Source organism: Rhinatrema bivittatum, chromosome 2 (assembly GCF_901001135.1).
Source record: "Rhinatrema bivittatum chromosome 2, aRhiBiv1.1, whole genome shotgun sequence".
Lineage (NCBI taxonomy): Eukaryota > Metazoa > Chordata > Amphibia > Gymnophiona > Rhinatrematidae > Rhinatrema > Rhinatrema bivittatum.
In genome coordinates this window covers 436,887,416-437,175,773 of record NC_042616.1, presented here as the reverse complement: position 1 = coordinate 437,175,773, position 288,358 = coordinate 436,887,416, and positions in this window count along the sequence as shown.

Here is a 288,358-nt window from a genome sequence, read left to right as displayed (position 1 = left end):
ATCATTGACGTAGTCAGGCAAAGCAGAAGTTGGGTCCAGATGAGAAGATCAATAGTGTAGTCAGGCAAAGCAGAGGTCGGGTCCAGGAGAAGATCAATGGCATAGTCAGGCAAAGCAGAGGTCGTGTCCAAGAAGTCAATCTGAGGAAGGACAAGGAATCAGGAATGCAGGAATGAAGGAGAACAGGAACAGGAACTCACAGGGATCAGGAACCAGGAACACAGCAGAATCACCAGGAGGCAACGAAGTACACGACCAGCGAGGAGACCTGTTGCAAAGGTGTCTACCAGGAGCCGAGCCCGGCCTTAAGTACCGGAGCTTCAGCGACATCATCATCCGGGGCCGTGGCCAAGTTCCAGCCGCGGGACCTTCAAAAGACACAGAGGTGCGTGCGTGCCTAGGAAGAGGCGCGGCGCTGGATGGCAGTGACTCTCCACGGGCCACATGGAGAGGCTCACCGCGGAGCACAGGGGTCCGTCACAGTACTAGGGGCGCCAGGGACAGCCCGAGGGCAGAGCCAGCGGCCTACCACCATGAGGGATGTGGAACCAGGCCCTGTATTAGGCAGCTGAGGGTAAGAGGGCCAAGCCGCAGGTCTGCTGCGGCCGGCACATGCAACAGTAACCCCCTTTTGCCCCCCACTTGGAGGTCTGAGTTTGCCCAGATGGGCACAATAAAACTGGAGGAGGAGGTTTTTATCCAGGATATTACGGGCATGTTCCCACGAATTGTCTTCGGGGCCATACCCCTCCTAGGAAAGGAGGTATTCCTACCAACAGGGTAACCAGGGTATCAGGGTAACCAGCTGGGATGGTTCAGGAACCTTAAGTGAAGGCCAGGAGAGGATTACTGGCTTCAGGAGTGACAAGTGAAACATGTTGTGGATTCCCAAAGTTGGTGGCAGCCAAAGCTGGTATGTGACCGGTCCAACACGACAAGTAACTGGGAAAGGTCCAATATATCTTGGAGCAAACCTTTGGGAAGGCATCTTAAGATGAATATATCGTGTACTAAACCAGACTTTCTGGCCAGGGAAAAATTTAGGAGCCGGGCGTCGATAAGTGTCCGCAGAGTTCTTGGTCTGAGTTGCGGCTTTGCAGAGGTGAAGATTCACCTGATTCCAGAGAGTCTTGAGGGCATCAGCAGTGGCTTGCGCCGCAGGAGAAGGGACTGATAATGTTATAGGTAGAGGTGGTCGAGGTTGCTTACCATATACAAAGGAGAAAGGCGACGTGCCTGTAGCAGCGGCTATGTGGGAGTCGTGGGAGAACTCCGTCCAAGGAAGGAATTCAGACCAATTATCTTGCAGTCATTTATGTAGGCATGAAGAGAGGCTTTTAAGGAGCGGTTCATGCGTTCAGCTTGTCTGTTGGCCTGTGGATGTAAGCTGTGGTAAGGCTGATGTTGATGCCAAACTTGCTACAGAGAGCACACCAGTAATGTGCGAAAAACTGTGGATTCTATCCGATGTGATATCCTTGGGTAAGCCGTGGAGTCGGAATATGTGAAGGAAGAACAGGCATGCCAATTCGGGAACCAAAGGTAAGCCTGGTAATGGAACAAAATGGGCTATTTTAGGGAACCTATCGATTGTAACCCATATGACCATGTGACATTTGGATGGTGGTAAGTCCACAATGAAATCCATGGAGAGATGCATCCATGGTTCTTCGGGAGCTGGCATTTGTTGTAGCAAACCCCAGGGTCGACCGATCGGGGGTTTCTGTTGAGTGCAGGTATTGCAGAAATCGATGTACACTCTGGCATCAGAGACCATAGTGGGCCACCAAAAGAAGCATTGAAGCAAAGCTAGAGTTCCTGCTCGCCCTGGATGGCCAGCAATCTTAGAATCATGTGCCCATTGGAGTACTCTTTCATGAAGGTGATGGGGCAGAACAGTTTTACCAGCTGGATCTGGGTGAGTAGCAGACAAACAGATACGGGCTGGGTCAATAATGTGACTAGGTTATTCGGGAATATCATCGGGTTGAAAGGAGTGAGATAAGGCTTCCGCCAGAGATTCTTGTCAGCGGAGCGATACCGGAGTTCAAAATTCAACCTGGAAAAGAACAGAGCCCATTGGGCTTGACGGGCATGGAGACCCTGGGCATGACTCAAGTGTTCAAGTTTCTTGTGATCAGTAAATATCATCAATTTGTGCTCAGCGTCCTTTAACCAAGGGTGCCATTCCTCTAAGGCTAATTTGATAGTGATTAGCTCTCAGTCTCTTATACTATAGTTTTATTCTACAGGGGAGAACTTGTGAGAGTAGAAGGAGCAAGGAACTAAAGATATGGACGAAGAACATTGGCTCAGGACTGCCCAAGCCCCAATATAGGAGGCATCCACTTCAAACTGAAAGGGCGGTTCGGGTCAGGATGATGAAGGCATGGTCCAACAAGGAAGGCCTCTTTGAGGCACTGAAAAGCTGTAATGGCTTCTGGAATCCAGTTACAAGTATCATGGCCCTTACAGGTCATCACAGTGAGAGGAGCCGCCAAGATTGAGTAATGGAAGATGAAATGGTGGTAATAGTTTGTAAATCCAAGGAATCGTTGCAACGCTCTGAGACCTACAGACTGGGGCCAATTTCAGATTCCTTTAAGCTTTTCATGATCCATGAAGAATCCCTGCTGCAAGATTATATACCCTAGGAAGGCAGACTTGACTGTTCAAAAAGACACTTTTCCAACTTTGCAAACAGATGGTTCTCACGCAGGCGTTGAAGAACTGTGTGCACATCCGCATGGTGCATAGTGAGATCTTTGGAAAAGATGAGGATGTTGTCGAGGTAAGACACGACTTTGGTGTACAGGAGGTCTCTGAAGATCTCATTAATCTTCTGTTGAAATACTGCTGGAGCATTACAAAGGCTGAAGGGCATCACCAAATATTCATAATGCCTGTCCCTGGTATTAAAGGCGGTTTTCCAGATAACCTCAGGATGCATACCAAATTGCAGGCTCCACATAGATCTAATTTGTTAAAGATGGAGGTTCCTTGTAAGTGATCAAATAGTTCTGAGATCAAGGCAACAGATATTTATCCTTATGAGTGATAGCATTCAAGCAGCGGTAATCGATACACAGCCTCAGGGATCCATCTTCATAAAGAAGAAAAATCCCACTCTGGTGGGAGAGGTGGAAGGCCGAATGAACCCTTTAGCTAGGTTCTCTCAGATATATTCTGACATGGCTTTAGTCTCTGGTAGTGACAGAGGGTAAGTCAACCCTTGGGGAGACATAGTTCCAGGCAACAGCTCAATGGGGCAGTCAAACCTTCGTAGAGGTGGAAGAATATCTGCCTTCTGCTTACAGAAGACATCTTTGAAGTCCGAGTAAGGAGCTGGGATGCCAGAAGAGGTGGTAGCCAAAGAACCCGTGGGAGGCAGTACCACCTTTTTCAAACAGGACTGGTGGCAAGTTGGACTCCATTCAACTAGCTGCAGTCAAACTGGGGGGAATGATGTTGGAGTCAGGGTAGTCCCAGAACTACCGGGTGGATCAATTTCTCCAGAACTAAGAGTTCAATTTCTTCAAAGTGGAGGGAGCCAGTGAGCAAATAAGCTGGCTTTGTAGTCAAGGAGATCCAGCCAGGTAATGGCTCTCCATAGATCGAGGCAATACACAAGGAAGTTTCCAAGGGACGGGTATTTATACCCAATAGCTGAACTAGGTCCTTGAGAATAAAATTTCCTCCTGCTCCGGAATCAACCAAAGCAAGGACTGGTAAGGACCGAAAGTCCCAGGTCAAGGTAACAGGCAAGGACAACTGAGGGGCCGGTGAGGTCGCTCCCAAGTTCAGGACCCCTACTGAAATTAGGCCAAGTAGTTTCCTGGACAGACTGGGCAGGTTTGAAGATGGTGGCCGGGTGCTCCACAATACAAGCACAGGTCAGATTGTCTCCGCCAGTGGCGCTCTTCTGGGGTCAGCCACCCATGGCCCAACTGCATGGGTTCTTCCATTTTAGCCACCACAGGAACCCTACCGCTGGCAGGACTAGTGGTTGGTGGAGAGCGGGAGTGCACCCGAGTGGGTCTTCTGGGCATCCGATTCTCCCAATGGTGCTCTTGGAGACGATGGTCAATTTGGCCTGTCAGATCGATAAGATCCTCAAACGAGGGGGGGAGCTCCTGAGCTGCCAATTTGTCTTTCAGCTGAGAGGAAAGTCCATCCAAGTAAATAGCTCACAGGCAATCTTCCTGCCAAGAGAGCTCGGTAGCTAAGGTCTGAAATTCAATGGTGTAATCAAACAAACTTCTTTGGCCTTGTCGTAGGTGAAGCAAATTGGTACTTGCCACAGCATGCTGCCCGGGGTCATCAAAGGTTCGACGAAATATGGCCACAAAGCGAGATAGTTCTTGTAGGAGCGAATCCAAGCGCTGCCATAAGGGCGAGGCCCAGGCCAACGCTTTCATCTCCAAACAAGACAAGATAAAGGTGACCTTCATGAGTTCATCTTGGAAGATGGAGGGCTGCAGAGAAAACTGCATGTAGCATTGGTTAATAAACCCTCTGCAGAGCTTGGAGTCACCATTGAAATGAAGTGGAGCTGGTAGGGCCAGCAAGGCTCTGGAAGAAGAGGGAGACGGTTGTTGGTGGGAGGATCCCGGAGCTGAAGCTGGAGTACTGGATTGGGCATCAAGCCAGGTGTGCAGATGCTCAATGGAAGAGGCCAGTGCCTCGAGAAATCATTGCTGTTCTTGTATCTTTGAAGCCAGGCCAGGGATAGCCTGGAGGCACATGGCTCCGTCGAGTCCATGGCCTTTGCAATCTGTTGCATGGGAGGTGGACCCTTGGGCCGAGTTGGAGTTGGTGATACCCAGGTCCCCACTGATGGCAGGCGGAGTGACCTGATGGAAGGAGGCCGGCTGGAGCTTTGCCCATACCAGCCCTTATTCCCAGTGGGTTGAGCCTTTGGGTACCGGGGCCAGGTGGAGTTAGGTGGGCCTCCATATGCAGTCATGAAGGAATGAATGATGTGGTCAGCCCAGAGGCAGTAACTGTAGAACTGAGGAGTCTGTGCTGGACGTGGCGGAATCCCAGAGACATGGGAGCCAAAGGAAATCAAAGCCTGAAAGGGGGCACCTGAGCAAGAACATGCTGAAGCCTGAGAGGCCACGTCCAGGACCAAGACTAGTGAAGCATCGTGAGACAGGCTGAAGTCAGGCAGGAGCAGTGGCAAGGCAAGACAGTGGTTGGGACCAGGAGAAGATAAATGACGTAGTCAGGCAAAGCAGAAGTTGGGTCCAGGAGAAGATCAATAGCGTGGTCAGGCAAAGCAGAGGTCAGGTCCAGGAGAAGATCAATACCATGGTCAGGCAAAGCAGAGGTTGGGTCCAGGAGAAGATCAATAGCGTGGTCAGCAAAGCAGAGGTCAGGTCCAGGAGAAGATCAATAGCGTGGACAAGCAAAGCAGAGTTCGGGTCCGAGAAGTCAATCTGAGGAAGGACATGGAATCAGGAATGCAGGAATGAAGGAGAACAGGAACATGAATTCGCAGAGATCAGGAACCAGGAACACAGGAGAATCAGCAGGAGGCAAGAAGTACATGACCAGCGTGGAGACCTGTTGCAAAAGCGACTACCAGGAGCCGAGCCCGGTCTTAAGTACTGGAGCTTCAGTGACGTCATCATCCAAGGCTGCGGCCAAGTTCTTGCTGCGGGCCCTTCAAAAGACACAGAGGTTTGCAAGCACGTGCCTAGGGAGGGGCATAGCGCTGGATGGCAGCTTCTCTCCTCAGGCCATGCAGAGAGGCTCGCAGTGGAGCACAGGATTCCATCGTAGTACTATGGGTGCCAGGGACAGCACAAGGACGGAGCTGGCAACCTACAGCCGCGAGGGACGTGGAACCAGGTCTTGGATTAGGCGGCTGAGGGTAAGAGGGCTGAGCCATGGGTCTGCCTCGGCCAGCACATGCAACACTAGCAAGTTACTTAGGCTAGTAACTGCTGCTCCATGCAGGCTACCCCCATGAAGAAATGTTATACCTAAAGTTAACATAAGTATTTCTTAATTTCCATCCCCTAGCCCAAGTCCTCAGGATCCACAAACTGGTCAGGTTTTCAGGATATCCACAATGACTATGCAAGAGATAGATTTGCATGCTCTGGCTCCATTGTATGCAAATTTATTTCATGCATATTCATTGTGGTTATCCTGAATACTTGGCCTGTTTGGGGCTTCGACGGCTGGAGTTGATCATTCTTGCTCTATCTTCTAGGGAACCACAGTGTTTATCCCATGCTCTTTTGAATTCCAATATGATTCTTGTCTTCACCACCACTTTCAGGAGAGCATTCCATGCCTCCACCACCTTTTCTGTGAAGCAATATTTCTTGATGGTGTTGAGGTAATGACCCTTGGTATTTTCAGGTACTTTAAAATCTGTATCATATTAGTCATCACTATAATTGGCATTAAGTGTAGAGGAGTAGAATTGCATTCTTAGGCCACAGAGTGTTCCTCTCCCCCTTTCCCCCAGCAGTTCTTGTAACTCTCCTGGTGGTTATCATCCTTAGGTCAAGAAAATAAGGCCTAGATTAGAGGTAGGCAACTCTGGTCCTCGAGTGTTACAAGTCTGTTGGATTATCAGGATATCCCTAATGAATATGCATGAGATACATTTACATGCTATGGAGATGGTGCTTGCAAATGCATCTCATGAATATTTAGTGTGGATATCTTGACAACTGATTTGTGACTTTTGAGGTCCCAAGATGCCTATTCCTGACCTAGATATTTTTTTTTATGACAATACTATTCACAGTATATGTTAGTATGAATACTAATATTGAAATAAATGCTACATTTTTAGTAAAATAAGGTACAGCTGGTCTATGCTTTATATTTAAAAGAAAATTATTCCTTACCTGCTAATTTTCATTCCTGTAGTACCATGGATCAGTCCAAAGGGTGGGTTATGTCCCCCGTCCAGCAGATGGAGTCAGAACAGACTTTGAGGGGCGTTACCATATAAACCAGTACACCCTCTGCTGGAGCTCAGTATAACGTATAGCAAAGCCCGATTAGAGCAAGAGTCTGGATCAAGTGTACTTAACCATAAATTAAAATATGAGGTAACAAGAAACAGCCAACCATAGGCAAACAGCCAACGTGTAGGGAGCTGTGAACATGCATAAGAAAAAATTGAAAGGTACAGTAGACGGCTACAGTAAAGAACCCGAGTAGGAGCCAGAATCCCAGAGTGGTGGGCATCTGGACTGATCCATGGTACTACAGGAACGAAAATTAGCAGGTAAGGAATAATTTTCTTTTCCCTGTACGTACCAGGATCAGTCCAGACAGTGGGATGTACCCAAGCTTCCCTAAATCAGGTGGGTCCCTGAGAGACCTGCTCGGAGAACCTGGTCGCCAAAGTGCCCAGAGGCTGACGACGCCAGGTGTAGTCGATAATGTCTCGAGAAAGTGTGCAGCGATTTCCATGTTGTCGCACAGCAAATTTCCTGAGAGGAAACGGAACGAGCTTCCGCCCAGGACGCTGCCTGGGAGAGGGTGGAGTGAGCTATGGCGCCGCGAGGCGGAACCCGTCCCGCTCCAATGTAAAATGCTGAAATGGAGTCTTTTAGCCAGCGCACAATCGTCGTCTTCGATGCCTGTGACCCTTTCTTCGGCCCCGACCAGAGCACGAACAAGTGATCGGAGACCCGGAAGTCATTGGTAGTCTCCAAGTAGTGGAGCAAGGCGCGCTTGACGTCCAAATGACGAAGAGACCTTGGTTCGTCGGAAGCGAAGGCAGGAAGTTCCACCGTCTGATTCAAGTGGAAAGACGAGACCACCTTCGGGAGGAATGAAGGAACAGTGCGAAGAGAGACTCCTGAGTCCGTGAATCGAAGATAAGGCTCCCTGCAGGACAATGCTTGAAGCTCCGAGATGCGTCGTGCGGAACAGATGGCTACGAGGAACACCGTCTTGAGGGTGAGATCCTTAAGGGTCGCTCCGTGGAGTGGGTCAAAAGGCGAGCCTGACAAGGCATGAAGAACAAGGTTGAGGCTCCAGGAGGGACAGGGATCAGTGACCGGCGGTCGTAGGTGCTTGACACCCTTGAGAAAACATGCGATGTCCGGCTGCAGAGGGAGAGAGATGTCCTTCTGTACCAGGGAGTTCAGGCCGCCACCTGAACCCAAGTGAGTTATAGGCGAGCCCCTTATCCAGGCCATCCTGAAGGAACTGTAGAATCAGTGGTACCATCGCCTTCGTGGGCCGGGTCCCTTGATTGGAACACCATATCTCGAAGACCCTCCAGACTCGGACATAAGCAACGTCCGAGTCTGGAGGGTAGAAGGTTTGCGAGCCCACAGCATAGTCGAGATTACCGCCTCCGGGTAGCCTCGGCGGCGGAGGCAGCGCCGTTCAAAAGCCATGCCGCAAGACAGAAGAGTTCTGCCTGCTTGAAAAATACCGGGCCCTGGTGCAGTAGACGAGGGAGATGTCCCAGTCGAAGCGGACCGTCTACCGCCAGTTGCAGGAGGTCTGCAAACCAGGGACGACGGGGCCACTCCGGGGCGACGAGAATCACGGCTCCTTGATGGTTTTCTATTCTGCAAAGAATCTTGCCCACCATGGGCCAGGGCGAGAAGGCGTAGAGCAGCTGGTCTGTCGGCCACAGAAGGACTAGGGCATCTACCCCTTCCGCGCCATGCTCTCTCCTGCGACTGAAGAAGCGGGGGGCCTTGGCATTGAGGGAAGTCGCCATCAAATCCAAGTGCGGAGCACCCCATCGGTGGACCAGAAGGTGCACCTCCTCGTCGGAGAGAGACCATTCTCCGGGGTCCAGCTGTTGACGACTCAGGTAGTCCGCCTGAATGTTGTCCACCCCAGCGATGTGTGAGGCCGCGATCCGGACGAGATGTATCTCCGCCCATTCCATCAGGAGCGTTGACTCGAGGGAGACATGCTTGCTCCTCGTCCCTCCTTGCCGAATGATGTAGGCCACAGTGGTGGCGTTGTCTGAGAGAATCCTTACCTCTCTGTTCCGCATCATCGGAAGGAAACGATGGAGCGCCAGACGTACTGCCCTGGTTTCCAGGCGATTGATCTGCCATGTCGCCTCCACTGGTGACCACGTCCCTTGCTTGGCGCTTCGATCGCAGACGGCGCCCCATCCCAAGAGGCTGGCATCAGTGGTGACCACCACCAAATTGGGCACCTCGAGAGAGACGCCACGAGCCAGGTGCGACAGGACCAAACACCAACTCAGACTGTCCCTGGCGGTCTGTGGAAGGGGTAGGATCACTTGATAATCCTGAGAGACTGGTTTCCATCGGGAAAGGAGAGCCGCCTGCAGGGATCACATATGCGCAAATGCCCAGGGTACCATATCGATAGTGGAAGCCATCACGCCCAGCAGCTGAAGATAATTCCAGGTGGTGGGTTCTGGCAATGCAGAAAACCGACGTACGTGATCCCGCAAGGATTGAGCCTTGTCCGGACGTAAGAACACCTTGCCCTGACGCGTATCGAAGCTCGCCCCAAGAAGTCCAAGCGTTGCGAGGGCATGAGGGAGCTCTTGGAGAAGTTCACCACCCAGCCCAGGGAGCGGAGGACCTGGATGACCCTGGCTACCGAGGACTGTCCGTGGGTGAAGGACTTCGCGTGAATCAGCCAGTCGTCCAGATAGGGATGTACAAGGATGCCCTCCTTCCTCAGGGCCGCCGTCACCACAACCATGATCTTGGTGAAGGTACGAGGGGCAGTCGCCAAGCCGAAGGGAAGTGCCTTGAATTGGAAGTGCTGACCGAGGATCTTGAAGCGGAGATAGCGATGGTGAGCAGAAGGATGGGGATGTGTAGGTAGGCTTCTGTCAAATCTAGGGAGCCAAGAAACTCTCCTTGGTGTACTGCCGCAATCACCAAGCGTAACGTCTCCATGCGAAACCGGCTGACTCGCAGTGATTTGTTGACCTCCTTCAGATCTAGGATGGGCCGGAAGGACCCGTCCTTTTTGGGCACGACGAAGTAGACAGAATAATGGCCCAAGCCACCTCGCCGAAGGGGACGGGCGAAATGGCCCCTATGTCCCGCAACCGGTCCAGTGTTTGCTGCACTGCTGTCCTTTTGAGGTCGGAGCCACAAGGGGAGAAGAGAAACCTGTCCCTCGGAGGGCAGACAAACTCCAAGGCGTAGCCGTACTTTACAGTGTCCAAAACCCACTGATCCGCGGAGATAAGCACCCACTCCTCAAAGAAGTCCGCAAGCCGACCCCCGATCCTGGGAGTGGGGAAGTGGGTGACTCTGGCATCATTGGGTGGACTTAGGGGGAGGGTTTCCCTGCCCTGTCTGAGAGAATCCTTACCTCTCTGTTCCGCACCATCAGAAGGAAACGATGGAGCGCCAGATGTACTGCCCTGGTTTCCAAGCGATTGATCGGCCACGTCGCCTCCACTGGTGACCACGTCCCTTGCGTCCCTTACGCCCACGAAAGGACTGCGGCCAGGACTGGGATCTGGAAGAGGTTGTCCGTGGTCCAGACTGCCTGTAGGACCGGAAGCGCCGCTGCGCCCTGGCCCTGGTTCTGGAGGAGGCAAAGGACCATGAAGAACGTTGTCTATCCTCGGGCAGCCGGTGGACTGCATTCTCCCCCAGAGACTTGATGATTTGATCCAAATCCTCTCCAAAAAGAAACTTGCCCCGGAAAGGCAGGGAGCCCAGGCTCGATTTGGAGGAGGCATCCACCACCCAATTCCGAAGCTACAGCAGCCTCCGAGCCATGACTACTGACACCATGGACCTCGCCACCACTCGAAAGAGGTCGTACAGTGCATCAGCCCCATAGGCTATGGCAGACTCCAGGCGGTCCGCCTGAGCAGCCTCCTCGGGCGACAGATCCTGGGATGTGAGGAGTTGCTGCACCCAGCGAAGACTGGTCCTCTGAGCCAGCGAGCTACACATGACAGCTCGCATCCCCAAGGCGGAGACTTCGAAAACCCTTTTGAGGAAGATTTCCAGCTTACGGTCCTGTGTATCCCGCAGGGCCGCTCCGCCCGTGACCGGAATCGTCGTCCTCTTGGTGACCGCTGACACCGCTGAGTCCACCTTGGGGACCTTAATGAGCTCCAGGAAATCCTCAGGCAAGGGATACAATTTTTCCATGGCACGAGTGACCTTTAGAGATGCTTCCGGAGTATCCCACTCACTGGTGAGGAGCTGAAGGAATGAATCATGGATGGGAAAAGCCCGAGCTCTAGGCCGGAGGGCGGCGAGAACTGGATCCCCCTTTTTGGAAGAAGTGGGGATGGCGGGAGCAACTGGAGCTGGCGGATCCGGCGGTGGGTCAAGATCCAGCTCCAAGAGGATCTGAGGAATGAGATCATCTAGCTCCTCCCTTTGGAAAATCCTGAGCGCGCGTGGGTCGTCTCCCTCAGCGTGCGAGTCCGGCTGCGCAGGATCCAGCGGGTCTGGGAGATCACCCCCCAAGGACGCAGTCGCCCCCGCCCCACCCAGTGTAGTCCTGAGGGTAGTACGCACCTGAGGGGGCAACCCAGGGGCCCCCAACCCAGATCCCACCGGGTCAGGGGAAGAACCATGTGGAGCCGTAGGAACCTTAGGCGTCTTGGACGGAGGGGGGCCCGAGGGCGGACCCCCGGGGCCCTCCAGGCCCTGTAGATATGCACTGTGCATCAAAAGAATAAACTCCGGCGAAAACCTCGGCATGCTGGGAGGGGGCCCTGGGAAGGGAAGCTAAGCGGGCCCCTGATCGGGCAATCCCCCCTCTGGGGATAAATTCGGGGGAGAACCCCCCCCCCTGAAGATCCCTCTGCTCCTGCGCTGAGATCGGGGAAGCATCATGCTGCAAATTCAAGATGGCCGCCGTTCCCGCCATTGGCGGCGAAGTGGCCGGCCCGCGCCACCAGGGCCGCGGGGAGGGGAGGAAGGAGAAAGTGCCGAAAGGCTGGGAGGTGCCTTCCCCACTGGGGAGGCACCGGGCACAAATCCCCTCCCGCGAAATTCTCGACCCCGGCTTGCCGCAGGCCGCACACCGGGATGACTGCGGCATGAAGATCGCTGGGGGAGAATAAAGAAAGCCGCGGGGGGGGGGGGGCTAGAGCGCGAGAAAGTGCCACGGGGGGGGGCCCGAACGGCCTGTACTACCCACCGAGGATGTCCCGGGCTGAAGGGGAAGACCCTCCTTGCAGCAGCGACCCTAGCGAAAAATCACCTCGGGGCTGCGGAACGGAGCCGGGAGTGCGGAGAGGCCGGCACCACTGGCTTCCATGAGGCACCTGCGCTTAAAAACCTGAGAGGAAAAATTGCAAAAATTGCAAAATCCTGCAAAGAGAAGAAAGCCTGCACTTACCCCGGCCAGGGAAGGAGGAGAGAAGAACAGAGAAGGAGGCAGAACAGACTTGATCCACGCCTCCCCAAAAATTGAACACTTTTTTTTTTTTTTTTTAAACTTTAAACAACTTGATCCAAAATGTAAGAGAGTGACAGGAAGAAGAAGAAAGCGAAAAATCTAAGGCCCTGCCACCCTGGGGAAGCCGCTGGTTCCCCAACTCTCATCTGCTGGAGTCAGAAAGATACTGAGCTCCAGCAGAGGGTGTACTGGTTTATATGGTAACGCCCCTCAAAGTCTTTTCTGACTCCATCTGCTGGACGGGGGACATAACCCACCGTCTGGACTGATCCTGGTATGTACAGGGAACTAATATTAGAAACCTTCTTGAATGATTTAAACATTTGTTTGAAAATCCTGCTTTTGAAAATTTATGCAGGCATACAAACAAGGTACAATAGCATAGAATATGAATTAAAGGATTATAAAATATTTTTATTTAATTACCATGTAATGCAATGAAAGTAGACTTTCATGGGTATAATTTCCATTTAATTCTGTATATATATTCTATTTTATATTTTGCAATATATCCCTCCTCCACCTGCTGGGAAGCAGACGGGCAACCTCCTGCACCAGCCAGGCAGCAGAACAGCGGCAGTGCAGAGGACGCGGCAGGTGAGCTCCACCTAGCCCTAGCAGGGAGATGCCGGCACCACAATAACTGTCCCCACCTACCACCCACCAATGGCTACAGGGCCTGCTTTAGAGCCGTGGAGATGCTAAAGACCTCCTTCACTGGCTGAGAAGCAGACGGGCGACCTCCTCCACCAGCTAGGAGCAGGAGAATGGCAGTGGTGCAGAGGACACGGCAGATAAGCCCTCCTAGCCCTAGCGGGGAGACGTGGTGCTGCAAGGACTTTCCTGCCAACTGACTGCCTCCACCCATCCACCAATGAATATAGGGCCTGCTTTAGAGCTACAGCAATGTCGAAAGCCTCCTCCGCTGGCTGGGAAGCATACAGGCGAACTCCTCCACCGGCTGGGCAGTAGGAGCATGGAGGCGGTGCAGAAGACACGGCAGGTAAGCCCCCTAGCCTTAGCAGGAAGACGCCGGCACCATGAGGGCTGCCCCCACCCACCACCCACTTACCATGCACCCACTGATGACTACAGGGCCTGCTTTAGAGCTGTGGCAATGCCGAATGCTCTTGCTTCATGAGGCATGCACTCTTGGTGCCGCATAATGGAGCACAACAAAGGAGCTTGCCCCTTTGTGTGCTCCTTCGTGCAGCCCTGAATTGTAGACCTTAAGTGCTTACTTGGTAGTACCCTGGGCTTTACAACACCCATAAATCAGAAGTATTTCACTGAGCCTATAATAGGATGGGGGTTATATGGAGATTTAAGAAGAATCTCCAGAAAGAAGCTAAGAAGGAACACACATTTGATCAGTTCAGTGATAAGTAATAACTCTACTGTGATCTCTTCTTGTTTAATGCTGACTCTGCTCCTGTTAATTGCTCAGTCTCTGACAAAAATATTCCCTCTGATCAATGACCTGTTAAATCCAACTATTTTTACTCACAAAAAATCCACCACTTCATTTTTGACCCCAAGGCGCTTTTTTCCTTGGTTTCGTCCCTCACCAAACCCCCCTCGACGTCTATACCAGATGATAAAGCTGCAAGCAAAGCAGAGGAACTTGCTACCTACTTCAAAAACAAGATCCCGAACCTATTAACTCAGGCCAAGAAAAACAAAGATACTATGCCTTCAACACCTCTAGCTGCCATTCCACTACAATAGGCAAGCCTTGGGGAATTTGAGCCGACCTCATCCTTAGAGATCGAAAACATCCTAAAAAAAACTTAAGCCTTCTTCCCATCCTCAGGACACCTTCCCAACTAACCTCCTCATCACTTGCTCTAAAACCATCTCTAAATCTATCGCCCAAATCATCAACTGCTCCTTATCTCAAGGGCTAGTTCCTGACCCTCTCAAAATGGCAATCATAAAACCACTCCTAAAAAAACCAAATCTCTCTCCAGATAACCCGGCCAATTTTCGCCCAATAGCAAATCTGCCCCTCATCGCAAAAATCATGGAACGAATTGCAAATAAACAACTAACAGAATACTTGAACAACAACAACATTCTTTCCCCTTCGCAATTCGGCTTCCACCGATCTCGAAGCACAGAAACTCTTCTAATCTCATTAACGGACTCTATCCTACTGAACCTTGAAAAAAGACAACCTTGTCTACTCATCCTCCTTGACCTAACAGCAGCAATTGACACGGTCAATCATAATACACTGGTAGATCGCCTGTCAGATATTGGCATCAGAGACGTCGCCCTCGCCTGGTTCAAATCTTTCCTTCAGAACAGACATTACAAGGTTAAGATCAACAGGGAGGAATCTCAACCAGTCAACTGCAACCTGGGAGTCCCACAAGGCTCTTCACTTTCTCCAACCTTATTCAACATATACCTGCTCCCACTCTGCCAGCTCCTCCTCAAGCTAAATCTTATCCACTACTTATAAGCTGACGATGTTCAGATTCTGATTCCAATTACAGATTCACTTCATAAAACTCTGGACTTCTGGAACTCATGCCAACAAGCCATCAACAACCTGCTGACAAGTCTCAATCTGATTCTTAATCAAAACAAGACAGAGTACCTTCTCATTTCCCAAGATGGGAACTACCCACAACCTATCACCAACCTGGCCTCCCAATTAATCCTGTCCCCACAAGTCAGAAACCTGGGAGTTATACTAGATAACCAAATGAATTACAGATCTTTCATCAACAACATCGTAAAGGATGGATTTTTCAAACTACAAGTCTTAAAAAGATTGAGACCCCTCCTCCATTTTCAAGATTTCCGATCAGTTTTACAAGCTATCATTCTCACTAAAATCGACTACTGCAATTCACTACTTCTTGGCCTCCCTGCTAACTCCACAAAACCTCTACAGATGCTGCAAAATGCTACAGCAAGGATTCTAACCAAGACAAACAAGAGACCACATATCACCCATCTTGAAAAACCTACACTGGCTTCCTATCAAATTCAGAATACTTTTCAAAGCACTCTCATCAATCCACAAGGCAATACATAACATCGCACGACTCGAGCTCAAGATCCCTCTTCAACCCCACACCTCCGCCAGACCAGTGAGACAAGCATACAGAAACAACCTACAGGTCCCACCGATGAAGACAGCATTAAGTAAAAGAGCTTTCTCCACTGCCGGTCCCAAACTTTGGAACTCTCTCCCATCAGACCTCAGACTAGTACAATGCCCTATTGTATTTAAAAAAAGACTCAAGACCTGGTTATTCAACCAAGCATTCTCCTAACTTCAGTTTTTATATGAATTCCAACCTATGATCCCTTTCATTGGTAACCCCCAGAGAACGCTCTTGTCATTTATCTCTATGCAGTCTAATATTAAAAACCTAGCCTTATGCCTAACTTCTGTTCTTAACTCCAGCCTACATTAGGCTCCATAACTTTTACTTTATGTTGTTAACCCCATTTATTTGTATCCAAGTTCAAGCTACCTGTTTATTGTAAGACATCATCTTGTCATGGTTACTGTTTAGAATGTAAACTGACTTGATTAGTAATTCTGTTACTGGAAAATTGGTATATAAAAGTGCTAAATAAATAAATAAATAAATACATTGTTTGCATTGCTGAAACCTGGCTTAATGACAAAGATAATGTTCTCTTAAACCAAATTTTTCATTCTAATTATTAGGGGTGAGCATTCATTTGCAATGTATGGGCAATCTGCAACGTATAGTGCCATATTCGGTGTATTCGTGGGGAAGCGAAACATATCGTGATTCCCATGAATACAGCAAATATTCACCGAATTATTCGGCCGTCTAAAGGAGCAAATTTAAACAAAACCCCCACCATCCTGACCTCCCCAAGACTTGCCAAAACTCCCTAGTGGTCCAGCGGGGGTCAGGGAGGGATCTCCTGCACTTGGGCCGTCGGCTACCGGTATTCAAAATGACACCAATAGCCTTTGCCCTTACTATGACACAGGGGCTGACCAAAGTCTCTGGTGGTCCAGTGGGGATCCTGGAGCCATCTCTTGCACTCGGGCCATCGGCTGCCAGTATTGAAAATGGCACTGATAGCCTTTTACCTTACTATGTCACAGGGGCCACTGGTGTCATTGGTCGGCCCCTGTCACATGGTAGGAGCACAAGATGCACCGGCCATCCATTGCTCCTACCATGTGACAGGGGCCGACCAATGGCACCGGTAGCCCCTGTGACATAGTAAGGTCAAAGGCTGTCGGCACCATTTTGAATACCAGCAGCCGACGGCATGAGTGCAGTAGATGGCTCCTGGACCCCTGCTGGACCACCAGGGAGTTTTGGTAAGTCTTGGGGGGGGGGGAGGTTTCAGGAGGGTGGGGGGTTGTAGTTAATAAAATTTTAGCCAGGAAACGAATAAGAATGGAACGCATGAACGGATCGTGCCCTCCCCTTGCCGAATGCAACATATCTGCCCCCCCCCCCCACAAATACCGAATTTAACGTATGCGGTCCCTCTGCACATCCCTACTAATTATGATGTATTTCATTTCCCTAGGCCTAAATGAAAAGGTGGGGATTTACTACTAATTAGTAAAATGAACTTAAGCTATTAACCTGCAAAACAGAAATTCACCCTTCCTATAAATTGACAATTCTAAAATCTCCTCAATTAAAAATTGGACTGGTCTACTGTCCTCCAGATATTCTTCAAAAAAATTGCTCGGCACTGATTGAATTATTAACTAAGATGTTTCCATCACTAGACTTTACCTTAATTGTAGGCAACTTTAACCTTCATGTAGATAAAATACCTAGAACCATAGCCTTAGATATGTTCTTAGAGACAATGAATGTTTTGGGGTGGTCCCAATTTGTTTCAAAAGCTACCCACAAAGCAGGACGTATTTGAGTTCCAATATTTGCTAATACAAATAACTGTCTAATCAATACTTCTCACACTATATTGCCCTGATCTGACCATGAATTAATAAAGGCAGAAATAAACTTCCTCAACCCCTCTCATAAAAGTATAGATAAAAATCATACTTTTTCCTTCAGGAAAAAGACTGATATAGAGGTTTTTTCAGAATCAATAGGAAATAAGTTCCCTGAATTAAATCAAGATTTTGTCACTTTGGCATTTAATTCCTGGGATCATATTGTTAATGACATAGCTGAAAACCTAAGTCCAGTCCCGATGAAAACTATTAATAAATAAAATAATACTTCCAAACACAAGAAGGCATGGTACAATGATAATTTAAGAGACAGCAAACAGTAGGGATGTGAATCGTATTTCTGACGATTGAAAATATCGTACGATATTTTCAAAACCGTCAGAAATCGGGGGCTCCCCGAAACAGATAGGAAAACCCCACAAAATTGTTCATGGGGGGTTCTCTTATTGTTTTGGGGGAGGGCGGGAAAAACAGCACACAAAAATAACCCCTGAACCCACCCCGACCCATTAAAACTAATCCCTTAGCTTCATCCACCCCCCAAAACCTTTTACAGGTACCTGGTGGTCCAGTGGGGGTCCCGGGAGCGATCTCCCGCTCCCGGGCCGTCGGCTGCCACTAATCAAAATGGCACTGATGGCCCTTTGCCCTTACCATGTGACAGAGTATCTGTGCCATTGGCCGGCCCCTGTCACATGGAGGGAGCACTGGATGGCGGGCGCCATCTTTAAAAATGGCACGGAGGGGTTAAAGGGGCACTTAGAGAAGATAAGGCCATCGCGGAAAGATTAAATGATTTCTTTGCTTCGGTGTTTACTGAAGAGGATTTTGGGGAGGTACCCGTAATGGAGAAGGTTTTCATGGGTAATGATTCAGATGGACTGAATCAAATCACGGTGAACCTAAAAGATGTGGTAGGCCTGATTGACATACTGAAGAGTAGTAAATCACCTGGACAGGATGGTATATACCCCAGAGTTCTGAAGGAACTAAAAAATGAAATTTCAGACCTATTAGTAAAAATTTGTAACCTATCATTAAAATCATCCATTGTACCTGAAGACTGGAGGATAGCAAATGTAACCCCAATATTTAAAAAGGGCTCCAGGGGCAATCCGGGAAACTACAGACCGGTTAGCCTGACTTCAGTGCCAGGAAAAATAGTGGAAAGTGTTCTAAACATCAAAATCACAGAACATATAAAAAGACATGGTTTAATGGAACAAAGTCAGCATGGCTTTACCCAGGGCAAGTCTTGCCTCACATATCTGCTTCACTTTTTTGAAGGAGTTAATAAACACGTGGATAAAGGTGAACCGGTAGATGTAGTATACTTGGATTTTCAGAAGGCGTTTGACAAAGTTCCTCAAGAGAGGCTTCTAGAAAAAGTAAAAAGTCATTGGATAGGTGGCGATGTCCTTTCAGGGATTGCAAACTGCTAAAAGACAGGAAACAGAGAGTAGGTTTAAATGGACAATTTTCTCAGTGGAAGAGAGTGGACAGTGGAGTGCCTCAGGGATCTGTATTGGGACCCTTACTTTTCAATATATTTATAAATGATCTGGAAAGAAATACGACGAGTGAGATAATCAAATTTGCAGTGACACAAAATTGCTCAGAGTAGTTAAATCACAAGCAGATTGTGATAAATTGCAGGAAGACCTTGTGAGACTGGAAAACTGGGCATCTAAATGGCAGATGAAATTTAATGTGGATAAGTGCAAGGTGATGCATCTAGGGAAAAATAACCCATGCTATAATTACACAAAGTTGGGTTCCGTATTAGGTGCTACAACCCAAGAAAGAGATCTAGGCGTCATAGTGGATAACACATTGAAATTGTCGTTTCAGTGTGCTGTGGCAGTCAAAAAAGCAAACAGAATGTTGGGAATTATTAGAAAGGGAATGGTGAATAAAACGGAAAATGTCATAATGCCTCTGTATCGCTCCATGGTGAGACCGAGCCTTGAATACTTTAACAATTCTGGTTGCCGCATCTCAAAAAAGATATAATTGCGATGGAGAAGGTACAGAGAAGGGCTACCAAAATGTTAAGGGGAATGGAACAGCTCCCCTATGAGGAAAGACTAAAGAGGTTAGGACTTTTCAGCTTGGAGAAGAGATGGCTGAGGGGGGATATGATAGAGATGTTTAAATTTATGAGAGGTCTAGAATGGGTAGATGTGAATTGGTTATTTACTCTTTCAGATAGTAGTAGAAAGACTAGAGGGCACACCATGAAGTTAGCATGTGGCACATTTAAAACTAATTGGAGAAAGTTCTTTTTTACTCAACGCACAATTAAACTCTGGAATTTGTTGCCAGAAGATGTGGTTAGTGCAGTTAGTATAGCGGTGTTTAAAAAAGGATTGGATAAGTTCTTGGAGGAGAAGTACATTACCTGCTATTAAGTTCACTTAGGGGGTAATTTTCAAAAAGAGTTACACATGTAAATGTAACTACTATTGTAGCAATTTTCAAAAGCCATTTACTGGAGTAAAGTGCACTTACACAAGTAAATCCTATGGACAATTCAATGGCATATATTATAGCAATTTTCAAAAGCCCACTTACTCAAGTAAAGTGCATTTACTCGAGTAAAACCCTGTTTTACTCGAGTAAATCCCTGTTTTACTCGAGTAAATGCTTTTTAAAATCAGTTCCACAGAGAATAGCCACTGCCATTAGCAATGGTAACATGGAATAGACATAGTTTTTGGGTACTTGCCACATTCTTATGGCCTGGATTGGCCACTGTTGGAAACAGGATGCTGGGCTTGATGGACCCTTGGTCTGACCCAGTATGGCATTTTCTTATGTTCTTATGTTCTTATGCTGCTTGCAACGAATATGCTACATCTATTTTACATAAAATTAATAGGTTGAATACTCACCTCCCAGTCTGTTCTCACACAGGAGCCCCTGAAGATTCACATGCCCTGGTTAAATGGACTATGTTTGACAGAGTAACTAATCTTGAAATCAGCCAAATTATTGCCAAAATTAACCCTGCTATTCACATGATCCAATTCCAGCCAGTTCCTTGAAAAAAGTACAAAACTATAATCACTCCAACAATCACAATATTAATTAATCTTTCTCTCTCAGAAGGAATTGTACCATCTGGGTTAAAGCAAGCTGTGATAAAAGTGATTCTGAAAAATCAAACCAGTAGAATCGATGACTGGGACAACTATAGGCCCATATCCAATTTATCTATTCTCTCAAAAGTACTGGAAAAAGCTGTGTTATCTAAACTTGTGAATCATTTGGAAGACCAAGATATTCTTTTCCCTAATCAATTTTGATTTGGGAAACATTGTTCACCTGAGACTTTACCAGACTCCTTAATGGACTCTGTTTTACGAGGGATTAATTCTGATGAATTTTATTTTCTTGTCCTAATCGATTTAACAGCTGCAGTTGACACTGTGGACCATACCCTGTTATGCCATGAGCTGAGCAACATTGGGACTGAAGGAAATGTTCTCAGATGGTTCTCTTCCTTCCTATATTATAAGACATTCCAAGACAAATTGGGCAATCACATATCTGATACTTTCCAAATTGATACAGGTGCCCCTCAAGGTTCAGCCCTCTTGGCTACACTTTAATATTTATATGCTCCCACTGTGCAAATTACTGGCAGAATTGTATGTATGCTGACTTACAATTTTACATATCATTCACTAAATCATTTGAAAATATAGCATCAACACTATTAACCTATATGAAAGCAATACAGTAAGAACTAAGTCATCTTAAACTAAGATGAAACCCTAGAAAGACTGAAGCCATTTGGTTAAGTAGAAATCCTTCTAATGTTAAACCTCCAGTTCTCGACTTGGGAATTTTTCAAATTACTGCCTCAGACCAAGTACGGAATTTAGGCATCCAGCTGGATGAAATCCTTACTATGAACAAGCACATCAACATATATTACATCGGTTGAAACCTTTACTAACTTTAGAAGACTTCTGTACTATATTGCAAACTCTTATTTTGTCAAATATAGACTTCTGTAATTCTCTATTACTTGGTCTTCCCATATGTCTCTTGAAAACATTATAACTATTACAAACTTCCTCAGCTACACGTTTATTAGGAACTAGGAAATTTGATCACATTACGCCATCACTGATCTCACTGCACTGGCTGCCTGTACAATCCCAAATCTATTGCAAAGTATTAACATTAATATTCAAAATCATTCATTCTAGTAACACTGTTATGATTTGTATGACATTACAACCATACACATCTCAGCGAACACTAAGATCTCAAAATAAAGGACTACTGACTGTTCTAACTATACAGAGTACACATCTGACACAAGTAAGAGATCGTGCATTTTCCATAGCAAGTCCATAGCTTTGGAAATACCTACCTGAGATGTTTCGTATGATACCAGATAGAAAGATTAAAATGTGAGCTCAAACAATGGCTATTCAAAATTGCATATTGTTGTGCCGGAGGTAGACCCTTGGCCTGGTACAGGATTTGGCCTGGTGCAGGATTTGTTTCTAAAGCTACCCACAAAGCAGGACATATTTTAGTTCTAATATTTGCTAATACAAATAACTGTCTAATCAATACTTGTCACACTATATTGCCCTGATCTGACCATGAATTAATAAAGGCAGAAATAACCTTCCTCAACCTCTCTCATAAAAGTCGGACCCAGAGAACGCCTGCCACCAGGAGGTGGAGCACACAAGGAGACGGAGGCTAGCTGGAGCTTCACCAATAACAGTCCGGGGTTTCCACAGGTTGATCCCTTGGGTACCTGGACCGCCTGGATTTAAGTGGACCTCCAGTGGTCTCCCGGAGAGGTAGCAGAAAGGTGTGCCCACCACGAGCAAGGGTGTGAGGCTAATGCAGAGTGGATGAGCTAGACTTGAACCGGAAGCTCCGGAGACCTCAGGGAGGTGACAGTTCAGGGAGGTCCTCTGGGTGAGACAGGCAGCACCTGTAGGTCTAGCCAAGTAGAAGCCACGGTTGGTTTCCAAGCAGGTTGGCCCAATGGTAAATGGAGGCCAGAAGAGAGTGTCCGAGTGAAGCGCAAGGGTCAGAGCCAGAGTATCAGTCCAGGAGAGGTCAGCCAAAGCAGGGGTCAAAACCAGAATCAGTCCGGGTGTAGTCAAGGCGAGTGTCAGTTCTAGGCGGCAGACAGTAAAATGGTCAGGCAGGCAGTGGTCAGTTCCAGGTGGCAGGCAAGAGAATGCTCAGGCAGGTAGTGGTCAGATCCAGGCAGCAGGCAAGAGAATAGTCAGGCAGGCAGAGGTCAGTACCAAAGGTCAGTCCGGAGAGGTACTACCTGGGAAGGATACAGGAATACATGGAGCCACTGGGAATGGGGGACACAGGAACACGGAGATGCTGGAACAGGAGAAACTGCAACAGGAGACACTGGAATATGAAGGCAAACTCACTACACCAACGGTGTCGATCCAATTGCCAAGGCGAGGTCCTGGGGAGAGGGCCTCGCCTTAAATAGTGCATCTAAGTGACATCATCGGAAGGCACCCCCATGGGTTTTCCCACCCTAGACCCTTTAAAAGGCTGCACGTCGGCCACGTGGATGCCTAAGTTCATGGCCGAGGACGCCGATGCCGTGGAGCCCTGACGGGAGCTCCGTTGTGAGGCCTGTAAGAACTGGGAGCACGAGGATGCCGTGAACTGGCTGCGATCGCAAGGGAGGGGTGCCCAGAGCTGGCTGACAGAAGCTCAAGGTGAGCAGGGCCGGCCGCGGTGCCAACAGGGACGGAACGCGCAACACATATGACCTAACTTAATAACATCAGAATGTAAAGAAATACAATAACAAGATAGATGAGAAATATTAACTGAAGCAAAAGGAATAAAAAATTATCAGAGAACCTAAGAATCGTAAAACAATGTATAGTCGATTATGTGAGATTTGTTATATTATTTTCCTGTATTACTTGCCTTAAGTCTTACTTCTTTAGTAACCTATATAATATGTATTGGAACTATCATTTTATTTTAGATATGTTAATTACTGCTAATGAATATTACCTATGATAACTATCAAGATTTGTTGATTAATAGTTATGAATGGTACCTCTGTAACTTTTTCCAGCTAGGGTTTAATAAACATGGTCCTTTCATATATTCTATTTTTTTCTTTCTGTCAGAAACTTCAGAGTTCTTTCCAATGATGATTATTTTTCAATCTTTTCCCTCTCTGACCTACCTCATCTCCCATTATTCATCCAGAGTAGGGGTGTGCATTTGTTTCTAACGTATTGGTAATCCGCAACGTATAGGGCCATATTCGTTGTATTCATGGGGAAGCGAAACGTATCGCGATTCCCCACGAATACAATGAATCTTCGCCAAATTATTTGGCCGTCTAAAGGAGCAAATTTAAACAAACACCCCACCCTCCTGACCCCCCCAAGACTTGCCAAAACTCCCTGGTAGTCCGTCGGGGGTCCGGGAACGATCTCTTGCACTCGGACCGTCGGCTGCCGGTAATCAAAATGGCGCCGATAGCCTTTGCCCTTACTATGTCACAGGGGCTACCGGTGCCATTGGTCAGCCCCTGTCACATGGTAGGAGCACAAGATGGTGCCTTTATACCTAGCTGAGTGTCAGTATCCTGCTTCCTTAATTATCACTTTAGGACGGGCCTTAAGTGGATACCTAACTTCTATGGGCTATTGACAATGTAGGAAATACCTTTCTTAAGTATGGCCAGAAGCTTGAACCTTGTGAGTAGGCTTCTATCACTATGTATGAGTAAGTAAAGCAAGCAAAAAAGGTTTGAAAAATTAGCCACTGGAAAGATTAACAAATATGAGACATGGATAATGCACCTATCTCTACTTCCTTTACTTTCTTGTTCTGTCTTGGTTCGGTGTATCCACAGTTTGAGCATCCTATTGAACACATGAATGTCTCCCCACAGAAGGCTTATGTTTTATTATTGTATCCCTCCTGACTACCTTCCTTCCTGATTTGTTTTCAATTTATCATCACCTGTCCCGATATAGCCTAATCAACTGCCCTAATTTTTTGATTAACCTGAAAGTTCATTGAGTTGTAATTTCTGTTCTTATGCCAGTTATATGTATCAAGTTTCACTCATGTTTCAATGTAAACCGATGTGATGTGCAAATGAACGTCGGTATAGATAAGCTATAAATAAATAAATAAATTATTGTATTGAGGCATGTTTTGCTGGAGCCACTACTTGCTCACCTTGAAGGCTGCAAAAAATGCAAACATAGATGCTGCCTTCAAACAGGAGATTTCTCCCAAACCATGACGATGCAATACACATGCTCGCGAGGCTAAATTAAAGCATAACCGAAGATATCCCGGTATATACACGGTCAGAGGAGTTCCTGAAGCAGCATTGGATGCAAAACGTGCACGTCGAACTGCACTCTGAATTTCCTGGAAGGGTTGCACCCTCCATGGACTGTGATCCCCAAAAGGGAAGTAATTTCGACTTAAATATTTTATCTAAAAGAAAAGAAAAATCTAACAAAAAAAAGCACATAAGTGAATTTGTGACCAATGATTAAAGATGATCCCAAATGCGGCTTGATAAAGAGCAGAGATGGCAAACGAGTCCGCGGGATGTTATGAGAGTCACTAAATCACTCATATGAAGTTCAAATTATCCATATGAAATTCAAATTCGGTACTGACTATCATTTTCAGAAGTAATTTTCAGACAAGCTAATGTACTATACAGTATATTACATAATATGAAATGCTGCCATCATTTCTCCCTATGCTTACCACATGTTTACAACAAGACCATTCTTCAACAGTTCCTAAATTCCGTTTGGAAGGTGTCCCAAAAGTCCTGCAGCATACTTGCTGGGTATTGATCTCTCTCAAGAGCAAGCAACCTGAAATGAGACCACTGAAATTGAGACAAAGAAACATTTTGTTAGCTACTCCTTGGACATGTTAAGCTCAGATTGTTAGGTTTATCTGAAAGCATATTAGTACCAGTGCATGATGTAGCTCTACTATTCATATATACTTTGCTGTCTTCCTGTTAATGGTTTCAATGACACCACCAGTGTTGTTGGAATGCTGGCTGGACAGCTAGGCCAATACCTTAATCTTTCAGCACAATTACTAAGAGCTAATCTCGATGTGAGCTAATCTAAGAGCTAATCTAGATGTGCCGGGATCACTGAAGACTGTGATCCTAGATAAATCATGGGCATATTTTAAAGTACAGGGTGCATAGGAAGCCTAGGAAGGGGAATGGTGGCATAGAGGGCTGAAGGTATTAGGATGTTGAGGGAGGATACCTACTATGATTTTGGTATAGAAGAGGTTGCGGGGGGGGGGGGAGGGGAATTGTAGCCAACAAGGTGTTTGTTACATTTGATATGGGTGTGGGTGGGAATTGGGATGGGGGCACGTGTAGAAGTGTTTTGTTATTGCTACAGGACTGCCACTAAACCAGATATCTTTTTAAGAAACCCGGTTAAGAAGCTGGTTATTAGGGATGTATAGGGGGGAAAAATTCATTTTTGTTTTCGGGAGGATTTTTCCTCATGTATGTTGGTTTGTGGATTGTTTGATTTGTGTGAATAAATCGAATCAAACAATGGATGGTAGGGAAAGATAATTTTCCCAAGATTTCTGGGGAAACCTATCGATGACTGGATCTCTTCCCAAAGTACCTGAATACCAAGCTTCGGCTGGTAGTTTTTTGTGTCCCAGGGTGAAACTGTGGTTGAGGATCTCCTGATGTTTCTCTTCAAAAGACAAAAGTTGGCTTCCCAGGAGGAAAGGCCTATAATGGAAACAATTACTGAAGTTTCCAGCTCAGGAGGATAGGAAGGGGGTAGAAAAAATGTCCCATTCCCCTAGATGAACAAATACAAACTTGCAAAACTTGAATCAGGGTCTCTTCTCACACTGGGTGCTACTATCTCCTCTTATGCTGTTTGAAAAGGTATTCGGTCCTTTCTGACCACCCTGAGCAGGGGATACTGCCTGCTTGCAATGGAACAGGTAAAAAATACAAAAACTCTCTTAGTGTCCTTCTTCCTTCCAGTCCTATTACAGTAACTGGCAAGGCATGTACCTTTCTTCTCCTTTGTCAGACTTAGGGCCTAACTCAGAGATCACACAAGAAACACAACCTATCCTTTCAAAAGCAAACTACAACTGTGCTACTCTCTCCTAAATTACCCCCTACCCCCCATGCCTAGAGATATCCAATTCCAGACAAACCCTGGGAGAGATGTTGTAATGAATGTGTTGACCCTCAGCAGCTTATTACTCAAGGGCTGGGACTAGAAACATCTAGTGGAGACCCCAAGGGGTCTCTACACTGAAAATAATGTATATATAGTCAGTAATCTTTTGTCTCTTATCCTTTGTGTATATCACTTAGTATACATAAACAAGCACATCAAGGTCACAACTCAAGAGCATATGCTTTGTTTCATAAGAAAAAGTGACTTTCTACTCTGTGTGTATGTGTGTGTGTGTGTGTGTGTGTGTGTGTGTGTGTGTGTGCGTGTGCGTGTGTGTATGTGTGTGATCCACAATATTGGGTGTATTGTAACACTAAAAAATCATTTGTCAGATCAGCAGTGTATGTTTTCTTTCATAACAAAAGTAAGTGGCTTGTATGGGACCACACTATTAGGTATATTTTAACACTAAAAACACTAGTTTGTGCCATTAGTGATCTCTTTGAAAATATATCATGCCATGGGCGGTGGCATCAAAATACAAATGTGGTAAGAATAAGAACATAAGGATATAATAAATTGCCATACTGGATCAGACCAAGGGTCCATCAAGCCCAGCATCCTGTTTCCAAGAGTGGCCAATCCAAGCTACAAGTACCTGGCAAGTACTCAAAAGCTAAGTATATCCCTCGCTACTGATGATAGTAATAGCAATTAGGGGTGTGCATTCGGATTGACCGCATTAGTAAAACGCAACTCATATTTTTTTTTTACTTAAAAAATTGATTCGACATAAACGATCGGATTTCCCACATATCGAACATAGATATGTTCGATATGTGGGAAATCGCGATTGTTGAGCCAAAATAAAAATATAAACCCCCTCACCCTCCTTAATCCCCCCCCCCCCCCCCGACTTACCACAACTCCCTGGTGATGGAGCGAGGAGTGAGGACGCCATTTCTGCAATCCTTGGCGAGAAGCATGTGACGTCGGCAGCACGTCGAGTGACGCCGGCGTCACGTGATTCCCGGCTCGTTCACGCCGGACGGCTCGTTCGGCCCAAAAAGAACTTTTGGCCAGCTTGGGGGGGCCTCCTGACCCCCCCAAGCTGGCCAAAAGTTCTTTTTGGGCCGGACGAGCCGTCCGGCGCGAACGAGCCGGGAATCACGTGGCGCCGCGTCACTCAGACGCGACGTCACGTGATTCCCGGCAAGTTCGCGCCGGACGGCTCGTTCGGCGCGAACAAGCCGGGAATCACGTGACGCCGACGTCACGTGATTCCCGGCAAGTTCACGCCGGACGGCTCGTTCGGCCCAAAAAGAACTTTTGGCCAGCTTGAGGGGGTCAGGAGGCCCCCCCAAGCTGGCCAAAAGTTCTTTTTGGGCCGAACGAGCCGTCCGGCGCGAACTTGCCGGGAATCACGTGACGTCGCGTCTGAGTGACGCGGCGCCACGTGATTCCCGGCTCGTTCGCGCCGGACGGCTCGTTCGGCCCAAAAAGAACTTTTGGCCAGCTTGGGGGGGTCAGGAGGCCCCCCCCAAGCTGGCCAAAAGTTCTTTTTGGGCCGAACGAGCCGTCCGGCACGAACGAGCCGGGAATCACGTGACGCCGCGTCACTCGACGTGCCACCGACGTCACATGCTTCTCGCCAAGGATTGCAGAAATGACGTCCTCACTCCTCGCTCGATCATCAGGGAGTTGTGGTAAGTCTGGGGGGGGGATTAAGGAGGGTGAGGGGGTTTAATTTTTTTTTTTGCACATATGTACATATACCCAACTCATTGGATTTTTTTTATGTCCATATTGGCCGCAAGTGGGACCCCCTTTCGGACATAAAAAATATGAACATAAAATTTTGCTCTGCACATCCCTAATAGCAATGGATATTTCTAAGTCAGCTTGATTAATAGCAGGTAATAGACTTCTCCTCCAAGAACTTATCCAAACCTTTTTTAAACCCAGCTACACTAACTGCACTAACCACATCCTCTTGCAACAAATTCCAGAGTTTAATTGTGAGTTGAGTGAAAAATAATTTTCTCCAATTAGTTTTAAACGTGGCACATGCTAACTTCACGGAGTGTCCCCTAGTCCTTCTATTATCCGAAAGAGTAAATAACCGATTCACATTTACCCATTCAAGACTTCTCATGTTCTTAAAGACCTCTATCATATCCCCCCTCAGCCGTCTCTTCTCCAAGCTGAACAGCCCTAACCTCTTCAGCCTTTCCTCATAGGGGAGCTGTTCCATTCCCCTTATCAGTTTGTTGTCCTTCTCTGTACCTCCTTCATCACAATTATATCTTTCTTGAGATGCGGCAGAGGGAGAGGAGGTAAGTCTGCTCCTCTACAGGGAACTAGGAGTGATAAAACCATGAATTTGCTGCCCAAGATAAAGAAAAAATAAATAGAAGGTGGAAGCAGCTAAAGATAGAGAGGCAGGGTCAGGTAAGAAGCTGGAAGAGCAGCTGCCTTCTCCTAACTTTATTATTTTTACTCTGGAGGGACAGAAAAAGACAAGATAAATGGAAAGAGGCCTCAGCAATGTGGGTTCAGGAGAAGTAGAGAAACTAAAACCAGTACAACACTCACCCCTGATTCCTGCTCTGTATTGTCTGAAGCTGATCTGAAGAGAAAGTACTGAATTTGATGAATCATGTCCAGGATTTTTAAGAGTCAGAGGAAACTGGTGAACAAGTAGTTGAGGAAAATTTAGCAAGTTTAGTTTCTAGTGTGAAATCCAGTAAGCAGCCACATGAGGCAGCAGCTAATATTGATGAGGCCAAGAGAACCGCCCGGGAAGAGCAATGAGTGAAGATGGTGAGCGATGCCACAGCTCCAGCCCCGGCAGTAGCAGCAACAGCACCTAAAGATGTAGAGAGGGAGTGGGGATTCCGCAAGACATCAGAGATGTGGAGGCAATTTAGAGTTTTGGAGGACCAGCATTTTATTGTCAGAAGTCCATCAGTAAAAGAAGGGTACTGGGCCATCTTACAGTGTTATGCTGAATCATCTGCAAAAAAAAAAAAAAAAAAAACCAACAAATTCTGTTATTGTTGATTTTAGTGGAGGCTGCTACCTCTGAAGCTGATTCCCCAGCCCTTTCCCCCAGTAAGGTGGCAGGCAAACAGCCCCCGTGCCCACACAGGTGGAAAAGCCATCAAGGAATAGGGTAAGAGATAAGCAGCATTAAAGGTGGTGATGGTGCCTCATGGAAATGATTGTCCTGGATGACCAGCCAATGTAGATGTTAGATTTAAGAGGCTCATGCACCTCTTAGCCCTCAAATACAAATTACCATCCAGGACATCATTCACTAGGCATATGATCTCCGCTCTGTATATTATTTAATGCCATACTCAGATGCAGGTGCAGCTGGCCACAGTGGAGAGGAGCAGCATCCATTTCACCAGTGACATCTGGACCATCTAAAATACTCTGTATGCCCTATCTGCCTCTGGTGACAGCTTGCTGAGGCAAGTGCAGGCAACAGTTCTAGTGGAGGAAGATCAGGTGTTACAGGTTCACACCCAGGTGATAGACCATCGGTTATTTATTTATTTATAAAATGTATAGCCCACTGATCCACAGTCCTCAGTGGGTTACAGTAAACATACATAATAAACATGTATAACACAGCAATTACAGTTAAAACAAAATCAAAATAAAAGCAACATAAAAAAGCAAAAAATAAAACATAAAAGCCTTTTCATTTAACCTGAAATGTCACATCCTCACTTTTTGCAGGAGTTAGGGAGAAAAAGCTAGTTGAAACAAATGAGTTTTCAAAAGTTTCTTGAAATATAATAGATCCTTCTTGGCCTTAAGAAAGGCATGGAGCACATTCCACAACTGAAAGCCAGCAATGGTCAACATTTGCTCATGAAAATGAGCCAGGTGTATAAATTTGACAGTAGGAATGACAAGCAAGTCCTTTGATGGAGAGCATAAAGGTTGCATTCATTTGCAACGAAATAGGAAATGAAGACTTTAATTCCTATTTTGTTGCATTTAGGGGGGCTGACAAAACGAAAGGAAACCCCACAAAATGTTGTATGGTTTTCTTATTGTTTTTTGGGGGGGAGAAAGGGCACATTAAAAAAAAAAACCCAAACCCACACCAACCCTTCAAATGTAATTAATTACAAACCCCCACCATCCCAACCACCCCCCCCCAAGACTTGCAGAAAGTCCCTGGTGGTCCAGTGGGGGTCCCGGGAACAATCTCCCCCTTTCAGGCCATTGGCTGCCAGTAATCAAAATGGCGCCAGTGGCCCGTTGCCCTTACCATGTGACAGGGGCTACTGGTGCCATTGGTCAGCCCCTGTCACATGGTAGGAGCAATGTATGACCCGTGTTATCTTGCGGGGGTTCGAGAGGGTGGGGGGATTATAGTTAAATAATTTGAAGGGTTGTGGTGGAGTTTTTTGGTTTTTTCATGTTTTTCCCGAAATAGAAAAGGAAAATGTTTTCGGATTGGGGGAGTGGACCGAAATGGCCCACCCCAGACCTGAAAACGAAATACCAACAAAAAAAAATATGTACACATCCCTAATAACTGACAGGCCTGGATAAACTATTGGGAGCAAGATCATTCACTGCTTTGAAAACAAGTGTAAGAACCTTAAAACAGTTACGGCACTGTATGGGGAACCAGTGAAGACGAGCTAAGATTGGAGGTATATGGGAATGAAGAGGCATTCCCACAATCAGATGAGCAGTTGAATTTTGAATAGCTTGTAAAGCTGTTAGAGTGGACTGAGGGAGACCCAAATAGAGAGAATTACAGTGATCAAATGAATCAAGGATTAATGACTGTGTAACAAGACGGAAGTCAGATGAAGATAACATAGGCTTGATAACATACGGAGTTTGAAAAAACAGTTATGAAGAAGAAGGTTAGATTGTGAACATAGAGAAAGAGCTGAATCTAACTGAATTCCTAAGTCACCAGCTTCAAGATGAATTGCGATATTAACATCTTTAAAGGCCCAACTAGAAGGGGCACCCTGAATTTCAGAGTGCAAGAGAAACACAATCTCAGTTTTTTAAGGTTCAAAGCAAGGCTGTTGCAAGATAGCAATTCATTGATTTTTGAGAAACAACATTCCAGTTTAACAAATGCTGCAGTCATAATGGACTTGATAGGAAAGAAAAATAGCAGATCATCAGCTTAGTGTTTGAAAGAGATATCTGTGAGAGAATATTACATAGTGGAAGAAGGTAGATGATAAACAAAGTAGGATAAAGTGAAGAGCCATGGGGAACATATCTTAACAGTAATAAGGAGGATGATTAAAAGCTGGTGATTAGGCTGGAGACACAGAATTGTTGTTTCTGATTTTCTTGTTACAGATAGTGACTCTAACTTGAAAAAGGCCATGTAAGATGGAGGCTCTCAGGGAATCTGATGCTTTGCTCCCTTGCTGCACCTGTAGTAAGGGATGGCCTTGGGCTTTGGGAAAAAACATGGTAGTTCAGTCCTGAAGGAGAGAAGTGTATGCAAATGATGGGGCATTTTCCCCTGGAGCATAAAGAACTAGCAGAAGCTCCATGAGAAGCAGTGGGTGTCATGGGGGTCTGGGCCTGGCAATCAGGGACACCCCAGAGGAAAGGTGTGTACCTGAGACATACAATGGTAGAGATCAAGAGCTGGATAAGAGCAGGAAAGAGATAAGGAACAGGAATACTGGAATTGGTCACAAGTGGGACACTGGAGGATAAACTGTGAAACAGGAAGATTTATATGCAGGAAATACTGGAACACAAGTAAAAATGCAGAAATCTTGGAACAGGATACTTTAGAGCAGAACAAGGTTTGGAATCACAGGGGCGGATTTTAAAACCCCTGTGCGCGCCGGTGCGCCTATTTTGCATAGGCCGCCGGCGCACGTAAAGCCCCGGGACACGTGTAGGTCCCGGGGCTTTCGAAACGGGGAGGGAGGGGCGTGTCCGGGGCGTTCCCCAAACAACACGGTGTTTCGGGGGCGTGCCGCGGCATTTTGGGGGCGGGCCCGGGGGCATGGCACCGGCCCGGGGTTGTGGTCGAGGCTTCCGGACCACGCCCCCGGGACCGGAGGACGGAGTGGGGCTGCCGGCGATGCGCGCAAAGGTAAGGGGGGGTTTAGATAGGGCCGGGGGGGCGGGTTAGGTAGGGGAAGGGAGGGGAAGGTGGGGGGAGGGCGAAGAAAAGTCCCTCTGAGGCCGCTCCGAAATCGGAGCGGCCTCGGAGGGAACAGGCAGGCCGCGCTGGGCTCGGGGCGCGCAGGTTGCACAAATGTGCACCCCCTTGCGCGCGCCAACCCCAGATTTTATAAGATACGCGTGGCTATGCGCGCGTATCTTATAAAATCTGGTGTACTTTTGTTCGCGCCACTGGCGCGAACAAAAGTACCGGCGCGCGTATTGTTTTAAAATCCGCCCCACAGTATATTTTAAATGAGAACAAGGCTTGGCAACTGGAAAGCAAACGGCTAGTACTGCCATAGGGTGGTTGCCAAGAGGACCTGGTGAACAAGCACTGTGTGACTTCAGAGCATGCATTATATACTGCTGGGAACATGGGGCCCATTTATTTATGTATTTATGTATTTATTTATTTAATTCTTTTTATATACCGACCTTCATGACAGGTGTCATATCAAATCGGTTTACATGGAACAAGGGGTAAACATTCTTATCAACCATTTAACAGTAAAATAATTAGAGGAGGTAAAAAAGTTACATATAACAAGGAGATCAAACTTGGGAATAGAAGAAAGAGAAGGACAGAGGGATAACCAATGTTGATCCATTTGGGAGACTGGGGTGGAGCAAGGGGAGGGGACAAGACACTCCCAGGAAGCAGGCCAAACATACCAAACCTTTCAGGAAAACCAGCAGCTTTACAGCAGGTTCATACCCTGGAAGTTCCAGGATCACAGGTTCAAACCTTATTGACTCTGACTGTGCAGAATTTCTTTAAAGGTCTATTCAGAATATAGGTAAAAATACGCTGCAATTTCAAATTATGCCCACACTTGCGCAGGTATATTTTAAAATACACCTTACACATGTAAGTATGCACCTAATCTTAAGAAATTGCTCGAGAAAACATACTTTACATGTCTTTGCTAGTACTTTGCCGGCTTTTACACATGTATGTTGGCAGATTTTGAATCCAGCTCGAGTGAGGGACAACCCATTTTTTCCAATGCATCCACTAGTTTGCTCAGTTAATATTGAGGTCTTCAAGACCCTCTAGTTCTTCATGCTATGTAGGTGGTATCAGCATGAGTAGCCCCTTATTAGCTACCTGCCTTCCCCCAACATTATTTGCTTTCCACCTGTTCCCATCATAGAACAAGCTCTCTGGACAGAGACTATAACTATAGTAGAAAGCCAGCAAAGGAGACCTCTGCAGACATTTCAGTAATGAGCTATCTCAGAAAACTGGTAGCATACTGACGCATACTGTATGGCAATGGCATATCCAGAGATAGCCCCAGTAAACCAGCATTTCTATTTCTACCTACCAACCAATGTGCCTAATCAACAGCTAATCTCAATAGTAAGGGACATTGTGAGTCCACACCATTCATCGCTGGCACTATAGCTGGTGGAAAAGTTGGTCTTACTTAAAATGAACCTCTCTCACCTGTATTTCCATTTGAATAGCAGGAGAACTGAATGACCAGTTGCAATGAATCTGTGCTAACAGTTTTGCTCTCAGTGCCTTGCTTGTTGTCACTCTTGCCACTGCTAACCAGGCCTCTCCTCATGCTCTGCCTTCCTCTTGGTTCAGCATCTCCATATGTTGTTCTGCTACTGTCACTACCCAGTCTTCTACTGTTGACTCTCCTGCTTCTCCTGCTCTGCCTCTCTCCTAATTTAGAGCTAATACCACCCAGGATTCTTATGCACCTCTCATACTGCTTTGGGGTGTGGATACCACAGCTTCTACACCATTGACGACATAGGCAAACTACATTGGGACCAGTACAGACCTTTTCCAGTGATGCTCTCTGGCTTCACCATGCCCAGGGACAATAAGTTCACTATCTTAAGGCATCTACATGGTCTTTTCCCTATATCCGGATCTGAGAATCAATTTTACAGCAGGACTGCTATATTATATTATTTATTTGTTTGTTTGTTTTATAATTCTATTTATTCTGCATCCTCCTGATTGTTACCTCCTCTAGAGATTTCCTATGACTTCACCCTGCTTAAGGATGTAAGTTTGCAATCTTCTATCTCCTAGGTAGCCTGAATTGTCTTTTGCTCTATATCCAGATCTGGAAACTGATTTGTACATAAGGACCACTACAGACTTAACATAGTAACATAATATTGTCGGCAGAAAAAGACCAAATGGTCCATCCAGTCTGTCCAGCAAATTTGTTATGGTGGTAACTGCCGCTCTGTGCAGGTTACTTCCAAGCCTTCTGTTAAGGGTAGCAATATTAGCTTTCAAAACCAAGCAACTGTGAAACCCATAAAAAAGGTACTGCCAGCAACATTTTTACAAGGTGAGCAGCCTTTCTGGTAATTCAGACAATGCTGCTTGAACGTGATTTGCTTTTGGACTTGGCTGTAGAAGCAGTCCTGTGCTTTTTCCTTAATGTCTGTATATCAGTCCACCTGACTGTAAAAGTTGGGGCCCAGCATTGTCTGTCTTTGGAATCCATTACTCCTTCCCTCCTCCAGAGTTTTCTGTGTTTGCAGGCCAGTGTTTGATATTCTTCCCAATCTTGCAGAACTTGATGTCTTCATGCCACTATTATTGATGCCATATGCCCCTCTTTTGGTGCTTTGAGCTCTTAAAGGGTACCAACAAAAGTGACAATATTTTTTTGGGTGCCTTGGACTGCATATGCCAGTGTTAATGGCCTTTGCCCATTAACAGTGGCATATTGCCTTGAGATGTTCATATCACTGTCTTTCCTGTCAAGTTTGGATGTCCAGCTGAGAGTAGAAATCCAGCAGATATCGAATGAAACAAGCATTTTTTTAGGTATCCTCTTCTTTTTCATTCATCATACAAATAGAGCAGCATTATCCCTAAATAGGGTTATTCTTATGACCAGGCAGGATGGGAATTTTGCATTTGTTCCAGGTCAGCAACAAGTAATGATCACACCTGAGCCAGTGCCATCTACAAACAAGTCTGTGACTAAAGTCGTCCAGTGGTATCCTCCACGTTTGTCTATTACCATTCACCCATCACTACATAACATTTCCAAGAATCCAACACTGGAAACATGCATGGATTTAAGTGAGAGGCACATTTATCTCCCATTGATATTTCTCACACAGTGTAATAACCTCAGGCATTGAAAAACAAGGTATAAGAACTAATAAGTGTAAGCACAGTAGGGATGTGCAGAGCAAAATTTTATGTTCATATTTTTTATGTCCGAAAGGGGGTCCCACTTGCGGCCAATATGGACATAAAAAAAATCCAATGAGTTGGGTATATGTACATATGTGCAAAAAAAAAATTTAAACCCCCTCACCCTCCTTAATCCCCCCCCCAGACTTACCACAACTCCCTGGTGATCGAGCGAGGAGTGAGGACGTCATTTCTGCAATCCTTGGCGAGAAGCATGTGACGTCGGTGGCACGTCGAGTGACGCGGCGTCACGTGATTCCCGGCTCGTTCGCGCCGGACGGCTCGTTCGGCCCAAAAAGAACTTTTGGCCAGCTTGGGGGGGCCTCCTGACCCCCCCAAGCTGGCCAAAAGTTCTTTTTGGGCCGAACGAGCCGTCCGGCGCGAACGAGCCGGGAATCACGTGACGCCGACGTCACGTGATTCCCGGCAAGTTCGCGCCGGACGGCTCGTTCGGCCCAAAAAGAACTTTTGGCCAGCTTGGGGGGGCCTCCTGACCCCCTCAAGCTGGCCAAAAGTTCTTTTTGGGCCGAACGAGCCGTCCGGCGCGAACTTGCCGGGAATCACGTGACGTCGCGTCTGAGTGACGCGGCGCCACGTGATTCCCGGCGAGTTTGCGCCGGATGGCTCGTTCGGCCCAAAAAGAACTTTTGGCCAGCTTGGGGGGGTCAGGAGGCCCCCCAAGCTGGCCAAAAGTTCTTTTTGGGCCGAACGAGCCGTCCGGCGCGAACGAGCCGGGAATCACGTGACGCCGGCGTCACTCGACGTGCCGCCGATGTCACATGCTTCTCGCCAAGGATTGCAGAAATGGCGTCCTCACTCCTCGCTCCATCACCAGGGAGTTGTGGTAAGTCGGGGGGGGGATTAAGGAGGGTGAGGGGGTTTATATTTTTATTTTGGCTCAACAGTCGCGATTTCCAACATATCGAACATATCTATGTTCGATATGTGGGAAATCCGATCGTTTATGTCGAATCAATTTTTTAAGTAAAAAAAAAATATGAGTTGCGTTTTACTAATGCGGTCAATCCGAATGCACACCCCTAAAGCACAGCAAGCTGGCCGCTTGTCATAATGATATTATTAGAACCACCCTTTTTCCATAGGAATCATAGCTGCTGGTAGATACTCTTGACAATTAGCCATTTCAGAGGAAAACTCGTACTTCACCTAAAATGAAATGACATGCCTATGTTTACCAGCATTTTTAGGGTTCTCTCTGGACCTGTCTATCTCACTGTCACCACTGATGCCATAACTCCAAAATGTAGTCCCAAGGCTCTGATGTTAATGCCCTCATCAGCAATGGGGTACAGGTTAGACTTTGAAAGGTCTTGGCAGTGTAGTTTTTGGGTCAAAGTGAATAAATTAATGCTAAGGATGTCAATACAATTAATTGGGAAAGGGTCTATAGTTTGTGAGAGAAGACATAAAGAAAGGATTCATGTACTAACTTGTGTTAAAATTACTTGTGTATTTCTACTGGTAATCTGCAATTTTTTATTATGTGCCTGAAACTATGTTTTAATGTGGTATGTTTAATTCAATTTTTTAAAGGGTTTAGGAGTCCTCATTTGGGAGTTAGGCTCCTAAATTGCTCCTTTTGAATATTTACTAGGGCTAAGTCCCTACATTTAGGATCCTAGTTTCACCATGTCATAAGTTTAGGAACCAAAATAGCAGGTGGCAGAGTTAGAGCTATAGAGGCAGGTTTAGAGCGGGGAAAAAGTTAAGCGCTTATCTCTAATTTTCTGCACTAGGTATCTAATTCAGACCCTACATACAGGCAATGAATAGCAGGCCTAAATTTAGGATACAAGGTTTTAGATACCTACATTTATATATATTTCAAGCTGAAAACTTCAGGCCAATTTTAAAATGAGCGTGTGCACCCATACACACATATATTGGCATGAGAGTGACGATACGCTGGAATTTTAAATGATGCATGCACTTGAGTGTATATTATTTAAAATAATCCTATTGCATTTAAATATGCCCCAAATTTTAAGAGGTTACTTGAGCAAACCTACTTCACATATCTTCCATTGGACTTTCCTGGCTTTAATACACGTATATAAATGGATTATAAAAAATGCTTGCACAAGGGACATTCCCAGTTTTTCCAACTAGTCCCCAGTTTGCCCAGTCAATATCAAGGTCTTCTAGACCCCTCTGTTTCTTCATCCTTCATGCCCCCCAACTGACCCAGACTCCTCAACTTGTCCTTTTTGCCCCAAAATGCATGATCTACAGACTCCCTTCTCATCAGGAGCAGCAGTAAAGGTACACAACAAACAAGTCAATGTGCGCTGCGGTCTCCAGTCTTAAAATAAAGAGTTATGCGCATAAGAGTTGGCCCTGCCCCAGAACACCCATTCCACAACCATGCCCCACCCGTTCTATGCCCCCTTATTTTTGGCATGTGCAAGGTTACATACTAGGGATGTGAATCGTTTTTCAACGATTAAAATTATCGTCCGATAATGTTTATATTGTCTTAAATCGTTATAGAACATGATACAATAGAAATTCTAACGATTTATCGTTAAAAATCGTTAAATTGTGTTAGTGCGCACTAACTCGAGTTAGTGCGCACTAACTCCCCGTTAGTGCGCACTAACTCGATTTAGTGCGCACTAACTGAAAATGATACAAATAAACACTTTCCAGGTCACTGAAGGTCAGTTAGGAATGAATATGTGTTCCTATTGGCTGGCTGCCCTCTTATCTATTGATGTTACCAAGGTTACCACTGAGGTGATGGTTGGGGGGATGGGAAATGGAACTGGAAACTAACGAACACCAACAGAAAATGAAACAAAGTGTTCACACTTCCCAGGTCAGTAAAGGTCACTTAGGAATGAATATGTATGTATGTATTCCTATTGGCTGGCTGTGCTCTTATCTATTGATGTTACCAATATGGTTGGGGGGATGTGAAATGGAAACAGTTGGAAGCTTGACAAAAAAAGTAATGTAATGATCAGCACTCACGTGACTAGAACTTGTTTGTTTATTATTTTTGTTAGCAGGCACCTGAAATGCTAGTGCATGTTGAATTTGCCAATCACTGTGCATTTTAGAAAGGTGGTCCTGGCTGGAACTGTACACAGTTCAAATATATGTAATTGATTGTTGGTAAGTGTATTTTTTAAGTAGCCACACTGGCACCAGTATGTTTACTTTTCCTCCTACTTAACTCACTAGCTCAGCTTTGTAAGAAGGGCTTCTCTGCTTGTGTGTTGTTTTTGTTTGGTGTGAGGAGAGCAGAAACATCAGATCTTTATTCAATCTACTACAGTCATCTCTTACAGTGCCCTATCCCTATTAATACCAGGAGTGTTGTGATCTTCCTGCACACAGTGCCCTAACCCTGATACCAGTCTGAGACAGCTACCTCCCTGCATTACTAGTGAGAGGCTGGCTTCACAGACAGGGGGGAGCTGCCTGACCCTCACTCCTGAATTCCCCCATGTCCCAGCTAGTGAATGGTGTGTGGGTGAGGGGGGGGGGAGGATGGTGAAGTCTGAGACAGCTCCCTCCCTGCATTACTAGTGAGAGGCTGGCTTCACAGACAGGGGGGAGCTGCCTGACCCTCACTCCTGACTTCCCCCATGTCCCAGCTAGTGAATGGTGTGTGGGTGAGGGGGGGGGGGGAGGATGGTAAAGTCTGAGACAGCTCCCTCCCTGCATTACTAGTGAGAGGCTGGCTTCACAGACAGGGGGGAGCTGCCTGACCCTCACTCCTGACTTCCCCCATGTCCCAGCTAGTGAATGGTGTGTGGGGAAGGGGGGGGGGGGGAGGATGGTGAAGTCTGAGACAGCTCCCTCCCTGCATTACTAGTGAGAGGCTGGCTTCACAGACAGGGGGGAGCTGCCTGACCCTCACTCCTGACTTCCCCCATGTCCCAGCTAGTGAATGGTGTGTGGGTGAGGGGGGGGGGTGGATGGTGAAGTCTGAGACAGCTCCCTCCCTGCATTACTAGTGAGAGGCTGGCTTCACAGACAGGGGGGAGCTGCCTGACCCTCACTCCTGACTTCCCCCATGTCCCAGCTAGTGAATGGTGTGTGGGTGAGGGGGGGGGGGGAGGATGGTGAAGTCTGAGACAGCTCCCTCCCTGCATTACTAGTGAGAGGCTGGCTTCACAGACAGGGGGAAGCTGCCTGACCCTCACTCCTGACTTCCCCCATGTCCCAGCTAGTGAATGGTGTGTGGGTGAGGGGGGGGGGAGGATGGTGAAGTCTGAGACAGCTCCCTCCCTGCATTACTAGTGAGAGGCTGGCTTCGCAGACAGGGGGGAGCTGCCTGACCCTCACTCCTGACTTCCCCCATGTCCCAGCTAGTGAATGGTGTGTGGGTGAGGGGGGGGGGGGGGGATGGTGAAGTCTGAGACAGCTCCCTCCCTGCATTACTAGTGAGAGGCTGGCTTCACAGACAGGGGGGAGCTGCCTGACCCTCACTCCTGACTTCCCCCATGTCCCAGCTAGTGAATGGTGTGTGGGTGAGGGGGGGGGGAGGATGGTGAAGTCTGAGACAGCTCCCTCCCTGCATTACTAGTGAGAGGCTGGCTTCACAGACAGGGGGGAGCTGCCTGTCCCTCACTCCTGACTTCCCATATGTCCCAGCTAGTGAATGGTGTGTGGGTGAGGGGGGGGGGGGTGGATGGTGAAGTCTGAGACAGCTCCCTCCCTGCATTACTAGTGAGAGGCTGGCTTCACAGACAGGGGGGAGCTGCCTGACCCTCACTCCTGACTTCCCCCATGTCCCAGCTAGTGAATGGTGTGTGGGTGAGGGGGGGGGGGAGGATGGTGAAGTCTGACACAGCTCCCTCCCTGCATTACTAGTGAGAGGCTGGCTTCACAGACAGGGGGGAGCTGCCTGACCCTCACTCCTGACTTCCCCCATGTCCCAGCTAGTGAATGGTGTGTGGGTGAGGGGGGGGGGAGGATGGTGAAGTCTGAGACAGCTCCCTCCCTGCATTACTAGTGAGAGGCTGGCTTCACAAACAGGGGGGAGCTGCCTGACCCTCACTCCTGACTTCCCCCATGTCCCAGCTAGTGAATGGTGTGTGGGTGAGGGGGGGGGGGAGGATGGTGAAGTCTGAGACAGCTCCCTCCCTGCATTACTAGTGAGAGGCTGGCTTCACAGACAGGGGGGAGCTGCCTGACCCTCACTCCTGACTTCTCCCATGTCCCAGCTAGTGAATGGTGTGTGGGTGAGGGGGGGGGGAGGATGGTGAAGTCTGAGACAGCTCCCTCCCTGCATTACTAGTGAGAGGCTGGCTTCATAGACAGGGGGGAGCTGCCTGACCCTCACTCCTGACTTCCCCCATGTCCCAGCTAGTGAATGGTGTGTGGGTGAGGGGGGGGGGGGGTGGTGGATGGTGAAGTCTGAGACAGCTCCCTCCCTGCATTACTAGTGAGAGGCTGGCTTCACAGACAGGGGGGAGCTGCCTGACCCTCACTCCTGACTTCCCCCATGTCCCAGCTAGTGAATGGTGTGTGGGTAAGGGGGGGGGGGAGGATGGTGAAGTCTGAGACAGCTCCCTCCCTGCATTACTAGTGAGAGGCTGGCTTCACAGACAGGGGGGAGCTGCCTGACCCTCACTCCTCCGGGGTATTGTGATCTTCCTGCACACAGTGCCCTATCCCTGATACCAGGGGTGTTGTGATCTTCCTGCATGCAGTGCCCTATCCCTATTAATACCAGGAGTGTTGTGATCTTCCTGCATGCAGTGCCCTATCCCTATTTATACCAGGAGTGTTGTGATCTTCCTGCATGCAGTGCCCTATCCCTGATATCGGGATGTGTGCAAGAAGATCACAACACCCCCGGTATCAGGAATAGGGCACTGTGTGCAGGAAGATCACAACACCCCCAGTATCAGGAATAGGGCACTGTGTGCAGGAAGATCACAACACCCCTGGTATTAGGGATAGGGCACTGTGTGCAGGAAGATCACAACACTCCTGGTATTAATAGGGATAGGGCACTGTGTGCAGGAAGATCACAATACCCCTGGTATCAGGGTTAGGGCACAAGTTCTAGTCACATTGACTGATCACATTACTTGTTTTGTCAAGCTACCAACTGTTTCCATTTCCCATCCCCCATATACTGTCAGTAGGAAACTTGGTAACATGAATAAATAAGAGGGCAGCCAATAGGAATACATATTCATTCCTAAACTGACCTTAACTGACCTGAAAAGTGTCAAATTGTATCATTTTCAGTTAGTGCGCACTAACTCCCGGTTAGTGCGCACTAACTCCCGTTAGTGCGCACTAACTCGAGTTAGTGCGCACTAATCGGAAAAAAACGATTTTTAACGATTTTTTAACTAAAAAATCATGCCTAAGACGATTTTCTTGCCCTGCCACACGATTTCTATCGTTAAGACGATATGGAAAATGATTCAAATCCCTATTACATACATGTGTAAATCACAGTTTTTAAAATTTGTATTGCTCACTCATGGCCCACATACATGTGTATGTGGGCATTTTTGCGCAAGCAACGCTTTTAAAATTAATCTCATAAGGCCCTAAATTCAGCTGAAATTAAGCACATAACTTAAGCTCCAAACTTAGGGGCAGATTTTAAAAAGTTGCGTGAGGGCGTACTTTTGTTCGCGCAGCAGGCGCGAACAAAAGTACGCCTGATTTTATAAGATACGTGCGTAGCCGCGCGTATCTTATAAAATCTGGGGTCGGCGCGCGCAAGGCTGCGCAAAATCGGCAGCCTGTGCGCACCGAGCCGCGCAGCCTGCCTCCATTCCCTCCAAGGCCGCTCCGATTTTGGAGCGGCCTCGGAGGGAACTTTCCTTCGTCCTCCCCGCACCTTCCCCTCCCTTCCCCTACCTACCCCCCCCCCCCCCCCCCCCCGGCCCTATCTAACCCATCCCCTTACCTTTGTCGGCCGGCAGCCCCGCTCCGTCCTCCGGTCCCGGGGGCTGGTCCGGAGGCCTCGACCACGCCCCGGCCCGCCCCCGAAACACCACAGCCCGCCCCCGAAACGCCGCATCAATAGGCCCCGCCCCAACACACCCCCGACACGCCCCAGACACGCCCCCTTACAAAAGTCCCGGGACTTACGCGCGTCCCGGGGCTTTACGCGTGCCGGCGGTCTATGCAAAATAGGCGCACCGGCGCGCGGGCCTTTGAAAATCCGCCCCTTAGGATCCTAAATTTGGCCATGTAGTTTTCCTTTTTTTTATATTGTATTTTAATGATATACATATTGCATCTGAACTCTGCATACCATCACTTAACTTTGTCATTCCATACTAAAACTCAAAGTTAAAGAGCTGGTTACAGCTTGAAAAAGCAAAGTCCTACACATAGAAGGCTACACTAACTGGGCCACTCTGACCAAACCCCCACCCCCACTCCCACCCCCACACACACCACAGGAATCTCTCCCAATCAACCCACCTAATCAGCAAGATCCAACCATCAAGCAATCATCTTTCCTCCTTAGCAGAACCCCTTCCTTACACCAGCTCATCATACCATCCTTGAGTGATGTCACAACAAATGATCACAATCTTGTAACCCACTCAGAGGATCCTCGTCAAGCTTCTCCATCTCAAAGCATCCACCCCCAACCCCTACCTGAATCCCACAGTCTGATGAGATTACAGGGGGAAGAGAGTGGAAATCTGCCTACCTGTCTCCAGCTAGCTTATCATCCGGATCAAAATGGCACCTTCAGCTTTTCACACTGTAACAGCAACTTTGCACATGTGGGTCAGAATGCAAAGGGTTAGGCCCACAATATTAGAATGATGATCCAGTAGGAACCAAGTAGAAGTTCTTCTGCAATTATCCTCCCGCTGGCCTGCCAGCTAGAGGCATGAAGGTCAGATGGATATCTTGGGATGAGGATGGGGACTGTCAGAGGTATTTGGGGAGGAGTTATGAAAAATGATCATCTGAGGTATCCTACCAGGGAAATATCTAATAATCCTGCTGCGGAAGATAGGATGATTACAGAGGTGAGGGGCCAGAACGAAAGTATTTTCCCCGGTTAACTGATAGCTTACTGATTTTGACATGCTATCAGTTAATATACTGATGGAAGCAATGACAATTTTACCAAATAACATGCCCTAGTAAATTTAATGGGTCTTGATATTATTGAAATAATGGCTGTGGAGATCATTACCATAAATATTTTGCATATGGAGCCATGCTCATTTTAACACAGTCACTTTATTATTTTCACAGCTTAGCAGATAGAACCCACAATAAAGAAAGTTGATGAGATCAGTTATGTTTATCCTCAGTTGAAGTTTATGATCAAACAGCTATGAGAAAGAAAAGCAAATTATTCTGGTCAGAAAGGAAGAAAGAAGTAAAAGAATGATCAAAGTGTCATTGGTATAAAGGTATGTAATGTATGAAAAATCAAATGATTTGATCTAGAGACTCAAAGAAATGTTATACAAAACAGAGAGATGTATATAAAGAATACAACCTTGCAGGTCAATGAGCAGAGGATAAGAAAGGAATGGGATATCAAACACCAAGGTTCGAAATGAAAGTCCAGACAAATAGAACTAGAATCAAGCCAAAGATGGTCTTAAACATGAAAGGGGCAATTTTCCAAGGGATTTCTGTGAGTTATTGGTTTTAAACCTGCAGACAAAAGTCCCTTTGAAAATTGTCTCCCTATTTCTGCATGTCAAGTATGAATGTTTCAAGCACTGTGGGAAATATGAAAATGTATCTATTTATATATTAGCTCAGAGGATTAGAATAAAAACATGTGAAGACTGTCTTGTGCAGAGAATATTATGAATGTCAGCTGGTATATGTTTATGTGATATGCTGAAGGCAAAATATATTGAATCAAAAAAAAAAGATAGATACATACATACATACATTGGGGTAGATTTTCAAAAAGCGCGCCTTCGCGTACTTTTGTTGGCGCATCAGGCGCCAACAAAAGTACGCTGGATTTTAGTAGATACGCGCGTAGCCGCGCGTATCCGCTAAAATCCTGGATCGGCGCGCGCAAGGCTGCTGATTTCGTGTAGCCAGCGCGCGCCGAGCTGCGCAGCCTGCCGCCATTTCCTCCAAGGCCGCTCCGAAATCGGAGCGGCCTCGGAGGGAACTCGCTTTCGCCCTCCCCTCACCTTCCCCTCCCTTCCTCTATCTAACCCACCCCCCCGGCCCTATTTAGACCCCCCCCCTACCTTTGTCAGGGGATTTACGCCTCCCGGAGGGAGAAGTAAATCCCTGCGCGCCAGCGGGCCGCTATTGCGCCGAGACGTGACCTGGGGGCGGTTCCGGAGGGCGCGGCCATGCCCCCGGACCGTCCCGGGCAGAAACCACGCCCCCGGGCCCGCCCCCGAAACGCCGCGCTGATCCGACACGCCCCCCGACATGCCCCCGACACGCCCCCCTCAAAAAACCCCAGGACTTACGCGAGTCCCGGGGCTCTGCACGCCGGTAGGCCTATGGAACATAGGCGCACCGGCGCGCAAGGCCCTGCTCGCGTAAATCCGGGCGGATTTACGCGAGCAGGGCTTTTAAAATCCGCCCCATTGATAGCAAAGCAACCATTTCAAGAGCTTAAAATAAGGGACCAGAGCTATGATGTAATACTGTAGATGGAGACAAATGTTAGATTTCTATTTTACTTTATATTTATTGAATTTAATACAAATATCTAAAGGAAAACTTTGAACAGGTAAGCCCAGAGCAACAAAAAGAAAATACAGTCTACAAAAGAAAATAAAAAAATAAGCATTTCTTGTAGTATTTAGATTGCAGAACTCAATTCTTATGAAAACTGTCCTTTAATTTTTCTGTCAGAACAAGTCATTTAAACTCTATTTTCAGAAGTTACACTGTCTTCATCAGGTCAAAACAATGACTTTTTCCTTATATTCAATCTTCCAGATGTCTAATTTATTTTGCATGAATTAATCCCAAGAAGAAATAAAAAATATATAGTGTTTTATGTATCCATTTTTAATGTATACAACAATGTATTAGCTTATTCCCAAGGTTGCATATTACCTACACCAAATACTGGCAGCAGATCGCCTTTGCCCTCACTATGTCACAGAGGCCGACCGTCGATACCTGTGACATAGTGAAGGCAAAGGCGATCGGCGCCATTTTGAGTACTGGCATCGGACCGGACCCCCGCTGGACTTTTGGCAAGTCTTGTGGGGGTCAGGAGGCCCAACCATGCTGGCCAAAAGTCCCTGGGGGTCCAACGGGGGTCCCGGAGCAACCTCCTGCACTCTGGCCGTCCGATGCCAGTACTCAAAATGGCGCTGATAGCCTTTGCCCATACTATGTCACAGGGGCTACCGGTGCCATTGGTCAACCCCTGTCACATGGTAGGAGCACAAGATGGCGCCGATGGCCATGTGACAATGGCTGACCAATGGCACCGGTAGCCCCTGTGACAAAGGCTATCGGCGCCATGATGAAACTGGCACCGAGGGTGTGAGTGCAGGGAATGGCTCCCGGACCCCCCGCTGGACCACCAGGGAGTTTTGGTAAGTCTTGGGGGGGTCAGGAGGGTGGGGGTTGTAGTTAATTTGAATTTTAGCTGGGACACAAATAGAAATCGCCGTATTAACGCATAGTGGCGCCATACGGCCGAATGCAACGTATCTGCTCCCCGACGAATCCAAATCACGAATGCAACCTATGGCATCCCTCTGCACATCCCTATGGCATTCCTTCACACTTCTGATGATGTATACCCACCATTTTCATTATAAATGATTATAAAACCCCAATACAGGAACCAAATAGGCTGAATTTATTTTACCCATTGACTATAATAGGAAACAAATTAATCAATAAAATGAATAAACACTTTTTTTTTTCATTTGAAATGAACCCAACAAATGATTGTGACCTATGAAACAAATAAACAACCCAAAATAAAATGTTTTCCTCTGTACGTGCCTACAGATTTCTACTAAATTGCGCATTTCCCCCTGGCATGGGAGGATATCAATTGCTGACATATTTCTATAAGGCCACCTGCAGGGAATGAAGCCACATAAGAACATAAGAACATAAGAAAATGCCATACTGGGTCAGACCAAGGGTCCATCAAGCCCAGCATCCTGTTTCCAACAGTGGCCAATCCAGGCCATAAGAACCTGGCAAGTACCCAAAAACTAAGTCTATTCCATGTAACCATTGCTAATGGCAGTGGCTATTCTCTAAGTGAACTTAATAGCAGGTAATGGACTTCTCCTCCAAGAACTTATCCAATCCTTTTTTAAACACAGCTATACTAACTGCACGAACCACATTCTCTGGCAACAAATTCCAGAGTTTAATTGTGCGTTGAGTAAAAAAGAACTTTCTCCGATTAGTTTTAAATGTGCCCCATGCTAACTTCATGGAGTGTCCCCTAGTCCTTCTACTATCCGAAAGAGTAAATAACCGATTCACATCTACCCGTTCTAGACCTCTCATGATTTTAAACACCTCTATCATATCCCCCCTTAGTCGTCTCTTCTCCAAGCTGAAAAGTCCTAACCTCTTTAGTCTTTCCTCATAGGGGAGTTGTTCCATTCCCCTTATCATTTTGGTAGCCCTTCTCTGTACCTTCTCCATCGCAATTATATCTTTTTTGAGATGCGGCAACCAGAATTGTACACAGTATTCAAGGTGCGGTCTCACCATGGAGTGATACAGAGGCATTATGACATTTTCCGTTTTATTCATCATTCCTTTTCTAATAATTCCCAACATTCTGTTTGCTTTTTTGACTGCCGCAGCACACTGAACCGACGATTTCAATGTGTTATCCACTATGACACCTAGATCTCTTTCTTGGGTTGTAGCACCTAACTGCAAGGTGTTCTACTCCCTCGGCATGCACATGGTTTGAACTGCATAGGGGATCATCATGGATGTAATGCCCAGTTTTCAATAATTCCATCACAATGCCATACCCTTTCACAGACAGGAATTTTTGGCCACTTCTGGGCTGGCCACATCATTGGGGTTTGGCTTCGAGGTATGTATGCTGCTCTCACAACAATGACACAGCAAGTAACCTCTGCCCTTTCCTCTCCCTATGTGTCTTAGGTGGTCTTACTGTTGTGCCCTCTCCAGCCTCTGTCATAGGCTTGCCACACAGCAAACCAGATCATTCTCCTCTACCTCTACTTCCACAGGTGAGATAGGATATCCACTCAAAACCTGGCTTGTGATCCCCCTTGCACAACCAGGTTCTATAGATGATGAATGCTGTAACTGGGCCCACAATCCCAAACACATTTCCTTTGACTAGTCAGATCAGAGGAAAGTCTTCCCTACAACCCTATAAAGGTCTGTAACATCTTTTTTGCCTGAAGCTTGCTCCTTAATCTAGCGAAAACCCGAGGCCTATCTCCTCTGGGGGGGATTTATGGTCATCTTACAGAGCCCAATGATGAAGAGGCTGAGGTAAATGAAATGGAAGAAGAAGAATGGGAGGAGAGAGTTTGCCAGACTCACCATCAGGCTGTGATTGAAAGGAATACTCTAATATAAGAAAATTGTAATGGTGAATGTGCATTTATAACAAGTGAAGGGAGATATAGGTGCACTGGACATTTATTTTTTTTCTGGGATATCCTCTCTTTTCTCACTGTTTTTTGGCAGGGGCTCTATTACCATCAATTGACCTAGTCTTGTGCTTCTGTGAAAGGTTGTATGATCACTGATGAATGTGCACTCAGAAGGCTATGGGAAAGTGAAAGAGCTGTAGGAGGGCACCAATGATAAGTGAGACTGGAAGGCAAAAAGGAGGTCCATAAGACAACTGCTTTGTACAAACATGTGGCTGTCTGCATGAATGAACAGCAATTGATCATCTGAACTTAGCAAATAATTTAGCTCTTCCTCTCCTGTGTGTCTTTCCTCTTCACCTTCATCATGTGCAAAAAGATCTGGAGAATGTGGTTCACCATATATGAGGTAGGTCTCAACCTACAACTGTGCTTTGTTCTGCTCCTCATATCCTTTGTAGTCCATCTCCTCATTCTGTCTGGCATTTGTGGACTCATGATATTCATCCTTTTCTTAATTCCCACCTTTTGAACTTTCAGCCAGCACTGTAGGTGACCAGGCATTGCTAATCAATGGGGTAAGACCAACTGAGTCATAGAGCCTCATTTTCTAAAGTATCGCAGGCCTGCAATACTTTAGAAGATGAGGGGCAGGGGCCAAAATGGGGGGGCTGGCCTGCGCTAGCCGGCAGTGATCGCACCGTCGCGGTGCGATCGCTGCCGGTTTCGCACCCAATAGCGCCACCATAGGAGGTGTAGTTATTGGGAGCGAAATTATCAGCGACAAGGCACTTACCTTTTCACTGTGCACGCCGTTGTCGTGTAGTCGGCCCCAGTGATGCTCTGACTCCTTCTCTTCTGGGGCCGACTCCGCCCCCATGTTGGTATCGCACGCGAAAAGGGACATTTCGCGTGCGAAACGTTCCTTATCGCGTGTGATACGTTTGGAAAATAAGGCCCTATGACATCTGACTCTTTCAAATAGGCTTTCTCTCTGGTCTCATTCTGGACGCCACTATAGGTGTGGAGAACTGCAAAAGGGATCCACTGAATGGCATCCTGTTACAAATCTTACTTCAAGTTCACTATGCTATGGGTGTCTATGCTACCATTATTCAGTTCCCAGATAAGACAAACTGTTATAACAAAAAAAGAGATGTGTTGCAAGGTATTCACCATGACAACAGGCCTGACCAGCTTTTTAAACTACAGACAATCAATCAATCTATCTATCTATAATATATACAGTATATATAAAGTTTGATCCTTTATATTACTACTTATATTCAAATACCTTAAAAGGCTTTGCACAGGTTTTATAATACTTAGCCAAATCTCTACAGACCCCCCCCCCCCATACATGCATATCTGGGACTGCACAGACAGGTTTGAAAGTCAGGCTCCACATTCGTACTTTTAACATCCATACTTTACACACATTTTAAAAGATAAACTCATAAAAAAAATAAGTGCAAGCACACATGCTGAAAAGGTGGTGTTACCTCGATCGGGGCTCGCGGCGGCAAGACGCGCGAGAGAGGCCGTTCAGGATCCAGGGAGTAATGGCGCGCCTCAGCGGTACGACTGCGCGGGTCTGCAGGGCTCAGGGTGTTTTTCTCCTCGTGAGAAACGCCGGCTTCTGCGCGCGAAGGAGAGGGAAGTCCCGTGCGATCAGGCCCAAGCCACGCCCCCTGACGTCAGACGCCGATGAGGCCACTTTTGCGCGGGAAAAAGGGCTATTTAAAGAGGAGCAGTTCTCCTGCACATTGCTTTGGCCACGATTGTTCTTGGGAGCTATCGCTGTGTGTTTGCTTGCTGTCTGGCTGCCTCTGACCCGGTCTGGATTGATTCCTCTGCCTGCCGCCTGCCTATTCGGATTACTTGCTGTTGGTTCCTGATTGATTCTGCCTGCCCTGACCTTGGACCGTCTCCTGGATTACTCTGCCTGCTGCCTGCCTATTCAGATTACTTGCTGTTGGTTCCTGATTGATTCTGCCTGCCCTGACCTTGGACCGTCTCCTGGATTACGCGGTCTGCAGCCTGTCCCGACTCGGACTATCTACCAGTGCACACGTCTTCTTCAGAGTCCAGCCCTCCACTCCTCAAGGTAAGCGGTCTGAACTGTGGTTCCACTATTTTCTGACTGGTAGGCGTAACAGTTGGCCGAAGCCATGGAACCAGTGGATCTGACCGCTTTACAAGCCATTCCTGGAATGGCTAATAAAATCCAACAACAGCAGGGGGTTTTGGATCAAGTTACAGGGGTCCTAGATCGATTGGTCGCACGAATGGATGCTTTAGCCCACCTGCCTACTGGACCCGTACCCAGTGCGGCGATTCCCACAGCCCCTGTCAGGGTACCACCCCCGCCTCGCTTCAATGGAACTGCAGCCCTATGTCGCGGGTTTATCAATCAGTGCAGAATGCATTTCTCGTTACAACCAGCATCGTTCCCCAACGATAAGACGAAGACTACTTTTCTCCTGTCTTTGTTAGAAGGTCCGGCATTAGCTTGGGCTTCTCCCTTATGGGAACGAGATGATCCTATCCTCAACTCTCTGGATCGATTTCTTAAAGAATTTCGTCTGATCTTTGATGAGCCCGGACGTTCATCTTCCGCGGCGAATGAGCTACTTCAAATAAGGCAGGGCTCACGAACCGTTGGGGAATACGCCATTCAATTTCGCACCTTGGCAGCTGAACTTGCTTGGGGCGAGGAGAGTCTTACGGCCATCTTCCGTCTGGGTCTTGCGGAGAATATCAAAGATCAATTGGCTGGTAGAGATCCTCCAGAGACTCTGGAGGGTTTAATTCGACTAGCCATCCGATTGGACCTACGCTGTCAGGAGAGGACACGAGAGCGAGCTGCCACCCGGAGAAATTTTCGTTTGGCTCCTACTTTTCAGCAGCCGATGGTCGTCCCACAATCTGGCCAGGCATCGGGAGATTCAGAAGAACCGATGCAGATTGATAGATTTCGTCTGACTCCTGAGGAACGAAATAGGAGAAGAGTAAGGAACCTCTGTCTATATTGTGCAGGAGCTGGGCACTTCCTCAACCAATGCCCTAACAAACCGGGAAACTCCCGGACCTAGGTCGGGTAGGAGAGGCCTCCCTGGGTTCCACCATTCCCTCTCCACAACTGCTATTACCCACAACCATTTGCTTGAACCGCGAGGTAGTGCACCTTCAGGCTTTCATAGACTCAGGGGCGGCGGGTAACTTCATTCAGGAACTTCTGGTGCAGAAATATCAGATTCCGGTGGAACCATTAACTACTCCCCTGTCGGTAACTTCAGTCTCAGGGCAAGCGGTGGGTATGCATATCACCCATATTACCAAACCCTTGTTGCTCCACACCGGTCTACTTCACCAAGAAAGCATCCAACTATTTGTACTTCCTTCCTCTGTGAATCAGATAATACTGGGATTACCATGGTTACGTATTCATCAGCCTCACATAAATTGGGCTTCGCTACAGCTTGCAAAATGGAGCCCATTCTGTTTTCAACACTGTCTTAAGACTTTTCCTAGGATTTCCCTGCAATCCACGCAACTTGTTACTGGAATTCCACTTCCTTATAAGGATTTTCAGGACGTCTTCAACAAACAATACGCTGAATCCTTACCGCCTCACCGCCAGTATGATTGCGCCATTGAACTTCTACCCGGACAGACCCCACCTAAGGGACGCATTTATTCCCTATCGGAACCTGAATCATTGGCTTTACGTCAGTATATTGCTGAGAATTTGAAGAACGGGTTTATCAGACCTTCCACCTCCCCGGCTGGAGCCGGGTTTTTTTTTGTTAAGAAAAAAGATGGGTCTTTAAGACCTTGTATTGACTACCGTGGCCTTAATACTATCACCAGGAAAAACAAATATCCTATTCCCCTCATTTCGGAGTTATTCGACCGGATTAAAGGGGCACAAATCTTTACCAAGTTGGACTTACGGGGGGCCTATAATTTGATAAGAATTCGGGAGGGGGATGAATGGAAGACCGCATTCAATACCCATGATGGTCATTATGAGTATCGCGTAATGCCCTTCGGTCTTTGCAATGCCCCCGCGGTATTTCAAGACATGATCAATGACATCTTTCGTGACATTCTTTATTCGCATGTAATTGTATATCTGGATGATATTTTGATCTTCTCTCAATCACTACCTCAACATGTGCTTCATGTCCGACAAGTCCTGCAACGTCTTCGGGATCATAAATTGTTCGCCAAATTAGAGAAGTGTGTCTTCCATCAGCAACAGTTGCCCTTCCTCGGTTACATTGTCTCCAACCGGGGATTGTCTATGGACCCTGACAAACTTAAGGCTATTCTCAGCTGGCCTCAACCGGTGGGGTTGAAGGCCTTACAAAGGTTTTTGGGCTTTTCCAACTACTACCGGCAATTTATTCCCCATTTCTCCTCTTTAGTGGCACCTCTCACAGCGCTCACTAAGAAGGGAGCTTCTACGCTCTCTTGGCCTGAAGAAGCGGTGTTGGCCTTTCATCGTTTGAAGAAAGAATTCACCACCAATTTATGTCTCCGACGACCGGACCCGGCACGACCTTTTACCCTAGAGGTAGACGCCTCGGCAGTTGGAGTTGGGGCAGTTCTTCTCCAAAGATCCGCGGAGGAGCAGTGGGTGACATGTGCCTTCTTTTCAAAAAAATTTACGCCTGCAGAACGAAATTATACCATTGGTGACCGAGAACTATTGGCCATAAAACTGGCCTTTGAAGAGTGGCGACACCTTTTAGAAGGGGCTCGTCATGTGGTTACGGTCTATACGGACCACAAAAATCTTGAATATTTGGCTACTGCCCAGCGTTTAAACCCACGACAAGCCCGGTGGGCACTTTTTTTTTAGCAGGTTTCATTTTTTTGTCCGTTTCCGTCCTGCACAGAAGAATGTTCGTGCGGACGCCCTTTCCCGGAGCTTTGACTCTCTGGATACTCCGGATCCTCCTCGCTACCTTATCGACCCAGCTCAAATCCAGTTGGCTGCCACATTCACGGTACCCATAGGGAAAACCGTGGTTCCCCAGCGGTTGCGCTTAAAGGTTCTTCGGTGGTCCCACTCTGCACACCTGGCGGGCCATCCTGGGGTTGCTCGTACCAAGGAACTCCTCTCTAGACATTATTGGTGGCCCAACTGGGGGAAGGACGTTAAAAATTTTGTGGACTCCTGTCCGGTATGTGCGGCGCAGAAGACTCCCCGCCGGAGACCTCTCGGCTTATTGCATCCACTCCCTCCTCCTCGGACTCCTTGGACCCATATTGCCACTGACTTTATCACTGATCTCCCGTCCTCAGCTGGTAATACGGTCATCTGGGTGGTGGTGGACCGTTTTTCCCGGATGGCGCACTTCATTCCTCTTCCTGGGTTGCCCTCCACTCCTGAACTGGCTCGCCTCTTTTTACTCCATGTTTTTCGCCTTCATGGCCTTCCTCTGAGTATTGTTTCCGACAGAGGTGTCCAGTTCACGGCACAGTTTTGGACTAATCTCTGTAAACTTCTACGGGTGAAACTTGCATTTTCCTCGGCCTATCATCCGCAGTCCAACGGCCTTACGGAGAGGACTAATCAAGCTGTAAAGACGTTTCTTCGTGCCTACGTAAATCAACGTCAGGATGATTGGGCTTCCCTGTTAGTCTGGGCCGAGATCTCTCATAACAACCTTGTCCATCAGGCCACAGGCAGTTCTCCGTTCTTTTTGGTGTATGGTAGGCATCCGAACTTTCCCTTGCCTGTTAGCACCTCCTCCAATTGTCCGGCGGTCAATGCCGCCGTTGCCTCCATGTCCCGTTTGTGGGCTGAGACTCATGCCCTATTGACCAAGAACGCCGCGGCGATGAAGCGTCAAGCTGATAAGCAGCGGACTCCGGCTCCTGATCTTCGTTGCGGGGATCTCGTATGGTTGAGTACTCGTCACCTTCGCTTACGCTTACCCTCTGCTAAGTTTGCTCCTCGTTTCATTGGACCCTTCGCCATCCGACGACAACTCACCCCGGTCACCTATAGCCTATGTTTGCCCCCTCCTTGCGAATTCATAACGCCTTCCATATCTCTCTTTTGAAACCTGCCATTCTGACCTGGCCCCACCGCCCGCGGCGGGCCGCTGTTCCCGTTCTACCAGAGGACGATCAGTACGAAGTCCAAGCCATACTGGATTCCAGACGTGTCAGGGGGCGGCTCCAATATCTCATTTCCTGGAAACATTGTGGTCCTGAGGAGAATACGTGGGAGCCCTCCGGTAATCTCCGGGCGCCTCGGTTACTTCGTGCCTTTCATCGTCGCTTTCCCTCTAAACCTGGTCCCCAGGGGCGGAGGAGGGGGTCTTGCGGAGGGGGTACTGTTACCTCGATCAGGGCTCGCGGCGGCAAGACGCGCGAGAGAGGCCGTTCAGGATCCGGGGAGTAATGGCGCGCCTCAGCGGTACGACTGCGCGGGTCTGCAGGGCTCAGGGTGTTTTTCTCCTCGTGAGAAACGCCGGCTTCTGCGCATGAAGGAGAGGGAAGTCCCGCGCGATCAGGCCCAAGCCACGCCCCCTGACGTCAGACGCCGATGAGGCCACTTTTGCGTGGGAAAAAGGGCTATTTAAAGAGGAGCAGTTCTCCTGCACATTGCTTCGGCCACGATTGTTCTTGGGAGCTATCGCTGTGTGTTTGCTTGCTGTCTGGCTGCCTCTGACCCGGTCTGGATTGATTCCTCTGCCTGCCGCCTGCCTATTCGGATTACTTGCTGTTGGTTCCTGATTGATTCTGCCTGCCCTGACCTTGGACCGTCTCCTGGATTACTCTGCCTGCTGCCTGCCTATTCAGATTACTTGCTGTTGGTTCCTGATTGATTCTGCCTGCCCTGACCTTGGACCGTCTCCTGGATTACGCGGTCTGCAGCCTGTCCCGACTCGGACTATCTACCAGTGCACACGTCTTCTTCAGAGTCCAGCCCTCCACTCCTCAAGGTAAGCGGTCTGAACTGTGGTTCCACTATTTTCTGACTGGTAGGCGTAACAGGTGGACATTAAATCTTCATTTATATTTATTTTATTTTTTAATTCACCCATATATTAAGGACTTCAGGGTAAGGAACAACAGAATAATGCTATAGATATGCAGGCAGTGGAGCGGGAGAGGTCAAAATAGCACATGTATATTTGAAAATCAATTGTATATGTGTTATTTTCCCCTACAGCCTACACATAGATGCACAAGATGGCTTTTTCTCCATGGCTAAGTTCACTTGTTATGGAAGTCCACCTTTACTTTTAGCTACTCTCAGATGGGCAATTTGCAGCCAAGCCATTTTGCTATTTACCCACATAAATGACTTTGAAAATTGCACTTTAAGAAAATGAAACAAAAGCTGTTCTTCACTATATGCAAGTTGACCAATGTTAATCTACATCTAGAATTGTATATATGCTTTTTTTTGGATTTTTTTTGGGGGGGAGGCAGGGAATGGAAGGACTATGAATAAACATTGGTGTTAGATGCCAAGCTCTAACTCTACCTGTGAATACCATTGTTGATTCAGTTGTAATTTAGAACAGATTCAGTTGTAATTTAGAACAGAAATCAGATCTTTTCTTTGTCTATCTTCGATATCTAAATGGTTTAGTTTCGGTTTTATTTTGACATTTGCTAAAATAAAACCTTTCTTAAGAAATGTTAAAAATTGTTGCTGTCAGGGAAAGATTTGCTTCAAGCAACACTGTTAAGAATATATCTTTTTTTTTCTTCCCCACAGGAGGCTTTTTGTCTCTGTAAATCAAAGCTCAGTTTCTATCTGAGGTGCCTGGATATTGTCTTGGTTTGTTGTCATTCCTCACACTTGACTTTGTAAATTCTTAAGCGGGCGTGTTAAACACTTCAGTGCATTTATATTATCACTACTGCAAAAGACGTGAAAGGTATGGCAATCTTTCTTCTGGGAAGTTAGCTGTTGTCTTGAATTCCAGGCAACATAAAGCTCCCTAAGTGTATTTCCTGGTTATGTACATAACATATTAGTACAAAGTCAATAAAGAATAACATGCAGCCAAGTATATTTAGTATCTATAGAATTATTGTGCAGTTGTGGTAACATAATCAAGCAGAAAAGTGGGTGGTTTATGAAGATGAAAATTTAAATAAAATATTATGGGTTGTATGCATATTGCTCGCTTCAATAAGATAATAAAATCAATATTGTATACTTTTTATTTATGAAAGTACTGTGAGCTGCAAAGGTACAAAGGTTAAAAGTGTTCAACAGGCACGGACATTGTTTAAAAATACAATCCTATAGGCGCAGTCCAAATGTATTCCGCACATTAAGAAAGGTGGAAGGAAGGCAAAACGATTACAGTCATGGTTAAAAGGTGAGGTGAAAGAGGCTATTTTAGCCAAAAAAAATCCTTCAAAAATTGGAAGAAGGATCCATCTGAAGAAAATAGGATAAAACATAAGCATTGTCAAGCTAAGTGTAAAACATTGATAATACAGGCGAAGACAGAATTTGAAATGAAATTGGCCATAGAGGCAAAAACTCATAATAAAAACTTTTTAAAATATATCCAAAGCAAGAAACCTGTGAGGGAGTCGGTTGGACCATTAGATGACAGAGGGGTTAAAGGGGCTCTTAGGGAAGATAAGGCCATTGCAGAAAGTCTAAATGAATTCTCTGCCTCCGTGTTTACTAATGAGGATGTTGGGGAGATACCAGTTCCGGAGATGGTTTTCAGGGGTGATGAGTCAGACAAACTGAACGAAATCACTGTGAACCAGGAAGATGTAGTAGGCCAGCTTGACAAACTAAAGAGTAGCAAATCACCTGGACCGGATGGTATGCATCCTAGGGTTCTGAAGGAATTCAAAAATGAAATTTCTGATCTATTAGTTAAAATTTGTAACCTATCATTAAAATCATCCATTGTACCTTAAGACTGGAGGGTGGCCAATGTAACCACAATATTTAAAAAAGGCTCCAGGGGCGATCCGGATAACTATAGACCAGTGAGCCTGACTTCAGTGCCGGTAAAAATAGTGGAAACTATTCTCAAGATCAAAATCATAGAGCATATAGAAAGACATGATTTAATGGAACATAGTCAACATGGATTTACCCAAGGGAAGTCTTGCCTAACAAATCTGCTTCATTTTTCTGAAGGGGTTAATAAACATGTGGATAAAGGTGAACTGGTAAATGTTGTGTATTTGGATTTTCAGAAAGCGTTTGACAAAGTCCCTCATGAGAGGCTTCTACGAAAACTAAAAAGTCATGGGATTGGAGGAAATGTCCTTTCGTGGATTACAAGCTGGTTAAAAGACAGGAAACAGAGAGTAGGATCAAATGGTCAATTTTCTCAGTGGAAAAGGGTAAACAGTGGAGTGCCTCAGGGATCTGTACTTGGACCGGTGCTTTTCAATATATATATAAATGATCTGGAAAGGAATACGACGAGTGAGGTTATCAAATTTTCGATGATACAAAATTATTCAGAGTAGTTAAATTACAAGCAGACTGTGATACATTACAGGAGGACCTTGCAAGACTTGAAGATTGGGCATCGAAATGGCAGATGAAATTTAATGTGGGCAAGTGCAAGGTGTTGCATATAGGGAAAAATAACCATTGCTGTAGTTACACGATGTTAGGTTCCATATTAGGAGCACCCACCCAGGAAAAAGATCTAGGCATCATAGTGGATAATACTTTAAAATTGTCAGCTCAGTGTGCTGCAGCAGTCAAAAAAGCAAATAGAATGTTAGGAATTATTAAGAAGGGAATAGTTAATAGAACGGAAAATGTCATAATGCCTCTATATCCCTCCATGATGAGACCACACCTTGAATACTGTGTACAATTCTGGTCGCCACATCTCAAAAAAGATATAGTTGCGATGGAGAAGGTACAAAGAAGGGCAACCAAAATGATAAAGGGGATGGAACAGCTTCCCTATGAGGAAAGGCTGAAGAGGTTAGGGCTGTTCAGCTTGGAGAAGAGACGGCTGAGGGGGGATATGATAGATAGAGATGTGAATCGTGTGATCGATCGTCTTAACGATCGATTTTGGCTGGGGGGGAGGGAATCGAATCGACGCGGTTTTGTTTTTTTAAATATCGTGTACATTGTAAATCGGGGGAGGGCAGGAAAACCGGCACACTAAAACAACCCTAAAACCCACCCCGACCCTTTAAAATAAATCCCCCACCCTCCCGAACCCCCCCAAAATGTCTTAAATTACCTAGGGACCAGTGGAGGGTCCCGGTGTGATCTTCCACTCTCGGTTCACGGGTGCGTTGATAGAAATGGCGCCGGCGCTACCTTTGCCCTGTCATATGACAGGGCAAAGGTAGTGCCGGCGCCATTTTGGTTCCTGTCCCCCGAATTCACGAGCGTAGGAGATCGCTCCCGGACCCCCGCTGGACCATATGGCCGGCAACACGATTCGAGTGCAGGAGGTCGTTCCAGGACCCCCGCTGGACTTTTGGCAAGTCTTGTGGGGGTCAGGAGGCCCCCCCAAGCTGGCCAAAAGTCCCTGGGGGTCCAGCGGGGGTCCGGGAATGACCTCCTGCACTCAAATCGTGTTGCCGTATGGCCGGCGCCATTTTGCAAAATGGCGCCGGCCATATGGCCATTTTGCTATACGGCAACACGATTCGAGTGCAGGAGGTCATTCCCGGACCCCCGCTGGACTTTTGGCAAGTCTTGTGGGGGTCAGGAGGCCCCCCCAAGCTGGCCAAAAGTCCCTGGGGGTCCAGGAGCTATCTCCTATGCTCGTGAATTCGGGGGACAGGAACCAAAATGGCGCCGGCGCCATTTCTATCAACGCACCCGTGGACCGAGAGTGGAAGATCACACCGGGACCCTCCACTGGACCCCAGGTAATTTAAGACATTTTGGGGGGGGGGGTTCGGGAGGGTGGGAGATTTATTTTAAAGGGTCGGGGTGGGTTTTAGGGTTGTTTTAGTGTGCCGGTTTTCCCGCCCTCCCCCTTCCCCTCCCCCTTCCCCCGATTTACGATTTTTGACGATAAATCGGGGGAATTCCTATTATATATCGCCTCTAACGATTTTTGACGATTTAAAATATATCGGAAGATATTTTAAATCATCAAAAAACGATTCACATCCCTAATGATAGAGGTCTTTAAGATCATGAGAGGTCTTGAATGAGTAGATGTGACTCGGTTATTTTCACTTTTGAATAATAGAAGGAGTAGGGGGCATTCCATGAAGTTATCAATTAGCACATTTAAGACTAATCAGAGAAAATTCTTTTTCACTCAACGCACAATAAAGCTCTGGAATTTGTTGCCAGAAGATGTGGTTAGTGCAGTTAGTGTAGCTGGGTTCAAAAAAGGTTTGGATAAGTTCTTGGAGGAGAAGTCTATTAATGGCTATTAATCAATTTTACTTAGGGAATAGCCACTGCTATTAATTGCATCAGTAGCATGGGATCTTCTTAGTGTTTGGGTAATTGCCAGGTTCTTGTGGCCTGGTTTTGGCCTCTGTTGGAAACAGGATGCTGGGCTTGATGGACCCTTTGTCTGACCCAGCATGGCAATTTCTTATGTTCTTAGGTTCTTATGAGCTGGTTCTTGCACAAAAAGAGTTTGTATGGCATAGTGCTTTGCAACTAGGGTTGCCAACTGACTCCAGATTTTCAGGACAGGTTGATCCAAGTTTATGTTTACCCCCATTGCATGCTGGGACTTGTAGCTCTGATTTTTCCAATTGTAGGCCTAAGTAAAGCAACTCCAGCCATGTTCACTAACAGCTTGAAATAGGTCTAAGAAAAACAAGACTACAAGTCCTTGCATGCAGTGGGATAAAACCAGGACTGAATTAGTGTGTTCTGAAAATCTGGAGTGTAACAGAGAACTTCGCAGATAACCTGTTCTTGTTTATTCCACATCACATTTTTCAGTCTGCAGAGTGCTCAGGGTTTCAGTTTAAACGTCTTTTCCCTTGTTGTTTAGAGAATACAGTTGTAGAGGTTTTCCCTTGATTGCTGAGCCTTTTAAACTTTATGGAAACTGTACATAGGGATAGGTCTAGAGAGAGGGAAAGAAAACAGAATGCTGGAGAGAAAGAGCACTGGAAAGCTGACAAAAGAAAGGAAAGGGATTTCAGATTTATCTATTGAATTGGAGATTATTTCGGAACACCACACAGAATTGCACTGGTGAGTTGCTACTCTCTCTAAGTAAGACTCCATTACATCAAACTGTGAAAATCAATTATTTTCTTGCTAAGGGGAAAGCTTTCAAATTGCTGGTAAGCTGCCAAATATAGAGGATTTTCCAAGAACTATTTTTTGCTGAAGTCTGAAAAGCATTCAAGATTTGATTTGGACTATTTCCTTGCAGGGGAGGAATCTGTCCATAATAATTTTATGTTGTTTATTTACTCTGATGTTGAATTGTTTGTTTGTTGTAAATCAGAAGGTAAAAACTTGCCTTGAAACCAGTTGGGCTTCATGTTTGCTTTTAGATTTTATTTTTGTTTTTTATTCTGGAAGAAAAGGAAGCTTTTACTTTGAGAAGCATTAATAGAATAAAATATTGATGTTTTGAACTTGCATTCTTTTTCAAACATTTATTATCATCCCATCTGGTAGACATATCAACTAGTGTCATAGGCCTGGATTTTCTAAGGTCTGCGAACTTAGAAAATCCGGCGGTAACGGGAGGCGAGAGGGGTGAAGCGGGGGGCGGGCCTGTGAAGGCCGGCAGCCATCGCACCACTGCGGTGCGCTGGCTGCTAGTTTTCTCACCTAATAACTACACCATAAAAGGTAAAGTTATTCAGCACGAAACTGGTGGCGATAAGGGTCTTTACCTTTTGCTGCCAGCGATGTCTCCGCAGAGTCGGCCCTGGTGCCCAGTGCCACCCCAACTTCTCCTCATCCAGGGCTGTCTCCACCCTGTCTCCGCCCCATTTAGTGATCACATGCGAAAAGGCATTTTTCGCATGCGAAAAGTCCCTTTTTCGTGTGCGATCACTTTTGAAAATGACCCCCATAGGGCCTCATTTTCTAAAGTATCGCAGGCCTGTGATACTTTAAGTATTGAGGGGCTGGGGCCAACACGGGGGGTGGTCCTGCACTAGCCGGCAGCGATCGCACCGCCACGGTGCGATCGCTGCCGGTTTTGCACCCAATAGCGCCACCATAGAAGGTGTAGCTATTGGGCGTGAAATAGGACGCGAAAAGGCCCTTACCTTTTCGTCGTCCACGGCGTCTTCGTGGAGTCAGCCCCAGTGATGCCCCGACTCCTCCTCTTCCGGGGCCGATTCCGCCCCATCTTGGTATCGCACGCGATAAGGGACTTTTCACATACAAAACGTCCCTTATTGCATGCGATCTGTCTGGTAAATGACCCCCATAGTCTCTTATTCAGGTTTGTGTCTTATAAAACCATGTTTTTCTAAGGTCTAAATTGTGCTGCACAAGGGAACTAAAGTGAGACACAATTTAGACCTTCTTTTGAACATGATCTCTTTCTTTGCTAGGATTTCTTTGATACAGTTAATCCAAACTTTTCTTACATCTATAGAAGAAAATGCAGGAGCTTTGCAATTAGCTATCTACATTTACTGTACTATATTGTTAAAGATTTATTCCAATCTATATCAGCTTTAGAATGCTCATAATAATGGTATTAGTATAATAAAACATTTGTACTGTCATTATGATGAGTTACATTTAGTATTTGTCATGTCTCTCACAAAAGGCATTAAGTGAAATAATTTTATTTCATTCACAAATTCTGTGTAAGTAGCTGGGTAAGTAGAATTTTTTTCAACAGCAATTGCTTAGTATTCAGCAACTCAGTTAAGACCATTTTGTATTGTAGAATTTTAGTTTTTGAAATCTATATTAAATTTACAGAATTGAGACTTGCTATAACATAATTTTGTTAGAAGAAAAAATGAACAAAGAACATGAAATGTAACAAAAAATTCTAAAGTAACTGCTAAAATAAATGAAAATAGTATTCTACATTAATTTATATCTTGTGGGCGGTACTTTTTATTGTACAGGAGCATTATAGAGGTGCATTCCTGGATGTGCATAGGAACACATTCTCTGGTTTATATTGGAAGTCAATAGGAAAGAGGGTGTGGGGTTTTTTTTTATTTATATAAATAATGCTAGAGAAACATAACTTTTTCTTATAAGGCATTGATGTATAACAGAATAAAGTCACATAAGTGACTGTCAGTATGGGAACTAGACAGATTTTTTTAAATTACCTAAAAGATGAATTTTAGAAGCCAGTGCATACTTCTAAAGGGGTATGTATGAATAAGTCAGGCTTAAGCACCTCAACCCTATTTTAAAAAGCACTCAGATATGTGCCTGAAACCTGCTGCATATACATCTGAAAAATGTCCATAAAGATGTGGAGCCTGGATATGATCTGGGCAGGGCATGGGGATTTTGGGGTCTGGCCAAGGGATGTGCACTTAAATATTTATGGGCCTCGGCTCATGCTGAAGTCCCCTGCCACATAATTGTACTTATATATTTATTTTCTTGAATGTATTTATTTATAAATATTTGTATACTACCTATACAATAAATATTAGGTTTAAGCAGCTCACACAATAAAAATCATAATTAATTATAAAATAAAAAAGAGGAAAAAAAGACATATTTAGAAATAAAATATAAACAGTTAAAAAGTAAAAGAATAAAAACAAATTTAAGAGACATGACAAAGTTAAATTGATAAAAAAAATCAGAGATTTATCTTTCTAAATGCTAAAGTACATACAGTAAGTGGGTTTTGAGCACTTTTTATAATTATTTTTAATTACATTTTTAAATGTATAAACATTACAAAAAATAAAGAAAGCAAATATTGCAGTTTAAGGAAAACAAATAGACAATATTCAAGGAAAATAGATACTCTGCATACTTAACCCAATAATCATTTGGGGAAAATGAAAGATACATGCATAATTACACATAGAACAATTCTATTGACATATGCATATTATCCAGATAACATTAACAGTGGAGGAATGGAGTTTATATACCAACATTTGATCTCAATTGAGATATCACACTGGTTTACATTCAGGTACTGTAGGTATTTCTCTATCCCCAAAGGGCTTACAATCTAAGGGCCTCATTTTCCAAGGAGTTACTGAATGCACATTTTGAATTTTGAATTTAGGGTGGGGAGAGAGTGAGAGAGAGAGAGAGCACCTTGCCATAGTGCCTCCTCCCTAGACAGGTATTTGTATCCTTATGGGAGGCCCACCTAATAACTCCAGGTGAGGTTTAAGTATTAGTGTAGGGGATTAGGGGCCACTTTCACATTCAACGTGAGACGTACGAACAGAACAGTGGTCTCTTGTGAAGATTTGATGACCTATGGAGTGAGGAAACTCACTCCAAGATGAGATTTGTGCAATGTTCTCTCAACCTAGCTTGAACAACAAGCTAGGTTGAGAGAACATTGCACAAATCTCATCTTGGAGTGAGTTTCCTCACTCTGAAGGTCATCAAATCTTCACAAGAGACCACTGTTCTGTTCGTACGTCTCACGTTGAATGTGAAAGTGGCCCCTAACCCCCTACACTAATACTTAAACCTCACTTCGAGTTACTAGGTGGGCCTCCCATAGGGATACAAATACCTGTCTAGGGAGGAGACACTATGGCAAGCCTCACTCTCTCCAAGCCTGCATCATGCTGAAACAGGCCTGTCAGGAGACATCGTGAACTGCGATATACAGGCAATATAGCCCAAATTGGGCTAATAGTGCAACTTGCGATAACAGCCTTTCACATAGGTGATATTACAACTCACAATACACATGCTTATTAGCATAAGGTACACCCCTTTTTTGGTATCACATGCAATATTGGAAAATGAGACCGTAAGTTTTTATACCAGAGGCAATGGAGGGTAAAGTGACTTGCCCACTGTCACAAGGAATGACAGCAGGACTTGAACCCTTGTCTTTGCATTCATAGTCCACTGCTCTAACCACTAAGCCATTCCTCCACCCCAAAATTTCATCAAAATTTACTGGTCTTTATTCTGAATTATCTGAACTGGCTTCTCATTTATATTGATCTTATCTAGTAAATATGTCTCCAAATGTAGTGGGTCAGAAAATATACATATTTTTCTCCTGAAAAGTAATTCAACAAGAACAAGGAAATTTCAGGAAAAAAGTGGCACCAATAGCCAAGATTTTACTCTTCAGGAACAAGAAATGCCTCCGACGAGCCTGGCCACAAAATAAAGCATCTTTATTCCTAAAAAAGGCCTGGATTTATCAAAATGCACTAAATATCACATGTGATAGGAAAAGGTGTTGCGGTTCTAGCTGTGAGCACTGCGGCCAGGCCCTTACCTCCGGACTCCCGGACCTGCTCCCGTTTCCTGAGGCCAAGTCTGCGGCCTGGATGGCGGCGTCCCTGCTGGGGCTGCGCTGCTGCGAGCTCTCCTGTGGACGTCCTGCTCTTAGGCGCGCGTGTGCGCCACTTAGGCCCTTTTCTAGGCCGTTTCCCGCCAGTGGTGACCCCGCCCAAATCCTGACATCAGACGCCACGGCCTTGATAAGCCGGCCGCGGCCAGCCAGTCTTTGCCTTGCAACGGGTTAGCCTCCCGGTTTCCTGTTGCGCTGTGCCCCGGAGTGACTCGCTTGGCTTCCTTGCTCTGTTCCTGCTACAGTAGCTGCCTGGTTCCTGCCTGTTTGCTACAGTACCTGCCTGGTTCCTGCCTGTTTGCTACAGTACCTGCCTGGTTCCTGCCTGCCCACTTGCTACAGAACCTGCCTGGTTCCTGCCTGTTTGCTACAGTACCTGCCTGGTTCCTGCCTGCTTGCTACAGTACCTGCTTGGTTCCTGCCCGCTTGCTACAGTACCTGTCTGGTTCCTGCCTGCTTGCTACAGTACCTGCCTGGTTCCAGTACCCGAGTCCTGCTACAGTTCTTGCCTGGTTCCAGTACCTGAATCCTGCTACTGTTCCTGCCTGGTTCCAGTACCCGAATCCTGCTACAGTTCCTGCCTGGTTCCAGTACCCGAATCCTGCTACAGTTCTTGCCTGGTTCCAGTACCTGAATCCTGCTACAGTTCCTGCCTGGTTCCAGTACCCGAATCCTGCTACAGTTCTTGCCTGGTTCCAGTACCTGAATCCTGCTACTGTTCCTGCCTGGTTCCAGTCCCCGAATCCTGCTACAGTTCCTGCCTGGTTCCAGTACCCGAATCCTGCTACAGTTCTTGCCTGGTTCCAGTACCCGAATCCTGCTACAGTTCTTGCCTGGTTCCAGAACCCGAGCCCAGTTACAGTATCACTACTGTCCTAGTCTGGTTCCAGTTACCTGTCCTGATCCACAACTCGCCTAAGTCCCAGCGGCCAGGCCCCTACGGGCTCCTCCCGGGGGGGGGGGGGGGGGGGGCTTTGGCTTCCAAGTGTTGAATCCACCTAAGTCCCAGTGGTTGGGCTCCTATGGGCTCCTCCTGGGGGAGCACCAGCTTCCAGGGTGAAGAGCATCTACGTCCTGCCTGAACATCTGCCTCCTGGCCTGCTTTTCATTAGAGACATTGACCATCTATTCCCAGTCTCCAGCAGGTCGGCCCAAGGGTCCACTAAACAGAGACTCCCATAACAAAAGAGGTGTGTTTTATGGTAATAAACAGTGTGTTGCAATTTGTGCTAATATCTATGTGAAGTGCAAATTGTGATAACTTTTTGCACTTGGTGATAAATGCCAAGAGGGAGAAAGAGAGCCATAATGCCCTCACTCTAGATTGGTATTTATATCTCTATGGGAGGCCTACCTTGTCACTCAAGGTGAGGTTTAGATATTAGTTTAGGGATTAGGGGCCACTTAGACATTCAAATGGAGACGTACGAACAAAACAGTGCTCTCTTGTGAAGATTTGATGACCTTCGGGGTGAGAAAACTCACCCAAAGATGAGATTTGTGCAATGTTCTCTCAACCTAGCTTGATGTCAAATCTCATCTTTGGGTGAGTTTCCTCACTCCAAGGGTCATCAAATCTTCACAAGAGAGCATTATTCTGTTCGTACGTCTCACTTTGAATGTCAAAGTGGCCCCTAACCCCAACACTAATACCTAAACCTCACCTCGAGTTACTAGGTGGGCCTCCCAGAGAGATATAAATACCTACCTAGTGTGAGAACATCATGGCTAGGCTCTCCTTCTCTCTCACTCTCTCTCATTGCATACCTTTATACAAATGAAAAAGGTGTAGTTAAAATTCACATTAAAGCCACACAATTCAGCTCCACAAAACTGTGAGCCCAGCCCACTTGGCCAAAATTCCCACCCCAATATCTTCCCCTTTTTCTCATTTGCATCGCACCAAACGTTATGGTGCTTTCACATACATTGTTGGCATTTTCACATGCGTTAAAGGCATTTTTTGCATGTGAAAATGCCTTAATGCATGCAAAAACGCCATATAGCACTTTGATAAATGACCCCCAAAGTTTTTAAACACCTGATCTTTAACTTGTTCTAATAAAAAAGAAACAAAAAGTATCATTCTATTATTAATAATATAAATTGATTCCTCTAGGAAAGTAGAAACTCCTAAACTAGAGGAATCTTCTGTATTACCACGCAGATTCGTATCTTTTCTGACCACTCATTTAGGAAAATAAACAAATTTAGAAATCTTAGGAATATTTTCATTTTCATATGACAATATTTCTTTCAAAAATTTCTTAAACATTTCATAATATCATAACAAACAAGAATGAGGGAAATTAACCAAGCGTAGGTTTTTTAAGTGCATCATATTTTTCAATATACTATGTAGAACTAAATTATCCTTAATGTGCATATGTTCAGAATTCTGTAATAATTGAACCTTAGAGGATAATGACCCAATAGCAGTTTCTAATCCAGAAATTTTCCTAATCTGCTGATCAATTAGCGATGTATTGGCATTAATTGTTGAAGCCCATCTGTTTCCACAGGTGGATTACTATTATTAATAAATAGACTGGTGTAATGATACATTTTCAGTCTAAAAATGTCTAGTGGATGACTCAGATTCATCACCACCAACAGTCATTGAGTCATTTATCTTAGTGACGTCAATTGATGGAGTAATTGGTGGTTGTGGAGGAGAAGAAGGACCTTTGCCTGGACTCAAAGAAGCTGAAAAAATAGCTCCCTTACTGTCCTCAATAGGCATCTCATTCAATCTTGTCACGTGAATTTCCATAGGGCCTCGAGGAGTTTGCATAGTGGGAGAGGAAGTTATAATTTTGGTTTTTCTTTTCGTCCCCATTTAGGAAAAATCAATACGTCTGACAAAAAATTGACCAGACGATCCAAACCAGCCAGGCTCAGCCAGACGAAGCTGAACAAAGCCGCATTCTCCTTTGGAGCATGTCTTAGGCAGCGCACTGGCAGCAGTGGTGCGCTGGCGGCACTGCTGAGAGATTTATGGACAGGTAGTTGCTTCCTGCTGACATCACCCGCCGTGCCTCCATATGGTGCCAATTAATTAACCAGACTCAGCCGCCCTGTCAATCACTGCTAGTATGAGGCTATCAGAACAGCAGGGAAACAGGGAGACAGGCCGGCACCATCTTGTGCTCCTGCCATGTGACAGGGGCCGACCAATGGCACTGGTGGCCCCTGTGGCATAGTAAGGGCAAAGGCTATCGGCACCATTTTGAATACTGGCAGCCGACGGCCTGAGTGCAGGAGATCACTCCAGGACCCCTGCTGGACCACCAGGGTCTTTTGGCAAGTCTTGGAGGGGGACTCCTGACCTCCCAAGACACAGGGGCTACCGGTGCCATTGGTCGGCCCCTGTCACATGGTAAGAGCACAAGATGGCGCTGGCCATCCATTTCTCCTACCATATGGCAGGGGCCGACCAATGGCTCCAGTAGCCCCTGTGAAATAGTGAGGGCAAAGGCTATTGGCACCATTTTGAATACCGACAGCTCAAGTGCCGGAGATCACTCCAGGACCCCCGCTGGACCACCAGGGACTTTTGCTAAGTCTTGGGGGGGTCAGGAGAGTAGGGGATTTATTCGTTTTATATGTTGTATTCATGGGGGTTCGCCATACATTTCGTGACCTCACGAATACAACAAATAGGGACATATATGTTGTGGATTGCCAATTCGTCGAAAACGAATGCACACCCCTATTAGATTGTAAGCCCTCTGGGGATAGGGAAATACCTACAGTACCTGCATGTAATCCACATTGAAGTGCTGAAAAAAGTGTGAAAAGTAGAATATAAAAATCTAAATAAATAAAAGCAAGGAGTTTTACTGTTCAAAATATCTGTATTCTAAAATATTAGTATGGCTTAGCCCCCTCACATGGAAATCCCAAGTAAATGAGGGCATTAAGCAGTACTCTCCAATACAGAAATGTGGGCTGGCCTATCCTGGATTTTTTTAGTACTGGAAACATTAATGCCTGGGTCAGAAATGGCATTAAGTTTCCAGCGCAATTGTGCTAGCAAAGATAATCCTTAAAAAAACAATTTAAAAAGACAAAAAAAAATATCAGGATTTATCAGGATAACTGCCACCACATATTAGGATTAATACTCACTTATCCAGCTATCTGGCCACAGTTTTGCCACTGCCACTTAGCCAGATAAGTCAGTACTCATCTGGCTAAGTGGTGGTGGTTGCCCTTTAGCTGGATAAGCATGCTGTCTTATCGACTTCGAATGCACATTTTACAGTTAACTCACTTTTTTAAAAATTTCTGATGCATTTTCATAGCATTAGCTGATTTCATCAGGAGTTGAAGATAAAATAAATCTGGGCATTAAAAAATATGCACTGAAGCCCAGCGCATAATTTCTTAATGCCCATATTACTCCATTGGCTTGAATATGTGTTCAGAAGTATTTTCCCATTGCTACAAAATGGGGTATAAACCCTTTTAGTATATATGGCCCAGTAGAAGATTAGAAAATATTCTTATTGCTCCCCAGTGAGAAAAGTACAATGGTTAATTGCACACTGGATCTAAAACTGCAACTGTGGTTGACTTCTTGACTTGTAAATAGGCTAACATGAAGGATTTTACTCTCTTTATTTGAAGTTTATGTCTTTGTAAAAAAAAAAAAAAAAAAGGCCCTCATGAAAGCTTTTATTTTTCCTTCATATCTGACAGAAACATCCCCTAGGATTTTTTTTTCCTATTTTAACACATCAGATGTTCTAAACAGATGCTCAAAACAGTTTATTTATTGAAGAACATCATGTTCATTCCCAAATACTTGAAGGCTGTTTGTTTTACTTCACAACAGTTAACAGAAGACATACTGTATGTGATTTACTGGGCCTGTGATTGGATTATCATAGAAACACAGAAAGATAGACCCTGAAGTAAATTCAGGACTGTAGGACCTACCTAGTTTGTTATAATTACTTCCACATTACTAACCTCTTCAAATCTATTTGCTTGTTGATTTTTCTAACTTTAAAATCATTTATTTGCACAATCTGCATCATCCTATGTGCTTTGACTAGATCAGATTTTATCCCTAATATAAAAGTTATTAGCACATGAGTTTGAAACTACACATAGAGATGTGCAAAAATCTCTTTCAGCAAAAATGAACATGTAAAAAAAAACCCTATACTTTTTCTCTATATTGAAAAATGTATCTGCATCTCTGAACTTTGATTCACTATAGGCATAGCAGTGACCTTTCAAAACTTTCTACATGTAAAATTAGCATATACACAACTGACACTTCACTTTCACTGCATATCTTGCATAGAACTCTGCTTCAACGGCAAGGGAGAATGTAGAAAGGTGGATCTACATACAGGCAACAACCAACAAGGACTGAATTACATAGTCTGGGTAAACAGGTAAGCATGGGTGTAGCTTGCTTATTGTGGTGGTTAATACCCCTAACTAAGACCTAGATTTATCAAAATGCGGTAACTATTGCATGCGATAGCAAGAGGGGTGTGGTTTATGCAAATATTCATTTTATTGCACTAAGTACCTATGCGAAGAGCTAAGTTAGTGCAAATTGTGATAACATTATCAGACTTTGTGATAGGAGCCAGACCTGTTGTATTTCCCACATATAACCATTGAGAGAGAGAGAGTGAGTGAGAGAGAGAGAGAGAGAGAGAGAGAGACTAGCCATAATGCCCTCATACTAGGTAGGTATTTATATCTCTATAGGAGGCCCACCTAGTAACTTGAGGTGAGGTTTAGGTATTAGTGTAGGGAGTTAGGGGCCCCTTTGACATTCAATGTTAGATGTAAGAACAGAACAGTGGTCTCTACCTGGGTAACATCAAGCTAGGTGGAGAGAACATTGCCCAAATCTCATCTTGGAGTGAGTTTCCTCACTCCGAGGGTCATCAAATGATCAGTGTGGAGACCTGTTGCAAAAGCAATCCTGCCTCATGACGCTCCTTTTGTCTATGTCCTGGACTTGGCCTATTCAGGTTTCAGCCTATTCTTGCTCAGGCACCCCCTGTCTGACTTTGGTTCTATTGGCGCCCGGGTCTCTGGGACTCCACCTTGTCCAGTACAGACTTCTCCATCCTACTGTTGCTGCCTCTGGGCTGACCTCTCAATCCTTCCATTGTCGACGATATACGGAGGACCTCCTCCAGTCAGCCCCAGTACTCAAAGGCTAAATCAAAAACATCAATAATAATAGTAAAACCATACTAATAAAACAAATAAATAGACACACAGAATAAAATTCTATAATTATACTGATATACATTTTTTAAAGAGTTCCAAAAAAATCAATAAAATATTTCAAAATACCCAATAATAATTAAAACTAAGAATGATAAAATAATTCCCTGCTTTCATGTCATGATGGTGCAGGCTGGGGTCAGGGGTCACCCCCCTCAAATGTGGTAAAGGACCACAAGGCAAGGCTTGGGTTTATCTTCTGCCTAGCCAACCCCCTCTCTCGCTGGTTGAGCCCTTGGGCTCTGAGAGCCACTGGGGCTTGGCTTCAATGACTGAACATCATGGCTGGACATGTCTGGAAGCTGGGCTAGAACTGGGGCTTAGCAGGAGCTGGATAAGCTAGACAAGGCTGGACAGGCTGGATGAAACTGGACCTGAAGATTGGATACTGGAGCAGGAGGGTATTGAGATATTGAACAAGGATTAGGGCAGTAACAAGGACTAGGACAGGAAACTGAGTAGGTACTGGAACTAGATACAGACACAGGCTGGGCTGGACACTGTGCAGGGACTGGGACTGGATATGGACTGGGGCAAGAAAAGGCAATAACAAGGCAAGGAATAGATACTAGGAACTGGACTAGGCAAGGATAGACAAGGCAGACAATGGCAGAAGCAGACAAGGACAACAGAAAGGGCAGGGCTGGACAAGGCAGCCAAGGACAGAAGCAGCAAGGACAACACAGAGATCACTGAGGCCAAAAGACAGCAATACAGAAGGCCCGTAGGCTGCTAAGCATAAGGCCTAGAGGCTAATAAGCAAGGAGAGGCTACAGGGCATAAGGTAAGAGCAGGTCCAGAGGCTACAAGGTAAGGAAAGGCCTAGATAGGCCACAAGACAGGATAACAGAAGGCCTGGAGGCCACAAGGCATTGAGCAAGTGTAACCTCTGGGTGGGATGGATCTTTATTTGGTACCCAGGGCACATAGAAAAAAAAGTAGAGATGGACCCTCTCTGCACCACTGCTCCAAGTCTCTATACAACTCCTTCTCCCTATCAGATAGCTTTAATCTGAGTCCAAGAGTTCTAATATGTGGGGACGAAAAATATCTCTTACACCCTGCTTATTTACAATCAAGCCCTGTTTCCATCCTTAGTTCACATCATCAATAATTATACAGTCTTGGCATGCAATAAACATATAGCAGAGAAATTGTGGTTTCAAGCTTCTTTACTGATAGTTTGGTTAGATGATTGAATATTATTTACAGCTTAGAGATGATTTCCTTATCAAAGTCAATTAATGATAAACAACAGATGGATAGAATAAACTTGTGACTCCACTTCTTGGCAAAGTCTGTGGAAGCTCTGTATTTACATAGAATTACTCCCTGTATCCCATTCAATAATTCCTCAGCATATGCTGATTTAAGGTAGTTAAATCTTCCTTTACCTCCCAATTTATTTTCCTTGCCTCTTCCAACTGAAGGTGGTTAGAACACACATTCAGTCCCAATAGTTAATCAGAACTCAGTCCCAGATTTAATATTCCTCCAGAAATCATCTTTGAATATTTTTAACTCCTTAAGCAGCATCTCAAGGGTTCTTTATTCTCCCTTGCATTTTCCTGAATTCTTCCCACGTCTTAGGTAGGGCCTGGTGGGCACTTTTCACCCCTTATGTAAAACGTCCCTTAATAGCTACAAAGTTCTTGTTACCTTTGTGTTGTATCTTCTTTGTTTCTCCTGGTAGTGGATTTTATTGGGATCCCTTGCTTTAGATGGAATTTGTAACAACTCTGTATCTTTCTGGATGAAAGACTTCCCTCTTCCTCTGACTTCCCAGCTACCATGGATTATCACTTATCAGCTCTAAATGGAAAACATATTAGTAGAAGCCAAAAGGGAAACTTAAGAAAGAAGCAGAAAGGGTGGGAAAAAAAACGTCCATGCCTCCAACAGAAAAGAGAGTTGAAAACAGTTAATGGAAAAATATGCTTTTTCTGCAGCAAGTTACTGCCACTGTTTATGCTCGTTAGGAGACATGTCAGAAGCAGGCCTTCCTTACCTCACATGCATCCTCAAATACATGCAGGGACACCACAATCCACTGCAACAAGGGGGATGGGCTCTCATTGGGACATCTCAAAAACTGGGTTAAGAGAGTTCATAGCAATCTTCAAAGGCAGTGAGTCAACAGGAGGGCAACTCCTAAATGGGAACTTCTTTATTCCTTTCCCATAAATTAGAAGACAAGAGACAGAGAGCTCTTACTCCAATACAATCCATGAGGACTGCAGGTGCTGTGGGATGATATGCAACTAGCATACATAATTTGCATGTTCTCACATGTGGGAGCAATACCCAAATGTCTCTCAATTATTGCTACACAGAACCCCCTCAGCTTAAGGGTTTACTCCTTTAATAAGGAAAAACCAAAGGTCCCTTTACACAAAGTAAGAGCGGCAAGGTCAGAGAGCCAAGGGTGACTCTATGAAGAGGCATCTAGATACTGGGATGGCTGGGTTAAATAATGCAAGGATTGCTGAGTCAGATGGTCAGTGAAGAGGTAGCTAAGATGGCTAGGAGCAGAGCTCGCTGGAAGCCTCTACTGGTGAGGAGGTGTCATTGCAGGCAGAAGCAGGGCCCAGTGAGGCTGCATGGCAAGTGGAACAGTGAAAACCATACCTAGGAACTTTTGATTTTCAGTTACTCTGAGATTGTTCTGGATTAGTGAATGGAGGAGTCTGCACACATTCTCTGGCCACTCTCTCTCATATACACATGCACACATCCATTCTCACTGGCAGACACACTAAAACTTCTTCGCTTCTGGAGCACACAAGTGGCAGCAGTCTCCACCTTCAAGCCACAGATCTGACTGAACTCCTCCTCATTCTTCCTGGAATATGGGCCAATGCTGTTTCTTCTCCTTTGGGCCATGGTGATTGTTCCTCCATCTTAGAACCCATGCAGGCCCATGTGACACAACTTCTTCTGGACCAATATGGAAGGTTTGCCACTGCTTTGTCACTCCCAAAACTGTGATGCTTTAGGTGAATGCCTAGTGCTTCCACTGGCCCTGCACTCTCTCCCACTCATCCCCACCTATGCAAACAATGTTACTGTTTCTCTACTTCCCATCCTTTCCCTGTTACTCCCCTCTCCCACCTAATTTACATCCCCTCCCTCTTACTCACATCTCCCCTTCCTTCTCAGTCCTTGCTTTCCCTCCCCTCATTCACATCCCTCTTCCCACCCTTCTCATTCAACCCCTTCCCTTATTCACTCACCTCTTCCTTCCCTATTCTCTCCTCTCTCTTAATCACTGAACCCCTGAAATCCCATCCTCTCTCCACACACACACACACACACACACACACACCATTCTCATTCTCTCTCTTTTTCTCACTCTCACTCATACTCCTTTCCTTCCCATCCCTCATACCCTACTCAGTAGGTCTTCTTCAGAGCTTCAGTGTCCTCTTCCTGCCCATAGGGGATGGGATCCTTGTGAGTGCATCATCATCCTGTGCAACTGTGGAGGTTGAGAACACCTACAGCGCATTACCATTCTGCACCACTGCAGAATCCTCTTCTTGCCTGTGGGGGATGGGAATACCATGGTCATGTCACTGTCCCAACCCACTTTTGTTTTTCTTGTCCTCAGAGGTGGGGTGGAAAAAACAAAAGCACATTACTATCCCGTGCTAATGCAGGTCCTCTTCCTGTCTGCTGCAAGCATGTCATTACTGCAAGCAGCATAACTTTTGTGGGATCAAGGCCCTCTTTCTTCCACTCATACCAACGCCTACAATTCAAACATATATTTTTTTAAAGACAGGATAAAGTACAGGTGTTCAATGAATTGATATACATGGTTAAATAACTTTGCCCTTGACAAAAAGTTTGAGAACCCATATTAATCATAATATGCTATTTGATTTACAGCTAAATATTAATATATTGTTTGTTCATCGATTACCTTCAGAATTGTTGCTAACTATTTTTGAACTTTGGAACCGATCTCCATGATTATGCATTGATATAAAAACATAGAATATTAATCCAGAACAGGGGCTTGTAGCAAAATAAGTCAGAGAAATAGGTGTGCTTAGTATATTGTATAATTTAGTACATGTTTAGACTGTGAAGTATTTTTGTATATTAAAAAAAAAAAACAAGAAGAGTCATTGGGACATGTAGGGATATCGTTTTTTGGATGGTAAAAGTGTGTGAGTGGGTATTGGGTGAGGTATTAATATAAAACACTAATAAACTTAGAGTATTGAGTATTTTCTACATAGAAGAGAGGGCAACAGACAGGTTTTATGAAATTTAATGTAATCAATAAAATTTGTTTTATAATCATTGCAACAATATTTCAATGCTAAATGTATATTTATTTATTTATTTATTTTTATATTCCGACATTTGATCTGAGATATCACATCGGTTTACATTCAGGTACTGTAGGTATTCCCCTATACCACTGAGGGAGGCATTATTTTGTATTTTTTCTGGGTGTATATATATTAGATACCTCCAAGTTAAACTGTTTTTGTGACAGTTTTTCTATTGTGTATATATCTATTTATGTATATATATACCTATATAAAGAATCAAAATAAATCTACTGTCCCTTTTAGACAATAGAGTAAGCATGAATAGGGAATAAAAGAAAAACAAAACTAAGCTAATTTTTATACGAAATATATACAATGTAAAAACATAAGGGAAAAAGCACCAGATCACAACTTATTGCCACAGGATAGCAAGCAAACTTGCAGGGCTATCACATCCAGGACCATTAGGCCTCAAGTGATTATAATCAATTCTGGATACAAAAAATCCTTAACCAATTTTAAAAAGTCTCATATTTTCTAATAAACGTATATGAACAAAATATGTGACAAAAATTAAAGTGTACAAATGTGTTGATACTAAATCACATTCAATGTTAAATGAAGTATTTAAAAAATATATTTTTTTCAGCTCAGCATTAAAAGGGCATGAATAAACCCAGTAATGAAAGTGTGCTCAAATGTGCCTTGTTTGCAGCTCAGCATTCTGTAAACAAATGAATATACCCAACATGAAGATCTTTGTTTCACCATTAAAAAAATGGCTTCATGAGGGGAATTAAAAAATAACCACTGGCCATCTGCAATGAGAAATTATAGAACCTTTTCCAAAGAATTTTTGAATTTGAAAAAGATTAAATTAATTACTAAGAATCAAAATGCACATTGAAATGATACCTTCCTATGAAATGTAAATATTTAAAAAAATAGTGAAACAAACAAACCCCCCCCCCAAAAGCTTCAAACATGACTTTAAATTTTTCTAAAAATGCACTTATTTGAATTGTAGATTAAATACAGGTTACAATATTCAATAAGGGGCAGATTTTAAAAGCCCTGCCCCCGTAAATCCAGCTGCGTAAGTCCTGGGGCTTTGCTTGTGGGGCTTGTCAGGGGGCGTGTCGGGGTGGTGCAGTATTCGGGGGCATTCCCGGGGCAGGGCCGTGGGTGTGGTGCCAGCCTGGGGGCATTTCGGGGGCATGGCTGAGGCCTTGGGCAGGCGTAACTTTATCAACAAAGGTAGGGGGGGATTTAGTTAGGGCTGGGGGGTGGGTTAGGTAGGGGAAGGGAGGGGAAGGTGGGGGAAGGTGGGGGCCGGAAAAAACATTCCCTCCGAGGCCGCTTCGAATTTGGAGCGGCCTCGGAGGGAACGGAGGCAGGCTGCTCAGCTCGGCGCATGCAGGTTGCACAACTGTGCACCCCCCTGCGCGCGCCGACCCTTGATTTTATAACATGCGTGTGGCAGAACGCGCATGTTATAAAATCGGGCGTAGATTTGTTTGTGCCGGGTTGCATGAACAAATCTACGCCTGCGCATAACTTAAAAAATCTACCCCAATATGAAGCCACAAGTGAAAGTCCAATTTATATTCTCTCCCATGTTATATAAGATATCATTAAGGGTGTCCTTTATGTAGTTTTGTGTATGTGCTAAATATAGCCTAAGACATTTGCAAGGCAGCTACATGGTCAACGCTTCATACCTTCACATCTTACTACTGCCTTGACCAACAAGCAGCCACTGATGTGAAGATAGGGCAAGCAATACTGCAATCTCTACCCTCCTGTCCATGGTGACTGCCACACTGTCAAAGATCACGTACAAACATATATATTATAAAGTTCTTGATCGGGTACTTGGGACTCCCATGACAGCATGGCTAATTCAGCCTTGCTATCAACAGGAAAAAGCAAGTTTGCTTACCGTAAACGATGTTTCCGTAGATAGCAGGATGAATTAGCCATGCTGACCCACCCTCCTCCCTGGCAGTCACCAAGTCTTCAACTACAATAATGCTTAATCACAGACTGAGGAGATTCCGTTACTTTCCTGCGCGGGAACACACGTGCAGCAGCAGAGAGCAAAGCTCTGTTCTCTGCTTTGACAATCTCTGCCTCCCGGGCCTGATTGACAGATCCCATGACAGCATGGCTAATTCTGCCCTGCTATCGATGGGAAATGACCTTATCTTGAATACCTCGATACTAAAATAAGTGAATGATCTTTTGATGATCAACTCTAGGGTCAAATTGTAATGGTTCATAAAAGTTGATGTCTGACAATTGTTTAAATGCTTTAACGTCATAGCACATGGCACTTCTGCGTGTATCGGGAGATATGTGCGTGGCTGGGCCCTTTCCAAAATGCGCTTGGAGCATGCAGGGTCCAGCCACGCGCATATCCCCCAGTATTTGCATATACAAGGCTTCAAAAATGCAGGCGATTCTCTGTAAAATAGATTCAAGTTTTAATCTAAACTCAATGTTCTGAAGGATAGATATAAGTACTTCAAATTTCATCAATACAAGCTTGCCACCAAGGAGGTCATAGTGGCACCCATGGCTGTGCCTTTTACTTGCTGGTAAACTTGTCCATTAAATATGAAAAAAAAAAATTAGTAAGAACAATTCTGGACAAATCAATAATGAATTGCTGATGTAGAGATGAAATTCCACAATCCTTCAATGTATCACCAATGATATCTATGGCTGTTGACAGAGGTATATGTGTATAAAGTATTTTAATGTCTGCTGTAACCAGGAACCACTGGGATTGGATGCATCCTATAGCTTGTAATATTTGTACAAAACATGCTGAATCATGGATATAAGAAGGAATTTTGGGTAAACTAGGTTGTAGGAAATGGTCCACATATATTGATAGTGGTTCAAGTAAGGACTTGTTTCATGACACAATAGGATGGCCAGGTGGCGATTGAAGATCTTTATGTATTTTTGGTATCAAATAAAAAACAGGAATCTGTGGGAAAGTTCCCATAAAAGGTTCCCATAAAAAGTGGTATTCCTTGGGGGTAATGACCTTATCTTGAATACCTCGATACTAAAATAAGTGCATGATCTTTTGAAGATCAACTCTAGGGTCAAATTGTAATGGTTCATAAAAGTTGATGTCTGACAATTGTTTAAGTGCTTTAACGTCATAGTCTGCAAAATTCCCTACAACTATTCCCCCTCCCTTATTTGCAGGATGTATCACTATGGATGTATCCTGGGTGAAGTCATTACAGGCTAGATATTCATCCTTAGACAAAGAATCTTGCAGGCTTTCCAAAATCTCTAAATCATGGAAAACCAATTTTTCAAAGGCTACAATGGCTAGGTCTGGTGGTTCAGGTGGGACCCAAGATGTTTTCATTATAAGAGACATTTTAGAATGTTGGAATTTGCTTGATTAAAAAAGATGGCTATCTTAAAGTGATGAATGAATTTATGAATAGCAGCCCTCATACGAAAATGATTATATCTTGTATTAAGAACAAAGGGTAACCCTTTTTGCAGTAGAGATTGTTCCACTGGAGTCAAACAATGTTAAGACAAATAGAATGCAGTAGGTGCTGTCAGTTTCAATAATGTGGGTGGTATCATTAGGTGTCATGTCGTGACTGTGCTGATGGTTGGCTTAATTGTTGATTTTGCACTATTTTGCAACATTTTGGTTGTGACTCTGAGAGAATATTGGAATTATTTTGACTATAATCTGCTTCAAAAGTAACCTTTTGCCAAAATGTGTCTTAGCCATATGAAGATTCCTCTTCTCCTGAGAGTCACTTGATCAAGAGTCAAATGATTTGGTTTTCTGAAGATATATATTACGTTTCATACAAGGGTAATATAGCCAGTTCTATAATCTTGTTGTCTCATCTAAATATGGTAAACTTCATAGTCTTCATTTCTTGTTTGAATTTATCCATTGAGTCATTAAATTTGGCTAGTTGCTGCATGGTATATTCATCAGCTGGAAAGGAAGATTGCACAACTGATAAATGTTCCAGTACCTCAGTACTCATAGACTCAACTAATTGATTTGTAGTTCCACCAACAGCAAAATTAAATTGTATGTGCACTTAAGGCAAAATTTTAAAAGACCTATACGCAGCCAATCCAGGAGATATGCACGTGACTGGGATGCACACGGGCTGCACAGATTTTCAGTGGCCCAGAGCCATATGTGTATCTCCCGGTATGTGAATAAAGAAAGTGTGGGGAAAAAGGGGCAGGCCAGGGGCAAAGTCTGGATGGGGCACGGGTGGACTGGGACAGCACCAGCAAGTCAGTTTCGCAAAGAAGCACACACCGGGATTGGTTGACCACATAACCTGCTGCTACTACTGACTGCGTGTAAGTATTAAAGCAAAACGTCTTGGGTAGTCAGCGAGGTTTTAGGGGTCGGAGCTGGTAGGGTAAAAGGGCGGCTAGTTAGGTCGAGGGTTTAGGAAATTTGACCTTTACAGGGGAAAACTGGGAGGGAACAGGGAAAGTGACCTATTGTGTCATTGAGAGAACCTACTAAAATACCCCCCATACATGATCATGACGGGATTCACGTGCACATGCACACATCGATGTAAAATCATGCATGTATGTGCATGTGGAGAGCTGAGCTATTTAGCCTGGTAAATGTTAAAAAGAACTCTTGTGTGCCCATAAAGGCGCATATTGCAGCATGAGCAAAAGTATGCCTTATTTTATAAAGTACTCACATAGCATTTAAAATACTCTTGCCGCAATTACTTCTGTACAGCCTTGAGAGAGAAAGAGAGAGAGAGAGGGAGAGAGAGCACTTCTGTTTAGCGACAGTCTGATATTCTATATACAGGTACCACTGCAGAGGAGCACTTTGAATCGGAGTTGGTTTTAGGAAGGTGGATTGGGGGGAAGTTGTTACAGACACATTTAGAGGTATTCATAATTAGGGATGTGTATTTATTGTGGACGAATTAGACAATTTCAATGAAATGATTATAATAGCTGCATGGGTCCTCCGATCTATATGGCTCAGAAGAGAAAGAGAGATGAGAAGAAGAATGGAGAGAAAGAGGAGATAACCCTTTACATAGAGTTTACAGGACTCGCATACATTTTCAGAATCTGTCTGAGGAGGTTCAGATTTAATAAGGAAACCATACTGTACCTCTGCCAAATGTTAGAGCCTGAACTGCAACCTAACACCCAAAGGGGCCATGCCTTGCAAGTACACATCAAGGGGACCAGTGCCCTGGCCTTTTTTGCTACTGGCACCTTCCAAACACTTCTAGGAATTACATCTGGAATCACTCAGTCTGCCACCTCAAGCGGTCTAGAGCAGGTCCTGGCTGCCTTGCTCTGGAAAACACAACACTTTATCTCCTTCCCCTTCGAAAGTCAGGAACATCAAGAAATAATGACAGAGTTCTATCAAATTGCATGTTTCCCCTCAGTCTTGGGAGCTATTGATTGCACTCACGTGCCACTAAGGGCACCAGGAGATGAGGCCACGTACCTCAACCACAAGGGTTTCCACTCCCTAAACATGCAAGTGGTCTGCAACACCAAGGGCTTCATCAAGAATGAGATGCCCCACTTCCCAGGATCCACTCAGGATGCCAATATTCTATCACAATCCAGAATTTATGATCACTTCCAGCAAGGACACATCACAAGGGGTTGGCTTCTAGGTTGTAAGCTAACCACCACTTCTAACATTCATAAGAACATAAGAACATAAGCAAATGCCATACTGGGTCAACCAAGGGTCCATCAAGCCCAGCATTAGAGATGTGAATTGGAACCGTTCGGATTCCGGTTCTGATTCACATGTGGGTTTTTTTTCATCGGGCCCAATCGCAGTTTTGTTTATTGGCTGCGCCCGAGCCGAAGGAGGGAGCACTGGATGGCCGGCGCCATCTTTAAAAATGGAGTGGGCCATCCAGTGCTCCTACCATGTGACAGGGGCTGGCCAATGGCATGGATACCCTGTCACATGGAAAGGGCAAAGGGCCAACGGCGCCATTTTGATTAGTGGCAGCCGACAGCCCGGGAGCGGGAGATCCACTGGACCACCAGGTACCTGTAAAATGTTTTTTGGGGGGACGGGAGGGTGGAGGAAGCAAAGGGATTAGTTTTAAAGGGTCGGGGTGGGTTTAGGGGTTATTTTTGTGTGCCGTTTTTCCCACCCTCCCCAAAATGATAAGAGAACCCCCACGATCAATATCATGGGGTTTTCTATCGTTTCAGGGGAGCCCCCAATTTCTGATGATTTTGAAAATATCGATGACATTTTCAATCGTCCGAAGCCTGATTCACATCCCTACCCAGCTTCCTGTTTCCAACAGTGGCCAATCCAGGCCATAAGAACCTGGCAAGTACCCAAAAACTAAGTCTATTCCATGTTACCATTGCTAATGGCAGTGGCTATTCTCTAAGTGAACTTAATAGCAGGTAATGGACTTCTCCTCCAAGAACTTGGAGGAGAAGTCCATTACCTGCTATCCAAGTCCATTACCTGCTATCCAATCCTGCTATCCAATCCTTTTTTAAACATAGCTATACTAACTGCACTAACCAGATCCTCTGGCAAGAAATTCAAGAGTTTAATTGTACATTGAGTAAAAAAGAACTTTCTCCGATTAGTTTTAAATGTGCCCCATGCTAACTTCTTGGAGTGACCCCTAGTCTTTCTACTATCTGAAAGAGTAAATAATTGATTCATATCTACCCGTTCTAGACTTCTCATGATTTTAAACATCTCTATCATATCCCCCCTCAGCCGTCTCTTCTCCAAGCTGAAAAGTCCTAACCACTTTAGTCTTTCCTCATAGGGGAGCTGTTCCATTCCCCTTATCATTTTGGTAGCCCTTCTCTGTACCTTCTCCATCGCAATTATATCTTTTTTGAGATGCAGCGACCAGAATTGTACCCAGTATTCAAGGTGCGGTCCCACCATGGAGCGATAGAGAGGCATTATGACATTTTCCGTTTTATTCACCATTCCCTTTCTAATAATTCCCAACATTCTGTTTGCTTTTTTGACTGCCGCAGCACATTGAACTGACAATTTCAATGTGTTATCCACTATGACACCTAGATCTCTTTCTTAGGTTGTAGCACCTAGTATGGAACCCAACATTGTGTAATTATAGCTTGGGTTATTTTCCCCTATATCCATCACCTTGCACTTATCCACATTAAATTTCATCTGCCATTTGGATGCCCAATTTTCCAGTCTCACAAGGTCTTCCTGCAATTTATCACAATCTGCTTCTGATTTAACTACTCTGAACAATTTTGTGTCATCTGCAAATTTGATTATCTCACTCGTCGTATTTCTTTCCAGATCATTTATAAATATATTGAAAAGTAAGGGTCCCAATACCGGTTCCGTGAGGCACTCCACTGTCCACACCCTTCCACTGAGAAAATTGTCTATTTAATCCTACTTTCTGCTTCCTGTCTTTTAGCCAGTTTGCAATCCATGAAAGGACATCACCACCTATCCCATTACTTTTTACTTTTCCTAGAAGCCTCTCATGAGGAACTTTGTCAAACGCCTTCTGAAAATCCAAGTATACTACATCTACCGGTTCACCATTATCCACATGTTTATTAATGCCTTCAAACAAATGAAGCAGATTTGTGAGGCAAGACTTGCCCTGGCTAAAGCCATGCTGACTTTGTTCCACTAAACCATGTCTTTCTATATGTTCTGTGATTTTGATGTTTAGAACACTTTCCACTATTTTTCCTGGCATTGAAGTCAGGCTAACCGGTCTGTAGTTTCCCGGATCGCCCCTAGTGGTAGTGGTCCAAGGTGTTGGGGGCAGTTTAACATGCACAGTGAGACGTACAAACAACACAGTACACATCAGTTAAGATTTAATGTGATTTTTAGTGAGGAAAGTCACACAAAGAGGAGATTCGAACAATGTTCTCTTGCCCTAGCTTGATGCTAACCCTAACCCTAAAAAATGAATATCTATATCGGGCAGAGATCACACGATCACAGATCTCTCTCTCTCTGACCTAAAACAAGAAAATGGCTGCTTGCTGGCAAAGTGCAGTAACTCTGAAATTGCCATGCCCTTTTTATTTATCACAAGCATTATTCATGAAAATGTATCATAGTTTGATGAATCTAAGTATCAATGAGCTAGAAGGGTTGCAAATAACTTGCTTTGTGAAATCTTTATCTTCCTGTAAATCTAAGATACTATGCCTTTCATTTCTTTAAAATAATTACACTTGCAGTTTAATAGATTATACTTAAAGGTCACATGCATTAAATATTTTCTTAAATGCAAGTTTGTGTCTAGCTAACCACATTTCTTTTTTACTGCACTTACGGGTTATTTGATGGGTTTACTTGATCATATATGTGTGTGTGCAATCACCAGAAATATAGTGCATTTATTCAAATAGGGCTTAATTCACTCAATTTATTTTAGGCCTCTGGAGTGAATAGTAGGAAAAACTGTAAAGCTACTTTTGTTAAAGCATATATTCAGAAGATATAGTTGAAAACCCTGAACTACAATCCTCTTGCATTAAGGGAAGTAAAAGGGGATATCAAAAGCTGCATATTTGTTTTTATTAAGGTTAGATTTAACTTGCCTGGGAGAGTTTGCAGGCAGCTTAGGAGGCCGATGTACATTCAAGAAAGTCACTTTATGTTCATACTCCTTTCAGCTAATTGAGCACACATTCTTGGGAGTATGGAACCATAGGAATGCATGGGAAAATAGGCCTCCAATATTGATATACTCTGGTGCTACCTTATGTGATGATGTAGCAGTATTAGTCACAGTCTCTGTGCAAAGGACAGTGTTAGAAGTGGTGCATAGAACTATAAGACTGTGTATGGGAGAAAAAAAAGCATGCTACTAAAATGGATGTCAGGAAGAACTATAAAACCCAGATGTCTTGGGAGTAGGTTGCTAGGATGATTTGAGTAGGCAGGCATGGCTGATAGGGAGAGGTCACCCACTCCTGCAGTAGTAGGCTAGAACCTGTGTAATGACAGTTCTGCCAGGAATTGGAAGAGAGACATATGGGAGCACAGGAGAGCAGGCAAATCACCTAATCCTAACACGGAGGAGGCTTTGGACGAAGGGGATGAAGAGAGTGAGTGGGCACTTCAACATTAAAGCTAAGACCTAGATTTATGATTTTGCTATAAATTTTGCACGAATATGGCCCCTCGGTAGTGAAAGGGGTGTGGTTAGGAAAAATGTTGAGATACCGTAACATGCGCTATTTTAGCGCTTCGCATAGGTATTTTACTGCAACGTGCGTTAAATTTATTACACCTGTGATATTTTCAGAGAGAGAGAAAGAAAAAAAAATTGGTGATTGCGGAATCTTTACAGAAGCAGTGCAACAGCCAAGATCTGCTTTAAAGTGAAGAGTAATTGAATAAAAGGACATTATAGAGATCCCTAGCAGTGTTCTAAAGATTAGCTCACAGTGGGATAATTAAGCACAGGTACACAGAAGGTATAATTACTGACATTTCGGCAGAGTTGTGAGTGATAGTAAGACAGTTTGTTTGATGCAAGTAATACAGCTTAGCAATGCTGCTTGGAGAAATGGGCTAGTGGCAGACAAAACTGCACTAAAATTGAATTTAAGTAATTAGCACTGTGAGGTTTCCCACTTGTTCTAGTCAGTGTCTAAATGAAAAGCCAAAAAGTTTGGGTTGAGCAATCATTGAAGCTCAACAATGTTGCTGTGGTAACAGTCAGAGCTAGTTAAACTTAAATGAAGTTTGGGGCTTGACTTATTAACTCTGTCAGGCTTTCTTAGTGCCCTAGCGAGTGTGTTTGAATGAAAAGGTTTGAAATTTCAACTAAACTGAAAGTGGTCCTGTGAAAGGGAGTGTATGAACCCTCAGATTGCTTACACTGCTTTTCTTTACCTTAACTGTTAAGGAAGCAAGGCTGATATGCAGCCAGTAAATTCCTATAACTATGAAGCGAGGTTTACTATCTGTAAGGAGTTAGTTTTGGTACAAGAGAAAACCTGATACCCCTACATGAAGAAACTTAGAGGTAGATCTTTAAAAAGTACGCGCGCACGTACTTTTGTTCGCGCAACCGGCGGGAACAAAAGTACGCCGGATTTTATAAGATACGCGCATAGCCACGCATATCTTATAAAATCCTGGATTGGCACGCGCAAGGCTGCGCAAAATCGGCAGCCTGCGCGCGCCGAGCCGCGCAGCCTGCCTCTGTTCCCTCCAAGGCCGCCACCTTCCCCCTCCCTTCCCCTCCCTTCCCCTACCTAACCCGCCCCTGGCCCTACCTAAATCCCCCGGCCCTACCTAAATTCCCCCCCCCCCTACTTTTGTTGGGCAAGTTACGCCTGCTTGAAGCAGGCGTAACCTGCGCGCGCCGCCTTGCATCCCCCGGCACAGGCCGCAGTGCCGGGGGACTAAGGACCGCCCTCCCGTCCCACCACCGTACCGTCGCCATGCCCCTGGACCCACCCCGGACACGCCCCCCGCCCCTTTTACGAAGCCCCGGGACTTACGCGCGTCCCGGGGCTTTGCGCGCGCCGGCAGCCTATGCAAAATAGGCGCGCAGGGCTTTTAAAATCTAGCCCTTATTCTGATAGAAACTAAAGAGCAGCTCTCTTTTCCTTGAGAAAACAGAAATCTGTATCTAAATCTAAATAATTAGATGAAGTGTGTTTACATCAGTATTCCTATTGCTACTAGTATAATTAAGGTAAGAGAATCAGACTCAGAGAGTCTTAAATGTTTATATTTGTTCTTGCTGATGCATAAATTTTAATAAGAGGGGGTAAATAATTGATCTGCATCTGTGGCTCAGTGAAAGGGAGTCACTGGGGAGATCTGCTGAGAAAGAGAGTGGTCATGGCCCAGATATCTGGTTGCGGCAAATGCTGGCTGACCAAAGCTGAAAATCAGAGAGGCTGTCATAACCCATGTCTTTTTATTCTGGTCCCTAGCTGTTTATAGGCCTGTTTTAGCTCAGGTTATAACGGAGCAGCCTATTTTTCCTCGGGAACATTAGCCAGCAGCAGGGATGCTGCAGAAAAGAAGAGGAGGCAGGAATTAACTGTCTTCAAGGATTTCACGGCTCACGGCTGTAAAAAGAAAGCAGCTATCACCTCTAGGGATGTGCATTCCTTTTAAATGAAATAGACAATGGCTACGAAACTATCTATTTCGGCTTCTTTTTGGGAGCACCCTGAAATGAAAAAAATGAAAACATGTTTATAAAATTTGTATTTTGAGTTAGTGTGCACTGATGAGACTCGGGGGTAGGTTTTATAATGTGCGCACACGCGTCCATGTACAAGCGCTTCCCGGCACGCACACATGGATGTGCCGATTTAATAACATGCACGTGGCCAGCATGCATGTTATAAAATCCGTGGGTGGCGCACACATGCATGCCGGATTTTATAATCCACACGCGTATGTGCGGGTGGCGCGCGCAGGGAGGGGGACTTTCGCAATTTCCGCACAGCGACGCATTCGGGCCTTCCCCAGTTCCCTCCCAGACTGCTCCAATTAAGGAATGGACTGGGAGGGAACTTTCCTAACCCCCTACCTAATCTTCCTCTCTGTTCCCCACCCTCTAAACCCTACCTATCTTTTTTTTTGTTTTGTTTCATCACTTACTTCAGCTCCCAAGCTGAAGTAAGTTGTGCGTGCCGGCTGGCTGCTAGCACGTGAGTCTTCAGGACAGCGATCAATGTTGTTGTCCTGGCATGCCCCTCCCCATCCAGACCCTGCCCCCGGCCCACCCCTATGAAGAGGCCCGGCAGTTGTGCGCGTAACGTGCCTCTTTGAAAATTTGCCCGGCGCATGCAAGGCCCGGATTTATGCTCATGGACTTTTAAGAACTAACTTTAAGTAGTGCACGCTACCATCCATTTAGTGCTCACTGAGGGGTGGATTTCAAAACATGTGCGCCTGGGGTTCCCGGTGCATGCACATGGACACGACGATTGTAAAACATGCACATGTCACCACGCGCATGTTATAAAATACAATACCTGCACGTAGATGCGCGCCCGATTTTAATATTGGCGCGTGCATGTGCGGGCAAGGTTGCGACTTGCACGAGCAGAGTGGGGAATTTCTTAAAGTACATGCGGTGACACTATTGGGCCTTTGCACATTCTCTCCTAGTGTGCTCCAATTAAGGAGCAGACTAGAAGGGAACTTTCCTATATCCCTTCCTACCCTTTCTCCCTTTTCCCCTCTCCTCCTAAACCCCTAAAGGAATCCTAACTATCCTCATTTTTCTTGTTGATGAACTTACCCGCTCCTCTGAGCATGAGTAAGTTCCACATGCTGGCTGGCTCCTGCCCTGCCCCCGGCCTGCCCCAGGATATATGCACGTGACCGGGCCATTTTGAAAATGTGCTCAGCCCAGACACGAGTGTATCCCCCCCCCCCCCCCATTTCAGCGTGCACAGGGTTTTGAAAATGTGGGCTTTAATAAGAATTTAGGGAAATACAAAATAAACATCCTCAAACCATTTTAAAAATGAAATTAAACAGATAACAACCCAAAATGAAAATGACACAAAAAAAGTTCAGTGCACATCCCTAATCATCTCTGTAGGACTTCCAGAGCTAACCACCACCTGTTCACGGCATCAGAGAGAGAGATAAACCAGCCCTAAGGGTTTCCTGCCTGCAGCTGCATCTTGAGGAAGAGAGCAGACAGAATGCTTGCTGGGGATGAGTGGCAGGAGGTTGGGACTAAGAGCCATGGTGATATCAGCAGAGAAGGAAAATGCCCCAAATCAACTGATCATTGCAGCAACCATCTGGGAGCTACCACTGCCTAAAACAGAAATTTGGAGAATTGGGGAATCTGAAGAAAGTCCCTGGCACTGGTAACAAGCGGGACATTAATCCAGAAGTAGCCTGGAGGGGCACTTCTGGTTTCAGAAGCAATGAAACAACTTTTAAAGTTAATTTAAAACAAAAGGAAGCAGCAAAAAATTGTAAAAAGTGCGGATTCTGGGTGGTTGGACCCTTCCTGGGCCCCCACTTGACATATAACGCTCTAACTGAACCTTTCCCAGCCTTACTCAAATGTGCCCCAATTGCCTTTAAAACATAAAAAGGAAGCAAAACAACTACTGGGGACATGTCATGTGGTCCCTTGAGGTAGCCACATGTGGTGGGGAACACCAAAATGAATTCAAATTACTCCATTGAAAATGGGTGTCAATTCAGCATAATAAAGCTGAATTTTCCTCAAATGCTGACAGTGATCATAAGAGGAAAAGTCCTCTATACCCCCACTCTGCCTGCTAAAATTAGTTTAAAGGCTATTGAAAGGCAGGAATGACAGAGATTAGATATGCTGATTAAAGAGCCCTAAAACAGCCATCAAAATGGGAATTTCAGTAAGAAAGAATGAGTTCTCCAGGGAAAAATTGGGAGACTTCTTAAATAATCTTTCATGTGGGAAAATTCACTGAAAAAGGGAGACATTTAAGTGTGATCTATTTTAAGGGTCAGATTTTCAAAGGGTTATGGGGGCGGGGGTGGGGTGGGGGCGGGGCAGGAACAACGCCTCCTGCACAGCGGTTGTGCCGGGGGATCGTGCGCCGGCCAAGTGCCGGCGCACGCAACCTACGCCTGCCCAGAAGCAGGTGTAGGTTGCGTGGTTCCACCCACGTTGCATAGGTTCCACCCCCCCTCCCACCTTCCCTTCCCTTCCCCTAGCTGACCCGCCCCCCAGCCCCAGGGCTGGGGGGCGGGTCAGCTAGGGGAAGGGAAGGGAAGGTGGGGGGGGGGGGGGTGGAAGGAAAGTTCCCTCCGAGGGAACTTTCCCCCCACCTTCCTTCCGAACAGGGGAACGGGGAAAGCCATTGCTGACCCCGGATTTTATAACATGGACTGTCTACCTGGGTAACATCAAGCTAGGTTGAGAGAACATTGCACATGTGAAGGCATGTCAGCACATTTCGCATGCAAAAATGTCTTATAGCATTTTGATAAGTAAACCCCTTAGATTGTAAGCCCTCTGGGGATTGGGAAATACCTACAGTACCTGAATGCAATCCACTTTGAAGCGCTGAAAAATAAAGTGCAAAAAGCAGAATATAAATAAATAGAAATAAAAAAATAAAATGCTGTCTCACATACACACACACACACACACACAAAGGATCTCAAACACATATGCTTGCTCACTCACTTTTTCTCTCTCTCTCTCTCTCCCCCCACCACACAGAACAGCAGCAGCCTTCTCCACTTCCAGCATTAGCGGCAGCAGCAGCCTCCTGCACTTCCAGCCCTTGCGGCCTAGAGAACAAAGTCCCATCAGCCACAGGGGCTGACATTGCTCCCCTTTTGCTCCATGCTGTGCTGCTCTTCTTCTTCAGGCTACGCCTCTCTTGTTCAGGCTGATGCATCATACAATAGCATGGTCTCTTCTTCCTGTACGCATGGCCGCTGCATAACACTTTTTCTTCCAAGCTGGGGGGGGGGGGGGGCAGGAAGAAGAGACCATGCTGGAGCCGCTAACACCAGCTCGCCTGCCATGATCTGCCTGGGCTTTCAGCATTTTAAGACCGGGCAGGGGGAGCAGCTGGCTCGGCGAGGAACTGGGAAGTGTGGTGACACACCTGCGTGTGCTTGGCGACACACTGGTGAGTCGTGACATATTGATTGAGAACCGCTGGTCTAAAACACATAGTTATATGAGTGTGAATAGAATAAGTGTGTGAGAGTGGGATATAAGGAACTTGGGTTTCTAAATGTTTACTAGGCTACTCCAGCTCTTTTGAGTTATCAAGTAGTAATCTTGGAGGCATGTGCAGCATCAAAAAATTCATTTTAGGGGGCCTGACCTGAGAGGAGGAGGGAGCCGACCCAGCCTGTCCGGTACAGAGGAGCGGTGAGGGATTACGATCACCTGCACCTGCGGGACTCCTGCCCCCTGACGTCATCGACCGGAGCCGCGAGCTGAAAAGCCCGCGGGACAGAGAGGAGTTCGGGGCCTGACCTGAGAGGAGGAGGGAGCCGACCCAGCCTGTCCGGTACAGAGGAGCGGTGAGGGATTACGATCACCTGCACCTGCGGGACTCCTGCCCCCTGATGTCATCGACCGGAGCCGCGAGCTGAAAAGCACGCGGGACAGCGGCGCATCGTAGCCGCCGGCGCATCGTCAAAGCCGCGCACGTCTAAGGGGCGTGCACGACTTAGATCGACTTTGATCGGCTTGGAGTGGCTGGATTAACCCTAGATTATTAAGTGTTTATGGGGCGTAAGAGGAAGGCAAAATTCGCCACGTCGTCTCCGGCCTTACAAGGACAAGGACCAATGGACTCCCATGTAGTGAGGATTTCGCCACAAAGGGACTGCATTAGAGACTCTTATGAGGTCTCGTTGAGTCCCGACATAGGCCCAACACCTCTTCAGCCCCCACCCGGAACATCGGTTGGAGAAACCAACATACAAGAACAAGCAAGAGTAAGTGATTTGGAAAATTTTTCTCAATCGCCGAATGCTATAGGTACTCCCCAGTCTGATTTAGACAGACAGGGTATGAGTGAGGATTCTCCAATCTTTAACATTGAAAGTGCAAGGTTAGATACCGTTGACACAAACAATGTGACTCTGGGGGACATTTGGAGGATGATGATTAAACTGGACTCTAACATGCAAAAAATGAATGTATCTTTAGGAGCAATAGTAAATCGTAACAAGATCTCAATACAAGAACAGGAGAAGAAGTTAAATGGAATTGAAAAAACAATGTCTAATTTATCATTGGAAGTAGAGACTGTAAAAAAAATGGAAGATTTACATACAGCAGATAATGTTAGTTTACATGCAAATATGGAAACTTTGGAAAATTTTATGAGGATAAAAATCTACGTATTGTGAACTTCCCTATTACCAGATTATTGTCACCTATAGAAATGTTTTCAAAATATGTAAAAGAAATTTTATTACGTGACGAGATCCCAGCTATTTCCAAAATCTATTATTTTCCACGCCAATTAGATGTGGCACCTGGGAGGGAGGTGGAGGATTCCCCAGGTGTATCCACCTTCTTGGAGGAATCAATGGATTTAATAACAAAGAGAACAACCTTGTTCATTTCCTTTGCCTTAGAGAGAGACAAGGAGATAATTATGGAAAAATTCTTTAAAAATAAAGATTTATTGTTTTGTGGACAAAAAGTTTTTATTTTCCCTGACGTCTCCAAACCAACACAGGTTAGGAGAAGGAAGTTTTTGGCCCTAAAGAATGCAGCATTAGAACTCGGGGCTACTTTTTATTTAAAGTACCCCAGTAAATGCTACATTAACTATCAGCTAATATATATATTGTGATATCAATCCAATTTTATCAAACTTTATTGGTGAAAATTTTATAAAAGACAATCACAAATTATCCCAAAAAATCCCACATAATAGATATAACAATAGAATATGATCATACCCAATCATCCATCACATATCATCCACACTCATTTATTCAACCGCACATAAGATCTCATTTTCAAACTCCTAAACGTTCAAAAATTTCAACATATAAATACAAATCATCTTATAGCACATTGTAAAATGTAGATACAATAAATTTTGTAAGCAGAAAGAGTCTAATTGCATATGGATTTGTGCGGTACACAAACACCAATCTTCTTAATCTCCTTGTATTCTCTCTACATGTTTCGCCTTGTCTCAGGCTTCTTCAGGAGAGCTTTTCCAAACAATCTCCCACTGCTCATGTATCCGACCACAGGGCTTTCTAAAAACATTTTAACACAATTTACAATATTTGAAATATTTAAATTAACATATTTCACAAATAAATACTTTGTAAAATTGTTCAAATATTAGCATACCTGTACGTCCCAAAGAACTTGCCCAGACGCACAGTTTGACACTTCCCCGACTCCAAATTCACATCATCTCAACCATTCAAAACGTGGAACACTTATCTCAGATTTACTTAAATCAAAAAGTAAAACCAATTAGAAACAGTGAAAGTAAATGAACTTTTCTCAAGAGATCACCAGCATGACAATACTCCTTACCTTTCTTATCTTAGGCGAACAAACGCCATTACCGCATCTTAAGCAAACGCTTCCATCGAGTGGATCAACGGAAGTAAACCTATCCCCTCCTACTTCCTTTTAAACCAAGCTCTACCAATCAGATAACCTTAACAACCCACTATCTCCACCCTTAAAGAACATTACCTCCAAACTAATCAAAGGTGCTGCCATTCCAAACAGTTTCAAACCCGCCAAATTCAAACCTATCAGCAGAAGGCATTCAATTAGACTCTACGGTTCTAATCGAGAAAGCTTTAAAAACATGTTGCCCAATCAATTTTATCATTCAACCCTTTTGGCCATAAAGTCTGTAAATTGAAAATCCATCGCTGTTCCTTTTGCAGTAGTATTTTATTTATATTGCCACCCCCCGTCTAGCAGAAACCTTTTGTATCAGGGCAAAAAATTTATTTTTTCACAACCGTTACATTTAGAGAATTTTTTGGCAGATAAAAATCAAGCAAAGCTAGAGAACAATTTAACACCAATGTTGAGCCAACAACAAATAATTAGTGTTCCTGCTCCTTAGATAATTGTTATTTGAATTATGTATTTGAATTTTTAACAGGCCTCCAAGTTATAAGGCTTGAATAAAGCAAAAATTTTTATGTTTGAAGTATATGATTTTGTGTTTTTGCTGTAATATTCAATTTACCTGATTTATGTAAGTATAATGTAAGAATTGCTGTAAAGCTTTTTCTTGAAAATCCAATAAAGAAAGAATTATAAAAAAAAAAAAAAAAAAAATTCATTTTAGTTTCTTCATTCATTTTGTAAGTCACAGTCAGTCATTCATTGGGTTCATTACAAATTTAAAAAATAAATTTTTGTTCATTTGATTTTTTCATTTGTATAGCCCTGTCTACACCCCCCCCTTACCTTGCTCCGGGGATTTACGCCTCCCGGAGGGAGAAGTAAATCCCCGCGCGCGAGCGGGCCTCCTGCGCGCCGGGCCGCGACCTGGGGGCGGGTACGGAGGGCGTGGCCACGCCCCGGGCCATAGCCATGCCCCCGTACCCGCCCCTAAACGCTGCCGACACGCCCCCGAAACGCCGCGACGACCGGGCCCGCCCCTGACACGCCCCCCTCGGAGAACCCCGGGACTTACGCGAGTCCCGGGGCTCTGCGCGCGCTGGGAGGCCTATGTAAAATAGGCTTCCCGGCGCGCAGGGCCCTGCTCGCGTAAATCCACCCGGTTTTGGGTGGATTTACGCGAGCAGGGCTCTGAAAATCCGCCCCTTAATGAATAAAGTTGACTACATTAATGAAATTAATCGTCAAATTGAAGGCAAAACTGTTTACTGTAAATTATCAAAAAATCCAACAGACGAATTACAGAAGATTATAAAACATCATACCAAACAAGCCCAAGATTGTGGTTTTGTAACTCAGAAGGAATATGAATTTTTAAATCCTAAATATCCTAAGGTGCCAACTATATATATTTTTCCTAAGGTACATAAAACGCTTGTGAACCCTCCTGGAAGACCTATAATTTCTTCCAATGAGTCCTTATTAGAACCATTGTCTAAATTTGTGGACTGTTTTTTAAAAGAATTTGTACCATTGATTCCATCGTATATTAAGGATACTGGTCAGTTTTTAAAAATTGTTGAACACATAAGAAATGGCATTGGAGATAAATGGCTTGTAACACTTGACATTAAATCTTTGTACACCTCAATCCCTCAAGATGAAGCACTGAGGGTGATTAAGATCTATTTGGATAAAAGAATAAGACCGCAGAGAATACCAAGTGAATTCTAGTGGACACTTGCCACTATCACATTAACAAAACATTTCTTTGTTTTTCAACAGAAATATTATCAACAAATTTCAGGAACAGCAATGGGGGCCACTATGGCCCCCTCATTAGCCAATTTATTCATGGCGGAATTTGAAAAGGAATGGATATATAATTCTCCATTTTTTTCAAGGATTTCTTTATACAAAAGATACATTGATGATATTTTTATTTTGTGGAGTGGCAATGAAGCTGAATTGCTGTCTTTCGACAAATGGATTAATTCTTGTGATGACAAAATTCAATTCACTCTAACATACAATTTTTCTAAGATCTCATTCCTGGATGTACTCTTAGAGAAATCAAAAGAAGGGGTTTTAGTTACAAGTGTATATAAGAAAAACACAGATAGAAACACCATGTTGCATTACTCCAGTGCACATCCGGTACCCTTGAAAACTAACCTCCCATTTTCTCAGTTTCTAAGGTATAAAAGAAATTGTTCAGAGGTTGCACTTTTTAGACATCAGTTGACACAATTGATGCATGATTTGAAAAGGAGAGGTTATCCCAAAAAAAGTATTAGTAGCGGTTTTAAGAGAGCTCTCTATTATGATAGGGGTGCTCTATTATCACCACAGTGTAAAAAAGAAGATGAGAATATGATAACCTGCGTTATTAAATATTCACCCTTGTCAAAAGAAATTATACATAACATGAGAAAACACTGGCATCTGATTCAGATGATTCCAGGGTTAGAAGATCTGGAATTTAGTGCAGCATTCTCAAGGGGCAAGAATTTAAAAGAGATCTTATTTCCATCTACATTGAGAGATAAAGTGGCTAACTTTAAGACTCTTGACAGTCAGATTTTGCAAGGCCACTTTAAGTGCGGCCATTGCAAAATCTGTGATCAGACTTTAGAAACAAAGGAATTTGTCTGTTCACAAACGAAGATCACATATAAACTTCAACATTTCACTACATGCCAAACAGATCATGTTGTTTATGTTATAATTTGCCCTTGTCAAAAAATCTACATAGGGCAAACTACAAGAAATTTACAATTTCGTATTAGTGAACATAAAAGCTGTTTGAGGCAGAAAAGAATAATAGCTCCCATTGTTGAACACTGTCTTTATAACAATCACGCTATACATGAATTGCGATGGCTGGCAATTGATCATATCCTGTCAGATTCCAGAGGGGGTAATCGTGAAAAAATATTGTACCAGAGAGAACAGGAATGGATTTATAAATTAACTTCAGAGGAGCCAAATGGTCTCAACAACAAGATAGAATGGGCAAGGTTGATCCATTGATTTCAGATGTCAATATAATATATGAACAGCAATTTTTCATTTTCATAAGTTTTGAATATAGAGTATAGCAACCAGTGTTACTAATCACATGAAGAACGAAAATTTTCAGGCGAGTGAATTTTTTGATGCAGTCACCTATATTAGTTTAAATTCAAGTCAATCACAGACAAATTATCACGCCAAAATAAACCTTTAATTAAAGGTCCATGGTAGCACGTCATCACGTTGAGACTTGATTGATGATTGGTTCACGTTGAAGTGAGAGAGTGTTTTAAAAGCTGTAGCCATCTTTGTTGGCACTGCTGAGCCCGGCCATTAAAAGCTGAGAGAAAATGAGCATGAACTGATTTCAAACTGCATATTTTTCAGGCGAGTGCAGTAAATGCAAGTTGTCTTAAACAAGTGCCGATTACCTTTTTTTAGAATCCGCCCTGATGAAGCGTTAGGTGAAACGTTAACGTTGGTGGTGTTGTCATTGCACTGACTTGTTTAAAAAGAAGGAACTACTACAAGTTGCAAGATAAGTGCTTTTTCTATGAAGTTGGGCAAATGTTTTATAAAGGTTGAACTTCTACATGCCTTTATCTCGAAGCACATAAATATTTATGGGCTCACATTGTCTTCAAGTTACCGCAATATTTCAGTAATGGAAATTAAGATACTAAGTCTGCTGTAGCAAAAGGACAATTACATTTTCAAGGTTAAGACATCACGTCTGTTGCAGTAAAAATTAATTGGAGAGTGATACTCAATCCGCGACAGTGGTTGAATTACCCTGTTGAAGTTGGAACTTTTGGCATATATATTGCTTTATAAATGAATATGGGAAAACAATAAGTTTTTAAATAATACATCTAGCTGAGAAAGTAAGAAACCTGGGAGTGATAATTGACCCAGAACTAAGTATGAAACAACATATATCTCAAAAAGTAAAAGAAGGATACGCCAAACTTATGACTCTCAGAAGATTAAAACCACTACTAACGCCCACCAACTTCCGATCAGTCTTACAAGCCCTAATCTTTTCCAGTACCGACTATTGCAATGCCCTCCTACTGGGACTACCATATACCACAATAAGACCATTACAAATTTTACAAAACTCAGCGGCTAGAATTCTAACTGGGAAAAGTAAAAGAGAACATATCACTGAAACCTTAATAGAATTACACTGGTTACCCATTGAACAAAGAATACAATACAAAACTTTATGCACCATTCATAAACTGATACACGACGAAAAAGCAGAGTGGCTGAACACAGCCCTCCGCTTACATACCCCACACAGAAACCTAAGGTCAGCAAAGAAAGCACTGCTAACTATACCGTCAGTCAAAACAGACAGATTAACACAAGTAAGGGACAGGGCCCTATCACTAGCAGGACCGATAATATGGAATACCATGCCGGTAGAAATCAGATTGGAAAGAGACATCAAAACATTCAGAAAAAATGTAAAAACATGGCTATTTAAGCAAGCATACCACAAAGAGAATCAAGAGTAGAACCCAGGGAACTGTTAGTTGCGGTCAAACAAACACCCACACAAACACACTCCTTCCTTCTTAAAGTGTGTCTCCTCTCCTATATTCTAATCTCCACCTCTATCTTAAACTTCAAAGAACTAAAGTTAAGTAACACCAAACTTTTAGCAGATTTAGAAAATCTAGACATAACTTATAACACTCACCAAATAGTAATTATTATGATATATTGTTACATAGGGGTGTGCATTCGGATTGACCGCATTAGTAAAACGCAACTCATATTTTTTTTTTACTTAAAAAATTGATTCGACATAAACGATCGGATTTCCCACATATCGAACATAGATATGTTCGATATGTGGGAAATCGCGATTGTTGAGCCAAAATAAAAATATAAACCCCCTCACCCTCCTTAATCCCCCCCCCGACTTACCACAACACCCTGGTGATGGAGCGAGGAGTGAGGACGCCATTTCTGCAATCCTTGGCGAGAAGCATGTGACGTCGGCGGCACGTCGAGTGACGCCGGCGTCACGTGATTCCCGGCTCGTTCGCCCCAAAAAGAACTTTTGGCCAGCTTGGGGGGGCCTCCTGACCCCCCCAAGCTGGCCAAAAGTTCTTTTTGGGCCGAACGAGCCGTCCGGCGCGAACGAGCCGGGAATCACGTGACGCCGCGTCACTCGACGTGCCACCGACGTCACATGCTTCTCGCCAAGGATTGCAGAAATGACGTCCTCACTCCTCGCTCGATCACCAGGGAGTTGTGGTAAGTCTGGGGGGGGGGATTAAGGAGGGTGAGGGGGTTTAAATTTTTTTTTTGCACATATGTACATATACCCAACTCATTGGATTTTTTTTATGTCCATATTGGCCGCAAGTGGGACCCCCTTTCGGACATAAAAAATATGAACATAAAATTTTGCTCTGCACATCCCTATTGTTACAGTATTTTTGATGGCACCTGTATAAGAGTTAGAATTCCAGACACTTTATGCAACACAGTTTTTGTGCCTTATTGTGAACCATTGTGATGGCACCCGCTTAACGACGGTATAGAAAAGATTTTAAATAAATAAATAAATAAATAAATAAATAAATAAAAGAAAAAGAGATATTATAGACCAGTGATTGAATCTACTGGCTAAGAAATTAGAGGTCAATCAAGCCTCTTTTTGCCAGTTCTGAGGTCTTTATCTCTTATCTAAAAAAAAGTTTAAAAAATTCATTAAAAAATTAAAAAATTTGGAAATTTATATTTTCATAAAAATAAAGGTTTATTTTTTAATAGAGATTTCATATAATTGAAGACAGTTTTCACAGTTAGTTTTTGTATAGAATCTATCTTAGGAATTACCACCCAAGAAATAGATCTAGGCATCATATTGGATAATACATCAAAATCATTAGCTCTGTGAGCTGTGGCAATCAAAAAAGCAAACAGAATGTTAGGAATTATTAAGAAGGGAATGGCAAATAAAATATTAGATGTCATAATGCCTCTCTATCTCTCCATGGTGACAAAGCATCTTCTTGAAAACTGTGTACAATTCTGGTCGACCCATCTAATAAAAAGATATAGATGCACTGGAGAAAGTGAAGAGAAGGGAGATCAAAATGATAAGGGGCATGAGAAAAAGTTAGAGAATTTAGGTCTATTCAGTTTGGAGAAGAGACGACTGAGGGGGGATATGATAGAGCTGTACAAAACCATGAAAGGCCTTGAAAAGAAAAGGTAAATCAGTTATTTACTCTCTCAGATAATAGAAGGACTAGGAGGCACTCCATGAACTAAGGGGTAGATTTTATAAATCTGAGCCCGCATGTACTTTTGTTCACGCACCAGGCGCAAACAAGAGAACGTGGGATTTTAATAGATACGTGTGTAGCCGCGCATATCCATTAAAATCCAGGGTCGGCACGTGCAAGGCTGCCCAAAATCGGCAGCCTGCACTCGCCGAGCCACGCAGCCTGCCTCCGTTCCCTCCGAGGCCGCTCCAAAATTGGAGCGGCCTCAGAGGGAACTTTCCTTCCGCCTCCCCCCACCTTCCCCTCCCTTTCCCTCCCTAACCCACCCCCCCAGCCCTATCTAAACCCACCCACCTCTTGTTGTACAAGTTATGCCTGCCCGAAATAGGCGTAACTTGCGCGCACCGGGCCAGCCACCAGCATGATTCCCAGGCCCGGGAGCCATTTTGGAGTCCTCGGCCATGCCCCCAAAACGCCCCCAGGCCAGAACCATGCCCATGACCCCGCCCCCAAATGACGCACCGCCGCAACATGCCCCCCCCCCCAACACGCTCCTCCCCCAGGAAAGCCCCGAGACTTATGCACGTCCCGGGGCTTGCACGTGCCGCCGAGCCTACTCAACATAGGCTCGGCATGCACAGGGGGTACATCGGCCAGGTTTTCGGGGGGTACGCGCGTATCTTACATGCATACCCCTTTGAAAATCTGGCCCTAAGCAAATAACTAATTTAAAACAAATTGAAGATTTTTTTTTTCACTCAGCACATAGTTAAACTCTGGAATTCATTACCAGAGGATGTGGTTACAACAGTTAGTGTAACTGGGTTTAAAAAAAGTGTTGGATAAGTTCCTAAAGAATAAATCCATAAATTGCTATTAATTAATAAGCAATAGTAGCTTGAGGTTTATTTAATGTTTAGGTACTTGCCAGGTACTTGTGTCTTGGATTGGCCACTGTTGGAAACAGGATACTGGGCTTGATGGGCCTTTTGTCTGACCCAGTATGACATATCTTATGTTCTTATCTTCTTATGTTCATATTCTATATAATTTTATTTATTTTTAAATGTTATAGTCCATTAATCCATGCATCTTAGTGGATAATGATAGACATGCATAATAAAATCATCACAATATATATAATCAGCATAATTTAAGGGAGTACATCACACACCAAGTAACAATTAAAATCTTACAAAGACTAATACCAATATACTGTTTTATTGCTTAACTCTATAACAAATATTGAAAAAAAATAAGGTGAGATAAAGACCAACACATTGGGCCAGATTTTCAAAGGGGTACGCGCGTAAGATACGCATAAGTTCCGGGGCTTCCCTGGGGGGGAGGCATGTTGGGGGGCGGGTCACGGCTGCGCACCATTTGAGGGAGGGGCCACGGGTGTGGTTCCGGCCCAGGGGCGTTTCAGGGGCGTGGCCGAGGCCTCCGCAATGGCTCCCGGGCCTGGGAATCACGCGCCGGCAGCCAGCCTGGCACGCGCAAGTTATGCCAGCTTTCAGCAGGCGTAACTTGTACAACAAGAGGTAGGGGGGTTGGATAGGGCTGGTGGGTGGGTTAGGTAGAGGAAGGGAGGGGAAGGTGGGGGAAGGTGGGGGAAGGTGGGGGGAGGCGGAAGGAAAGTTCCCTCTGAGGCCGCTCTGATTTCAGAGGGACCTCGGAGGGAACAGAGGCTGGCTGCACGGCTCGACGTGCACAGGCTGCCGATTTTGGGCAGCCTTGCAGGCGCCGACCCCGGATTTTAGCGGCTACGCGCGTATCTATTAAAATCCTACATACTCTTGTTTGCGCCTTGTGCGCGAACAAAAGTACATGCGGGCTCAGATTTATAAAATCTACCCCATTATGAACATGTGCACACAAGTTCACACTCACAAGAAAAAATTCTCAGATTGGATCATGAGACATTTGTTTTCAATAAATGTGACAAAATGACCATCACCAGTGGAAAAATAACCAAGCACCAAAACATTTGCTGAAGGATCAAGTATGAAAAAATCTTCATCTAATAACCAGGTAAAGAAAGTGCAATTCAGCATAGAACACAGAGAAAAAAAGATCAGCAAAGATTAATACAAATGACAGGAATAAGCTCTTAAAAAGCGTTTCAACAGTACAGAATATAATATAAGCTATTAATCAACTTGCCCTCCCTCTACTGTGATACAGTTTTCAAATTATAGAATGGCCTCAGAATGATCTGAAACAGATGCAAGAAAATAAGAACTCCTCCATGTCCACCAGCTAATCTATATGAACCAATTTATGCCAAGACTGTATATCCCAAGAACTGGAGGAGGTAAGGGTCTTCTAGAAACAGATAAAAAATATAGAACTACTATAGAAGTCCTCCACGTTTAGTTACTGGCATAAATAGATTCAAATTTGTAAAAGGTTCTACAGGATAAGAGTAAATGGATATAATTTGCTTCATCCAATTTAGAAATACTTTCAAATAATAGAAGGCATGATTGAGAACCCACCAACAAATGTGGAGAAATAAGCAAATAAGACCCAATTTACTGTGTCTATGGGAAAAATGCTTAGTAAATGAGGCCATAAATTTGCAAATTAAAAGAAAAATGTTGGGGTTTTTTTTGTTTTTTTTTTTAAAGAGCTGGATCAGCAAACAAGGAAAAGTAAGTGGCAAATGCAAAACTGTAGGGACAAATGCAAAGAATGACTTCACTTACCACATGCAGATTCAAACTTGACCCATGAATGGCTAAAGAGATGTACTCTTAAACCTAAAGATGAAAAATTGATAACTGTAGCAAAGGACAGTGGACCATGCACAAGATGGATCACAGCAAGCTTAGAAAAAAAGGGAAAAACAGGAAAATGCAAATTCTATAGTACATCATCTCAAGTAGAGGAGAAGTCTAGTAGTTAGAACAGCAGGCTGTGAATCAGAGAAGCCAGAATTCAAATCCTGCCAATGTTCCTTATGACCTTGGGCAAGTTGCCTCAGGCACAGGTTGTGAGCTCTCTGGAGACACAGAAATAAATACCTATACTACCTGAACGTAACTTGTCTTGCATTACCAATGATAAGGCATGAGCTAAATAATAAAAAAAAAAAAATCAGCTGGAGACTGTCTCCCATCTCATAGCTGACAGATACTTTCTGATGTCAGGGATCCTGTGTACAGAAAAGCACAATAAGAGGACACTATTTCAACTGATTTACCAGAATTTAAATGGGGGGCTGAATTTGTCCTCCTCCTTTGCAGGTAAAAGTACCCATTTTGTTTCCGAATGTACCAACAGCAGAAAGGGGCAAGGGTGGGGGCAGGGGAGGGTGGAGTCCATCAACAGCAAGTGGGGATTTTATTTTGAAATGCTCAAAAATGGTTTCAACAGTAGACTAACCACAGTGGTCAGACCCTGCGTATTCAAAGGGGAAATCTGTGGGAAGTTTTCATTTGAAAATGTGCTTTCAGGTCCCATGACAGGTTTCAGAATTGTCCTCTAATGTAGCATGTCTCATCCGATGGAAGGTTTGCAAATATTATAACATCACGGTACCAGGGACACACAGATCGTGACCTTGACAAAAAGAAAATATTGTGGGTCATTCCCATACTGACCTATAAAAAGCTGAATGAATGATCGATAAACAGAGGTGTAGGAGAAAAACAGTAGACTGGGATTGTTAATATAAATATCAGTATCAAGTTAAGAACCAATATATTCCATCACAGAGCAGGATAGCATCGAAGACAGATCCAGAAATAGTCCAAATTACCTTGAGTTCATGTGGCTTAATTAAAATTAACTTTAAAGCTCACCTCAAATGTTGCCTGTACATATTATACTGTATAGGGCTCCAGAAAGATGCGTCCTTCCCCGTATAGTGAGGGGAAGGACGCAACTGGATGAGTTATCTGCCTCGGGATCCCAGGGCACAGCTTGGGGAGAGGGTGGTGGAGGCTGGTGGGTAGGTGACTACAAATGGAATTGCTGACCAACCTGCTCACCAGTATTTTCTTTTGGCTGTTTTTGTAAGAGCCTACCTCCCAATGCAGTCAGCACTTCTTCTGCTCTGGGCCCTGTTTGTATATAAGCCTTAGACGAGCAGGAAGAGTGTCTGAGTGAGGCAGATCAGATGGGCTCAGCTTCACAGCTGCAATTTTCTGGTTCTTGCCTTATACCCTCAAAGAGTTCCCCACCTTTGAGTTTGTGCTCCTGTTTGGTATAGAGGAAAATGGGGCGAGCAAAGAGTTTTCACACTGACGGGGATGAGATTGCCAGCATCCGAGCCAGAGCCAGTGCCAGTGCCAGGCAGGAGATGGGTCTCCCATGGGAGTTGCCTGCAGTGGGAGGCAAGGGAGCATTTGTATCTGGCTGCCAGGTCAGCAAGCTTTGCAGTCATGGTAGCTTTTTGACCCAGGATACCCAGAGGGGTACAGAGTATGAGACTGTCAGTTGCTGAATGGGGGCCTTTTGGTTTTCAGGCTGCCACATTGGTGCCTGACCAGTAATTTCATAGTAAATAATTTGGTGGGGGGGGGGGGGGTGTTTTTGTAAGCTCCTCAGCTTTTTGCTCAGGATGTGTGCTGTATGCCATAGATTGTGGGGGCAGTCGATGAAGCTGCTGGCGATGAGCATCCAGTTTCCTTCTGCATGGGATCCCCTACCCCACCCCTGGATCGCTCCTGATGCTTAGTTATTCTTCAGCTGTAATTAGGACTATGTGGGCCTGTCTGCAGCCAGCCATTCCAACACCTCTTCACTGGGGAGTTCTGATGAGAGCAGCTGTATCCTTCATCACTTTGGGTGGCTCTTTTAGTGGTTGGCTAGAGAAGCGGTCACTTCAGCATCCAGGGGGCCTGGGAGCAGGCAACTACTCTAGCACTGGAATGCATATTGGTGCAGTGTGGTGTGGCTGGGCAGTATTGGTGGGGAGTGGCTGCTGGGTTTTCCATGCCATTAGACTTGGAGTTTATAGGATACTGTAGGAAATTGATACTCTGTCCTCTGAGCCAATATGGCTATGAAATTTGGGCTATCTTACAATTGGTCTGGAATTCAGCCATTTTGATTCTACCTCTAGTTGCCATCTCGTGCATCACTTTTTTCCAGAGCCAGTATAGTTAATCACTTAGTGGGTTATTTTCTAAGCACTTATCGCATGCATTAGGGCCTAACGCATGTGATAAGGCCCTATTGCATGCCTTTTTTGGTGGTAACATTAAAATTAGGGGGAGAGGAGGAGTCGGAGGCAGCATCACCAGGAAATTTAAGAAGAAAAAACACACCAAGTTCTAAAACCTGGGGCTTCACTAACAAAAATTGTCCCCTCTTCTGTGTTTGTCTCGCGAGATCTGGGAAAATTTGAACTTTTAAGTTTAGGAAAGATATACGATGACAGAAATACATTTTAAGAATCCTGTCCCTATCAGACTCTAGTGGAAAAGATAAAATAAGAGTAGCTAGAGTGACTACATTTTCCTCAGATATTTCCAAAATTGTAGTAAGGTCCAGTTTACCTGGATCTATAGGCGAAAAAACCTTATTTTGATCAGGGAAACATTTCTTAAAAAAAGGTATATAATACACCATTGAAGTTAATGGAAGAGCTTGCTCAGGAATTTTAAGAATGTCCATTAAATATCTTTTCCACTTGTCCTTAGGTGAAATAAATGGATCCTTTGGGAAATTAATGCAATGGAGTTTCCTCCTCTGAATTTGATTTTCCACATGCTCAAATTTATTTAGTAGCAACTGATTTTCTTACTCAAAGCCTGTTGTAAAGAGAGTTTTACAACATTTTTTAGACTCCCTGGTTTCATTTTCCTAATATTTCAAACAGGAATCCAGATCATATATACAAGCCACCAGCAGTTTTACCTGAGCAGAAATTTTGTTATTCAGAGTTTGTATTGCTTCCCAAATAGCTTCAAGGGTAAATAATGTAGACCATACCATCTCAGAAATGTGGGTGTGAGGAACTCAATAAGGACTTCTCCAAACTGCTGTGGAGCAATGCTTCCACCAACCTCCTCTGAAATGCCAAGATTCTCCAATGCCTATGGGGCGCATCCAACAAGCCCCACAGGCTCAGAGTGAGGCTCAATGCTGGCAGTTTCCTCTATCGGCTTCGTACCTCATCACAGTTCCTGTAGTTTACCCTCAGCAGGATTAGCATGGGCTGGCCGCTCTTCCAGGGGCAAAGATGTTGTCAGCTCAGGGAGAGGACAGAGTCCAGCATCTTCCAGATCCACCTCCAGTGACTTTCTCCTGGAGCACCAACTTCTTGACACACATGAGCATCCATAGGTCTCAACAGAGGGCTTGAAGAGAGATCCGCAAGACCTCACACTCTCTAGCCCTCCATTTGTAGGCTGAATGAGGCATTTTCCACAAAAGTTAAACAAAGTAGGAACAAGCTCACGCGTGGCAAGCTAGTTCTGTCATCTTGGATCCCACTGGTCCTGGTTTTTCTGCATTGCTTTTATTTGTGCTTTTGAACTGTAACCTATTACTACAAATTTAAGAAGCCATTTTTCTGATGGAATTATCTGTTTTCATTAGGATTTACAAAATAAAATCTTCTTTTTTGGAACCAACTAGAAGTGTGGACCTTGAACTTTGTGTTTTGGTAAGCCTTTTCTTAGGCTTCCAGAAATAGTCTGGTCTCCAATTGGAGATCCCTGGTAAACTTTACTTTTTCCCAGGGTTGCAGCAGTGGCACTCTAAAGGAAAAAGGGATTACAATACTAACATAGGCCTGGATTTATCAAAATGAACTAAATATTGCCTGCGATAGGAAAAGAGGTGTGTTTTATAGTTATAGCAGTTTATTGTAAAGTGTGATTTAAATAGGTGTTACTGTGATAACCTTTTGGGGGGAGAGAGAGAGAAAGAGCAAGAGAGGGCACCTACCCATAAATCCCTCATACTAGATAGGTATTATTTATATCTCTATGGGAGGCCCACCTAGTAACTCGAGGTGAGGTTTAGGTATTAGTGTAGGGGTTAGGGGCCACTTTGACATTCAAAGTGAGATGTACAAACAGAACAGTGCTCTCTTGTGAAAATATGATGCCCTCCGGAGTGAGGAAACTCATCCAAAGATGAGATTTTTGCAATGTTCTCTCAACCTAGCTTGACGGATGCTCTACCTTGGTAACATTGGTCGGCCCCTGTCACATGGTAGGAGCACAAGATGGCCCCGGCCATCCATTGCTCCTATCATGTGACAGGGGCTCACCAATGGCACTGGTAGCCCCGGTGACATAGTAAGAGCAAAGGCTATCGGCGCCATTTTGATTACTGGCAGCCGACTGCCCAAGTGCAGGAGGTCACTCCCGGACCCCCGCTGGACCACCAGGGGCTTTTGGCAAATCTTGTGAGGCTCAGGAGGATCCCCCAAGACTTGCCAAAAGTCCCTGGTGGTACAGCGGAGGGTCCGGGAGTGATCTCCTGCTCTTGGGCCGTCGGCTGCCAGTATTCAAAATGGCGCCGATAGCCTTTGCCCTTACTATGTCACAGGGGCTATCCCTACAAGACTTGCCAAAAGTCCCTGGTGGTCCAGCGGGGGTCCGAGAGCGACCTCCTGCACTCGGGCCGTCGGCTGCCAGTATTCAAAATTGCACCAGTAGCCTTTGCCCTCACTATGTCACAGGGGCTACTGGTGCCATTGGTCAGTTCCTGTGACATGGTAGGAGCACAAGATGGTGCCGGCCATCCATTGCTCCTACCATGTTATAGGAGCCGGCCAATGGCACCGGTAGCCCCTGTGACATAGTAAGGTCAAAGGCTATCGGCGCCATTTTGAATACTGGCAGCCGAGGGCGTGAGTGCAGGAGATGGCTCTCGGACCCCCCCCCCCCCCCCCCCGCTGGACCACCAGGGAGTTTTGGTAAGTCTTGGGAGGGTCAGAAGGGTGGGGGGTTTGTTTAAATTCGCTCCTTTACACGGACGAATAATTCAGCGAAGATTTGTTGTATTCGTGGGGAATCGCGATACGTTTCGCTTCCCCATGAATACAACAAATATGGCCCTATATGTTGTGGATTACCAATACTTTAGAAACGAATACACACCCCTAGTGACTGGTCTTTTTCTTTGCTTTTGCTGACCCTTGAAATCTTTTAAGATATTTTATGACAGAAAACAGGCACACTCCCACTTTCACAAAAGAGACTCTCAAAGATGGCATGTTGTATTACTGAATTCCAATTTCAGAGCAGAATCTGAGTTAATGAATAAAGAAATGAATGCATGCTTCTCAGAGGTTTTTGTAAAAGTAAAATAAAGCTTTAATGACATTATTATATTACTATATTTATAGTAGAGCATTTATAGTAGAACATCTAATATTTTAAGAGTTGGAACCATGATTGTTTCAGATAATAGATCTTTATAGATATCAGAAGTTTCCCCGCATATTAAAAATTAACCAGCGAAGCAATGTATGTATAAGAAGGAAATGTTTATTGAGTACTATATAATAAAAAATATGGAACGGTGTGCACATAATGCATTATGCAATGGTAACAGTCTGTTCTGCATTCGGGTGCTATCCATCTAGCTTAGACATCACCTAAGATAGGAGAAGTCATTGCAGCAGGGAATGTGAAGGATAGATCTTAAAAAGTGGTAACCAGAGTGTCAGACTATTTACTGATTGATAGGGTGGGAGTTAGGGTAGACTGCTGTGTTATATTTACTTGAAGCTTTCCTGAATAACTCCATCTGTGTCATCTGCTTTATACAATTAGTCATCTCCTTTATAAGCTTGTCCTTATATTTTCATTGCATCTTTTCATGCTTTTCTTCTGGTAACAATTTCTTCTTCAGGGAGTTGGCTCATAGGGACATAGGTACAGCTGAAAAATTTCTCTAAATCAAATCAGCTAAATCTTAGGAATAGGCACACAATTTAAGCAGGTAGCACTGCAAATTAGCACTAGCTGGCTAAGTTAATTCCTTAACCTAACCATGCCCCAGGACCGCCAAGAATTTGATAGCAGTGCTAGTGCATTTCAAAGGTGCCAATCTAGCCAACTAACAGGGTCATTCATCAAAATGCATTATGGCATTAATCACTGTGATAATTATCGCAATGTGCAGCACAAATGCAAATTTGTGAAATTTATTCAAAGGGGTGGGATTGGGAAGGTGTTTGAGTGAGATTAATGAAAATGAATGGTGCTATCACTCAATGCAATAGCATAATGCATGCTTTTAATGCTGGAAATATAAACACCTTTTTTCCTAGTCTTAAACTGTGCAATATTCCTAAAATGAAAACTTTGTTTTGGGGAGAGAATGAGTGTAAGAGAGAGAGAGATTTTAAAATGCTTGCCTATCAATGCCTATTAGTCAATGCCTTATACTACTATAGGAGAGCCAGCTAATAACTCGAGGTGAGGTTTTGGTGGTGGTCTAGTGTTTGGGGGCAGTTTTCATGCAGAGTGAGAAGAAGTACGAATAGCACAGTAGACCTCAGTGATGATTTGACATGATTTGGAGTGAGGAAAGTCACACAAAGATGAGATTACTTCAATTTTCTCTCCCCCTAGCTTGAAGATACCATCTCTCTCTGGCACTTTACAAGTATCACAAGGTATGAAAACTTTAATGCACATTGTGATAAGCTACTTGTGCTAAGATAGCATATAGGGTGGTAATTCTAAAATTGGCATGCCCCTTTTTCTTATCGCAGGTGTTATCCAAGCAATACTTATCGAATTTTGATGAATCTAGGAGTAACTTTGTAGTTAGGTGGCTAGATCATGTTGAAAATCTACCTCCTAGTGGATGCAGCCTTATCCATTATCATTGTATCTTCCAGATCTGGTCTAAAAGTTTCTTCTCACTGTTGTTGTTCTTTGTTGTTTTGGAGTTAAAAACAGTGGGGTGGATTTTAAAAGCCCTGCTCGCGTAAATCCGCCCGGATTTACGCGAGCAGGGCCTTGCGCGCCGGCGCGCCTATTTTCCATAGGCCTGCCGGCGTGCGCAGAGCCCCGGGACTCGCGTAAGTCCCGGGGTTTTTTGTCGGGGGCGTGTCGGGGGGGCAGGGCCGATCGATGCGGCGTTTTGGGGGCGGGATGCAGCGTTTCGGGGGCGGGCCCATGGGCATGGTTTCGGCCCGGGGTGGTCCGGGGGCATGGCCGCGCCCTCCGGAACCGCCCCCGGGTTGCGTCTCGGTGCGCCAGCGGCCCGCTGGCGCGCGTGGATTTACGTCTCCCTCCGGGAGGCGTAAATCCCTGGACAAAGGTAGGGGGTGTTTAGATAGGGCTGGGGGGGTGGGTTAGGTAGAGGAAGGGAGGGGAAGGTGAGGGGAGGGCGAAAGAGAGTTCCCTCCGAGGTCGCTCCAATTTCGGAGCGGCCTCGGAGGGAACGGAGGCAGGCTGCGTGGCTCGGCGCGCGCCGGCTGCCCAAAATCGGCAGCCTTGTGTGCGCCGATCCTGGATGTTAGCAGATACGCACGGCTACGCGCGTATCTACTAAAATCCAGCGTACTTTTGTTTGCGACTGGTGCGCCAACAAAAGTACGCGAACGCGCATTTTTTAAAAATCTACCCCAGTCTTAATAATTTAAGAATCTGTGAAAATTTGATATACAGAAACATTAACATTGCAATCAATCCAGTTCTCAAGATCATTCTCACTGAGGCCTGGAATAATGTCATTTAATATTTGATATATGTCCTTCATTCACCAATATCTGCATACCCCTCTGTTGACTTAGTCTTCAAAATCTCCTCCTCTTTCCTCTAAAATCATAGTAGAAGAAAGATTGCACCATGTACTTTTCAGAGTTTGAGATATGACAGTGTAGCAGGCGTAAGTAAGGCATCAAATTGCATCCTTGATGGTGAAGGGCTTTTTTTTTTTTTTATTAAATCTTTTGTAACATTGGGAACTTCAAAGTTTACAATCTTTTTCATGAATTCTCTACAATATTGGCACATCATATTCCAGATGACTCCTTTGATACATAGATTGAATCAGTTGGTGGCAAGAAAGAGGCAAAAATAGTGCATGCAGCCAACAATTTTGGCCATAAGGGTCTCCGGCAGCAACAAAATGTTGACATTTTCTGGGATCCTTACTTTTCTGTAATGCTGCCTGACCTCAGGAACATTACAGTTATTAAACCTATCACTGGTAGTTTCTTGTGTGCTCCATACCCACTTGTTGGACCGGTAAATAATCAGGAATGCTTGTAAAACTCTCTTGAATGCTCATAAATGGGCACTTTTACCAAAGAGAAGCAGTTTGCATTTGTGCATCCCCGCTTCATTGTAATATGTCAAAAGAGTTAGTCTTTCTATACTTTCCTTCTGTTTTGTCTTTGCTATGATCAAGAGTGTTGTGTGGCAAATATCTCCAGAAAAATCCAGCTTTTTCTGCATTTCTCTGGTAGGCTATTTTACAAAACTCAAACAACAAGAAAGCTTCACGCCAAAAATTCTCAGAATAATGCTATAATAACTGAAATTAAAAAGACCTCAGTAATGATGTAAGCAATTTGGTCACTAAGATCTTACAATCTTAGGTCAGAAAAACCTTCTGAACATATCTTAAATTATCCTTTATTATATTTGGTTTTACAATTTTGTTAATGTAATTATAATCCCAAAACTATGTTGAAATAGAACTTCTTTTTTTAGGAAATACATTGAACATAAACCTATGGAAGCTGCAGAATATAAGTTTGTGATAATAAATAAATAAATAAACATTGGCCAGTGTTTCACAAACTTGCTGCATCCGGACATATTCCTACTAAATTATTTTGCATATTTACTGCAATTGATCATTTCCTACAAAAAACATATTAAAAAATATTAACCATTCAGACCACTGTTAACTTTTAGAAATCAAACATACATCATTCTAGATTTAATAACAATAATAACAATCTTACTCATGGAATTATACAGCTCTCTCTGAAACTTCAATACAGAAAAATGCTCAAGCATGCACAGTCTACATGAATGGCTATATAGAGCCTTAATCATGAGTTCAGTGGAGAATAAATGAAATGCATATCAAAAATTTATTATCTCAAACCCAAGTGTAACATAATGTTGGTACTTATTCTAAGACAATTGAAGCAAAAATACAAAAACTTAAGAAATCTTGATAAATGATCCAAAAATGATAAAGCAAAACATTCAAATGTACAGGACCATGATATAAGAATATTCATGGACCAGCCCAAGACTATTATAACATATTCATAGGTTCAAAAGTAATGTACAAAAACGTATTGTATGCAAGTGAAGAAGTCTATAGATAACTCCCTCAGCCCACCTAAAGGGACAAACCACAGCTATCTGGCCTGGTCATCATTAAGTATTATCTCAGCAAGGGATTCTGGGCCCAGGGAGCATCTCTTCAGCCTTGCATAAGAAGGAAGGGCCCAGAAGGGTTAGACAGGCCCCGGGAGCAGGCAAACACTCAGCTTATGCAAAGGCCTGTTTGTTTGAAGATTTGAGTTACTTGAAGTTCAGGTGGGCTACATTATTTGTTTGATTTTGGCTTTCTCACCTTAAATAAACTGCACCTAAGTAAACAGCCATAATCTGCTGCCTTATTTCTCTTGGCTGTTTCCTAAGCCTTTAGTAGCCATGTTACCACATATGGTGGGAGCAGTGGGTTATCTTACCTAAGTGGGAAGCACAGGCAGGAGCCCACAGCAGCAGTAGCAGAAAAAACAGAGTGTGTTTTCTCTTTTCTTAGGGCTTCCAAGTTTCACTCACCCAGATGAAGCTACAACAGGCCAAACAGAAGTTAGGACTTATTAGAAAGGGAATGCAAATAAAATGGAGGATGAATCGTTCAATGGTTAGGCCACAACTTGAATACTATGTGCAATTCTGGTCATTGCATCTCAAAAAAGATATAGTTGCACTGAAGAATATACAGGGAAGGTGGCCAAAATAATAAAGGGGATGGAATGACACCCCTATGAGGAAAGGCTAAAGAGGTTAGGGCTGTTCAGCTTGGAGAAGATACAGCTGAGGAGGGATATGATAGAGATCTACAAAATCATGAAAGGACTTGAACTGGTAATTCATACTTTTGGATAATACAAGGACTAGGGGGGCACTCCATAAAGTTAACAAGTAGCACATTTAAAACAAATCAGAGACAATTATTTTTCGTTCAATGCGTAAACTCTGGAATTTGTTGCCAGAGGATGTGGTTAGGGCATTTAGTGTAGCTGGGTTTAAAAATGGTTTGGATAAGTTCTCAGAGGAGAAGTCCATTAAATGTTAATCAAGTTGACTTAGGGAATAGCCACTTCTATTACTGCCATTAGAAGCATGGGATCTACTTAATGTTTTGGATACTTGCCAGGTACTTGTAATCTGGATTGGCCACTGTTGGAAACAGGATGCTGGACTTGATGGACCCTTGGTCTGACCCAGTGTGACAACTTCTTATGTTCTTATGACCACTAGATTGGCAGACTGGCCAGAAGATAGGTGAACGACCTAACTGGGGAATCTACTCACCGGGATTAGTCAAAAGGCCTTCCAGACTTCCAATCTGGAAAGAAAGTCCACATATCAGGAAGTCAAAGCAGCCATTTAAAGAGAAGTGGATTCAACCCAGAAGTTTACTGACAGCAATTTCAATAAGGAATCCTTCAAACAGAGGAAAACCCATGCAACATTTTCCACTGACTTAAGGATGAGGCTTGGAAGTGGCTGTGCCCAGAAGGGAAGACCAAGATGGAAGTAGCCAATGTGGTTTTGTTGAAACAATTGCTGGATGGCCTAGAATGCCCTCTGCAGCACTGGGTGTACAAACTCCAGAATCTTATGCAAGAGATAGCATTGGAAATGGAAGAGGTTTAATACCAAGCACAGTCCATCCCTAAATCATCACGGGCTCACAGAAGATCATCAGATCCAGGTAGAAAACAACAGGGTCCTAAGAGCCAGAGGCCTGGCTGGACTTTTCATCACATACCTCAGCTGGACAGCCATTTTTCAGTGGTGAAGAAAGGGGCCATTTTGACAGACACTATCCCTGCAGGGAAAATGAACCAATGGATATTAATGCTGTAGCCCTTCAGTTTTTTTGTGATTGTGGTTCAGCTAGATGGCATTCCAAGCCACACTTTAGTGGAATCTGGGAGTATGAAAACACTCTTTCAAAGAAGGTTAATAAAGTGAGTCCAGATTGACTATGACAGAGTAGTGATCCTGGCAGGCATCCAAGGAGACTAACAGCAGAATCCAACAAGCTGGGTACAACTGAAGAACCAAGTCAGACAAGACAAATTTGAGGTGGGAATTCTTCCTTTGTGACTCAACCCCATGGTGATAGGATGGGACTATCCAAACTTTAAGAGCCTCTGAAACCAGCTCACAATGGGTGTGTCCAGCCACAACAATGAAGAATTGGAGTTTCAGAACTTTTTTCCTTGGATGATCCAGATCTGTATGGTTAAAAGGGGAGGTGAAAGAAGCTATTTTAGCCAAAAGATCTTCATTCAAAAATTGGAAGAAAGATCCAATAGAAGAAAATAGGATAAAGCATAAATATTGGCAAGTTAAATGTAAGACATTGATAAGACAGGCTAAGAGAGAATTTGAAAAGAAGTTGGCTGTAGAGGCAAAAACTCACAGTAAAATGTTTTTTAAATATATCCGAAGCAGAAAGCCTGTGAGGGAGTCAGCTGGACCGTTAGATGATCGAGGGGTTAAAGGGGCACTTAGAGAAGATAAGGCCATCGGGGAAAGATTAAATGATTTCTTTGCTTCGGTGTTTACTGAAGAGAATGTTGGGGAGGTACCCGTAATGGAGAAGGTTTTCATGGGTAATGATTCAGATGGACTGAATCAAATCACGGTGAACCTAGAAGATGTGGTAGGCCTGATTGACAAACTGAAGAGTAGTAAATCCCAGAGTTTTGAATGAACTAAAAAATGAAATTTCAGACCTATTAGTAAAAATTTGTAACTTATCATTAAAATCATCCATTGTACCTGAAGACTGGAGGATAGCAAATGTAACCCCAATATTTAAAAAGGGCTCCGGGGCGATCCGGGAAACTACAGACCGGTTAGCCTGACTTCAGTGCCAGGAAAAATAGTGGAAATTGTTCTAAACATCAAAATCACAGAACATATAGAAAGACATGGTTTAATGGAACAAAGTCAGCATGGCTTTACCCAGGGCAAGTCATGCCTCACAAATCTGCTTCACTTTTTTGAAGGAGTTAATAAACATGTGGATAAAGGTGAAGTGGTAGATATAGTATACTTGGATTTTCAGAAGGTGTTTGACAAAGTTCCTCATGAGAGGCTTCTAGGAAAAGTAAAAAGTAATGGGATAGGTGGTGATGTCCTTTCGTGGATTGCAAACTGGCTAAAAGACAGGAAAAAGAGAGTAGGATTAAATGGGCAATTTTCTCAGTGGAAGGGAGTGGACAGTGGAGTGCCTCAGGGATCTGTATTGGGACCTTTACTTTTCAATATATTTATAAATGATCTGGAAAGAAATACGACGAGTGAGATAATCAAATTTGCAGATGACACAAAATTGTTCAGAGTAGTTAAATCACAAGCAGGTTGTAATAAATTGCAGGAAGACCTTGTGAGAATGGAAAATTGGGCATCCAAATGGCAGATGAAATTTAATGTGGTTAAGTGCAAGGTGATGCATATAGGGAAAAATAACCCATGCTATAATTACACAATGTTGGGTTCCATATTAGGTGCTACAACCCAAGAAAGAGATCTAGGTGTCATAGTGGATAACACATTGAAATCGTCAGCACAGAGTGCTGCGGCAGTCAAAAAAGCAAACAGAATGTTGGGAATTAATAGAAAGGGAATGGTGAATAAAACAGAAAATGTCATAATGCCTCTGTATCGCTCCATGGTGAGACCGCACCTTGAATACTGTGTACAATTCTGGTCGCCGCATCTCAAAAAAGATATAATTGCGATGGAGAAGGTACAGAGAAGGGCTACCAAAATGATAAGGGGAATGGAACAACTCCCCTATGAGGAAAGACTAAAGAGGTTAGGACTTTTCAGCTTGGAGTAGAGACAACTGAGGGGGGATATGATAGAGGTGTTTAAAATCATGAGAGGTCTAGAACGGGTAGATGTGAATCAGTTGTTTACTCTTTCAGATAATAGAAAGACTAGGGGGCACTCCATGAAGTTGGCATGGGGCACATTTAAAACTAATCGGAGAAAGTTCTTTTTTACTCAACGCACAATTAAACTCTGGAATTTGTTGCCAGAGGATGTGGTTAGTTCAGTTAGTATAGCGGTGTTTAAAAAAGGATTGGATAAGTTCTTGGAGGAGAAGTCCATTACCTGCTATTAAGTTCACTTAAGACTTTAAGAATTATAAGTCGTAGAGGCAATGCCTACAGGACAAATAGTTATGCTGATTATTTAGAGACAGCCAGGGAGGAATTTGTCAGGGGAAGAACAGTGTTGTATGTGCCAGCGCAGCAGACCCGTGGCTCAACTCTCTTACCTGAGCTGCCTAATCCAGTTCCTGGTTCCATATCCCTCACGGCTGTAGGCTGTTGTCTCCATCCTTGGGCTGTCCTGGTGCTCCCAGAATTACGACGGACTCCTGTGCTCTGCGGCGGGCCTCTCCGCATGGCCCGCAGAGAGGCGCCGCCATCCAGTTCCGTGCCCCTCCCTAGGTGCACGCACCTCTGTATCTTTTGAAGAGCCCGCAGCGGGAACTTGCCTGCGGCCTTGGATGATGATATTGCTGAAGTTCCGGTTCTTAAGGCCGGGCTAAGCTCCTGATAGTCGCCTTTGCAACAGGTCTTCACGCTGGTCGTGTATTTCATTTCCTCCTGGTGATTCTCCTGTGGTCCTGATTCCTGATCCCTGCAAATTCCTTTTCCTGTTCTTCTTCGTTCCTGCGTTCCTGATTCCTTCACCTTCCTCAGATTGTCTTCTCGGACCTGACCTCTGCTTTGCCCGACCACGCCGTTGAAATTCTCCTGGACCTGAACTTTGCTTTGCCTGACCACGCCATTGATCTTCTCCTGGATCCGACCTCTGCTTTGCCCAACCACGACATTGATCTTCTCCTGGACCCAACCTCTGCTTTGCCCGACCACGCCATTGATCTTCTCCTGGACCCGACTTCTGCTTTGCCTGAACACGCCATTGATCTTTTCCTGGACCCGACCTCCTCTTTGCCTGACTATGCCATTGATCTTCTCCTGAATCTGACCTCTGCCTTGCCTGAGTACACCATTGATCTGCTCTTGGTCCCAACCACTATCTTGCCTTGCTAATGCTCCTGGATTTCCACCTGCCCTGACATCAGCCTGTTCTATGATGCTCCTCTAGTCTTGGTCCTGGATGTGGCCTCTCAGGCTTCGGCGTGTTCTTGCTCAGGTGCCCCCTGTCAGACTTTGGTTTCCTTTGGCACCCAGGTCTCCGGGACTCCACCTCATCCAGCACAGACTCCTTAGTTCCACACTTGCTGCCTCTTGGCTGGCCACATCACTCTTTCTCCATGGCAGGTGGCAGAATTTTGAAAGTGCATAAAGTGCCCTTTCAAAATACTGCCCCTGGAACAATCTGCCACTCCCAGGGCCTCGGCTGCCACTAAGCAAAATGGCGCCTGTGACCTTTAGCCCCTAACATGTGACAGGGGCTATTGGTGCCATTGGTTGGCCCCTGTCACATGGTAGGGGCTAAAGGCCAATGACACCATTTTGGTTAGTGGCAGCCGAGGCCCCGGGAGTGGCAGATCGCTCCCGGGCCCCCACCTGTACCACCAGGTATTTTGTAAGTTTTCTTTTGGGGGGGAAGGAGTCAGGGATGTGACCGAGGCAGGGCTGGGGGTGGCACAATGCTGAAGGTGCCTAGGGTGCCCAATCCCCTTGCACCAGCCCTGCTCTGCTGTACACTGAGGAAAGCAGAGAAAAGCTTGATTATCACAGCAATGAGAAACATTTACCACTATTGGCACGTGTTCTGCCACTGGCCTAATAGAGAGAGATAATAGGAGAGCTGCACCAGAAAAGTTATTAGAATGGCTCAATGAAAGAAAGAAGGAAATGTGTCTGGAGTAGACAGATAGCAGAAGGAAAGAGGCAGGATTGAAGGAAGAAAAGGAGGACACAGAGGGAGACAGGAATCCATGATTGACATGGGAGTGAGAATGTATGGCAATCTTTCAAGTGATAGAAGGAAGAATCCCCAGGAATCATGTTGTATAGAGGTAGAAAGAGAGATGGTTAGAGGTTCACCATGGTCCAGAAGGAAAGAAGGAAAAGATGACCACCAAGGATCGAGGATGAGACAGACAGGTTTGGATGTGACACTAAACATGAAAGTTATTTAAGGAGACACATAGATATGGATATCTTATTCATTTTCTTCCCATTGAAAAGTACGTTATTATTTTGTTTTAAATAAAATATAAATTATTTTGTGTCTATCATTTTATTTATGTGTTTGTAAGAATTATAAAAGAAAAAGTATTTAAAAAGCAGGCTAAAAGTGGTCAATTTTCATGGAGGGGTATGTTTCAAAAACCTTTTATGTGGATTAATACCTGCTTACTCATGTAAAAAGGCCCTTTTCAAAACTGATACTCCTGCCATTGATGGTAAAAGTACCAGCTGGGTAAGGGGAAGGAGAGGAGCAGGGCTAGGCTGAGGGAGGGAAAGTGCAAACAGGGATTTAATTTTTGAAATCCTCATGCATACTTTCACGAATGTACTTTGCACTTGCTTCAAAGCAGATGTAAAGTACACAGGAACAATAGTATGGCTTTTACCCACCGGCCCAAGTTTTCAAAAGGAAACTCCTCGGGCACTTTCCCTTTTTGAAAATTGCAGGTCTGCAGGTAACTTTGCTGGTTCTCTGCCAGGTCACACCAAGTTTACAACCTGGAACTTCTTTGAACTTGCTTCCTTTTCCTCATTGCAGCTAGAGTGGGAGGAGAAATGGTCTCAACCTTCAATTATGAGGGCAATTTTTAAAAAGCTTTAGAACATTCCTCCCTATGTACTCAGTTTAGATCAAAGTTTTATGCATTACAAATGTTTCCGGAGCGCATATCATCATTTATTTTGTTATGGCCTGAAAAAATTAAAGATATGTGTGTGTGTGTTGGGGGTGGGGGGTCCAAGAAACCTTTTGAAGCTAAAAAGGGGTCTGAATTCCTTATCAGGTTTTGGAACCTCTGAGCAAGATTACCATGCACTGCCCAGTCTATCTCATATATATTCACTGTGAATATCCTGAAAACCTGAATGCCTTGGTGTATCCCGAAAACTGGATTGAGAGTCCCTGATCTTTACTAGCGATAACAGCAGGATCCTTCTGTTCTGAGACTGTGAGATCCAGGCCATGCTTTATCCTGAATGATAACAATGTGGGAAAGACCTGGACTGGACCTGTCACCATTACTTGATGCCATGGATGAAACTGCTATTCTACCATTACAAGGTATATATTGGAATTTAGGATCGCATGGAATGTGTGGATGAATATATAAACATCAGAGGTTTGGATGAATATTATCTTAGTCTTGGTTTTATTCCCTGTGAACCAGTATTTCTCTCCATCTACAAATGGACCTTATATTTGGCAGTATGTATCGCCTAATCATTTATATGTGCCCTCTATCCCACAATATATCTGGCCTGAATTTTCTGTTCAGAATCTGTCTTTTCTACTACTCTCCCAACTGTTTTATCTAAAATGAATCTGAATGGGAAAAAATAGCTCACAATTACACTTCAGATGAACCTCTAGGTACCAGACAAGCTCTGATGATGCCCATAAATCAGGTCAGTGTTCTCGTCCATTCCATTTTCCGTTGATGAAAGTGGGTGAGAGGCAAGCTAATGCGATCACCAAAGAGTGAATGATGGCTCCCAGCTGAGAGCTTTGGTCTAAGAGTTCTAAAGAAGCACATGATTCTGGATGTGCTGCAGAGCAAAAACCTAATCTTTCAGAAGGCCCTTTGAAAGATAAGTTTTTAAGAGCTGTATGTTTGGTTTAGGTTTTGAAAATATTTGGAAATGGGAGCTTGGAGCCTTCAGCCAAAAAAAAGAGCCTTACCTGTAAGGGCAGGCAGTGTGATCATGGTGAGGTATTGGTTGGGTTCTGATCAATAATCTGACACCTATCTTAAGGCTGGTAGACATTCCATCTTTGTTGTAGTCAAAAAATGTCAAATCTTTTCTGAAACATTGAAAGTCTTTGGGACCCTGAGGTAAAGACACCTTTAAGCAGCATCTAACTTTAGGGGAATGAAGCACTTACCAGACCTCTATATCATACCTCTTATCTGTTATGAAGTGTAGTAATTGTGGAAGGACTACCTCTTATGTGATCCTTATCTCCCTATGCTGTGATTTAATTTTAGGGGATATCTAACACACTAGAAACTTGATCTACTAAACCTCTGTTTGTGATTTTGCTGTGCTCATAGTAGTGCCCTTTGTAGAGGAAAGTGGTAGCTGTGAATATAAACCTTTGATTTGTAGTCTTCCATACTGGTAGTTGTTTTAAAAGTACATGCTAAACACAAATAAACCAATTACATTTTCTGATGTAAGGGTGGCTAAAAGAATTTAAAAAGTTATTGGAAAAGCCAGCATGGCAAGCAGCATGCAAGGCTATGTGCAGTTTAAAGAGTCATGGCTAAAGGATATATTTAAAGGGTATTTAGTGTAGAAAAAATAAAGCATAGAAGATAGTAAATATTGGAGATATACAACTAAAGTTTAGACAAATTTATAAAACTTGTGTAGAACATATAAAAAAATATAAAACTTTTCAAAACTATTTACAATATATAAAAATAAAATGGGACAAGAATGGGACAATGTTGGATGCAAACTATTTAAAGAAACAGAAATGGCCCAGGTAACTAGGAAAACCAGGTTCTGCAGACATAGAAATCTAGTTAGTGTATGTGTGTGTGTGGGGGGGGGGGGGGGGGAAGGGATAATTCCTTTGATTTTCGGTGTCCCCAAACCAGAATGAATTAGGCAATTTCATTGAAATTGCCTAATTTGTCCAAAATGATTGCACATCCCTACTTTTTAAATTTTTCATTTAGTTTGCATTATTTTCAATAAGTATGCGCTATGTTAGATTTAGTGCACACTATATGGTTTAGTGCATGCACTAACTCAAATACTATATGGTTTAGTATATGGTTCACTATATGGTTTAGTGCATGCACTAACTCAAATAGTTCACACCAACTTAAAAAGAGCACACACTAAATCAAAATGAAAATGAAAAATTTAAAAAATGAAAAAGGGAGAAAAACAAAATGAAATGAAATGAACCAAACGTTTTATTGATACACACCCACTAATAAGAAGTGTTCATCTGTGAAGACAACAACAAATATGTGCCATTTGATGTATTATGTTCCAGGGTGAGATGTGCACAATCATTTAGGCAGTTAGAGGCCATTCCTTTTCCAGGAGAGGTGTAAGGAAAGGAAAATGTTTCTAACTATGGTACATCCATGTCATATAGGTTGTGGCAAGACCAAAGAACGATTCATTGACATACAGAAGTTTGATTTCAATGGTATTTTGCTAGATGGTACTTTGCTTATGATATAGGCTCAGGGTTAGACTAAATATCAGGGTTTAAAGCTTTGGGTTGTGGTCATGAGGCAGTACACAGTTGCTAAGGCCATGAGGCAATACACAGTTGTATAGCAAGTCCTGGCACAGGTTGAGAAACAGAAACAAACCAGGAATCTAGGCACCCAGGAGGGAGAATAAGTAAAAGAAGAATCGGAAGGCAAAGTAGCCTTTCAGATATGGGAATGGAACCAGAGTATGAGGACCAGAAGGTAGGACCAAGTTCTGGAAATTGACTGACTGATAGTACCTCATTATAAATTCAAGTCTAAACAGAAACAAGATGGCTATCAGATGAAGCACAGAACACAAAAATAGTAGGATAGGATAGGTAGTCCACGCAGCCCTCAGTGCCTGGGAACTTGGAAACAGATCCTTACTGCAGCTATACCACTGCTGCTGGGGTCACAATTGTCTTTCTAGCACACAGGATATCCTAATGCCTTCTTGAAAAGATAAGAGGTAATATTCAAAGGAATTACATGCTTAAAACTGGATTTTATGGGGTGCTGTTGAGCCACGCACAAGATGGCCGCATAGTCTGCTCGCTCTGCGATCCCTCATAGCTATAAAGGCAAAATTAGCAGCAAAATCCGATTCTAACTACCCGCGATCTGCTAGATATAACTGCGGGAGTTGTCAAGGATGACTTCCCGTAAGCGAACGATGGATTTAAAACAGTTCTCCTTTAGAAAACATGCAGAGGAGCTGCTGCCAGATGGAGACGATCAGGCCTCATAGCCTGTGGACCACGCGGATCCCGTGGTGGGTCTGAGTGAACCTCCTGCAGGTAGGCCCGACCAGAATATGGAAGGCATATACCCGGACCTCCCGACACGGTCGGAAATTAGACATTGGTTTATGGAGCTCCGAGAAGATCTTAAGACCCATAAAGCAGAATTGATGGCGTCTATAGCCGAAATGAAGGAAGATATTACTTCTATGGGGCACAGGGTGGATGAGCTCGATGTTTGGGCCAAAAATCAGAGCCACCTGGTTGACACCTTATCGAATGAAAATAAGCAAATTACCTCTGAATTAGAAGGCCTTGCTGAAAAAGTCGAGGACACTGAAAACAGGTCAAGACTCACGAACATATGGATCCGGGGTGTGCCAGAGACGGCGCAATTTCAGGACTGCATGCTTATGGTTACCTCCCTGTGTAAACATTTGCTTAATAATAATGCAACGGCAATGGCGAACAGCATGGAAGAAATCAAGATTGATTTGGATCGGGCACATCATGCGTTGGGGCCTAGGAGAGACAATACCCCACAGGACATAATGTAAAATTTCATCATTTTAAAGTTAAGGAAGCATTCATCAAGGCTGCACGTTCTAAGCTGGATTGGCTCTGGCAGGACATCTGTGTGTCCATTTACAATGATCTGGCCCCTTCGACCTTACAGAAAAGATATCAGCTATGTGAGGTGACCACTGCTTTGAGAAATGTGGAGATCCGATACAGATGGGCTTTTCCTTTTTCCCTCATTTTTCAAAGCAAAGGCATTTCTTATTGCATGAAAACCTTGGCAGATGCTGTTGACTGCTTTCAACAGGCGGGAATCGAGGCCACTTTTGCCACCCAGGCTAAATCAACATCTGTGATTCCACCCGAAGTGACTCCAAGATGTCACCGACCGGTCCCAGGGAAAGGATGACTATGCAGACAACGATCTCAAGCCGGAGAGCAACACGCTGAGGAGGGCTGAACTCTTAATGTCCTGCAACCAATTTTATGCACCTCCGGGATCAGGACTGTGTGTAAGACTTTGGTAGCGCTGCTATGATCTTGAGAGTAGTGTTACAGAATTCACTTATAAATGAAAATTGTTCATGTCTTTTTTGCCTATATTTACTTTATCTCAATGGAGGGGAAAGCGGGCTGACTACGGTCAGGGAGTGGTAACACAGGAACCCCCAGAATTATAGATTCACTAAGGGATGGCGAATCATTGTATAGTGGGGTATGAGGGGTGGCGGAGTTCATGTTGTCTTTTTATTTCTCAGATTCATGAGTTTCCTGGTACTACTTTAATTTTTGTGATGTATGCATCTGTCTGGATAAGGATTCTCCCCTCAGGTATTGAGCTTCTCAAGGAAGCATCACTACAAGTCACATCTCATTTACCATGAAATATTGTTAAAGTTATTTCTCTTAATGTAAGAGGTCTTAATTCTCAGAAGGGAACTCACACATCTTAAAGCTGACATTGTTTTTATTCAAGAAACACATCTCAAACGTAAACATCACCATTTGTTAACCTTTAGAGAATACCCACATGCCTTCCTAGTGGCCAGCGGGAGCTCTAATAAATATGCAGGTACTGGTATACTTGTTGCTGCTCAGCTGGTCTTTGACCTCTTGGTACAAGTCCTGGACCCTTCAGGCAGATATGTCCTGTTAAAAATCCAGATAGGAGCTCAAATATACACTCTGGTCTCAGTATACGTCCCAAATTGGGATCAGGAAGCCTTTCTGCAGGACCTTCAGAATATTTTGTTAAAACATGCGGAAGGTGCTCTAATTATGGGGGAGACTTTAACTTCTCCCTTTGCCAAGCTATTGACACATCCAGTGGTCAGGCATCTGCAGCACAGTCTAGCCGTATTAAGCTGAAAGGCCTTATGGCTGACTGGCAGCTAGTTGACGTATGGAGGAATCATTACCCGCATTCCTGCACTTACACTTTTTATTCAGCACCTCATGCTAGCTATTCACGTATCGATTATCTGTTGGTTGATAAACTACTCTGCAATCAGGTTCAAAGAGTTAATATCGAAGCCATCACCTGGTCCGACCATGTACTAGTCAGCTTGGAGGTTGAGATGGGAGTAAGGGATTTAGGTGATCGCTTCTGGAAGTTAAACGAGTCCCTTCTACAGGATGACCAGTTCACTAGCACATTAGATTCCCAGATACAAGAATATTTCGCGATAAATGCTGATCCACACATCTTGTCTAGTAACCTTTGGGATTGCTCCAAGGTTGTAGTAAGGGGATTATTTATATCTAGAGCCACAGCATGCAAATGCCAACAAAATCAGTGAAGAGTGGCAATCTCCCGTTCTCGGGCTGTCAGCTGCCACTCATAAAGATGGCGCCGGCCAGCCAGTGCTCCTACCATGTGACAGGGGCCGGCCAATGGCACGGATACCCTGTCACATGGTAAGGGCAAAGGGCCATCGGCGCCATCTTTATGAGTGGCAGCCGACGGCCCGAAAATGGGAGATCGCTCCCGGGACCACCACTGGACCACCAGGTAATTTTAAAATGTTTTGGGGGGATCGGGAGGGTGGGGGAAGCTAAGGGGTCATTTTTAAAGGGTCGGGTGGTTTTTTTTTTTATCGGCGCCATTTTTGAGTGGCAGCCAAAATGGCGCCGTTGGTCCGAGAGCGGGAGATCAGTCCCCGCGCTCCCACTGGACCACCAGGTACTCGTAAAATGTTTTGGGGGGGTTCAGGAGGGTGGGGGAAGGTAAGGGATTAGTTTTATAGGGTCGGGGTGGGTTTAGGGGTTGTTTTGGTGTGCCGGTTTTCCCGCCCTCCCCCCAAATAACTCCTGTTAGTGGACACTAACGGGAGTAACGATTTTTATGATAAATCAGGAAAATTTATATTGTATCGTGCACTCTAATGATTTTTGACGATTTAAAAAATATTGGACGATTTTTTAAATCGTCAAAAAACGATTCACATCCCTAGCTGCGGACAACATTCGTAAGGTGTTGAATTTGATGTGGTGGGTGCGTGAGGAGCAGGAGCTGGCAGTGCTCTTATCTATTGATGCTGAAAAAGCATTTGACCTGGTTCACTGGCCGTTCCTGTTTCTCAGTCTGCAAAAGATGGCATTTGGACCCTTTTTTATCAATTGGATCCAAAAACTGTACAGTCATCCTCAAACTAGGGTCAAGGTTAATAATGGGTACGGGCAGGCATTTGAGATTGGACATGGCACCAAGCAAGGGTGTCCCCTGTCACCCTTGCTTTTTGCCCTATACTTAGAACCCCTAACATCCAAAATTTGTTCCGCCTCCGATATAAAAGGAGTTTCAATGGGCAATAGGCAATATAAACTCTTCTTATTTGCAGACAATGTCCTCCTTATATTAACTGATCCAATTAATTCTCTGAAAGGGGTGATACGGGAATTAAATGGCTTTGGTAGGGATGCCGGTCTCAAAGTAAACTTAGAAAAATAAGAACTTCTCAATGTTACCCTAGCCTCCTCAGACGTTACAGCAATTGGACAACAATTTCTATTCAAGTGGGCTAAATCCTCAATTAAATATTTGGGAGTGCGTATATCAGCGAACCTTTCCAAGATATATTCCATTAACTACACACCGCTTCTTAATAAAATTACTGTAGATTTGAGTAGATGGAAGAAGGAAGCTTTCTCCTAGCTGTGGCAGATAGCTGTTATTAAAATGTCAGTGCTTCCTAAGTTTCTGTATTTGTTTACCTCACTACTGATATTTATCCCCTCAACTATTCTACGTACCTGGCAGAAGAATTTTTTTTTTCATTTGGAGGCGGAGGCCCCCAAGAATAGCTAGACAGGTACTTTATTTACCTAAACTGCTAGGAGGCATGGCGGTGCCAAATCTTGCCTGGTATTACGGCGCTTCACAGCTGAGGGCGATGATAGATTTTCATCGCCTTAAAGCCCCAAAGCAATGGGTGCAAATTGAGCAGTATATAGTGGGACCTATGGAACTGACTGCTATGCTATGGCAACCGCGAAACACCTGGCGTCCTGTCCGGAAAATTCCATGGTCGTTGAACGTCATATTACGCACGTGGGCCAATCATTGACAAAGATTGGTTGGGAAATATAACTATTTTTACCAGTCTTCTATTTTGAACAATAACCAGTTGGTGATGGGATATCAGACTAGATGGCTAGCTGTATGGAGAGAGCAGGGACTTACTACCATTAGGCAATTATTAACTCAGGGTACTCTCGTACCAAGGGTCATCCTGTTTGATAAATTTCAACTTGACCACCAAGACTTTTTAGCTTACGCTCAGGTATCCCATTTTGAGCGAAGCCTACAACAGGCCCAATCATTGCGACTGGGACGCTCATTGCTAGAAACGTATCTTCAGCAAGTGATGGACTCACGGGCATTGTTTCTAAATTATATCAATTGTTAATACCGCTACAAACTGAGCCATGCAGGTTGTCGTCCAATGGGAATCAGACTTGGGTAAAACACTGGGTAACAAATTGTGGAAGGCAATACTCCTACGAGCCCGACGTAGCTCTATTTCAGCCCGATTACAAGAGAACTGTCTTAAGATGATATATAGATGGTATGTCACTCCTGTTAAGCTCCATCAGTATTATTCTAATATCCCAGATACTTGTTGGCGTAATTGTGGAGCACGAGGCACATATTTGCACATTTGGTGGGAATGTCCTCAGATTATACACTTCTGGGCTGCTCTCTTTGATTGGCTTAGCAAGCTTCTCCACTTCCCAATTGATCCTTCAATAGAGGTTGCACTGTTGAATGTTGTTCCTGACAATATGTGTGAATGCTCTCATAGATTTTGTATTCATGTATTCATAGCTGCCTGTATCTTGGTAGCCTTGCTTTGGAAGACAAATCAGCTGCTCCAGCTCAATGATGTCATCGCTTGGCTACACACATATCATATATTAGCTTCATTAACTGCAGTAAAATATCACAATATGGCCTCTTTTCATAAGAGTTGGAAACCTTTCTCAGATTATATTGCACAACAGTGATGCTTCTCATATATGGCCCACATATGAATCAATCCAGTATCTAAATAAATAATTCTTTATTTAGCCTTTCCTTTATCCAGTCCTACCACAGTTTATTTTATAATAGGTACAATGTTTATTTATCCAGCATAGTATTATGAATCTGTGTTATAATGCTGATTATGTACTCTCCGTTACAGGAAGGAGAGGGGTGCATATCACATTTTATATATTGGTTGCATGATTAATATTCCTCAGTTTGATACCGGTTAATCTGTTATAACAGTATGGGTTGTGATATATTATACATGTATCATGTGTTAAGCCATATATGTCAATGGGAAACAGTTATCATGTGCCACTGCAGTGGTTGCACAGCTACAACACTTTAAATTGCTATATGGGCCAGTAAAGGGTTATTGTGATCCATGATATGTGTGTGTGTGTGAGAGAGAGAGAGAGAGAGAGAGAGAGAGAGAGAGAGAGAGAGAGAGAGAGAGAGAGAGAGAGAGAGAGAGAGAGAGAGAGAGAGAGAGAGAGAGAGAGAGAGAGAGAGAGAGAGAGAGAGAGAGAGACTTGCTATAGTGCCTATCCCCTAAACAATTATTTGTATCCCTATGGGAGGGCCACCTAGTAACTCGGGGTGGGGATTAGGTATGAGCGTAGGGGGTTGGGGGCCACGTTCACATTCAACATGAGACGTACGGAAAGAACAGTGGTCTCTAGTGAATATTTGCTGGCCGTCGGTGTGAGGGAACTCACTCCAAGAAGAGTTTGGGCAATATTCTCTCAACCTAGCTGGATGGACACTCTACCTGGGCAACAACAAGCTAGGGTGAGAGAACATTGGCCAAATCTCTTCTTGGAGTGAGTGTCCTCACTCCAACGGCCAGCAAATCTTCACTAGAGACCACTGTTCTTTCCGTACGTCTCATGTTGAATGTGAAAGTGGCCCCCAAGCCCCTACGCTCATACCTAATCCCCACCCCGAGTTACTAGGTGGCCCTCCCATAGGGATACAAATAATTGTTTAGGGGATAGGCACTATAGTAAGTCTCTCTCTCTCTCTCTCTCTCTCTCTCTCTCTCTCTCTCTCTCTCTCTCTCTCTCTCTCTCTCTCTCTCTCTCTCTCTCTCTCTCTCTCTCTCTCTCTCTCTCTCTCTCTCTCTCTCTCTCTCTCTCTCTCCCTCCCCAATTGCTTGGTTTCATATAACATGTTGCTTGCAGCACCTAAGAGTGGAAATAGGCTGTTTGGACACTGTGATGATGCATTGGTTGTTTTATTGCGATTTGCAAATCCATGTCTGCAAAAATGCCTTATTTGCATGGGACACGCCCCCTCATGCATTACCACTACGATATTGGAAAATGAGGCCCATAAATTGGCTTTTGAAAATTACTATTTTTACATGCATAAATCCTTTTGAAAATTACCCCCATAAACTGTTAGGATTGTAACTGCTGCTCTGTGCAGGTAACCCCTTGGCTGCTGCCAAGGCCTGTAATGCCATTAGGTAATGCTTATGTGATCCCTTCATTTTTTGCAAGTAAGGATCTTTTGTGTTTATTCCATAATTTTTTAAAGTATAATTTCCATTTTCCATTTTAACTTCTACCACCCATTCATTCCAGGCATCTATTACTATTTCCATGAAAAATATTTCTTGACATTGCTCCTTCATATCATGACCCCTAGTTCTACAAATTCCTTTCGACTGAATAAAGAATACTTCTTTTGCATTATTAATATCTTTCAGGTATTTAAGTGGCTCCCAAATAGCCAGTTGCTATTCAGGAAAACTTGAATTACCCCACATATTCTCCTTCCAGGTCCCACAGCAAGTGGGGGTGAATTGATCCCCGAAGCCTCAATCCTAAACATTCTTTTAACCATGTCTCTCAGAAATTGAATATGCAGTTTTTGATGCGTAATTATTGCCTGAGAAATGATCTTAGTTACCGTGCAATTAATTCAGGTCTACAGTGCATAAATGCATACTTACAATTTTATTAGTATATTAAATTTATAATGCCTTTTCATTTGGTGTAATAAAAGTAGAAAATATATTGACACAGCAAAAAAGTTAATAACATGCTATATTTAATGAAAATAATTGAGAGACAATTATCTTTTTATACGTTTGTTTCAAATGCCTATTAAGCAACGATATGCTAAAACTATGCATTCCATTTAGGTAAATGGCTTGAGCTTTTCTGAGTGATGTGCTCAGCCCTGAACTGACAAACATATTAGATTATTGTTGCATTATTTTAATAAATTAGTATTGTCAAATGTCAATAATAATGTTATGCTCTTTATTATACACTTTGACTGTCTTTACTCTAAAAATATCTTAACATTAAAAAGATTATGCTTTTTAAATCTAATGACTATCAAATTGACTGGTTTTTAAATATCCTAGGCAGAGTATTCATAGATGATGAACAGAATAAAAGTGCATTATTTATTTATTTAATTTTTAATCTTATATGCTGCATAATCCAAAAACATATTTTTCTATGCGGTTTACATCACATACATTAAATATCTAATAACAAATTAAAACAATACATACAAAATCAGTATAAAAGAAAAAAATTCAGCTAAACACAATGGGGTAGATTTTAAAAGGTGCGCGCGCTACCCGACACGCACATATGTCCACCCGATTTTATAACATGTGCACACAGGTGCGCGCATGTTATAAAATCGGGGGTTGGCGCATGCAAGGGGGTGCACAATTGTGCACCTTGCTTGCGCTGAGCCGCCCTGCCTTCCCCTGTTCCCTTCCCCCTAGCCTGACTTTCCCACCTCTTCCCCTAACCTTTCCCCCCTAGCCCTACTCTAGCTTCCGCCTGACTTTTGTCTTATTTTTTGTGCCTGGCTCCGGGCAGGCGCAAGATGCACGCGCTGGCAGCCTGCTGGCACGCAATCCTCTGACACAGTGACAAATGGCTGCTCTATCGAAGGCCTATAAAGAAAAGAAACTACTTGACTGCTTTTGAATCCAATAAAACTAATCTTAAACCATTGGAAAGATACTGTGTTGGATATGCATATGTGGTGGAGCTCTCTTTGTACTTATCCTAAATATGAACTAGTGGCTGGGGAACAGTCTGGCCATTTATTTGAATGTGGGAAAATATCTCTGTTCATTTAAGTTTATTGTAATCTGCCTTGAGACCAACTTTTGAGAAAAATCAGAATAACAATGTTCATAAATATACAAATATTAAATCAATTATTTTATTTTACTTTTCAAATGTTGAAATGTATCTATGGGAGAAGCTGTTTCTGATTTATTTTGCTTGCCCTTTGTACAAGCAGCCTGTTGGTTTGGTTGTACCATTAAATACTTTTGTTAATATATTGTAATTTAACATGTAATTTATATTTTTCAACTGCAAGTGTTAGTGACAAGGTGTGCAGAAGAATTTGCAAATGTGTAGGAATCTGATAGGGGCTACAAAGTGAATCCTTATGGGCCAGCCCTTCCACCTCGGATTGCCATCTCAAAGGTCCAAAATACACTTTGAGGGCAGAAGAAAATGCTTGTCTGTCTTGCCCTGCTGGCACTTATTGATGAAATGTTGTCTGGTTTCTCATGAGCTCTGGAAGAGTGCCTGATGTCAATAGAAACCATTTTTTCCCAGTTGGAACCACATGGCAGGACAAAGGCACATTCTGTTTGCCGCCACAATGCTTTCTGGACCTTTGAGAGGTAAGCCAGTGGAGGGGAGTTGGGGGAGATCTGTTCCATAGGGGCCATTGCAGTACTCAGGGTGCATCCTTTGGATCCAAGGGTTGGATATCTTCTGGACTTCAGGGTGCACTGCATTCGGAGGTAGGAAGATTCTTTTGGATTTGGAGGGGTTCTTTAAGAATCAAGGGGGCTCCTTAACTTGAGGGGATCTTTCTGGATTTGAGGGCATAAGGGATTAGCCTAGCTGGAAGCTTTCATTCTGCTTTTAGAGAATTTGTAAGAGGTGCCACAGCCCACATCAGGTAACACTGATGCATCAGTACTACTGGTAACATGGATATTCACTCCCACAAAATCCTAGATATAATGACTTTTAGTACAAATTGGGCATATAATGCAGGGTTTTCAACTTTCTTCTCCCTCTAGCTGTTTGGCAGGTAACTAAGGAATTTGCAGACTTTCGGCATACTTCTCCCAACTCCTTCTGTGGTGGACTCCTAAATCCACTATAAACCTCCTGAGGTTGGGTTGCTAATATTTCAACTTCATGCTCCTTCCAACTGCTTTCCAGAATACACACACCATACCATCATCTCAAACCAGTAGATTTTTCTTTCTGTGTCTCCTATGGCTCTTTATACCTTCTCTTCATGATACTAATCCTTACCAATTCTAATCGTGACCTCAGTCTGCTACAATCATCAAGTTCAGTGTCCCCATTCTCTATATTCTTCACCTCACCAGCCATTCTGTCTTCTGCTCCTGCTTCAGGATCTCATTTGTGAGTAAGGGAAGTCGGGGTAGGGGTAGCAGCCTCTGGGACTGGATTATTTGATTGTAAGGGAGGGGTTGGGAGTTAGGGGTAGGCCTGGTGCTAATTTTTAAAATTGAAAAAAAATCTTGAACAAATGCCACCTCCAAAGATGTGTGTGTGTGTGTGGGGGGGGGGGGGGGGAATTGGACAGGGGCTCTGTGCAGACATTTGGACCTCTAGAGTTTTGAGCTACTTTTTATTATGCGTGCCATCCGTGGCAGACCCGCGGCAGGGCCCCCTCATCTTTCAACAAGGACTCCAGCCTCTGGTTGCTCCTCGCTGGCAGTGGTGTGCCGCAAGCTCCGTCCCTGGGCCTCCCCCTGTGCCTCTGGCTCTGCCTCTGTCCCTGGTGTTCCCGGTCCTTCTGCCACTGCTCGTTGGGCCTCTCCGTGTGGCCCGCAGAGATACGCCACTATCTGCGCCCCTCCTTAGGTGCGTGCGTTCACAGCACTGATCCTTATGTAGGGACCGCTGCGGGAACCTGGCCGCAGTCCCGGATGATGACGTCAACCTACTCACAGTATATAAACTCAGGCTCCGCTCCATAGCATTGCTTGTCAACAGGTCTCCTCACTGGTTGAGTACTCATTGCTACTAAGAGATTAGGCTCTCCCTTGCGTTCCTGATCCTCATTGTTCCTGTTTTCTCATTCCTACCCTGATTATGCTTCGGATTGACTACAAGGACTTTGACTCTGCTTCGCCTGACTACATTTCAGCCTATCTCCAGACCCAGACCTCCACTTCGCCTGACTACGCTACAGCCTATCTCCAGACCCAGACCTTTGCTTCGCCTGACTATGTAATGCCTATCTCCAGACCCTGACCTTCACTTCGTCCGACTATGTCATTGACTATCTCCGTGATCAGACCTCAACTTTGCTTGACTATGCTTCTGACTATCTCCGTGATCAGACCTCAGCCTTGCATGCCACTGCCTCTGGATCGCCGCTAGCCCTGACTCAAGCCTGCCATTGGACGCCTCCTCTGCCTACTCCCTGGACGTGGATTCACCAGGCTTTGGCCTATCTTTACTCGAGCATCCTCTGTCTGCCTTCATTCCATTGGTGCCCGAGTTTCCAGGACATTATCCAGTCCAGAGTAGGACTGCACCATCTCTCGCCTGCTTCTCTGGGCTGAAACAACTGTTCCTGCAACTCAACACAGAGGCCCAACTAAGTCCTGCCAGCCCCGGCACCCAAAGGCTCAACCTGCGGGGAACGAGGGCTGGTATAGGTGAAGTTCCAGCGGCCTCTGCCTATCAGCCCACTCCACCTGCTGATGGTGGGGACCGGTAGGTCCCTACCTACGGGTTGCATAAAACCCCACCTTGGCCCAAGGGTCCACCTTCGACGCAACACTTTTGGGGATGAGACATATTTAAAACCCCTTTAATACAGGACCTTAGGATCATCAGGATATTCATTAATATCCTAATCCTCCTGAAGGAAATTATCTGAAATCTTGTGTTTTAGCTAATTTCAAATCAAATAACATGACTCGTGATTTTTTTTAGCAAGCCACATTATTTGATTTGCGTCGTTTAGAGTAGAATAATCAACTCATTTAAATGTGATTAGGCCAGATTAACACAAGACATTTGAAATACCTTGCCTTATCCCCACATTAGGCCATTTAGTAATGCAGCTTTGTGAATGAGTGCCTTAGTTTTCTTTGGCAGCTCATAAGAAGGTTTGCAAAAAGGTTTAAAAATTCTGATTAGTTTTGAGATTCTTCAGAAATTCAGCAGAATATTTGCATCCATTTTATAATTTTTAATATATGTTTAGTAAACTTTAAGAATAAATATAATACTTACAGTACATTTATCTGGTAGCAATATTAAGTTCCTTGAATAATGTAACCTACATTGTTAAGCTAGCATAACAAGAGATAATGGTGGTCATTAAATGAACTTCCATCTTATCAAATTAGTCTTGGCAAACCCCTCCCCACCCAGGTAGGTACAGAGAATCTTCCTTAATATTGTTGGAAATTATTTTAATTCCTAGCCTATGCATTCATTGACCAAGAAAATTCTGAGCTTGGCAGTCCACCGTGGCACCTTTACAAAAATAGGTTCATTCTTTCCAAGTCCATGCTTAGGGGTAGATTTTCAAAGGTTACGCGAGTAATACATGCGCGTAACCCCCAAAAACCTACCCCTGCGCGCGCCGAGCCTATTTTGCATAGGCTCGGCAGCGCGCGCAAGCCCCAGGATGTGCGTATGTCCCGGGGCTTTCAAAAATGGGCGGTCTGGGAGTGGGGCCAGGGTGGGGCTGTGGTCCGGGGGCAGGCCGGGGGTGGTCCCGAGTCCTCCAGCACAGCGGCCCTGCCAGAGGTTTGTGTGTTGGCATCCGGCTGGCAGGCATAACTCGGCAAAATAAGGTAGGGGGGGGGATTTAGGTAGGGCTGGGGGGTGGGTTAAAAAGGGGAAGGGAGGGAAAGGTGGGGGGAACTAAAAAAAGTTACCTCCAAGGCAGCTCCAATTTCAGAGTGGCCTTGGAGAGAATGGGGAAAGCCATCGGGGCTCCCCTTGGGCTCGGCGCGTGCAAGGTGCACAAGTGTGCACCCCCTTGCACGCACCGACCCCGGATTTTACAACATGCGCACGGCAGCTTATCCTCACTCATATCTCCTGTTATCTTTACTCATGTATTTTCTTTCATCTTTATCTCTTCATTTTTCTCTTTTCTCTTTTATGCTTTTTTTTCTCTTTTCTTGTTTTTCCTACAACTTTCATCCTTTCTCTCTTCCGCTTCTTCTCTTCTTTCCAAGCTGTTCTCTACTTATTTCCTCTTATCTGATAATGTTCCCTTCCTCTCCTTTCATGTCTGTTGTAATCTTCTTTCACTACTTACAAACTATTGCTAGATGCTATCCTCTCCCCTCTTCCCCTAACCTAGTCTGGCAACAATCTGCTAGTATTACATAATCTTTGGTAAGTATGGTAGAATCTGCTTCTTGTTGCAGATTCTCAGCAAAACAATCCTCTAACTTATTGGTCTTGCCCATCTACTGCTGTTCTTCCTCCTGCACCCTCTACCCACCTCTAGCACTTATCTCTGCCTCTATGTAGTTAGTGGTTCATCTCTGGCACTGCTCATCCAAACATCTCCATTGCTCAATGCCCAACCACCATCCCTACTGTTCTCAGTTCCAGAACAGTTCCCTCTCTGCCAGTGCTGCAGGACCACACACATTAGGGCTAATAACAGAAATATTTATGATATACTGAAACAATTTTCCTTTGTAAAAAAACCAGGAAAATAATACCACATTGGTATTATTGCATTGTGACATTGTCAAGAATGATAATGGTTGTCATGGCTGTAAATGGAATATGTGTAGCAATTTTGACACTTATGAATGACTGTTACTAGTGCACCTGTTTTGCTTTAAGCAAATAGGAGATAAATTGCCTGAAGTGATAATCTGAGATCCCAATTTGAAGCTATGGAAGAGTTTTCTGAGCTGTCTTGTATTACTAATGAGAAAGTTAAAACATTCCCACTGCGGCTAATGCTGAGCATGCATTATTCAAATCTATACATTTAAATCAAGTTAGAGGATTTATGTAACATTGTGGAGAAACCAAAAAAAAAAAAAGAATCTAATTTACTCTTGGCACAGTATCTTTAGGTGAACTTTGCTAATTAAGATAAATACCAAAAGGTTTTGGGATTTGTAACTGACATAATATTACTAAAATCAACACAGGATTCTGTTGACACTGGTCTCAGAAACTAATTTGAATGCATACTCCCTGGATTTGACATTGTAAGTTATTGAAGAAAGTGATGCAAATCTTGCAAAAGGTATAATGGAATTCTGGCATTGAAACTAAATAAGAAATACAGTATTGTACAGCATAAGCTTGGGACTTAAAAAAACAATTAAAATTAATATTGTAAATCCAGAAAGGATCTAAATGCTTTTAGCAAACATGTATAAGAGGACATTAAAGGAAGAGAGAAACATTTGCTGGTGATCAAAATGTAAAGAAACTTTCAACTAGTCAGCAGTTCTAGGCAATTGGGAGAAGTTCTGAGCCAGCTAATTCTGCCAGTAGGGAATTCATCTACATCTGGCAGAGGGAATTTGGCCTAAGATCTGCCAGGCATGTGTATGTGTGGGTTAGTTGTTGTTTGCAGGCATTTTGGTCAATAAAGTGAAAGGAATCCTATATTCATAGAAATATTTTATTCAAAACATGTTAGATATCTGCTATTGTTAAGCATTTGACTCTATTTGCCTTCCATAGGCCAAAAAGAATTGGGTTGAATTGAGCCCTGTCACTTTTTGGTTAGCTAGTTAAGAACATAAGAAGTTGCCATACTGGGTCAGACCAAGGGTCCATCAAGCCCAGCATCCTCTTTCCAACAGTATCCAATCCAGGCCATAAGAACCTGGCAAGTACCCAAAAACTAAGTCTATTCCATGTTACTGTTGCTAGTAATAGCAGTGGCTATTTGTTGCGTCCGTCGGTCTTCGATGGCTTCACCCCACCTACCTCTCTCTACTTGTGGCTCCTCCCACTCACCTTGGACTGATGGCCACCATGGCATCTGCTTGCCGTTCTCTCCGGCGTCCCCGGACCGGCTTTGGAGCTGCCTCTCGCCATTCTCCTTCAAGATACCTCTAGGGCGCACGCGCGCACACCACCCTCATCTTTAACTCTACGTTGGCGCAAACCTCAGGGGCGTCCCCCTGTTCTGACGTCACGACTTCTGGGTATATCTGCCTACAGTATTTGCTAGCTCATTGAGTTAGCAACAGGATTTGTATGGATGGGATTCGCTCTCTGTTCCTAAAGCTACTCTGCCACTCCAGCATTATCTGGAAATCTTACTACCCTTCGGGGTGTCTAACGGGAGCTTCTTTGAGGTGCTATCAGGAAACCGGTACTTGCTCCTCGAGGGCCCATGTTCCCTGTGTCACTGCCTGCAACATCTACCCTTCTACTTGGAAGAAGTAACCTACAGCTACCATCAGTGAGTACAGTAACCATCTCTATCCACAGTACTGCTTCACTGGAACCAGGTACTCACTCCTCGAGGGCCTGGTGCCAGACCTCTCATCTAGTGTAATCTCATTTACTGCTAAGTGAGTACAATGCTACCAAGTCTCTCTGCTCTAAGGGATCAGGTCCTCGCTCCTCGAGGGCCTGCTGTCCCTGTCTCGGAGCTCTCCTATTTCAATACTGGGACTCTGAATGCTATTCTCATTTGTGCTCATAACTCTCAGTTTATTTCCACTATAGCACTGCCCTGCAGAGGATCTGCTGTTCCAGCGTTCTGTGTGAGACACACCCAGCCGGGATCTACAACCACTACTCACTACTGCCACCTCTGGTGGTTACTCAAACCTGTTTAAATAAAGATTCAATTCTGTGTTTGTGTGTCCAGAGTCTAGCCTGACACCGTGGTCCCTCACAGGACTGCCCCCCATGGGCCTGATCAGCTGCCACAGTGTCCAAGGATCTACCCAAACACCATTAACCATAACACTATTTTCTAAGTCAACTTAAATAACAGCAGGTAATGGACTTCTCCTCCAAGAACTTATCCAATCCTTTTTTAAACACAGCTATACTAACTGTACTAACCACATCCTATGGCAACAAATTCCAGAATTTAATTGTGCTTTGAGTGAAAAGGAACTTTCTCCAATTAGTTTTAAATGTGCCACATGCTAACTTCATGGAGTGCCCCCTAGTCTTTCTATTATCTGAAAGAGTAAATAACTGATTCACATCTATCCATTCTAGACCTCTCATGATTTTAAACACTTCTATCATATCATAGTTGAAGGAAAAGGATTGCCCATTGCTACCTCAGGTATTTAAACACAATGGGGTAGATTTTAAAAGAAGCGTGCACGTGTCTATGTGCGCGATTCCGGGCGTGCACAAATGGATGCGCCAGTGCGCGCATGTTATAAAATCATTGGGCCGGATTTTATTCCCTCCCAGTCCACTCAAATTAAGGAGCGGACTGGGAGGGAACTTCCATACCTCCCAACCTAACCTCTCTTACCCTTACCCCCTCATCCCCACTCCTAAACCCTTTCTCCTACCTTTTGTTTTTAAACTTTGTTGCTTACTGCTCCGATGGAGCACGCCAGCAGTCCTTTCACCAGCACAGCAGCAAATGGCCTCTGTACCGGCCACCTCCAGCCCTACCCCTCCCCGCCCGCACACCGCCCCCCTTTCCTTTGGCCCTGCACTTCTGCACGAAACGGGAGTTACGCGCGTGGCTGGGCCCCTTTGAAAAAGTGCGCAGCGCGCCTAAGGCCCAGCCACGCTGGTAAACCCTGTTTTTTACGCATGTGGCCGATTTAAAATTTTGTCAAATATTTTTTAAATGAAATATTAAAATTAAAAACTTTAGTTTATTTTCCTTCCTATAAAATGTTGCTTATTTATTTGTATTCCTACATCATATAAAATGAAACTTTCTACCCACAACTTGTGTGTTGCAAAAAGACTAGAGAGAGGCAGATGTAGTTTATCTTTACAAAAGTGGAAGTAAAGAGGAGACTGAATGCTATAAGCCAGTTAGTCTTACCTCAGTGGTGAGTCAATTGATATAATTGTTGCTTAAGAATATGGAAGTGCAGTTTCTGGAATTTAGTGGATTACAGGATCTGAGGTAGCATGGTATAATCAGTTTCATAGTGGATAACACATTGAAATTGTCGGTTCAGTGTGCTGCGGCAGTCAAAAAAGCAAACAGAATGTTGGGAATTATTAGAAAGGGCATGGTGAATCAAACGGAAAATGTCATAATGCCCCAGTATCGCTCCATGTGAGACTGCACCTTGAATACTGTGTACAATTCTGGTCGCTGCATCTCAAAAAAGATATAATTGCGATGGAGAAGGTACAGAGAAGGGCTACCAAAATGATAAGAGGAATGGAACAGCTCCCCTATGAGGAAAGACTAAAGAGGTTAGGACTTTTCAGCTTGGAGAAAAGACGGCTGAGGGGGATATGATAGAGATGTTTAAAATCATGAGAAGTCTAGAATGGGTAGATGTGAATCGGTTATTTACTCTTTCGGATAATAGAAAGACTAGGGGGTACTCCATGAAGTTAGCATGGGGCACATTTAAAACTAATCGGAGGAAGTTCTTTTTTACTCAACGCACAATTAAACTCTGGAATTTGTTGCCAGAGGATGTGGTTAGTGCAGTTAGTATAGCTGTGTTTAAATAAGGATTGGATAAGTTCTTGGAGGAGAAGTCCATTACCTGCTATTAAGTTCACTTAGAGAATAGCCACTGCCATTAGCAATGGTAACATGGAATAGACTTAGTTTTGGTACTTGCCAGGTCTTATAGCCTGGATTGGCCACTGTTGGAAACAGGATGCTGGGCTTGATGGACCCTTGGTCTGACCCAGTATGGCATTTTCTTATGTTCTTATGTTCTTTATGGGTATGCTAGCCTTGTTTGAACCACTACTGAAAGGATGAATCACCCTTTAAATTACTTACTGACTATTGGTCACGCCATACCATTCCAATGCTTTACTAGTGAAATGGAGAATCACCCTTTAAATTACTTACTGACTATTGGACATGCTATGCCAATCCAATGCTTTACTAGTGAAAGGGAGAATCACCCTTTAAATTACTTACTGACTATTGGACATGCCATGCTAATCCAATGCTTTACTCGCTTGCTGCACGTTTTATATTCCCTTGGGGTGTTTAATCCACTGTTACAGTTTGTTCCCTCTTTTAGTACTTTTTGGTCTCCTTGTCACCATGGGGTAGATTTTAAAAGGGATACGCGCATAAGTTATGGTCGTAACCCTTTAAAACCCCCCTGCGCGCGCTGAGCCTATTTTGCATAGGCTCTGTGCCGCGCGCAAGCCCCAGGAAGCGCATACGTCCCGGGGCTTTCCGGGGGGGGGGGCATGTCGGGGCCGCCGCGACATTCGGGGCATTCCAGGGTGTGTGTTGGGGGGCGTGGTGCTGGCCCGGGGGCATTTCGGGGGCTTGGCCGAGGCCTCCGAAACGAGGCCCAGGCCAGGGAATCGCGTGCCGGCAGCCCGCTGGCACGCGCATATTACGCCTGCTTCTGGCAGGCTAACTTTTAAAACACAGGTAGGGAGGGGTTTAGATAGGCCCAGGGGGGTGGGTTAGGTAGGGGGAAGGGAGGGGAAGGTGCAGGAGGGTGGAAGGAAAGTTCCCTTCGAGGCTGCTCCGATTTTCTCTCTACACTCTGCTGTCTTGTCTCAACTCCTCACACTGCAAATGTTTCTGCTGCTTTCCCTCCTCACTGCCTATGTCACAATTTTTCCTTCATTATTCTCATTTTCTTACCATATATGGGCTCCTTAACCCTCTATCCCTTCCCTTCAGTTCTTCACTATGAGAAGAACTCACTTCCAGACATCAATCTCCTTCTTTGTCCAAATGCAAGAGATAGCAGAAATCTATGTAATGCAGATGATCAGCTTAGATAGTACTGGGAAGGGTGCCTATGTCTTCCAGAGTACTGCCATTGCTGCTGCTCTCCATAGTCAGAGTGAGTCACATCTAATGTTCAGTATATGCTCTCCCCATCTCACTCAGCCTGGAAATAAGAGAAAAGATGGAAAGACTAAAAAAGTAGTATCAGGAGGGTGAAGGTGATATATGCAATGTGTGTGCTGCACAAAGCCGGATCCGGCTGATCAGGACCTATATACTACCCATTAACTCCCACACATCAGAGCTTATCCTATAGCTAGAGATATGGTTTACTGTGCAAGTGCTCAGAAAGGTGTTTTGTTTCCACACATTTGAGAGATACTTTTGGTTTCTCTTGTTGCTATGAGAAGAGCCTGGTCATTGGTCTAGATGTGCACATCAGGCAGTGATGACATTTCCATGGCACCCTTGATCAGGTCTGATAGAACACCAATGTGACATGGCACGACAATTAGAAAACATTGTATTAGTCCAACAGAATCAAGGTAAGTAGTTAATTCCCCTGCCCAGATAACCAGAAAATGAAGCCAACACTCTATAAAAGTAACTTCCTTTGGATTACAATGAGTTTGGTCAATGTCTAACATATAAACTCCTGTCTTTCTCCATCTCGCTTTGTGAATCATAATATAATTTACCTTATCATTCTGGATAGCATCTACCAGTTGTTGTTCTTTATTTTGTCCTCTGTGCTTTTTTTTATAAATAGTGTAAATATTCAATATCTGCAGATTTTCTGCTTCCAACAAATGGTTCTAGGCTAGCTTAATCAAAGGTTTTCTCCTCCTCTGTCAGTATGGTAAGGCCCACAGTGGCTTCATGCAGAGAAAATGTTTGCCTTGCATTTTAAAACTTTTATATTACAATAATGACTGATTATTGAAGGCAATTGCATTGTACTTGTATGCCAGATAGTCATATTTTACTCATTATTGTATAGAAAGAACATCTAATATTGGTGCATTGTACCAATCCGTCTGTTTGTCACCCAGTATCAGCACCTAAACTAGTGGAGCTCCTGGCTCATGTACAGTGTATGCCAGCTATTTCCTGCCCTAGTTGAAATTTGAGAGTTGGTTGCAGTCCTCGTTGGTTGTGTAGCACAAGGTAAAAGACGACCAGGAGAAGGAACTGAAGTTAACTGGAGCTAGATGCAGACATGTTGGGCAAGACATCAGTAGCTATACAACAGCAGCAGAACAGATGCTCACTGCCAGAGGGAGTGCATGTAGTTAGCAACTTAGGATTCAATGACCAGGGTACCAAAATGTCAGCCACTCATGTGTGCATCCAATGGGAGTACAAACTTTATACTTGTTTTTCTTAAATTCTAAGGAACTTGATTTTTTTATATCCCATTTGTACTTCTCTACAAGAAAACTTTGTACCTGAAATACTGTGAAGTAACACTTCTCACATTTCATTGGCTTCTACTGTATTAGAAACAGGTTTTTATATAGATGCAAGACCATGTTTAAACAATGTTCTAAGATGTGCTTTTTATCAAATGCCACATACAGAGGTCTGGTTTCTTGAATCTATAATGCAGTAGACATTTCTAAGGTATTCTATTTTAATCATTTCTGCAAAAAAAAATAAAAAGATAGATAAAAACCTGTTTCTAATAGAGATGTGAATCGTGTGATCGATCGTCTTAACAATCGATTTCGGCTGGGGGGGGGAGGGAATCGGATCATCGCAGTTTGGGTTTTTTAAATATCGTGTAAATCGTGTAAATCGAAAACCGGCACACTAAAACATCCCTAAAACCCACCCTGACCCTTTAAAATAAATCCCCCACCCTCCCGAACCCCCCCAAAATGCCTTAAATTACTGGGGTCCAGAGGAAGGGTCCTGGTGTGATCTTTTACTCTCGGACCTCCGGTGCGTTGTAGAAATGGCGCCGGCGCTACCTTTGACCTGTCATATGACAGGTCAAAGGTAGCACCGGCGCCATTTTGTTTTTTTTGTCCCCGATGTCAGGAGCGTAGGAGATCACTCCCGGACCCCCGCTGGACCCCCAGGGACTTTTGGCCAGCTTGGGGGGGCCTCCTGACCTCCACAAGACTTGCCAAAAGTCCAGCGGGGGTCCGGGAACGACTTCCTGCACGCGAATCATTTTTCTGTACAAAATGTCTGAATAGCAAATGTGGCATATTCAGCCATTTATCTAGCTAAATTATAGAAATGCTAATTTTAGTTTGATAAGTAGTTATCTGATTATAATTTAGTCTGATAAAAAAGAGATGTTCCAGGGGCACTCCAGGGATGAGTTATCCAGCTAACCTAGCTGAATATTGGGTATGTCCAGCTAGATTAGCCAGATAAATTGTTCACTAAACAGCCTATTTAAAATTGGCCTCTAAATTTATATCCCATATAATAAAGTACTAATGGTTCACATTCAATTACAGAAACTCATAAACTGAAATAATAATTTGAGGGGAAGGAGGGGTCCATGGGTCTTTTGGGCAAGCTACCACATACAAAGTGCTATTAAAATGTAAAGATCCAGGCAGTCAAAAAAAGCAAACATATTAAGGTGCATTTTAAAAGCCAGACATGCTCACTTTGCGAAGCTATAATGTACAATATCGCACAGTTTTAACGCTGAAAATAGCTACACCTTTTTCAATTGTATTAAGCTGAGTGATATACCCTTAACACAATTTGCAATTTTTTCTCAAGCTCTATTATGGGCATTTTTAGGCAGCGGGAAAGGCAGAGATGTGGGAGGGAGCGAGAGAGCAAGAGAGAGCACCTCTGGTGGGCATCATAGTAAGCAGCTATGTATGCTACTATAGGAGGCCCACCTAGTAACTCGAGATGAGGTTTAGGTAGTAGTGCAGGGTTTAGGGGCCACTTTAATATGCAGAGTGAGATGTGAGAACAGAACAGTACACTCCTATGAAGATTTGATGTCATTCAGAGTGCGGAAACTCACACCAAGATGAGATTTGTGCAATGTTCTGTCAACCTAGCTTGATGTTACCCAGGTAGAGAGTCCATCAAGCTAGAGTGAGAGAACGTTGTACAAATCTCATCTTGGTGTGAGTTTCCTTACTCCAAATGGCATCAAATCTTCACAAGGGTGTACTGTTCTGTTCGTATGTCTCACTCTCCATGTAAAATTGGCCTCTAACCTCTACACTACTATCTAAACCTCACCTTGAGTTACTAGGTGGGCCTTCTAAAGATATAAATTGCTAACTACTACAAGCATCTTGTAGCTATTTTCTCTCTCTCTCTCTCTCATTCATATATTCCAATGTGCAAAAAACTTAATGCTTATGCAAAGCACACATTGCAATAAGTAAGAAATTAACATAAAACATGCCCCTTTTTCTACCACATGCATTATTTATAGCAATTTGGTAAATCACTCTATTAGTTTGGTGGTTCTTGTTTTTTTAATGTAAAAAGATAATACAGTACAATTAAAATAACCTTCTCAAATGTCTACTGTTACAAAAAGGGATACTCAACTGCAATTAGAGGTATTTTGAAGTCTATAAAGATTTATTTATTTATTTATTTAAAAATTAGTTCACACACAATCCACTGTTTTTGGCAGTTCACTGTAATCCATACATAGTTAAATTTAGAAAATACATAAAAGTGACAATAAATATAAAAAGAAAATTGAATAAAATTCATCTAAAATTTAACAACATGACATAAAATATGACAATGTATCTTGACAAAGCTCAAACATTAGCACATCTCACCTGAGGAAGACATAAAGCAGCTGATTAAAACTAAATGCTCCTAAAATTGGTAGACTTAGGGCCGGATTTTAAAAACCCTATGCACGCTGGGCCTATTTTAAAAGGCCTGACCACGCTTGTAAGTCCCAGGGCTTCAAGAAAGGGGCAGGGAGGGAGCGGGGTGGGCCGGGGAAGTCTGGGGCTAGTGGCCCCCTGCACAGCTAACATTTGCCGCTGTGTCAGAGCATCAAGTGCGGGCAGGCTGCTGGCACATGCAACCTATGTCTGTTTCAAGCAGGCGCAAAGGGTAAGATAACTTTTTTTGGGAGGGTTAGGATAGGGCTATGGGGCGGGAAGGTTAGGGGAAGGGGTAGGAAGGATAGATTAGGTGGTAGGAAAGTTCCTTCCTAGGCCAATCCTAAATTGGAGTGGCCTGGGAGGGAACGGGGAAGGCTGCAGGCAGCAGCGCGTGCAAGTTACACTAATGTGCACCCCCTTGCGCGCACTGACCCCCGATTTTATAACATGCGCACACATTTTATAAAATCGGGCGTCCGTGTGTCGCGCCAGGTAGCACGCGCATGTGGGATTGGACACATGCAGGCAACATTTTAAAATCTACCCCTAAAATTATATATCCTGGGAATGCTGCATCCACAAAGCATATATTGTCTTCTGATTCTCCTCTAGATATTATAAACTAATTTATAAAGATACGTTTTTAAATGCTTCCTGAACATTATCACAGATGTTTCATGCTTGATCTCTTCAGGTAAGGAATTCCATATTAAGGGGCCAGCTGTTCCAAACAATCACTCTCTAGATTCAGATAAATGAATATTTAGGTGATGGGATATCTAAAATATTGCGGTTAGATGATATCAATAACCTAGTATGATAGTAGATTCTTAAAAATGTATTGAAACACTATGGAGTCAAACTGTAAATGCTTTATAAATCAACATAAGTTATCTTGAATTTAATCCTCCACTATACTGGAAACAGGTGTAATTTGAACAAAACCTGAGTATAGGGAACCTTTGTTTTCCCTAACTCAGTGGTCCCCAAACCTGTCCTGGATGCACACCAGCCAGTCGGGTTTTCAGGATATCCGCAATGAATATGCATGAGAGACAATTTGCATGTTATGGAGGCAGTGGATGCAAATTTTGTTGTTAGAGTGAATGGGGACATCCCTGTGTTCAAGGCTGGATCAGGGATATTGAAGACCTGCAATGTGCTATCTCTCCTTCAGAGGATGGACGTGACAATGACTCAATGCAGAGGAGTTTAAACTTTATCATAGCTATTTTGGACTATCTCCTCTGTTGTGAGGCAATGACGTTTTTCAACTCTTCTTGTCTCTTGTTTAATTTTTCCCCTCTTTTGTTCAGAGATTTTTGTTCCACAGGGAGCTGATGGCCATTGCTAGCCTGGAATCAGTAATCAAACCAAAGGGAGAGTGGTATCTTTCATCCTGAAATAATCCAGAGTGTGGAGGAATCCAGCTGGAAACAAGTATTCCTGCCAATAGCTTAAAGGAAGGAAAATAAAGAATCTAAAGAGGTAAGAAGGTAGAGATATTTGTTCTGGGACTGTTGTTGAAATTGTAAATAGAGGGTAAAATATAATTAAATAAATGCTTACCTCATTGTTGGGCTTAAGGAAGCCCAGGAGGTAATTGCCTGATGACTGCTAGGTCAGGGGAGACTCATGGAGAAGTACCCCAATGTTTTCTAAAAGGTTTTGAAAGGCCCAGGGCAGCAGCATGCTCTCTGCTGCAAGTGGCACTAAACTGCATTTAAAAATGAATGTGCCTGTGATGCCACAATGGTGAAAGATACCTCGGGGGCTTGGAAAGCTCCCTGGGGAAGTTTGGAGGTGGCCCCGAGTGAGAGGTGGCCTACTGCAGGCCACACTAAAAATAAAAGTGGCAGTGTGCTGTGAAGAAGAGAGGCAAGCTGCTTCAGGGATTTCCCCCTCCCTACACAGCAAGGAAAGCTGTGATAGAGAGCAGAGGATCCAGCCACTCCAGGAACCCCCTCCCCCCAATGTGGCAGAGACCCGATAGTGTTAAAATGAAAGTGGAAGTTCAGCTGCAAAAGTGGCCACCAGGGTTGCGGGAGCCTGAGGAGCTCCCAGCGGCCATGAGTGAAGGCTGTGCTAGGGCCATGAGAGCCTGAGAAGCTTCCAGCAGCCAGAAGAAAGGTCCAAGGGCCACAAGTAGATTTTTAAAAGTAATTCAATGCCGCTGAGTGCAGCTGGTGCCATTGTACAGTGACAGCACTGGGAACACTGCCACTGTGATATTAAGCAGGCAGATGGTATCAGGTCTGTAAGCAAAGGCACAATGGCAGAGAAGGCCAAAGGGGTCCTCACTGACATCAGGGATGACATCAATGAGAGGCTGCCCTGAAAAGTGCCTGAGGCAAATTACAAGTTTTAAAAATTATTAAAAACTAAACCAATGTAAAAGGTGGCAGTTTTGGTGGGGAGCATGGGTAGAAGCTCCCACATTAGTGTCAGCCCCCGAGAAGCACCCTGGTGAACTCGGCACCAATAAATTTAATAACCTTTCCCATATTAACAAAAATGACTACTTTGGCAATGTTGGTTCAGGAGTGCCTGTGACCTGACCACATCTGGAGTTTAGAACCAGAATTTAATTTCATTCCAGTTATCCTACCCATTTTCTCAGGGTTTCCTCTGATTGAAAAGTGATTAAAACATGTCAGAATCTAGGTTTTAGTGGTGGTGATCATCAGGTGAGATCATATAAACATGGTTTTACATTCTTGCTCTGGGGAAGAAATGTTTAAATGTCAAGTTAAATAAAATGAGTAGCTGTAAAAGTATTTAAAAAGCTAATATGGTTATGAAAGGATATAGGGCACTGTCACATGTGTTTGAAAGCCAACCTGCAAGTTTTCCATGATTTTGAACTCTGCAAGTGGAATTTTTTATTGGTTTAATGTTCCCATTCATTTTAATTGGCAATGTTACAAGTGGTCAAAATCAAATTATGTCCAGCTCTCAGAGAAGAATAAAAAAGAAAATTCTTTATCATCCCATAGACAATGCCATGGCAATGCCATGGCAATGCCATAGTAACACTAGACCACTTCATTGTCTATGCAAAACAGTTGGGTGATCAGATCTGTGTATCAACATCAAATTGAGGAAAAGCACAGAAATATTTGAGAAGTAATTTCATTTAAAAGAATGTTTTGAACATACTAAAAATTATTTTGCAAGCTAGTTTCCTTAGCCAAGGAGTTTTTAAGTGGTTTGTAAGAGGATAAGATTGTTTACTGAAGTAGATAAGTATTATTTCCTGAAAAGATCTCAGAGAAGTAAGGATCTCTACTGAAGATATTCAGAAAGCACATTGAGAAAATTGCAGCAGAGCTGAACTGGAGACTGCAGAGATTAGCTGTGCTGTAGGCTGAGATGGAGAGACCAGGTTGCAAGTTCCTGTCAGAGAGGCCTAGACTGAATGGAAAATCACCCTAGGAAACACTAATGCTGTGTGTGAAAGTAATGCTTATTATAATTCTAATCCTTTCTGAGGTAAGGAATTAGTTAAAATTAAGGTCAACATTCTTCAGCTAGTCCACAGTATTTTGTCAGCTGTGATAGATAAGGGGATGTGAGAAAAATGGATGACTGATGGTCTGATTCTGAGTGAATTAACTGACATTCATTCTACCTCAGAGAAAAATATTCTATAGGCTTCATATTGTAGACACTACACCTATAGTTAAAGATGAGGCACTGATGATCACCAAACCTGCATATAAAGGTATCTCTGTGTTGTTTCCTTAGTGGAAAAATATCTTTGAAATAATTTGGAATACAGATAGGGCCGGATTTTCAAAAGGAGGATTTACGCGCGTAACCATTCTTACAAGTGCCAGGCCTATTTTCAAAAGGCCCGGCGATGCACGTAAAGCCCCGGGACACGTGTAAGTCCCGGGGCTTGCAAAAAGGGGTGGGGTGGGTTCAGAGACTCCAGGCACAGCGGCCTGGGAGGGAACGGGGGAAGGCAGCATGGCTCGGCACGGGCTCAGTGCACACAAGATGTGCAATTGTTCACACCCTTGCACACGCTGACCCCCGATTTTATAACATGCGCATGCCTGCGTCAAAATTTCTAATCCATATTAACATTGTTCTAGTCCTTCTTGTTTTTGTGGTTCTGTATATTCTGATGTTTTTAAGTTAAATTGTATGCATTTTTGAATAGCCATTTTTTAATTCACATTTAAATCTCTTTCTATCTGGCAGAATACATAACATCTCACGCAGAGAATTCCAAAGCTTTGGATGCATTATGGAAAACACTCAGTCTCTTATTTGATTTAGATGTGTGTTCTGTATTGTTGGGAATAGTCAGTAGCCTTTATTTTGAGATCTTCATGTTCATGGAGGATTGTAAGGTTGTAGGGTCTCTCCTAACAGGCTGGTGTCATTGGAATGAATGATGTTGAATATTACCCAGAAATCAAAGATAAGTGAGCACCAATGAACTGCGACATAATTTTGGTAACTAGTGCTAGTGCAACAGATATGGACAGAGAAGAGGTGATAGTTAATCATTGAGTTAAACGAGGTTACAAGTAATCCTTCTACAGGAACTGGTTTCTATTCAAAATGCTGTGTTAAGAATTAGAGTGACAGTCACATATATAAAGTTGTTTTGTGCATCAGAAGCAAAATAATTTCTCATTGAAATTGTTGCCACTATTGAAATGTTTATTCTGTTCACTAATTACACGTCTCTAGAAGTGAAGAACCTGGGAAATTATCCATTTGCCAGCAAAACAGAATTCTTTAATTCAATTATAGAAGTGCCTCTGAGATCATTTTTCTAATTTTATTTATTTTCTGGTGAAAATATTCTGGGTATGCAAACTATTTCTATGCCATCTTTAACAGTGGAATCCCTAATAGCTTTACCATGTGGCTACCTATGTGACAGTGCATAAAATAGATTGGTGCCCAAGGGTTTTCACAAAATAATTGAGATGGGAGTGCCCATCAGGTACTAACTAGGAGAGCTAAAGTATTTATGAAAAGTTCAAGAAAAGGTGTAGCATCTGGGACTATGTGCTGATAAAATATTGGGACTGTTTTCTATCTTCCTACAGTGGGAAGAAGATGGGATAAAATTGGGAATCTAAAGAGGACTCTTCAATCTGAATAATTGCTGGGGAAAAAAAGGAATTGACGTGTTAAAAAGTGTGCTTCTAAAGTAATTGAAAGACTTTGCTAAAAAAAAATGAGATCACAAGTTGATTCATTTTCTGTTCTTTTATTATTTATTGACTTTGATTGAATTTCAAATTGATTCTTTAAATAGTACTAAGTCATCAAAACAACTATCAGTAAAACAAGTAGGCAACCACCTTGCTTCCCAATAAGTTTTTTGGATGCCAAGGCTGTAAATGAATGCAGTGGACAGAGGATGGAGAGGGGCTTGTATTGCAACAACTATTGTTCATCCCCACTATAGAATCCTGGAATTCAGAATGTTAATGCTATTTGCGGAGAGACAGAGTATAGTAGAGTTGTGTGCAGAATGAGTCTCTTTTCCTAGTGCCTTTAGGTGCTAGCTACAGGCTCCAACCCACCCAGGGGTTACATGAGTAATATGTTCTTTAATGGGAATGCCAGCTATCAGATACACAGCCACATTCTAATCATCTGTAGAGATTTCAAGTTGGCTAAATAGCAAAACTAATAATAAGGCATTGCCATAATCCAAAGGTAATAATACTAATGCATGCATTTTGGTTCCAAGATCAGATTCTGCAAGATAAGTTTCAAATTCTTGATGAGCCACAGCTTCCACAGTACATTCCATACAAAGTTCTTAATGTGGGACTACACAGATAAAGACAAATAAAAAATGACTCCTAAATTCTTATCCTGGCAAGGAATTGGGATATTAAATTCTCCAAAATTCAAGGAAGTAGGTACCTCCACTAGAGGTATATGAGCAAGTAGCAAAATGTCAGTCTTATTAAGATTCAATGCCAGTTTATTGGAAGGACCTGAAATGATATACATTATCATTATCAGACATCACTCTTTAAGGATTAGTCTTCCACCTTGATGTGCTACCTGAGTCCCTTGCTATAAAGAGAATTTCTCCTACTCCCTTTTGTCCACGAAGCTCCCTTTATGTTGTGAGGAAGAACTATGTTTTTATTCCAGCAAATCATGGGAGAAGTGATGTGACATCCTTTTTGCTTTTATTATATCTGAATCAATTGGAATGAAAAGGGAAAAGCATGCCAGGAAATTGTGAAGAAACATATTTCTTCACGTCTAATTCCCACTAGCTTTAAAGAGACAGTACCATGTTCCCTGCAGCACTTATGCCAGAATGTATGTAGGAGTACCAGATGGAAGAAAGTGGTAGGGAGGTCACTTGACATAGATGAAAAGCATTTGTGTTCATTTCTCACAGTTATCAGCAGTCTGTAGAAAAGGGATAGAGAAAGGGCAATGCTTTACTTTCTACTTGGTATAAGATGGATATGTTTTTGAGGTATATTTGGTGACTTTAAGAGAACATCTATTCTTTTATGGACACTGTAGAATACACCATGCCAAGTATGGAAACAGAGAAATGTAAAATAGGTCAAATATTTTGGGCCATCCAGTCTGACCATCCATACCGCCAGTTTCACTTTACAATCCCTTCCTCTCCATCAGAGATCTTTGCATGTCCCATGCTTTATTGAATCTGATATTGTCCTCTCTACCAACTCCACTGCAAGGCTTTTTCATGCAAACTCTACCTTTCTGTAAATATCCTTAGATTCTCCATAGTCTATCCCCATTCACCCTTATCCCATGATTTCTTGTTTCAAGGTCTCCATTCAGTCACAATAGGCCATCCTTCTGTGCATTTATTCCCCTTTTCTGCATTTTGTTAAGGGAATACTTGTTTAGATCTTTGTCCCCTATACTTTATGATGAAGACCACTGACCATTTTAATAGCTGCTCTTTGGACGAATTCCTTCTACTTTATAACCTTTTCAAGGTGCATTGTCTAGATTTGGGCAGTCTTCCAAATGAGGTTTCACCAGATGCTTATGCAAAGGTAGTATAAATTCTTACTTCCTGCTGGCTATAACTCTTCCTATGCACCCAAGCATTCTTCTGGCTTTTGCTGTAGCTTTATCTATTCGTTTGGTTTCTTTAAGATCATCTTCAGGATTAACTTACACACTTAGTTTATTATTTTAAATTGTTACCATACTATGATGGCACATGATTAATTTGTAATCTATACCACCCATATTTCTCTTTATTGTGCCCTTCTGTAAACCACTGTGATGGTTATTTAACTTAACGATGGTATAGAGAAGTTTTTAAATAAATAAATAAACAAATCAGAGTTATCACTCCAAAATCTTGATTTTTGCATGTTGTACTGTCCCTTATTTATTTATTTTTTTTGCAATCCAAATGCATGACCCTGCATTTGAAAGGATTAAGGAAGCAATACTTGAAGAATTACACAAGGGATGCATGTATAAAATCAGTATTCGTATTCTTCAGGACCCAAATCCATTGCATCCATTCTTGGAGGACCCTGATCTGTTCATTAGTTACATATGTATTTGTTTAAAAAAAAAAACAAACCCTTTCCAACCCTTTAAATTTAATTAAATACAACCCCCCTTCCTCCTGACCACCCCAAGACTTGCCAAAAGTCCTGGTGGTCCAGCAGGGTCCTGGAGCAATGGACGGCCAGCGCCACCTTGTGCTCCTACCATGTGACAGGGGCTGACCAATGGCACCGGTAGCCCCTGTGACATAGTAAGAGCAAAGGCTATCAGCGTCATTTTGAATACCGGCAGCCGACAGCCCAAGTGCAGGATATGGCTCCAAGACCCCCACTGGACCACCAGGGACTTTTGGCAAGTCTTGGGGGGGTCAGGAGGGTGGGGGTTTATTCGTTAGTGATACGTTGTATTCGTGGGGTTCGCCATACATTTCATGACCCCCACGAATACATCGAATATGGCATATACGTTACGGATTGCCAATATGTTGCGAACAAATTCACACCCCTAAACATTTGCATATAAGTATGTTAATGCAATGCATGCATGAGTACAGTAGATTTAAGGTCCTAAATTAAGTGTCTAGTTTTGAAAATCAGCTTTAAGCTCCTAACCCCTAGATTCATCAATAATGCAATGATATCACCCATGCTAAGAAAAGGGGATGTGTTTAGTGAAATTTGGGAGTTACCGCACCATGCGGTAACTTACTGCTTCGAATCAGTATTATCTCACTGTGCAGTAAGCTTACCACACAGTGCAATAAACCCTAGGCTAGTACCACCACCTTGCCCTGATGCCAATGCTAGTGGGTTCTTCTATAGATGATGCTGCATACCAGTATTTTGTCAGATGCCCTACTTGCTTCCCTTAACTGATGTACTTAGTTATTACTGTGAAAAATAGGTAAAAATGCTGGTCCTTCTTCACTTTAAAAGGCTAACTGGGTCATTCATCAAGCTGTGTTAGGGCTCTAACATGCATTATATGATATATATCATGTGAATAGATACTTTGCATCTGAAGTGACAAATAACCACAGAGGAAATAGGGTGGTGACCAGAGACAAGCAGCATTCAAAGTAATAAAGAGTAGGGGGTTAGAAAAAATATGTGTTTCATTTTTCATTTTGTTTTTAGGGGTTTAGTTTTCCATGAATTTTATTTTCTCTAATGTTATTTCCTTTATTTTGTTAAAAAAACAAAACAAAATAAACATGAACCCTCCCCAAAAAACAAAACAAAAACAAAAAAAAAAGAAACCGGGTCTCCTGAGGTCTCTCATGCACCCACCCATCCCTCCCACCAAAAAAAAAAAGCCAGGGCCAGGATCCTTCCTGGTCCCCAATCACCCCATTCTTGGGGGGGGGGGGGGGGGGGAGGTTGTCCAATGCTGAGGTCTAGTCCCAGGCCAAAGCATGGGCATTGCTTAAGACCTAAGCTGAGGTCATAGCATCCTACCACAGTCCTAGGCTTCTGCAAGGAGGAGTCTCCTGCCAGGGCCTAGGCCTCTGGACCAGGCTTTGAGGTCTGGTACTGCACCTAGGCCCAGGCTGAAGCATTGGACTTGCATAGGCCTAGGCCACAGTAGGCCACCACAAACCTAGCCTAGGCCCAAAGGAAGGCCCAGGCTTTGAGGCTTAATCCAGAAGCCTGTGCCTTGGCCTCAGGGTGTAGGCCAAGGCCAGACACCACAGCTTGGTTCAGAGACCAGGTACCAACACCTGGACCTAGGCCAGATGCTGGATCGCAACCCAGAGTCTAGGTCATGATGCCTAGGCCTGGGCCCAGGCCTGACACCTCAGCCTAGTCTGGAGACTGGGTCCAAAGCTGGAGCCTTGGCCTAGACCCAGGCACGACACTGTGGTTTGGAACACAGAGAACGGGTTCCAAACCCCTGAGCCGAGGCCCAGGATTAGGCCCAGGCCTGGTGTTCAGACCTTGGCGTCCTTCTTTACTCTTAGACAAAATGACACCATCCACTTGGGAGGTGCCAAAGTTAAGATTGATGCCAGGGTTGATTTAAAAGCTGGTCTTTCTAAAAGCCTAACCACCTATGCTGGGCATTATAGAATTTTTATGAGAGTGGAAAAATGACTGAAAGCATCTTGAAGATCTTGGTGCTGCTCTGCTTACTTACCATGGCCCAGATATATCACCTTAAGGGGTCTTGCTGTTACCACTATTTGTACCTGTCATGCCCCTGATGTACCACCTTAGGAATCTTACTGCTACTCTGCCTACCGGCTATCCTCTATATTTATTTATTTATTTATTTATTTATTTATTTACTTACAGGTTTTATGTACCATGCTTCCAAATGATGACCACAATGATATACAAAGTAATATATATATAATATTCAAATAAAATCAATACAATATATTTTGGTGGTCATGCTATTAATTTGTCTACCTGCAATGCCAATGATATACAAAAATTGGAGTTTGCGATTTGGATCTTAGCCTATTTCTCCCACCCTGCTTCTTTGTTGGGTATGCAGTAATGTTTTATCCCTCGAAAAAAATTTTGAAAAAAATAAAAAATAAAACTTTTTCTTCCATTTCACCTCTTTTGTCTTTTCTATTTCTTCATTTTGTTCTACTCCTCTGTATCCCAACCTTGCTAGCCTACCCTGCGTCTTTGTTGGTTATGGTGGAATGTTTTTTCTCCAGAAAAATAATTTGAAAAAAAGATAAAAAATATAAAATTCTCCCCAACCCTTCCTCTTTTCTGGCTTTCTTTCTTGATGTCAAGGCCTTTGTGCTGGTTGTGATTGACCATACTCTATATTTTGGGGGTAGTGTAACCTTTGTTTTGTTTGCAATAGAGCACATTCCAAGTCTTAGGGGTTTAAACACCATTATTCTGTTTGCGATGGAGCTACACTGTAAGCCTTGGGGGTTTCGACACCTTTGAGCTTTTTGCAATGGGATGCACTCCATGCCTTGGAGGATTATACAAGTTTATGTGTTTCTGATGTTCAACACTTCAAGCTTGGGAGTTCAGATATGTTTGTGGGGTTTTTTTGTTTTGTTTTTGATGGATCATACTCAATGCTTTGGCGATGTAATCGCTTTTGTGCCCTTTGTGATAAACTGCCCGCCAAGCCTTAGAAGTTGAAACTCTTTGTTCTGTTTGCAAGGAACCACACTCAATGCTTTGGTGGTTTAAACACTTTATGGTATTAGCGATAGGCCACACGCTATGCCATTTGGGTTTAAACACCTTTGTGCTGTTTGTAATTGATAGCACTCCTTGCCTTGGGGTTTTAGACACCTTTATGCTTTTTATGATTCCCTGAACTGCACAACTTGTGGTTTTGACACCCTCATGCTGTTTGTGATTCCCCACAATGCATTCCTTGGAGGTTTTAATGACTTTGTGGTTTTTGCAATTACCCGCTCTATATCTTGGGGGTCAGTGGTTGTTGGCATATATTAACTCTGTAATCACCACAGTTATGCAAGTAAAAGAAGGAACCATAAATGAGTTAATGAGCCATTTACAGTTTTAATCTACCAGCAGTGCATACCTAATACATGCATGATTTGTAGAGATGTGAATCGTGTCCTCGATCATCTTAACGATCGATTTCAGCTGGGAGGGGGAGGGAATCGTATTGTTGCCATTTGGGGGGGGTAACATATCGTGATAAATCGTTAAAATCGTTAAAACCCGCTAAAATCGTTAAAACCCGCTAAAACCCACCCCCGACCCTTTAAATTAAATCCCCCTCCCTCCCGAACCCCCCCCCCAAATAACTTAAATTACCTGGTGGTCCAGCGGCGGTCCGGAACGGCAGCGGTCCGGTACGGGCTCCTGCTATTGAATCTTGTTGTCTTCAGCCGGCGCCATTTTCCAAAATGGCGCCGAAAAATGGCGGCGGCCATAGACCAACAGGATTCGACGGCAGGAGGTCCTTCCGGACCCCCGCTGGACTTTTGGCAAGTCTTGTGGGGGTCAGGAGGCCCCCCCCCCCAAGCTGGCCAAAAGTTCCTGGAGGTCCTGCAGGGGTCAGGGAGCAATTTCCCGCCGCGAATCGTTTTCCGTATGGAAAATGGCGCCGGCAGGAGATCAACTGCAGGAGGTCGTTCAGCGAGGGTTCCGGCGCCTCGCTGAACGACCTCCTGCAGTCGATCTCCTGCCGGCGCTATCGTTCGGCCCAAAAAGAACTTTTGGCCAGCTTGGGGGGGCCTCCTGACCCCCCCAAGCTGGCCAAAAGTTCTTTTTGGGCCGAACGAGCCGTCCGGCGCGAACTCGCCGGGAATCACGTGACGCCGGTGTCACTCGACGTGCCGCCGACGTCACATGCTTCTCGCCAAGGATTGCAGAAATGGCGTCCTCACTCCTCGCTCCATCACCAGGGAGTTGTGGTAAGTCGGGGGGGGGGGGGTTAAGGAGGGTGAGGGGGTTTATATTTTTATTTTGGCTCAACAATCGCGATTTCCCACATATCGAACATATCTATGTTCGATATGTGGGAAATCCGATCGTTTATGTCGAATCAATTTTTTAAGTTAAAAAAAAATATGAGTTGCATTTTACTAATGCGGTCAATCCGAATGCACACCCCTAGAAACTATATACAAAGGCTTTTGTGGAAAAGATTTAAGTTAAAGGGGTTGGTAGTTAAGTGAGAGTTTTGCCTTCATGGTGTCTTGAACTCATCATGTCTCACTTGTGCTGCATTAACCCTTTCATACAGCCTTGAAGGGTTCATTCCACAGTCATTGGTGCCTTTTGTTCTACTTTTACAGCCTTGGGGTGATCTGGCCATTCCTGCTGCTGTTTTGCACTTCTGACAGTGCCTTGAAGAACTCCTGCCACTGTTGGTAGTGTTTTGCACTTCATGCCACTTTTGGTGCCACAGTGACATAGTCTTGATGTGTGAGCATGTTTTAATCCTTCTGATGATGTCTACCTACCAGATTCATTAGACATATTAGAAAATCCCAATTTGGAATCCCAAAAGAGCCTGCATTTCTTCCCCCATTCACTTAATGGTAAATGAATTACCGAATACATTTTTTGTCTATTTGAAATGAACTTAATGAACTTAGCCTACAAAATGAATGAATAAACTGAAACAACTTTATTGACTCTGCATATGCCTAATATATACATGCGTGTGTTTTATGGTAATTATGAGGTATAATTTTTGAGGGGAATGCCAAACCAATCACCATGTATGATAGATCTAAAGAATAATTGAGACAAAACATTCATTCTTCTTTTAGATGCAGCTTGGAAAGGTGATCAACTTAACCAGGCAGTAAAAGTACAGAAATAGCATATTGAAAGCAAGCACAATATACCTGAATCAATGAGTGAAGTGTAGGAATAATGGCTGTGTGTCTGCATCTGTCTGGTAGGTTATTCAGGAGACCTAGAATTAAATTAGCTGCTTGGTTAGTCTGGAAGACTGCTAGTACAGTAATTACCATTTCTAGTGTAAATGCAGGTGTCTATATAGCCGGCCATATCTGACCTTATGCGGGAACCAAGGAAATTAGATGTTTGGGTAACAACATTATGGTTAAACATGGGAAGAGAGGAGATCTGGGATGAACTAAATAAGAAATATTGTATACTTATCTACAAAATATGGTGGAGTACTAAAAAGAAAGATGACCAAAACTGTCCTCAATAGGGAATGATATCCTACATGTGTTCACCCTTTATCTCTAGTAATTGGAATATATGCTTTAACGGATGTTGCATAACCTTTGCCTCCCTCATGGCAGTAGCAACCAGAAATGTGATAGAAACATGCAATATACCATTTTAATCAGCATTCAAAACAGAATTAAACATATAATTAATAGTTGGTGTGCCCACCGTTATCCTGCAAAATGGCTTTACAATAAGTGGGGTAACAGATTTCTTTCTGCTTGTTACTGGGATTTTCAATACTTTTTTGGCTCTTTTGAGACAATTTTAGCAGTTGATGATCATTAAAATTATGTAAATCACTCGCCCCATGTCCTCTGAACCCACCTTTTGCTTCAACCAAAGTTTTCAGCAATCCACTTTTTTGGAATAAAGGTTGCTCCAGCATCACGCGCCTCATGAAATGCAATGCACTTAATACGGTCCATCTGATGTTGTTTTTCTCTATCGTATGTTCCAGCCGTAAATAATACATTTAAATAATGTGTAAGATACTGTTAAATCCCAAATCGAATGGCCTACAAAATGCTACAAAAATTATATTAGTGGGAAAATCCAGTGGATCACTTGGGGGAAGGCTAAAGTTATGCAACACTTGGTACACTGTTGACATAGAGAACTGGGCCAGTTTGTCTCTTTATGCCAATATCTGTTGTTTCACCATGTTACTATATTAGTAGTTAAACAGGTGATAAAATGGCATCAAGAGAGATTTCCAGTTCAACAAGATATGAAATATCATTTATATTTAAAAATGTTCTATATTAGATATCTGTTTTTTTCTTGCAAGGAAGGAGGAATATTCTGAATAATGTCAAAAACTGAAAAGAAAATGTTAAAATGAAATTAATAAAACATGTTTTCATTTTTATGCTGATGTCTAACAATTTGTACAAAGTACAAAAATAAACAAAACTTTCATAACACCTTAGACACATTATATATGATTAATCTGATATGCAGTTTCACTGGAGATATAAAATAAATTACCTTTTATTGCTATTGTCAGCACAGTCAGTACCATTTTACTGACACGGTATAATGAGGAAAACATATAAAATGAGAAAGTTTAAGTATTTCACAACATGTATTTCATGATTTCACAACAGAAAGTTTACTTTTTAAATCAATTACATTTGTCTTCTTATACTTTAAACTTTTGAAATATAAAAAATATCTAAATCAAAGTTACCAGAAGTCTTAGCCCACCTCCAGGGAGACCAATATCGTGGTGATGGTGCCGAGAGGTGCATGCCCTTGGCGAACACAAAGGGGCACACCAAAGGAGTATAGCCCTTTGTGCACCCCTTTGTGCATGCCTGAAGAAAAGGCTGCAGAAGTGTTTCCCTTCTGCTCTTCTGCCCTGACTATACAAGGAAAATGGAGCAGGAAAACCTCATAACTAGTATGATAGAACAAGGTTTTCATAGAAACCTTAGGAAGTCCACTAAAATGAAACAGCAAACAAATGCTAACCTAATCCAGCCCATGAGAAACAACAACCCCTCAGCAGCTCACTCCTACCTACTGTTCTCACTGCTTCTTCTAAATGCACAGTCCATTTTGAAATACAAATTCAAGTAATAAATAATTTATTTGAAGAATTATATCCAAACGACTTCTGTATCACCAAAACCTGGCTCAACAATAATAACATTCTCTCAAATCAAAATGAACATTCCAAGTATGATATCTTTCATTTCACCAGGCCTAAGCATTGAGGTGTGGATTACTAAGTATTAGTAAAAAAAGAGCTCAAACTTATTCTATACAAGTTAGAGATTAACTCTCTTTATGAAGTGACAATACTTAAATCATAAGAACATAAGAACATGCCATACTGGGTCAGACCAAGGGTCCATCAAGTCCAGCATCCTGTTTCCAACAGTGGCCAATCCAGGCCATAAGAACCTGGCAAGTACCCAAAAACTAAGTCTATTCCATGTTACCGTTGCTAGTAATAGTGGTGGTTATTATCTAAGTCAACTTAATTAATAGCAGGTAATGGACTTCTCCTCCAAGAACTTATCCAATCCTTTTTTAAACACAGCTATACTAACTGCACTAACCACATCCTCTGGCAACAAATTCCAGAGTTTAATTGCGCGTTGAGTGAAGAAGAACTTTCTCCGATTAGTTTTAAATGTGCCCCATGCTAACTTCATGGAGTGCCCCCTAGTCTTTCTATTATCTGAAAGAGTAAAAAACCGATTCACATCTACCCATTCTAGACCTCTCATGATTTTAAACACCTCTATCATATCCCCCCTCAGCCGTCTTTTCTCCAAGCTGAAAAGTCCTAACCTCTTTTGTCTTTCCTAATAGGGGGGCTGTTCCATTCCCTTTATCATTTTGGTCGCCCTTCTCTGTACCTTCTCCATTGCAATTATATCTTTTTAGTGATGTGGCAACCAGAATTGTACACAGTATTCAAGGTGCGGTCTCACCATGGAGCGATACAGAGGCATTATGACATTTTCCGTTTTATTCACCATTCCCTTTCTAATAATTCCCAACATTCTGTTTGCTTTTTTGATGCTGCAGCACACTGAACTGACTATTTCAATGTGTTATCCACTATGATGCCTAGATCTCTTTCTTGAGTAGTAGCAACTAATATGGAACCTAACTTTAACTATAGCATGGGTTATTTTTCTCTATATGCATCACCTTACCCTTGTCCACATTAAATTTCATCTGCCATTTTGTTGCCCAATTTTTCAGCCTCACAAGGTCTTCCTGCAATTTATCACAATATGCTTGTGATTTAACTATTCTGAACAATTAAACATTGGTATGGTCGATTATACCCTGGAATACTTCAAAAAGACTGTTCACCTCTTGTCTAAGCATTCACAAAAGCATTCCCTTCTCCCAAATGCACTCTCATAGTAGGTGACTTTAATTTAGATGTTGATAGAACATACAAATCCTCTGCTTCTTAGGAACTAAGTAAGCAATGAGATGGTCACAATTTGTAACTTATCCTACACATAAAGCTGGACATAGTCTAGATATTATATTTGCCAACCACATCAATTGCTTGATAAATACCTCTCACATGATTCTGCTTTGGTATGATCACCAATTACTAAAAGCTGACATAACCATCCTCAACACAACAATACAAACCCCAAACATCAACCAGACATGAACCTTCAGAAAAAAGATAGAGACAGATTTACTCACTGACTCTATAAAAGATAAACTAATCGATCTCAACTTTCTTAATGCCTCTGTATCATTTGAAGCATGGAATATCCTGATTAAAGAAAGAGTTGACAACCTAAGCCCAATCCAAACAAACTCAATACAACCCTTTCAATGTTTCTTTAACAAAAGAAACTTTGGTTCAATGAAGAATTAAGACATGCAAAACAATTATTGAGAAAATCTGAGAAACTTTGATGGAAATGCCAGACATCAGAATCACTTGGAAAATATAGATCACTACTTTCTCAATACTGGGCTTCTATCAACAAAGTAAGAAAGAACATTATGCTAAACAGATTCATGGAGTGATTTTTAATATAGATGTACAATACAGATGATATTTCCTATTTCATTGTGGTTCGGGGGCCGACAAAACGATAGAAAAACCCATGAAATTTCATGTGGTTTTCTTTTCATTTTTTTTTTGGGGGGGGGGGGAGAAAGGGCACATAAAAAAACCCAAACCCACCCCAACCCTTCACATTTAATTTATTGCAACCCCACACCCTCCTGACCCCCCAAGACTTGCCTAACACCCCAAGACTTACCGAAAGTCCCTAGTGGTCCAGCAGGGTCCCGGGAGTGATATCCCCCTCTCAGGCCATAGGCTGCAACTAATCAAAATAGCACCAATGGCCCTTTGCCCTTACCATGTGACAGGAGCTATTGGTGCCATTGGCCGGCCTCTGTCACATGGTAGGAGCAATGGATGGCCGGCAGCATCTTAAAACATGGCACAGGCCATCCATTGCTCCTACCATGTGACACGGACTGACCAATGGCACCAATAGCCCCTGTCATATGGTAAGGGCAAAGGGCCATCGGTGCCATTTTGATTAGTGGAAGCCGATGACCCGAGAGGGGAAGATCACTCCCGGGAAGCTGCTGGACCACCAGGGACTTTCCATAAGTCTTGGGCGGGGGGGGGGGGGCAAGTCTTGGAGGTGGGGAGGGTGGGGAGAGGGGGGTTGCAATTAATTAAATTTGAAGGGTTGGGTTGGGTTTGGGTTTTTTTCTGTGTCCTTTCTCCCCTCCCCAAAAATGATAAGAAAACCACATGAAATTTCATTGGTTTTCTTATCATTTCGTCATGCCCCCAAAACACGACAAAATAGGAAATTTTGTCTCTATTTCCTATTTCGTCGCAAATGAATGCACATCCCTATTCCCTACACAAACAGCCACACACACTTTGATTCAGTACATCATAGTTCCAGGTACTTAGGAAAGTAAGTTTATTTGAGCAATAGGAGGATAGCAGTCAAAAAAGCAAACAGAATGTTAGGAATTATTAGGAAGGGAATGGTTAATAAAACGGAAAATGTCATAATGCCTCTATATCGCTCCATGGTGAGACCACACCTTGAATACTGTGTACAATTCTGGTCGCCACATCTCAAAAAAGATATCGTTGCAATGGAGAAGGTACAGAGAAGGGCAACCAAAATGATAAAGGGGATGGAACAGCTCCCCTATGAAGAAAGGCTGAAGAGGTTAGGGCTGTTCAGCTTGCATCCATACAGCCTAACCTCTAAATACATCCTCAGCAAAAGTAACAAAAATGACTCCAGCATAATCCACTCCTGGATTCAGACTGACATCTGCTGGATGAAAATTTCCCTAATCTATAGTTATATTGGTATTAGCATTAATCAAAACAATGTGTTTTACTTGTTGGATATATATACATGCATTAAACACTGGTCTCCTTATGATTAACAAAATATAAAAGATCAGGGCTACTACCATACTTGCAAGAAAAGCTAAATCCATTACCTCATTGCTCCTCTGTGCAATTAGTCAGAATACCCTTGTCAAAAATACCTAAGCCCCATCTAAGCTTCATGGCACCTGGAATTTAATTGACCCAGAGATCTAGCAAATTTAAAACATTAGCAAGGCGTGCCTATGGCCTGCCAGGAGTTTTCACAGTGATTAGTCTCAGTGTCTTCTATCATCTGTTGTGATCTCTATGCTGGTTGTTGTGTATGGTTGGACTGTCTGACTTCTGGGGGACACCCAGCTCATCAGAATATATAGGCCACCTTTCATCTAGTATCATGCCTACTGCACTCATCATAACCTGCTTCAACATGTGTAATTATTTGGGTGCCTCTTCAGCCTGTGATGAAGTATTATTTCAGTTCTTTGCTTAACAGTTGTTGCGTCCGTAGGTCGCAGATGGCTGCGACCGCTCTGCCTCACCTCTCTTTTACCTTTCTCCTCCTCCTTCAGAAAGATGGCTGCCTCCGCTGCTGTTTGCAGAACCCTTCGGCATCTCTGAGCCAGCATGGGCGACCCATCCGCCATGCTTCTTCCTGAGGTTCCCTAGGGTACGTGCGCGCATGCTGCCCATGTTCTTAAGCACATCATGGCAGGAATTTCGGGGTTGACCCTGCTGCATGACATCAGTACCTCCGTGTATTTAAACCTCCACTCCGCTCCAATAAGCAAGGACTTCGGTTTTGCTACTCTGACCACTTCTAAGCTGCTCGCTTGGATTCCTCACTACCCTCCGGGGTATTTTGCTACCTACTGAAGCTCTGGGTACCCACTCCTCAGGGGCCCCTCGCTTCTACTTGCTCTCCAGGGTTATTAGCCTAACCATCAGGACACTCACCCCTCGGGGTCTTGTCTGCTTTATTCCAGGTACCCTCGGTGCGCCTAGGTACTCGCTCCTCGAGGGCCTATCCTGCTCTGGGTATCCTGCTCCTCGGACCACGGGTCCTTCTCTTCACTCGACTACCGAAGGAAGCTATCATCGCTGCTACCCTGTGAGTACTACTACGCTCCAAGCTCTCCTCGCTCCACCCTTCAGGTTCACGGCCTATCCCACGCTGAAGAACACTACCAGACCTTCGCTACATCTGGTTGAGATCATCAACTACATTACTACTGAGACTATCTGGAGCCTTACTGTGATATTGCTGGACTACAGCACTGTCCATTCCTTGGATAAGTATCATCTTCATCACTGAAGTATAATAAAGTGTCCTTTCCTCTGTGTCCGCTTGCTATTGAGTCTAGCCTATCGTTGTGGTTCCCCATGAGAGGAGTCATCGCCACTTCAACCAAGAATCCACATTATGCCACAAACCCAACAACAGCCTCTCCTATTGGCAGCATAGAGCCTGCTAATCTCCTTATCTTTCAGGTATCTGGAACAGTTAAACTCAGGTATAGCACATATTCCTCCACTCACCAGTGGTACAAAGCAAATACAAAATCCCTGTTTCAAAACTTTTTCTAGTTCTTTCTACAAAAAAAAAAAAAAAAATACTATCTGGGTGTCAGATAGATGTACAGATAGCATATTCTGCTGAACCATTAACACAGAAAACAACAACTATAGAACAATAAAACTGCATTAATTCAGACTGTATCATGTATGTGAGAATCAAAATAGTAGCATCTGCAAGTAACAATGTGACTAGGTATTAGCTAAGTGTATCATAAAAATATTTCATCATGATAATCAGTTATTACATTTCAAAGAGATATAAATATACACATTGCTTAAAAGCAGTGTCTAAGTAAGCGCACCCCATGGAGTAAGGAGATTCTGAGCATTTCAGTCTATAAAATGAAGGATTCAAAATGTCTTCTGTGGCAAAGGGTGGGATGATTTCAAGTAATGAGGTTAATGACAAATGATGTGTGCAAGTCTTGCAGCACAGCACTCTGGAAGCTATTATCGAAGTACAGCCTCTGCACTCTCATCACTAATTCAGATGCATGTGTTTATGGATTAATACCTCATTTGAGATGAATAAAAACTGAAATTAAGTAAATAAGAAACACTAGAATAAACATCAATAACTTCATGTATGTAACAATCCCTATATACACTATTCATATAGATATCCAATATTGTTTTGTCATAGTTCAAAGAAGCAGCTACATAATGTCCAATCCCTTCTTTGTTTTCACACTTTTCTATAAGATAAACAATATTAAGACAAAAACAACCTAGGTGCTCATTCATTCATTTATTCAAATTGTGCATATAAGATCATGACACATAATATAAACCCCAAAAACGGGAAGGAAGAAAAGAGAAAGGGGGAACAAATTCACAAGTAAAAAAAACAAAAATAACCCAGTACCAAAAAAAATACCCCTACCCCATAGTACCTCCTTGCCTGCAAGTTCATGGATTGTGCCTGAATTTAAACAAAAGTTAACAGGGGTAAAGGGAAAAAAAACAGTTATCATCCCTTAGCATATTATACTCAGGAACACATTATTGAAAACATTTTGCACATAAAACTTCAGCACAGTATCTGTTTCACTAAAATGATATCAGAAGCAATCATTTATTCATTGCACTTTTCTATAATCAGTAAACTGTCTTCATATGCACACAATGTAACAAAATATAATAACACACAAACAGAACACAAAATGATAGAGAACCACAAACAGTACACAATTATCAAAAATTAGAGCTCAAAACGTAGACCTTTTAAAAGCAAAATAAAATAAAATAAAATAAAATCATTGGATACAGAATTAAACAAAAAAAATAGAATTTTTAAAACATGATCTGTTAAAAAAAAATCTAGGAGAGAGAAAAACAAAAAACTAAGTTTTTACACTTTATCTGGCAGAGCAGTCTTCATTCTTGTCAATCTGTAAAAAAAAAAAAAATCTCACATACAAAGAGGTTAATTTATTCTTTTAAATCACATCACATGGTAAGAATAGCTATAAGCAAGTGAGCTACACAATTAAAGTAGAAAACCACTACTTTGATTATCCTTCTACATAAACAAAATCACATCTGTACTAGAGAATAAGCTCCTGGTTTCAAGCCACCAGGTATAATCCCAGTAAGAGTGTGAGTGTGTGTTTGTGTGTGTGTGTGTGTGTATGGCTATCTGTGTAGGGAATAAGCTCTTGGATTCAAGCCCCCAGGTATAATCACAGTAATTGTGTGTTTATATTGGGAAAGCCCCCAAGGTAGTCCTATGTGCATGCAGGTGATAAGTCCTTCAGGTAGCCCCCACTGTAGACCTCAGTGAGATTTAATCCCCCTTGTCAGAGCCCCTGGGCAGAAAGCCAGTGGGCACGGTCTAAACCTGGAACATCCCCTGATCTATGTAATTATCTATTTTCATCCTCTATGCCATAGCATTCAAATTAGTTTTTTTGGAAAGTTCAGGAATTAATCATCCAAATAAAAAGAAATGGTTACTCACTAGTTTGCAGTGGATGGGTACATCCATTGCCTTTTTGCAAGAAACACATCTCGCTGTCTCAAAGCATCAAATATTGTAAATGGGATGGGTAGGACAAGTTATTTCACCTAGTTTTGCTTCTAGCAAAAGGGGAATGGCAATCTTGATTACCAAAAAATTATTCTTTTGTTATTAAGGATGAGTATTGGACAAAAAGGGGTAGATATGCTATTATAGGAGAAGTTAATGGTTATTTACTCACTTTAGACAATGTTTATGCACCCAATCCAGGACTGAATTTTTGCCATCTCTCAGATTTTAAAGTTGCATGCTAAGATTTCTATTTGTTAGGAGGGGACTTTAATTGTGCTCTCTCACCAACAGGTAGATCTGAAAACAAAATTGTGAATAAGCCTGGTACCCGGGGGTTCAAAATATTGTTGGGGAAGTTTGGACTTTATGACGCTTCACCTGAACTTAAAAGAGGGGTCAGGGATTATACTTCTTTCTCTTCAGTGTATAAGACTAACTCCCATATTGATGTTTGGTTAATTCATCTAATATTCTGAGTTTGCTAAGAGCTTGTGATACTAGATCCATTTTTTTATCATGCTCAGATTACCATGGTGCTTGGGGATTTTATGGAGGCTTGCCATCCCAGATCCTGGTCAATGAATAGGCATCTTCTATCTGATCCAGATTTTGTTTTGAAACTCACAGACACCTGGGATGAATACTTGCAGTTTAACCATAATAAAGGAACTCATGTCTATACTGTATGGGATGCTGGTAAAACCATCCTTAGGGGACATATTATGTCTCTAGCTTCAGCTTTTAAGAGGCTTTTAAGAGAAAATTGCCTCTTTGAAAACACAATTGTTAATACTGGAATAGAAACATAAGGTTAAGGGGGCACAGGATGTTTTGTGATGCAGGTGAGAGGGTAGATTAGTGCTCTGGAATGTTCTTATATAGTCTCATAGAAGACAAAAAAAAAAGGCATTTCCACGAACATGCAAATAAGTCTCATAAGCTATTGTTTATTTATTTATTTATTTAACACTTTTTTATACCGACCTTCATAGTAATAACCATATCGGATCGGTTTACAATTAACAAGGGTATAACTGGAGCGTAACTAAAGTAAGTTAAACAATAGAGGTGAATAAGGCAAAGTTACATTCAACAAGGAGAAAAAACTTGGAAGCTTATATAGCTGGAAGGAAGTAAAAGGTGATAATAATTGAGAAAAAACAATGGAGTATATGGGTTGAAGCAAAGATGCTTTAACCTAGAAGTGCCATAGTCCATCATTCTAGAAGATCCAAGGCCATCGTCCAAGTAAGAGAAGGGCAACTAGAGATTGTCTGAGGGGTCTCCGAAGGCTTGGTGAAAGAGCCACGTCTTGAGTTTTTTTCTGAAGGTTAAAAGACAGGGTTCCAGTCTGAGGTCTGAGGGGATATTATTCCAGATAGATGGGCCTGCGATTGAAAATGCTCGGTCATGGCAGTTGTGCCGAGTAAGAGGATTAGTAAAATCTGTTTGAGGCAAGAGAAAATTCTACTGTCTTTAGTGAAATGGCCCAGTATTTTGCTGAGTTCTATTAAGAAAAAAACCCTTTACTCTTCTCAACTCCCTGTGAGTCAGGATATGGTTCTTGATTGGTTGAAGTTGAAATTGTTGAGTTGGATGCAGCTGCATTATGTATACTTAATAAGCCTGTTTCTTTACTGAAAATAGAAAACACTATAAAAAGTTTAAAAAGTAACAAAGTGGCAGGTCTAATTGGTCTTTCCATAGAATTATATAAGTCTATGGTGGGTACATTTGGCCCAGTTTTGATGGAAATTTTCAATGAAGCGCTGTCACAGGGCAAGTTGCCTGCCTCCTTTTATGAAGCTGTAATTTCTGGGTAATGATCTTGTGTTATGTGATAGTTACAGAAAAACTTCTTTGTTGAATATGAGTTATATGATGTTTGCAAAAGTGTTATGTTTTCATATTGAACATTATATTCCAAACCAACAGGTTTTATTAAATGATATTATGGATATGATAATGTATGACATTTGGTTGATGTTATATTTTGATTTAAGGATGTTGCTTTCAGGCTACCTGTGGTTTTGTTTGGATGCAGAAAAAGCATTTGAGAAGACTGATGGCCCTATTTAGTTGGTTTAGGAGAGGTCTTTATTGGATGGATTAAAGCAGAAGTGGTCAATTCTGTTCCTCAAGAGCCACAAACATGCCTGATTTTCAGTAGATATGAGCAGTGGTGCTGGTGGTGGTGGTGGGTGTCATTTGCTGCTCAATTTCATTTTTAAAATGGTTTTCTTGGGTGGCATGGGTTTGTTTTTTCCCTAATATCTTGCCTAGTGTGCACTAAGTTATGTTAGTGACGCTAACCATGATCATGTACTTTTAATAAGCAGTGAAGTATTTCCTGCTTCCCTTCAGCTTTTTTTTTTTTTAATTTAATATATTGTTTTAGTCACCTCTATGAGTCTGTCTCACTCTCTCTCTCTCTCTCTCTGTTACCAGTCACCCCCAACTGATCTCTCTCTCTCTCTCACCAATTACCCCTGACACTAGTCTCTCATTCTATCACAATTCTCCTTCAGATACCAGCCACTCTCTCTCTCACCAATCATCCCAATCAATCTCTCTCATTCTTACCAGTCAGCTCTCAAACTAATCCTTTTCTTTCATCATTGGTAGTCATCACCCTCATGCCAGTCTCTCTCACTTTCACCTGTCACCCGCCCTCTCCCCTCACACACACACACACCAGTCCCTCTCTTTCACAAGTCACTTCAACTAATCTCTCTATCACCAGTCACCCCTCACATTAATTTCTCAATCTCTCCAGCCCCCACTATGGCACTCCCTCTCTCTCACCAGTCACCCCCCTACTCCAGTCTCTCTTTCTCTCACCAGTCACCCCCAGCCAAGGGGGAGATTTTGAAAAAATATTGGCCCAGGGGATTTTTCTCAATTCTGTCCCATGGGTACCCAATTACACACCCAATATAATTTACATATATATAATTTTCATATATACACATAATTTACACATATACAATTTACATATATATGAACACACATACACATTAAAATTAATAAGCATAAATTTCCCAGTCCCACACTCCATACCTTCTAACTGAACAATTCTACAATTAAGTAGGGCCTGAGGCCAGGCATAGAACAAAATTGTAAGACGGCACCATCAAAAAGTGTCCCCATCTCAAACATCCATGTTCCCAGAGGAGTGGCAGATAATGTCAGTGATAATATTTCTAGGAATCTGGCAACCTGTTAGTGCGTACTATCGGGAGTTAGTGTGCACTAACAGGAAAATTGGGGCCCCCGAAAAAAAAAAAACGCAGGAAAAGCAAAATTTCCCACGGCGCGCCCCGAAACGAAGCCTGAAATAAAAAAAAAAGCATATCTCTACAAAATAGTGCTGATTGTCAGTCTTCAAACAGTAACAGTTTTGCCTTCCTATGAAAAAGGCAATATTGCAAATATTACACCAGGCCCTAAAACACCAATACACCTGCTATTAGGAAACGAGACAAGCCAATCTGCTATAGATACCTACACACTAGCAGAATACTTGCCTTAGTCATATGCAGAACACAGACAGATCTTCACCAAATACAGAATACAAAGAGACCCACAGATTATCTCCTTTCTCTCATAGGCACACACTCTAGCATGGACATGCTCTCTCTCATGCACACTCCTTTCCTCTCACTCTTAGATGCATGCTCTCTTGCATTCTCTCCCTCTCCTACTCACACACATGCTCTTTCTCATGCACTCTCTTTCCTACTCACACACATGCTTTCTTTTATGCACTTCCTCCCTCTCCTACTCACACACATGCTCTCTCTCTCTTATGCACGCCCTCCTACTCACATACGTGCTCTCCCTCAAGCACTATTGCCCTCTCTCTTCAACTCACAAATACGGCACTCTCTCATACACCCCCTTTTCTCTTATAAAAACACACACACAAATGCTACCTCACTCATACACACACTCACACCAGGGTTTCTCTCTCACCTTCCTTCCACTACTAGCTGGATGGGCTTTATTTCTTTGGCTACCAGCCCACTCTCTCTCACTCCATCCTTCCTTAATTTGGTTGTGATGGCCCCACCAGGCCTCTCCCTCTCTTCTATCACTGCTGCTATGTGTCCCTGGTAATACCAGGATTCATTCTGTCTTCCCTACTCATCTGCACCCTCTTTCCCATTCCAACCCCCCCCCTCCCCACCCATCCAATGTTCTTTATCTTCCTAGGTTGTCTTTCTGCTGGGGAGAGGAGAAAGCCCTGCTGGCGCATGGATTTTATTTTGTATTCTTTCCCTCCACTCACTTCTCATATTACCTCCCTCACATTCTCTCCCTTCCCACCTTCCATCTCATTCTCTCCCCTCCCTTCATTTAGGGCTCATATTCCATACCTTCTGCCTTCTTTTCCCTTCATCATTCACTCCACTCTTCAACATTCTTTCGCTGGTGGGGCCTCGCCTCCCCACCAGTGGCTCTTCTTTGGGGTACCCCAATACCAGAAGTACTCATTGCTGGTGGGGAGACCAGGTTGCACCAGCCAAATGAAAATCGTGGACACTCCAAAGAATAGAGCGGTTCCGATGCTCAAAGCAATCCTGATGCTCATTTGGCTGGCTTGACCTGGCCTCCTGGCCAGTGGTGAGCACTTTCGGTATGGGATGCACTCTTTCAGCTCCACCAGCATGCCCACAAACTATGCCTCACTTCCTGCAGGGGAACTTGGGTAGGCAGGCATTGCTGCTGCGTAACTTTCCTGCTCGTGCTACGGAGCTCATCACCATGACATAGCCACATGGTGCCCTCTAGAGATGTGAATCGGAACCGGAATCTGATCGGTTCCGGTTCCGATCCAAATCTTAAAATTTTTATCGCCCGGCCCAATTTGAATTTTGATTATTGGCTGCACCCAATCCGATAATCAAAAAACCCTCCCCCACCCTCCCGAACCCCTAAAAAAGGTTTTAAAATTACCTGGTGGTCTAGTGGCGGCGCGGGGAGCTCTCGGGCCATCGGCTGCGTTAATAAAAATGGCACCAATGGCCCTTTCCCTTACCATGTGACAGGGTATCCATGCCATTGGCGGGCCCCTGTCACATGGTAGGAGCACTGGATGGCCGGCGCCATCTTTAAAAATGGTGCCGGCCATTTTAAAGATGGTCGGTGCCATCTTTAAAGATGTCACTGGCCATCCAGTGCTCCTACCATGTGACAGGGATCAGCCAATAGCACGGATACCCTGTCACATGGTAAGGGCAAAGGGCCATCGGCGCCATTTTTATTAGTGGCAGCCGATGGCCCGAGAGCGGGAGATCACTCCCCGTGCCCCCACTGGACCACCAGGTAATTTTAAAAGGTTTTGGGGGGGTTCGGGAGGGTGGGGGATTTGATTTAAAGGGTCGGGGTGGGTTAAGGGGTTGTTTTGGTGCGCCGGTTTTTCCGCCCTCCCCCTCCCCCGATTTACGATTTTTCACGATAAATCGGGGGAATTTATATTGTATCGCGACTCTAACGATTTTTGACGATTTAAAAAATATAGGATGATTTTTTTAAATCGTCAAAAAACGATTCACATCCCTAGTGCCCTCAATGTGAGCAGGAACAGAGGAGGCTATGTGATCAGCTAGACCGGCCTACCAGGGGAAGCACGATCCTCTGATAGACCAATGCACCCCTGTCCCCAACTGGTCTCTCTCACTCGTCACCTCACATGCCAGTCTATCTCTCACAAGTCCCCTCCACCAGTCCCTCTCTCTCACCAGTCACCCCCAACTCATCTCTCTCTTTCATTAGGCCACATGATGGAGTACAAAAATATGCTAATGGTATACAATTCTATTTTTCCAGTACTAGGTAGGGGAGTTTCTGAATGATGATTAAAGCAGGAGTATGATTCATATTAAGGAATGGATGGCTGATAGTATTTTGTGGTTAAATTGTAGTAAATCTCTAGTACTTTGGTAGAGGAAGATCTCCCCTTCATTTCTTTCTTTTTGTATTGTACAAGCTGACTGACCTGAAGTCAGAAACTCAGAATGTTGGAGTATTGCTTGATTCCAAGCTTTTTCTTAGGTTTCAAGAGCATGGCTAAAATTACTTTTTTTAAATTACACCTGTTTAGACCATTGCACTTGCTTCTCTCCATTCAGGATTTTAGATTGGTTGTACAAGCAATTGTACTTAGTATTCTGGACTATTGTTACTCCTTGTATTTGGGTATGCCCAAGTGCTTAATAAAAGTGCTGCGACTTGTCCAGAAGGTGGAAATTCAAATTATATATATGGTCTGCACTGGGATATAAGCATCTCTACTTGCTGCTGGAAACAGGACCTGTAGACGAACTCCAGGAGCGGGTAGAGCTGGGAGAGGGGCCCGTGCGATCAGCGCTTGAGCCCATTGGGGTAAGGCCATTACTCTCGCCCTACCTCCGTGGGCCCCCGCACCGACCACGTGGGAAAACTTGCTCCATCTTCGATCCTCTTCCTCTCAAACAGGCCCTCCCACCGCGAGCTGACCAACGAGAACCGACCGACGAGAACCGACCGACCCTATCATCCTCAAGTCGCGCCGCTTACCTCACCAAGACGCGACCGCCCAAGAATTTAAAGCACCGGCGCGCTCCCAGGCGCCACGTGCCAGGCGTTGCACGTCGAAGGAGCGCGACAAAGGGGTCCGCCCCTTTGTGCGCCCCTTCGGGCAGCCCCTTCGAGCAGCTCTGAAGGACATCGCTAAATTGCCACTACAGTACACCACATCAACCTCGCTCCTCCCAAGACAGCTGCAACAGCTGCAGGAACCCAAACAACCCCTCAGAGGAACGCGTCTACATCAGTAAGCACCTCTTTTATCCTTATTGCCACCTCCAATTTTGTAGCCTGCCTTTCCTAGTATTCACACGTCTTCCCCCAGACTTCTCTAGCATACACCCAGATGCCGCCAGCAACCTTCCAGTCAATCCCAGCACTCATACAGAAGTCTCCAGCATGCATCCAGATGCCCAAGCATACATCCAGACCCTGTCTTCCCCACACTCAGATAGACGCCACCAGCATTCTTCCAGACATCTCCAGCACCACTCAGGACTTCAACACTCACCCAATTTCCTCCAGCATCTCACCCTGAACTCCCCAGAAACCATTCATAATTCCCCAGCACTCATCCAAACACTATTGATCATGCACACGTTTACTATCCCGATCGTTCACAACCAACGAAGAAACTTCGTAAAAACCCTCAACACACCCGAACTCCGGCAAAAAAGAATTATTCCAATCATGACATCACCACTGAACCAACTACTGGGACTTTCGCTTCTATCCTTAACTCTGCTTAATGCACAATCTCTCTCAAAAAAATCTCATCTTCTCAACGACTATCTAATAGAAACAAAACCAGACTGCTGCGCAATTACAGAAACATGGCTGAAAACCTGAAGACACGGCTCTAATTAACCAACTCCCCACACACGCTTACGACATCTTCTCTATCCCCAGACCTAAAAAAAAATGAGGCGGCGGCCTGCTATTAGCCGCAAAAAAAGAACTAGGCCTATCCCTACAGCTAACAAACTCTTCAACCTCCCTAAAATTAGCGGTATTCAAATCCAAACACCTTCAAATCTGCCTCACGTATGCCCCACCAGGAAGCCTAGAATCAGACCCATCCCCTTTAATTGAACTACTAGCCAAACACATCAGCTCAGACACCCCCTCTATAATAATGGGGATTTCAACCTCCACGTGGACAAAACACCTCAATCCTCCAGCTGTGAAACCTTTCTTACCACACTCAAATTTATGGGTTTCAAACAAATCATTAATGATCCGACACACAAAGCAGGACACACTCTAGATTTAATTTTCATAAATGAAAAGCTTACCTCGGTATCATCTACGAACTGCTCTCCAATCCCCTGGTCAGACCACCGGTTGATCTCTACAACACTGAAATTCATCCAACCCATCCACCAACAGATACAAAAAACCACGATACAATACAGGAAATTATGCAACCCAGAAACCCTCAGCCAGCACCTTTCCACAGCATTAGACAAATTAGACCTCTCAGATGCTAATTCTGCCACGTCCTCCTGGACCAAAATAACTAAGAATGTTGCAGACCTGACCTGCCCACTAACCACAAAAGCCCTCCAATCTAACGCGAAAAACAGGAAACCCTGGTACTCCCCACAACTAAGAACCCTGAAAGAAGAGCTTAGAAAAATGGAACATGCATGGCGAAAAAAATCCATCCCCATCAAACCTGGAAGCTCACAAAGCTCTCATGCACTGCTACCAGATATCCATCCTCCAAACAAAGAGGGATTTTTTGTCACAGAAAATTCACCATTTCATATTCGACCCTAGAGCACTATTCTCCGTCGTCTCATCTCTCACCAAAACCTCCCCTACGACCATCCCAGACGATCAAGCGGCTACCAAAGCATCAGAGCTAGCAAGTTACTTCAAGAAAAAAATCTCCAATCTGATCAGACCTTTAAAAGCCAATAATCTTCCTCTTCCTCCACCCGATTACTCTCCATATACTCCACAGAACACAAGCCTGGAAACATTTGATCTGACGTCAACATTAGAGATTGAAACAGTCCTACAGAAGATCAAACCGGCCTCACACCCCACAGATGCGATCCCCCCAACTTACTCATCTCCATCTCGAAAACCATCGCCAAACCCATTGCTGATATCATTAATTGCTCACTAATGCAAGGCTTGGTTCCGGACCCCCTGAAACTCACAATTCTGAAACCACTGCTGAAAAAAACCCAACCTGTCCCCAGATGACCCAGCCAACTATCGCCCAATCGCTAAACTCCCCTTCATCTCCAAAATTCTAGAAAAAATAGTTAATAAGCAACTCTCGGAGTACCTGGAAGATAACAATATACTAGCCCCCTCTCAGTTCGGCTTTCGAAAAGCCTGAAACACTGAAGCTCTATTAATCTCTTTAACAGACACCATTCTCTAGAACCTTTATAAAAAACAACCTGGCTTACTCATCCTCCTTGATCTATCAGCCACGTTTGACACGGTAAACCACACAATACTCATGGACAGACTAGCCGACATCAGAATCAAAGGCATGGCTGGATGCCCCAGGAATGTCGGCTGAGTTACTGGAACAGGAGCAAATCACAGTACCTCTCGATGAAACATCTCTGAGCTCTGGGGCTCCTGTAACCCCCTCTCCTCCAGCCCATATCAGACCAGCTGTGACTGTAGATCCCCTGAGACCTAAAGTGCCACAGGAAGGGGATACGATTGAGGGAACCACAGCTGGCTTGGTATATGGTCAATTTCAAGGCGAGGAAGTTTTGAGAAAGAAATTAACATCGGGACAGTAAGTGGTTCTGGTATAATGTTACCAAGAATCCTAGTTGGAGGAAATATAACATAATCCAGTTGTGTTATCAAACTCTGTTAAAGTTCAAGAGCTGGATTCTCAGATTGTTAAGATTAAAGAAGTTCAGGTAAACTTGATTCAGGAAGACTCTAGAACAGATAAGAGGTTAGAAAGATTGGAAAATAATCTCAGATATAACAATCTGAGAATGGTAAATTTTCCTAAATGCAAACTTATTTCTCCTAAAGATCAATTAAATAGATATTTATTTATTTATTTATTTAAATTAATTTATATACCGGAGGTTCCTGTATAATATACATATCACCCCGGTTCACAAAGAACAGTAACTATCGCTACAAATAGCGGTTTACATAGAACAGAATAAAAGAAGTTTTACATTGAACAAAAACAAAGTAATAAGTTTTACATTGAAGTCAGCATGTGTAAATTTCTGATTAACAAAGGAAGAAAAAAATAGATCTGAATAACTCGTTGTGGGCTTGAAAAGACTTTTCTTCGTGTTCTTGGCTCTAGGGGAAAGCTTGTTTGAAAAGCCAAGTCTTAAGTTTCCCTTTAAATGTAGAGTGGCATGGTTCTAAACGAAGGTCTGGAGGGAGCGTTTTCCCCTTTTTTCCCCTTCGGGTATTCCAAACACAACTAAAGTATATTTTATGTCTGACACTCTAAAGAGACAAGAAGTGGAAGGTGTACCTGTAAGGGTTAAAGATGTTCCTAGGAGTGATAGAGTTTCCTTGTCACCCTTAGAAGATCTATCAGGGTTTTTAGAAACCTCACAAGAGGAACAGAAAGAGAAAAGAGGTTTATTATTTGTTTCATTTGCAACCCCAGCTGAAAGAGATAATGTATTGAGGAATTTTTTAAGAAATAGGGAAAAATTGTACTTGGGAGAAAAAATATGGGTATATCCAGATGTAGCAAGATCAACACAAATACGTAGAAAGAAATTTCTGAATTTATGAACTAGAGCACGTGCTCTTGGAGCACAAATCCTGATCAAATTTCCCTGTAAATGTGTTATGACATTAGAGAATGAGCGATACGTTTTCTTTGAACCGGAGTATTTAGAAAAATTCCTGACTTCCAAAGAAGGAACAGCTTGAATTTCTATTAGCTATCAGGTAAAAGATTTGACTCGACCGCTTTCTATTATGTTTTTTTAATTTGATTTGTTAAAAATTGCTCCATTTAACTAAGTTCAAATCTCTCAGATTTCATAGTAAAATAAGGCTATAGCTTAAGTAAAAGTTTTGGTTAAGTATTATTGCTTGTTTCAAAATGTAAGGTTGATATGTTATAACCAATGGTAAAGAATGGATTTCTTATCTGTAATTTTGAAAATTCCAATAAAGAGATAATTAAAAAAAAAAAGAATCAAAGGCACGGCTCTTAGCTGGTTCAAGTCTTTCTTACACAACAGATTCTACAAGATCAGAGTCAATAATAATGAATCACACCCAGTCTGCGCCTCTCTGGGAGTCCCCCAAGGCTCATCCTTATCTCCCACCCTTTTCAACATTTATCTTCTACCACTCTGCCAGCTCCTCTCTAAGCTAAAACTAACACACTACATCTATGCAGATGATGTACAAATATTCTTACCAATCACCATTTCTCTACAAAATACCCTAGAATTCTTGAACAACTGCCTCCAATCCATCAACAATCTGCTCATGAGCCTTAACCTAATTCTTAATACCAATAAGACGGAAATACTCCTCATCTCACAAGACGGTAAATTTACTATGTCCAACCTGCACCCCAGTCAACCATCCTTTTCTGCTCAAGTTCAAAACCTCGGAGTCATCTTAGACAATCAATTAAACCTAAAAAGATTCATCAATAATACCACCATGGAAGGCTTCTTTAAATTGCAAATCCTAAAATGGATCAGACTGCTCCTCCACTTTCAAGACTATCGTGCAGTTCTCCAGGCAATCATTTTCTCAAAAATTGACTACTGTAATTCTCTTCTACTCGGCCTCCTGATTAACACCATTAAACCCTTACAAATGCTCCAAAACGCCTCAGCCAGGATCCTGACTAAGACCAACCAAAGAGAACATATTACACCCGTCTTGAAGAACCTACACTGGCTCCCAATTAAGTTTAGAATCACTTACAAAGTGTTGACTATCATACACAAATCCATTCACAACCTCATCCCTCTGGACCTCAATATACCTTTTCGATTACACATACCATCCAGACTGATAAGAACAGCCTATAGAGATTCTCTCCTCGCTCCACCCATCAAAACCTCTCTAAACAAACAAGTTCTATCCACAGCGGGCCTGGCAGAATGGAACTCTTTACTGCCAGAACTAAGGGAAGAACAATGCCCAAACACTTTCAAAAAGAGACTCAAAACTTGGTTATTTGAGCAAGCATTTAATTAATGCCAACTAATTACTCTTACCTTACTTTACCATTCGTCAGATTCCCCACTAGATTACCGATCAGATTATATAGTAGATCAACACTCCAACTCTACATTCCTTCATCACAAATAAATGATCCATAGTCCGTATATTATATTAACCTAATTCACACCCAGAGCTATAGCCAATCTTTCAAAATAATTGCAGTATTACTATTATTTTATACATTATGGTTTTATTACCCTGTTCACTCTTATCCTAGTTTACTCCCCTGTTTTAATGTAATCGCATTCTTACATGCTTGTTATTGTTATAATGTAAACCGAAATGATATGTAACTTTGCTACATGAATTGCGGTATATAAAAATGTTAAATAAATAAATAAATAAATAAATAAGATGGAATTACAGTGGCTGCCAATCCGTCAGTTATAAAATTCCTGGCTGGCACACGCAAGGGGAGGTATAATTTTGCAAATTCATGCGGCAATGCATCGGGACCTTCCTCAGATCCCTCCCAGTCCCCTCCAATTAATGAGGGGACTGGGAGGGAACTTCCCAACCCCCTACTCTCAGCTCCCTTCCCCTTCCCCTATCTGACTCTCTCCCTATCCCTATTCTAGCTACCCCTAGTTTTTTTATTTTACTTTTTGCTCCTGCAAAGTAGCAGGAGCATTTTGCACGTGTCAGCACCCAGCTGGCACACGATCCCCTGGCACAGCGGCAAATGGCTGCTGTACCAGGTGCCTCTAGCCCTGTCCTGTCCCCAGACTACCCCACCCCACCCAGAAAACGCCCCCCAGCCTGCCCCTTTCAGGAAGGTCCGCACTTATGCACTACCGGCCTTTATGCGCGTGGCCTTTTTAAAATCTGCCCTTCCGACCCATATCCAACCTCCCGCTGCTAGCAAAACTGACCGAGAAGGTGGTGAACACACAGCTTTCGGACTACCTAGAGGAACACAAAATCTTATACCCCTCCCAGTATGGCTTCCGCAAGTCCTCCAGTACTGAAACCCTCCTCATCTCGCTAACAGACCACATCCTCATGGGCCTAGACAAAGGGATTTCATTCCTGCTAGTTCTCTTGGACATCTCCGCGGCGTTTGACACCGTGAACCATAGCATCCTCCTCAATCGTCTCTCAGAATTGGATTATCCGGATACGCCTTTCAATGGTTCAGCTCATTCCTCGATAATAGAAGCTCCAAGATCACTATCAACAATAAAGAATCTCCTAACTTCAAATCCACTCTAGGTGTTCCTCAAGGCTCCTCTCTATCCCCCACCCTCTTTAATATCTACTTACTGCCTCTCTGCCAGCTCCTCACAAACCTTAACCTAATTCACTACTTATATGCTGACGACGTTCAGATCCTGATCCCTATAAAAGAATCCCTTCCAAAGACGCTCTCCTTCTGGGAGGACTGCCTCAAGTCCATCAACCACCTACTCACCAGCCTGAACCTGGTCCTCAATGCAGCCAAAACAGAAATTCTTCTCATCTCCTCCGACCATTCTACCAGCCATGATCAGACAACCTCTATTCCTTAGACCACTCAAGTTAGAGATTTAGGAGTCACTATTGATAACCATTTAAACCTAAACAAATCAATCAACAATATTACAAAGGATTGTTTCTTTAAGCTACAAGTTATGAAAAGACTCAAACCCCTCCTCCATCTCCAGGACTTCAGAACAGTCCTTCAGTCAACAATATTTTCCAAAACCGACTACTGCAACACTCTCCTCTTAGGACTCCCGATCTCTGCCACTAGACCACTACAGATGCTCCAGAACTCAGCAGCCAGGATATTAACCAACACTAACCGGAGAACTCACATCACCCCTATACTTAGAAACTTACACTGGTTACCTATTAAATACAGAATTTTGCACAAAGCACTCACCATTATCCACAAATCCATACACAACCAACTTCCTTTAGACCTTCGGTTCCCTCTCAAACTATACACATCTGCAAGACCCATCAGAGCGGCACACAAAGGAACCCTTCAAGTTCCCCCAATTAAATCCGCCCGTCTAACCTCCACGAAAGAACGAGCATTCTCCACAGTTGGCCCCATCATCTGGAATAACCTACTGACTGATCTAAGACTGGAACCCTGCCTGACTACCTTCCAAAAAAAACTCAAGACTTGGCTTTTCGTCCAAGCCTTCCCTTAAGCCTAACATTGCAACATTTCTTTCATATAGCCCAATAGACTAAATGTCCGACCCAGCCATTGTATATTCTTTCGTGTTCATTCTCCAGTTTTTTCTGTCCTTTATTTCCTGGCTACTCTAGCCCCCAAGGTTCATTCTCCCTGTTTTTTGTATCTGCGCTTCGGCCTTCTTGTTATATGGTTTTGTTAAGTTAACCCCTAAGTTTTGATGTAAACCGGCCTGATGTGAAGCTTGTCATGAAGTTCGGTATAGAAAAATGTTAAATAAAAATAAATAAAATAAATAATTGTGGAAGGGAAGTAGAGGATGGGGTGGAGATGTGAAATATTTGTTATAAAGAAGAAATGAGTATGCATATGATATGGATGAAGAGTTGACCACCAATCCCAGGTAAGTGGGGAAGCCAAGCCATGGATGTGATCCACCTCTGAGACTAGGGAGAGGGTAGGAGGCTGATGGGAGAACCAATAGGCTCAATGTTTGCCTGGGTTGACCCACCCACCAACCTCTTTTTTCAGCAGTTTTGCCCTCCTGTATCAGGTAAGACTCCATGTCAATGAAATGATACTAAGTGGTGGGTGTGGCAGAGTGCCAAATAGTCCCAGCATAGGTGACAGGGTTTGACCATGTCCTAAGGGCACACAGTGAGTGCTGTGATGAAAGCTGGCTAGGCAGAGATTACTTACTGGGTATTCCTGTTACTACATTGCATGGGCGAGTGAATTCCCAGTGGATATTCCTGCTAATACGTTGCCTGTGTGGGTGAGACTGTAGATGAGTTGCCTGTCAAATCTTTGGCTTTGATGGCTGGGATTGACCATTTTACCACCTCAAAAGTTGTGCTGCATTTTGAAAATGTGTGTCCTTCTCTTGCCACGGACCAGAACATTGTCGTACTACAGAGATCTTCAATCTGCTAAGTAAAGATTGAAGTTCAGGAGCATCAGAGGGGTGAGGCTTCGATGGCCCTGCATCCCTAATGGCAGAATATTGCATTAGTATGATATGTACTAAGCATGTATAAACTGCAACTCAGGTGAGGGCGTGGTCGCCCTTAGGGATCAGAGAATATGACTAATAATTGTAAATGGTTATGGAATTGGTTAAGAATATATTGAAAGTTGAATTGGTTATGTAATTTTGACCTTTTCTGCAGCCATATCCATCTAATAAAGATCTTCATTTTGAATAATGTCATGCAGAACTTCATTCACAGCATGAGGATTATAATTGGGGAAGGAAAGTAGATGATAGGGTTAGGGTAGGGGTATAGATGAGAAATATTTGTTATAAAGAGAAGGCAAATATGCACCTGATATGGTTGTGTCAGTCTGATCTATTACATCCTCCATTTTCACAGATATTTGATTTAGTTGCTCAGAATGTCCACCATTAAAGAATGTTTCAGGTGTGGGTAGATTCCCAACATCCTCCTCAGTAAAGCCCAAGGAAAAGAATTAATTCAGTCTTTTCTGCTATTTACTTGTCCTGCCTGAGCACCTCTTTTGTCCCTTGGTTATCTAGCAGCCCAAAAGACTCACTTATAGGTGTTTTTCTTCAAATGTGTTTGAATAAAAATATGTTATTATTAGTTTTTGCCTCTCTGGCAAGCTTCTTCTCAAACACTCTCTTTGCCAGTCTTACTGATTTTACATCTAACTTGCTGGTGCTTATGCGCTTACCTATTTTCATCATTTGGGCCTACTCACCATATTTTGAAGGATGCCCTTTTAGCTTTAACTGCCTGCTTTATCTTACCATTAAACCATATTAGCAGTCATTTGTTCTTCATTGACATTTTGAAGCTGCCAAGATGGTATTTTTAAACAATGACCATGCCTCATACAAATATAACCTTTGCAACCGTTGCTTTTAGATTTTTTTCTAATGTACTTATTCCTTCATAGTTTATATTTTAATGTTATGTAATGCTGCAGTAGTTTTACTTAATGTTCTCTCTCTGATGATTATGTCAAATTTGATTGCATTATGATTGCTATTGCGTAGAAGCTCCACCACAATAACCCATTGCACCAAGTCATGCATTTCACTGAAAATTATATCTAAAATAGCTGCCCCTCTCTTCAGTTCTAGGACAAACTAATCCATGACATTTCCATTACTGTATTTCCAAACTTATTTACATTTTTTATTTCAGCCAGCATTTCACACTCTGTTTCTTCGTCTTTGCCAGTGGTCATACACACATGGAATTCCTACCCATAAGGATTCCACAGTGATTTTTATTTCCTGCAGGATTGTATCATGCTTGACTATATGCCATCTTTTACATATAGTGTTACTCCTTCACCAATTTGATCTGCCATATCAAGAGATATAATTTATATACTGATATCTCAGCATCTCGTGGTTATCTACCTTTCACCACATCTCTGAAATATCGATAATGTGTATAATCTCATACAATGCCATATAACCTAACACAGCAATTTTACTATTCAGTTTTCTTGTTTTGCATACATTTACATTTATTAAAATTTGTGAATCACCTAACACAAAAGGCCTAGGCAATGAACAACTTTACATACATAATCATTAAATTGAAATATATAGAATCTTAAAATAATATAAACTAAAACATAGAACAAAAACATTTTTAAAACCTTCAAATCAATAAATGAATAATAAGTAAAAAAAAGTCATACATAACGGGCCGGATTTTAATAGCTATACACGGGCGTAGATTTGTACGCGCTGGGTTGCGTGCACAAATCTACGCCCAATTTTATAACATGCGCGTGCAGCCGTGAGCATGTTATAAAATCCGGGGTCTGCGCGCACAAGGGGATGAACACTAGTGCACCTTGCACGAACCAAGCCCTAGGGGAGCCCCGACGATGGCTTTCCTCATTCCCTCCGAGGCCACTCCGAAATTGGAACGGCCTCAGAGGGACCTTTCCTTCAGCCCTCCCCCACCTTCTCCTCTCTTCCCCTATCTAACCCATCCCACCCCTACCTTTATTTTATAAGTTGCATGCGCCGGCTCATGGCCAGCTCACGATCCCGGGCACAGTGGCAAATGGTCGCTGTGCCTGGAGGCTCCAGCCCTGCCCTGCCCTGCCCCGCACCCAGACCACCCCTTTTTTCGAGCCCCAGGACATACGCACGTCCTGGCGCGCATAATCCTTCAAACGCTCGTAAATCCGCCTGGATTTACGCGCGGAGGCTTTGAAAATCTGCCCCAATATGAAACAGTGAAAAGCAGATGGTATAAAAAAGCATTAACAATAAAAATAAGTTAATTTAAAAATAAGCCAATTTAAAGTAAGGTTTTAATTTATTTTCTAAAATTCTTAAGTGAGTTGCTTTGTCTGAATTCAATTGGGAATGAATTCCAAAGATTTGGTCCAGCAACTGAAAAAGCACTCTCACTGGTGGTATGGAGTCTGTTGCGTCCGTCGATCTCAGATGGCTTTGACCTCTGTGCCTCACCTTTCTCTCTGCTCTCCCTGCTAGCCTTGGGAAGATGGCTACTGCCACGTCTGCTTACCGCTCTCTCCGGCATCCCCGGAATGGCTATGGTAAGGCTATGTATCCACCATGTTTTCCTGAGGGCCTCCTAGGGTGTGCTCTCACACGCCATCCACATCATGGCGGGAACCTCGGGGGCGTCCCCCTCGAGTGACGTCACACCATCCGGGTATTTAGCCTGCCCTTCATTTGCTAACAAATCAAGTTAGCAAGGATTGGAATGCCTCCGGTCTGAGCTATTCTGCCACTTCCGTGCTGCCACTGGAAGCTCTCTCTGCCCTTCGGGGTATTTCATCTAACCTGAGTACCCGCTCCTCAGGGACCCTTTGCTTTCTTTCAGGTGCTTATCTGGGGTACTAGGTACTCGCTCCTCGAGGGTCTGCGCTCCCTGCCTCTGTGTCTGTAATCCAACTACTTCTGCCTGCTGGGATCTACATCTATACAGCTACCAACTTAGTGAGTAATCTAACCTTTATCAGTCTGTCTCATCTACAGCTCTGCACTGGAAACCTGCAACTGGAACTCCCTATACTACCGTGTGCTGCTAACATCTACCATTGTGAGATGGGTCTCCTCTGCAGAGGGTCCCTGGACTGCTACTACTGGATTACCTCATTACTACCACCTCTGGTGGTATCATCCAGCTGTATAATAAAAGATAAATCTCTGTGTTTGCGTGTCTCGAGTCTAGCCTAGTACTGTGGCTCCTCACGGGGCTCCTCCCCGTAGGCGTGGTCATCACCGCAGTACCCGAGAATCCACTCCAACACCTCAAAACCATAACAGAGCCATGCATTTCATAGAGAGGGAATCTGCAGAAGCCCTTTTTGGGATGAGTGCAAAGTTCTGGTTGGCTGATAAATTGTTAAAATTGCATTAGCCCAAATGCATGAGTGGTCATTCAGAAGCTTGAAGATCAACATTCCCATTTTATTATCTCCTGAACAGGTATCCAATGTTTTTTATTTTTGTATTTCTATTTGTATCAAAACCTGCTTATTAGCAAACGATAAAGACAGCACTGAGTCATTAACATCTGTATGCACTTTGGGGTAGATTTTCAAAGGGTTACGTGAGTAATATACACACACAACTCTTTAAAATCCCTCCTGCATGCACCAAGCCTATTTTGCATAGGCTAGGCGGTGTGCGCAAGCCCCAGGACGCGTGTATGTCCCGGGGTTTTGAAAAACGGACAGGAAGGGGGCGGGGCAGCAGTCCAGGGGTGGTCCCGAGTCCTCCGGCACAACGGCTGTGCCAGGGGATGGTGCGCCGGCAACCGGCTGGCACGCGCAATTTACACCTGCCTCGGGCAGGCTTAACTTAGAGAACAAAGGTAGGGGGGAATTTAGGTAGGGCTGGGGGGGTGGGTTAGATAGGGGAAGGTGGGGGGAGCAAAAGGAAAGTTCTCTCTGAGGCCGCTCCGATTTCGGAGCGGCCTCGGAGGGAACGGGGAAAGCCTATGGTCCCGCCCTCGGACCGCCCCTTTTGTAAAGCCCCGGGAATTACACACTAGGGATGTGAATCATTTTTTGACAATTTAAAAAAATCGTCAGATATTTTTTAAATCGTCAAAAATCGTTAAGAGTCGCGATACAATAGAAATTCCCCTGATTTATCGTGAAAAATCGTAAATCGGGGGAGGGCGGGGAAGACTGGCACACCAAAACAACCCCTAAACCCACCCCAACCCTATAAAACAAATCCCTTACCTTCCCCGACCCTCCCAAACCCCCCCAAAACTTTTTACGAGTACCTGGTGGTCCAGTGGGGACGCGTGGACCAATCTCCCGCTCTCGGGCCATCGGCGCCATTTTGGCTGCCACTCAAAAATGGCGCCGATGGCCCGATAAAAAAAAACCCACCTGACCCTTTAAAAATGACCCCTTAGCTTCCCCCACCCTCCCGATCCCCCCAAAACATTTTAAAATTACCTGGTGGTCTAGTGGTGGTCCCAGGAGCGATCTCCCGCCATCGGCTGCCACTCATAAAGATGGCACCGATGGCCCTTTGCCCTTACCATATGACAGGGTATCCATGCCATTGGCCGGGCCCTGTCACATGGTAGGAGCACTGGCTGGCCGGCGCCATCTTTAAAGATGGCCACCACCATCGTAAAGATGGCCACCACCATCTTTAAGGTAAGGGCAAAGGGCCATCGGCGCCATCTTTATGAGTGGCAGCCGATGGCCCGAGAACGGGAGATCGCTCCTGGGACCACCACTAGACCAAGTAATTTTAAAATGTTTTGGGGGGCTCGGGAGGGTGGGGGGAAGCTAAGGGGTCGTTTTTAAAGGGTCGGGTGGGTTTTATTTTTATTGGGCCATCGGTGCCATTTTTGAGTGGCAGCCAAAATGGCGCCGATGGCCCGAGAGCGGGAGATCGGTCCCCGCGCCCCCACTGGACCACCAGGTAATCGTAAAAAGTTTTTGGGGAGGGGGGTTCGGGAGGGTGGGGGAAGGTAAGGGGTCAATTTTAAAGGGTCGGGCCTTACTAAAAAAAAAAAATAACGATGTGAATCGGAATCTATTCCGATTCACATCACCACCGATCAGATTTTTTTCCCCCTCTAGCCGAACCCGATCGTTAAGACGATCGGGCACACAATTCACATCCTTATTACACACATCCCGGGGCTTTATGAGTGTCACCAGGCCTTTTTAAAATAGGCCCGGCACGTGTAACCTTTTTAAAATTCGGCTCTCATTGTTTTATAGACCTCTGTCATATTTCCCTTAGCTGTATCTTTTCCAAGATGAAGAGCCCTAACCTCTTTAACCTTTCCTCATAGTGGAATCATTTGATCCCTTTTATTATTTTGGTCACCCTTCACTGTACCTTTTCTAATTCTGCTATATCTTTTTTAGATGTAGTGATCAGAATTGGATTATAATGCTCAAGGTATAGTCCCACCATGGAACAATACAGATTAGGGATGTGAATCGTGTCCTCGATCGTCTTAACGATCGATTTCGGCTGGGAGGGGGAGGGAATCGTATTGTTGCCGTTTGGGGGGGTAAAATATCGTGAAAAATCGTGAAAAATCGTTAAAAATCGAAAAATCGAAAAATCGAAAAACCGGCACATTAAAACCCCCTAAAACCCACCCCCGACCCTTTAAATTAAATCCCCCACCCTCCCGAACCCCATCCCTCGCCGGAACATCGTTAAAAATCGAAAAATCGAAAAATCGAAAAACCGGCACACTAAAACCCCTAAAACCCACCCCCGACCCTTTAAATTAAATCCCCCACCCTCCCGAACCCCCCCCAAATAACTTAAATAACCTGCGGGTCCAGCGGCGGTCCGGAACGGGCTCCTGCTCCTGAATCTTGTCGTCTTCAGCCGGCGCCATTTTCCAAAATGGCGCCGAAAAATGGCGGCGGCCATAGACGAAAAAGATTGGACAGCAGGAGGTCCTTCCGGACCCCCGCTGGACTTTTGGCAAGTCTCGTGGGGGTCAGGAGGCCCCCCACAAGCTGGCCAAAAGTTCCTGGAGGTCCAGCGGGGGTCAGGGAGCGATTTCCCGCCGCGAATGGCGCCGGCAGGAGATCGACTGCAGGAGGTCGTTCAGCGAGGCGCCGGAACCCTCGCTGAACGACCTCCTGCAGTCGATCTCCTGCCGGCGCCATTTTCCGTACGAAAACGATTCGCGGCGGGAAATCGCTCCCTGACCCCCGCTGGACCTCCAGGAACTTTTGGCCAGCTTGTGGGGGGCCTCCTGACCCCCACGAGACTTGCCAAAAGTCCAGCGGGGGTCCGGAAGGACCTCCTGCCGTCCAATCTTTTTCGTCTATGGCCGCCGCCATTTTTCGGCGCCATTTTGGAAAATGGCGCCGGCTGAAGACGACAAGATTCAGGAGCAGGAGCCCGTTCCGGACCGCTGCCGTTCCGGACCGCCGCTGGACCCGCAGGTTATTTAAGTTATTTGGGGGGGGGGGGGTTCGGGAGGGTGGGGGATTTAATTTAAAGGGTCGGGGGTGGGTTTTAGGGGGTTTTAGTGTGCCGGCTCACGATTCTAACGATTTATAACGATAAATCGTTAGAATCTGTATTGTATTGTGTTCCATAACGGTTTAAGACGATATTAAAATTATCGGACGATAATTTTAATCGTCCTAAAACGATTCACATCCCTAATACAGATGCATTATCATATTCTCTTTTATTCTCCATTCTTGTCCTAATAATTTCAAGCACTCTATTTGCTTTCTTGACCACACACTGAGCAGAGGATTTTAACATATTATTCACAACTCCAGCTTCATCACAGTTTTTTGGGAAAACTTTGTGTGGATACAGTTTGCAAGCACAAAGGAGTGAATTTTCTAAAGAGTTACATGTGCAAAATTAACATATAGAAATGTTCAAAAGCTCATGTATGCACATAAAGCCAATTTATGCATATTAAACTTTTTGAACATTTTGCTCTATGAAGTGACTTTTCAAAGGATTTACATGCGTAAAGGTAGCAATTTTCAAAAGCCCATTTACATGCATAAATCAATTTACGCATTGAAAAAACACAGTTTGTGAATGTCAATTCTTTTGAAAATTACATTTAAAATGTACCCATTGATAGGGAAGGATATTTTCAGCTTCACAAATTTGTCTGGCTAACTAAAAAAAGTTAGGTGGACAAATATTTAGAATGTTCTTCTCAGATTATCTCTATTTATAGGTTGCAATTACACAGCATGAATATTTTTGGTTAGCATCAAGTAAATATCAGATAATGGAAAGCAAATATGTTTTTAGGAACATAGTAAAATAATTCAAATTGAATAAAGTTTAATATTCATCCATTTATACATTTTTCTGAATCTGGCAGAATCAGTCCCCAAGTGTTTAATTGACTTGCATATAATGGGAAAAATGTAATAGTTTCCAAGTTCTCTGTGTTCTTCCTATTGCAAGAACAACTGTAACAGTGGATGGTTGTTATTATTAATGATTTTTATAACTAGGAATTTATTTTCTACTGACAGGTAAAATGGTCCAAATGTCAAGTGAGCAGCAGAGCACTTTTGATATGCAGATGCAGATAAATGGGTTGGTAGGTAAAATTAAGCTATTCGTGGCATTTTGTTGCCCAGTAGGTTTAATAACACCCATTAAAAATCCTTAAGTCTCTTTTTTTGCAGTAGTAAGTTAAAATTTGCTCAACAGGGAAACTTTCAAGATAGCAGGACTAATGCTTATGCAGCTAGAATCTCCATTAGTAAAACATCACTAATCCTCAGGATCCTTAAAAAGATTACATATGAAGAGCAATATAAAGCTTTTTAATAAAAGAAAAAAATGAGAATTCAAAAACTCTGTATTTTATTTTATCGCAGCGGGGAAGACTGCTAATTTGAAGCAACTCACTTTAGAAATATTTCATGAACATATTTCACCATTTGATGTATGTAAACTCATATGCATATATTTTATATAATTTGATATAATTTGCAATTTATGCACAGCATCATGATTAAAACAGTCAACAATTTTATCATCATCATTGCTCAATCTGATTCTCATCTCCCTCTTATCTGCTTTCCAGCAAGGTAGATAAAAGAGAGTGCAAAATATATAGTCCATCCTGAAATATTATAGGGCAATTAAAAAAATGTTTTTATGTAAACAAAGTTAATGATAAATGCTACCAGAGTAATTTTCAAAGGAAAACATAAATGTAAAATGTAACATACTATCATAGCAATTTTCAAAAGCCCATTTACCTGCCTTAAGAGTACTTAACGCAGGTAAAATATATTGACAATTCAATAGCATATATATACACATATGTTATAAAAAGGCCACGTCTTTGGGCATGAGCCGGCAAACATACACACATGGGCACCCACGTGCCTGTTTAATTTACCACCAATGTACTGGATTTTCAAAACAATGGAGGTCATTTTCAAAAGAGTTACACGTAAATATAAAATGCTATCATAGTAATTTTTTTTTTTACTTTTTATTTATGACATATTTATGAACAAAGCTTACAATTTTGTAGAGTAACAACATGACAAATGAAAGAAATAATAAAAAGAAAAGGCAACAAGGTATTAAAGACAGTAAATGTCCTGAACATTATAAAGAAACAAAAAGAGAAAGGGGACAAAGAAAATAAAAAAATAAAAAATAGTAATAAATCAGAAGCAAGGCTTTAGCTAGATGTATATGCCCAAGCTAAATATACAGGATATTCAGGATACAGAGGTAAGGGGGGATAAAGTTAAAGTTTTCCTGGCATTTAGAAAAGATTTAAGCTATTCAGGTGAGAACAAAACAACAAAGTCAGCACAATACTTAACAAAGCATTTATAGTGGTAACATAAAGTAAAAGTAGCACCAATGTTAAAGTCTCTTTTCTTAGGGCAAGGAACCCCTTCCTTCTTTCTTGAGTGACCTGACAAATGGCCCTAACGCATGCAATAAGGCCATATCACATGTGAAAAGGGACTTTTCACATGTGATATGCTAATTGGGGGGAGGGAGGAGTCGGCGGTGTCTTCGTTGCCGGCGATATCATTACCAACGTTATTGTCGGCAGTAGCATGCCGAATAGCACCACCTTTCACGGTGGCGCTATTCGGTGCAAAAGCCGGCAGCAAGACACCACGGTGGTGCGAAGGCTGCGGGCTTCATCCCCCTGCCCCTCGTTTTCACTGGATTCATCATTCAGAAATGAATGATGAATCCATGCCTAGGTAAGTTAACAGAAACATTCTTAGCAATATTAGGAGAGCGAGTATTAGCTGAAGAAAAAAAGCTTTATTAATACAAGGAAACATTGGAGGGAATCTTCAATACAACTTGAAAAAATCTTTTTAAAGAAAGTAAAGGGGGCTCACCAACAAATTTGAGAAAATTCAAAGCGTAGGTTTAATCTACGTGAAGAGTTTTCAAGCAACTCAATTCGTTGAGAGTTAAATTCATGCTCCTTGATTAAGGTAATTTGAACAGTTTGAATTTTCCCAAGATCTTGATGTAAAGAATCTATTAGGGATGTGCATTTGTTTCATTCGTTTAATTCATTTCATACGTTTCCCATTACATGTCAATTAGATGTGCATTCATTTCATATGTTTCATACGTTTCATATTACATGCTTGTATAGGAAACGTATGAAACGGATGAAACAAATGCACATCCCTAGAATCTATTCGAGTAGTAATTTCCTGAAAACTGGATTCATGATTCATGACCAAAGGCTCCAGTTTAGAAAGAACCAAATCCAATTTGGAAGAAGAAGCAGTTAAGATATTACTAAAGTACTCCATAACTTCCCAAACAGCATCCAAGGTAACCACCATGGATTTTTTAAGAATGGATGTAGACTCACCAGGCACAGAATCAGTAGGTGGCCCAGAGGCAGCCAAAAAAGGAAAAACAGTTCAAGGAGATTTCAATGAGGAAGAAAGTGCCACTTCAACTCCAGCAGACACCGATGAACCAGGAGAAGATACACCAACAATGATGGAAGAACACAGCAGTGCAGCTGACTCCTTGGCTCCCTCCCATGCTGGTGCCAGAAGAACATCATGGTTCAGTGCAGATACTACTTCATTGGAAAGGCCAGGCCACTGAACCATCAGGAAATCCTGTTCCAGAGGGCTGACTAAGGGCCTCATTTTCCAATATCGCAGTGGTAACGCATGAGGGGGGCGTGTCCCATGCAAATAAGGCATTTTTCGTACAGCAGGGAAACAACCAATGAATCTTCGCAGTACACGAAAGTGTCCAAACAGCCTATTTCCACTTTTAGGTGCTGCAATGTTCTCTCAACCTAGCTTGATGGACACTCTACCTGGGCAACAACAACCTAGGTGGAGAGAACGTTGCCCAAATCTCTTCTTGGAGTGAGTTTCCTCACTCCGACGGCCAGCAAATCTTCACTAGAGACCACTGTTCTTTCCGTACGTCTCATGTTGAATGTGAAAGTGGCCCCCAACCCCCTACGCTCATACCTAATCCCCACCTCGAGTTACTAGGTGGCCCTCCCATAGGGATACAAATACCTGTCTAGGGCATAGGCACTATAGCAAGGTTCTCTCTCTCTCTCTCTCTCTCTCTCTCTCTCTCTCTCTCTCTCTCTCTCTCTCTCTCTCTCTCTCTCTCTCTCTCTCTCTCTCTCTCTCTCTCTCTCTCTCTCTCTGAGACAATTGCTCAGTTTCATATAACATGTTGCTTGCAGCACCTAAAAGTGGAAATAGGCTGTTTGGACACTTTCATGTACTGTGAAGATTCATTGGATGTTTTCGCGATTTGCGAATCCATTTCCGCAAATGGCGGAAACATCACGTGATGCGATGTTTCCCTGCTGCACGAAAAATGCCTTATTGCTTATATATACATCCACATGGTAGTGCCTTCAACAATACTGTAGCTTGATATGTAAACCACTATTTGTATTTGGCACTATAACATGTAGATGTCCAAAATGCATTTTGTTAATCCCTCATCTGTGGTGTTTCCAGAACATACCCAGCCACATCACCTAGCCAGGAGTGGATCCTCCAAGTAGAGACATAATATAAATGACCTATATTAGGAGCATCTCAATGCCTTAATCTCTACTAGGGATGTGCCTTCGTTTTCAATGCATGGGCAATTCGCAAAGCATAAGTCCCTATTCGTTGTATTCATGGGTTCGTGAAGTGCATCGTGATTCCCCACGAATACAACATACCATATTAGTTTCATTCTTTTGGCTCACAGTGATTTCTTAGCGGACATTTGAAATAGGAGATAGCAAAAACCAGCCCTTTTCTGTGAGTCATAAGTGACCTCACAGCCCTGTAATAGAGTGGGTCAGACAGGTTGGTAAGGAGCCCAGAATGCAACCTATCAGATCTAAGCATTTTTCTAATGCAGCCAATTGCTGCTCTCACTCAGTGCTCTGTGACGCTATTCCTGATGACACAGCACTAGTTATACTTTAAGCATGCGGCTTGCCATTTACTTTCTTCAAGGGGATGGTCTGGGGAGGTGGTCCAGAGATGGTGGCTTTACTCAGAGCTAGTCTGAGTGTCTCAAATCTGTATTCAGTTGCTAGCTACTTTAATATAATTTTCCATTGAAAAAGATATTTGTTCGATTTGGCTGTAGGCCAGCTAGCCATGTTATTTTTGACCAAACTTTTTTTTATTGATCTGAACTGGTCTCTATGTCTGTGCCACTGAGAGAAGCTGCTAGAAGTGACATTTTTGCTGCTTATTTTATCCCATGGGGTAGGTTGCAAGCAGGATTTGGGTGTTGTAGGTGGGAGATATATTCAATTTCTAGCTAGTTTGATAGAATTTTCCATTGAAAAAGATATTTCTTCATTTTTGCTACTGTGCCAAGCAAGCCATGCTTTTTATTAACTGCAGTATCTTTTATTGAACTCAGACTGTCTTTGTGCTCTTTTAAGCCAAGAAATCAGTGCACTGGGTGGTTTTGCAGACTCACGTATATTGGGATGGGTGTTCTCTGAAGCCAAATCCCTAGTGGGCTTCTTTTGTACTTAAAAACTTGGTATGTGCACATACAGCGGTCCCTTATTTTAGTGTACATCCAGGCACTGCCTCCTGGGCCAGTGGGTGGTTTTGCAGACTCACGTATATTGGGACAGGGCTGCTTTCTGAAGCCAAATCCCCAGTGGGTCTCTTTTGTACTTAAAAGCTTAGTATGTGCACATACAGTGGTCCCAGTTATAGTGTACATCCAGGCACTGCCACAGGGGCCTGTGGGTGGTTTTGCAGACTCATGTGTATTGGGTCAGGTTTGCTCTCTGAAGCCAAATCCCCAGTGAGCCTCTTTTGGAAATAATTCTTTTAATTGAAATCCCTAGTAGGCAGTGACATTAAATCGATAATGTCAGGGAAAGCTAGACATGGTCGAATGATTGGGACTGGCAGAGGAGGCACTTCAAAAGGCAGTGCCAGTCCCCCATTAAATTTAAAAAGGGACCTGTTCCAATCTAAAATCTCTGGAGAGGCAGGCAGTTCCATCCAGAAAAAAAATGAAATTTAAAGATGATGCATCGCCTTCACCTGTTTCTGACCCTGTAGTTTTATAGGTGAGGGAAGGGGAGGCTGAGTCATGCAAGACAAAATGGTGACACCCAAAAGCAGCAGTGTGAGAGCAGATTCGACTTAGCATTCAAAATGTAGCGCAGGCACTGTTTGCTTCTGATTCCAATGAAGAATCATCTTGTGTGGGATTCTCATCATCAGAAATGGAAGAAGTAATAGCTGAAGAAGGTTTAGGAGGATTAGTTAGTCCTGTCACAGCCTCCACTTCAGTGCTGCAGGGGAGAGATGAAACTGATTATGATGAGGAGGAAGAGCAGTCAGCGCAGGCACAGAGTGTGACTGATGTCCCAGGCATTGTTTCTCAGGGTGCACCCACTACTTCAGCTCCAGTGCCAGCATCCACCCCGAAGGCTATAGAGAATGGATCACGAAATAAATCTGCGATCTGGAGCCACTTTAAAGTGACAGAGGACCCGCATTTTGATTGGTGTAATTATTGTGCCAGGGCTATTTCCATAGGCAAGCAAATGGGACATCTATCTAATTTTGGCATGATGCATCATATGAAGGGGCAACACCCAACAAAAGTACTGCAGCGTAAAGGGCAACACCCAACAAAAGTACAGGCAGTGTAAAGTGGTTGAAAAGGAGCAGAGTTACCCCACGCCCTCAGCCTCCTATAGCAGTCAGGTGGCAGGCTAGCAGCCCCCTGCCATGTGGCAGAAGCAACAACCCACCATGGATGAAATGGGGTGGTGTGCGGTAATACTATCCCGGGGTAGGAGGCAGGCAGCCTCAAACATTGTAACCAGGAGCATTGGGGAAATGATTGCCCTTGATGTCCAGCCCTTGCAGATAGTGAAGAATATGGGTTTCAAGCATTTGCTGAAGGTCTTAGTTCCAAATTACAAATTCCCCTCCAGAACCACATTTAGCAGAAAGGCCATTCCCAGCCTGTATAACCAGTATTGCAGTTGCATCCAAACGCTGCTAGCTAAGGCACAGGGGAGTGTGCATTTCACTCGCGATATCTGGACCACTGTGAATGCTGTACACTCTTACCTCTCCCTGACAGCACACTGGTGGCACCTGGCTGAGGCAGGGGCAGGCAGCAGATCTATTAGTGAACAACTATCAGGATGGAGGTGGGCTTTACTGCACAACCACCTGACGGACAAGGCCCATACCTCAGCCAATATTCTAGCATGCATCAGATAGATGCTGGCAGGCTGGCAACTACACCAGCAAGACAGGAATCCTCAGGCAGGGGTTTTTGTCACAGACAATGATGCAAACATGGTTAAGGCAATATACGTCGGGTGCTTTAAGAACATCCAATGTTTTGAACACACTCTGCACCTGGTAGTAAAATCAGCTCTGGGGTTGAGTCCAATCACCAAGAGAATGAAAACCTGCATACATTAATACACAAGTGCAGGAACATAGCAGCGCACATCCACAGAAGTGTGAAGGCGCGGCAGGTTCTGCGACAAAAGCAGACTGATTTGGACATGCCTCACAAGTGTCTCATTCAAGACATTGTCACCCAGTGGAATTCCACATTTATGATGCTGCAGAGGTTAGTAGAGCTGCAGTCACCCCTTCATGAACTTTCAGGTTCAATGGACATAGGTGTGCAGAATCCCCTAGGGCATCATTATTGGTTAGTCATGAGTCAGCTGGTAAAAATCCTGCAGCCCTTCAAGGATGTCACTGAGGAGCTGAGTTCCAGAAGTGCCATCTTGGCTGTCATCATCCCTATAGTTAATTTCCTGGATGAAAATTTGGAGGGCTTTAAACAGGAAGAGGGAATGATAGCTGAGGTGCTGCATTGTCTGGACCTTTTGCAGCAACAGGTGCAAGATAGATTAAGGCCTTTAACAGAAGACCACACATACATGCTCACCACAGTCTGTGATCCCATGTTAAATGGAAACTCACCCTACAGTCCAATTGTCTCTCATGTGTGAAGGACCCGCTGTTAGCAAACGTCCGTGATCATAGGGATGTAAAGCCTGGAGGGACAGGCCCAGCATTCAAGGTCAAACCCTTGTAGAGACGTAAAGCCTAGATGGACAGGCACAGTGTTAGAGGTCATTCCCTTGTAGTGACAGCATGCTGTGCCTGTCAGTCTAGGCCTTATGTCCCTAAAAGGGCTTGTCCTCTAATGCTGTGCCTGTCCATCCAGGCCTTATGTCCCTAAAAGGGCCTGACCTCTAATGCTGTGCCTGTATGTCCAGGCATTATGTCCCTACAAGGGCTTGTTCTCTATTGCTGTGCCTGTCTGTCCAGGCCTTATGTCTCTAAAAGGGTTTTATCTCTAACACTGTGCCTGTGCGTCCATGCTTCACGTCTTTATACGGGTTTGACCTTGAATGCTGTGTCTGTCCGTCCAGGTCTTATGTTCCTACAAGGGCTTGACCTCTAACACTGGGCCTGTCGTGCCTAGGGATGTGAATCGTTTTTTGACGATTTAAAATATCGTCCGATATATTTTAAATCGTCAAAAAATCGTTAGGGCCACGATACAATACCAATTCCCCCGATTTATCGTTAAAAAATCGTAAATCGGGGGAAGGGGGAGGGCAGGAAAACCGGCACACTAAAACCCCCTAAAACCCACCCCCGACCCTTTAAATTAAATCCCCCACCCTCCCGAACCCCCCCCCCAATGCTTTAAATTACCTGGGGATCCGGCGGTGGTCCAGAACGGCTGCGGTCCGGAACGGCCCCCTCAATAGAATCGTGTTGTCTTCAGCTGGCGCCATTTTTCAAAATGGCCGCCACAAAATGGCGGCGGCCATAGACAAAAACGATTCGACGGAGGAGGTCGTTCCGGACCCCCGCTGGAATATTGGCAAGTCTTGTGGGGGTCAGGAGGCCCCCCCAAGCTGGCCAAAAGTTTCCTGGGAGTCCAGCGGGGTTCCGGGAGCGATTTCTCGCTGCGAATCGTTTTCGTACGGAAAATGGCGCCGGCAGGAGATCGAGTGCAGGAGGTCGTTCAGCGGCGGTCCAGAACCCCCGCTGAACGACCTCCTGCAGTCGATCTCCTGCCGGCGCCATTTTCCGTACGAAAACGATTTGCGGCGAGAAATCGCTCCCGGAACCCCGCTGGACTCCCAGGAAACTTTTGGCCAGCTTGGGGGGGCCTCCTGACCCCCACAAGACTTGCCAAAAGTCCAGCGGGGGTCTGGAACGACCTCCTCCATTGAATCGTTTTTGTCTATGGCCGCCGCCATTTTGCGGCGGCCATTTTGAAAAATGGCGCCGGCTGAAGACAACACGATTCTATTGAGGGGGCCGTTCCGGACCGCCGCCGTTCTGGACCACCGCCGGATCCCCAGGTAATTTAAAGCATTTGGGGGGGGGTTCGGGAGGGTGGGGGATTTAATTTAAAGGGTCGGGGTGGGTTTTAGGGGGGTTTAGTGTGCCGGCTCACGATTTTAACGATTTTTCACGATAGTTTACACACCCAAACGGCAACAATACGATTCCCTCCCCCTCCTAGCCGAAATCGATCGTTAAGACGATCGAGGACACGATTCACATCTCTAGTCGTGCCTCTTCTCACCCCTCACTCCACCCTCTCTACCTGGAATGCAACTCCCTTCGGCTCTGATGGACAGATGCAGCCACGGTTCGCTCCGCCTTTTGGTCCCGGTTCCCCCTGGCTTGCCTGACGCTACGGATCCGCCATGTACTAACTACTAAATACATTTCAGTATTTAGTAGTTAGTACCTAGCTCCCCTTCTTCTTTTCCATTCCCAATTGCATTCCCTTGTTTTATTGTAATTTTCTCTTCATCTGATTAGGGTTTAATGGTTTTTCCGTTATTTTGTTATTGTTAAGACCTCTGTTCTCTGTAAACCGAGTTGATTTGATTTGCATCAAGAAAGTCGGTATATAAAAGCTCTAAATAAACAAACAAATAAATAAATGTTCCCGATGATGTAAGGGCGCATGCGCGCGCTCCAGACTTTGACCCAGCAAGGGCGCAAACCTCGGGGGTGTCCCGCCATAGTGACATCATCCAATTGCACTTTAAAAGGTCTTTGTTTGCTAACCTCTAACGAGTTAGCAAGGAACTCCAACGGGACTTGCTTCGGCAGTCCACGATACTTTCAACAACGATCCGAGTCTGCCAAGGAACCCGTCCCCACTGCTCAGCCTTTTCAAACTTACCAGGAGTACCCACTCTATGGGGGCTCCGCTTTCTCTTCTTGATTTCAGATTGCCAGAACACTCGGAAGACTCCTCATTTCCTGGAAGTGATCGCGGATGTGAACACAGTGAGTTCTATTACATAGGAATCGGTACTCTCTCCACGAGGGCCTATATTCCTATTGGTCTGAAGACTCCCTTCCATCCAAAACGTTATCACAGGTACAGAGATCAAGAGTTACATTGGCAAGATCACTGATAGGAACTGGTACTCGCTCCATGAGGGCCCATGTTCCTAGAATCTTATACAGACTCTCTTCTACTCTAGAAGCCATTTCCTATACAGCAATTGTGAGTTCTTATTACAGACTGTTTGTGGGAACTAGTGCTCATCTACGGCTCCTGTTCCTGAATGTACTGAAGACTCTCTGTGGCATAGAGACCATTGTAGACATCTACTATTGTGAGTGTACCATCTTGTATCCAGTATACCCTGTCTACTCACTACTTCTAGTCTTTCTCTACAGCTCAATGACCCAGAGATTATATTCCAGTATCAGAAGGACTTGCTGGACACAGTGACTCATCACTGCCACCCCTAGTGGTCCAGCTTCCAGTCTAATAAAGAACTATTGTGTTTATCTCATATTCTAGCCTAGCCAGTGGTTCCTCTCTGGATCTCCTCCTCGGGGCACTGTCATCTGCCATCGGCCCAGGGATTCACCATTTCCTCCAAGTGGTCATTCCTTTCACTATTGTCACCTTGTGGTAGCCAACCATTACAGACCACTGACTCCACTCATGGAAGTATTATATAGACAGCTACTCCTCTTTTTCTGAGACTTGCCAGCAGCTTATATATATACAGATTGCTACTCTGTAGCGGGGGGCATGATAGATTGCTATCTCAGTAGCGAAGTACTATATACCTATTGTCAACTCTTCTTCCTTGGAGAGTTGATCCATAACAGATTGCTACTTAACAAATTGGTACAGCTTGCTACTTCCTTTCCTTACAGGAGCATCTAACAGCAGTTCACTAACAGATTGCTAACTCCTCCCCTCTGGAGGAGCAGGTCATGTCATATTGCTACTCCTTCCCCTTTCAGGAATACAGCAGAACAGTTTGCAACTCTGCCCTCCTGGCGGAGTGAGCGACAGCAGATTGCTAGCTCCTCCCCTCTGGAGAAGGAGAGCGTAACAAAGGGCTTGACCTCTAATGCTGTCCCTGTCCATCCAGGCTTTATGTCTCTACAAGGGTTTGACCTTGAATGCTGTGCCTGTCCGTCCAGGCCTTATGTCCCTACAAGGGTTTGACCGCTAGTGCTGTGCCTGCCCGTGTATTGAATATCTGATTAATATTTCTACCAGCTGAGTTCCCCTAGTGTCCCAGCTACCTGAACCCCAACCTACACCACCTTGTGCCTGGATGCCACCTCACCTGGCACAGGGTCTGCCTGCACCACAGCTGCCTGAACCACCTGTTATGCTGCCGCTGCCACCATTACCATTACCACCAGCACCATAGCCTATGATGCCTCCAGATAAACCTTTCTGCACCCATGAACTGGAACTGTCACAAGCTCTTTTACCCTCTGAGGGCAGCATGAGCAGTGGCAGAACTCCACCACAAGGAGTATAATTAGATCTCTTAATGGTGTGCAGTTTAAGAGGAGACAGTTTGTTCATAATTGTGTAAATAGATTTGAGCCATCTGTCAACCAAAGAATCTGGACTAGTTTTATTTCATTGAGAAAGCATTGTAGAAAATGTCTCTAAAAACAGGGATAGTTATTTTCAAACCAGCACACAGGCACACATTGGCATATGCATGTTGGCACATGCCCAAGGATACAACCATTTTATAATATGCATGTATATTATAATATATCCTGGGTGAGCACACTTGTAAGTCACACTTTAAGTAGCTGTGTGCATGGTAATTCAAATCCCGCTTCTACCAGGCAAGTCAGAAAATTTTAAAAGGGGTGCGTGCCAACACCATTACCAGTTTACCAGTTCATCCACCAGTTTGCCAAGTTAACAGCAAGGTCCTCTAGACCCCCCTGGTTTGATAGATTGTACGCCCTCCAGTTACCCCAGACCCTTTAAACTTCTCCAAAATGGCTCAACATGTTCTTTAATAACTTACACGCCATTCATACAGAAGTAAAGTTATGCAGCAGGGAACCTCAGCATGAACCAGGGTCTGGAAATATTTACACGCACATCTCTTGGAGAGGCTATGACATGCCCATACCCCACCCACACCCCGTCTATTTTTGAAAAGTTTTGAGATGTACATACTGGAGCATTTACATGCATATCTGGAAGCTTTTTAAAATATGGTAGACCCTCAAGCTTGACTTATTCATTCATCCCCTAATTAATGCACACACCAGCTTTTTAAAATTCATCTTAAAGTTGGGTCTACATGGAGACATCTGTAAAAGGTGGTGTGCTTAGTGTCTCTATTGGGGTATTAGTGAATCCTAGAGTAACATTTATCAGGTAGTGATCTTTGAAAATGTTAAGTTGGCTAAACTGAATGAAAAAAGGAGTGGTTAAAAAACAGAAGATCTAAAGTGTGGCCAGCTCTGTGGGTGGGGCAGTTGAAAATCTGATACCATTCACAGATCTGCATAGTTTCCAATAAATGTTCACCAGTTGTGGCCAAAGGGTTAACATCTACATGTACATTGAAATCACCTTAAATGATGGTCTTGTTGAAATCGATCTTTTGAGAGAGCAAAAATTCAAAGAGAGGAGAAATATTGTGGGACAAATGTCCAGGAGAGCAATAGACTAGACATAAGTTGAGTTGATGAGAAGAAAGCAGAAGAAGTTCATATAGAGAGGACAGTGAAATAGAGACCTTCACAAAGGAGAAGCTGGTCTTGTAAATCATAGCAAGAGCCCCTCTTCTAGTGGTGCAACAATGTTGGATAAAATTGTATCCAGGAGGACAGCACTGTAACAGATGAGGGGTATCATTATCATCAGACCAAGTTTCTGTAGTGCAAATGCAGTGTTATAACTTTGGGCCATGGATGACCACAAGCAGGCCCACTCTCACCTCTTGATGGGTCCTCCTGTCGGCGGCTCGCCCCGCTCCACGCCGGGCCGCATCCGGGCCTTCTCTCTCACCGTCCTCGCCATGAGGAGGACGTCGACTACTCTCCCTGCCAGGCTCCGCCCCTTAGATACATGCGCACGTCTCTCTGCAGAATTTAAAGGGGCTGCGGCAGGAAACCTTGGCCCAGCCCCTAAATGCTCGTCATCCGCTAGGGACTATAAAATGAAGTCCCAGCTCACTGCTGCTTTGCCTTGCAACGAGGTTCACTCCTTGAGTAGCTAGTTGCTTATCCTGTGTTCCTGCCTCCGAGTTCCTGCTCCAGTTCCTGCTTGTTCTTGCTCTGCTTCAGCTTTCCCGCGCCAGTTCCTGTTCTCTCTCGGCTTGACTTCCTGGTTCTTGACTTCGGCTTGGCTTCTGGTATTCCGTTGTCTACTGCCTGTCCTGATCCTCGGTTCATCTCTGGTCTCCACTGCTTCACTGTCTGTCCCGACTGCTGGTCCGCATCCTCGACTTGCACCTTTGGCTCCGCTTCTCTTCTGCCTGCCTCAACTCATTCTTTGGCCTCCTGGCTCTACTCCGCCTCCCGGCTACGAGTCATGCTTTGGGCCTTCCTTCAGCGGATCCATTTCCATCCTCTAGCTGGCTCAAGTGTCCACAATCCTAACATGTAGTCAGGTTTGTGCTGAAAGAGTAAGTCATTAATCAATAAGGATGTTTTAGAAAGGGATTGAGCATTTATCAAACAAATACTACAGTTGAAAGGGTGAAAAGTTGAAGAGGTTTCAGCGGTATAGGGATTAGGGCAAAGGGCGGTTGAGGATAATACATGGTATAGGAGGAATTGAAGTAAATATAGCAACCTTGTCCAAGGATAGTGGTAATAGGAATAGTGAAAATAGGTGTAGAAATCATTTTGATATATAAATTCCCTATAACGAGAAAGCAAGGAATGATAAAGATAAGAAAGTTGTAAACATATTAATGAATGTGCACACAAAGGGGTGCAAAAAGTAGAAATGGCCTGTTGCTGCCTGTGATTTGGGTCCTGCACCCCCCCCCCCCCCCCCACACACACATACACACACACACACCAGATGATGTCAGGATGAGGACAGGAACAGCACAGGTGAAAGACAGAACTGGATGAGAAAGCTCAGTCCAGTGTTACAAACAGCCCACAGAAAGAAAGAGAGGCAGTACAATGCCTGAGGGATAGGCAGGAGGAAATGAGAGTGCTGGTCCCCAGCAGTGGTCCTCAGAGCAGGACATGATCTCTAAATCATTACTCAGACCCCAGCACCCAGGCTCCCTAAAGTGTTTCAACTGTGGAAGGAGAAGTCATTTGGCCAGATATTGTTGATACCATGGAAATGAAACCCTGGATGTCAATTTGGTAACACAACCAGACCTACAAGCTAAAGTATACACTGACAGGCAGCACCATCAAAGCAGGGATTACCTTAGAGTCGGAGAAAGAGAGAACTCTCTAAGGTACCTGCCAACCTGGGTAGCAAAGGTATGGACACTTTTTCATTTTTTCTCCTTTTTTGCTGGGAATGGACATAAGGAAAAGTGTTTCCCTATGATTAGGAAGAAAACAAAGAATCCTTTGTAGGAAACAGTAAAATTAAATTCTCATGCTCCTACTGTGCAGAGAAAGATAATGCAGTTGAGGATTGTCCACAGCTTGAGGATCTAGAATGGGAGCACAAGTAAAGCTCCACAAGGAGAAGCTCAGTTGAACAATGGAAGGGAGCAACAAATAGAGGTGTGTATTCTTTTTTAACTAAATTAAATCTGACAACAAAATTGTCTATTTTGTCTTTGTTTTCTGGAATCCCGAAAAATAAAATAAAAAACCCGAAATTTAGTGGAAATTGGTATTCTGTTTAACTGTGCACTAACAGGACTTACTGTGCAGTAACTCTGTATTTCTGCACACTAACAACTGTTAGTGCACAGTAATTCCTATTAGTGTGTACTGTGCAGTAACTCCTACTAGTGTGCAGTAACAGAAAATATTAATAAATTGACACTTTTAGTTTTTCAAGGGAGCAGTTCATCGGCAACAGGTATGAATCTCTATTCCCATTGGCTGTCTCCTTGTTAGTTATTTCTCTCACCAAGATTCCCACTGAGGTGGTGTTTATTGGGGGATGATGTAGCATGACCTGCCAGTGCTGGTAACAAGAGTGAATGTAAACACTCACATGAATGGAACTTTGTTGTTTATGTTTATTCTTGTTGCTTGAAGAGATGAATTGATTTGTGTATAACATGGATATTTGCTCCTGTTGGTAAAGATTCAAAGAAGCCCTAAATGTCATCTGGAACAATATTGAGCATGCTCAAGTTAGTGTGTTCTAGGGATGTGAATCATTTTTCAACGATTAAAATTATCGTCTGATAATTTTAATATCGTCTTAAATCGTTATAGAACACAATACAATAGAAATTCTAACGATTTATCGTTAAAAATCGTTAAATCGTGTTAGTGCGCACTAACGGGAGTTAGTGTGCACTAACAGAAAATGATACAAATTGACACTTTCCAGGTCAGTAAAGGTCAGTTAGGAATGAATATGTATTCCTATTGGCTGGCTGCCCTCTTATCTATTGATGTTACCAAGGTTCCCACTGAGGTGATGGTTGGGGGGATGGGAAATGGAAATGGAAACTCAGGAACACTAACAGAAAATGATACAAATTATTGACACTTTCCAGGTCAGTTAGGAATGAATATGTATTCCTATTGGCTGGCTCCCCTCTTATCTATTGATGTTACCAAGGTTCCAACTGAGGTGATGGATGGGGGGATGGGAAATGGAAAATGTTGGTAGTTGACAAAAAAAGTAATGTGATCAGTCAATATGACTAGAACTTGTGTCCTATTCCTGATACCAGGGGTGTTGTAATCTTCCTGCACTCAGTGCCCTATCCCTGATACCAGGGGTGTTGTGATCTTCCTGCACACAGTGCCCTAACCCTGACACCAGGGGTGTTGTGATCTTCCTGCACACAGTGCCCTATCCCTATTAATACCAGGAGTGTTGTGATCTTCCTGCACACAGTGCCCTAACCCTGATACCAGGGGTGTTGTGATCTTCCTGCACACAGTGCCCTATCCCGCCTGCATTACTAGTGAGAGGCTGGCTTCACAGACAGGGGGGAGCTGCCTGACCCTCACTCCTGACTTCCCCCATGTCCCAGCCAGTGAATGGTGTGTGGGTGAGGGGGGGGGGGGAGGATGATGAAGTCTGAGACAGCTCCCTCCCTGCATTACTAGTGAGAGGCTGGCTTCACAGACAGGGTGGAGCTTCCTGACCCTCACTCCTCCCCTCCCCCATGTCCCAGCCAGTGAAAGGTGTGTGGGTGAGGGGGGGAGGATGGTGAGGATCAAACAGCTCCTTCCCTGCATTACTAGTGAGAGGCTGGCTTCACAGACAGGGGGGAGCTGCCTGACCCTCACTCCTCCCCTCCCCCATGTCCCAGCCAGTGAATGGTGTGTGGGTGAGGGGGGGGAGGATGGTGAAGGCTGAGACAGCTCCCTCCCTGCATTACTATTGAGAGGCTGGCTTCACAGACAGGGGGGAGCTGCCCGACCCTCACTCCTCTGGGGTGTTGTGATCTTCCTGCACACAGTGCTCAATCCCTGATACCAGGAGTGTTGTGATCTTCCTGCACACAGTGCCCTAACCCTGATACCAGGGGTGTTGTGATCTTCCTGCATGCAGTGCCCTATCCCACCTGCATTACTAGTGAGAGGCTGGCTTCACAGACAGGGGGGAGCTGCCTGACCCTCACTCCTCTGGGGTGTTGTGATCTTCCTGCACACAGTGCCCTATCCCTGATACCAGGGGTGTTGAGATCTTTCTGCATGCAGTGCCCTATCTCTATTAATACCAGGAGTGTTGTGATCTTCCTGCACACAGTGCTCTATCCCTAATACCAGGGGTGTTGTGATCTTCCTGCACACAGTGCCCTATTCCTGATACCAGGAGTGTTGTGATCTTCCTGCATGCAGTGCCCTATCCCTGATACCGGGATGTGTGCAAGAAGATCACAACACTCCTGGTATTAGGGATAGGGCACTGTATGCAGGAAAATCACAACACCCCCGGTAACCGGGATAGGGCACTGCATGCAGGAAGATCACAACACCCCCGGTATCAGGGATAGGGCACTGTGTGCAGGAAGATCACAACACCCCAGAGGAGTGAGGGTCAGGCAGCTCCCCCCTGTCTGTGAAGCCAGCTTCTCACTAGTAATGCAGGGAGGGAGCTGTCTCAGCCTTCACCATCCTCACCCCCCCCTCACCCACACACCATTCACTTGCTGGGACTTGGGGGAAGGGAGGAGTGAGGGTCAGGCAGCTCCACCCTGTCTGTGAAGCCAGCCTCTCACTAGTAATGCAGGGAGGGAGCTGTCTCCGCCTTCACCATACTCCCCCCCCCCCCACTCACCCACACACCATTCACTGGCTGGGACATGGGGGAGGGGAGGAGTGAGGGTCAGGAAGCTCCCCCCTGTCTGTGAAGCCAACCTCTCACTAGTAATGCAGGCGGGATAGGGCACTGCATGCAGGAAGATCACAACACCCCTGGTGTCAGGGTTAGGGCACTGTGTGCAGGAAGATCACAACACTCCTGGTATTAATAGGGATAGGGCACTGTGTGCAGGAAGATCACAACACTCCTGGTATTAATAGGGATAGGGCACTGTGTGCAGGAAGATCACAACACTCCTGGCATTAGGGATAGGGCACTGCATGCAGGAAGATCACAACACTCCTGGTATTAATAGGGATAGGGCACTGTGTGCAGGAAGATCACAACACCCCTGGTATCAGGGTTAGGGCACTGTGTGCAGGAAGATCACAACACTCCTGGTATTAATAGGGATAGGGCACTGTGTGCAGGAAGATCACAACACTCCTGGTATTAATAGGGATAGGGCACTGTGTACAGGAAGATCACAACACCCCTGGTGTCAGGGTTAGGGCACTGTGTACAGGAAGATCACAACACCCCTGGTGTCAGGGTTAGGGCACTGTGTGCAGGAAGATCACAACACCCCTGGTATCAGGGTTAGGGCACAAGTTCTAGTCACATTGACTGATCACATTACTTTTTTTGTCAAGCTACCAACTGTTTCCATTTCCCATCCCCCATATATTGTCAGTGGGAACCTTGGTAACATGAATAAATAAGAGAGCAGCCAATAGGATTACATATTCATTCCTAAACTGACCTTAACTGACCTGAAAAGTGTCAAATTGTATCATTTTCTGTTAGTGCGCACTAACAATGGTTACTGCGCACTAACTCCCGGTTAGTGCGCACTAACGGGAGTTAGTGCGCACTAAACGGAAAAAACGATTTTTAACAATTTTTTAACTAAAAAATCGTGCCAAACACGATTTTCTTCTCCTGCCAGATGATTTCAATCGTTAAGACGATAGGGGACACGATTCACATCCCTAGTGTGTACTAACTCCAAAATTGAAAAACAATGAAATAAGAGCTTCCTGACCTTTTTAAACCATGAAATGGCCCTAAAAATGAAATGACCCAAAAACAAAATGAAAAAAAAAAAACCCAAAACCCTGCACATCTCTAGCAACAAATCTTTTGTGGAAACTCTTGGAGTTAAGGTGGATCAAGTCCTTCAGGCATGATCCCATTAGGGAACAAAAAAAAAAGTGTGAAAGCTTGCTGGGCAGATTGGATGGGCCATTTGGTCTTCTTCTGCCATCATTTCTATGTGTCTATGTTGTGAAGGACTGCCCTCAACTTGAAAATGAAGAATGAGAATGTGAGTGGGCATGTACTTTTGTGAAAATGCAAAGCTATAATTTGGTGGATGGTCCACTTGGAAAACTTTCAGACTTCATGATCTCAGTTGAGCTAAATGAGGTTCCCACCCAAGCTCTAATAGATTCAGGGTACAGAAAGACACATTTGTAAAGATCTAGCCCAGAGAAGGAAAATCAATTTCAAGAAAAAGGTGACACTCACCTGTAGTACTCAACTAGTCTGGTTTTGCTGACAACTCCAGCGGGGCAAGCTATTATGGAAGTAGGAATATTTCAACCTCACATATCCCATGGTTCTAGGGTGTGATCATCCCCAGTTTGAAATTTTGTGGGTCCAGCTCATAGAAACTTGGGTCAGGCCAGATGACTTCAAAATATCCTCTATGGTAGCTTGTCCATTTGGTAAAGTACACAAGCCACAGAGACAGCTCCAGAGTGGAAAATTCAAGAGGGCCCAGTGGTTATGGACCACTTTTGGCAGACATTTGAAGGGAATAAGAGAAGAGGAGGCATGCTTGATGGGAATGAGACATGCCAGGGACTTTGCTGTCTCAAAATTATAGAGTGGTGGACTTCTCCAGGGGTTAATCCTGATAAAGGCAGATGTTCGACCTTATAGGGTAAGTTGAGGGGGAGGGTATTTCAAGGAGTGTATGGTAGACACTCCTTAAAAGCCTAAGACCAGGCATTTAGTCTTGTCTACCTTAAACCATAGACAGGAAGGGACTTCTGTTCTGAGGGCATTTTCCTTAAATGGGTATAATAAGCTAGGCCCAGGGAGAACAAGGGGCCACAGGGGAAAAGAGAGAAGGAAAGGCCATTACTGACTAGCTTTGAAATTCATTGCTATACTTTTGATTTTGAAAACTGCTAAGGTAAGCAGCGCTATTTCTCTTTGCTTTTCTGCAAGTAATAAAAATAGCTCATGAGCAAAGAGCTTGAATCTATTCTCTGGACCACTCACAGTGTCACGAAGAGATTAAATTGCAAGACCAAACCTCTATACCCACCCACTTTTTTGTGCATTATATTTAGCCATCTAACTTCATTTAGGATGGGATCTAAATGGTTTCTTTTGAAAATTTGCTGAAACATTTTAGTAATTACTTTTTACATCTAACCACAGTATAAACTTTTGAAAATTATGGATCAATACTTAAACTAAAAACACTAATCTGTCCGGATAGAAGATCTAGGTGTGCATGTTATAAAATTCAGGGGCTGCATGCTCATGTGTACTGGGTTTTATAATCCACGCGTACATGTGCGGGTGGCGCGCACAAAGGTGGGAGGACTTAGGACATTCCCACATGGTGACACATCCCGGCCTTCCCTAGTTCCCTCCCAGTCCACACCAATTAAGGAGTGGACTGGGAGGGAACTTTACTACCCCCTACATCACCTTCCCTACCCTTCCCCTCTCCTCTCCGCCCCCTAAATCCAATTTTTTTTTTTTACCTTTGTTCAGAAACTGTAATTTTCATGCACTGGTGGCTGGCCGATGCACGAGGATCCAGGACAGAGAACAATGGCACTGTCCCGGCCCACCCCCAATTCTCCCCTTCCAGAATACTTCCCCCAACCTGCCCCCTCCAAGAGGCCCAGCACTTGAGCACGTACCAGCCCTCACATGTGCGGCTGGGACTCTTGGAAAATTTGCACGGCACACAGAAGGCCCGGCCACGTGCATAAAGGCTGGAATGTATGTGCACCGGGCATTTAAAATCTGCCTGTATATCTATAATATAAATGCAAGCTGTGTTAATAGAAATGAAGAAAGCATTTAAGTAAAATCTCCCCACATCAATCTACTATATATATGCATTTACTTTACCTTAGTCACATATAGTTCTACAATCATTATGGTGTCAATTGGCAAGCATAAATTCACAATTATCAAAAATTAGAAACCAGAAAAAGAGTTCAGTGAGAAATCAAGGGGCAATTTTTGCGAGTTTGCCTAGGTGACAAACTCCCAGGTAATTCTGTACCTGTAGACCTGACTGGCAATTTTCAAAGAATATGATAAAGGTAATTTTTCTTCTCAAAATTCACTTCAAAAGGAGGTATCCAGTGACAAAAATACCCACAGACTTTGCACTTCATTTTTCTGTAGCTGGAAGGAAGGCAGAAAATATAAGAGTGCAGATTAGAAAATTCCATTCTTTATGCATATGCTATTCCCTTGACTTTAGATGTGGCATCAGCAATATCCTTTTTTAATGTGACTAAAACTTTGCATGTTGTGAATATTGCAGATACATTTCAGTCATTCTCAGGTGGGTAACTTTTAGACACACCAGTTCATCTGAGTAAATGATCTTGAAAATTGTTCTCTTGATACATAATTAAATATTCAGGATAACACTCTTCCCCATGTGCCTGCATGAGCACGCACACGTGTGCACACTCACACACATAGTGCAGAAAATGAAAATGTTTGAATAACTATTAAATTCACCATGCAATCTTTGGGCCATTTATCATATTATGCCTGGTTTTGTTGAACAAATATTTACGTCAGTGTTTATACAGCTCTTGCTAATGGCAACATATTACATCCTAGCAATCTATTCTTTATTGTAACAGCTGAGACAGATACTATGAAATCTTCATCATTTTTTATGAAAAATAAACTTGCATATATGATTTCCAGTAAATTGTCTAAATAGCTCAAGAAATGATTATTTAATGTTTTTTGCCATGTTAACAAAAACAGAGAACAAAACTATTAGAAAAAGTTATATGCTCATTTTAAAACCTAGCCTTTCCAGTGTTTGATGTAGTAATTCCTTCCTTAATAATAACATTATATAATTTATTGAATCAATGAACATATTGCTCATTACAGTTTGGCACATGTTGTTCCTTCAGGGTATTTCAGGGCAGTATGAGCCCAGTCAAAAGTTTTCTCATGGGCTCAGCATCGTACCAGATAACCAGCATTTTTTGAAATGATCTTTATGAACCTTGGGAAAATTATGAAGGTCTTATAAATTGCAAATCTAATGGATTAATTTACATATGGCATCAGAGCAAAATAGGGATGTGAATCGGATCCGATATCGGATCCGATTCACATCCGATATCGGATCCGATTCACATCTATAGAGATGTGAATCGGAACCAGAATCGGATCCGATATCGGATCCGATTCACATCCCTACAAAACAATATCATAACTGAGAAATAAAGTATTCAGTTTCAACATACTGTTAACACCCTTAGCACAGGGAATAAATGTTTAATTATAAAAGGCCTGAGTTTGTGACCTTATTACTAATTATTATTACTAATGTCCCTTGTTTTTAATATTGAACACAATTTTCAGTGTCTGCAGACCTGCAAGCCAGCATTTCAAAGGGAGACTCACCAAGGAATATCTCTTTGGTAATCCCACTGTTGCTAGTACTGCAGGATAAAGAATGTGCTGGAATCTAGTTAAATATGGCAAACAAATAATTTGGCTATAATCATTACCACCACCCCCAAGAGATCTCATGTAACACAAAAAAAGGGGTAAAGCTATTAATCTAAAAAAACTATTTTAACTTGCATTAATTATAGAAAACATTTAGGGGTAGATTTTAACAGAAGCGTGCGCACATCCATGTGCATGCAGTTCCCGGCACACGTACATGGAAGTGCTGATTTTATAACATGCGCGTGCTAGGGCGTGCATGATATTAAAATCCATTGGCTGCATGCACATGCACACTGGATTTTATATTGTGCATGTGCAGATGGCACGCTCAGGGGGGTGAATTTTCAAATATTATACAGTGCGGGGCAATCGGGCCTCCCCCAATTTCCTCCCAGTCTGTTCCAATTAAGGAGCGGACGGGGAAGGAACTTCCCTATCCCCTGCCTAACTTTCCTTCCCTTTCCCCTCTCCACCCCAACCCCTACCCTCTATCTAACTATTAGGGGTGTGCATTTGTTTCCTACGTATTTGTAATTTGCAACATATAGGGCCATATTCGTTGTATTCGTGGGGAAGTGAAACATATCGCGATTCCCCACGAATACAACAAATCTTTGCCAAGTTATTCTGCCGTCTAAAGGAGCCAATGTAAACAAACCTCCAACCTCCTGACCCCCCCCCCCCCCCCCAAGACTTACCAAAACTCCCTGGTCCTTCTCCTGCACACACACCCTCGGCTGCTGGTATTAAAAATGGCACCGATAGCCTTTGACCTACAATGTCACAGGGGCTACCGGTGCCATTGGTCAGCCCCTGACACATGGTTTGAGCACAAGATGGCACCGGCCATCCATTGCTCCTACCATGTGACAGGGGCCGACCAATGGCACTGGTAGCCCCTGTGACATAGAAGGTCAAAGGCTACCGGCGCCATTTTGAATACCAGCAGCTGAGGGTGTGAGTGCAGGAGATGGCTCCCGGCCCCTCTGCTGGACCACCAGGGAGTTTTGGTAAGTCTTGGGGGGGTCAGAAGGGTGGGGGGTAGTACTTAATTCAATTTTAGCCAGGACACGAATAAGAATTAATGCATGTACGTATCGGGGGCCCCCCTTGCCGAATGCAATGTATCTGCCCCCCGACGAATACGAATCCCGAATGCAACATATGGCGTCCCTCTGCACATACCTACTAACTATTAGAATTTTTAACATTTTTTTACTTACTGCTCTAGAGCAGAAGCAACTTACGCGTACCAGCTTGCTGCCAGTGCATGCTTCCCCAAAACAGCAATTAATGGTCGCTTTCCCAGCCTGATTCCATCCCGCCCCACCCTGTCCTTCCCCACCCCTCCATGCCCCTTTTTCAGAGCCCAGCACTTGTGCGCATATCAGCAGTTACACGCGTGGCCAGGCCTTTTTGAAAATGTGCATGGCGTGCCAAGGGCCAGGCCATATGTGTAACTGCTGGTATTTGCACATGTGGCCCTTTTAAAATCAGGTCTTTAGTTTATAGTTTACAGTAAATTATTAAAAGTGGTTATGTTAATCAATATATCACTAAGCAATTATGAGAGGCTTCTAGGAAAAGTAGGATGACAAAGTTCCTCATGAGAGGCTTCTAGGAAAAGTAAAAAGTCATGGGATAGGTGGCGATGTCCTTTAGTGGATTGCAAACTGGCTAAAAGACAGGAAACAGAGAGTAGGATTAAATGGACAATTTTCTGAGTGGAAGGGAGTGGACAGTGGAGTGCCTCAGGGATCTGTATTGGGACCTTTACTTTTCAATATATTTATAAATGATCTGGAAAGAAATACGACAAGTGAGATAATCAAATTTGCAGATGACACAAAATTGTTCAGAGTAGTTAAATCACAAACAGATTGTGATAAATTGCAGGAAGACCTTGTGAGACTGGAAAATTGGGCATCCAAATGGCAGATGAAATTTAATGTGGATAAGTGCAAGGTGATGCATATAGGGAAAAATAACCCATGCTATAATTACACAATGTTGGGTTCCATATTAGGTGCTACAACCCAAGATAGAGATCTAGGCATCATAGTGGATAACACATTGAAATTGTCGGTTCAGTGTGCTGCGGCAGTCAAAAAAGCAAACAGAATGTTGGAAATTATTAGAAAGGGAATGGTGAATAAAATGGAAAATGTCATAATGCCTCCGTATCGCTCCATGGTGAGACCGCACCTTGAATACTGTGTACAATTCTGGTTGCCGCTTCTCAAAAGAGATATAATTGCGACGGAGAAGGTACAGAGAAGGGCTACCAAAATGATAAGGGGAATGGAACAGTTCCCCTATGAGGAAAGACTAAAGAGGTTAGGACTTTTCAGCTTGGAGAAGAGATGGCTGAGGGGGGATATGATAGAGGTGTTTAAAATCATGAGAGGTCTAGAATGGGTAGATGTGAATCGGTTATTTACTCTTTCGGATAGTAGAAAGACTGGGGGGCACTCCATGAAGTTAGCATGGGGCACATTTAAAACTAATCGGAGAAAGTTCTTTTTTACTCAACGCACAATTAAACTCTGGAATTTGTTGCCAGAGAATGTGGTTAGTGCAGTTAGTATAGCGGTGTTTTAAAAAGGATTGGAGAAGTCCATTACCTGTTATTAAGTTCACTTAGAGAATAGCCACTGCCATTAGCAATGGTAACATGGAATAGACTTAGTTTTTGGGTACTTGCCAGGCTCTTATGGCCTGGATTGGCCACTGTTGGAAACAGGATGCTGGGCTTGATGGACCCTTGGTCTGACCCAGTATGGCATTTTCTTATGTTCTTATGTTCTTAAACAATGCTGTGTTTGTTCAAACATTATTGCAGATCAATTAACTGTGTAATTGTATAAAAAAAACTGTTTATTCATATAAACATCATTATCTATCAATTAACCATCAAATTAATAAAACAATAAAACCAACATTCTCACAAAAGTACTAACATTCATAAACAGGTTCTTGCCACCCCACACATATATCATACACCACACATTCATTAAAAACTGATCTCACAATTTCTTAAAGATTAGAGTAGCATTCCTATCACAACATTAAATCACTTCAGATATGTTGCAAACGTGAAGATGTGGTCACTTGCTCTAGAGCGATGTGAGCCTTTGGGCCATGGCACAGTTCAGGGAGGAGCCCCAAGGCACACTCCATGGGTGGTGAGAGTGTCCAAGCACAGGCTGGAACTGGAACAAGGTTGGATCAGGATTGAGATGGGGAACACTAGGCACTGGGACAAGACAGGCTCAGACCTCCACTGGACCTGCACTCACAGGTGAGACCTAGCAATGCAATGCTGGTCTCAAGAGCAGCCCTCTGGCCACTCGGTAGCCTTTCCGGAACTGCTGTTTGGGAATGATGAGTGCATGAGGCCAGATAGAGGCTGAGGGCAGGACCATGATGAGACATGGAACTGAGGAACTTGGAAGACTCAGGCGAGGACACGAGGAACTTGGAAGACTCAGATGAAGACTCAAGAAAGTTGGAAGACTCAGACGAAGGCTCGATGAACTTGGGAGGCTCAGTCTCTGATTTAGGATTCAGGCACTAGTATGGGGTGAGTACTGAACCGCAGCATGCCCTACACAGCCACCAGTAGCTGGTCGCGGACCACACCAAAAGTGAAGCAGATTCTAGATGAGAAAATGATTACTTGAAGCTGGAAATATGATGAAGATTCAGGAGAGGTCTGCACCAAGGCACGCCCTACACAGCCGCCCATGGCTGGCCATGGACCACGCTGAAGCAGAACAGGCTCTGGCTTGAGTCTAGGGCATGGACAGAAGCAGGAACAAGGAACTCCAAAGACATGGAACAGGATTCAAGGATTCAAGACTCAGGATTCAGGAACAGACCACGGCATTAAAAGCAAGGGCCTTCTGGAGACTTGCGCTGCAGACATGAAGACAGGCCTTGTGCTATGAAGCACCCTACACAGCCCCCCATGGGCTGGTCATGGACCACGATGATGACATGCCAGGAAAGGTAGATGAGAAGGAAACCTGGAAGCAGGACGAAGAGCTGGAGACACAAACATCAGGACCAGGACTGGAACAGCAAGAACATGGAATGACAGAAGCATGGAACATCAGGTATACAGAAGAGGCGATGAAGGATTTCAGATGAAAAACAAGAACATCCACGGAGACGAGGAACATACAGGAACATCTAACAAGGAACACGCAACCATCTGGACAGGAGCAGACCACGGAAGACCTTGTCGAACAGAAGAAGCCATGGACAACCATGAAGATCTGATGTGAAGACCCCGAGGAGTGGACACAGAGCCTTTTTGTAGGGCTGGATATGGCAAGGACTGAATACATCATCTGATGGGCTACGGAGCTTTTCCCGTCGCTGGCCCTTTAAATGTTAGAAAGGTGCACGCACGTGCCTATGCAGGGACACAGGGACAAGCAGGAGTGGAGCAGTAGTGTCGGTGGTGTTCCTGCCACATAGTTGGAGGCAATGGCAGCAGTACTCCCGGTGCAAGAAGGTAGTGATGGCGGAGGTACCTGGACTGCGAAAAGGAGCGTCCTGGCAGTGGCTCCATGCCATGAAGGAGAGGAGGCTGCAGCGGCCCTTCCTGCTGCGGACAGCGGCGGCAGCTCCACACCTCAAAGAAGTGACAACAACGGCATTGGGCTGTGAAGATGAAGAGAAGACAGTCAGGCGCTGACCCGACTGGCGCAGGAGGTGAAAGGCTGCTCGGAGGATGAGCTCTGTGAGCGGCATCATAAGAAGATAATTTTGAAATGGGTTCAGATACTCCTATTAATAGACACGCTGACACTGGATAATATTCAGGCGCTTCCAAGAAGACATATTTATACTTAAATCATCAAACCAGCTTCTAAGTCCAAGATGATATCCCAATATTCCTTCACAAAGAGAGTATATATATTGAAGTTGATATATTGATTTCCCTATGCTGATGTCCCGACAGGGGTCTTTGTTCTGCCTCATTCAAAAGGCTGCTTCAGGGGAACTATGTAAGAAATACAAAACCAAATATGTTAAAATAATTCTATAGATCAACCCCCACATATCAATGTATATTCCTAATTTAAGCTTATCAATCATTTTCATATCATAAATCACAAGCTTCCTATTTTCCTATTATTAATCATTGGCTCAGCAAAAAAATTGGTCTAGAGCTAAAAATAAAGCTTAGGGGCACAGCATTGCCAAATAGTGCTGTACTTGGTCACTTTTGTAGTAAAGTTTGTAAATGTGCTCAATTTCACATCTGGCCCCATCAGGCCAAGCATTCCCCACCCCAACCCTCCCATAAATTATCAAACACCACCCTAGGACCTGCAGTTTAGATACCCCTTCTCATCTCTTTCTTAAAAATCAAAATTGGATGCCCCCCACCTGGATGACAATTTACCCTCATTTACTAATGTGCTATAGTGACCCCCCCCCCCCCCCCCCTGGATTACCCTGGATAATTTTAAGTGTCCTGGGGGAGCAAAGTACACAATTTTCCACATCTGTGCTTCCATGCTAATCATATTGGGGAGGGATGGGGGTGGGGATTTACGGGTGGGGTATATTTCTGTTGAAGAGATGTGCAGCGGTAAGTATATTCAGTTCGGGTTTTGTTTTTGGCCCGCCACGGGAAATTCCATTTTTCCCATGGTTCGGGCATTTTTTTTTTCAGGGGACCCCAATTTTCGGGTTAGTGCGCGCTAACATTTTAAAGTTAGCACACGCTATTGGGAGTTAGCGAGCACTACCCCAAAAACAAATTTTTCTGAAATTTTGGAAAAATTGCAATTGTTTTTTGGGTCCTTAGAACCAGGACGAATTAGACAATTTCATTGAAATTTTCTAATTCTCCAAAATGAATGCACATCTCTACTTCCGTCCACCTGGCCAAAATAAGCAGACAGATGATGAAATGCTAGCAGAAATAAGGAGAGCTAAAACATTAGCAAAACATTAGTATTGTTGATTTCAATTACCCATTTTGACAGGGTAAATATTGCATCAGGACATACTAAGGAGGTAAACTTTCTAGATAAGAAAAAATCTGAAAGGAGCAAATGCAAACGTTAAGAGTTTATATCAGGCATGGATGTAGTTTAAAAATTCCATCTTAGAAGCCCAGATAATATGTAATCCACATATTAAAAATGGTGAAAGAAAAGCCAGAAGTTTAAAAGGGTGAGCTGAGAAAGGCTATTCTAAGCAAAAGAACATCTTTCAAAAAATGGAAAAGGGATCCAAATAAAGGAAAAAGGAAACAGTATAAGCACTGGCAAGTTATATACAAAGCATTGATAAGGAATTCAAAAACAGAATTTGAAAAGAAGCTTGCAGTGAAAGCAAAACCCATGATAAAATAAATAATACAACCTTTTTCGATATTTTTGAAGCAAAAAGCCTGCAAGGGAGTCAGTTGGATCATTAGATGATTGAAGGGTAAAAGGAGCACTAAGGGAGGACAAGGCCATAGCCCAGAGATGAAATTAATTCTTTGGTTTGGTATTTACTGAGGAAACTAAAAGGCAGACACCATGCTGGAAGTAATATTTAAATGTGATGAATTGGAGGAACTGAAGAAAATATCAGTAAAGATGTGATATAGCAAATTGACAATTGGCAGCAGAAGAGGACTGGGTGCAGGAATGATGTTAACATAAGTTGTGGCAATATTGGATATCTATGATCAACTACAAACATATACCGGTAATAAGATCACTTTCAATAAACACATCAATTGCTTCACAAATTGTTCACAAGAATGCATCAATTCCCACAAATATCCACATACATTTATAAAGATGGGGGGGGGGGGGGGGGGGGTGCTAGAGAGCATTCAACAAAGATAGCTGCTTGAGAGTTTAGCTCCTGAGAATAATCTTGGCTCCCTCGAGAGGATTTTGGTGAAATTCTTCTTCATTTTGAGCTTACAACCTCTTTGGTATGGCTGCAAGTAAACCCAGGAAGAATGAGACTCCATATTCTTCAGTATCTGGGGTTAAATGACCAAAACATGAGCCCTGTTCCCCAGTAAAGATGGTGGCTGTAAAATATTCTGATGTTTCATTATCTAATCTTATGCGTGAACTCCTCCAAGTTAAGGAGATGGTAAAATATAATATGCAATCTATATCTGTGCTTTGCCTGGACATGGCTGACTTTAAGGAACAGCAGCTTACAAATATATAACGATGAAAATTCAACCACATATTCTTCATACAGGAGGTATTGCCTTAAAAATGTGTATTATGGCAGAATCTAGGTAGTCTGGATGCTCTATTATCACCCCAAAGATGACAGGGCACATTTGCATGTTGCATGAGGTAATTTGCTTGCAGTAGCTGCCTTCTTTAACCCTTGCAGAAAATAAGTTCATGTGAGTGAACTTTATAGCCCTGATCCAACTGGAGAAGTAAAATAAATTATTGAGGACTTTTTTTTTTAATTCTTGCCTTTTCTGTTGAGTTCATGGTTACTGGATTTGCTCTGGAGGTAACTTACCTGGAGACAGAAGAGAGATTGATGTTGGCATATATTTAAATCACAACCTGGGAAATTAGATTTTTTATATTATAAACCGAGGTGATTTGTAACTCGTTACAGGAATATCGGTATATAAAATTGCTAAATAAATAAAAGATCTTCATACCTTGAAAAAAGAGAGTTTCTAAAACTGTTCTGACTCCAGAAACTTATTAGAAGAACAGATTGCAACTGAGCTGAAAATAAAGTCTTGGGCTGTTTTCGAACACCTGATTTGTAGGTGTGATATATCCCACTGGGGCAAAATTAATTGACTTACGATTCCCTAAATAGCATACCTTTTGGTTTGAAAACAGAAACAGGGATAGCTGTTGAGTGCATTGAAATGGAAAATAAACTAAAGGTAAATGGTCAATTTAACATTTTCAGAATAATTATTAAATATTACATCTCTGGCTCAAAAGTTATTGAATATAAAGTTTATAAAATGTAAATGGCAGCTAAAACAAAGGTGCAAATGCACTAAACAGCGATAAGGCTAATGTGAGTTAAATGCCTGTATTCTTAATGGCTAATGTGCAGATTAGCGTTGCTGCTAATGCAAAATCTATGCTAATGAGGCAATAAGATGTAAAAGTATATAAAATAGCAGTTACCTTTTTGCATAGTGAAAAAGTATGTCTGTTAAAAAAGTAGAAAATATAATGCAGGCTATATTAAAGCAAAATAATAATAATAATAATAATAATGACAACTCAGGGAGAAGTGATAAAGTTTTGCATTTCTGCCAGCATTAATATATGCACTTTCTCATGTGTACTATACTATCTGCAGTAATGCATCGTTTGCGTCAAATTAACATTGGTCATTAATGCACATGTTAAACAATGTGTTTACGAATATGTAGGGATCCTGTTAGCCCCCTAGATTAATTTAGTCAGGATATTTTATTAGTATGGGGAGGACACAAAATAGAAGTCTTGTGTGTTTATAGCTCCCTCATGTGGAAGCTGGCAAATAGTAAACTCCTCTGATCCATAAAGCATTGACACTATCTTAGGGTGTGTAGAGGCAGTAAGTCTTGTCTGTCCTCTCATTTTCTGTATTGAGTTGTTGCCTCCATGGAGCTTTTTATTTGGATGGGAGTTCCTTTCCACTCTCCCAATTCATGCTGTATGTTTAGTTTGATTTATTTATGTATTTAACTTGGATTCAATTAAGTTAATTTATTTATGAAATGTGTTTATGTAATTTATTTATATAATTAACTAGGATTCAATTAAGTTAATTTATTTTCTGCTCTACCATCAAATGGGAGAGGATCCCTTCATGAAGAAGAACCTGAGATCAGCAAAATCCAAGGTGGTAGGGTGACTTACAGTCATCCTGGTAAGACAAAGGAGAAAGAGGAGAGAAGGAATTGCACAAATCCACAATAGGCTCCAGGAGCATCAACAGGAGATTTGGAGAAGAGGAGCTGCAGGTAACATCTTGATACTGAAAAGGAAAATAAGAGGACAGGTGCCATTCAGGTACTGTAATGACATTAATGAGCGTGAAGAGACAGATTGGAGGAGGTAGGAGATAAATGACTGTAATATGAATTCCATCCTTATTACTTCACCTATATAGGAGAGAATTTATCAATAAGGATGGACATTCAAGAGAAATAAAATAGGAAATCAGACAAAATTTCCTATTTTGTTCCTTCTCAAAGTGAAATGATAGAAATTCTAACAAAATATCATTGCTTTTCACGTTTCATTTTCAAAATAAAAAATTGATCCATCAGGTCTAGGCCCAGGGCCAAAGTCGGAACCTTACCTAGGGAATAGGCTGAAGTCCAAAGCAGGGGCCTCGGCCTATGATCAAGTGTGACACTGGAGCCAGAGCCTAGGCCCAAGGCCGAGACTTCGCCTAGGCATGGACCGCAGCTTGATGCAAAAACCATGACCTAGGCCTAAGCAGAATGCCAGGGTCTTGACAAGGCCTTGGACGAGACCACAAAAATTTAAAAACATTACCTGCCTTTCTCTCCCCATGATGGACAGGCCTGCTAATGTTATATGGCCAAATAAAGCACTTGCCACTAACGTTGGGGGTTCATCCAGCCAATGCATACACTTTCTTTGGCCTCACTTTAAACCTTTGCCATTTCCATTCCTCCCATTTGGAGATGTTCAAATATCACGGGTTTATCACAACTGTTTAGTATCTACACTGCTGGGACTGCCAGAATGTCCAGCTCAGTTAGTCTGGAGCATCACTTTGGAAACACTGAAGCTGCAGCCAGTGCCAATATTGGGCCTGGCATATTCACTTAGTGAGGTCACACCAATGTGTATCTCTGGAGGACATACTGCAGAGCAGCCAGGGACTTGCACAATCATACCATGAGGTTGATTTTTTTTTTTTTTTTGTCTATTACATGCATGGCACATGTGATGGTCAGCTTCAGGGTTTGATGAGTGCTACAAATGGATAGCCTTAGCTTGGTGGTGAGTGACAGGAATATATTTATTTATTTTATTAAGACATTTTATCTACCATTGTTCCTTATATATATCACAATGGTTTACACTGTGACATTCGTAGTTATAACTCAACATACAAACAATGATTGGTTACAGAGGTAGCATTCATATACAGGTATTAATTTCTACCAAGTGCATTTTCTAGTACATATTATAATTTAGCTAGTTCATAAGGCAAAGATTAAGGAAATTAAACTGATGTGATAATTTTCAGATCTTACATTCTCTCATTAGATTTATTCTTCATGCTTTGATTATCTTTTGTCCTTCTTGTCTTTGTGACTCTCAATATTCTGATGTTTTAAGTTAATTTATTTGCATTTTTGAATAGCCATGCTTTTAGGTCACATTTAAATCTTTCTATCAGGTAAAATACATAAAGTCTCAGATATAAAATTCCAGAGTTTTGGGCCCACTATAGAAAACCTCTTATTTGTATCAGATCTGTGATCCATATTGTTGGAATAGTCAATAGCCCTTTATCTTGAGATTTTAGTGTCTGCTGAGGTATGTATGGTTGTAGTGTCACTCCCAACAAGTCTGTGTTATCCACACACCCACCCCACTCACATGCCTCTCACAGCCATTCACCACCCTGCTGTTCACCATCCTCAACTGAAGCATGCACAAACTAGCCACCTTTTTACACAAAAATATCTAACAGAAAGACAGGGCAAACAGAACAACACACACACACATATACTTTTCTTTCACTCTCAGATAACATTTCAAGACAGTGGAAAAGGTAATAAAAGAAGGAACACGCAAAAAGGCAAGAAGCAGCACTCCGGTAAGCATAATACAAAGCTTCCTCTCCAACAAAATTCCTCACTCCTCTTATCTCTGAATCCTAATCAACCCTTAAAGAGGCAGGAATTGGAAGTTAGGTTTTATAGAGCAAGAAAATATTGTGCAAAGTGCTAAAATACTGCATCATGCATTATTCTATTTATTTATTTAAACAATGTATATACCACATAGCAAAAAATTCTAAGTCTTAACCATGATTCTTTGCCTTTGTGAATACCAAAATAAGCATTAGCTTTTACCGTGTGATTTTGACAGCAAATATTGCACATTAAGGGGCGGATTTTCTGAGGATTTAGGTGTGTAACCAGTCCGACGTGTCTGGCCTGTTTTAAAAAGGCCTGGTGAAGCGCGTAAAGCCCCGGGACCCATGTAAGTCTCAGGCAGGGAGGGGGATGGGGGGGGGGCGGGGGGGGGGGGGTCAGAGGCTCCCGGCATAGCAGCCATTTGCCGCTGAAGTAAGTTTTAAAACAACAAAAAAAAGAAGAGAAAGGTAGGGGGGAAAGGGTGGGGGAGGAAGGGGAAAGGAAGGTGGAGTGGGGGGTTGGGAATGGGTAAAGGCAGCGTGGGCTCGGCGTGCACCCCCTTGCGTGCGCCGACCCTCAACTTTATAACATGCGCGCGCCCACGAGTACTTTTGAAAATCTACCCCTAATTGCTTATATTTACCATAGTGAACGAAGCCCAATGATTGCAAACCACTTGTGGTTTTAACCATTTCTTTGAAAACATCTTTCTGTAAGTAAAATTTGATTTTTTTTTATTATTTATAATGTATTTAATTTTCTTAGCAAATTTTCATACAAAAATCAAGAAAAGTATAATTTCTGCATACATTCTAAAGGAAACACACTAAAAAGTTAAATCAATAATCATGCCATTAGTCCACATATTCTGGGGGGAAACAACAATACAAAAGAAAGAAAAAGAAAAAAAATATTCTCTTTAATTGCATCAGGAGGAGAAATAGCACTATTAGTTACTCTTCATTCACCACTCCAGTCTTATCCTTAATAAATGTCTCAAGATGACATGGATCCATAAACACATACTGGTTCTGCTGGTAGCAAATGAGGCATTTACAGAGATATTTAAGAAAGAAGGTAGCTAGCCCCTATAACCAGAACCTGAGATTTTAATAAAAGAAATAATTTTCTACAATTTTGAGTAGACTGAGAGACATCAGGAAACACTAATATTTTCTGGCCACAGAAGGCTACCCCTTTATTCCTACAAAACTTGGAAAAGACTAAATCTTTCTCTTCTTCTAAACAAAATGAAACAATCAAAGTTGTTCTTACCGGAATACAATGAATTGATGACCCAAGGAAATCAGAGTCCAGGATTATCTAACATCAGAGAGTCTTAAATATGGATTTTTATAAAGTGTGTGTTGGTGTACATTTCTTTCCCAGACAGTCTGGAAGTTGTGATATAGCTCATGGACTTGTGAGTAAATTTTTCACTGTCATCGCTTGCACATAACCTTAACTTTTAAGACTCAATGCTTGCTGGTAGCTGATAAGGATGATAGGTGAGAAACCTCTGAGTGATTATTGATGCCTCATTGTCATTTCATCCTCAGATCAAATCTGTCATATCAGAGCCACATATTTTACACTTCGCATCTCACAGCATTATATTAATTTTACCAATTTTAGCACAGCATTGCAGGCTTTTATCTTGACAAAGTTAGATTACTGTAATTCAGATTGGGATTGTCAGCATCAGTGTTAAGAATCCTTCAAATGGTGCAAAATTCAACTGCCAGGACACTTACCGGAACCCCCCTGAGTGAAGACATTTCTCCTCTACTGTAGTTGCTGCATTGGATACCAGTTTTATAGAGGCTAAAGTTTAAGATCTTGTCACTGATTCACAGGGCCCTTAACAGCGATGCGCCATCTTGTATGATGAGCTGTCTTTTGAAAATTTATAGACCAACTTGACCTCTATGGTCTGCTGGTAAATGTCTTCTCAATGTCCCTTCAGTAAAAGTAATCAAACTCACTTAGTGTCAGGATACATTCTTTACTGTGGCAGGTGCCATCATATGGAGCTATGTACAAAATCTTAAAAAAATAAAGCAGCTAAAGACTTTGTTGTTTAGTAAAGCATTCAATCTGTAGTAGGTGGTAAGCATTTTACATATTGAATTTTAATTTGGAGTTATATCATTGTCTTCAGGCAGTTTGTATAAGCTGAATGACTGCAAGCTGGTAATTTATTTCTTATTCTTATTAACATGATGCCCTTAGAATTTTTATGAATGTTTTTTTCTATTAGTCAACCAGAATGTTTTCTTTTAAAATGGAATAAATGTCAATGATATTTCCTGTTTTGTTATATTTGCAAGTCCCCCATCCCTACATTTCCTCTAAATCTACTACAAACATTCTTTAAAAAGTCCATTCTGTGCTAGCCATCATTCTCCTACCCCCTACAGGACACCCTCACATCTTTCCCACATGGCTATGAGTCCAAAGAGGACAAGAGCAATTCCCATTTGCTTCTGCACTGCTACTGCCACATTTCAAAATGGCATTGGCTCACCTGATGCTGCCACTATTTTGGAACAAGGTACCAGTATGGCAGGCATTATGGTGGATAACTCCTGTTCCCTCTGGACCATGGGTATGGGTGATGGATATAGAGGGTAGAGGTGATGGTAGCAAGCCTAGGATGGGCTTTGTTAAAACTTGTGAAGTGGGTTCAGCCAGTTTGGGGAGAGGTGTGGGAGCTGGTGGCCACATTTTAGTCTGTATTGTTGGAAAATAGCGTACATTTTAAAGAACTGAAATTAAAGGGAAAATTAAAGAAAATTAAATTATAAAAAATACTCTGCACACTCCTCATAGCTATGATCTTTAAATGCCATACATGTTAAAAATGTAACATCTGATCTGAGACAGATGTTACATTTTAGGCGATAACAAGTCCTGCTAAATAGCATGTGGAGATAGCTTATCATGTTAGTTCTCTAATTAACCTACATCTGACATTTCTTCATCTGAATGCATGTATATGTTTTATGCAAATATTCAAATGTTTTCTAGGACCCATTTAGCATCAACACTAGGGTATTAATGCATAGCACAATATTCTGCTTGCACATTAAACAGCCACTTAACATGTATGCCAACCTTTAGAGGTATTCAAAATAGAATGTCTATGTAAATTAACTGGAATAAGACTTATGCAGCTATCTTACATGGGATATTCAGTAGCACGGCTATACTGCTGAATATTCTTGTATTTGGCACTACTTAAATTAAATCTACTCTATAGCAGGTCTAACTTATCCGATTAACTTAACTGGTTAAGTCCAAATATTGGCACTTATCCGGCTAATGGGCTCATTTACTAAGCATTTTTCCCTTAGTCACAGAATGGGAGAAAAGCCTTAGTAAATCAGGCTCTAAGTTAGCTGGATAAGTAGGGTCACCCCAATCTGCCCACTGCCCTTCCATTAGATATCCAGCTATTTAGCTGGATAAGTGGCTTATCTGGCTAAGTAGCGCTGACTATCAGGATCTTAGTTCATACGCCTTTTGATAAGTGTAAGAAATTGCACTAGTTAAGATAATTTTTCTCAAGGAAGTCATCATTTAGATAAAGGTATTTAAACAGTTAAAGAATTGGAATACATCAGAAAACAGTAATATAAAAATGAATCCATTTCAACAGCCTGATATTAAAAAGACCTAGGCACTTAACTTTAAAAGTTAGGCATGCAGACTTTTTAATTTAAAAATGTGCAATCTCTAAGCACCTAATTTTAAGGACCTAAAATCTCAAGGATCCATAATTTAGACACTTTAAAAGGGGTAATTTAGTGGTATGCACAATTTGGGATGTGCATTCATTTTTGTGAATGCATACATTTTATTATGGATATAAAATTGTGTTTACACATATAAAATTGGCACCAGCCATCCATTGCTCCTACCATGTGACAGAGGCCTGCCAAGGACACCAATAACCCTGTCACATGGTAAGGGCAAAGGGCCATCGGCACCATTTTGATTAGTGGCAGCCGACTGCCCAAGAGGGGGAGATGGCTCCCGGGACCCCGCTAGACCACCAGGGACTTTCAGTAAGTCTTGGGGGGGGGGGGGGTCGGGCAAGTCTTGGGGTGTCAGGAGAGTGGGGGGGTTGCAATTAATTAAATGTGAAGGGTTGGGGTGAGTTTGGGGTTTTGTTTTTTTAAATCTGAAGGATTGGGGCGGGTTTTGGGCATTGTTTTTGGGAGGGGTGGCAGATGAAATAAATTGGGCCCGAACCACAGGAAAACAAAATTTCCCACAGTGGTCCGATAACGAAGGCCGAATCAAAGGTTCGGTCGAATCACAACTCTAATCAGCATTACTTGATCTAGAAAGTGGATTTAAAGTGTTTAAGAAAATGCTGAACCATGATTTGTCCTCTGGCTAGCCTCCTTGTCAATTTGTTCTGCTTTGGTTCTGACAAGGCAGTGAAGTCACACTGTTGCTATAGTTACCAATTGGGTTTTTTTTCACAGCAATATACATCTTAGACTTCAGTGGGTCATAGAAATTAATGGGAAACATAAACAAATTAGATAAAGAATATTAGTTTCATATGTGGGACCATCTTCATTTTTTTCATGGGGGCCACAAATGAAACAAATATGTGCACATTTATTATGTTTTGCCTATGTTTTTCAAACAAATGTACTTCCTTAAACTTGTAACATTTTGGGCTGCAGTGATGAAATTCCAATTTATTTAGCACTTCAATGAATGCATATTTACCTAATATGTAACTTCCTTCCCTGATTTGTATCTTGCACCTAGAAAGATGCATAGGCTGCAAAAAGCTGGATTGGCCTAAAATATTTTACGGTTGACTATTATCAAATGTACAAATCCACCGTATGTGAGAAATACCCACTGGCTTGGAAAGTCTGAGTTGAACCAAGTGTTTTAAACCATGTAAAAAAAAGTTGAACTTGTAAGAATTAAAATAACCTTGCACAGAAACAGGCTAATATTGGATAGTATTGGTTTTAAAGGAAAGCAATCAATAAACTGCTTTGTAATGTATGTAGGTTAGGATATCAATCTGTATAGGAATAATATGATCTTATCTAAGGAAAATAAGTATAAATAGATGCCTCTTTTTAGTTTTAAATTCAGAAAAGATGATTATACATTCTGTCTAAAAAGATCATTAGAGTAATTACAGAATAATCAAGGGGAATCTATTTTTAAATTGGATTATTTCCATGCAATTCTCAAGATATATGTAGTAGGTTAAGTTGACATGAAAGACCACAAACTGCTTCCAGGGAGACTTCTAAGACCTTATTAGGCATCTTCTAATTAAAGTTGTTAACTTCTGCAAGTATATTAATGCCACATAGTTATTAACTATTGCCCACTGTGAATTTCCATTCCTGGCAATGAACAATCATTCCTCCTGCTAAATTTTCCATAATTTAATAAGTCATGTGCAGCATACATCATCTCTCTTAAAAGATAATAGATAAGGTTTATCTTTCCAACTTATTATTTTGGATAAAAATTGCAGGCGAAATTGAAAAGATTTAATTCATCATATACTCTTCAAGAGATCTGTTATTATTCCGTGTGTTTTGGTGGATCCTTGGGTGCTGTGAAGATGACCACGCCCACAGGGAGGAGCCCCGTGAGGAGTCACAGCACTGGGATAGACTCGTATACACAAACACACAGGAATAGTTCTTTATTAGACAGCTGATGATAGCCAGCAGGTGGCAGTAGTGAGGCAGTCAGTAGTTGCAGTCTCAGGGACCTGGGCAGAGGGAGCCCTTCTCTCCAAGATGATATCAGGAGGTTTCCGCAGCAGGTCTCCCAGCGAGGAGATACTGTGGATGAGATAGCCTGAGAGTTAAAGTACTCACTTAGGTCTTGCTGTTGATATGCAATTCCATCAGACATATTGTAGAAAGTACAGGCCCCGAGGCAGGGTGAGCAGGCCCTCGAGGAGAGAGTACCTGCTTCTCTGAAGCATTTCTGTATATGTAAGACTTTATCTAATGATATTCCAGGATTGGTCAGAAACACCAGAATATCATCCGTGAAAGCTGTGGCTTTAAACCTTTGGTCTTTTAATTAAAAACCCAATATAAATGTATCCTCATTTATTTTCCTTACTAAAGGATCAATAGACAATATATATATATAGGAAACAGAGGGCAGCCCTGCCTAACTTCTCCTCTAATATGCACATCAGAAGATTTGCATCCATTTCCACTGTAATAGATGTAGGTAAATGATATAGAAGTGAAATGCACTTTAATATCCTTCCCTCTAGCTCATATGTCCTCAAGACCAAGAACATATAAGACCAAGTTATTCTGTCAAAGGACTTTTCCAAATCAAATCCAATAGCTATGGTAGGGATCCTCTTATCCCTATATGCCTTCATGGCTATGATTAATTTTACAACATGAGATCATACCACTCTACTTTTAACAAAACCTACTTGACTATCTGATATAATATCTGGGATCAGCCCACTCAATCTATCCGCAAATTTTTTAGCAAGTATTTTCAAGTTGCAATTAGGTAGGGAGATAGACCTATAAGATGCTGGTTTCAATGGATCTTTCCCCACCTTAGCCAACACAGGCCTTATTAGATTATACCAGGAATTATCCTGCTTGAAAGCCCCTCTTAAAAAATTATTTAACACCCTAGCTACTTTAGGGCCTAAGATCTTATAATAATTAAGCCTAAAACCATCCAGGCCTGGAGTCCTGTTCGATTTCCTTGACTTGATCACTATAATAATCTCCTGTTCTTCAAAAGGTCTATTTAGAAATTCCAATTGATCTGGGTAGAGCTAGATTTTTAAAAAATAACTGTTCTACCTCCCCCCTTTTCTGTCATCTGAATAAAGTAACTCATAAAAATCCTTAAAAATTTCACAAATTTCTTCACTTTTCATAATAATAATTGTTTGCATTTTTTCAATATATGTCTTTATTTTCCAAATTTTAATGTCCTAGCCAGTAACTTACCAGATTTGTTACCAAAATGAAAGAAATTATGTTCTGTATGTTGCAACATTTTTTGGACCTTGAAGTGCAGAAGAGAGTTCAGACTTTCAAGCGCTGTCATATATTCTAGCAAAGGTTTATTACAGTGTTGTCTGATTAATTTCTGTTTTAGGCACCTCATCTTCTCCTCTAATTGTAGCATATTTCTTATTCAAAGATTTATTTTTCCATAATACATACAAAATTGTTTCGCCTTGAAGGGCTGATCTGCTAGTTTCCCAATATAATTTATTTATTTATTAGGCTTTTATATACCGACTTTCTTGATACAAATCAAATCAACTCGGTTTACATTGAACTAAGTATAGGGGAATCCACATATTGGTGGTTATTATTAATCTCATAATTGTCCCACTTTTCCTTCAGATTATATATAGCTTGGGAATCTCCATAAGTGTTCTATCTTTCCTTCTGAATTAATGTTAACATCTACCCATATCAAAGTGTGGTCGGATGTCAAACACAGGCCAATTTTAACAGACACTACTTTTGGGAAATCAGCTTGGGACAGTAGAATATAATCAATTCTAGACAAGGATCCATGTGCCTGAGAAAGGTTTGTAAAGTCCCTAACAGAAGGGTTAAGAACCCTCTACACATTATTAATTGCAGCCTTTTGCAGACATCTGAAATTCCTTTTATTTTTTCTTTTCTTGAACTTTGCCCTGCTATCGATTTGTCAAGTATAGAATCATGTACACAGTTAAATTCACCCTCTACTATGTGTTCCTTGTACCATTTCCATTAATTTTCCTTCCAGCCCTGTAAAAAATGCATGGTTATATTCGTCTGAGGCATATAGATTACATAATGTTATTTCTTTTCCATTTAATGTCCCAAAATAATTATAAATCTTCCCTCTGGGTCTTTGGTCACATTGGTGCTTTGGAAATTAACCATTTTGCTAATTAGAATATCATCTCTCCTTTCTTTCCTTCCACAGCTGAAAAGAAGCACTCTTTCACCCATTCTCTTTTAGGTTTTGTGCTTTCCACCTCTGATAGATGAGTTTCTTGATTACATGCTCCTGCCGCCCTATGTCTATGCAGAGATTGCAATATGTTTTTACAGTTTATAGGGGATCCCAGGCCATCTTTGTTCCAAGATATTATTTTATTTGTATCCCCCATCAGCTCGTCTTCCACAGAACTGGAGTGGTACCTGCTATTCCAAAGTGAGAGGCTCCCAGCCTTGCCTCTTACTATCCAAAATCCATCATCTCTCATTCCATCTATATCTTTTTAATTGTAGCCTACCCTGTTTTCTCCTTCGTCCAGAACTCAGTAAAGCAAACACAATCTTAGACCTTTGAATATTGCTATAATCCCCCCATCTCTTCTCCCAAACCCCCACTTTCCTTGTCCCTCCTCCCTTTTCCCAATCCTTACTCGCATCTGTTCTCTATTCGAGAACATTAGCTACGTGAATCATGTGAACGGGTACCCCCTTCCTCTCCAGCCTCTATCTATTTTTGAATAGACCTCTGTCTTCTCATAGCCCTTTTGTGAGTTAGAGCACCTTTTTAAATTAAAATGAACATTATGAGTTCTGATTTCTCATAACTATATTAATCATGTGCCAATCATCGAAACATTCTACTAAGCATTTTCTTATTGCATACAGATTCATGCTGCTTCCCGATAAAGACCAGGGGCATAATTGAATCACGGTCCACAAGAAAAGATACTTTGTAATTGTTTTGCCTGGATGGCGAAACAGAGGCCTTTGTAGGGACAGAGAGAATACAGGATATAGAAGAAGTATAACAGAGGCTACAGAATCATCATTGGAACAACAGTCCTGTGAAACAATTACAAAGTATTCTTTCTTGTGGACTGAGATTCAACTGTATTCCCTTTTTAATGAAGGTATCTTCCATGTGACTCATTTGCAATTCACAAAGTATCATTCTATTGCAAGCGTGTCATTGTTTCATTACAAGCACTTTGGGCCAGATATTCGTACCTATGCGCGGGCGTAGATTTGTGCACGCAACCCGGCACGCACAAATCTACGCCCAATTTTATAACATGTGCACGCAGCCACGTCCATGTTATAAAATCCAGGGTTGGCACGTACAAGGGGGTGCACACTTGTGCACCTTGCACGCGCCGAGCCTTAGGGGAGCCTCGATGGCTTTTCCCGTTCCCTTCGAGGCCGCTCCGAAATCAGAGTGGCCTCAGAGGGAACTTTCCTTCCACCCCCCCCCCCCCCCACCTTCCCCTCCCTTCCTCTATCTAATCAGCCCCCAAGCCCTACCTAAATCCCCCCTCCTACCTTTATTTTTTTATTTATGCTTGCCTCTGGGAAGGCGTAGGTTGCGCATGCTGGCACTCACCAGGCGCGCGATCCCTGGGCCCAGTGGCAGTGGAGAGGCCTCTGGCCATGACCACATCCTGCCCCATTTTTTCAAGCCCTGGGGTTTACACGCGTCCTGGGGCTTGCGCGCGTCACTTGGCCTATGCAAAATAGGCTTGGCGGAAGCAGGAGCGGGTTTTCAGGGTTACGCGTGTAATATACGCACGAAACCCTTTTAAAATCCACCCCTTTGTATATATTTTGACAGTGTTCATTGTTGATATCTATACCAGTTATAAATGCATAACAATACAGATAGTTTAGAAGTGGTGTTAATGAGGAATGATTGATTAGGGCAATTGATAAATATATGTATGTGTTATTATGCTGATTTTATTTTTTTAATTATTTTTTGAATAGTTTTGATATTATCTGCAATTGTGTAATAAAGCTTGCAACATGAATCATATTTCAAATCATTTAAAATATTAGTGGTGTTACTTATCCTATTTTAGTGTTCTCTGATGGATATATATATATATATATATATATATATATATATATATATATTTATACTTTTTTAAAGATATCTGGGTAGATATAGAAAATTATCTGACCACACAAGACTGGATAAATTTAGGCCAGGTCTGCAGCAGGCCTAAAGTTATCTGGCTAACATATTGGATATATCCTATATTCTGCTATGTTAACCAGATAACTGAACCCCTTCCCGGAATGCCTCTGGAATGCGCCTTTTTTATCTCAGATAAATGTCTGAATATGCCAAACTTTCCATTTAGACGGATAACGTTTGAGCTATCCATCTAATTGGGTTTTGAATGTGGCCCTCATAATACTTATATTGGTCGATTTTAAGACCCGCGTGCTTCCATGTGTACGTGGTTACTGGCGTGTGCACATGGACACACCAATTTTATAGTACACGCGTGCTGGTGTGTGCATGTTATAAAATCCAATGGCTGCACACACGTGGGGGGGGGAGGATTTTATAATCCAATGCATAGCAATGCGATTAGGGCTTCTCCAGTTCCCTCCCAGTCCGCTCCAATTAAGTAGTGGACTGGGAGGGAACTTCCCTATACACCTATCTAAACTTCTTACCTTTTCCCCTCTCCTCCCGATTCCCTACCCGCTACCTAACTCTTAGATTTTTTTAATTTTTTACCTCCTTCAGAGCAGCAGTAGATTCCATACACCAGCCTGCTGCTGGTGTGTGCTTCCCCAGGACAGTAGCTAAAGGCACTGTCCCGTTCTACCCCAGCCCTGGCCTTCCCATCCAGACCATATTCCCGGCCTGCCCCTTTCAGACAGGCCAGCACTTTGGTGCATATATTGGGGGATATGCACATGGCAGGGCCCATTATAAAATGTGTGCATCATGCGCAAGGCCCAGCCACATGCGTAACCCCTGAAATTTACACATGCGGCTTTTTTTAAATCAGGGCATTAATGTACTATTGTTTGATTAATAATAGAATTATTTATTTGCCAGAACTGAAATACCAATTCCAAAGACTTTTTTTTTTGCTATTGCTGATTCAGATATTTTATCAACATAACTGTTAAAACAGTCTTTTTAAATGTGGTTATTAATAATATAAAAATATTTTACGTCCTTTCTGAAACTTTCCCTATTGCTTCCTCTACATTTTGTCGTAAAATGAATTAAAATGCTATGGCAATAGTGAATATGGTAGTGGGAGCTACTGTAAAATTCCATCTCTTAAAACAAAGGTATACAACCCTGATCATTGAAAGCTCTGTCTTTTTATTTACTTTTAGGATATCCTATTTTCTGTTCTCATTCCTCAGTTTTTTCACATTTTTTTGAAACAAATACACATTCCTATTATTTGTAACAAAGTTAACATGACCATGGTTACTTTGAATTAGCCAGAGACAACATTTTGGTTAGCAACCAAACTTGACAACATTTTCTATCTTTTGGTTAGCCACCAAATTTGCAGTAATACAGTCAATTTGTCACATAATCAAAGTAAATGAAGAACATTCCTATTTTTTTTTTTAGCTCCTAGCCATCACTAGAACTCTTTTTTTTTTTTTTATCTGAGAAGTAATTGCAAGGAGGATATTTACTAGGGATGTGCAGACAAAAAGTTTGCATTGATAAGTTGATAAGTTGAAGTTGAGGGTCAATTTCGTTCAATATGGACATATGGAGAATTCCATAAGTTGAGGGTCTGTCCATACGTTCACCGGTTCCCTAAATAAAAATTTAAACCCCTCACCCTCCTTAATCCCCCCCCAAGACTTACCAAAACTCCCTGGTGGTCCAGCGGGGAGTCAGGAAGCCATCCCTGTATTCCTTTGCGAGGAGCACGTGACGTTGGCGTCACGTCGGAGGGACGCGTACGTCACGTGCTTCTCCGCGCCTCCGCTCCGGGACCCCAGTTGGACCCAACCGGAACCTTTGGCCAGCTTGGGGGGACGCCAACGTCACGTGCTCCTTGAAAAGGAATACAGGGATGGCTTCCTGACTCCCCGCTGGACCACCAGGGAGTTTTGGTAAGTCTTGGCGGGGTCAGGAGGGTGGGGGGTTTAAGTGTTTATTTAGGTTCAACGTATTCAACATAGCTATGTTGAATAAGTTGAAAATCGCGATGCATTGCGCATCATCACTTTTTTAAGTTTAAAAAAAAAATAAGTTGCGTTTTACATATGCGTTCAAAACGAATGCACACCCCTAATATTTACTGAGTTTTCCCAGTATATTATGAAGCCATTTGACTACTAATTGCAACTTAGTATGTATTTTTGTATTTCAAATAATAGAGAAATGAAAGAAAAAGTATCTAAACCAAAATAAGAAAAATACAGTTCATTTTTGTCTCTAGCATTATAAAATCAAAAACAGTACAAAATACCTAGCAGGGTCTTTCATCAAAATGTGTTAGGGCATCACTGCGGGCATGTGTTATTTTTTGCATAGCACAAAATGTATTTAAATTCTGAAAATTAGGAAAAGGGGAGGAAATAAGTTGGGGTTTATAAAAATGAGGGACATTTAACATTGTGTGCGATAGAATAACACATTTTAACACCATAAATAACTATACCTTTTTTCCTGAGAGACAAAGAGAGAGAGAGAGAGAGAGACTGCTTCTGGGGTAGCACACCTATCAGTCATCTATTTATACCATTATAGAAGGGTCATCTAGTAACTCAAGATGAGGTTTTGGTGGTGGTCTAGGGTTTTGGGGCCAGTTTTATATGCACAGGGAGAGGTATGAACAGAGCAGCCCACATCAGTGAAGATTTGATGTGACATGGAATGAGGAAAGATATACAAAGATGAGATTTCTACAATGTTTTCTTGCCCTAGCTTGATTGCAGCTAGGTAGATACGGTAGTAGAGATGTGTGAAGCCTGAACCTTTCAATTTGGGCTTCATTTTCGGCCCTCTGTGGGAACTTTTGTATTTCCCACGGTTCGGGCTTTTAAATTCGGGGGGACCCGAATTTCGGTTTAGTGTGCACTGATGCTCCCCATTAGTGCTCACGAAACCCGAAAACGAGTTTTTCCTGAAATTTCGGGAAAAACTTGTTTGGGATTCGGGCTCCCCGAACCAGGACAAATTAGACAATTTTGTGGAAATTGCTTAATTTGTCCTAGACAAATACAAGTCCCTAGTAAATAGTATATCAAGCTAAGTAGAAAGAACAAGGTACAAATCTACTCTTCTTTTATCCCTCCAAATCCCGCTGTCACTCCTTGTGACCTTGGGCAAGTCACTTTACCCTACATTGCCTCAGGTACAAAAACTTAGATTGTAAGCCCTCTGGGGATAGGGAAATACCTATAGTACCTGAATGTAAACCGGTGTGATATCTCAATTGAGATGAATGTCGGTATATAAAAATAATAAATAAATAAAAAATAAATAAATCACATCAAATCTTCACTGATGGTAACTGTGCAGTCTGTACATATGACTGTAAATGTAAAATTGCCTCCCATAACCTACCACACAAACTTCACCCCTAATTATTATTGCCCTCTCTTACAGTGGTATAAATAGTTAACTTTTCTGTGAGCCTCTGTATAGGGGATGGAATATCTCCCCTATGAAGAAAGGCTAAAAAGGTTAGGGCTGTTCAGCTTGGAGAAGAGTCGGCTGAGGGGAATATGAGAGAGGTCTTTAATTCTTGAGAAGTTATTTACTTTTTTGGATAGTAAAAGGACTGGGAGCACTCCATGAAGTTAGAAAGTTACACATTTAAAACTAATTGAATAAAATTCATTTTTACTCAATGCACAACTAAACTCTGGAATTTGTTGCAGAGGATGTGGTTAGTGCAGTTAGTATAGCTGGATTTAAAAAAGGTTTGGATAAGTTCTTGGAGAAGTTGATTAATTGCTATTAATCAAGTTGACTTAGGGATTAGCCACTGCTATTACTGGCATCAGTAGCAAGGGGTCTACTTAGTAGGGATGTGAATCATTTTTTGATGATTTAAAACAATCGTCAGATATATTTTAAATTTTCAAAAATCGTTAGAGCCGTGATACAATAGCAATTCCCCCGAGTTATCGTCAAAAAATCGTAAATCGGGGGAGGGGGAGGGTGGGAAAACCAGCACACCAAAACAACACTAAAACCCACCCCGACCCTTTAAAACAAATCCCCCACCCTCCCGAACCCCCCCCCCAAATGTTTTCAATTACCTGGGGTCCAGTGGGGGGGTCCCGGCGCAATGTCCCGCTCTCGGGCCACGGCTGTGTTAATAGAAATGGCGCCGGTGGCCCTTTGCCCTTACCATATGACAGGGCAAAGGTAGCACCGGCGCCATTTTGGTTCCTGTCACCCAACGTCACGAGTACAGGAGATCGCTCCCAGACCCCCGCTGGACCCCCAGGGACTTTTGGCCAGCTTGGGGGGGGCCTCCTGACCCCCACAAGACATAGTGACACAGTGAGGGCAAAAGTAGCGCCGGCGCCATTTTGAATATTGGCAATACGGCCCGAGTGCAGGAGGTCACTCCCAGGCCCCTGCTGGACTTTTGGCAAGTCTTGTGGGGGTCAGGAGGCCCCCCCAAGCTGGCCAAAAGTCCCTGGGGTCCAGCGGGGTCCGGGAGCGATCTCCTGCACTCGTGATGTTGGGTGACAGGAACCAAAATGGCGCCGGCACTACCTTTGCCCTGTCATATGGTAAGGGCAAAGGGCCACCGGCGCCATTTCTATTAACGCAGCCGTGGCCCGAGAGCGGGAGATCGCGCCAGGACCCCCCCCCCCCACTGGACCCCAGGTAATTGAAAACATTTGGGGGGGGGGGGTTCGGGAGGGTGGGGGATTTGTTTTAAAGGGTCGGGGTGAGTTTTAGGGTTGTTTTGGTATGCTGGTTTTCCCGCCGATTTACGAATTGACGATTTTTTAACAAAAAAAACCATGACAATCAGATTTCCCTCCCCCCTCAGCCAAAATCGATCATTAAGACTATCGATCACACGATTCACATCCCTACTACTTAGTGTTTGGGTACTTGCCAGGTACTTGTCGCCTGGATTGGCCACTGTTGGAAACAGGATGCTGGGATTGATGGACCCTTGTTCTGACCAGGTATGGCAATTTCTTATATTCTTATGTTTCTATCTCAAAATGGACAGAGTGGGGTTAGACAAGGTACAAAGAAAGTCAACAAAAATGTTTAGAGGGTTGGAATAGCTCCCTTATGAAGAAAAAAACTAAACTGGTTATGGCTCTTCAACTTGGAGAAGAGACAGTTGACGGGGGATATGATCAATGTCTGTAAAATCATTAGTGGAGTTTAATAGGTAAATAGAAAATGGTTATTTACCCTATCAAATAACATTAGGACTTGGGGACACTTTTAAGCTAATAAGTAGATTTAAAATTAATTAGAAAAAGTATTTTTTCACTTAATGCACAATCAAGCTATGGAATTTGTTGCCAAAGGATGTGATCAAAGCAACTAGTATAGCAAGATTTAAAAGAGTTTTGACAAGTTCATGAACAAAATGTCCATTAATAGTTATTAAACAAGTGACTCAGGGTTATCCATCATATAACATAGAGAGAGAACAGCAAGAAATTAAATCTGCTTTTAGGGATTGGACATTGCCAAAGACAAGATGCTGGTCTTAATGGATTTTTGGTCTAACCCAGCATGGCACTTCTTATATTCTTAGGGCCGGATTTTAATATCTACACGTGGGCGTAGATTTGTGTGCACAACCCAGCACGCACAAATCTATGCCCAATTTTATAACATGCGCATGCAGCCCGAGGGCAGGAGATCACTTCGGGACCCCCACTGGACCCCCAGGGACTTTTGGCCAGCTTGCCAAAAGTTCCTGGGGGTCCCACAGGAGTCCGGGAGCAATCTCGCCGTTGGCTGCCAGTAATCAAAATGGTGCCAATAGCCTTTGCCCATACTATGTCACAGGGGCTACCGGTGCCATTGGTTAGCCCCTGTCACATGGTTGGAGCACAAGATGCTGCCGATGGCCATGTGACAGGGGCTGACCAATGGCACCAGTAGCCCCTGTGACATAGTAGGTCAGAGGCTATTGGCGCCATTTTGAGCAAGGCAGTCCAGACCGCATGGAGGGACAAATCGCTCACAAGACCCTGCTGGACCACTAGGGATGTTAGTAAGTCTTGGGGATGGATCAGGATGGTGGGGGTGGGAGGGGTTGTATTATACTAAATTTTAATGCTTGGGGTGGTTTTTATTTAAAAAAATTAAATGTGCCCCTCCCCCCGTACAAACCTGAAAAACAAATTTTTCTCGTAGTTTGTAGAAAACCTGTTTCGGGGAGCGGGGCCCCCGAACCACGACGAATTAGGCAATTTCATTGAATTTGCTTAATTCATCATAAACAAATGCACATCTCTATTGTTTATGGGTCTGGTGCTTCCAGAATAAGAGTTATCTGCATTGGCAGCTTAGGATTTATCTGTCACTTTCTGTATGTTGCGCTATGAATTCTTTAGGATATTTCTTTTTCTTTTCAGATTGGTCCAGATCCCATCACAACCTTTATGCTGTGCCAAGAGTTGGAACTGAGAACTCTCATTCCTGGCTACCAGGCAGGCCAGGCATTGTGGCTATTGTGCACAAGGTTCCAGAAGACCAGCAATGGACAACATCTCCATGACTTTACCTTAACAGGTCAAATTTATTTTGGGAGACTCTACCTTTTCAATTTAGATAGACCCTAAAGTACAATTGCAAACTCTAGCATGAAAGCACAGTGAACCCATCAATCCAAAATATGCTTCTACCAATATTTTCAAACTTTTTAAAACATTGTATATAAATTCTGAATTGTATTCAAAAAGGAGGAAAGGACCTCAGAATACAGCATGCATTTTAGACAACATGCTTAAAATAATTTAATCGTGGCTCAAAAAAACTCCAAACTCGCTCTTTATTTTTATTAAACTGCTATATTGTTTGGAGCATTTTCATTAAATAATAGAGATGTGCATTCGTTTTTGCCGAATTGGAAAATTGCAACGAAATTGTCCAATTCGGCATGTTTCGGGGAGCCCGAAAAAAATCAGGATTTTCCCATTTTTTCGCAAAAATTCGTTTTTCCGATTAGTGCGCACTAACGGGAGTCAGTGTGCGCTAACTCCCCATTAGTGCGCACTAACGGGAGTTAGTGCGCACTAACAAAAAGTAACAAAATCTAACGTTTTTTGTTAGTGCGCGCTAACGGGAGTTAGCGCGCACTAATGGGGAGTTAGCGCGCACTAACTAAAAATTGATTTTTCGCGAAAAAAAAGACCCGAACTGAAAAAAACCGACATTTTCCATGGCGGCCGAAAAACGAAGAACGACACGAACACAAAAAACGATGCACATCTCTATTAAATAATAGGTTTGTGCCCAGCACCACTTTCTTACCCAAATATATCTTTCTACCTCTCCTGTGCCTTGCATAAGAGCAAATTACTAGATTACTGATTACTCTTCTTCATAATAGTATAAACCTGTTCCAATCAAGCTGAATGTGACACATTCATAAATATATCTAAAATATTACAAAATGTTGAGTACTAATTTACTAAGATGTGTGTATAAGCTGAATCAACAATAATACACCTTTTCAATAATGGTACCAAAACAACCGACTTTTTCAAACAAAACTCCAAAATGAGTTTTTATGATTGTTCAACGAGTTCAGATTTTATGTAGTGATTTTCAGCTTGCCACATTGCCTCTTTTGCCTATAAAATGGCTAGTTAACAGGTTCCCTCCTCCTTCTTCCCTCTTTCCCTCAAAAAGGGCTGTTTTATAAGCCAAATCAGCTTCATCTCATCTTCACACACATCTAGGAATTGTAGTAAAATGCGTCCTTCAGTTAAGAACATAAGAAGGGCCTTACTGGGTCAGACCAAGGTCCATCAAGCTCAGCATTCAGTCTCCAACAGTGGCCAGTCCAGGTACCAAGTACTCGGCAGATCCCTAATAGTTGATCTACTTCTTATATCCCACTCCCAGGGATAGGTTCTGGCTTTCCCAGGCATACCTGGCTTAAAACTGTTTTTGGACTTTTACTTCAGGAAATTCTCTAGTCCTCATTTGAAAACCACACTATTAGTTGCCTTGACTACATCCTCCGGCAACAGATTCCATAGCTTGATTGTGAGCTGTATACAAAAAACAAAAAACTGCTTATAGTTTGTTTTAAATCTGCAGGATGCTAGCTTCATGGCATGTCCTCTAATGTGCTTTTTTTTTTTCATTACAGTACCGTCTCTCTTGGTAGTCTAGTGTCAGAGCAGAAATGTGCTCTCATATGGTTGTCTTTGCTCTACTAATCATCTTGGTAGACTAAAATATTATCTATTTCAACAGAAAGACAGGTTCAGGCTATCCAGTTTCTAATGTTGTCAGTAAATTTCTGGGCATCATATCTAAATTTATTTCTGATGAAAACCTCAGCAATTATTTTCTAGCTGGAATTCTGTATTTTGCCATATCTAATGCCAAATTCTTTTTTCTTAATTAAAATTTAGACCTAGATTGTTGCAATTTAAAAGAATCACAACAGATTTATTATTAATTCACAATTGCTTAAAGCAAACTTGCTAATGATTTTGTAGTGAAATCTTTAGCACACCTTTATTCAAACGGTACTCTCTCTTATACTTCTTCAATGGCAAAACTATTGAAAAGAAAGTCCTTAAATTTATTTCAATAAAGTTTTTGAATTGCCAGTTGATTCTGAATGTGGGGCATTTTGAAGGATCTGTATACAGATCTGCTGACTTTAGTAAAGCCTGTGCAATGGTTACCAGCTTGTGGGACATTTCTTTGCAACAAAACAATAATAAAAAATACTGCTGGCTGATCAGATATTTTTTCCCACAATTTTATAGCTCTGCATCAGGCACCTTACAGCAAACATCACCCCTTTAATGAGATCTCAGCTCCATTAGAAAGCAAGAGGCAGAATTCAGAAGTGCATTAACTAAGGCTCCCCATGGTAATGCTGCATGAAATTTTCTTTACAGCAACATTCCAATTCAGTCATAAATAGTCTTATTTTAGATCATACTGGCACTTGACCTTTGCAAACATAGACCCAAAAGGGAATGATAAAGGATATTTCATCGAATAAGATAAACCATTCTTTTCCTAACAAATTATACATAGAGATATCAAGGATTTCAAAATAATCTGAAACTTCATTTATTTTATTTTTTGCTATATTATTTTTCTTTCCAGGTGTTGCGTCCATCGGTCGCAGATGGCTGCAACCGCTCTGCCTTACCTCTTTTCTACCTTTTTCCTCCACCTTGGGCAAGATGGCTGCCTCCGGTGCCGAGTGCCAAAACCCTCAGCGTCTCCAACTCGTGCTCCTTCCCATGGCCTTCTAGGGAGCGCGTGTGCACACGTTGCCTACACCTATGTACACGTCATGGCGGGAACCTCGCGGTCATCCCCACTGCATGACGTCAGTACCTCCGGGTATTTAAGCCACCGCTACGATACCTACTGTGAGTTAGCAAGGACTTCGGTTTAGCTACTCTGACTGCACTAAGGTGCTCGCTTAGACGCCTCACTCCCCTCCGGGGAATCTCACTCCTGATAAAGCTCTAGGCACCTGGTCCTCGGGGGCATCTTGCTTCCAACTACCCTTCGGGGTTCTACTAACTTGACAACTGCTCCTCGGGGGTCTCCCTCTCTATTTCAGGATCTTCTGTACTATCAGGTACTCGCTCCTCGAGGTCCTACCAGTCCTACCAGTCCAATGCATCCTGCACCACGGACCTTTGGTCCCACCATCTTCATTGCCAGGAAGACACTTGCACTATGCTCCATTGAGTACCTCTATGATCCGGTTCTCCACGCCACCCACCAGGCTCAGCTTATCACGCACCGCGGGTTTCTATCTACCTTGAACATCTGGGTGAGACTTCATCATCTGAGACTGTCTGAATATATTGGCACATTGCCGGACTCCAGTGCCTTTCCTTCCTGCCTCATACCATCTATCTACAGCTTTACAATAAAGCTTTCCACCTACAAGTCCGCTCTCTGCGTTTAGCCTATTGCTGTGGTTCCCCACGGGGCCCCTCTCCATGGGAGGAGTCATCTCCACTGCGACTAAGGGTCCACACAATGCCACAAACACAACAGTAGGAATATTCAGTATTACATTTCAAATAATGTTTTAATACTATTGTCATATAACACGATGACATTAACATCACATTAACAGTTTTGAAATAATATTCATTCATTGGTCAGATTGTGAAATTAGCCGGATAAACCAAGTTACCAGGCTAACTTTGGATGGATGTTCTGTGATATAGACTCACTAACTCATGTAGCTGAATATCTTAAAGATAACTGGATAAGCTTATCCAGCTATGTTTACAACTGCACTGTGGCACAAACAGAGTTAGCTGGATACATTATCTGCTAAACTTTGAATATCAAAGTTATCCAGATAACTTATCCAGCTAACCTAACTCCACTCAGAAATCCCCCCAGAATGCCTCTATGCTATCCTGCTAAATTTTAGCTGGATAATGAGATATCCGGTTAAACTTTAACAAGGTAAGGGCCGGATTTTAAAAGGGTTACGCACATAAGGCACGTGCGTATGTTACGGCTGTGGCTGCTGTGCTACCGCCTCACCACCAGGGGTCCCTCTAGTGCTGGCTCTCCTGACAGGCCCAGTCCATCTCCTATGTCCACTCTATGCTCTGGGTGTGCCCTTATAACCCTGCCTGACAGTTGCCTCGGTGCTTCGGCATCGAGCTCACCTGGGCTCCCTGCTCTAGCCTGCCTTGCGTGGCCTTCGGGCCTTTCCTTGCCTTGCGCGGCCTTCGGGCTTATCCTTGCCTTGCCTTGCTCCGCTTATGGTGTGTGGCCTACGGGCCTTCTGGGTGTGTGTGGCCTACGGGCCTTCTGACCTGCCTTGCTCCGCTTATGGTGTGTGGCCTACGGGCCTTCTGGGTGTGTGTGGCCTACGGGCCTTCTGACCTGCCTTGCTCCGCTTTTGGTGTGTGGCCTACGGGCCTTCTGGGTGTGTGTGGCCTACGGGCCTTCTGACCTGCCTTGCTCCGCTTATGGTGTGTGGCCTACGGGCCTTCTGGGTGTGTGTGGCCTACGGGCCTTCTGACCTGCCTTGCTCCGCTTATGGTGTGTGGCCTATGGGCCTTCTGTGTGTGTGTGGCCTACGGGCCTTCTGACTTGCCTTGCTCCGCTTATGGTGTGTGGCCTACAGGCCTTCTGACCTGCCTTGCTCCGCTTATGGTGTGTGGCCTACGGGCCTTCTGTGTGTGTGTGGCCTACGGGCCTTCTGACCTGTCTTGCTCCGCTTATGGTGTGTGGCCTACGGGCCTTCTGTGTGTGTGTGGCCTACGGGCCTTCTGACCTGTCTTGCTCCGCTTATGGTGTGTGGCCTACGGGCCTTCTGTGTGTGTGTGGCCTACGGGCCTTCTGACCTGCCTTGTTCCGCTTATGGTGTGTGGCCTACGGGCCTTCTGGGTGTGTGTGGCCTACGGGCCTTCTGACCTGCCTTGCTCCGCTTTTGGTGTGTGGCCTACGGGCCTTCTGGGTGTGTGTGGCCTACGGGCCTTCTGACCTGCCTTGCTCCGCTTATGGTGTGTGGCCTACGGGCCTTCTGGGTGTGTGTGGCCTACGGGCCTTCTGACCTGCCTTGCTCCGCTTATGGTGTGTGGCCTATGGGCCTTCTGTGTGTGTGTGGCCTACGGGCCTTCTGACCTGCCTTGCTCCGCTTATGGTGTGTGGCCTACGGGCCTTCTGACCTGCCTTGCTCCGCTTATGGTGTGTGGCCTACGGGCCTTCTGTGTGTGTGTGGCCTACGGGCCTTCTGACCTGTCTTGCTCCGCTTATGGTGTGTGGCCTACGGGCCTTCTGTGTGTGTGTGGCCTACGGGCCTTCTGACCTGTCTTGCTCCGCTTATGGTGTGTGGCCTACGGGCCTTCTGTGTGTGTGTGGCCTACGGGCCTTCTGACCTGCCTTGCTCCGCTTATGGTGTGTGGCCTACGGGCCTTCTGTGTGTGTGTGGCCTACGGGCCTTCTGACCTGCCTTGCCCCGCTATTGGTGTGTGGCCTACGGGCCTTCTGTGTGTGTGTGTGTGGCCTACGGGCCTTCTGACCTGCCTTGCCCTGCTTACTGTGCCCTGACCCAGCCTGGACCCAGACACTGCTGACTGCCGCCTGCCCTGACCCAGCCTGTACTTAGACACTGCTACTTGCCGCCTGCCCTGACCCAGCCTGAACCCAGACTCTGATACTTGCTGCCTGCCCTGACCCAGCCTGGAACCTGACACTGTTTCTAGCTTCCTGTCTCTCTCCACCTGGAGCCACCCTGCTGGGTGGTGTTCACGACTCCTGACCGGAGCCCAAGCGTAACAGCGTAAACCTTTTAAAACCCCCCTGCACACACCGAGCCTATTTTGCATAGGCTCGGTGGCGTGCGCAAGCCCCGGGACATGCGTAAGTCCCGGGGCTTGCCTGGGGGGGCGTGTTGGGAGTGACGCGACGTTTTCAGGGCGTGCTTCCGGCTCGGGGGTGTTTCGGGGCGTGGCTGAGTTCCCTGACACAGCGGCCTGTGTCGGGGCCTGCCGCGCCGGTGCGCGTAAATTACTACTGCCCAGAGGCAGTAGTAACTTTTAAGATAAAGGTAGGGAGGGGGTTTAGATAGAGCCGGGGGGGTGGGTTAGGTAGGGGAAGGTGAATGGAAGGTGAATGGAAAGTTCCCTCCGAGGTCGCTCCGATTTCGGAGCGGCCTCGGAGGGAACGGGCAGCGCGCACCGGGCTCGGCGCACGCAAGGTGTACAAATGTTCACCCCGTTGCGCGCACCAACCCCAGATTTTATAAGATATGCGCGGCTAAGCGCTTATCTTATAAAGTCCCGCGTACTTTTGTTCACACCTGCTGTGCGAACAAAAGTACACGCATGCATAGATTTGTAAAATCTACCTCTAAGTGTCCAAAATATTTAAATGTCAGTATTTTAGCCAGATAACTCATTTTTATACGACATTTTTATATGACAATGTTCTCTCACCCTAGCTTGATGAACTCTATAACAGGGTACCATCAAGAAAGGCAAAACAAATAAATAGTAGAAATCTCATCTTTGTGAGACTTTTCTCACTCCAAATGATGTCCAATTTTCACTGAGGTGTACTGTGCAGTTCATACATCTCACTCTGCATGTAAAACTGGCCCCTAAACCCTAAACCACTGCCAACACCTCACCTCGAGCTATTACATGGCCCTCTTTTAGTCATATAAATAGTTGAATACCGTAAAGGCCTCCCCAGAGGTTCTCTCTCTACACTCCACTTGACTCCACGTCTTTCCTCTCCTCCCCCTCTCCCTCTCACCCTCCCTCCCCAAGGCCAGAAATGGCCAAAATGCAATTTGCAAAATTTATCATAAATTGTGTTATGGCCGTTTCAGGTATATTGCACAGCTTAGTGCCAGGAAAATAGGTATAGTTATTTCCGGCATTAAAACCGCACAATAGCATGTGTTATGCTATCGCAAAGTGTGATATTGTCCCTCATTTTAATTAATCCTGCCCAAACCCCTCTCCAATCCCACTCCTTCTAAAAATTTGCATTCACACCCTGCAATAATATGATTATTGCATGCATTAACACCATAACACATTTTATTGAATGACCCTATCTATGAGCAATAGTGAGCAGTTTATAACAGGACTACAGTAATCTAAATTTCAAAAGCTACATAAACAACTAAGCAATCTGTTTATTACTGACGTCAAAGCTACCACATGCCAGCTTGACCATGCCCTTCCTGGATAATCAAGCAAACCAAATCAGGTCTTCTAGGCTGTCTCCAACCTATTGTCAACCTTTCATTGGCAGAAAACCGTCTATATAATTGCTTAGAAAGACAGAAAGGCAATTTTGAAACTTACACAAGAAACCCACCTCAGATCCTACCAATCTGAGCAGCTAAACCCTGCTTCTAAATTTCTGTGCCTAGGCAAAATCATAGAAAAGGTGATACTACTACAATTATCAGAGTTACTGCAAATCTTATACAACCTAAACCCATTCCAGTCTGGCTTCAGTTCTTACCATAGCATGAAAACTATGTTGATTAGCATTATAAATGAACAGCATTGCTATTTAGAGTGCAAGGAAACAGTCCTGCTGATGTTCCTTGATCTTTCAGGAGCATCTCCACAGTAGGCAATGACATCCTAATTGACTACCTAAAAGACCTAGATTTAGCACATCCAGAGCTAGCATATTTTACATCCTTTCTTTATAACTATACGCAAAATGTATCACATCGTATAGCTCCATTACAGCCTTACCCCCACTCTTGTGGAGTACCACAAGGCTGTATCCTAGGGGTAGGTCACATGAATCCTAGAGTGTCTCCACCAGGTCTGGCTTTCAGGATATCCACAATGAATATGCATGTGGTATATTTGCATGTACTGCCTCCATTGTATACGAATATATCTCATGGATACCTGGTAGAGGAACTCCAGGACCAGAGATGCCTACCCCTGGTCTATTCTATCCCCTTTAATACTTAGGGCCTTATTTTCCAATAACGCATTAGGGGGCGTTACCAATGCAAATGAGGCTTCTTTCGTGCAGTGGGGAAACATCGTGTGCGGCGATGTTTTCGCCATTCGCGAAAACATTAGTGCCGCACGCGATGTTTTCCCACTGCACGATGATTCTTTCAGTGTTTTATCGCGGTGCACGATATTTGCCACTTTTTGGAGAGAGAGAGAGAGAGAGAGAGAGAGAGAGAGAGAGAGAGAGAGGCCTATGCCCTACATAGGTATTTGAATCCCTATGGGAGGGCTACCTACTAACTCGGGGTGGGGATTAGGTATGAGCGTCGGGGGTTGGGGGCCACTTTCGCATTCCACATGAGACCTACGGACAGAACAGTGGTCTCTAGTGCAGATTTGCTGGCCGTCGGAGTGAGGACGCTCACTCCAAGCGGAGATTTGGCCAACGTTCTCTCCACCTAGCATGTTGTTGCCCAGGTAGAGTGTCCATCAAGCTAGGTAGAGAGAACATTGCCCAAACCACTTCTTGGAGTGAGCGTCCTCACTCCGACGGCCAGCAAATCTGCACTAGAGACCACTGCTTTGAAAATGAGGCCCTTACATTCCAACCTCTTGGAAAATTCATTGGAGACCACCAGATTACTTACTACTCCTATGCCGATTACATCCAGCTGCTGATCCTGCTCGACACAAACCGATGTAAGATAATCACCAAACACAACTGCCTGGGAAACATTACAGTTGACTATGCTAAATAAAACTAAGCTTATCCCTGTAAAAGACAATTTTTTTGGATTGGAAGAAAAATTTCAACAACCCTCAGCCAAAACCAATATCTTTGATTCTATTGATAATAGTTTCTTTAAAAAAATTGCTCAACACTTCAGATCCAAAGTTATCAACATATCCGATGAATTTTCTTATTTACCTATTTCCTAACACAATTTTCCCATATCTCGAGTTCCAAGTCTACTTTTGTTAACATTGATTCATCTACCATTCTCTGGATCCTGTAAAGTCAAAGATTTTACATAGCCCTATCAAACTGTGCTCTGGTCATCTTTTGCAGGCTGCTCATGATTACATTTCATTTTCCATCTACAGTTATACATTTTCCTTTTGATATCCATTCCCCCTTTTTGATCTGATTGACAGCTTACTATTTTTGCACCCTTTTTACCTTTAAAAATGGTGCCTCTGGTCAGTGGCATGGCGATTTCTCTGGCAGAATGACCAGTTTATGAAAGTGACAAAGATTTGACAGGTTGCTCTGAACAGACAAATAATGGAGTTGTAGTGCAAATAACAATTTTGGGCACTTCAAGTTGAGCCATACGATTTTTAATCTTATATGTTTTTGACATGCTCCTCCAGAAAATGGTATTCTTAACATGGAGAATTAGGACAAGTATATACTCCTGAGGAAGGATGCCTGTTCTGAAACATTAGTATCAGGTGGAAGCTTAGATTGTATATAAGAAGACACAAATTGTTTTGTGCTGCTGTACTCCAAGAAGCTGTTTCTTTGCTTGAACAGTTCAACAAGCTTAAGATAAGTTTGGCTTGTGTTCTACTATATTATTTTATATGCAAAGAAAACATGCTTTAAAAAAATGAATGATGGCCTCACAATACGGACACGTAGACACTTGATACTGACCAATGATTAATACTTAGTAGAGATGTGTATCGTGTGATCGATCGTCTTAACGATCAATTTCGGCTGGGGGGGGAGGCAATATGGCCATATGGCCGGCGTCATTTTGCAAAGCAAAGCAAAGCAAAATGACGCCGGCCATATGGCCATATTGCCGTACAGCAAAATGGCGCCGGCCGTACGGCAACACGATTCGAGTGCAGGAGGTCGTTCCTGGACCCCCGCTGCACTTTTGGCAAGTCTTGTGGGGGTCAGGAGGCCCCCCCCCAAGCTGGCCAAAAGTCCCTGGGGGTCCAGCGGGGGTCCGGGAGCGATCTTCTACGCTCATGATGTCGGGGAACAGGAACCAAAATGGCATCGGCGCTACCTTTGCCCTGTCATATGACAGGGCAAAGGTAGCACCGGCGCCATTTTCTATCAACGCACCCGACGCCCGAGAGTGGAAGATCACAACGGGACCCCCGCACTGGACCCCAGGTAATTTAAGACATTTTGGGGGGGTTCAGGAGGGTGGGGATTTATTTTAAAGGGTCGGGGTGGGTTTTAGGGATGTTTTAGTTTGCCGGTTTCCCGCCCTCCCTTTCCCCTCCCCTTCCCCCGATTTACGATTTTTGACGATAAATTGGGGAAATTCCTATTAAATATCGCCTCTAACGATTTTTGATGATTTAAAATATATCGGACGATATTTTAAATCGTCAAAAAACGATTCACATCCCTAATACTTAGCACACTAAAGGTTTTCAGAAAACCCAAATTCTTTGTGTCTGACCTGTTCCATATGATGTTCATAAGTATTTAGATATGTGAGTCTTAAACTTTTCCCATCTATTTTGTCTTAAGTGAGATTTTTAGCATTGCGTTGTTCCTTTTTGTGTCCCCACCATCAGCAGGCAGAGCTGTCTGATGCAGAGGCCCAACTGAAACTTCACCAATACTAGCCCATGTTCCCCCTTAGGTTGATTCCTTGGGTGTTGAGGCCTGCTGGTCTTAGGTGTGGGCCTTTGTGGAGGTGAAGATCCATTACATGGAAGATGTTGCAGGCCAGCATGAAACGAGGCATAATCAGAAATGAGTGGTGGTCAGAGCAGGTGGCATGTGGACAAGGAGATCATGTACAGGCTGAGGTCAAGGCAGTTAGAGTTCACTCAGAGTCATGGTTCAGGCAGTGGTCAGTGGTAGCAGATTTCAGTCTGAAACAGTAAACGGGCAGTGGTAAGAGGAAGGTGGAGGTCAAACAGTGTCAAACCAGAAGTCCAATCTGAAGTCAAAGCCAGAAGACTGATCCAAGTTCAAGCCAGGAGTCCAATCTGAGAAGACAAGGAACAAAGTAGAAAACAAGAAGAACAAGAGATAACTGGAGGGGGAACTAAACCCTGAACACAAATTAGGAGAAGACTGATCATGAAGACTCAACACAAACCAGACTGCCAAAAGAACCAGGAACAGGACACAGGAACTCAAGAATACACAGTAGGAGTCAGGAAAGAGGAATCAGGAACGCAGAGGTAAAGCATTACTCCAATGGAGTCAACCTATTGCCGAGGCAAGGAGCAAGTGCAGCACTGGCTTTTAAGAGTCCCCTGGTGGTGATGTCATCAATGGGTGCTGCTTGCCTATTTCCACCACTGGCCCTTTGAGAACTGCAAAGTTGGGCACACGCTCGCTTAGAGAGGGCCCAGTCCAACCTCGGCATTCGAGGCCATCTGAGTGCAACAGCTAGCTGCAGGTAAGGATGAGACATCATCGGCAGAGACTTGAAGCCTGAAGTAAGAGCAGCAGTCTATGGGCCAGCCCTGCATGCAGCAGACAGCATAAATGAGGTCTCATTAGCTTGCTTTCTCTGATTTACTGTTTCTCTCTGAGTTTTACTTCTAAAATAACCTCCAAATTGAAAAGAAAGATCATATTTTTTTTGTCCAGGACCCTCTCGTTTTTGTCCAGGACCCTCCATGGAAGATTTGCGGAGAACTGAAGAGCACAATGAGCCATGTTTGCCTGCGGAACAGGTGTCTTTGTCCCCCGAACAACTTTTCCCTCCAGAACAGAGAGGTGATTCATCCGATGGCCTAGCAGTGCACAATGATGATGTGGATGTTATTGCTGCTTTTGGAGGGGGGTCCACAGCTAGTTTGAGATCCTCCATGTAGAGCTCTCCTATTGTCTCAGAAGAGGCGGCAAGGGACATGTAATTGTTTCTCCATTCTCCTCCTTGGTTGATGTGGGGAGAGTTGAGCTGGTAGAGGAGTGAGCCCTGCTGACCACATCCTGGGAAGAAAGAAACATTGCTGGTGGTGAATTCTTTTTGATTCTATCTCATCCAGACACAGTGACACTTGAATCCATTTTGGATTTGGTAGTTGGATTCAGGAAATCTTTAAATATGCTTAATTCCAGAATTGATCATCTTCCTCAAGGCTCTCAGCCAAAAGCTTCAGAATTCCATGAGCAGTTAACTGTGGTTCACTCCAAGGTTTCAGACCTTGAGAACTCTATTAAAGATTTGCAAGCTTTCAATGTTACAACTGTGAAACATCGAACAATCTTTCTAGACTTCTTGAATATCTAGAGAATAATATGAGGCATCTCCATCTTTGATTTTGAGTTTCCCCAAGGTTTTTTCAAGTAACCCTGGGTTTTGCACCTGACCAGTTACCTTCTGTGAACACTTGTTTCTTTCTTCCTAAGAAGAATTCTGGTTCTTTCTTGAAGGTGGATATTGAAGCCTTAAATTTGACTAACTTCTTGGACATTTCCACAGAGGAAATAATTGATCAGTGTACTCTTGTGGTATCTTTTATCTCTTCTTTGATTTAAGCAAAGTGATGCAAAATTACTTTAGAACATTTTTCTGTTCAGTTTCATGGTCAATCTGTAAAAATATTTCCTGATCTTGCACAAGATACCCAATGTAGAAGAAAGGGTTTTCTGAGTTTTAGACAGGGAACCACTTCCTTGGGTTTTTCTTTTGTTTTGAGGTATCCCTGTAAATGTATTATTAAACATGGTAATGAATGTTTCATTTTTTTCCTACCTGAGCATGTGACCTTTTTTGGGAGTCGCGAAGGCCAATAGCCTCCTTCTCTAGAGTTCACTAATTCTTAATGGGTAATTATAAATTTCTGCTAGCTAAAATTCTATGTTAATGCCATTTCCTGTGAGTTTTCTTATTTCTCCCTTTAAATATTCATTGCTTCTTTTCATAATTTGTACTGCCTGGGTTTGGAAGAAGACAATTTATATCTTGTAATTTCTACTTTGTTTCTTTGTGTTATGCACATGATTGTATTTTATGTATTGTGATTCCATATGTTTCTGTGACAAAAGAGTATCTTGTTCTTTGTAGCATTGAAAATTAATAAATAAAAAATATATGTATAAAAAAAGAACCTTTGTAAGGTCAATCCCAACCCAATGAAACTCTCTATATTCTAACATTAAACTAGCTACAAATCTCCATATGTTCAGGAAACTCTTGAAGACCTGGCTGTTTGAAGCAGCTTATAGTCTTCACCATAATCAACTTGATTATGCCTCCTTTGCCATAATCTACAGTGTCTGATTGGTCTTCATCTGACCAGTAAGTCACCCTGTCATTAATGTCTGTATATTATAATGGTAATGCCTTATAGGGATGTGCAATCGTTTTTCCCAAATTAGGCAATTTCAATGAAATTGCCTAATTCGGAATAGTTCGGGAGAACTAAAAAACAATTTAATTTTTCCGAAATTTCGGAAAAAGTTCATTTTCAGGTTAGTGCGCTCTAACTCCCGATAGTGTGCACTAACATGGCAGAGTTAGTGTGCACTAATGGGGGGAGTTAGCGTGCACTAACCCGAAAACCGGGGGCCCCCTAAAAAAAAAACCCCTGAACCGTGGGAAAAATGAAATTCCCGTGAGGGGGGGGGGGGGCTGAAACGAAGCCCAACACGATAAAGCAACCTGAAGCACATCTCTAATGCCTTATTATAGTTTTGAAATTGACTGGTCCCTCTGCTTCTAATTTATATGTATTGTAACTGCAAGAAATCAAAACCTTTTGCAATATGCGTTTCTTCCAGTACTATATGGCTTTATCTTTCAGTCTGTAACATCTGTATTTGCAGTCTGTAATGCCTTGCTGTACAATTGAAATTGTATGATATTCTTAACCTAATTGTAATTCTATATATTGTAACTGCCACAACTTCAAAACCTTTTGTAACATGTTTTTAACTCTTTGGGTGGAAAAGTGTGATGTAAGTAAATTATATTCATAGTAAAATTCTGTGAAAAAAATGAGATGGTGTCAACCTGAGCAGATGCATATGGGTGATATCGTGTGACTTTTTCCTTCAAATTTTCCCATACAGGGAGAAAAAGGAAAGTAAGATTTGGGTTTAGTCAGTGTTAACTTGGTCTGTCTCTGGGGGCCCTTTGCAATTGTAAAAACACCCAAGTGGGATAGGGTCTAATCCAGGAGGGAGCCAGAAAAATGTGGGATGGCATCCTCTCCAAGTTTAAATATTTCTTTTACTTTGAGGCACATGGTCCCACCCCACTGGCCTATGAGTTCCTGTGAATTGTAGAGCATGTGGTTGGGTCCCCAGGTCATGCTGATGCTGGGGCTGCTAGGGGTGTGCATTCGGATTGACCGCATTAGTAAAACGCAACTCATATTTTTTTTTTACTTAAAAAATTGATTCGACAAAAACGATCGGATTTCCCACATATCGAACATAGATATGTTCGATATGTGGGAAATCGCGATTGTTGAGCCAAAATAAAAATTTAAACCCCCTCACCCTCCTTAATCCCCCCCCCAGACTTACCACAACTCCCTGGTGATCGAGCGAGGAGTGAGGACGCCATTTCTGCAATCCTTGGCGAGAAGCATGTGACGTCGGCGGCACGTCGAGTGACGCCGGCGTCACGTGATTCCCGGCTCGTTCGCGCCGGACGGCTCGTTCGGCCCAAAAAGAACTTTTGGCCAGCTTGGGGGGGTCAGGAGGCCCCCCCAAGCTGGCCAAAAGTTCTTTTTGGGCCGAACGAGCCGTCCGGCGCAAACGAGCCGGGAATCACGTGGCGCCGCGTCACTCAGACGCGACGTCACGTGATTCCCGGCAAGTCAGGAGGCCCCCCCCAAGCTGGCCAAAAGTTCTTTTTGGGCCGAACGAGCCGTCCGGCGCGAACGAGCCGGGAATCACGTGACGCCGCGTCACTCGACGTGCCACCGACGTCACATGCTTCTCGCCAAGGATTGCAGAAATGACGTCCTCACTCCTCGCTCGATCACCAGGGAGTTGTGGTAAGTCTGGGGGGGGATTAAGGAGGGTGAGGGGGGTTTAAATTTTTTTTTTGCACATATGTACATATACCCAACTCATTGGATTTTTTTTATGTCCATATTGGCCGCAAGTGGGACCCCCTTTCGGACATAAAAAATATGAACATAAAATTTTGCTCTGCACATCCCTAGGGGCTGCCACAGATGGAATGCCACTTCTGGGGAGTCCGACAGAGATGAGGCCTGGGAGTCTGGATTTTTCTCCCTCAATATGCTCAGTAAAGGCACAGCTGTACCAGGGCATTGGTAATGAGAATGTGATGTTGAAGGCAATCATTTGGCATGCTCTCAAAGTTTCAAAACAGGTTCCATCATGTCCTTCAAGCACTGGGAAGAGGGATGTGCATTTGTTTGAGACAAAATTGTAAAATGGTACAAATGAATCTGTTTTTGTCTCATTTCTAATGAACCAAAAATTTGTAATAAATGATAAATTTTAGCAGCATTTCATTTTCAGGAAATAATGCACATTGATAGCAAAGAAGACCAACATTAGCATATAACGCATCCTATCTGCAACAGTGCACACCATTAGCAAATAGTGCACATAATTTTCAAATAGGGTGCACAATTAGCAAAATAATGGCCACTATTTGCATACAGGGTACATTATTTGCTAACAGTGCACCATATTTGCTAATAGCATGCACTATGAACCCCACACAACTCCACCCCACATACTTGATTAGCACACTCCTTTCTTCACCGCCTACATGTAGCACATCCGAGCTAAGCCCCCAAAACAGTTGCTCCTCCCTACCCCACTCCCTGATACTCCACATAATTTTAAGTTGCCAAGTGTTTGTTAGTTGTTCTTTAAAAAAGAATAAGATACTCCCATCTCATCATCTCATGTGTTCTGTATATATCAAACGAGATTGCCAAATTGTTAACTAAGTTACTCTGTTACTATGTAAAGAATAATAAGACACCATTGTCATATTATTTCATGAGTTGTTCTGTAAACCGATGTCATATGCCATATCGAATGTCGGTATATAAAAGCAAACAAACAAACAAACAAATAAATAAATAAATATGTACAAAAAAGGTCATACTATTAGCAAATAGTGAAACTTATGTGCAAATAATGCACACTATTTCCCAAACACAAGAAAAAAAACTAAATTAAAAAATAAACAAAATCTCAGAAAAATGAAAAATGAAATAAAAATGAAAAAATTAGTGTGTGCATCCCTTTCAAGTAGTCCACAATTGGTTAAGGCAGTGTCTTTGAAGAACCTTGTTCAATCTCTGGCATAAGTGGAAGGGATTCTGGTTGAATGTGCATGGATACAGTTACCTCGTTTGTTGATCAGGAGAGCAAACTGTAGCAGTGCACCTTTCATATAAGTTTGCTTTCATCATAGATTTCCTCGCTTCAGGTTTCCAAGGCTGTGTTAGTTAAGAATTCATTTATATTTGAATTTTGTTGAACTTTTATCTACTATTTATGCCTCTTCCTATCTATTCTAGCATCTCTCTGGCTCTGATTATTGCCTTAAGCCACTCTTTTGCTTCCTTGAAATCATCAGATATAATCACCTCTGGATCTTGCCCCTTTTCTGTGAATGAATACCAGTATCACACCATACAGCATATTCCACTTCAGATTTCTGTACCCAAAATCCATAGCTCTGCCATTTGTAATATTGAAACTTAGCTTCCAAGTAGCCAACCGCTCCCTATGTTTTCTTAAATCACTTTTTAATATATCTTCTCCCAAATGCATATCTATTCTGCTGCAGATCTTAGAGTAATTTAAAAGAGACAAAAGTTTCTTCCAAATCACTCACAAATATGCAGAACAAAACTGACCCAGAATTGATTCCTGGGGTAAACTTCATTTACTTCCATGCTTTGCCATTTATTCCACAAGTAGTTACTAGGGGTGTGCATTCGGATTGACCGCATTAGTGAAACGCAACTCATTTTTTTTTTTTTACTTAAAAAATTGATTCGACATAAACGATCGGATTTCCCACATATCGAACATAGATATGTTCGATATGTGGGAAATCGCGATTGTTGAGCCAAAATAAAAATATAAACCCCCTCACCCTCCTTAATCCCCCCCCCCCCCGACTTACCACAACTCCCTGGTGATGGAGCGGAGTGAGGACGCCATTTCTGCAATCCTTGGCGAGAAGCATGTGACGTCGGCGGCACGTCGAGTGACGCCGGCGTCACGTGATTCCCGGCTCGTTCGCGCCGGACGGCTCGTTCGGCCCAAAAAGAACTTTTGGCCAGCTTGGGGGGGTCAGGAGGCCCCCCCAAGCTGGCCAAAAGTTATTTTTGGGCCGAACGAGCCGTCCGGCGCGAACGAGCCGGGAATCACGTGGCGCCGCGTCACTCAGACGCGGCGTCACGTGATTCCCGGCAAGTTCGCGCCGGACGGCTCGTTCGGCCCAAAAATAACTTTTGGCCAGCTTGGGGGGGTCAGGAGGCCCCCCCAAGCTGGCCAAAAGTTATTTTTGGGCCGAACGAGCCGTCCGGCGCGAACGAGCCGGGAATCACGTGACGCCGCATCACTCGACGTGCCGCCGACGTCACATGCTTCTCGCCAAGGATTGCAGAAATGACGTCCTCACTCCTCGCTCGATCACCAGGGAGTTGTGGTAAGTCTGGGGGGGGGGATTAAGGAGGGTGAGGGGGTTTAAATTTTTTTTTTGCACATATGTACATATACCCAACTCATTGGATTTTTTTTATGTCCATATTGGCCGCAAGTGGGACCCCCTTTCGGACATAAAAAATATGAACATAAAATTTTGCTCTGCACATCCCTAGTAGTTACCAATGCAGTGCACCACCTAAGATCACAACCTTAGAATATTCAGTCTATTTATTCACTTCCTATGTGAGATAGTATCAAATGATTAGCTGAAATCCAAGTATACCACACCTGCCCCTGAGAAATGTTTATTCTGTGAAATGTGGGGAGTAGAAGGAAATAAACAAGATAGAGGGATTTATGGAGTAGAAGGAAATAGAGGGATTTGCTGATTGGACCATTCTGCCTGTCAATCATTCTGCAGATCAGCCGGAATACATAATAATGCAGGAAAACCTTTAAAGCAGTTTTAATTTTAAAACAGCAATGACTTGCTTCTACTGTTTCCTCAACTCCTGAGTTGGTTTTTTTTTTTTTATTACTGCTGTGCTATGAATACTAATTTTAAATTGAAGCTGTAGCTATAAAAGTTGATTTGACATGTTCATTAGTATAAATGTGATTCTCACATTTACACCATTAGTAAAGCAGGAAGCAGTAAGAATAATATTTAAATGCCATCTGGCAGTAAATCTGGACATATAGCTGCCAAGCTTTCTCTTATAAAAGTGAATCTGAGAAAGGATTGTCCCATCACATTCCTGATAATATGGTCCAGAGAGGACAACTTTCAAACAACTCTGCATGGCCCCATTTACTTAAATTTCGAACCACATGGTTTTGCTATACATCTGCACAGCTTCTAAAAACCCGTATTTATAGCCCCAAAAGTGTGCACATTCATTTTAGATTCATATGGTGAAATGTTCATATATACCAGGAAACTTGCATGTGCCAATGTTTATATGTGCACGCACACACACTTCCTTTTTTACCAGGACAGGTTCATTGCAAGATTGCCTCCCGCCCCCTGCTGGTAAGGTAGCAAAACTTCACCAGTAGGGATGTAACCAGGAAGGCATCGCTGAAGCTGGGTCAAAATTGTAATTTCCCTCAAATGCTTGCCATCCTTACATCAATTATATGAAACTGGTTGCCCCAAAATGGTTTGATTCTCATTTCTGAGAAAACATCTATTTTATGGTTGGGAAAGGATAATTCTCCTAAAAAATTGATGGGTGCCACTATTGGTATCTTTACTTTGGAGATGAAAGAGGAAGCTCGTAATTAAGGGGGGGATGATTGATTCCCATCTTTCTTTGAAATCAGAGATTAAAAAAATTGGAAAGCTTACTTTTTATAAGTTACATATGTTAAGACCGCTTAGGGGTGCGCAACATGTGGCGCCTGATCGCATCTCTCAGTTATCATTCAGAGAAGGAGGCCGTGATCCTTAGTTTAGACGCTGAAAAGGCATTTGACTCTCCTTCGTGGGAGTATTTGTTTTGGGCGCTGCGCCAGTATGGGATCTCGGGGGCTTTTCTGCAGTGGCTAGAATTGTATAGTAATCCCAGCATGAGCATTCTGGTGAATGGAACCCCGACTCCCTCATTCGCTTTGCACTGTGGAGTTCGGCAGGGCTGTCCTCTTTCCCCACTGCTCTTTATCATGGCGCTAGAACCCCTAGCTATCCAATTCAGAGGAGATCGTAGGGTGTGCGGTATAAGTGTTAACAATCATCCCCTCAAGTTAGCAATGTTTGCCGACGATATTTTATTATTTGTTGGCAAACCCCGTACTAGCATGCCTGTAATTGTTGAATTGTTTAAATAATTTCAGGGGGTGGTGGGCCTAAAAATTAACTTTGCAAAGTCAGAGGCTTTGGCTTTGGAGCCCCGGCTGCAACTCTCCTGGAATGGTCCCTTTCCTTTTCCGTGGGCCTCAGGAAAGCTAAAATATCTTGGCGTAATGGATTCCTAGGAATTTGAACACCTTATTTGATCTTAGTCCATGCCTTTTTGGACAAAATACAGAACCAATTGGACAATTGGGGCCCTTTACCATTATCGATGTTTGGGCGCTGTGCATTAGTCAAAATGGTGATAGCCCCCAAAGTACTCTACGTTTTGCATATGATTCCTTGTTGGTTAAAGGTGGCGGACCTTAAGAGCATATATGCCGCTATTCAAAAGCTTTTGTGGAAAGGAAGGAGGGCGCGCCTCACGTATGCAATGCTTGCATGGTCCAGGGAGGGGGGGGGGGTATGGGATGCCGGACTTCTGGCTATACAATCCTGCGTGTCAGCTATGCTTTGTGGGAGAGTGGCTTACCGACACTTATCAATATTGTGAACCAGGTCTTTTAAACCAAATGACTGCTCCCTTGTCCCCACTGAGTATTGTTCAAACAAGCGAGAGTGCGTGCCGAGCGCTGACTTATCCCAGACTACTGTTCAACCCTTGTATTCGCGCCTGGCAATGGCTACGCTTGCGGGGGGATAGGCCTGAGCTAGTCTCAATGCTGATGCCACTGTTGGGAAATGCGAGTTTTATACCGGGACGAGATTGCAGTGCCTTGTATCAATTGTGGGCTCGCAAAGGTGTTGTCTATGCTTGTCATTTTTATGACCATGATGCTCATGTAATGTTGGATTATATTACTTTATGTGCTACTTATCAGTTACCTAACAAACATTTTTTTGCATACTTGCAAGCAAGGCACTACTTGCTATCTCTGCAATGGACATCGGAGACATGGGCGGCGGAGTCAGCATTTGCTACTAAAGTGTTTGGCACAGCTCTCCTAGAGAATACTATATCAGGATGGGTCACTTTCAGCTGGGCTCTGCAGGTGGAGGATCGACTGGACCGTTTGGCAACCAAATGGTCTAATGAGCTCGCCTTGCCAATTACCCCTCAGTATATGCAGCAATGTTTTAAAGCATTACATAGACAACTCACGGACGTTGGGCTTCGTGAAGTCCAGTTCAAAGTCCTGCATCGCATTTACTGTACTGATGTGCGTTGTTCCAAATGAGTTGCACAGATTCCCCTCTTTGCATAAAATGCAGAACAGAAGAAGGCACACTTGTGCACCGGCTTTTTCGTTGCTCCATGCTGACTACTTTTTGGGGATCCGTGTCAGAGGTCATCCTAAAAAGCACAGCTGTCTCGGTGTCCGCATCTGGACAATGTTTGTTGTCTAGTCCACAGGCCTGTTCTGCTGAGGTCTGTCGCTCGAACAGGTAATTTTTAGTTTACATTGGAGAGATCATATTAGCCCTTACTTGATGAAACTTCATCAGTTGCCAATGTTTCAAAGCATACAATTTAAGCTATTAGCTAAAACACATAAAACTATTTATAATATTTGTTGTTGTTTGGCAGACAAAATGAATAGGCATGTGCCTACTCGATCACTGTGTTTGTTGACTCAGCAGTTACTTTATGAACCATCTGTTAGTCAGTGAGTTCCATCTTCAAGCAACAAGGCAGAAGGCATTTTCAATTGCAGCTCCATTGTTGTGGAATACTAGGGGTGTGCATTCGGATTGACCGCATTAGTGAAACGCAACTCATTTTTTTTTTTTACTTAAAAAATTGATTCGACATAAACGATCGGATTTCCCACATATCGAACATAGATATGTTCGATATGTGGGAAATCGCGATTGTTGAGCCAAAATAAAAATATAAACCCCCTCACCCTCCTTAATCCCACCCCCCCAGACTTACCACAACTCCCTGGTGATCGAGCGAGGAGTGAGGACGTCATTTCTGCAATCCTTGGCGAGAAGCATGTGACGTCGGTGGCACGTCGAGTGACGCGGCGTCACGTGATTCCCGGCGAGTTCGCGCCGGACGGCTCGTTCGGCCCAAAAAGAACTTTTGGCCAGCTTGGGGGGGACCCCCCCAAGCTGGCCAAAAGTTCTTTTTGGGCCGAACGAGCCGTCCGGCGCGAACTCGCCGGGAATCACGTGACGCCGCGTCACTCGACGTGCCACCGACGTCACATGCTTCTCGCCAAGGATTGCAGAAATGACGTCCTCACTCCTCGCTCGATCACCAGGGAGTTGTGGTAAGTGTGGGGGGGTGGGATTAAGGAGGGTGAGGGGGTTTAAATTTTTTTTTTGCACATATGTACATATACCCAACTCATTGGATTTTTTTATGTCCATATTGGCCGCAAGTGGGACCCCCTTTCGGACATAAAAAATATGAACATAAAATTTTGCTCTGCACATCCCTATGGAATACTCTCCAAGTTGAGTAATGTTGTAAGAGAGATTTATTTTTTATTCTCTAAAAGTGTAAATGTGCTCATATTTCTGCAAACATTTCCAGAAAGTTTATCTTAATTGTAACTGGCAGGCAGTTTATCAGTGCAGATATTATATTTAAATGTTTTTGTTTAAATGCTTGTGTTGTATTTACTTCTGATTTTATTATTTTAATTGTTTTATGGATATACGAATGTATTATATTTAATGTATATATAGTTGAAATCCACTATGTACATGTTAAGAAATTTGCAGACTATAAGTTTGTTAAATAAATAATATAAATCATGAGCCAAGTTTTGAGTGAGCATCCTCTATCAGCTGTAAGGGAGAAGGCAGAGAAGAGCTTTATATGGCCAGATTAATTAAAACTTTTCTCCCATTTTGTGTCTATGGGAAAAACCCTTAGGGGCAGATTTTCAAAGGGGTACACTCATAAGATATGCACATACCCCTCAAAAACCTGCCCCAAGCTCCCCCTGCACACGCCGAGCCTATGTTGCATAGGCTGCTGGCGTGTGCAAAGCCCTGGGATGCACGTAAGTCCCGGGGCTTTCCTGGGGGTGTGTGTCAGGGGCGTGTTGGGGGGGGCGTGTTGCGGCCGGTGCATCTTCGGTGGCGTTCTAGAGGCGGGGCCGCAGCCATGGTTCTGGCCCAGGGGCGTTCCGGGGCATGGCCGCGGCCTCCGGACCAGCCACCAGACCAGAACATGGCGCACTGGCAGCCGGCCCGGCGCGCACAAGTTACGTCTGCCTCGGGCAGGCGTAACTTTTACAATAAAGGTAGGGGGAAATTAGTTAGGGCTGGGGGGCGGGTTAGTTAGGGGAAGGAAAGGGAAGGTGGGGGGCGCCGGAAAGAAAGTTCCTTCCAAGGCCGCTCTGATTTCAGAGCGGCCTTGGAGGGAATGGAGGCAGGTTGCGCGGCTCGGCGCGCGCAGGCTGCCAATTTTGCGCAGCCTTGTGTGTGCTGACCCCGGATTTTAAAAGATACGTGCGGCTACACGCGTATCTATTAAAATCTGGCGTACTCTTGTTTTGTGGGTCAAAAAAAACAAAATTCTGTGTGTTTTTTTCTCTTTTTAAAAGGTGTATTATTTGATTTAAAAAAATTGCATGCAGAACCTACTCCAGCCCTTCCCCTATATTAAATGATTCAAACCCTGACCACCTGAGCCTACCCTAGCCCACCCTTCTGAGCCCTCCTGGTCTCACCAAAATGATTCTGGTGGTCTAGCAGGGGCACTGGAAATAAACTCCTGCTCCCAGGACCAGTGGCTGCCATTATTCAAAATGGTACCCACTGCCCTTTGCACATATCATGTGATAGGGGCTACTCAATGGCACCAATAGACCTTATAACATGATAAGGGCTATTTTGAATAATGTCAGCCACCAAGCCAGGAGCAGGAGGTCATTCCTGGGCCCTCCGCTAGACTACAAGGGACATTTTGGTGAGTCTGGAGGGGTGCTTGGGAGGGTGAGCTAGGGTGTGCTTGAGTGGTCGGGGTTGAAATATTTAATAAAAGGGAAGGGTTGGAGGCAGGATCTACATGTTGTTTTTTTAATTAAAAAAAAATGAAAAAAAATTTTAATCCAGGGTGAACCCAAAATGGCCCATCCGCAAATCAATAGTCAAAACAAAATGATATTTTTTTTGAGGTACCACTCCTACTTGATGTGTACTGGGAAGGCTTGAACTTTACAGATAGAAGGGATCAAGTCCTGCTGTAAATGCTGATGTAGGTTCAAAATGGAAACTAGTCTATACCTGAACCTGTGCATAACTTGCTCCTCATAAAATAAAATAAAAAATGCCCTGTTCTTGAGAACGCTCTGTAAGGGGTAATCTCTCCTCCTCCTGCTTGTTCTCTATTCTATCCCCTTGCTCAACCTTCATGCCAAGAGCATTCATAAGTTAATTATTGTCATTTTGGAAATTATTTCTTCTGCCACTTAGCCCTGTAGTATGCCCCAGTTACATTCACTCACTCCACATTTGCCCTAAAGTACCTCAGTATGCCCTAGTCACATTTACCTCCCCCCCCCTAGTATGTCCCATCACACTCACTAATCCCCCTTTATGCTCCAGTATATCCCAGTCACACCCATTCACTGCCCCAATATGTCCCAGTATGCCCTAGTCACACTTACACCCCAGTATACCCTAATGTGTCCCTGTCAAACTCATTAAGCCCCCATTATACCTGAGTATGGCCCAGTGTGCTAGAGTCACATTCATTCATCCACCCAGTATGCCCCACTATGCCCTGTCACTCTGCACACACTTACACATCCTCTCTGAAATGCTGTGCCATTCACTGACAGATTCCCTCATAAAACAACAACAACAAAAACAGCAAACCAGAAAAAATTAAAGGCAACAGGAAAATAAACTTCGAGGCAAGTACTATGATTTCTCTGATTGCCTCCTCCCAACACTTCTACTTCCTCTCCTAACATGCTGCAGTGTCTGCTCTGCTCACCGGGAGAAGCCTGCTGCCAAACACCAAGTCAAAAAAGAGAATGCCAGCTTGAATTTGGCACATTTGGTACAAAAAGTATTCAAGCAATCTAGATGACATTCATGTAAACTTTCATTATAAAGTGCTTATCCTATCTCGATATACCCTAAACACACCCATTTTATTTGCATGGATTTTTGTTCACAAAAGTGAGTATATGAACATATGACCCTTTTTTATAATTGGCTGTGAAGCATATACTTCACTTTCATCTGTATATGCAGTTGTTTCAGGCAAAAATACTTTGAAAATGACCTGCTTAGATTGCAATGTCTCATACTTAATTTGTGTTTTTTTTAAGTGAGGAGTTAAGAGATCTTCATTAATACATAGCAGAACAAACACGAAGCATTCTAACTTTTGCTTAAAAGTCACTTAGAGTGCTCTTTTACTATGACTAATTTAATCATTGGTTTCATCAGTTTCGTTGTTCACTTTTTTTAGGCATTTTACAATGCAAGTGATAAGCATATAAAACTCAGTACAATGAATATGATAGTAGGAGTAACTTATCTTAACTGAGACTCGCTTATGACATGATTTGCGTTATGTTTGTTTTTGTTACAAATCAACTACAACGCAGGACTTACCCACGCCCAATATTCCCTCAGCGATCCCGATGCCACTGCTAATAGCAGCAGCAATCCTCTGTCAGCCACGCGATGGTGTGTGCACTAGTGTTTACCCGCCTCCTCTTGTGTGCTCTCACCTTAAGTTCTGGTAGGATGAGCTCCCTCTTGTCTTCACATCAGAAATGGGCTTTGGTGAGTCTGAGCTTCTCTGCTGATTCAACTCTAGTTATTGCTGTTTTCCTGGTCCTCCTAGGTCTTCTTTATCCCTGCTCCTGCCTTGTGGTTCCTTTGTTTTTGTGTGTTAGGGATGTGCAATTGTTTTTCCCAAATTAGGCAATGTCAATGAAATTGCCTAATTTGGAATGGTTTGGGAGAACCGAAAAATGATTGAATTTTTTCCAAAATTTCGGCAAAAATTTATTTTTGAGTTAGTGCACGCTAATGGGAGTTAGTGCATGCTAACCATGGGAAAACCGAAATTCTCGAGGGGGGGGGACCCTGAAATGAAGCCCGACATAAAATTTTTACCCAAAGCACATCTCTATTGTGTGAGCCTTGTCCTTGTTTCCTCCTTGTCTGGCCTTGACCCTCCGACTGGCTATGGACCTTGGCTTATGCTTGCTGCCTGCCTTGTCCTGCCATCTGGTTTTGGACTTGGGATTCTGCTTTGCTGCCTGGCCTGATCCTCCACCTGGTTTGAACCTTGGATTCTGCTTGCTGCCTGCTCAGACCCTTTGCCTGGATTTGCCTGGATTTGCTTGCTGTCTGCTTTGATCCTAGCACCAAGGTAAGACATTTGGATTCTTCCACTTGGGGTTCACGGGAAATGTAACAGTTTGCTGAGGCCATAGACCCGGTGGATCTGACAGCCTTACAAGCCATCTCTGGCCTGATGACTTGCATCCAGCAACAATAGGGCATTTTGGACCAAGTAACAAGGGTCATCAAAAGACTTGCCACATGAATGGATGCTCTTGCAGTGCCAGTACCAGCTTCCACTCCTCTTATTCCACCTGTGAGCCCTGTTCTTTGATTACCACCACTTCCACATTTCGTCGGAAAACCTCAACAATGGAGAAGCTTTATTAATCAGTGCAGAATGCACTTTTCATTTCAGGCATCTCTGTTTCCTACTTATAAGATGAAGGTTACCTTCATTCTATCCTTGCTGGAAGGTAAAGTGCTGGCTTGAGCATCTCCACTTTGGGAACAAGAGGACCCTCTATTGGATAATTTGGACCATTTTCTTTGAGATTTTCATTTAGTCTTCAACAAACCAGGAAATTCAACCTCTGCAACTTCTGACCTCTTACAGATCCGTCAAGGGTCTCGCAAGGTGGGGGAGTATGATGTTCAGTTTCAAACCTTGGCTTCTGAACTACAGTGGGGAGATGAGAACCTTATGGCCATCTTCCGACAAGAACTATCTAAAACTATAAAAGATGAATTGGCTGGACGAGAACCACCAGAATAATTGGAAGAACTGATCTAACTAGTGATCCATTTGGATCTTCAGTTTCAGGAAAGATCATGAGAGATAGCTTCAGCTCATCATTCAGTCCAATTAATGCCCACCTTTCAACATCTGGTCTTCCAACCAAACCTTAGAAATCCAGATCTGCATTGGAGGAACCAATGCAAACAGAACATGCCAGGATCTCTCCTGAGGAATGCCAGAAACGTCAGCAACTTAATCTCTGTTTCTACTGAGATGGTCTCAGCCATTAATCAACTTCATGCCTCCTGCAATGTGGGAAACTCTCAGACTTAGGGCTGGTAGAGGAAGCAACCCTGAGTCATTTTGATTCCTCCCCACAAATCTTTCTTCACGTGAATATTTCCTTGAATAAGAATCAAGTACATTTTAAGCCTTCCCAGATTCTGGCACAGCTGGAAACTTCATAGAAGAAAGACAAGTGTGGCAGTATCAAATTCCCACCAAGCCTCTAAAATCTGCTCTTATGGTTTCTTCTGTCTCGGGGAGCCACTTTTGGGGAGGATTACCTTAATCACGACACCTCTGATGATGAATACTGGCCTATTGTATCAGGAAACAATATGTCTTCACATTTTGCCCTCTGTCATCAACCAAATAATTTTGGGTTTGGTATGGCTAATGTTGCACCAACTTCACATCTATTGGGTACCTTACAACTGGCTAAATGGAGCCCCCAGTGCCATGAATACTGTCTGATTCAAGTGAGAACCCTGGTGCATAAAATTCTGTGTGCAATTCCAACCCTGCCTGGATTACCCACCCATTATGCAGAATTTGCTGATGTCTTAAGCAACAACGCACTGAAACATTTCCCACACATTGAGACTATGATTGTTCCATCAAATTGCTTCCTGGGAAGATGCCTTCTCATGGGAGAGGGTACTCATTGTCAGTCCTGGAAGCAGAAGCTATGTCTCAATACTATCAAGATAATTTGGGCAGAGCCTTTATCAGGCCATCTTCATCCCCAGCAGGAGCTGGGTTCTTCTTCATGGGAAAGAAGGATGGGTCTCTACGGCCCTGCATTGACTATCGAGGGCTTAATGTCAATATCAAAAAGAATGTGTATCCACTGCTACTCTTTAAAGAGCTTTTTGATCAACTCAGGAGAGCTCAGATATTTACCAGGTTGGATCTATGGGGAACTTACCACTTGATTCACATTTGAGAGGGGCACAAATGGAAAACCAATTTCAACACATGAGATAGCCATTACGAATATTTAGTTATGCCATTCAGATTATGCAATGCTCCTGTGGTGATTCAGGCTATGGTAAACAACATATTTCAAGACCTCCTATATTCACATGTTGTTGTTTATTTGGATGATTTTCTTATTTTTAACAAAACACTCAATCAGCATCAAGACCATGTATGACAGGTCCTGCAATGATTGAATGAGCATAGGTTGTAAGCCAAATTAGAGAAATGTGCCTTTCGCAAAGAAGAACTACCATTTCTAGGTTACATAATCTCTCAAACTGGTTTTTGAATGGACCCAAAGAAACTCAAGTCCATCTTGGATTGACCACAACCCATGGGACTCAAGGCATTACAATGATTTCTGGGATTTTATAATTATTACTGCCAGTTCATCCATGACTACTCTTCACTAGTGGCACCCCTCACTGCCTTAACTTGAAAGGGGGTGGATGCCTGTAATTAGACCCATGAGGCTGTTCAAGTATTTCAAATATTAAAAACGAAATTTATTAAGGATACTTGTTTGCGACATCTGGATCCTACTTGACCATTCATTGCTCAGGTAGATGCCTCCTCTAAGAATAGGAGAGATTCTTCTACAACTAGATACCTGTGCATATTTTTCTAAGAAAATTTCCTCTACAGAGAGGAATTACTCCATAGAAGATTGGGAACTTCTCACAATTATACTAGCACTGGACGAATGCCACCACCTTCTGGAGGGAACCACACAGTAAGTCACAATTTATACTGATCATAAGAATTTGGTGTATCTGTCGCATGCTCAATGGTTGAATCCACGACAAGGTCAATGGTTTCTATTTTGTAGATATTTTGACTTCAACTTGCGCTTTTGTCCAGCAAAGAGGAATTGATGGACTGATGCCTTATCCAGAAGTTTTCACCCTGATGAAATTCCTGATCCACCTCATCATATTATATATCCCATCAGAATCATGATTGCTTCTACTTTGATGATTCCAGTGAGGAAGACCATAGTTCCTAAGCATTTAAAAGAATGAGTTCTTCAATGGGTCCATGACTCTCACATTGCAGGTCACCAAGGATTCCGATGTACCAAGTAATTTCTGTTCTGACACTATTGGTTGCACAATGGGAGAATGACATCAAATGATATGTGGAATTGTGTTCCCCTTGTGTGGCCAATAAGAGTCCTCGGACTCAACCCTGGGGTTTACTCCAACCTCTGCCAGCTGCTGAGGAATCCTGGAGCTACACCACCACTGACTTCATCACAGTCCTTCCTCTTTCTGAAGGAAACAATACGATTTGGGTAATAGTAAACCACTTTTCTAGAATGGCTTATTTTGTCGCTCTACCTGTACTACCCTCTGCACTTGAGTTAGCGCATTTGTTTGCTCAACATGTGTTATGGTTACACGGCCTCCCTCATCACATCCTGTCTGACCATGGAGTTCAGTGTACCGCCAGTTACTGGAAAGACTTATGTCAGAAATTCAGAATCCACCTCGATTTCTCCTCAGCATACCACCCCCAGTCAAATGGATTAGCAGAATGGACTAATCAATCACTTAAAAACTGTTTACAATGTTATGTGAACCAGTGACAGATCTTTCCTTAGGGCTGAGATGTGCCATAATAATCACATTAACTAAGCTACAGGGGCATCACCTTTCTACTTAGTTTTCAGATGACATCCTTGAGTAATAATGCCTTGCCATTAGTCTTGCTATATAAGAACTACACGATCTTTGTCAAAACACTCATTAGCTCCTGGAACAAACCACTGCTCAACCATAATCAAAGGAATCATTCCCTCGATCAAGGAGGCAACATTAAAACTTTATTGAATTATAAAGAACAGTGCTGGATATTCCAGCTTTCATCGACACACTCGAGGTATGAATGACAACATTGAATGGACATCCCTCTTCTAAATCAAATACCTCAATGATTGGCTGATTATAATTTACATAGGGGCAGATTTTATGTTAAATCTGTTTTTATTATAAATAATGAACATTACCAAAGCATAACATTTGTTACATATTTTCTTAACTCTATCCATATTTTTACCCCTCCTCCCATAACCCTACCTCCCCCCATCCCTCTTTCCCTCCCTGCATCGAAGAAGCACAAGGATTTTATAACCTGCGCGTGCGGCCTACATTTGTGCGCGCTACCCAGTATACACAAACATACGCCCAATTTTTTAACATGTGCATGCAGCCGTGTGCATGTTATAAACTCCAGGGTCATCGCGTGCAAGGGGGTGCACACTTGTGCACCTTGAGCACACCGAGCCCTAGGGGAGCACCGATGGCTCCCCTAGGGCTTTCCTTCTGATCCCCCCACCTTCCCCTCCCTTCCCCTATTTAACCCACCCCCCAGCCCTACCTACATCCCCCCTACCTTTATTTCAGGAGTTACACCTGCGTAACTTGTGCGCGTCGGCTGGCTGCCAGCGTGCCATCCCCTGCCAAGGTCTCTGTGCTGGAGGACTCGGGACCACCCCGGACCTCCCGCGGACCGGTGCCCTGCCCTCGGTCCTGCCCCTAGCTCCACCCATTTTTCAAAGCCCCAGGACATATGCATGTCCCGGGGCTTGCGAGCGTCGCCAAGCCTATGCAAAATAGGCTCGGCGCACGCAGGAGCGGGTTTTCGGGATTACGCGCATAACCCTTTGAAAATCTGCCCCATAGTTTCTAATTAGCTGGTTTCTATTCAAACAGGAGCTATAAATAATTACAAAAAAATGTAGATCTTACAGGAAAGATGCTGTTAGTACCATTGGTCTGAGTTTATACACGGGAATGCTCTTGGATTGGCGAGGATTGGCCACTGTTGGAAACAGGATGCTGGGCTTGATGGTCCCTTGGTCTGACCCAATATGGCATTTTCTTATGTTCTTGGACATGTAAGTCATTTAAGGTTTAACTTTTACCCCATCCGATCTAAGTTTGGTTATTTAGTAGAAATCATTTCTTCATGTATGTTCAAAATTAAATGGTTGCTTATTTTTAAGACACATTTTAATTGCAACTATTCCATTTTAGTGTATGAGACTTGCCAACAACGTGCCCCTGAGGAAGAAGATCCTCTTCAAAATACGAGCCATGTCAGGCAAAGGCAGAACATTGAAAAACAAACACTTATGGGGTTATTTTCTAAAGCTATCACATGCTTGTGCTACCAGCGCAAGTGTGCGATAGCTAGAAAGCTTAGTGCACGGGTGCAAAAGCAACATCGGGGCGGAGTTGGCCCCGGATGAGGAGGAGTTGGGGTGGCACCAGGGCTGATTCTGAACATAGCGTGGACAGTGAAACGGTAAGCTTCCTTATCGCTGTCTATTTCGCGCCGAATAACTACACCTTTTATGGTGTAGTTATTCGGCGCGACGCTGGCAGCGCAGGATCGCCCCCTCCCGCCCCCCGTTATCGCCAGGATGCACTATACCTTGCAGCATTAGTGAATCCAGGCCTTAGAGCGGTACAATGAATGAATCAGGATGCACAGTGCAATTAAGATAAGTGTCAGTTTTGTCCATTTGGAATGGAAACATAAAAATTGCAAGAAAGCATTTCTTAAAAATGATGGTTTTCTAAAAAGAAGAAAAGAACATTTTCACTATTGAAAAAAAGAAAAAAAAGACAAATTTCTTTTAAAAAATATTTTTGGATCAAAAGACCTATGATTTGAAAATACTACAGGTATATAATTCACTTGCAGTGATGTTAGTCAAGCTTTAAGAGAATCACAAATAAGTGATTTTTATTACCCAACAACTTATAAGGTCTCACAAATGGTAAACAAAGTATTTCCTTACATATGGCTAAACTATTTAACACTCTGATCTAAAAAGCAGACAGATAAAAAGTGGCATTCTGCACCGCAATTCCATCCTAACAGCTGGTATTGTTAAGTACCTGTAACCTCCGATTACAAATACCATCACTGAAATTTGCTGCTTATTTTGTGGAATATTTTCAGATTGGCTGGCAGATAGAAAATGTGACATATAAACTCAGACTACCTTCCACGTTTCAAATTTAGGACATATTCTACATGTCTCTTCTTAAGAATGCCTTTCTGTTGTGGCCATCTAGGAAGTTGTCACTACCTGCACCTATGATTTTCGAGGATGACACACAGTATGAGGTGAGTGAGATTCTGGATGTCAGGAAAGGAAGGAAAGAACTACAATATCTTATTTCCTGAAATAGTTATGGCCCTGAGGAAAACTCTTGAGAGCCCGCCAGTAATATTCAAGCTCCTCAAATCATCCATGAATTTCACTGAAGCCCAGACCTTGCAGAAGAGGTACTGTTACCTTTCAGAGGAGGTACTGTTACAAAACAACCCTGCCGCGGGACTTACCTATGTCCGACATTCCCTTGGTGATCCTGAGACCACTGCCGATAGCAGCAGCAGTCCATCAGCCATGCGACTAGTGCTGGCCTTCCCATTCTTGTGTACTCTCACTGGAAGTTCTGGGGTAAGACACTACAGCAGCAAACTATTTAAGGATCACTCTCCCTCCTGTCTTCAACTCGGCAAAGAGCTTTGGTGAATCTGTGCTTCTCTGCTAATTCAACTCTAGTTAGTACTGTTTTTCTGGTCCTCCTTGGTCTTCTTGGCCCTGTTCCTGCCTTCTGGTTCCTTTGCTTTGTGTGAACCTTGTCCTTGTCTTCTTGTCTGGCCTTGACCCTCCGCCTGGCTTTGGACCATGGATTCTGCTTGCCGCTTGCCTTGACCTTCTGCCTAGCTTTGGACCTTAGATTCTGCTTTGCTGCCTGCTCTGATCTGCCACCTAGTTTGGACTTTGGATTCTGCTTTGCCGTCTGTCCTGATTCTCTGCCTGGCTTGAAACTTGGATTCTGCTTGCAGACTGCTTGGACCATTTGCCTGGTTTTGGACATTGGATTTTGCTTTCCATCTGCTTTGACCCCAGTGCCAAGACAGTTGGATTCTTCTAATTGGGGGTTCACTGGAATCGTAATAGGTTTCCTCAGGGACAAGATGCACCTATAAGAATGCTTGCAATTTCTAAAAAGAATAAAATATAGGCAAGTTCAAAAATAGGTATAGAATAACTTGTAAAAAATTTCTTGCATATATATTACCTGGAGTTACTGTGAGTGCAAGTTAACACTGTCACCCTACTTCTGCAATCAAGCACCGTGTGATATTTTAAAAATCAGTGCATCCATGTGTGCGCATCAGGAACCGCACACGGGTCTTAAAATGTACTCTTAATTTGGGAGTGCAGTAATAATAGGAGCTTTCAATTATCCCAATATTGATTGGGTAAAAGTAACATCAGGACAAGCTAGAGAGGTAAAGTTCATGGATGGAATAAATGACTGTTTCATGGAGCAATTGGTTCAGAAACTGACGAGAAAAAGAAATTTTAGATCTATTTCTTAGAGGAACTCAGGATTTGGTGAGTGAGGTAATGATGGTGGAGCCACTTGGCAATAGTGATCATAACATGATCAAATTTGAACTAATAACTGGAAGGGGGACAATATGTAAATCTTAGAAGCTCAGATTAGATGTATTCCACACATTAAGAAGATAGAAGGGAGGCCAAATGATTCTCGGCATGGTAAAAGGTGAGGTGAAAGAGGCTATTTTAGCCAAAAAATGTCCTTCAAAAATTGGAAGAAGGATCCAGTCTGAAGAAAATAGGAAACTACATAAGCATTGTCAAGTTAAATGTAAAACATTGATAAGACAGGCTAAGAGAGAATTTCAAATACGGGTGGTCATAGAAGCAAAAACTCATAAAAAATTCTTTTTAAAATATGTCTGAATAATGAAACCTATGAGGGAGTCAGTAGGACCATTAGATGATCAAGGGATTAAAAAGGATTTTAGGGAATATTAGGCCATCGCAGAAAGGCTAAATTAATTATTTGCTTCAGTGTTTACTAAGGAGGATTTTGGGGATATACTGGTTACAGTGATGGTTTTCAAGGGTGATGATTCAGATGAACTGAAGCAAATCACGGTGAATCTGGAAGATGTATTAGGCCAGATTAACAAATTAAAGAGTAGCAAATCACCTAGACTGAATAGTATACACACCAGGGTTCTGAATGTATTAAAAAATGAAATTTCAGATCTATTACTAAAAATGTGTAATCTATCATTAAAATTTTCCATTGTATCCAAGGACTGGAGGGTAGCCAATGAAACCCTAATAATTGAAAAGGACTCAAGTGGTTATCTGGGAAACTATAGACTGGTGAGCCTGACATCAGTGCCAGGAAAAATAGGGGAAACTATTCTAAAGAACAAAATCACAGAACATATAGAAAGGCATGATTTATTAGAACATAACCAGCATGGATTTAATAAAGGAAGTTTTGCCTCAAAAATGTGCTACATTTTTTTTAAGGGTTTAATAGACATGTGGATAAAGATGAACCAAAAGGTGATGTGTATTTGGATTTTCAGAAGGTGTTTGACAAAGTTTCTCATGAGAGGTTTCTAAGACAACTAAAAAGTCATGGGAATGGAGGCGATGTCCTTTCATGGATTACAAACTGGTTAAAAGACAGGAAACAGAGAGTAGGATTAAATGATCAATTTTCTCAGTAAAAGGTAAGCAGTGAAGTGCTTCAGGGATCTGTACTTCGACTTTTGCTTTTCAATTTACTTATAAATGATCTAGAAAGTGATATGACAAGTGATGTAATCAAATTTGCAGATGATGCAAAATTATTCAGAGTAGTTAAATCACATGTGGATTGTGATAAATTACAGGAGGACCTCATGAGACTGGAATATTTTGGCATCCAAATGGCAGATAAAATTTAATGTGGACAAGTGAAAGATGGTACCCACAGGGAAAAATAGTTATATGATGTTAGGTTCCATTAGGGTCATTCATTAAACTGCTATGTGGCCTTATCGCGTGTGTTAAAACCTACTACACATGATACCTGCCGCATCACAGCAATACAATTCAAATTAGGGGAAGGGGAGGAGTGTGGATGGGGTTTGGGTGGGCTTATATCCCAGCAGTGCTGCGGGTGATAATGTTTTACACATTATCACTGTTAGCACCGTGGGAAATAAATAGAGATGTGAATTGTGTGCCAGATCGTCTTAACGATCAGATTCAGCTGGAGGGGGGCGAAATCTGATCGTTAAGATATGTGAATTGGAATCGTTTCCGATGGCGGTGGCCATCATAAAGATGGCCATCATAAAGATGGCCACCCCTCCCAGAAGTTATATTTAAAGGTGATAATTCCGAGGAACAGAAAGAAATCTTAGTGAACCTGGAAGATATAAAAGAACAAGTTGACAAATCACTGAACCAAATGGTATACATCCCCATCACAGAGTGTTGAAAGAACTGAAAAATGACATTGCAGAATTACTATTAACATAAGAACATGCCATCTTTATGATTGGCAGCCGACGGCCCGAGAACGGGAGATCGCTCCCGGGACCACCACTAGAGCACCAGGTAATTTAAAAATGTTTTGGGGGGATCGGGAGGGCGGGAGAAGCTAAGGGGTTATCTTTAAAGGGTCGGGTGGGTTTTTTTTTAATTGGGCCATCGGCGCCATTTTTGAATGGCAGTCAAAATGGCGCCGATAGCCCGAGAGCTGGAGATCCGTCCCCGCGCCCCCACTGGACCACCAGGTACTCGTAAAAAGTTTTGGGGGGGTTTGGGGGAGGGGTGGGGGAAGATAAGGGGTCGGGCCTCACTAAAAAAAAAATTAACGATGTGAATCGGAACCAATTCCAATTCACATCTCCAGCAATCAGATTTTTTTCTCCCTCCAGCCGAACCCGATCGTTAAGACGATCGGGCACACGATTCAAATCTCTAGAAAATAGCAGAGATATTAAATTCATTCTTTAGTCTTAAATGAGGAAGATTTAAAGCAGACACCCAACCAAAGAAACACCGTATTTGCTTTTAAAGATATGCTTCTTAGCACCTTTAAAATTATTTATTGTTTTAAATAAGGACTGTCATACCACCCGTCTATTTAAAGGGTCAGAACCAACTTTCAAATACTACAAGTTACAATTCATCATTTGTCCAAAAATCCACATATTCTAAAACTAAGTAGTATTTCTTTAAAAACAAATAAGGTATTTCTTTTAATGCTATTGGTGCGACATTGAGAGCTTGAATTCAGCTTATCAAGACTTGTCTATTGGTGATTAACAAATTTAAAATCAAGGCACATACCCCTCCCAGAAGTTATATTTAAAGGTGATAATTCCGAGGAACAGAAAGAAATCTTAGTGAACCTGGAAGATATAAAAGAACAAGTTGACAAATCACTGAACCAAATGGTATACATCCCCATCACAGAGTGTTGAAAGAACTGAAAAATGACATTGCAGAATTACTATTAACATAAGAACATGCCATACTGGGTCAGACCAAGGGTCCATCAAGCTCAGCATTCTGTTTCCAACAGTGGCCAATCCAGGCCATAAGAACCTTGCAAGTACCCAAAAAAAGTATTTTACATGCTACGTTTACTAGTAATAGCAGTTGCTATTTTCTAAGTCAACTTAATAGCAGGTAATGGACTTCTCCTCCAAGAAAGTATCCAATCCTTTTTTAAACCCTGCTACACTAAGGGGCGGATTTTAAAAGCCCTGCTCGCGTAAATCTGCCTGGATTTACGCGAGCAGGGCCTTGCGCGCCGGGGCGCCTATTTTCCATAGGCCTGCCAGCGCGCGCAGAGCCCCGGGACTCGCGTAAGTCCCGGGGCTTTTTGTCGGGGGTGTGTCGGGGGCGTGTCGGGGGAGGGGCCAATCCATGCTGCGTTTTGGGGGCGGGACGCGGCGTTTCGGGGGCGGGCCCGGGGCGTGGTGGCGGCCCGGGGCGGTCCGGGGGCATGGCCGTGCACTCCGGAACTGCCCCCGGGTCGCGTCTCGGCGCGCCAGCAGCCCGCTGGCGCGCCCGGATTTACTTCTCCCTCCGGGAGGCATAAATCCGCGGACAAAGGTGGGGGGGGTTTAGATAGGGCCGGGGGGGTGGATTAGGTAGAGGAAGGGAGGGGGAAGGTGAGGGGAGGGTGAAAGAGAGTTCCCTCCGAGGGAACGGAGGCAGGCTGCGCGGCTCGGCGCGCGCCGGCTGCCCAAAATCGGCAGCCTTGCGCGCGCCGATCCTGGATTTTAACGGCTACGCGCGTATCTACTAAAATCCAGCGTACTTTTGTTTGTGACTGGTGCGCCAACAAAAGTACGCGAACGCTCATTTTTTTAAAATCTACCCCTAACTGCACTAACCACATCCTCTGGCAACAAATTCCAGAGTTTAATTGTGTGTTGAGTGAAAAAGAACTTTCTCCAATTAGTTTTAAATGTGCCACATGCTAACTTCATGGAGTGCCCCCTAGTCTTTCTATTATCTGAAAGAGTAAATAACTGATTCACATTAACCTGTTCTAGACCTCTCATGATTTTAAACACCTCTATCATATCACCCCTCAGCCTTCTCTTCTCCAAGCTGAAAAGTGCTAACCACTTTAGTCTTTCCTCACAGGGGAACTGTTCCATTCCCTTTATCATTTGGGTCACCCTTCTCTGTACCTTCTCCATCGCAACTATATCTTTTTTTGAGATGCGGCGACCAGAATTGTACACAGTATTCAAGGTGCGGTCTCACCATGGAGCGATACAGAGGCATTATGACATTTTCCGTTTTATTCACCATTCCCTTTCTAATAATTCCCAACATTCTGTTTGCTTTTTTGACTGCCGCAGCACACTGAACTGATGATTTCTATGTGTTATCAACTATGATGCCTAGATCTCTTTCTTGGGTGGTAGCTCCTAATATGGAACCTAACTTTTTGTAACTATAGCATGGGTTATTTTTCCCTATATGCATCACCTAGCACTTATCCACATTAAATTTCATCTGCCATTTGGATGGCCACTTTTCCAGTCTCAGAAGGTCTTCCTGCAATTTATCACAATCATCTTGTGATTTAACTACTCTGAACAATTTTGTATCATCTGCAAATCTGATTGCCTCACTTGCCAGATCATTTATAAATATATTGAAAAGTATGGGTCCCAATACAGATCCCTGAGGCACTCCACTGCCCACTCCCTTCCACTGATAAAATTGTCCATTTAATCCTACTCTCTGTTTCTTGTCTTTTAGCCAGTTTGTAATCTACGAAAGGACATCGCCTCCTATCCCATGACTTTTTAGTTTTCTTAGAAGCCTCCCATAAGGGACTTTGTCAAATGCCTTCTGAAAATCCAAATTACAACTACATCTCACTGTGCCCCTTTCCCTTTATTCCAATATGTTTATTACCCCTTCAAAAAAATGAAGCAGATTTGTTAGGCAAGACTTCCATGAGTAAATTCCAGTTGACTGTGTTCCATTACTAAACCATTGTCTTTCATATATGCCTCTACGATTTTGATCTTTAGAGTAGATTCCACTAGGGATGTGAATCGTTTTTTGACGATTTAAAATATCGTCCGATATATTTTAAATTGTTAAAAATCATTAGAGGCGCGATACAATAGGAATTCCCCCGATTTATCGTCAAAAATCGTAAATCAGGGAGGGGAAAGGGGAAGGGGGAGGGCGGGTAAACCGGCACACTAAAACAACCCTAAAACCCACCCCGACCCTTTAAAATAAATCCCCCACCCTCCCGAACCCCCCAAAATGTTATAAATTACCTGTGATCCAGTGGGGGGGTCCCGGTGTGATCTTCCACTCTCGGGCCACGGCTGCGTTAATAGAAATGGCACCGGCACTACCTTTGCCCTGTCATATGACAGGGCAAAGGTAGTGCCGGCGCCATTTTGGTTCCTGTCCCCGACGTCACGAGCGCAAGAGATCGCTCCCGGACCCTTGCTGGACCCCCAGGGACTTTTGGCCAGCTTGGGGGGGCCTCCTGACCCCCACAAGACATGACAAAAGTCCAGCTGGGGTCCGTGAGCGACCTCCTGCATTCGGGCCGTATTGCAAAATGTGCCGGCCGTATGGCCGTATGGCCGGCACCATTTTGCAATATGGCAGCGCTACCTTTGGGGGGTTCGGGAGGGTGGGGGATTTATTTTAAAGGGTCGGGGTGGGTTTTAGGGTTGTTTTAGAGTGCCGGTTTTCCTGCCCTCCCCTGATTTACGATTTACACGATATTTAAAAAAACAAAACCGCGACAATCCGATTCCCTCCCCCCCAGCCAAAATCGATCGTTAAGACGATCGATCACACGATTCACATCTCTACATTTCAGTTCTTAGAAATAATTTGGAAATCTTTAGCTCAGGTGATTTTTTACATATAGGCACATGGATTACATTTGCTTTTCTTGGAACCTCTCTGTTGGGATGCACTAACTTTCCTGTTTCATTAGTATCCTTCAAGGATACCTTTCTCTGAACCATGCACTGCTGAGTGACTGTCGGCTTTCCCCCTTGTTCTAGTTTAAAAGCTGCTCTATCTCCTTTTTAAATGTTAGTGCCAACAGCTTGGTTCCACTCTGGTTAAGGTGGAGCCCATCCTTTCGGAAAAGTCTCCCCCTTCCCCAAATGTTTCCCCAGTTCCTTACAAAATGGAATCTCTCTTCCCTGCACCATCGTCTCATCCACACATTGAACCTCTGGAGCTCTGCCTGCCTCTGGGGACCTGCACGTGGAACAAGAAGCATTTCAGAGAATGCCACCCTGGAGGTTCTGGATTTCAGCTTTCTTCCTAAAATCTGTTAACTATCATTAAAATCCACTATGGTACCTGAAAATTGGATGGTGGTCAATGTAATGCTTATTTTTAAAAAGAGTTAAAGGAGTGATCCTGGAAACTACAAACTGGTGAGCCTGACATCAGTGCTGGGAAAAATATTGTTGAAACTGTTATAAAACAACAAAATTACTGAATATATAGATAGGCATAGGTTAATGGAAAAAAATCCAACATGGATTTAGCCAGTGGAAGTCTTGCCTCATCAATTTGCAACATTTGATAAAGGTGTAAATAAACATTTGGATAAAGGTGAGTCAATTGATATAGTGATCTGGATTTTTGGAAAGATTTTGACAAAATACCTCATGAGACTCTTAAGGAAATTAAAAAGTCAAAGGATAGGGGGCAGTGTCCTATTGTGGATCAGAAACTGGTTAAAAGATTGAAATCAGCAAGTAGGGCTTTTTAACATATTTATAAATATCCTAGAGATGTGAACAATGAGTGAGGTGATCAAATTTGCTGATGCTACAAAATTATTCAAAGTTGTTAAAGCACAAGGCATTTTTGAAAAATTGCAAGAGGGCCTTATGAGGCTAGGAGAACGGGTATACAAATGGAAGATTACATTTAAAATGGAAAAGTGCAAAGTGATGCATGTAGGAAGGAGCAACCCAAATTATAGCTACACAATGCAAGGTTCCACTTTGGGAATTACCACCCAGTAAAAGGATCTAGGTGTCACAGTGGACATTATGTTGAAATCCTCTGCCCAGTGTGCGGTGGTGTTGAAAAGAGCAAATAGAATATTACAAAATATTAGGAAAGGAATGAAGAATAAAAGAGCTAACCTTCTTTATTGTAATACCCCACACATTGTAGTTTCATGAGGTAATCTGTTTCCCTAATGCAGGCATTAACACGCCAAAGCATGGGTCTGTTCTGATGGGTGTTATGTATCGAACATAGCTTTTTTGAAACATCTTCTTGCAAGGCAGCTAAAGCTAAAGCTAAAGGCCAGATTTTAAAAGGCCTGCACTCATAAAATCCTGGGTTTATGCGCATGGCCGGATCTTGCGCACACCGCGTGAATTTTCAAAAGGGCCCAGACATAAGCGTAAACCACGGTACGCGCACAAGTGCTGGGCCTCTTCAAAGGGGTGGGCTTGGGGATGTGTTCTGGATGGGGAAGGGTGGGGCCGGATGGAGGCTGGCCGGGACAGCAGCCATTAGCCACTGTCCTGGGAATGCGCGCACTGGCAGCTGACTGGCACGCGTAAATTACTTCTGCTCCTGAGGATCAGCAAGTAATAAAATCAGGCACGGTAGGTTAGCTTTACGGGCTGGAGAGGAGAGGGGAAGGGGAAGAAAGGTTAGGCAGGGGGTTAGGGAACTGGGGAATGGCTGATTGCTTCACCGTGCAGATTCTGCATAAAGTCATACCCTGCTTGTGTGTGCCACCCTTGCATGTGCACACAGATTATAAACTCCATGCATGCGTGTGCATGCGGCCACCCAATTTTATAACATGCGCATGTGGGCACGCATGTAATCCATGAAAGGACATCGCCACCTATCCCATGACTTTTTACTTTTCCTAGAAGCCTCTCATGAGGAGCTTTGTCAAACGCTTCTGAAAATCCAAATACACTACATCTACTGGTTCACCTTTATCTGCATGTTTATTAACTCCTTCAAAAAGGTGAAGCAGATTTGTGAGGCAAGATTTGCCTTGGGTAAAGCCATGCTGACTTTGTTCCATTAAACCATGTCTTTCTATATGTTCTGTGATTTTGATATTTAGAACATTTTCCACTATTTTTCCTGGCACTGAATTCAGGATAACCGGTCTGTACTTTCCTGGATCGCCCCTGGAGCCCTTTTTAAATAGTGGGGTTACATTAACCACCCTCCAGGCTTCAGGTACAATGGATGATTTTAATGATAGGTTACAAATTTTTACCAATAGGTCTTAAATTTCATTTTTTAGTTCCTTCAGATTCCTGGTCCAGGTGAATCCTATGATTATATTGCCAGTATACTTAACGCTAAGAAGCAGTGAAAATGTATGCCCTGATATGAGGTCTGCCTTCAAACACTACATTGTGTATTTACACTACTAACCTAATGGATTGTTTGGGATCATAGCTCCTGTCATATTTGGTTACCTGATCGCTATTCCCTGCTTGTAATTCCTGCACTAGAGGATATATTATTTTCTAAATATCAAAATCACAGAACATATAAGACATGGTTTAATGGAACAAAGTCAGCATGCCTTTACCCAGGGAAAGTCTTGCCTCACAAATCTGCTTCACTTTTTTGAAGGAGTTAATAAACATGTGGATAAAGCTGAACCGGTAGATGTAGTGTATTTGGATTTTCAGAAGGCGTTTGACAAAGTTCCTCATGAGAGGCTTCTAGGAAAAGTAAAAAGTCATGGGATAGGTGGCGATGTCCTTTCATGGATTACATGCGTGCCCGCATGCGCATGTTATAAAATTGGGTGGCCGCATGCACACGCATGCATGGAGTTTATAATCAGTGGGGTAGATTTTCAAAAACCGCAAATAGGCGTACTTTTGTTGGCGCTCCAGGCGCCAACAAAAGTACGCTGGATTTCAGTAGATACGCGCGTAGCCACGTGTATCCGCTGAAATCCGGGATCGGCGCGCGCAAGGCTATCGATTTCGTATAGCCGGCGCGCGCCGAGCCGCGCAGCCAACCCCCGTTCCCTCCGAGGCACCTCCGAAATCGGAGCGGCCTGGGAGGGTTTTTATGGGTAATGATTCATGTCGGGGGCGTGTCGGGGGCGTGCCCTCCCCTCACCTTCCCTCACCTCCCCTCACCTCCCCTCACCTCCCCTCACCTTCCCCTCCCTTCCCCTACCTAACCCACCCACCCGGCCCTGTCTAAACCCCCCCCTTACCTTTGTTGGGGGATTTACGCCTCCTGGAGGGAGAAGTAAATCCCCGCACGCCAGCGGGCCGCTAGCGCACCGGGACGCGATCTGGGGGCGGGTCCGGAGGGCACAGCCACGCCCCCGGGCCGCCCCGGGCTGTAGCCACGCCCCTGGGCCCGCCCCCAGAACGCTCCCGACACGCCCCGAAAACGCCGTGCGGTTCGGGCCCGCCCCCGACACGCCCCCGACATGCCCCCTCCAAAAACCCCGGGACTTATGCGAGTCCCGGGGCTCTGCGCGCGCCGGTAGGCCTATGTAAAATAGGCTTACCGGCGCGCAGGGCCCTGCTCGCCTAAATCCGCCCGGATTTGGGCGGATTTAGGCGAGCAGGGCTCTGAAAATCCGCCCCAGTGTGCACATGTGAGGGTGGCACACACAAGCAGGGTGTGTGTCAATCAGGCCTACCACATCTTCTAGGTTCACCATGATTTAGTTCAGTCCATCTGAATCATTACCCATAAAAACCTTCTCTGATACGGTTATCTCCCCAACATCCTCTTCAGTAAACACGGATCTGACCTCTGCTGCACCTGACCACACTTGCCTGTCCACTGCTACGTCTGACCATGTCTGCCTTCTCCATGTATTGACCATTGCTATGTCTGACCATGTCTGCCTTCTCCTTGCATTGTCCACTGCTACATCTGACTTCTCTGTGCATTGACCATTGCTACATCTGACAACATCTGCCTTCTCCATTCATTGTCCACTGCTACATCTGACCATGTCTGCCTTCTCTGTGCATTGACTATTGCTACGTCTGACCATGTTGTTATGGTTTTGAAGTGTTGGAGTGGATTCTTGGGTACTGCAGTGATGGCTTCTCCGATGGGGAGGAGCCCCATGAGGAACTGCTGTACTAGGCTAGACTCTATACACGCAGACACAGAGAATTTGTATTTATTATATATCTTGGTGGTACTGCCCAGGGGCGGCAGCAGAGAGGTAACCCAGTAGAAGTAGTCCAGGGGTCCTCAGCAGAGAGACCAGTCCCACGCTCAAGTAGATGGTAGGCTGCGCAAGGAAGTAGAGAAAGTCACAGATGCAGACTCGCAGCATGGAAGCTAAAGATGAGACAGACTGACAAGGTTAGTTACTCACTGAAGTACATAGCTGTATTGATGAAGATCCTGGCAGGCAGAAGTAGTTGAACTGTAGGCACCAAGGTAGAGAGAGCAGGCTCTCGAGGAGCGAGTACCCGGTATCCCAGATAGGTACCTGAAAGAAAGCATAATGGCCCCAAGGAGTGGGTACCCAGATTAGAGATAAATGACCCCGAAGGGCAGAAAGAGTTTCCAGAGGCAGCAAGGAAGCAGCAGAACAGCTTAGATTGGAGGCAATCCAATCCTTTCATGATCCTTGCTAACTCAGTTTGTTAGCAAATGAAGGGCAAGCTAAATACTCGGATGTCATGACATCACTCAGAGGGATGCCCCCGAAGTTCCCACCATGACGTGGATAAAGACGTGGGTGGCATGCATGCATGCACCCTAGGAGGCCCTCAGGAGAAACATGGTGAACGCCATCGCTGTTGCCGTTCTGAAGACGCTGGAGAGAGTGGCATGAAGACACGGCAGCAGCCATCTTCCCAAGGCTTGAGGAGAGAGAAGAAAGAAAGGTGAGGCACAGAGGTCGAAGCCGTCTGAGACTGATGGACGCAACAGCACCCCCCCTTCTAAGGGCCCCCTCCAGACCCCCTACCTGGTCTTGGTTTTTGAGGATGCGATCGATGAAATTGATGAAGCATCTCTTTGTCCATGATATTAGCCAAAGGTTCCCAAGAGTTTTCTTCTGGTTCGTATCCCTCCCATGACAGGAGGTATTACCAAACTCTGCATCTCTTTCTCACATCAAGGATGGCATCAACCTTGTACTCAATGTCTTCCTCTGCATCAACAGGAGTAGGTTCAGGTATCTTGATGGCAAACTCGCTAAGAACAAGTGGTTTCAGCAGCAAAACATGGAACACATTATGAATCTTCATAGCTGGAGAAGTTTCAGACTATAGGTAATGAGCCCAATCGTCGGAGGATAGGAAAGGGTCCGACAAAGTGTGGAGAAAATCGAGCAGATGGAAGCTTGAATCTTAGATGTTTGGTAGACAGCCAGACTTTATCACCAGGCTGGAATTCAGGAGCCTTGCTATGGTGAGCATCATAGCCTTTCTTTGTTCTTTGTCCTGCTTTTTGGAGCATCTCTTTAGTCTTTCTCCATAGCTGATGTATATCTTTGGCAGTAGATTGAGCTGCTGGGGATGACACAGAAAGTGGAAGTGGTAAAGGCGGTAAAGGTTGTCATCCGTAGACCACTTCAAAAGGTGTAAATCCAGTAGATGATGCTAGATGCGAATTGAAGGCAAACTCAGCCCAGGGCAACAGTTCAGCCCAGTCATTCTGTCGTGTACCAACATAGGTGCGGAGGAACTGTTTGAGAGTTCTATTCACTCTCTCAGTTTTGCCATTCGACTGAGGATGATACGCAGAGGTGAAGTCAAGTGTGATGTCGAATTTCTTACACAAGGCTTTCCAGAACTTTGCTGTAAATTGAGCTCCTCTGTCAGAAACAATGTATTTAGTCATGCTGTGTAGGCGAAAGATGTGACTGATGAATAGTTTAGCAAGTTCCATGGCTGAAGGCAAGCCAGGGAGAGCCACGAAGTAAGCCATCTTTATTGCCAACAGTTCTTTATCCCCAATGCCGTAGTTCTTCTCCGCTGGTGAGAAGCATCAGGAAAAGAATGAGCTGGGGTACAAGATCTTTGAAACTCTGGTTTGGCTTAGCATGGCTCCTACACCTATGTCAGAGGCATCGACTTCCACAATGAAGGGTCTTGTAGGGTCCAGATGGCGGAGACATGGTTTGCTTGAGAAGGCATCTTTTAACTTCTGAAATGCTGTCACAGCTTCCGTAGACCAATTGGCAATGTTGGCTCCCTTCTTAGTCATCGCTGTTAATGGAACAGTCAATGAAGAGTAATCTTTTATGAAGGTCCTGTAGTAGTTGGTAAATCCCAAAAATTGTCTTAGACCTTTTAGGCTAATGGGTTATATCCATTTTTGAATACTCTCAAGCTTCTGTGGGTCCATCTGGAAACCTTTGTTTGAGACAATGTACCTTAAGAAGGGCATGGATTTCTTGTGGAATTCACATTTAGTCAACTTGGCGTATAAGTGGTCCTCGCGAAGTCTCTGCAGAACCTTTTGACATCTTCCTGATGCGATTGCAGGCCCTGGGAGAATATCTCAATGTCGTCTAAGTAGACAATGACACATCGGTAGAGTAGATCATGCAGAATATCATTCAGCATGTTTTGGAAGACAGCTGGGGCATTTCACAAGTCAAAGGGTATCACCAGGTATTCAAAGTACCCATCCCGGGTATTAAAAGCCATCTTCCGGGAAGCCTGATTGCATGGAGAGAGGCACCGGTAGGTGCAGGGCCAGAGGACGTGAACCCATAAGGGTGCCAATAGCGAACTTGGCTCCTCCCCCGACTTCATTGGGGAGCCGGCTTGTGCTATTTAAAGCATAGCTTTGAAAAGAACTTTGGAAGCCTGATTGCGTGGAGAGTGGCACCAGTAGGTGCAGGGCCAGAGGATGCAAACCCGGAAGGGAGCCAATAGTGAACTTTGCTCCACTCCTGACGTCATCAGCGAGCCAGCTTGTGCTATTTAAAGCATAACATAGTGGTGCGCAGCCACCGGCGTGCAGCCGAATCCGTGCACCAATGGGGCGCGCTTCTGGGTGAGATTCTGGCAGACAACTTACTATACCGCAACAGATGGTGAGAAAGAGAAAAGTGAAGACCTTCGCTGGTGGTGAAGGAAGTTAGAGGCCCTATGGACGACCACTCAAGAGAAGGGTGAGTTACACCTCAAGAGAGGCAGTCCCCAATATATCTTTTTCGTCGGGAGCTTCAGTGAGTCCAGCCGAGAGCCAAATATCTAAATCACCCTCTGGTAGTGGTGGGGCTAATGGTGGCATAACTAACCCCACACAGTTAGCTTTAACAACTACTAACGACAGAGGGAATAATGAGAAGGAACAAACCACAGCTGTGAGAGGAGTGAGTGAAAATATCACGGCAGCGTCTATAAGTAACCCTCTCGCTGAATTAGAACTAAGCATGGCTGAACCTGAAAATATTACCTTGTCTGATGTGTGGAGGGCTGTAACTAATATGGATAGGAGATTAGTCCAATCCATGACTCAAGCCACAAACTTTGCCTTAGAAACAAGGACTGCCCTGGAAATCCATGAGAAGAGACTAGAGCAATTAGAGTCATCTAATTTAATAGCTGCTTCACAAGTTACTTCTTTACAGACATCAGGATCTGTGTTCATGAAGGACACTTTCATTATATATAAACAGAAAATTTGGAAAATATATTGAGAAAAAAGAATTTGCGTGTATTGAATTTTCCTGTTACTAGATTATTGTCTGCACATGAGTTATTCAAAAAATATGTGAAATAAATTTTATGTATTTCAGAAGAATTACTCTTTTCTAATCTGTACTTTAAGTAAAGAAATATTTTGCTAAAAATAAAGGGGATATGGATGTTTTAGAGCCTGAAAGCCCCAATTTAACATCTTTTTTGGAGGCTTAAGTAGATAACATTCAGATGAGATCCACTCTAATAGTGGTGTTTACCTCAGAATATCAGAAAAACTTGGTTTTGCAAAAGTATTTTAAGAATAAGAGCTTTAGCTTCTGTGGACAACCAGTGCAGATATTTCCTGATGTATCCAGGAGCACTCAGCTTAGGAGAAAACAGTTCCTATTGTTGAGGCAGAGAGTTTTGGCACTAGGGGCCACTTTCTTCTTCAAATTTCCCTGAAAATATTTAATTTCTTTCCAAAATAATAAGTTTGTTTTCACAGACCCAGGGCATTTGGAAATTTTTCTTCAGGATAAAGGTGGTTAGAGTAGTTGCAGGAACCTTAGGGGTAGATTTTCAGACGAGCGCGAACAGCCTACTTTTGTTTGCGCTCCAGGCGCAAACAAAAGTACGCTGGATTTTAGTAGATACGCGCGGAGCCGTGCGTATCCACTAAAATCCTGGATCGGCGCGCGCAAGGCTATCAATTTTGTATAGCCTGCGCGCGCCGAGCCGCGCTGCCTCCCCCCGTTCCCTCCAAGGCCGCTCCGAAATCGGAGCGGCCTCGGAGGGAACTTTCTTTTGCCCTCCCCTCACCTTACCCTCCCTTCCCCTACCTAACCCACCCACCCGGCCCTGTCTACACCCCCCCCCTTACCTTTGTCGGGGGATTTACGCCTCCCGGAGGGAGACGTAAATCCCCGCGCGCCAGCGGGCCTGCTGCTCGCCGGGCCGCGACCTGGGGGCGGGTACGGAGGGCGCGGCCACGCCCCCGGGCCGTCGCCACGCCCCGTCCCCGCCCCCAAAACGCTGCCGACACGCCCCCGCAACGCCGCGCGCTCCGGCCCCGCCCCCCCGACACGCCCCCCTCCGAGAACCCCGGGACGTACGCGAGTCCCGGGGCTCTGCGCGCGCCGGGAGGCCTATGTAAAATAGGCTTCCCGGCGCGCAGGGCCCTGCTCGCGTAAATCCGCCCGGTTTTGGGCGGATTTACGCGAGCAGGGCTCTGAAAATCCGCCCCTTAATGGATAGTTATTGGCAGTAATAAAATGATTCTCCTAGGTTTATTATAATTGATAATTACCTTTATTTTTCTTTAAATTAGTAGCTTCCCATGATAATGTGGACTGTACTTTTGAAATTACAAATGGGTGTATTACTTTTGTGCTAAAGTGTTAAATTGTTCTGTTTTGTAATTCATAATTATACTTGTTTTCTTATTTTCATTCAAAATGTAATTAAGAAATCTAATAAACTCTAAATAAAAATAAATAAATAAATAAATATAAGCCATCTTCCATTCATTGCCAGAGTGGAAGTAAACTAAGTTATTTGCTCCTTTGAGGTCAAGCTTGGAGAATATCTTGGCTCCCTGTAACCTGTCGAATAGCTCTGAGATGAGTGGTAAGGGATAGCGATCCTTTATAGTGATCTCATTCAGACCTCTGTAATCAATGCATGGATGTAATGTTCCGTCCTTCTTCCCCACGAAGAAGAAGCCTGCACCAGCAGGAGACTTGGAAGGTCTTATGAAGCCTTTCTGTAGATTCTCATGGATATACTCTGACATCGCTTTATTCTCTACAACAGAGAGAGAGGGTAAACCCTTCCTTTGGGTTGTTCCGTATTGGGCTTCAAATTAATGGCACAGTCATATGATCTGTGTGGAGGTAATACATCAGCAGCTTCTTTTGAGAACACATCTTGGAAAGATGCATATTGAGGTGGCAACCCAGGCAACAACGGGGTACTTGGCATGCATGGTATTAGAGAGACTTCCATCAAGCATTTGCCATGTTAATCTGGACCCCTACATGAAAGCTCCAAAGTAGCCCAGTTGAATTGTGGCCTATGTTTCTGTAGCCATAGTAGCCCAAGTACCAAAAGGTGCATGGCCTTATCTAGCTCAAAGAAGGAAATAGTCTCGGTATAAAGAGCACCAGTACATAAGCTCATTGGTTCTGTAAGCAGGGTTACTTCACCTGGTAAGGGCTCTCCATGAATAGAGGTCAAAAGTAGAGGAGACATCATGGTAGTGATGGGGATCCACAAATGTTCCCCTAGACATTTCAAAATTAAATTTTCCCCTGCCCCAGAATCCACTAAGGCAAAGGTCTGCCAGTTTCCTGGACATATAGGGCATGTTTGAACAGCATGACCAGCTTGTCCACAATACATGCATAGTCCCAACCTCTTTCGAGTTCATCTCTCTTTAGAAGTCAAATGATTGCAGCCCAATTGCATTGGTTCTTCTTCACCAGCAACAGGACCTGGAGGTATAGGCCTGAGTACAGACTTGATTCGAGTTTCTCCCTGAGGTGGTCTCCTGGGACTCTTGACCTATTGAACCTTGTCGTGAAGTCGGTGATCAATCCTTGTTGCCAACTTCATCAGTTCTGCTAAGGTTTCAGGTATCCTTCTACCTAAATGTCAATGACATTCAGTTCTACATACCATACACAGTACGGACTAGAGATGAGCTTTGTTTTTTACTACGGGTCGTTTTTTGAGTCGGACACTTCGGGGTAAAGTTTGTTTTTCCTCGGTTAGTTTTTTGGAAAAACGAACAAAAAAACTAAGTGGGAAAAACGAAACCGGCCCAAAAAACGACGCAGGAAAATGAAGCTAAAAAAAACCCACCCCAAGCATTAAAATTTACTATAAAACATTAAATACAACCACCCCACCATCCCGATCCCTCCCGAAGACTTACCAACATCCCTGGTGGTCCAGCGGGGTCCCGCGAGCGATTTGTCCCTCCGTGCCATATGGCCTGCCTCACTCAAAATGGTCAGCCCCTGTCACATGGTAGGAGCACAAGATGGCGCTGATGGCCATGTGACAGGGGCTGACCAATGGCACCGGTAGCCCCTGTGACATAGTAGGTCAGAGGCTATCAGCACCATTTTGAGTGAGGCAGGCCAGACGGCATGGAGGGACAAATCGCTCGTGGGACCCCGCTGGACCACCAGGGATGTTGGTAAGTCTTCAGGAGGGATCGGGATGGTAGGGGTGGGGGTTGTATTATACTAAATTTTAATGCTTGGGGTTTGTTTTTTATTTAAAAAAAATAAAATGTGCCCTTCCCCCCATACAAACCCGAAAAACAAATTTTTCTCGTAGTTCGGGGAAAATCTGTTTCGGGGGGCGGGGCCCTCGAACCACGACGAATTAGGCAATTTTGTTGAAATTTTCTAATTCGTCATAAACGAATGCACATCTCTAGTAAGGACACTAGCATAATACATGAAGGCTCTTCAACATGAACTATCCAATCTCAAAATTTTTCTAAACACCAAAAATAACTGAAATCATCCTGTTAAGAAGAAATCCTCCAATAACGTCTCCGCAGACCCTTGACTTGGGAAACTTCAATATTAAACCTTCAGACCAAGTGCAGGAACTAGGAATACAGACTGACAAGAACCTAACTATGGAAAAACATGTAAACAAATTAATCAAATCTGGCTAAGCTAAACTGTGATTTCTACATAGACTGAAACCATTACTGACTCATGTAGACTTCCATACGGTACTACAAACCCTCATTTTTTTCAAGCTTAGACTACTGCAACTCTCTTCTACATGGAGCACCTAAAGGTCTTATTAAAAAAACTACAACTACTACAAAATGCTGCAGTTAGACTCCTAACAGGTTCCAGGAAATTTGATCACATTTCACAATCACTGATAGCTCTGCTCTGGTTACTGATACATTCCGATACAAAGTCTTAACATTAATTCATTCCTCCCTCCATTCTGACAACACTGGCCTGGTAGGGGTGGTGCTATAACCATACAAGCCACAGAGATCACTAAGATCTCATAATAAAGGATTACTAGCTGTGCCATCATTACAGAATACAAATCTGACAAAAATAAGAGACCGCATGTTCTCCATTGCAGACCCTACACTTTGGAACTCTCTGCCTGAGTCTCTACCCCTGACTACTGAAACAAAGAAATTCAAACGTGATCTCAAAACATGGTTATTTCAAAATGACTACAATCTTACTTAACCTTTGTGAAATCATCACCTGCTCCTACACTGACAAACTCATGATGAAGCTATCTATAGATCTCATTAGCACCCTCTTTCCAACCCAGCACAAATAAATGTATCAGAAACATTTTCTCTCAACCCCTCTTTATTAGAGATGTGAATCGGAACCGGAATCGGTTCTGATTCCGGTTCCGATTCACATCGTGTTTTTTTTTTTCGTCCGGCCCGATCGCGGTTTTGTTTATCGGCTGCGCCCGAGCCGATAAACAAAAAACCTACCCCGACCCTTTAAAACTAATCCCTTAGCTTCCCCCATCCTCCCAATCCCCCCAAAAAACTTTTTACATGTACCTGGTAGTCCAGTGGGGGTCCCGGGAGCGATCTCCTGCTCTTGAGTCGTCGGCTGCCACTAATCAAAATGGTGCCGATGGCCTTTGCCCTTACCATGTGACAGGGTATCCGTGCCATTGGCCGGCCCCTGTCATGGTAGGAGCACTGGATAGCCGGCGCCATCTTTAAAAATGGCGCAGGCTATCCAGTGCTCCCTCCATGTGACAGGGGCCGGCCAATGGCACGGATACCCTGTCACATGGTAAGGGCAAAGGCCATCGGCACCATTTTGATTAGTGGCAGCCGATGGCCCGGGAGCGGGAGATCGCTCCCGGGACACCCACTGGACCACCAGGTACCTGTAAAAAGTTTTTGGTGGGTCGGGAGGGTGGGGGAAGCTAAGGGATTAGTTTTAAAGGGTCGGGTGGGTTTAGGGGTTATTTTTGTGTGCCATTTTTCTCGCCCTCCCCCAAAACGATAAGAGAACCCCCATGAACAATTTCTGATGATTTTGAAAATATCGTACGATATTTTTAATTGTCCGAAGCCCGATTCACATCCCTACTCTTTATATCCCTCCAGCACCTTTTGCTAAAAGTGCTACCTCATCCCTGCTACCCCATCCCTGTATATCTTCTCTCCTCCCCTCTCCACCTTAGTCAATGTACTTGTCTTTCACTAAAAAGTATGATATATGAACTCATCTAGTGAATGTAGTTGGCTACCTGTAATATCTATGTCATGATGTAAACCGTTGTGATCTTCACTTGGAATGACAGCATAAAATGGCCAAATAAATAAATAAATAAATATTGACTAAGATGTCACAGAGCAGAACTGCCTATGTGGATGGGAGGGATGTGGCAAGACTGGCAAGATGGGGAGAAGAACCAAACGGGGGGTGGTTCATTTGAGCTGTCCTGAGACTAGCTTCTCTGCATTATCAGCTCCACCTCCTGCCCAGCCCCACAGGTTTAAAAAGCCGAATGGGCAAACATGGACATCAACGGCCTGATCCTTGCCTCGTTGGCACCTCTTCTTGCCCAGCCCACCCGGCCCAGCACAACCCACAATACCCACCCTTTACCTTGTCCCCCTTGGCCTCAGTGCATTCCCAGGGATATCACTGTCATGACATCACCATAAAGTGATGGGGCCATGGTAACAGCGTCAACAGTACATGCCAGCAGCACAGTGCCAACCCTACCACCGATACAAGGCAGCTGCCCAGGACCCCCGATGCAAGACCCAGTAAGATGATCCCTGAAACTCCATAGTGGGCACAGTGGCAGGTTATC